General features: G+C 43.7%; 1 protein-coding gene across 7 annotated transcripts; it reads left to right on the forward strand.

The window, feature by feature from the left end:
- The first annotated feature begins 32547 nt into the window (after nt 1-32547).
- On the forward strand, nt 32548-243356 carry LOC139228730 (tropomyosin alpha-4 chain). Of its 7 annotated transcripts, XM_070860025.1 has the most exons (10): nt 32548-32871; nt 177766-177891; nt 206564-206697; nt 208361-208478; nt 209951-210021; nt 213877-213952; nt 215721-215783; nt 216619-216688; nt 235749-235993; nt 241290-241379. In XM_070860025.1, exons 1-9 carry the CDS (start codon nt 32758-32760, stop codon nt 235976-235978), a joined length of 1002 nt encoding a protein of 333 aa, XP_070716126.1. In that variant the 5' UTR covers nt 32548-32757; the 3' UTR covers nt 235979-235993; nt 241290-241379. The 7 variants fall into 7 exon arrangements, with proteins under 7 accessions (XP_070716126.1, XP_070716129.1, XP_070716128.1 ...); XM_070860028.1 differs by lacking the exons at nt 235749-235993; nt 241290-241379 and adding an exon at nt 220297-220462 and having other exon boundaries at nt 32549-32871; XM_070860027.1 differs by lacking the exon at nt 235749-235993 and having other exon boundaries at nt 32553-32871; nt 241290-243356.
- The last annotated feature ends 17220 nt before the right edge of the window (nt 243357-260576 follow it).

A 260576-nucleotide genomic window follows, 5' to 3' on the forward strand; every position in this document is an offset into this window, starting at 1 on the left:
GTTAGATATCAATGAACTGGTGAGATGAGCAGAACAGTGGCAAATGGAATTCAATCCAGATAAGTGTGAGGTAATTCATTTGGGGAGGTCTAACAAGGCAAGGGAATACACATTAAATGGTATGACACTGAAAAGTGTAGAGAAACAAAGGGACCTTGGAGTGCAGGTCCACAGATCCCTGAAGGTAGCAGGACAGGTAGATAAGGTGGTTAAGAAGGCATATGGAATACTTGCTTTTATTAGTCGAGGCATGGAATACAAGATCATGGGACTTATACTTGAACTGTATAAAACACTGGTTAGGCCGCAGCTGGAGTACTGTGTGCAGTTCTGGTCACCACATTACAGGAAAGATGTGATTGCACTGGAGAGGGTACAGAGGAGATTTACAAGAATGTTGCCTGAATTGGATAACCTACAGGGCTATGGACCAAGAGCTGGAAAGTGGGATTAGGCTGGATAGCTCTTGGTCAGCTGGCATAGACACGATGGCTGAAATGGCCTCCTTCCATGCTGTAAATTTCGATGATTCTATGAATACTTCTATGATATCATGTGGAATTAATTGAATTGGCTGAAGACTGGCATCTGTGATGGCAGGGATCTGAGGAGGTGGCCGAGAGGAATGTTCCATTCGGCACTTCTGGCCGAAGATGGTTGCAAATGCTTATAAGAACATAAGAAATAGGAGCAGGAGTAGGCCATTTGGCCCCTCGAGCCTGCTCCGCCATTCAATAAGATCATGGACTCAGCTCCACTTCCCTGCCCGCTTCCAATAACCCTTCACTCCCTTATCATTCAAAAGTCTGTCTATCTCCACCTTAAATATATTCAATGACCCAGCCTCCACAGCTCTCTGGGGTAGAGAATTCCAAAGATTCATGGCCCTCTGAGAGAAGAAATTCTTCCTCATCTCCATTTTAAATGGGCAACCCCTTATTCTGAAACTATGCCCCCTAGTTCTAGATTCCCCCACGGGGGGAAATATCCTCTCTGCATCTACCCTGTCAACCACTGCAGAATCTTATATGTTTCAATAAGATCACCTCTCATTCTTCTAAACTCCAATGAGTATAGGCCCAACCTGCTCAACCTTTCTTCATGACAACCCCTTCATCTCAGGAATCAACCTGGTGAACGCTCTCTGAACTGCCTCCAATACAAGTATATCCCTCCTTAAATAAGGAGGCCAAAACTGTACACAGTACTCCAGGTGTGGCCTCACCAATACACTGTACAGTTGTAGCTTCCCTGCTTTTATACTTCATCCCCCTTGATCCCTGCGGCACCCCATTAGTCACTGCTTGCCAAACTAAAAATGACCCATTTATCCCGACTCTCTGTTTTCTGTTAGTTAGCCAATCCTCTATCCATGCTAATATATTATCCCCAACCCCGTGAACTTTTATCTTGTGCAGCAACCTATGTGGCACCTTATCGAATGCCTTCTGGAAATCCAAATACACCATATCCACTGGTTTCCCCGTTATACACCCTGCTCGTTACATCCTCAAAGAACTCCAGCAAATTTCTCAAAAATGATTTCCCTTTCACAAAACCATACTGTATTAGGTTTTTCTAAATGTCCTGCTACTACTTCCTTAATAATGGATTCCAGCATTTTCCCAGTGACAGATGTTAGGCTAACTGGTCTATAGTTTCCTGCTTTCTGTCTCACTCCTTTCTTAAATAGGGGCATTACATTTGTGGCTTTCCAATCCGCTGGCACCTCTCCAGAATCCAGGGAATTTTGGTAGGTTACAACCAATGCATCCAATATCTCTACAGCCACTTCTTTTAAGACCCCAGGATGCAGGCCATCAAGTCCAGGGGACTTATCTGCCTTTAGTCCCATTATTTTACCGAGTACTTTTTCTTTAGTGATAATGATTGTTTTAAGTTCCCCCTCCCAATAGCCCCTTGATTATCAATTATTGGGATGTTTTTAGTGCCTTCTACCGTGAAGACCGATACAAAATATTTGTTCAAAGTCTCTGCCATTTTCCTGTTTCCCATTATTAATTTCCCAGTCTCATCCTCTAAGGGACCAACATTTACTACTCTCTTCCTTTTTATATACTTGTAGAAACTCTTACATAGAAACATAGAAAAATAGAAAATAGGTGCAGGAGCAGGCCATTCAGCCCTTCGAGCCTGCACCGCCATTCAATAAGATCATGGCTGATCATGCAACTTCAGTACCCCACTCCCGCCTTCTCTCCATACGCCCTGATTCCCTTTAGCCGTAAAGGCGACATCTAATTCCCTCTTGAATATATCCAACGAACTGGACTCAACAACTTTCTGTTGTAGAGAATTCCACAGGTTCACCACTCTCTGGGTGAAAAAGTTTCTCCTCATCTCGGTCCTATATGGCTTGCCCCTTATCCTTAGACTGTGACCCCTGGTTCTGGAGTTCCCCAACATCAGGAACATTCTTCCTGCATCTAACCTGTCCAATCCCGCCATAATTTTATATGTTTCTATGAGATCCCCTCTCATTCTTCAAAATTCCAGTGAGTATAAGCCTAGCCGATCCAGTCTTTCTTCATATGTCAGTCCTGCCATTCCGGGAATTAGTCTCATGAACCTTCGCTGCATTCCCTCAATAGCAAGAATGTCCTTCCTCAGATTAGGAGACCAAAACTGCACACAATATTCAAGGTGTGGCCTCACCAAGGCCCTGTACAACTGCAGAAAGACCTCCCTGCTCCTATACTCAAATCCTCTCGCTATGAAGGCCAGAATGCCATTTGCTTTCTTTACTGCCTGCTGTAGTTGCATACAGTGACTGATGTACCATGACACCCAGGTTTCGTTGCACCTCCCCTTTTACTTATCTATCACCATTCAGATAATAATCTGCCTTCCTGTTTTTGCCACCAAAGTGGATAATCTCACATTTATCCACATTATACTGCATCTGCCATGCATTTGCCCATTCACCTAACCTGTCCAAGTCACCCTGCAGACTCTTAGCATCCTCCTCACAGCTCCCACCGCCACCCAGCTTAGTGTCATCTGCAAACTTGGAGATATTACATTCAATTCCTTCAACTAAATCATTAATGTATATTGTAAATAGCTGGGGTCCCAGCACAGAACCTTGCGGCACCCCATTAGTCACTGCCTGCTTTTCTGAAAAGGACCCGTTTATTCCCACTCTTTGCTTCCTGTCTGCCAATCAGTTCTCTATCCATGTCAATGCATTACCCCCAATCCCATGTGTCTTAATTGTGCACACTAATCTCTTGTGTGGGACCTTGTCAAAAGCCTTTTGAAAGTCCAAATACACCACATCCACTGGTTCTCCGTTATCCACTCTACTAGTTACATCCTCAAAAAACTCTAAAAGATTTGTCAAGCATGATTTCCCTTTCATAAATCCATGCTGACTTGGACCGATCCTGTCACTGCTTTCCAAATGCGCTGCTATTACATCTTTAATAATTGATTCCAGCATTTTCCCCACCACCAATGTCAGGCTAACCAGTCTATAATTCCATGTTTTCTTTCTCCCTCCTTTTTTAAAAAGTGGGGTTACAGTAGCTACCCTCCAATCTGTAGATACTGATCCAGAGTCCATGGAATTTTGGAAAATGATCACCAATGCATCTACTATTTCTAGGGCCACTGCCTTAAGTACTCTGAGATGCAGTCTGTTTTTATATTTCTTGCTAGTTTACTCACATAAACTATCTTTTCTCTCTTTATTATTATTTTCGTTACCCTTTGCTGCTTTCTAAAAATTTCTCAATCCTCTCGCCTCCCACTAGTCTTGGCTGCATTGTATGCCTTTGTTTTCAATTTGATACCATTCTTCACTTCCCTCGTTAGCCACGGATGGTTCATCCTGCTATGTATGTTAACTGGGTTTTACCTGCCACCGGAGGGCGCGCCTGTTGGAGTCCAAATGGTCAGTGGCAGACACGTGCAAGCCGTGTATATAATCTTGGCAGCCATGTTGAATCCTCACTTTAAGAATAAACTGGAATAAGGTTATGCCTGAACTAGCTCACCGTACTTAGCTTCGTGGAGTTATTCGATACTTAACAATTGACGACAAATTAAAAATACGAACTTTCACGCAACCATGTCTGTTGGAATTTTGGAGAGATTTGTGAAAGGGGAAGACTGGGAGGATTTCACTGATCGCCTCTGTAATGTCCTTACACAATACTATAAATTCACACGAGGCACATTCTATGGACAAGGTCACTCTGTGACCCGAACCTTTATTCACAGGACTAAGAAGTGATGACCCTGCGTGGGACCTCCCTTTATATACCTGGATGACCAGGTGAGGAGTGTCTCCCACAAGTTCACCCCCTGTGGTCAAGGTGTGCATTTCTTAGGTGTATACAGTGTACAGTGTTGTTACATGAAGGTTACAGTTACATGAAGGCTACATACATGACAGCCTCGACCAGTACTTCGTAGCCAACAGATTGGAAGGAACCGATAATGCAATTAAGCGCAGGGCGGTTCTCCTCACTGTTTGTGGGTCAAATATTTATGGCCTTATCACGAATCTACTCTCACCGATTCGACCAACGGATAAGACTTATGATGAATTGTGTACGCTGGCTCGGAACCACTTTAAACCGAAGGGAAGCATCATCATGGCGAGGTATTGTTTCTATACACACAATCGCTCTGAGGGCCAGGACGTGGCAGAATTTGTCGCCGACCTGAGACGTCTCACTGGGCCGTGCAACTTCGGCGCTGTGTTGGAGGAAATGCTGCGGGACTTTTTCGTGCTGGGCGTTGGCTACGGGGTCATCCTTCGAAAGCTGCTGGGTGCTGAGTCTCTCATGAGTCATCATGATCGCCCAGGCATGCATGTCCACGGACGAAAACTCGAAACAGATATTTTCCCAGCATCGAAACTCACCGGCAAGTACTGTGCATAAAATAATATCGTCGGCAGGCAGAGCTGCACACGGCAGGGCCGACTCGTCCACGTTCGTACGACCTGTAACTGCTCAAAGTCCGCCATCAGGGGTGAATCAAATCTCGCCTTGTTGGCGTTGCGGGGGCTATCATCGGGCCCATCAATGCCGATTCAAGCAATACGTGTGCAAAGGCTGTGCAACAATGGGGCACCTTCAGCAAATGTGTCCGCAACCGAGCAAGCGTGCTGCGACACACCACGTGGCTGAGGATGATCGATCCAGTGTGGATCAAGTGACACAGGCAACTCAACCCGAGGTACAGGATGAAGAAGTGTATGCGGTACATTCTTTTACCAAAAGTCCTCCAATAATGCTGGAAGTTAAATTAAATGGGGTTCCAGTATCCATGGAATTGGACACAGGTCAGTTAATAATGAGACAGAGGGCTTTCGAAAAGCTGTGGGACACTAAGGCAAAAAGACCCAAACTAAGCCCAATCAACGCAAAGCTGCGTACCTACACCGAAGAGCTCATACCAGTCATTGGCAGCGTGGCAGTAAAGGCATCGTATGATGGAGCTGTGCATGATTTATCGTTGTGGATCGTTCCAGGCAAGGCCCAACGCTGTTCGGCAGGAGTTGGCTTGAGAAAATTAAATGGAATTGGAATGATATTAAAGCCTTATCATCAGTGGATGATGTTTCGTATGCTCAAGTGCTGAGCAAGTTTCCCTCATTGTTCAAACCAGGCATCTGCAAATTCACGGGAGCCAAGGTGCAGATCCACCTAGGCCCGGTTGCAAGATCCGTCCATCACAATTCTCGGACGGTTCCGTACATGATGAGAGAGAAGGTCGAGATCGAACTGGACAGACTTCAATGGGAAGGAATCATATCACCAGTCGAGTTCAGCGAATGGGCCAATCCAATTGTCCCGGTATTGAAAAGTGATGGCACGGTCAGGATCTGCGGAGACTACAAGATAACGATCAACCGAATCTCGATACAGGATCAGTACCCATTACCCAAGGCTGACGACCTGTTTGCAATGCTAGCGGGGGGGGGGGGGTGGGGGGGGGGGGGGGGAAGTCATTCATCAAATTGGATCTGACCTCCACTTACATGACACAGGAGCTGGTCGTATCTTCGAAAAAACTGACGTGCATCAACATGCACAAAGGACTGTTTATGTAACTCAGATGCCCTTTCGGAATTCACTCGGCGGCAGCCATATTTCAGAGAAACATGGAGAGTTTGTTGAAGTCCGTCCCGAGAACTGTCGTATTCCAAGATGTCATCCTGATCACTGGTCGTGACGCCATTGAACACCTGCACTACCTGGAAGAGGTTCTACGTCATCTGGATAGAGTGGGACTCAGGCTAAATCGCTCCAAGTGCATTTTCATGGTACCAGAAGTCAAATTCCTGGGGAGAAATATTGCAGCAGACGGCATCAGGCCTACGGACTCGATGACAGAGGCCATCAAGAATGCAGCCAGACCCCAGAGTGTGACGGAGCTGCGTTCGTTCCTGGGTCTTCTCAACTATTTCGGCAACTTTCTACCTAGTTTGAGCACATTGCTAGATCCCTTGCACATGTTGCTGAGAAAGGGTAACGACTGGGTTTGGAGCAAATCTCAAGACAGAGCCTTTGAGAGGGCCAGGAACCTGCTATGTTCCAATAAATTACTGGTACACTCTGACCCATGTAAGCGGTTAGTGCTGGCCTGCAACGCCTCATCATCTGGGGTTGGTTGTGTGCTCCAGCAAGCCAATGTATCAGGCAAACTCCAACCAGTTGCATATGCGTCCAGAAATCTGTCTAAGGTTGAAAGAGCCTAAGGTATGGTATAGAAAGAGGCTTTAGCATGCGTATATGGGGTTAGGAAAATGCACCAATACCTGTTTGGGCTTCGGTTTGAGCTTGAAACAGACCACAAGCCGCTCATTTCATTGTTTTCTGAGAGCAAAGGTATAAACACCAATGCCTCGTCCCGCATCCAAAGATGGGCACTGACATTATCCGTTTATGATTATGCCATCTGCCACAGACCAGGCACTGAAAACTGTGCTGATGCACTTAGCCGGCTACCATTGCCCACAACCGGGGTGGAAATGCCGCAGCCCGTAGACTTGCTGCTGGTCATGGATGCCTTCAAGAGCGAGGGATCACCCGTCATGGCTCACCAAATTAGGACCTGGACCAGCCAGGATCCTGTACTGTCAAGTGTAAAAAGGTGTGTCCTAAATGGAAATTCGTCTGCCATTCCCAGGGAAATGCAGGATGAAATTAAGCCTTATAGCCGCCGCAAAGATGAATTGTCCATTCAATCTGATTGTCTGTTGTGGGGTAATCGGGTTGTTATGCCAAAAAAAGGCAGGGAAACTTTTGTGCGAGATTTACACAGTACCCACCCAGGTATTGTCATGATGAAGGCCATTGCCAAGTCTCACGTTTAGTGGCCGGCATTGACTCGGACTTGGAGTCATGCGTGCATCAGTGCAACACTTGCATGCAACTGAGTAACGCACCTGTGGAGGCTCCACTGAGTCTGTGGTCATGGCCATCCAAACCATGGTCAAGGATCCACATAGACTTTGCTGGCCCCTTTCTCGGCAAAATTATTTTAGTGGTAGTGGACGCTTACTCCAAATGGATTGAATGCATAATCAAGTCATCCAGCATGTCCACAGCTACTACTGAAAGCCTCCGGGCCATGTTTGCCACCCATGGCCTGCCCAATGTGCTTGTCAGCGACAACGGACTGTGTTTCACCAGTTCAGAGTTCCATGACTTTATGACCCGCAATGGCATCAAGCATGTCAGGTCTGCCCCTTTCAAACCCACATCTAACGGTCAAGCGGAGCGGGCTGTCCAAACCATTGAGCAGAGCCTAAAACGCGTGACTCACGGCTCCCTACAGACCCACTTGTCACACATTCTGCTCAGTTACCGGACAAGACCCCACTCACTCACCGGGGTCCCTCCTGCCGAGCTGTTAATGAAGAGACGCCTCAAAACAAGGCTCTCCCTTGTACACCCAGATCTCAATGATCATGTCGAAACTAGAAGGCAATGGCAGCAGTGGTATCACATGACATTGCTGTTCAAGACCCTGTGTTTGTCCTGAATTATGGTCAAGGTCCAAAGTGGGTTGCTGGCACGGTTTTGGCCAAGGAGGGGAACAGGGTGATTGTAGTCAAACTCTTAAATGGTCAAATGTGCAAGAGACACATCGACTAAACCAAACTGCGATTCACAGACAACCCAGAACAAATTGAAGATGACATCATCATCGACCAACCAACACACATCCAATCATCAGTTGACCTTGTGTCATTCACGAAGACAAACCTACCATCCCCGACAGTCCTGTCAGACCGACTGCTCCACAATGCAGCAATGGTCCTACTAACTCACCCAAGCTTGGGTTCGAACTGAGAAGATCAACCAGGGAGTGGAAGGCCCCAGACTGTCTCAACTTGTAAATACAACCTGTACCATGGACTTTGGGAGGAATGATGTTATGTATGTTAACTGGGTTTTACCTGCCACCGGAGGGCGTGACTGTCGGAGTCCTAATGGTCACTGGCAGACACCTGCAAGCCGTGTATATAATGTTGGCAGCCATGTTGAATCCTCACTTTGAGAATAAATAAATTGGAGTAAGGTCATGTCTGAACTAGCTCACTGTACTTAGCCTCATGGTGTTATTCGATACTTGACAAATCCTTCTCTTACAATCTTTCTTTCTCACTGGAATATATCTTTGCTGAGAGTTATGAAATACCTTCTTAAATGTTTGCCACTGTTTATCTACTGTCTTACCACTTAATCTATATTTCTAGTCCACTTTATCCAATTCTGTCTTTATACCTTTGTAATTGCCTTTAATTAATTTCAGGACACTAGTTTGAGACCTAGCTTCATCACCCTCAAACTAACTTTGAAATTCTACCATGCGATGATCACTCTTCTCAAGAGGATCATTTACTAAGAGATCTTTCATTAATCCATTCTCATTACACATTACCAGATCTAATATAGTCTGCTCCCTGGCTGGTTCAACAACATATTGTTCTAAGAAACCATCTCGCATTCACTCTATGAACTCTTCCTCAAGGCTACCTTTGCCAATTTGATTAGTCCAATCAATATGAAGATTACAATCACCCTTGACTTCAGCCTTGACTTTTGCACTCACATGCTGGGCTCTGCCATCTTTGAGGGTGGGGATGTTCATGGAGCCCCCTCCTCCTGTTAGTTGTTTAATGGTCCACCACCATTCACGACTGGATGTGGCAGGACTGCAGAGCTTGGATCTGATCCGTTGGTTATGGGTTTGCTCATCTCTATCTATAGCATGCTACTTTCGCTGTTTAGCATGCATGTAGAGGTAGCATAGTGGTTATGTTACTGGACTAAGGTCATTTCTGAACTAGCTCACCGTACTTAGCCTCATGGTGTTATTCGATACTTGACAATTCGAGACCATGGTCCAGAACTTAAAGAAGGGTAACTTTGAAGGTATGAGGCGTGAATTGGCTAGGATAGATTGGCGAATGATACTGAATGGGTTGACTGTGGATGGGCAATGGCAGACATTTAGAGACCGCATGGATGAACTACAACAATTGTACATTCCTGTCTGGCGTAAAAATAAAAAAGGGAAGGTGGCTCAACCGTGGCTATCAAGGGAAATCAGGGATAGCATTAAAGCCAAGGAAGTGGCATACAAATTGGCCAGAAATAGCAGCGAACCCGGGGACTGGGAGAACTTTAGAACTCAGCAGAGGAGGACAAAGGGTTTGATTAGGGCAGGGAAAATGGAGTACGAGAAGAAGCTTGCAGGGAACATTAGGACGGATTGCAAAAGTTTCTATAGATATGTAAAGAGAAAAAAGTTAGTAAAGACAAACGTAGGTCCCCTGCAGTCAGAATCAGGGGAAGTCATAACGGGGAACAAAGAAATGGCGGACCAATTGAACAAGTACTTTGGTTCGGTATTCACTGAGGAGGACACAAACAACCTTCCAGATATAAAAGGGGTCGGAGGGTCTAGTAAGGAGGAGGAACTGAGGGAAATCCTTATTAGTCGGGAAATTGTGTTGGGGAAATTGATGGGATTGAAGGCCGATAAATCCCCAGGGCCTGATGGATTGCATCCCAGAGTACTTAAGGAGGTGGCCTTGGAAATAGTGGATGCATTGACAGTCATTTTCCAACATTCCATTGACTCTGGATCAGTTCCTATGGAGTGGAGGGTAGCCAATGTAACCCCACTTTTTAAAAAAGGAGGGAGAGAGAAAACAGGGAATTATAGACCGGTCAGCCTGACATCGGTAGTGGGTAAAATGATGGAATCAATTATTAAGGATGTCATAGCAGTGCATTTGGAAAGAGGTAATATGATAGGTCCAAGTCAGCATGGATTTGTGAAAGGGAAATCCTGCTTGACAAATCTTCTGGAATTTTTTGAGGATGTTTCCAGTAGAGTGGACAAGGGAGAACCAGTTGATGTGGTATATTTGGACTTTCAGAAGGCTTTCGACAAGGTCCCACACAAGAGATTAATGTGCAAAGTTAAAGCACATGGGATTGGGGGTAGTGTGCTGACATGGATTGAGAACTGGTTGTCAGACAGGAAGCAAAGAGTAGGAGTAAATGGGGACTTTTCAGAATGGCAGGCAGTGACTAGTGGGGTACCGCAAGGTTCTGTGTTGGGGCCCCAGCTGTTTACACTGTACATTAATGATTTAGACGAGGGGATTAAATGTAGTATCTCCAAGTTTGCGGATGACACTAAACTGGGTGGCGGTGTGAGCTGTGAGGAGGACGCTAAGAGGCTGCCGGGTGACTTGGAGAGGTTAGGTGAGTGGGCAAATGCATGGCAGATGCAGTATAATGTGGATAAATGTGAGGTTATCCATTTTGGAGGCAAAAACACAAAGGCAGAATATTATCTGAATGGCGGCAGATTAGGAAAAGGGGAGGTGCAATGAGACCTGGGTGACATGGTTCATCAGTCACTGAAAGTGGACATGCAGGTACAGCAGGCGGTAAAGAAGGCAAATGGTATGTTGGCCTTCATAGCTAGGGGATTTGAGTATAGGAGCAGGGAGGTCTTACTGCAGTTGTACAGGGCCTTAGTGAGTCCTCACCTGGAATATTGTGTTCAATTTTGGTCTCCTAATCTGAGGAAGGACGTTCTTGCTATTGAGGGAGTGCAGCGAAGGTTCACCAGACTGATTCCAGGGATGGCTGGACTGTCATATGAGGAGAGACTGGATCAACTGGGCCTTTATTCACTGGAGTTTAGAAGGATGTGAGGGGATCTCATAGAAACATTTAAGATTCTGACGGGACTGGACAAGTTAGATGCGGGAAGAATGTTCCCGATGTTGGGGAAGTCCAGAACCAGGGGACATAGTCTAAGGATAAGGGGTAGGTCATTTAGGACTGAGATGAGGAGAAACTTCTTCACTCAGAGAGTTGTTAACCTGTGGAATTCCCTGCCGCCGAGAGTTGTTGATGCCAGTTCATTGGATATATTCAAGAGGGAGTTAGATATGGCCCTTACGGCTAAAGGTATCAAGGGATATGGAGAGAAAGCAGGAAAGGGGTACTGAAGGAATGATCAGCCATGATCTTATTGAATGGCAGTGCAGGCTTGAAGGGCCGAATGGCCTACTCCTGCACCTATTTTCTATGTTTCTATGTTTCCTCCATGTTGAACACCACTTGGAAGAAGCACCGAGGGTAGCAAGGGCACAGAATGTACTCTGGGTGGGGGATTTCAATGTCCATCACCAAGAGTGGCTCGGTATCACTTCGACTGACCGAGTTGGCAGAGTCCTGAAGGACTGCCAGATGAGAGAAAAACTTACTTGACCTGGAGAATGCAGGAGTTCCTCAGGGCAGTGTCCTGGGCCCAACCATCTTCAGCTGTTTAATCAATGACCTTCCCTCCATCATAAGGTCAGAAGTGGGGATGTTCGCTGATGATTGCACAGTGTTCAGTTCCATTCACAATTCCTCTGATAACGGAACAGTCCATGCCCACATGCAGCAAGACCAGGACAACATTCAGACTTAGGCTGATAAGTGGCAAGTAACATTCGCGGCACACAAATGCCAGGCAATGACCATCTCCAACAAGTGAGAGTCTAACCACCGCCCTTGACATTCAACGCCATTATCATCGCCAAATCCCCCACCATCAACATCCTGGGACTCACCTTTGACCAGAAACTTAACTGGACCAGCCACATAAATACAGTGGCTACAAGAGCAGGTCAGAGGCTGGGTATTCTGCGGCAAGTGTCTTACCTCCTGACTCCCCAAAGCCTTTCCACCATCTACAAGGCACAAGTCAGGAGTATGATGAAATACTCTCCACTTACCTGGATGAGTGTAGCTCCAACAACACTCAAGGAGTTCGACACCATCCAGGATAAAGCAACCTGTTTGATTGGCACCCGATCCACCCCCTTAAACACTCACTCCCTCCACCACCGGCGCACCGTGGCTGCAGTGTGCACCATCTACAAGATGCACTGCAGCAACTCGCCAAGGCTTCTTCAACAGCCCCTCCCAAACCCACGACCTCTACCACCTAGAAGGACAAGGGCAGCAGGCGCACGGGAACACCACCACCTCCACGTTCCCCTCCAACTCACGCACCATCCTGACTTGGAAATATATCGGCCGTTCCTTCATCGTCGCTGGGTCAAAATCCTGGAACTCCCTCCCAGCACTGTGGGAGCACCTTCACCACATGGACTGCAGCGGTTCAAGAAGGCGGCTCACCACCACCTTCTCAAGGGGCAGTTAGGGATGGGCAATAAATGCTGGCAATGCCAACAATGCCTACATCCCGAGAATGAATTTTAAAAATGACAGTCCTGTCCTCTATCACACAGTAAGAGTCTTGTCAGAGAAGTGGAGGTATTTTCTCCCCAGAGTCCTAGACAATATTTAGCCCTCATCAAACACCTAAAAGGACAGATTTTATGGTTATTTTCATTTTGCTGCTGGGCACAAATTGACTGCCGCATTTCCTACATTGCAACAGCGCCTATACTTCAAAAATATTTCATTGGCTGTGAATGGCGCGATATAAATAGAAGTCTTTCTTTCTTCTACGATTGCATGTCTGTTTATGAACTTAGGCGCGTATGATAAGGAGTAGGGAGAAGATGTGACGGCAAAAAGCAAGGGAGGGCAACTCAAAATGGAGTGTGAGGCCACGCTAACTCCACGTTTGATGGCTGGCTGATAAGTTGCACTATCCCTGCTATCCCTTTTAGTACCTTAGGACGTAAGCCATCGGGTCCAGGGGATTGGTCGGCTTTTAGACCATTAGTTTCTCAAATACTTTTTCTCTACTGATATTAATTACTTTATGCTCCTCACTCTCATTAGCTCCTTGGTTCCCCATTATTTTTAGTATGCTTTTTGTGTCATCTACTGTGAAGAGAGACACAAAATATTTGTTTAAAGCTTCTGCCATTTCCTTATTCCCTATTTTAATTCCTCCTGTCACAGCCTCCAAGGGACCAACACTTATATTTTCTACTCTCTTCCTTGTAAAAGCTCTTGCAATCTGTTTTTATATCTTTGCTAGTTTACTCTATTTTCTCACATTTTTATCATTTTTTTGGTCATGTTAACAGACTGAGTACTATTTAACTCCCAGAGGTATAACATTGGCTCTGCTTTATTAAGACCCAAAGTGACTAATATACAAAATGGCTGGCCTTTTATACTTGAGCTGCACATACGTGCGTGCAGCCCAATGGCCTCCAACAGTGATGCCATCTAGTGGCTAGTGATCCCAAAAGTACATACATGACAATACCCCCCTCTGAGATATTAACACAGTCTTTTACAAATTGAGATGGTCCGGTGTTTTACACTCCTGGGTTGACCGTCTCAGTTCAACTCCAGCCTTGGGTGAGTGTTCAGAGTCTGTTGTGACTGGTGGCTGGGTGGCTGACCTGGTGGGAGTGGCAATGGCCATGTCAGGAATTGAAAGTCCATTTTCATTGAACATGTCAGTGTTTGAAAGTCCCGATTCACTGATGACCACTGAGTCCTCTGATGACTGGGGGTAGGTTGGTTGGTTTTCGATTGTCTCTTCCTCCGACTGTTCCGGTTCGTCTGTGTGCCACAGCTTTGTCTGATCCATATGTTTCCTGCATGTTTGCTCATTTTTGAGCTTGACAATAAATACTCTGTTGCCCTCCTTGGCCATGACAATACCAGCGATCCACTTGTGACCCTGACCATAATTCAGAACATATACAGGATCATTTACAGAAATATCGCGTGACACAGCTGCGCGATCGTGATACCCTTGCTGATTTTGTCTTCTATTTTCAACATGATTATTCAAGTCAGGGTGTACAAGAGATAGCTTGATCTTAAGACCTCTCTTCATCATTAGTTCAGCAGGCGAGACCCCAGTAAGCGTGTGTGGTCTTGTCCTGTCACTAAGCAGTATGCATGACAGGCGGGTCTGCAGTGACCCTTGGGTTACTCGCTTCATACTCTGTTTTATGATTTGGACAGCACGTTCTGCTTGCCCATTGGCTGCAGGTTTGAGCAGTGCTGACCTTACATGTTTGATACCATTGAGTTTCATGAACTCTTGGAACTCCTGACTGATGAAGCACGATCTGTTGTCGCTAACAACGATGTCAGGCAGACCATGTGTCGCGAACATGACACTGAGATTCTCAATGGTAGCTGTGGATGTGCTGGATGACAGGATTATACACTCTATCCACTTCGAATATGCATCCACCACAACTAAAAACATCTTCCCCAGGAAGGGACCTGCAAAGTCGATGTGGATCCTGGATCATGGTTTGGACGGCTAAGTCCACAGACTCAGTGGCAATTCCGCTGGTGGTTTGCTGAGCTGTATGCAAGTGTTGCACTGATGCACACATGATTCCAGCTCAGAGTCAATTTCCGGCTACCATACATGAGACCTGGCGATGGCTTTCATCATTACAATGCCGGGATGTGTGCTATATAGCTCACGTACAAATTTCTCTCTCCCTTTCTTGGGCATAACAACACGATTACCCCACAGTAGACAATCCGACTGAATAGACAGTTCGTCTTTGCGCCGAATGTAAGATTTGGTCTCCTTGCACATTTGCTTGGGTATGGCAGACCAATCACCTTTGAGGATGCAACTCTTCACCACCGATAAAATCTGGTCCTGGCTGGTCCAGGTCTTAACTTGTTGAGCCGTGACAGGGGTTCCTTCACTCTCAAAAGCATCCATAACTAACAATAGGTCTGCCGGTTGTGACATTTCCACCTCCGGTGTGGGCAACGGCAGACGGCTCAAAGCACCAGCACAATTCTCGGTGCCAAGTCTATGGCGAATGACATAATCATAAGCAGATAATGTCAGCGCCCACCTCTGGATGTGGGATGAAGCATTGGTATTGATACCTTTGTTTTAAGAGAACAGTGAAACGAGCTTTATGATGGACGGATCTTGTATCCGAGTCCACGTGGATCTGCACCTTGGCTCCCGTGAAGTTGCCGATGCCTGGTTCGAACAGCGAGGGAAACTTGTTCAATACTTGGGCACATGTATCTTTCTCCGACGACAACGCCTTGATGTCGTTCCAATCGCATCTGATTTTTTCAAGCCACTTCCTGCCGAACAGCGTTTGGCCATTGCCTGAGACAATCCATAGCGATAACTCGTGAACCGCACCGTCATACGACACTTTAATTGTGGCACTCCCAATCACCGTTATGAGTTCTTTGGTGTACATGCGCAACTTAGCATTGACTGGACTCAGCCTTGGCCTCACAGCCTTAGTATCCCACAGCTTGTCGAATGCCCTCTGGCTCATTATCGATGGGCTCGCCCCCATGTCCAGGTCCATCGATACCGGCATCCCATTAAATTTCACATTGATTATTATCGGTTTGCTCTTGGTTTGGAACGAGTACAGTCCATACACTTCCTCCTCTGGTATCTTGGATTGCGTATCCGGATCCGCGCTAGTCTGATCATCATCCTCCATGTGGTGTGTCACAGCACGCTTGCTCATCTGCGGACACTTGCGTTGGAGCTGCCCCACTCTCAGACAGCCTTTGCAACTATATTGCTTAAATCATCACTGCTGGTGCCGATGATTTCCCCCACAACACCAACATGGAGAAATCGGATGCATTCCTGCTGGCGGACTTTGGGCAGCCACAGGTTTTGCGTACGCAGTTGGGTAGGCCCTGCCATGTGCCGCTCTGCCGACACTGAATCAATCATATTTACAGTACTTGCCGAGTTTCGATTTTCCACTGATATCTGCTTTAGACTTCTATCCATCGTCATGCATGACTGAGCGATCGTGATGGCCCTGTTCAAGTCCAACGTCTCCACCACCAGTAGTTTATGCAGGATCACCTCGTGGTTGATGCCAATTACAAAGAAGTCCCGCAGCATGTCTGCCAACACAGCCCCAAACTTACGCGGTCCCACTAGACGTCTCAGGTCCTCAATGAATTCCGCCGCGTTCTGGCCCTCTGAGCGAACGTGCGTGTAAAATCTGTATCTCAAGACGGTGCTTTTGTCTGGCTTAAGGTGGTCCTGTACTAGTGTACACAATTCTTCATACATATTCTCTGTTGGATTCACAGGCAGGAGTAGATTCTTTATCAGACCATAAATTTTTGGACCGTGAGGAACACCACCCGGCGCCGATCTGCGTCGCCGACCTCCTCCATTTTGTTGGCCACGAAGAACTGACTCAAACAGCTCACAAAGTCTGCCCAATCTTCTCCTTCCACAAATTGTTCCAACAATCCAATTGTGCTCATTTTTGCATGGGAAGGTTCTTGTTGCCTCGTCGCCAAGTGTTGTGTATGCAATAAATGTTAGACTGAGTGCTGTTTTACTCCAAGAGGAATGACCTTGGCTCCGCTTTATTAAGGCCCAAAGTGACTAATATACAAAATGGCTGGCCTTTTATACTTGGACTGCACACACGTGCCTGCAGCCCAATGGCCTTCAACAGTGACGCCATCTAGTGGCTAGTGATCCCAAAAGTACATACATGACAATTCTTAACCTCTTTAGTTAGCCACGGATGGATCACTTTTCCAGGGAGTTTTTGTTTCTCAATGGAATGTATATTCGTTGAGAATTATGGAATATTTCTTTAAACGTTTGCTCCTGCTCACCATCATACCTTTTAATCTAATTTCCCAATCTACCTTAGCCAGCTCGCCTCTCATGCTTATGTAATTGGCTTTATATAAGTTTAAGGGCTGGACTTTCGGCTTTGTCATTTTGGGGGAACTTTACCGCCTGATTAATGCACTTTGTGGAGTGATTTTTGTCATTTGGGCCTTACGCCGGGCGCAAAGGGAGGCATTGTCCGACTTTCGCGGTCCAAGATTGGGAACCTCGCCAACTTTAGAACGCTCCAAGAGAGGCCTTGGGAGGGGGGAAATTCACAAAAACATTCAAACAACATTGCCAACACCCTTACCACATAAATCACTGCAAAAATATAAAAAATAAACCCTGGAACTTACCTTTTTTTGCAGTTTCTCCACATCACCGCTGCTGGCAGAACAGGGCCGGACAGTTGTGTTTTCCCTGACGGTCATCGCGGGGCGCGTTTGGCGAGGGACGGGTCGGGTGATTGGTGAAACTTCTGCCGGTGTCACAATGTGAGCCGTTGCACACCAGGCGTAGCTCTCCCCGCCGGGACTTCTAAGCACCGCCGCAAGAAACTGACCCGAGGATCGTGCCCGGACGCAAAACGGTTGACCACCCCATTTTTCGCCGTGGAGGGTCAAAACCCGGTGAAAACTAGGTCGCAAACAACACAAAAATCTAGTCCTAAAACTCTCGTTTTGGAATTAAGTATTTCACTCTCAAACTCAATGTGAAATTCTGTCGTATTATGATCACTCTGCCCCAGAGGATCCTTTACTATGAGATTGCTAATTAACCCTGTCTCAATACACAATACAAGATCTAAAATAGCCTGTTCCCTGGTTGGTTCCATGACGTATTGTTCTAGGAAACTGTCCCGAATGCATTCCATGAACTCATCCTCCAGACTACCTTTGCCAATTTGATTTGTCCAGTCTGTATGATTAAAGTTCCCCACGATTATTGCATTACCTTTATTACAAGCTCCTACTATTTCTTGATTAATGTTCTGTCCAACGGTATAGCTACTGTTTGGGGGCCTATATACTGCTCCCACTAGTGTTTTCCGCCCCTTGTTATTCCTTGTCTCCACCTATACTGATTCGACTACCTCATCTTCCGAGCCGAGATCCTTTCTCTCTACTGTCCTTATGTCATCCTTTATCATCAGGGCTACCCCACCCCCCTCCCTGCCCCCTCCTTTATCATTCTGCCTGTCTTTTCAAAACATCAAGTACCCTGGAACATTTAGTTCCCAACCTTGGTCACCTTGCAACCATGTCTCTGCAATGGCTATTAGATCAAACATATTTATCTATTTGTGCTATTAATTTGTATATCTTGTTATAAATGCTTCATGCATTCAGATAAAGAGCCTTTCATTTTAACTGTTTACCAGTATTCCCTGCTTTCACCTTATTTGCTGATGCACTGTTACCGTTAAGCTCTGTCCCTGCCTGTCAGACTCTGCGTATATGTACTTAAGTCGCTACACTGCTCTATTGCCTTGACTTTCCTCTTTACATTTCTAAATTTCCCCTCGCCTGACACCTCCTGTTTGACAGCAATGTCTGAACCTGACAACTGATCTGTCAACCAAATATTCAATTAAAACCAAGATGAACAAATTAAAATTTTGAATTGGGAAATGAATCACAATTTTTTTTTAATCGCCTGACAGCCGTACTAGTGATCTTAGTTTCTGTCTTCAAACTTTAGCTTCAAAGATTCTTTCTTAATCTTTAACTAAACCAAGTTCACCATCATGATCAGGCTAGATTCAATAACATCAGTTTATTGACTAAGGTGGGGGTCTATGCTCCCAACTATTGTTCACATTCCCGACACGAGACTCCCAAAACAAGCGCTCTACTCGGAACTCCTACACGGCAAGCAAGCCCAAGGTGGGCAGAGGAAACATTTCAAAGACACCCTCAAAGCCTCCCTGATAAAGTGTAATATCCCCACCGACACATGGGAGTCCCTGGCCAAACTCCGCCCTAAGTGGAGCATCTGAGAGGGCGCTGAGCACCTCGAGTCTTGTTGCCGAGAGCATGCAGAAAACCAACGCAGGCAGCGGAAGGAGCATGCGGCAAACAATTCTTCCCACCCACCCTTTCCTTCAACCGCTGTCTGTCTTCCTGTGACAGAGACTGTAATTCCCGTATTGGACTGTACAGTCACCTGAGAACTCACTGTTATGTATAAATAAAGAGTCTGACCAGATACTGTGAGCTCAAAGTAAAGTGTCTTGTATTACAGGTCTCCAGAGTGCCTCTCCAGCCTGTGAGGCCTCCTTAAGTACAGGTACTCCCGAGGGATTGTGGGATCCCTTGGGAGTCTAGGGGATGAGCCCTCTGGTGGTTACACAAGGTATTTACAGGTTTACATATATAACAGGAAGCAAGTCTTCCTCGATTTCAAGGGACTGCCTATGATGATGATTGTTGTGTATCTGTAAAGCATGCACTCCCATGTTCCACCACCAGGGAATGCATCCCCTGAAGTCCCAAGGGATCACAGCATCCCTTGGGAGCACTGTATATAAGCCGGCCCCTAAGGCCTGTTACTCACTCTGGAGTGTCTTAATAAAGACTGAGGTCACTGTTACTTTAACCTCCCTGTGTGCAGTCTCATCTGTGTTAGGAACACAATAACTGGCGACGAGGATACGAATCCAACGCAAAGATGCAGCAAACTGTGGGCATCCTGGAGAAGTTCTCGGAGGGTGAGGACTGGGAAGCCTATGTCGAATGGCTAGACCAGTACTTTGTAGCCAACGAGCTGGACGGAGAAGGAAGCGCTGCAAAAAGGAGAGCGGTCCTCCTCACGGTCTGCGGGGCACCGACCTACAGCCTCATGAAGAATCTTCTGGCTCCTGTAAAACCCACAGATAAGTCGTATGAGGAGCTGTGTACACTGGTTCGGGAGCATCTTAACCCGAAGGAGAGTGTGCTGATGGCGAGGTATCGGTTCTACACATGCCAGCGATATGAAGTTCAGGAAGTGGTGAGCTACGTCGCTGAGCTAAGGCGACTTGCAGGACAATGTGAGTTTGATGGCTACCTGGAGCAAATGCTCAGAGACTTTTTTGTACTGGGCATTGGCCACAAGACCATCCAATGAAAACTTTTGACTGTAGAGACACCGACCCTCAGTAAGGCCATTGCGATAGCACAGGCGTTTATGTCCACCAGTGATAACATCAAACAAATCTCTCAGCACACAAGTGCTAGCAATGTTCATAAATTAACTGGAACTGTGTTTGCGAGCAGAAAGGTACAGGGCAGAAACCATGAGTCTGCAGCTGCCAGCAGGCCTCAGGTGACCCAGATGACTCAGAGTCCGCAACAAAGGATGGATGCAAGGCAATTCACACCTTATTGGCGTTGTGGAGGCTTTCATTCAGCCTATTCATGCTGCTTCAAAGCTGTGAAACAATGGGGCACTTCCAACAAGCTTGCAGATGAGCTGCAAGCTCTGCAAAACCTGCTAACTACTGTTAATTCCTGGATTCTTTTACCTCAATCTGGTTCAGTAAAATTACTGAGTCGAATACCTCTTGTGCTTTGAACAAAGCAGTCTTTATTACCGGCCAGTAAGACCTATCAGACAGAAGATATACTCTCTGGATAGAGCGTACACACTCCCTACGGATAGGTGAAGTTACATCGTAAAGCGTTAACAGTTATACAGTTTTGAAATCAGATAACAAAATACAAATGGATTGACAGTCTAACTCAGCCACTCATTAGTCAATCTATATGAGATGTTCTTCTTGAAAGCTCAAGTATTGCCTCCAAATGTTTCAATCTAATGGTGTGACTATTTACTGAGACCTTGCAATTCTGCAGATGTATTTCATGTTACAATTATATATTATTGGCAGGATTAGTGACTTGAAACCTTGAGACAGACTGTTAGCTAAGCTGATGTTGCACTATTTGCAATCTGACATTCTCCCAGCTATTCTTCCATGGCTTATACATTTTCATATATCCCGTTTACTTTACTGTTCTTAATTCCATATATTCCGTTCAGATATCCACATCCCCCCTTTTATCATTCTATGATAACATTTAGGATCATTCTATGAGTATTGCATTGTTGAGTAGTTCTCTAGTTTGTTGGATCATAACCCGGGAACCCTTGACCACAAGAGGGTCTGCTAACCTTGTCATTGCTTTACAGCAGAGGTTAAGGCAACCAACAATCAAACAGCAGGTAATTATTATGATGAGAACAATTGCGCCATTAGATAGGATCTCCAAGATCCACCCAGAAACCAATCAAACCTGCTAAGTTCTTTTGCTGGTGTGGATAACTTTTTCACCTCCCTCCTTATGTGATCGGCAAGGTGGGTTATGTTTTCTGAACTATCAGGAATGTAAGTGCAACATTCAGATCCTATCAGGGCACACGTTCCCCCTTTCTCAGCTAACAGGTAATCGAGGGCCATTCGGTTTTGTAATGCTACGGTCCTTATCGCTACCATTTCAGCTGTGATGCCCTCCAGAGCCTCAGCAGTGCGGTTAGCTACCTGTTCCAATATCGTTTCTTTGAATCCATCTAACAGTCTCAGTTAGGGTCAGGGGAACGGTGCGCAAAGGAATTCCCCCTTTGGAATGTATAGGGATATGTGAACACACCCAGCATCTAGTGAAGTGCCCTTTTTCCGCATAAACGTAAGACATAAACAAAAAGGTGTTTACATGGAGCTCTCGCCTTTGTCTTCCTTCCCGTGCACCAAAACTGTCATATATCAACACTATTATGCAGACCGTAGCATACAGACACAGTCTCATCTTATAAATAGTCCAATTATTTAGCTGATAAAAAGAGTTCTGTTTTCACGTTTCCCTTCAGGTTTCCGTCAGTGTATTTGGCTGTCTGACAGGTAAGAGTTCAAACTGATCCTCCTTCAACTGCCTTGTTCAGCTATAGGGAGGAGGAGATCTGGAACAGAAACAGGAATTAGACTAACCAGCAAAATTTGTTTAAATGGTGATGAGCTTGCAGTGGTGCAGGTGAACCCAGACACTTTTCCCCTCAACCTTGGCTGCAGTGGGGGTAGTGAGTGACACCTAAAAAGGCCCCTCCCATTGTGGCTCTAATCCCTTCCGAATCCATACTTCCCTGGTGCCACGAGGGACAATTCGGGTAAAACTGGGAGGTCGAGGTGAGCATCTTGAACCTGGTTGTGAACTAGTCGCAGAGCCTGAGTCAGAGAAAGAACATAGGTGGTCATCAGTCTAGCTGAGATCTCATATCTAGGAACAATTTCCCTCATTAACACCTTAACAACAGTCTGAGTCTTATCGTCCAGGTTAGGGTAGGCTTCAATCCATCTGCTAAACACATCTACTATTACTAACACATATCTGTAACACTGAACTTTTTGCAACTCAATGTAGTTCAACTGAAATGTCTCAAAGGGACCTTCGGGTAGGGGCGTTTTACCCCAATCACAGGGGACTCCCTTCCCTGGATTATGTTGCTGGCCAACCAGGCAACGACTACTGATGTTCTGGGTGAGCGCCTGGAGTTTAGGGTGCCACCAAGTAGCCAAAAGTGTGTCACTCGTGGTCCTTGCTCCACAATGAGTAGCAAAATGCAGACATTCTATAACCCATGAGGCCAACTCGTCAGACATGCAAGTCTGTTCCGCGGGAGTGGTCCAGAGTTTAGAAACATTGTCATAAGTACATGCATAATATTTCCACAACAGTTTATCTTTTTCAGGAGCGTCCCCCTGTGCTTTTATAACATCTTGGATGGTTGGCATTGGTTTTTCCGAGGCTAACTTATCCTTCGCAGGATTTTTAGTCTGACTCATAATTTTGGGCACTACCATCTGTTGGTCACGAGAGGCCTGTTTGGCCTCTTGGTACAATGGCAATGCGTTTGGGGAACATGAGGGCTTGCAACAAATCAGATACTAACTGTTTGAGATATCTCATTCCCCTGTGAGGTTAGGAATCCCCTATTTTTCCATAATTGTCCGAAATCATGCGCCACCCCAAAGGCATACCTAGAGTCGGTATAGATATTGACTTTGAGATCTTTGGCCAAGATACAGGCTTGGGTGAGGGCGAATTGTTGAGCTTGTTGAGCAGAATAGGCGGTTTCAAAGCAGCAGATTCCAAGACCTGATTCTCCTGGTTTACTATGGCGTATCCTGAGATTCGTGTATCTTCTGGATTAATAGAAGTACTTCCGTGAACAAACATAAACAATCATGACTGGGTTCTTCCTCATCTTGGGGTGGCTCAGTAAGAAAACAGGCCGGATTAATTTTAGGATTGCCTGTGATTTCAGTGGGTTCTGTCGGATTGCCCTGCACTGAGATCTCAATCGGATCAATGGGAGTATAACCCACTTGGGAGGGGTTCTCTGCCCACACATAGTCAGGTATGCCGGAGCCAGTATGATGCTGTAGAGTCGTTAAGACCTTCTCGGGGTCCCCATGAAATTTGCACATCCCGGCTGGTAGGGTCAGCCTCATCTATGGCCTTGCGTACCATAACTCCCAAATCTTTAGCATGGTGAGGGGCTAATACTTCACAAGCAATATGCGGTGCCATTGTTAGGGGCTGTTTCCACAGATTCTTATCCACTTCCACAAAATCTGCCTCTCTTTCCAGTCCAGTCACTCTAGCCCTTAATAGAATTCCCTTCACTTCCCCTTCGTGATCCTGATAAAAGTTCTGCAGGTCCTGATTCTTTCCACTGGGATCGTATGCTAGGGTCACGTGACAGGGTGCCTGCGGCAGGTCCAGAGACCACCACTGAGGGGTTCTAGTGGTATAATACTGCCGCTTAAGGGTTTCCTGTTTTACAATAATCCCATTATCTCCACACTCCAAATGCAACTGGAATTTGCAAAGGAGGTCTCTAGCCATCAAGTTACAGTCCAGATTGGTTGTGATAACAACTCGATGTTCCACCGATTCTTCCTGGTAACCCATTTTAACCGGTTCTGACACTGGGAATGTCGAGATTTGTCCCAGGAATCCTGAAAGTTCCTGTGTTTCAGTAGAAGCAGGGAGTTTAAGCTTTGATTGTACAGAAGACATGAAGGCTCCCGTATCTATCAAAAAGGGTTGCCACTCATTCAGAATGGGTTCGTCATCCGGGGAGGATCCCTGCACAATCAAGCTGCGTAGTCAATCGGGGGACAATTGACCAAAGGGGTTGTTCTGGGAGAAGTTAGTGTAAGATCCTCCTCTCCCCCCTTGCCCCCCTGTTCTTCCTCCTCTTCCTTTTCCATGCTGACGGTAGGGGCAATTTTTATTCCAATGTCCTTCCTGCCCACAATTAAAACAGTCAATTCCTCTTACCCAGTCCCGGCCTCTTCCCATACCATGCCGGGGACAATAGGGAGGTTTATTAGCAGGGCTCGGGCCGTTTGGTTGTTTAGTATAACCGTATCCTTGCTTATCCATCCAATCCTGTATGCAACACTGCGGTTCTATTGATCCTTCCTCCCGAGATGGCTCTTCCTTTCTAGTCACGTATTCAGTCTTGACCCGGGTTGGGGGCGCACCTCCCCCCTCCCCTTTCTTTTTCTGCCAATAATATCTAACTGCCCTTTACATCTGTCCGGATAGCGTGAGCAATCAAATAGTTGTTTGAAGATCACAGACATCTATAGAGAGGTGGTCTGCAGCTTGTTGTGCATCAGGGTTTGGCATTGGTCTGACAGGGAATTGGTGTCGGGACTTTGGGATCTTGGAAATCATTTCCAGGCCGGAGGATGTTTCAGAGCTGTCTGACTGCTTGACAGTTCTGCGTCTCGATCGGCGGGGGTGTTTGCTATGTCTTTCACAACTTGGACTGGTAGGTTGACTAGAAGATTTACGGGACTGTTTGTGATGTTGAGATATAGTTCTGCCCTTTCGAGTGTGAGATCTGGTCCTTTCGGCTGTATTGCTTGTAAACTGGGGATCCGAATCGCTATCAGAGGATGAGGAGTCAGTTTGGGTTTGTTGCTTTGGTGATATGTGGTTGTTCCTAACTCTTTTTTACTGGAGTGTTAGGTGGAGGGTGTTGGGAAGAGGACTGGAGCAAGAGGCCAGGGGGTGCGGGAGGCGCCGTTGGGCGCTGAGTCAGTGGCCACTCATCAATTTCATCATCAGCCTCGGTTAACACAAAGCCAGCCATTTTAACTTGTAGTTGATCAATACCTTTCTCAGAGGTCCCAGAGGATCTCTTAGCAAGTTTCTCGTGCGCACATTCATTCTTTTTTTTTTAAAGACGTCTACAGTTTTAACATGTGTTCCCTCTGTCAATGCAAGTCCTAATTTAATAGCATTGTTTGCCAACTCGATAGAAGTGATGCATCTTTTAATTTCTGACAATAATGTCGCCAGGTTGCAATTAAATTTTTTTATCCCCTTTTCCTCGTCCCCTTCTCCAAATTAATCCCTGTGCTTTTTTTTTACCTCTACGCTTCTAGTGTCACTTAGAGGCCACTGGTCATCCCCTAATAATTTGTTCAGGGCTCCTGATAATTTTCTAAAGTCTTCAGCTCTTTCAGGGAATTCCTCACATAACTTTTGTAGCGGACTATCCGCATCCGTGGTTTTATCTAACTGATTTCCCATTTTCACACTGCCCCTCGTATTACTGTGTCGCTACGCGTTCGTGTCGTCGTGCAATTTAAACAAACTTACAAATAGACACAGACTTTACAGAACTAACACGGACTTTAACTAACTCCAAATCTAACACTTACCCGCATCACCGCACGGTCCGCGTCGCCGCACGATCTTAATACTAAACTACCACGTCGCCTCGCAGTTCACGTCGCCCCGCAATCCGCGTTGCCTCGCAGCTCACGTCGCCTCGCAATCCGCGTTGCCTCGCAGTTCACGTCGCCGCGCAATCCGCGTCGACCCGTGGCTCGCGTCGCCGCGCGAGTTAAGATACTTTAACTTTACTTTAAACACTTACCCGCATCGCCGCACGGTCCGCATAGCCGCGCGATCTACAAAATAGACAAAGACTTCTAACACGTACCCGCATCACCGGACGGTCCGCATAGCCGCACGATCTACAAAATTACCCGCATCACCGCACGGTCCGCATAGCCGCACGATCTACAAAATTACCCGCATCACCGCACGGTCCGCATAGCCGCACGATCTACAAAATTACCCGCATCACCGCACGGTCCGCATAGCCGCACGATCTACAAAATTACCCGCATCACCGCACGGTCCGCATAGCCGTGCGATCTTAATACTAAACTTAAAACTCTAAACACTTTAAGACTTACAGACTTACTGCCATTAGCACTGACTTTCGCGATTCGCGTTGCTGCGCCTCTGCGTCACTGCGCGTTTACGTCACTGCGCGTCTACGTCACTGCGCGTTGACGTCACTGCGCGTTCGCTTCACTGCGCGTTTACGTCGCTGCGCGTTCGCTTCGGCCCTTCTCTCGGCCGCGCGTTCGCGTCGGCCCTACCTTCCGAGTTGCTGCGGGGTTTTTTTTTTAAATTCAATCAGAGCCTAGACGGGCCAAGTGATATACAAGGTCGACGTCGTACCTGAGTTGAACACCTATCCTCTATTTAAATCCCCATTTTATTCCCTGTGAGCCTAATTTTCTAATTTTGATTTCTTATGAGCCTCAATTAATTTATTTTAGTCTCCAAATTTCCCTATCCTTTGACGTTACTGCGCAGTTTAAATTCAATCAGTCAATGAAAGCCCTAATTTAATGGAGTTTTTCTGCCAATTGGACAGGAGTGATTTTATATTTTTCATAATTTAAAATCTCAGAACATTTTTTTTCTTTCAGCACCTATTTAGTACGTTACTTTTTTTTTAACTAGAGAGAAGTCTGGCACGTAGGCTGTGGACTGCTTTTCGTTATCTCAATTGTTCCAGCCTCAAGGTCGTGTTATTTAATATAATTTTTTTTTTTATTAAATCCTTTTGAATCCATCTCAGTTGTTTTGCTGTGCCTTCTCTGAATGTTTGTTTTCAACAAGTTTTTCTTTTTTTTTTAAACCACCGGGACCATGTAATTTTTTCTTTTTTAACAAATCTATCCTTTGGGCATTTCCTGGCTCCGCAACTTATCATCCGAATATACGTAATTCAATAAGGTTCACACTCTTAAACTTCCCACATACAGGACAACACTACGAAGGGTTAAAACAAACTTTCATTCTGTTTGAGATAAAACAAACCACAACTCCCCGGCTTTTTTTTACAGTAAAAGTCACAGAAGCATTTCTCATTTAAACAGACATTCATAAGAGTCTCTTTTCTTTCCTATTAATTTTTTTTGGATCCATGATTGATCATCTATCCCTATCTAGCTCTAACTATCTTTCCAAGTCGCCGCTTGGTTTGCATCATCGCACAATTTCCCTATCTCTATCCCTATTCTAAGTTTGAAAGGTATTCACCAGATTGTCCTGGATCTCGTTCAGACACTACCTGAGAACCAGCGAGTGGCTAAACTTTCCTCAGACTTTTGAAACCGGGGGAAACTGGAGCAGTATTGAAATCATACTCACTCCAGTGGCCATTTTCCCCTCGTCTCATCCAAGGCTAGTCTGGCTCTTAATTCGCAAGTTTTCGGCAGTCGTCCGTTGAGATCCCACTTCTGACACCAAATGTTAATTCCTGGATTCTTTTACCTCAATCTGGTTCAGTAAAATTACTGAGTCGAATACCTCTTGTGCTTTGAACAAAGCAGTCTTTATTACCGGCCAGTAAGACCTATCAGACAGAAGATATACTCTCTGGATAGAGCGTACACACTCCCTACGGATAGGTGAAGTTACATCGTAAAGCGTTAACAGTTATACAGTTTTGAAATCAGATAACAAAATACAAATGGATTGACAGTCTAACTCAGCCACTCATTAGTCAATCTATATGAGATGTTCTTCTTGAAAGCTCAAGTATTGCCTCCAAATGTTTCAATCTAATGGTGTGACTATTTACTGAGACCTTGCAATTCTGCAGATGTATTTCATGTTACAATTATATATTATTGGCAGGATTAGTGACTTGAAACCTTGAGACAGACTGTTAGCTAAGCTGATGTTGCACTATTTGCAATCTGACATTCTCCCAGCTATTCTTCCATGGCTTATACATTTTCATATATCCCGTTTACTTTACTGTTCTTAATTCCATATATTCCGTTCAGATATCCACATTACCACGTGGCAGAGGAAAATCAGTCCATGGTGGACCAAAGCAATTTTGAGCCTCAGAGAGAGGAGGCAGATGCTGAAGTACATGGGGGGCACACATTTTCGACGAAATGTCCACTTATAATGCTAAATATAAAATTGAAAGGCTTACCCGTAGCCATGGAACTGGACACTGGTGCTAGCCAATCCATCATGAGTAAAAAGATGTTTGAGAGACTGTGGTGCAACAAGGCACTCAGACCAGCCCTGAGCCTCATCCACATGAAACTGAGAATGTACACCAAAGAACTCATCACTGTCCTGGGCAGCACCATGGTCAAGGTCACCTACGAGGGCACGGTGCACGAACTGTCACTCTGAATTGTCCCGGGCGATGGCCCCACACTGCTTGGAAGGAGCAAGCTGGGCAAAATCCGCTGGAACTGGGATGACATCCGAGCGCTATCACATGTTGATGAGGCCTCATGTACCCAGGTTCTTAACAAATTTCTTTCCCTTTTTGAGCCAGGCATTGGAAACTTTTCTGGGGCGAAGGTGTGGATCCACTTAGTCACAGAGGCACGACCCATTCACAAGGTGCGAGCGGTACCTCACATGGTGAGGGAGAGAGTGGAAATCGAGCTGGACAGGCTGCAACGTGAGGGCATCATCTCCCCAGTGGAATTCAGTGAGTGGGCCTGCCCGATTGTTCCAGTGCTCAAAAGTGATGGCACAGTCAGGATTTGCGGCGATTATAAAGTAACTATTAACCGTTTCTCGCTACAGGACCAATATCCGCTACCTAAGGCAGATAACCTATTTGCAACGCTGGCAGGAGACAAGACGTTCACCAAGCTCGACCTGACTTCGGCCTACATGGCGCAGGAGCTGGAGGAGTCTTCGAACGGCCTTACCTGCATCAACACGCACAAGGCACTGTTCATCTATAACAGATGCCCGTTTGGAATTCGGTCAGCTGCAGCGATCTTCCAGAGAAACATGGAGAGCCTACTCAAGTCGGTACCATGCACGGTGGTTTTTCAGGACGACATATTGGTCACGGGTCGGGACACCGTCGAGCACCTACAAAACCTGGAGGAGGTCCTCCAGCGACTGGATCGCATAGGGCTGCGGCTGAAGAGGTCGAAATGCATTCATGGCAACAGAAATGGAGTTTTTGGGGAGAAAGATCGCGGCAGACGGCATTCGGCCCATAGACGCCAAGACAGAGGCTATCAGGAACGCGCCCAGGCCACAGAACGTCACGGAGCTGCGGTCGTTCCTGGGACTCCTCAACTATTTTGGTAACTTCCTACCGGGGTTAAGCACCCTCCTAGAGTCCCTACATATGTTATTGCGTAAAGGTGAGAACCGGGTATGGGGAAAAAAACAAGTAATTGCTTTTGAGAAAGCCAGAAACATTTTATGCTCCAACAAGCTGCTTGTATTGTATAACCCATGTAAAAGACTTGTGCTAGCATGTGATGCGTCATCGTACGGAGTCGGGTGTGTATTACAGCAAGCTAACGTTGCGGGGAAGTTGCAACCTGTCAGCTATGCCTCCAGGAGCTTGTCTAAGGCCGAGAGGGCCTACAGCATGATTGAGAAAGAGGCATTAGCGTGTGTGTTCGGGGAAAAGAAAATGCATCAGTACCTGTTTGGCCTCAAATTTGAGCTGGAAACCGATCACAAGCCCCTCATATCCCTGTCCGCTGAAAACAAGGGGATAAATACTAATGCCTCAGCCCGCATACAAAGGTGGGCACTCGCGCTATCAGCGTATAACCATACCATCCGCCACAGGCCAGGCACTGAGAACTGTGCGGATGCTCTCAGTCGGTTAATATTGCCCACCATGGGGGTGGAAATGGCGCAGCCTGCAAACTTGTCGATAGTCATGGAAGAGTTTGAAAATGTTAAATCACCTGGAACGGCCCAGCAGATTAGGACTTGGACCAGCCAAGATCCTCTGCTGTCCCTCGTAAAAATACTGTGTACTGCATAGGAGCTGGGCCAGCATCCCCGTTGAAATGCAAGAGCCAATCAAGCCGTTCCAATGGCAAAAGGACGAGCTGTCCATTCAGGCAGACTGCCTGTTGTGGGGTAACCGTGTAGTGCTACCAAAAAAGGGCAGGGAGACATTCATCTCGGATCTTCACAGCACACACCCGGGTATAGTAATGATGAAAGCGATAGCCAGATCCCACGTGTGGTGGCCCGATATCGACTCTGACTTAGAGTCCTGTGTACGGCAATGCAGCGTGTATGCTCAGTTGAGCAATACGCCCAGAGAGGCACCACTAAGTTTGTGGTCCTGGCTCTCCAGACCATGGTCGATGATCCATGTCGACTATGCGGGTCCGTTTTTCGGTAAAGTGTTCCTGGTGGTGGATGCTTTTTCAAAATGTATTGAATGTGAAATAATGTCGGGAAGCACCGCCACCACCATCATTGAAAGCCTGAGGGCCATGTTTGTCACCCACGGCCTGCCTGACATACTGGTCAGTGACAACGGGCCATGTTTCACCAGTGCCGAATTTAAAGAATTTATGACCCACAACGGGATCAAACATGTCACCTCGGCCCCGTTTAAACCAGCCTCCAATGGGCAGGCAGAGCGGGCAGTACAAACAATCAAACAGAGCCTCAAACGAGTCACAGAAGGCTCACTCCAAACCCGCCTGTCCTGAGTACTGCTCAGCTACCATACGAGACCCCACTCGCTCACAGGGGTGCCCCCGGCTGAGCTACTCATGAAAAGGACACTTAAAACCAGACTCTCGCTGGTTCACCCCAACCTGCATGATCAGGTAGAGAGCAGGCGGCAGCAACAAAATGTAAACTATGGTCGCACTACTGTGTCACGGGAAATTGATCTGAATGACCCTGTGTATGTGCTAAACTATGGACATGGTCCCAAGTGGATCGCGGGCACGGTGATAGCTAAAGAAGGGAGTAGGGTGTTTGTAGTCAAACTCGACAATGGACAAATTTGCAGAAAGCACCTGGACCAAACGAGGCTGCGGTTCACAGACTGCCCTGAACAACCCACAGCAGACACCACCATTTGCGAGCCCACAACACACGACCAAAGGATCAACGACACCACCCCAGACCAGGAAATCGAACCCATTGCGCCCAACAGCCCAGCAAGGCCAGGCTCACCCAGCAGCCCTGCAATGCCAACAACACGCCAGCCCAGCGAGGGCACAGCCAACACACCAGAACAGACATTTGTACCGAGGCGGTCCACCAGGGAAAGAAAGGCTCCCGACCGCCTCACTTTGTAAATAGTTTTCACTTTGAATTTGGGGGGGGAGTGATGTTGTGTATCTGTAAAGCATGCACTCCCATGTTCCGCCACCAGGGAACGCATCCCCTGAAGTCGCAAGGGATTCCAGCATCCCTTGGGAGCACTCTATATAAGCCGGCCCCTAAGGCCTGTTCCTCACTCTGGAGTGTCTTATTAAAGACTGAGGTCACTGTTACTGTAACCTCCCTGTGTGCAGCCTCACCTGTGTTCGGAACACAATAATGATGATATTGGTTAATTTTTTTAATTCAGTCACGGGATGTGGGCGTTGCAGGCAAGGCCGGCATTTATTGCTCATCCCAGTTACCCTGAGATTGCAATGTTGATGGTGAGCCTTTGTCTTGAACCTCGGGTCATGAAGGTACTCCCTCAATACTCTTAATCCTTTGCTGCGGTTTGATGCAACGAAGTGGCTTGCTCGGCCCCCTCACAGGACAGTTACGATTCAACCCCGCTGCTGTGGGACTGGAGTCACATGTAGGCCCAGACCGGGTAAGGGCGGCAGGCTTCCCTCCTGATAGGCCATTAGTGAACCAGTTGGGTTTCTGCGACAATCTGACAGTTTCGTGGTCACTTTTACCGAGACCAGCTTTTTATTTCCGGATGTTTGTCAAACTTTGGTCATCTTTACTTGGGTGAAAACGTAACCTGGGGCCCTCAAAGGGTGAATGAAACATTAGCGAGGAAGGAAATGAAAGAGAGAACGGCCCGCTTACTCTGCCGGGCAGAGCGCTGCCCATGTTCCTCGCAGAGCAGCGAGACGCTCGCCCCAACATGCTCGCGAGGTGGTGAAGAGGTTTGTCAAAGGAAGGCCGTGTAGACGTCAACACCTTCTCCCCTCTCAGAACCTGTCCGTGGGTTTTAAATATGGCAACATGATCTTCTTCAGAATAAACACAGCCCCAAATACGGGCATGGGCCAAGAGCAGCTGATGACTCCAGCTCATTCCAAAGGCCGTCGGCAAATCCAAGGGTTCGAGGCCATCGGGGAGAAAGGGGAACCGTTCCAAACATGTCATTCCTTTCCTTTAAGGAATTTAAAGCCGGACGACTTGAGCCTGCGGTTGCTCAGTCCCTCTCAGCCTCCCGCTTCACCCAGGCTCTGCCTCCGCTGACACCTTTCCCGGCCAAGCCTTCTCCCTTTACAAACGTTCTTCTCGCCCTGAGCGTGTCGCAGCTCCTCCGGCAGCCATGGAAGCCATCAAGAAGAAGATGCAGATGCTGAAGCTGGACAAGGAGAATGCCATTGACCGGGCCGAGCAGGCCGAGGCGGACAAGAAAGCGGCAGAAGAGAAGTTCAAGCAGGTTGGTTCAAGTAGAGGATTGGAGTGGCCAGTGCGGCTGAAGGATAGTCAGGGCACAGGGAGAGGTGTGGAAAGAATGAATGAGTACCGACCGGGCTGATCTGAGTACAAGGTTCCAGACTCGGTCGCTGGGGTGTGTGCGGAAGCCGTATGATGCCCAGGGCAGGCCGTATCACCAATACTGTACAGTATACGGCTTCTGGTCACTGGGGCATCAATTCTGGAAATGGTGCAGAGAAGGGACCGCAAGGTCTTTAGCTTCAGAGGGACTGGGTTACGAGCAAAGGTTAGAAAGACTTTGAGTCTGCAAGCTTGCAAAGAGGTGAAAGAGAGAGGGCTTTGCTCAAGTGCACCAGATACTAAATAAAGGGGAAAGGTTAATGGTCAACACGGTTTTTAATGACACACAACCACAAGGCAGGGTCAGCACCGTGCGCAGAATCATCGGCGGCTTGTCTTGAGTTTGGGCGATAGTCTAAAAGGAATTTCTCATAAAGGTAAAGACACGGACATTTGAAAAAGAAAAGAAGAAAACAAATGAGAGGAGATTAAAAAGGAAGGTAACACACCCAGTGACGGCTCTCACCGTGAGCCGGTAACACCGGACATGTGACACTGGGGCCAGTGGGAGTGAGAGTGAGAGCCCCGCACCACATCACAGGGTGGGAACACAGATAGACAGAACGATGGAGGAGCAGGAAATTAGTGAGAGGGAGAGAGGGAGAGAGAGAGAGAGAGAGAGGGAGAGAAAGGGAGGGAGGGAAAGGGAGAGAGAGGGAGGGAGGGAAGGAGGGAGAGAGAGAGAGAGGGAGGGAAGGAGGAAGAGAGAGAGAGAGGGAGGGAGAGGGAGGGAGACAGAGAGAGAGAGAGAGAGAAAGAGAAAGAGCGAGAGAGAGAAGAGAGGAAGAAAGGGAAAGAGAGGGCGAGGGAAACAGAGAGAGAGAGAGTGATGGAGGGAGACAGAGAGAGAGGGAAGGAGACAGAGAGAGAGAGAGAGAGAGGGAGGGAATGAGAGAGAGAGAGAGAGGGAGGGAGAGAAGGAGGGAGAGAGGGGGGGAGGGAGAGGGAGACAGAGAGAGAGAGAGAGAGAGGGAGAGAAAGAGAGAGAGAGCGAGAGAGAGAAGAGAGGGAGGGAGAGAGAGAGGGAGAGAGGGAGAGGGAGGGTGACAGAAAGAGAGAGAGAGGGAGAGAGAGAGAGAGAGAGAGAGGGAGAGAGTGAGGGAGGGAGACAGAGAGAGAAAGAGAGAGAGAGAGAGAGGGAAAGACAGAGGGGGGTGGGGGGGAGGAAGAGAGAGGGGGAGGAGAGAGAGAGTGAGAGACAGACAGACAGAGAGAGAGAGAGGGGGGAGGGAAAGAATGAGAGGGAGGGAGAAAGAGAGAAGGAGGGAGAGAGAGACAGAGAGAGGGACAGAAAGAGAGAGAGAGGGAGGGAGGGAGGGAGAGAGGGAGGGAGAGAGGCAGACAGAGAGAGAAGGAGGGAGAAAGAGAGAGGGAGCGAGGGAGAGAGAGAGAGGGAGGGAGCGAGAAAGAGGGAGGGAGAAAGAGGGAGGGACACAGAGAGATAGGGAGAGAGAGAGAGAGAGAGAGAGGGAGGGAGAGTGAGAGAGAGAGAGGGGGAGGGAGACAGAGAGAGAAAGCAAGAGAGGGAAAGACAGAGGGGGATGGGGGGAGGGAGAGAGAGAGAGAGAGAGGGGGAGGGGGAGGGAGAGAGAGAGAGAGAGAGAGAGAGAGAGAGGAGGGAAAGAGAGAGAGGGAGGGAGAGAGAGAGAGGGAGGGAGAGAGAGAGACAGAGAGAGGGACAGAAAGAGAGAGGGAGGGAGGGAGGGAGAGAGAGAGGGAGGGAGAGAGAGACTGAGAGAGAGAGAGGGAGGGAGAAAGAGAGGGAGGGAGAGAGAGAGAGACAGAGAGAGAGGGAGAGGGAGGGAGGGAGAGGGTGAGTGAGGGAGAGAGAGGGAGGGAGGGAGAGAGGGACAGAGAGAGAGGGAGGGAGGGAGAAAGTGCACAATGAAGAGGTACGAGATTGAATCCTTCCTCTGCTTCTTCCACATTATAAACAAAGGAAGATTCGATAACAATCAGATGGTGGGAAGGTTGCAGGAGCTGTGGATGGACTGAGGGAGATTGATGGAGGGCTGGGACGCTGGTTGCTGAAGGGGAGTGAGCAGACTGATGAGGTTGGGGATCGGCGAGCTGGGGGTGGGACACGGTGGTGGGGCGAGCACAGCAGCTGCAGGCACTCACTCCCCATGGCTGGGTTTGGGTGTACAGTTTTACATCCCAAACACTCGCTTAGTACACTCGCTGTAAATCAGTGAGGGCACGGAGTATGCACAATTTCACTCACTCACTGACCCCGAGTGTGACCCTGAGTGTGAGCTCACCGACCCCGGGTGTTACCCCGAGTGTGAGCTCACTGACCCCGAATGTGACCCCGAGTGTGAGCTCACTGACCCCGAGTGTGACCCCGAGTGTGAGCTCACTGATCCGAGTGTGACCCCGAGTGTGAGCTCACTGACCCCGAGTGTGACCCCGAGTGTGAGCTCACTGACCCCGAGTGTGACCCCGAGTGTGAGCTCACTGACCCCGAGTGTGAGTCCGAGTGTGACCCCGAGTGTGAGCTCACTGACCCCGAGTGTGAGCCCGAGTGTGACCCCAAGTGTGAGCTCACTGACCCCGAGTGTGAGCCGGAGTGTGACCCCAAGTGTGAGCCCGAGTGTGAGCCCGAGTGTGAGCTCACTGACCCCGAGTGTGAGCCCGAGTGTGACCCCAAGTGTGAGCTCACTGACCCCGAGTGTGAGCCGGAGTGTGACCCCAAGTGTGAGCTCACTGACCCCGAGTGTGAGCCGGAGTGTGACCCCAAGTGTGAGCCCGAGTGTGAGCCCGAGTGTGTGCTCACTGACCCTGAGTGTGACCTCGAGTGTGAGCTCACTGACCCTGAGTGTGAGCTCACTGACCTCGAGTGTGAGTCCGAGTGTGAGCCCGAGTATGACCCCAAGTATGACCCTGAGTGTGAGCTCACTGACCGTAGGTGTGACCCCGAGTGTGAGCTCACTGACCAATGCACCTTCTCCAGGGCAGTTAGGGATGGGCAATAAATGCCGGCCTTGCCAGCGACGCTCATATCCTATGAATTAAAAACCTCAGTCAAAAAGGAGAGATATCGGCCATAACACGCTCCTCTCCCAGTGTACGTGCGTGCACTGTGTAAAGTCTGCTCACCCTCCCCCTGATAGCAGATAAATGGACAGCTGGTGCCACTATATATCGACAGCCCTGTGTCCCTATATATCTTATACATGGGACTCCTTCACAACCTCACCCGCACCATTGTTAATACTACAACACTGCAATAAATAACCTCCAAAAAACACAGCATCTTGCCTTATGACCCCTTTTAATTATTAAACAGCGAAAAAGAATTAGGATTAGGTTAAAAATCATTTTATTTTGTTTACTTTTTTTCTATTTCTCTCAAAAGTAATGAGTTAATTTTGGTAATTGAAATTATTTGGTGATAGTTTAAACGGTTGAGTTAGATTGGCGGCTAATTGTACATCTTTCAGGGAGAGGATAATTGGCCGGGTGTACAATGGGCCCCTCAAATATCGCCGATTTAAACTATCCGCCTAAGTCAAAGTTACACCCAGAGTCTCCGTTAAATCAGAGGACAAAGGTGTCTCAATCAGTAATCACTGGGCTGTGGTCATTAGCACAGGGCTCTGGCCAGAAGAAGGTATTCAGCAGAGTTGATTAACATCAGTACAGATTCAGTCAGTAACACAGGGTGCTGGGGGAGAGGGGTCACTGAGTGAAAGTGTGCGGGAGCTGGATTAACATCAGTACAGATTCAGTCAGTAACACAGGGTGCTGGGGGAGAGGGGTTACTGAGTGACAGTGTGCGGGAGCTGGATTAACATCAATAGAGATACAGTCAGTAACACAGGGTGCTGGGGGAGAGGTTACTGAGTGACAGTGTGAGGGAGCTGGATTAACATCAGTACAGATTTAGTCAGTAACACAGGGTGCTGGGGGAGAGGTTACTGAGTGACAGTGTGCGGGAGCTGGATTAACAAAAGTAGAGATACAGTCAGTAACACAGGGCGCTGGGGGAGAGGGGTTACTGAGTGACAGTGTGAGGGAGCTGGATTAACATCAGTACAGATTCAGTCAGTTACACAGGGCGCTGGGGGAGAGGGGTTACTGAGTGACAGTGTGAGGGAACTGGATTAACATCAGTACAGATTTAGTCAGTAACACAGGGCGCTGGGGGAGAGGGGTTACTGAGTGACAGTGTGAGGGAGCTGGATTAACATCAGTACAGATTTAGTCAGTAACACAGGGCGCTGGGGGAGAGGGGTTACTGAGTGACAGTGTGCGGGAGCTGGATTAACATCAGTACAGATTCAGTCAGTAACACAGGGCGCTGGGGGAGAGGGGTTACTGAGTGACAGTGTGCGGGAGCTGGATTAACAAAAGTAGAGATACAGTCAGTAACACAGGGCGCTGGGGGAGAGGGGTTACTGAGTGACAGTGTGAGGGAGCTGGATTAACATCAGTACAGATTTAGTCAGTAACACAGGGCGCTGGGGGAGAGGGGTTACTGAGTGACAGTGTGAGGGAGCTGGATTAACATCAGTACAGATTTAGTCAGTAACACAGGGCGCTGGGGGAGAGGGGTTACTGAGTGACAGTGTGCGGGAGCTGGATTAACATCAGTACAGATTCAGTCAGTAACACAGGGCGCTGGGGGAGAGGGGTTACTGAGTGACAGTGTGCGGGAGCTGGATTAACAAAAGTAGAGATACAGTCAGTAACACAGGGCGCTGGGGGAGAGGGGTTACTGAGTGACAGTGTGAGGGAGCTGGATTAACATCAGTACAGATTTAGTCAGTAACACAGGGCGCTGGGGGAGAGGGGTTACTGAGTGACAGTGTGAGGGAGCTGGATTAACATCAGTACAGATTTAGTCAGTAACACAGGGCGCTGGGGGAGAGGGGTTACTGAGTGACAGTGTGCGGGAGCTGGATTAACATCAGTACAGATTCAGTCAGTAACACAGGGCGCTGGGGGAGAGGGGTTACTGAGTGACAGTGTGCGGGAGCTGGATTAACAAAAGTAGAGATACAGTCAGTAACACAGGGCGCTGGGGGAGAGGGGTTACTGAGTGACAGTGTGAGGGAGCTGGATTAACAAAAGTAGAGATACAGTCAGTAACACAGGGCGCTGGGGGAGAGGGGTTACTGAATGACAGTGTGCGGGAGCTGGATTAACGCAGTGAGGGTAATTTTGACTGTGACGATAGTGTAAAACACACATTATCGTTTTGCCGCTCACCATGCATCTCTCACGATTTTTATTCGCATTGACTTCAATCTGATTGAATCCTTCTTCTGAGGGGCAGCTAGATGTGATGGGGGGGTGGGGGTGGGGGTCTGCTGGCAGCGACCTCACTCTCCACTCCCATTGGACACATGTCCTCCACTGGATGAGTATTCAGAGACCAGAACTCTCATCTCCTGCTCTGTTGGGACTGTGTCTCGAATCCATACCCTTCTGACTCTGAGGCAGGAATGCTACCCAAGGCTGAGCCAAGATTGACATCAATGAACTTATTTAGCGTTTACTTAATGTTCCCTTGAGATAAGCCCTGCCATTTACCCGTATTATATCGCTGGTCTGCTGAGCCCTTATTCGGTGCAGGCTGCCTGGTGAAATTACAAGTAGTCACCTCCTGTGGGACTCTCTCCACATGCAATGAATGACAGGTGACCAGCAACATCTCAAGGAGCCTTTCGAGGAGCGAGGCACTCACTCCCGCAGGGAGAAATAGAAAGGAGGCCCACAATGCAGAATCATTCCGAGCATTCCACTGAGAATTCCTCAGTGCCGGGGTTTTTGCTGATCTGTGTCGAAATGCTTTGCAAAAACTCATCAATCACCGAGCAATCCTCATCTGTCCAAGAAGCACATAAAATCATAGAATCACAGAAATTTACAGCACGGAAGGAGGCCATTTCGGCCCATCGTGTCCGCGCTGGCCGACCAAGAGCTATCCGGCCTAATCCCACTTTCCAGCTCTTGGTCAGTAGCCCTGTAGGTTATGGCACTTTAAGTGCACATCCAAGCACTTTTTAAATGTGGTGAGGGTTTCTGCCTCTACCTTCCTTTCAGGCAGGGTGTTCCAGACCCCTACCACCCTCATATCTCCTCTAAACCTCCCCGCAATTACTTTAAATCTATGCCCCCTGGTTGTTGACCCCTCTGCCAAGGGAAACAGGTCCTTCCTATCCACTCTATCCAGGCCCATCATAATTTTATACACCTCAATAATATCCCCCTCAGCCTCCTCTGTTCCAAAGAAAACAGACCCAGCATCTCCAATCTTTCCTCACAGCCAAAATTCTCCAGCCCAGGCAACATCTTCATAAATATCCTCTGTACCCTCTCCAGTGCAATCATATCTTTCCTGTAATGTGGTGACCAGAACTGCACGCAGTACTCCAGCTGTGGCCTAACCAGTGTTTTATACAGTTCAAACATAACCTCTCTATTCTTGTACTCTATGCCTCGGCTAATAAAGACAAGTATTCCGTATGCCTTCTTAACCACCTTATCTACTTGTCCTGCTACCTTTAGGGATCTGTGGACCTGCACTCCAAGGTCCCTTGCACACTTGTGAATTTGGTGAAAGGGTCTCTCCTCAGCTGTCTGCGTGTACGCGTGTATCTGTACGTGTGTTTGGGTATTTGTCTGTGTGTCTGTGCATGCACCGGGTGTTTGCACAGATTGCATTTGAAGCTTTTTTACATTCCAGTCCAGGTCACGGGATGGTGACCTGAAGGGGGCTTCCTTCATACAACCATCGAATGATAGAACATTGAAGGAGGCCGTTCAGCCCATTGTGTCCACGCTGGCTCTTTGAAAGCTATCCAATTCATCGCAATCCCCCACTCAATGACCACAGCCTGCACATTTTTCTGGGAATTTTTTCTCTGGAAAAGAAAAGGCTGAGGGGTGACCTGATAGCGATCTTTAAAATTATGAAGAAGTTTGATGGCGTAGATGTAGAGAAGATGTTTCCACTTGTGGGGGCAGAGCAGAACTAGGGGCCATCAATATAAGATAGTCACTCATAAACGAATGAACGAACTCAGGAGAAACTGCTTTACCCAGAGTGTGGTGAGAACTTGGAACTCACTGCCACAGGGAGTGGTTGAGGGGAATAGTATCGATGCATTTAAGGGGAAGCTGGATAAACACATGAGGGAGAAAGCAAGAGAAGGATATGGCGATGGGGTGAGATGAAGAGGGGTGGGAGAGGGCTTGTGGTGAGCATAAACACCAGCACGGACCAGTTGGACCGAATAGCCTGTTTCTGTGCTGTACATTCTATGTAAAGCACAGGGAGAGTCTGACACTATTCCATTAGCTCTTTGTCCTGGCTGCAGTCCATCACTCCACCAGCTAATCTCAGACAGGCCTTGGCAGCTGCCGCCTTGCAACTGAAGGTGGCACTAAAGGCATCCAATGCTATTAGTCCATCCAAGAGGTTCCAAGTCATTAGCAATGCATTAGTCAGAGATCCCACTAATCCTCTCACTTAACAAGGGCATCATTGGAGAGCTGAGGAATTAGCTGGGATTTGGGATGTCGATAGTGCAAATAGCAGCAATGGGCCAAGTGTTCAGTATTAAAAGCAGCTCAACTATATATAGGATAATGGCTCCTTGGGTGTGATTGCAGCTTGACATTTAATTGAGGCTTTCAATTGTTTAGCTACAGGATTGGCATATTTCATCATTTATTTGACCAATTTTTTTCCACATAAAGTTTTGGAGGCAACAAAAAACAAAGAGTTTCCATGAAATGTTGGGTTTTAAAGTAGAGTGTATTCGGACAAGTCAGAGAAACAGTGTTGAGGCACTGGGCAGGACATGAGGGAGTATAACGGGGAATAACAGATTAAAATGGAATGGAAAATCTCACGGGTTCTACAACGAGCATTCGATGGGGAATGAAGAATCTAATGAACCAACTGTGATATTGTTGCTTTTCATAGAGGATTCGATAGTCAGGGAGAAGACAGGCATTTCTGCAACAGCAGACGGAGTCCCGTTCGGTGTGTTGCCTCCCTGGTGCCAGGGTAAAGGACAGCACTGAGAGAGTGCAGAGCATGTTGGAGCCAATGACATGAGGAGGAAAAGTGTTGAGGTCCTGCAGTCAGAGTTTGGGAGGAAATTAAAGAGCAGGACCTCAAAGGAAGTAATCTCTTGATGCCACAGGCAAGCGAGTATAGGAATAGTCATCACCATCAGAAGCAGTCCTTCAAAACGAGGATGACTTGCTTCCACGCAAAAAAAGGATGAGTTCACAAGTGTTTCATTGAAGGACCTAAAATTCCAGGTCCCGAACTACATCCTGAAGGGTGGAAGATGCCTGTGCGTGGTTTTATTTAACGTGGGGTGGCCGTTGCACACCAGCCACCACACGGGCTTGACAGAGCTAGGTCTTGGTCCAGTCGCAAGGGTTCTCCAAGACAACTAGTAATAGTGGGATAAAACGGGTTAAGGCGTGGCTGGAGAAATGGTGCACGATGTTGGTTTCAGTTTACTGGGCCACTGGAATCTGTAGAAGTGGGCGAGTTACACCTCAACAGAGACGGGGCCAATGTTCTTGCGGGGTGGGGTTTGCTAGTGCTGTGGGAGAGGGTTTCGAGTAATTTGGCAGGGGAACGGTCACCATCATGAAATACTAGGGAGGAGACAAAGATGGTGGAGGGGTTGGGGGGGTGGGGCGGGGGGGAGACAACTAGCATTAGAGTGAAGAATAGTTCAGAAATAAAACGCTTCAGACAGGGGGTAAATGCGAAGAAGTCTAAAATAGGTTTGGAGTGCGTGTATATAATGTAGATTGCAAGGGGACAGTGTGACACAGTGTGGATTATAAAGTCTCAGTGTGATACAATGTGGATTATAATGGGACAGTGTGATACAGTGTGGATTTTAATGGGATGGTGTGATAAAGTGTGCATTACAATGGGACATTGTGATACAGTGTGGATTATAAAGCCTCAGTGTGATACAGTGTGGATTATAATGAGACAGTGTAATACAGTGTGGATTTTAATGGGACGGTGTGATAAAGTGTGCATTACAATGGGACATTGTGATACAGTGTGGATTATAATGGGACAGTGTGATACAGTGTGGATTATAATGGGACATTGTGATACAGTGTGGATTATAAAGTCTCAGTGTGATACAGTGCGGATTATAATGGGACAGTGCAATACAGTGTGGATTTTAATGGGACGGTGTGATAAAGTGTGCATTACAATGGGACATTGTGATACAGTGCGGATTATAATGGGACAGTGTGATACAGTGTGGATTTTACTGGGACGGTGTGATAAAGTGTGCATTACAATGGGACATTGTGATACAGTGTGGATTATAATGGGACAGTGTGATACAGTGTGGATTATAATGGGACACTGTGATACAGTGTGGATTATAATGGGAAACTGTGATACAGTGTGGATTATAATGGGACAATGTGATACAGTGTGGATTATAATGGGGCATGGTGATACAGTGTGGATTAAATTGGGACATTGTGATACAGTGTGGATTATAATGGGACAGTGTGATACAGTGTGGATTATAAAGCGACAGTGTGATACAGTGTGGATTTTAATGGGACAATGTGATACATTGTAGATTATAATGGGACAGTGGGATACAGTGTGGATTATAATGGGACAGTGTGATATAGTGTAGATTATAAAGGGACAGTGTGATACAGTGTGGATTAGAATGGGACAGTGTGATACAGTGCGGATTATAAAGGGACAATGTAATAGAGTGTGGATTATAATGGGACACTGTGATACAGTGTCGACTGTAATGGAACAGTGTGATACAGTGTAGATTATAATGGTACAGTGTGATACAGTGTGGATTATAATGGGACAGTGTGATATAGTGTAGATTATAAGGGGACAGTGTGATATAGTGTGGATTATAATGGGACAGTGTGATACAGTGTGGATTATAAAGGGACAATGTAATACAGTGTGGATTATAATGGGACAGTGTGATATAGTTTAGATTATAAGGGGACAGTGTGAAACTGTGTGGATTATAATGGGACACATGATAATGAATAGATTTTAATGGGACAGTGTGACACAGTCTGGATTATAAACTGACAGTGTGATACAGTGTGCATTATAATGGGACACTGTGATTGCAGTGTGGATTTTAATTGGACATTGTGATACAGTGTGGATTATAATGGGACAGTGTGATACAGTGTGAATTACAATGCGACAGTGTGATACAGTGTGGATTATAATGGGACAATGTGATACTGTGAGGATTATAATGGGACACTGTGATACAGTGTGGATTATAATGGGACAGTATGATGCAGTGTGGATTATAATGGGACAGTGCGATACAGTGTGGATTATAATGGGACAGTGTGATGCAGTGTGGATTATAATGGGACAGTGTGGTACAGTGTGGATTAAAATGGGACAGTGTGATACAGTGTGGATTAAATTGGGACATTACGATACAGTGTGGATTCTAATGGGACAGGCTGATATAGTGTGAATTATAATGGGACAGTGTGATACAGTGTGAATTATAATGGGATTGTATGGTACAGTGTGGATTATAATGGGACAGTGTGATACAGTGTGGATTATAATTGGACAATGTGATACATTGTTGATTATGATGACACAGTGTGATACAGTGTAGATCATAATGGGACCATGTGATACAGTGTAGATTATAGGAGGACAGTGTGATACAGTGTGGATTATAATGCGACAGTTTGATACAGTGTGGATTTTAATGGGACAATGTGATAATGTGTAGATTATAATGGGACAGTGCGATACAGTGTGGATTATAATGGGACAGTGTGATACAGTGTGGATTATAATGGGACAGTGTGCTACAGTGTGGATTGTAATGGGACAGTGTGATACAGTGTAGATTATAATGGGACAGTGTGATACAGTGTGGATTATAATGGAGCAGTGTAATGCAGTTTGGATTATGATGGGACAGTTTGATACAGTGTAGATTATAATGTGACAGTGTGATACAGTGTGGATTATAATGGGACAGTGTGATACAGTGTGGATTATAATGGGAAAGTGTGATACTGTCTGGATTATAATGGGACAGTGTGATACATTGTGGATTATAATGGGACAGTGTGATACAGTGTGGAATATAATGGGTCACTGTGATACAGTGTGGATTATAATGGAACAGTGTGATACATGTAGATTTTAATGGGCCAGTGTGATACAGTGTGGATTATTAAGGGACAGTGCGATACAGTGTGGATTATAATGGGATGGTGTGATACAGTGTGGATTATATTGGGACACTGTGATACAGTGTGGATTATAATGGGACAGAGTGGTACAGTGTAGAATATAATGGGCAGTGTGATACAGTGCAGATTATAATGGGACAGTTTGATACAGTGTGGATTATAATGGGACAGTGTGATACAGTGTGGATTGTAATGGGGCAGCGTAATACAGTGCCGATTATAAGGTGAGAGTTTGATCCAGTGTAGATTATAATAACAGTGTGATACAGTATGGATTATAATGGGACAACGTGATACAGTCTGGATTATAATGTGACAATGTGATACAATGTGGATCATAATGGGTCAGTGTGATACAGTGTGGAATATAATGGGACAGTGTGATACAGTGCGGATTATAATGCGACCATGTGACACGGTGTGGATTATAATGGGACAGTGTGATACAGTGTGAATTATAATGGGACAGTGTGATACAGTGTGGATTATAATGCGACAGTGTGATACAGTGTGGACTTTAATGGGACAATGTGATACAGTGTAGATTATAATGGGACAGTGCGATACAGTGTGGATTATAATGGGACAGTGTGATACAATGTAGATTATAAGGGGACAGTATCATACAGTGTGGATTATAATGGGACAGTCTGATACATTGCAGATTATAAAGGTACAATGTGATACAGTTTATATTATAATGGGACAGTGTGATACATTGTGAATTATAATGGGACAGTGTGATACAGTGTGGTTTATAAGGGGACAGTGTGAAACAGTGTGGATTATAATGGGACATGTGATAATGTGTAGATTATAATGCGACGGTGTGATACAGTGTGGATTATAATCCGACAGTGTGATACAGTGTGGATTATAATGGGACAGTGTGTTACAGTGTGGATTATAATGGGACAGTGTGATACAGTGTAGATTCTAATGGGACAGAGTGATACAGTGTAGAATATAATGGGACAGTGTGATACAGTGCAGATTATAATGGAGCAGTGTGATACAGTGTGGATTATATGGGGACACTGAGATACAGTGTGGGTTATAATGGGACAGAGTGATACAGTGTAGAATATAATGGGAAAGTGTGATACAGTGCAGATTATAATGGGGCAGTGTGATAAAGTGTGGATTATAATGGGACAGTGTGATACAGTGTGGATTATAATGGGACAGTGTGATACAGTCTGGATTAAAATGTGACAGTGTGATACAGTGTGGATTATAATGGGACAGTGTGATAAAGTGTGGATTATAATGGGAAAGTGTGATACTGTGTGGATTATAATGGTACAGTGTGATGCATTGTGGATTATAATGGGACAGTGTGATACAGTGGGGAATATAATGGGTCACTGTGATACAGTGTGCATCATAATGGGACAGTGCGATACAGTGTGGTTTATAATTGGACAGTGTGATACAGTGTGGATTATAATTGGACAATGTGCTACAGTGTGGATTACAATGGGACAGTGTGATACAGTGTGGATTATAATGGGACAGTGTGATACAGTGTGGATTATAATGGAGCAGTGTAATGCAGTTTGGATTATGATGGGATAGTTTGATACAGTGTAGATTATAATGGGACAGTGTGATGCAGTGTGGATTATGATGGGACAGTTTGATACAGTGTGGATTATAATGGGACAGTGTGATACAGTGTAGATTATAATGGGACAGTGTGATACAGTGTGGATTATTAAGGGACAGTGCGGCATACAGTGTGGATTATAATGGAATGGTGTGATACAGTGTGGATTATATTTGGACACTGTGATACAGTGCGGATTATAATGGGGCAGAGTGATACTGTGTAGAATATAATGGGCAGTGTGATACAGTGCAGATTATAATGGGACAGTTTGATACAGTGTGGATTATAATGGGACAGTGTGATACAGTGTGGATTGTAATATGGCAACTTAATACAGTGCCGATTATAAGGTGACAGTTTGATCCAGTGTAGATTATAATAACAGTGTGAAACAGTGTGGATTATAATGGGACAGCGTGATACAGTCTGGATTATAATGGGACAGTGTGATACAGTGTGGATTATAATGCGACACGGTAATACAGTGTGGATTCCAATGGGACCGTGTGACACAGTGTGGTTTATAATGGGACAGTGTGATACAGTGTGGATTATAATGAGACAGTGTGATACAGTGTGGATTATAATGGGACAGTGTGATACAGTGTGGATTATAATGCGACACGGTAATACAGTGTGGATTCCAATGGGACCGTGTGACACAGTGTGGTTTATAACAGGACAGTGTGATACAGTGTGGATTATAATGGGACAGTTTGATACAGTGCAGATTATAATGGGACATTATGTTACAGTGTGGATTATAAAGGGACACTGTGATACAGTGTGGATTATAATGGGACCGTGTGACACAGTATGGATTAAATTGGGACAGTGTGATACAGTATGGATTATAATGAGACAGTGTGATACAGTGTGGATTAAAATGGGACAGTGTGATACAGTGGGGATTATAATGGGACAGTGTGATACAGTATGGATTAAATTGGGACCGTGTGATACAGTGTGGATTTTAATGGACAGTGTGGTTCAGTGTGGTTCAGTGTGGATTATAATGGGACAGCGTGATACAGTCTGGATTATAATGTGACAAAGTGATACAGTGTAGATCATAATGGGTCAGTGTGATACAGTGTGGATTGTAATGGGACAGTTTGATACAGTGTGGAATATAATGGGACAGTGTGATACAGTGTGGATTATAATGGGACCGTGTGACACGGTGTGGATTATAATGGGACAGTGTGATACAATGTGGCTTATAATGAGACAGTGTGATACAGTGTGGATTATAATGGGACAGTGTGATACAGTGTGGATTATAATGCGACACTGTGATACAGTGTGATTATAATGGGACCGTGTGACACAGTATGGATTAAATTGGGACAGTGTGATACAGTATGGATTATAATGGGACAGTGTGATACAGTGTGGATTATAATGGGACAGTGTGATACATTGTGGATTATAATGGGACAGTGTGATACAGTATGGATTAAATTGGGACCGTGTGATAAGTGTGGATTTTAATGGACAGTGTGGTTCAGTGTGGTTCAGTGTGGATTATAATGGGACAGTGTGATACATTGTAGATTATAAAGGGACAGTGTGATACAGTGTGGATTATAATGGGACAGTGTGATACAGTGTGGATCATAATGGGACAGCATGATAAACTGTGGATTGCAATGTGACAGTATTATATAGTGCATATTATAATGGGACAGTGTGATACAGTGCAGAATATAATGGGACACTGTGATGCAGTGTAGATTATAAAGGGCCAGTGTGATACAGTGTGGATTATAATGGGACAGTGTGATACAGTGTGGATTATTATGGGACAGTGCGATACAGTGTGGATTATAATGTGACTGTGTGATACAGTGTAGATTGTAATGGGACAGTGCGATACAATGTGGATTATAATGGGACAGTGTAATACAGTGTGGATTATAATGGGACAGTATGATACAGTGTAGATTATAAAGGGACAGTGTGATACAGTGTGGATTATAATGGGACAGTGTGATACAGTGTGGATTATTATGGGACAGTGCGATACAGTGTGGATTATAATGTGACTGTGTGATACAGTGTAGATTGTAATGGGACAGTGCGATACAGTGTGGATTATAATGGAACAGTGTGATGCAGTGTGGATTATGATGGGACAGTTTGATACACTGTAGATTATAATGCGACAGTGTGATACAGTTGGATTATAATGCGAAAGTGTGATAGTTTGGATTATGATGGGGCAGTTTGATACAGTTTAGATTATAATGGGACAGTGTGATACAGTGTGGATTATAATGGGGCAGCGTAATACAGTGCCAATTATAAGGTGACAGTGTGATACAGTGTAGATTATAATGGGACAGTGTGCTACAGTGTGGATTATAATGGGACAGTATGATAAAGTGTGGATTATAATGGGAAAGTGTGATACTGTGTGGATTATAATGGGACAGTGTGATACATTGTGGATTATAATGGGAAAGTGGGATACTGTGTGGATTATAATGGGACAGTGTGATACATTGTGGATTATAATGGGACAGTGTGATACAGTGGGGAATATAATGGGTCACTGTGATACAGTGTGGATTATAATGGGACAGTGTGATAAAGTGTGAATTTAATGGAACAGTGTGATACCGTGTAGATTATTTTGGGACACTGTGATACAGTGTAGATTATAATATGACAGTGTGATACAGAGTAGATTATTAAGGTAAAATCTGATACACTGTGGATTATAATGTGCCAGTGTGATACAGTGCAGATCAAAATGGGACAGTGTGATGCAGTGTCGATTATAATGGGATACTGTGATATAGTGTGGATTATAATGGGACAGTGTGATACAGTGTAGATTTCAAAGGGTCAGTGTGATGCAGTGTGGATTATTAAGGGACAGTGCTATACAGTGTGGATTATAATCGGATGGTGTGATACAGGGTGGATTATATGGGGACACTGTGATATAGTGTGGATTATAATGGGACAGATAGATTCGGTGTAGAATATAATGGGAAAGTGTGATACAGTGCAGATTATAATGCGACAGAGTGATACAGTGTGAATTATAATGGAACAGTGTGATACAATGTAGATTATATTGGGACAGTGTGATACAGTGTAGATTGTAATGGGACAGTGCGATACAGTGTCGATTATAATGGAACAGTGTGATGCAGTGTGGATTATGATGGGACACTTTGTTACAGTGTAGATTATAATGGGACAGTGTGATACAGTATGGATTATAATGCGACAGTGTGATACAGTTCCGATTATAAGGTGACAGTGTGATACCGTGTAGATTATAATGGGACAGTGTGATACACTGTGGATTATAATCGGACAGTGTGATACAGTGTGGATTAAAATGGGAGAGTGTGATACAGTGGGGGTTAAAATGGGACAGTGTGATACAGAGTGGATTATAAAGGGACAGTATGGTACAGTGTCGATTATAATGGGAGAGTGTGATGCAGTGTGCATTATAAAGTGACAGTGTGATACCGTGTAGATTATAAAGGTACAATGTGATACACTGTGGATTATAATGTTCCAGTGTGATACAGTGCAGCTTAAAATGGGACAGTGTGATACACTGTAGATTATAATGTGTCAGTGTGATACAAAATGGATTATAATGTGACAGTATGATACAGTGTCGTTTATAATGGGACAGTGTGATACAGTGTGGATTATAATGGACAATGTGGTTCAGTGTGGATTATAATGGGACAGAGTGATACAGTGTAGATCTTAATGGGAGATGTGATACAGTGTGGATTATAATTAGACAGTGTGATGCAGTGTGGATTGTGATGGGACAATTTGATACAGTGTAGAATATAATGGGACAGAGTGATACAGTATGGATTATAATGCGACAGTGTGATACAGTTTGGATTATGATGGGGCAGTTTGATTCAGTGTGGATTATAATGGGGCAGCGTAATACAGTGCCGATTATAAGGTGACTGTGTGATACAGTGTAGATTATAATGGGACAGTGTGATACAGTGTGGATTATAATGTGACAGTGTGATACAGTGTGGATTATAATGGGACAGTGTGATACAGTGTGGATTATAATGGGAAAGTGTGATACAATGTGGATTATAATGGGACATTGTGATACATAGTGGATTATAATGGGACAGTGTGATACAGTGTGGAATATAATGGGTCACTGTGATACAGTGTGGATTATAATGGAACAGTGTGATACAGTGTAGATTTTATTGGGTCAGTGTGATACAGTGTGGATTATTAAGGGACAGTGCGATACCATGTGGATTATAATGGGATGGTGTGATACAATGGGGATTATATTGGGACACTGTGATACAGTGTGGATTATAATGGGACAGAGTGATACAGTGTAGAATATAATGGGCAGTGTGATACAGTGCAGATTATAATGGGATAGTTTGATACAGTGTGGATTATAATGGAACAATGTGATACAGTGTAGATTATATTGGGACACTGTGATACAGTGTAGATTATAATGTGACAGTGTGATACAGGGTAGATTATTAAGGTACAATGTGATACAATGTGGATTATAATGGGACAGAATGATACAGTGTAGATCTTAATGGGAGAGTGTGGATTATAATTGGACAGTGTGATGCAGTGTGGATTGTGATGGGACAATTTGATACAGTGTAGAATATAATGGGACAGAGTGATACAGTATGGATTATAATGCGACAGTGTAATACAGTGCCGATTATAAGGTGACTGTGTGATACAGTGTAGATTATAATGGGACAGTGTGATACAGTGTGGATTATAATGTGCCAGTGTGATAATGTGCAGATTAAAAGGGGACAGTGTGATGCAGTGTAGATTATAACGGGACACTGTGATGCAGTGTGGATCATAATGGGACAGTGTGATACAACGTGGATCATAATGCGACAGTGTGATATAGTGTGGATTATAATGGGACATTGTGATACAGTGTGGATCTTTATGGGACCGTGTGATACAGCGTGGATTATAATGGGACAGTGTGATACAGTATGGATTAAATTGGGACAGTGTGATACAGTGTGGATTATAATGGGACAGTGTGATACAGTGTGGATTATAATGGGGCAGTGTGATACCGTGTGGATTTTAATGGACAGTGTGATCCAGTGTGGTGCAATGTGGATTATAATGAGACAGTGTGATACAGTGTAGATTATAAAGGGACATGTGATACAGTGTGGATTATAATTGGACAGTGTGATACAGTGTGGATTATAATGGGAAAGTGTGATACTATGTGGATTATAATGGGACAGTGTGATACATTGTGGATTATAATGGGACAGTATGATACAGTGTGGAATATAATGGGTCACTGTGATACAGTGTGGATTATAATGGAACAGTGTGATACAGTGTAATTTTAATGGGTCAGTGTGATACAGTGTGGATTATTAAGGGACTGTGCGATACAGTGTGGATTATAATGGGACAGTGTGATACAGTGTGGATTGTAATGGGGCAGCGTAATACAGTGCCGATTACAAGATGACAGCTTGATACAGTGTAGATTATAATAACAATGTGATACAGTGTACATTAGAATGGGACAGCTTGATACAGTCTGGATTATAATGTGACAGTGTGATACAGTGTAGATCATAATGGGTCATTGTGCAGTGTGGATTGTAATGGGACAGTTTGATACAGTGTGGATTATAATGGGACAGTGTGATACAGTGTGGATTATAATGGGACATTGTGATAAAGTGTGGATTATAATGCGACAGTGTGATTCAGTGTGGATTATAATGGGACACTGTCATACAGGGTGGATTATAATGGGACCATGTGACACGGTGTGGATTATAATGGGACAGTGTGATACAGTGTGGATTATAAAGGGACAGTGTGAAACAGTGTGGATTATAATGGGACAGTGTGAAACAGTGTGGATTATAATGGGACAGTGTGTAACAGTGTGGATTATAATGGGACACGGTAATAGAGTATGGATTCTAATGGGACCGTGTGACACAGTGTGGTTTATAATGGGACAGTGTGATACAGTGTTGATTATAATGGGACAGTTTGATACAGTGCAGATTATAATGGGACATTATGATACAGTGTGGATTATAAAGGGACACAGTGATACAGTGTGGATTATAATGGGACCGTGTGACACAGTATGGATTATACTGGGACAGTGTGATACAGTGTGGATTATAATGGGACAGTGTGATACATTGTGGATTAAAGTGGGACAGTGTGATTCAGTGTGGATTAAAATGGGACAGTGTGATACAGTGTGGATTAAAATGGGACAGTGTGATACAGTGTGGATTATAATGGGGCAGTGTGACATAGTGTGGATTTTAATGGACAGTGTGGTTCACTGTGGTTCAGTGTGGATTATAATGGGACAGTGTGATACAGTGTGGATCACAATGGGACACCATGATAAACTGTGGATTGCAATGTGTCATTATTATACAGTGCATATTATACTGGGATAGTGTTATACAGTGTAGAATTTAATGGGACAGTGTGTAGCAGTGTGGAACCTAATGGGACAGTGTGATACAAAGTGGATTTTAATCGGACAGTGTGATTCAGTGTGGATTATAATGGGACAGTGTGATACAGTGTGGATTATAATGTGACTGTGTGATACAGTGTGAAATCTAATGGGACAGCTTGATAAAGTCTGGATTGTAATGGGACAGTGTCATAGAGTGTGGATTATAATGGGACATGGTGATACAGTGTGGATTGTAATGGGACTGTGTAACACAGTGTGGATTATAATGGGACAGTTTGATATAGTGTAGATTATAATGGGACAGTGTGATACAGTGTGGATTATAATGGGACAGTTTTATACAGTGCCGATTATAAGATGACAGTGTGATACAGTGTAGACTATAATGGGACAGTGCGATACAGTGTGGATTATAATGGGATGGAGTGATACAGTGTGGATTATAATGGGACAGTTTGATACAGTGTGGATTATAATGGAACAGTGTGATACAGTGTGGATCATATTAGGACACTGTGATACAGTGTAGATTATAATGCGCCAGTGTGATACAGGGTAAATAATTAAGGTACAATGTGATACAACGTGGATTATAATGTGCCAGTGTGATACAGTGCAGATTAAAATGGGACAGTGTGATGCAGTGTAGATTATAATGGGACACTGTGATACAGTGTGGATCATAATGGGAGAGTGTGATACAGCGTGGATCATAATGGGACAGTGCGATATAGTGTGGATTATAATGGGACATTGTGATACAGTGTGGATCATAATGGGACAGTGTGATACAGTGGGGATTATAATGGTACAGTGTGATACAGTGTGGATTATAATGGGGCAGTGTGACATAGTGTGGATTTTAATGGACAGTGTGGTTCACTGTGGTTCAGTGTGGATTATAATGGGACAGTGTGATACAGTGTGGATCATAATGGGACACCATGATAAACTGTGGATTGCAATGTGTCATTATTATACAGTGCATATTATACTGGGATAGTGTGATACCGTGTGGATTATAATGTGACTGTGTGATACAGTGTGAAAACTAATGGGACAGCTTGATAAAGTCTGGATTGTAATGGGACAGTGTCATAGAGTGTGGATTATAATGGGACATGGTGATACAGTGTGGATTGTAATGGGACCGTGTAACACAGTGTGGATTATAATGGGACAGTTTGATACAGTGTAGATTATAATGGGACAGTGTGATACAGTGTGGATTATAATGGGACAGTGTTATACAGTGCCGATTATAAGGTGACAGTGTGATACAGTGTAGACTATAATGGGACAGTGCGATACAGTGTGGATTATAATGGGATGGAGTGATACAGTGTGGATTATAATGGGACAGTGTGATACAGTGTGGATTATAATGGGACAATGTTATACAGTGTGGATTCTAATGGGACCGTGTGACACAGTGTGGTTTATAATGGGACAGTGTGATACAGTGTGGATTATAATGGGACAGTGTGATACAGTGCAGATTATAATGGGACATTGTGATACAGTGTGGATTCTAATGGGACACTGTGATACAGTGTGGATTATAATGGGACCGTGTGACACAGTATTGGTGAAATTGGGACAGTGTGATACAGTTTGAATTTTAATGGGACAGTATGATACAGTGTGGATTATAATGGGACACTGTGATACAGTGTGGATCATAATGGGACAGTGTGATACAGCGTGGATCAAAATGGGACAGTGCGATATAGTGTGGATTATAATGGGACATTGTGATACAGTGCAGATCATAATGGGACAGTGTCATACAGCGTGGATTATAATGGTACAGTGTGATACAGTGTGGATTATAATGGGAATGTGTGATACAGTGTAGATTTTAATGGGACTCTGTGATACAGTGTAGATTTTAATGGGTCAGTGTGATACAGTGTAGATCATAATGGGACAGTGTGACACAGTGTGTATTATAATGGGACAGTGTGATACAGTGTGGATTATAATGGGACAGTGTGATACAGTGTGGATTTTAATGGGACAGTGTGACACAGTGTGGTTTATATTGGGACAGTGTGATACAGCGTGGATTATAATGGTACAGTGTGATACAGTGTGGATTATAATGGGAATGTGTGATACAGTGTGGATTATAATGTGACTGTGTGATACAGTGTGGATTCTAATGGTACAGTGTGATAAAGTATGGATTATAATGCGACAGTGTCATACAGAGTGGATTATAATGGGACACAGTGATACAGTGTGGATTATAATGTCACAGTATGATACAGTGTCGTTTATATTGGGACAGTGTGATACAGTGTGGATTTTAATGGGACAGTGTGATAAAGTGTGGATTATAATGGGGCACTGTTATACAGTGTGGATTCTAATGGCACCGTGTGACACAGTGTGGTTTATATTGGGACAGTGTGATACAGTGTGGATTATAATGGGACAGTGTGATACAGTGCAGGTTATAATGGGACATTGTGATACAGTGTGGATTCTAATGGGACAGTGTGATACAGTATGGGTTATAATGGGACAGTGTGATACAGTGTAGATTATAATGTGACAGTGTGATGCAGTGTGGATTATGATGGGACAGTGTGATTCAGTGTGGAGTAAAATGGGACCGTGTGACACAGTGTGGATAACAATGGGACAGTGTGAAACAGTATAGATTATAATGGGACAGTGTGATACAGTTTGGTTATAGTGGGACAATGTGATACAGTGTGGATTAAAATGGGACAGTGTGATACAGTGGGGATTATAATGGGACAGTGTGATACAGTGTAGACCACAATGGGATAGTGTGATACAGTGTGGATTGTAATGGAACAGTTTGATACAGTGTGGATTATAATGGGACAGTGTGATACAGTGCAGTTAATAATGGGGCATTGTGATACAGTGTGGATTATAATGGGATAGTGTGATACAGTGTGGATTATAATGGCACCGTGTGACACAATATGGATTAAATTGGGACAGTGTGATACAGTGTGGATTATAATGGGACAGTTTGATACATTGTGGATATTAATGGACAGTGTGCTTCAGTGTGGTTCAGTGTGGATTATAATGGGACAGTGTGATACAGTGTAGATTATAAAGGGACATTGTGATACAGTGTGATTATAATGGGACAGTGTGATACAGTGTGGATTATAATGGGACAGCGTGATAAACTGTGGATTGTAATGTGTGTATGATACAGTGCATATTATAATGGGACAGTGTGCTACAGTGTAGAATATAATGGGACACTTTGATGCAGTGTGGATCATAATGGGACAGTGTGATACAAAGTGGATTTTAATCGGACAGTGTGATACAGTGTGGATTATAATGGGACAGTGTGATACAGTGTGTATTATAATGTGACTGTGTGATACAGTGTGGATTCTAATGGTACAGTGTGATAAAGTATGGATTATAATGGGACAGTGTCATACAGAGTGGATTATAATGGGACACAGTGATACAGTGTGGATTATAATGTGACAGTATGATACAGTGTCGTTTATATTGGGACAGTGTGATACAGTGTGGATTATAATGCACAATGTGGTTCAGTGTGGAATATAATGGGACAGAGTGATACAATGTAGATCTTAATGGGATAGTGTGCTACAGTGTGGATTATAATGGGACAGTGTGATACAGTGTGGATTATAATGGGATAGTGTGCTACAGTGTGGATTATAATGGGACAGTGTGATACAGTTAGATTGTAATGGGACAGTGTGATACAGTGTGGATTATAATGGGACAGTGTGATACAGTGTGGATTATAATGGGACAGTGTGATACAGTGCAGATTATAATGGGACATTGTGATACAGTGTGGATTCTAATGGGACAGTGTGATACAGTATGGGTTATAATGGGACAGTGTGATACAGTGTAGATTATAATGTGACAGTGTGATGCAGTGTGGATTCTGATGGGACAGTGTGATTCAGTGTGGATTATAATGGGACATTGTGATACAGTGTGGATTATTCTGGGACACTGTGATACAGTGTGGAGTAAAATGGGACCATGTGACACAGTGTGGATAACAATGGGACAGTGTGAAACAGTATAGATTATAATGGGACAGTGTGATACAGTTTGGTTATAGTGGGACAGTGTGATACAGTGTGGATTAAAATGGGACAGTGTGATACAGTGGGGATTATAATGGGACAGTGTGATACAGTGTAGACCACAATGGGACAGTGTGATACAGTGTGGATTGTAATGGAACAGTTTGATACAGTGTGGATTATAATGGGACAGTGTGATACAGTGTGGATTATAATGGGACAGTGTGATACAGTGCAGTTAATAATGGGGCATTGTGATACAGTGTGGATTATAATGGGACCGTGTGACACAATATGGATTACATTGGGACAGTGTGATACAGTGTGGATTATAATGGGACAGTTTGATACATTGTGGATATTAATGGACAGTGTGCTTCAGTGTGGTTCAGTGTGGATTATAATGGGACAGTGTGATACAGTGTAGATTATAACGGGACATTGTGATACAGTGTGGATTATAATGGGACAGTGTGATACAGTGTGGATTATAATGGGACAGCGTGATAAACTGTGGATTGTAATGTGAGTATGATACAGTGCATATTATAATGGGACAGTGTGCTACAGTGTAGAATATAATGGGACACTTTGATGCAGTGTGGATCATAATGGGACAGTGTGATACAAAGTGGATTTTAATCGGACAGTGTGATGCAGTGTGGATTATAATGGGACAGTGTGATACAGTGTGTATTATAATGTGACCGTGTGATACAGTGTGGATTCTAATGGTACAGTGTGATAAAGTATGGATTATAATGGGACAGTGTCATACAGAGTGGATTATAATGGGACACAGTGATACAGTGTGGATTATAATGTGACAGTATGATACAGTGTCGTTTATATTGGGACAGTGTGATACAGTGTGGATTATAATTCACAATGTGGTTCAGTGTGGAATATAATGGGACAGAGTGATACAATGTAGATCTTAATGGGATAGTGTGCTACAGTGTGGATTATAATGGGACAGTGTGATACAGTGTGGATTATAATGGGATAGTGTGCCACAGTGTGGATTATAATGGGACAGTGTGATACAGTTAGATTGTAATGGGACAGTGTGATACAGTGTGGATTATAATGGGACAGTGTGATATAGTGTGGATTATAATGGGACAGTGTGATACAGTGTGGATTATAATGGGACACAGTGATACAGTGTGGATTATAATGGGACAGCGTAATACAGTATAGATTATAATGTGACAGTGTGATACAGGGTAGATTATTAAGGTTCAATGTGATACAATGTGTATGATAATGTGCCAGTGTGATACAGTGCAGATTAAAATGGGACAGTGTGATGCAGTGTAGATTATAATGGGACACTGTGATACAGTGTGGATCATAATTAGACAGTGTGATACAGCGTGGATCACAATGGGACAGTGTGATATTGTGTGGATTATAATGGGACATTGTGATACAGTTTGCATCATAATGGGACAGTGTAATACAGCGTGGATTATAATGGTACAGTGTGATACAGCGTGGGTTATAATGGGACTATGTGATACAGTGTAGATTATAATGGGATGGTGTAATACAGTGTGGTATATAATGGGTCACTGTGATACAGTGTGGATTATAATGGAACAGTGCGATACAGTGTAGATTTTAATGGGTCAATGTGATACAGTGTGGATTATTAAGGGACAGTGCGATACAGTGTGGATTATAATGGGATGGTGTGATACAGTGTGGATTATAATGGGACAGTGTGATACAGCGTGGATTTTAATGGGACAGTGTGATACAGTGTAGATTATAATGGGATGGTGTGATACAGTGTGGATTATATTAGGACACTGTAATATGTGTGGATTATAATGGGACAGAGTGATACAGTGTAGAATATAATGGGCAGTGTGATACAGTGCAGATTATAATGGGACAGCATTGATACAGTGTGGATTATAATGGAACAGTGAGATACAGTGTAGATTATATTGGGACACTGTGATACAGTGTAGATTTTAATGTGACGGTGTGATACATGGTAGATTATTAAGGTACCATGTGACTCAATGTGGAATATAATGTGCCAGTGTGATACAGTTCAGATTAAAATGGGACAGTGTGATGCAGTGTAGATTATAATGGGACACTGTGCTACAGTGCGGATCATAATTGGACAGTGTGATACAGCGTGGATCATAATGGGACAGTCTGATATAGTGTGGATTATAATGGGACATTGTGATACAGTGTGGATCATAATGGGACAGTGTGATACAGAGTGGATTATGATGGTACAGTGTGATACAGTGTGGATTCTAATGGGACAGTGTGACACAGTGGGGATTAAAATGGGACAGTTTGATACAGTGTGGATTCTAATGGGACAGTGTGATACAGTATGGGTTATAATGGGACAGTGTGATACAGTGTAGATTATAATGTGACAGTGTGATGCAGTGTGGATTCTGATGGGACAGTGTGATTCAGTGTGGATTATAATGGGACATTGTGATACAGTGTGGATTATTCTGGGACACTGTGATACAGTGTGGAGTAAAATGGGACCGTGTGACACAGTGTGGATAACAATGGGACAGTGTGAAACAGTATAGATTATAATGGGACAGTGTGATACAGTTTGGTTATAGTGGGACAGTGTGATACAGTGTGGATTAAAATGGGACAGTGTGATACAGTGGGGATTATAATGGGACAGTGTGATACAGTGTAGACCACAATGGGACAGTGTGATACAGTGTGGATTGTAATGGAACAGTTTGATACAGTGTGGATTATAATGGGACAGTATGATACAGTGTGGATTATAATGGGACAGTGTGATACAGTGCAGTTAATAATGGGGCATTGTGATACAGTGTGGATTATAATGGGACCGTGTGACACAATATGGATTAAATTGGGACAGTGTGATACAGTGTGGATTATAATGGGACAGTTTGATACATTGTGGATATTAATGGACAGTGTGCTTCAGTGTGGTTCAGTGTGGATTATAATGGGATAGTGTGATACAGTGTAGATTATAACGGGACATTGTGATACAGTGTGGATTATAATGGGACAGTGTGATACAGTGTGGATTATAATGGGACAGCGTGATAAACTGTGGATTGTAATGTGAGTATGATACAGTGCATATTATAATGGGACAGTGTGCTACAGTGTAGAATATAATGGGACACTTTGATGCAGTGTGGATCATAATGGGACAGTGTGATACAAAGTGGATTTTAATCGGACAGTGTGATGCAGTGTGGATTATAATGGGACAGTGTGATACAGTGTGTATTATAATGTGACCGTGTGATACAGTGTGGATTCTAATGGTACAGTGTGATAAAGTATGGATTATAATGGGACAGTGTCATACAGAGTGGATTATAATGGGACACAGTGATACAGTGTGGATTATAATGTGACAGTATGATACAGTGTCGTTTATATTGGGACAGTGTGATACAGTGTGGATTATAATTCACAATGTGGTTCAGTGTGGAATATAATGGGACAGAGTGATACAATGTAGATCTTAATGGGATAGTGTGCTACAGTGTGGATTATAATGGGACAGTGTGATACAGTGTGGATTATAATGGGATAGTGTGCCACAGTGTGGATTATAATGGGACAGTGTGATACAGTTAGATTGTAATGGAACAGTGTGATACAGTGTGGATTATAATGGGACAGTGTGATATAGTGTGGATTATAATGGGACAGTGTGATACAGTGTGGATTATAATGGGACACAGTGATACAGTGTGGATTATAATGGGACAGCGTAATACAGTATAGATTATAATGTGACAGTGTGATACAGGGTAGATTATAATGGGACAGTGTGATACAGTTTGGTTATAGTGGGACAGTGTGATACAGTGTGGATTAAAATGGGACAGTGTGATACAGTGGGGATTATAATGGGACAGTGTGATACAGTGTAGACCACAATGGGACAGTGTGATACAGTGTGGATTGTAATGGAACAGTTTGATACAGTGTGGATTATAATGGGACAGTGTGATACAGTGTGGATTATAATGGGACAGTGTGATACAGTGCAGTTAATAATGGGGCATTGTGATACAGTGTGGATTATAATGGGACCGTGTGACACAATATGGATTAAATTGGGACAGTGTGATACAGTGTGGATTATAATGGGACAGTTTGATACATTGTGGATATTAATGGACAGTGTGCTTCAGTGTGGTTCAGTGTGGATTATAATGGGACAGTGTGATACAGTGTAGATTATAACGGGACATTGTGATACAGTGTGGATTATAATGGGACAGTGTGATACAGTGTGGATTATAATGGGACAGCGTGATAAACTGTGGATTGTAATGTGAGTATGATACAGTGCATATTATAATGGGACAGTGTGCTACAGTGTAGAATATAATGGGACACTTTGATGCAGTGTGGATCATAATGGGACAGTGTGATACAAAGTGGATTTTAATCGGACAGTGTGATGCAGTGTGGATTATAATGGGACAGTGTGATACAGTGTGTATTATAATGTGACCGTGTGATACAGTGTGGATTCTAATGGTACAGTGTGATAAAGTATGGATTATAATGGGACAGTGTCATACAGAGTGGATTATAATGGGACACAGTGATACAGTGTGGATTATAATGTGACAGTATGATACAGTGTCGTTTATATTGGGACAGTGTGATACAGTGTGGATTATAATTCACAATGTGGTTCAGTGTGGAATATAACGGGACAGAGTGATACAATGTAGATCTTAATGGGATAGTGTGCTACAGTGTGGATTATAATGGGACAGTGTGATACAGTGTGGATTATAATGGGATAGTGTGCCACAGTGTGGATTATAATGGGACAGTGTGATACAGTTAGATTGTAATGGGACAGTGTGATACAGTGTGGATTATAATGGGACAGTGTGATATAGTGTGGATTATAATGGGACAGTGTGATACAGTGTGGATTATAATGGGACACAGTGATACAGTGTGGATTATAATGGGACAGCGTAATACAGTATAGATTATAATGTGACAGTGTGATACAGGGTAGATTATTAAGGTTCAATGTGATACAATGTGTATGATAATGTGCCAGTGTGATACAGTGCAGATTAAAATGGGACAGTGTGATGCAGTGTAGATTATAATGGGACACTGTGATACAGTGTGGATCATAATTAGACAGTGTGATACAGCGTGGATCACAATGGGACAGTGTGATATTGTGTGGATTATAATGGGACATTGTGATACAGTTTGCATCATAATGGGACAGTGTAATACAGCGTGGATTATAATGGTACAGTGTGATACAGCGTGGGTTATAATGGGACTATGTGATACAGTGTAGATTATAATGGGATGGTGTAATACAGTGTGGTATATAATGGGTCACTGTGATACAGTGTGGATTATAATGGAACAGTGCGATACAGTGTAGATTTTAATGGGTCAATGTGATACAGTGTGGATTATTAAGGGACAGTGCGATACAGTGTGGATTATAATGGGATGGTGTGATACAGTGTGGATTATAATGGGACAGTGTGATACAGCGTGGATTTTAATGGGACAGTGTGATACAGTGTAGATTATAATGGGATGGTGTGATACAGTGTGGATTATATTAGGACACTGTAATATGTGTGGATTATAATGGGACAGAGTGATACAGTGTAGAATATAATGGGCAGTGTGATACAGTGCAGATTATAATGGGACAGCATTGATACAGTGTGGATTATAATGGAACAGTGAGATACAGTGTAGATTATATTGGGACACTGTGATACAGTGTAGATTTTAATGTGACGGTGTGATACATGGTAGATTATTAAGGTACCATGTGACTCAATGTGGAATATAATGTGCCAGTGTGATACAGTTCAGATTAAAATGGGACAGTGTGATGCAGTGTAGATTATAATGGGACACTGTGCTACAGTGCGGATCATAATTGGACAGTGTGATACAGCGTGGATCATAATGGGACAGTCTGATATAGTGTGGATTATAATGGGACATTGTGATACAGTGTGGATCATAATGGGACAGTGTGATACAGAGTGGATTATGATGGTACAGTGTGATACAGTGTGGATTCTAATGGGACAGTGTGACACAGTGGGGATTAAAATGGGACAGTTTGATACAGTGTGGATTCTAATGGGACAGTGTGATACAGTATGGGTTATAATGGGACAGTGTGATACAGTGTAGATTATAATGTGACAGTGTGATGCAGTGTGGATTCTGATGGGACAGTGTGATTCAGTGTGGATTATAATGGGACATTGTGATACAGTGTGGATTATTCTGGGACACTGTGATACAGTGTGGAGTAAAATGGGACCGTGTGACACAGTGTGGATAACAATGGGACAGTGTGAAACAGTATAGATTATAATGGGACAGTGTGATACAGTTTGGTTATAGTGGGACAGTGTGATACAGTGTGGATTAAAATGGGACAGTGTGATACAGTGGGGATTATAATGGGACAGTGTGATACAGTGTAGACCACAATGGGACAGTGTGATACAGTGTGGATTGTAATGGAACAGTTTGATACAGTGTGGATTATAATGGGACAGTGTGATACAGTGTGGATTATAATGGGACAGTGTGATACAGTGCAGTTAATAATGGGGCATTGTGATACAGTGTGGATTATAATGGGACCGTGTGACACAATATGGATTAAATTGGGACAGTGTGATACAGTGTGGATTATAATGGGACAGTTTGATACATTGTGGATATTAATGGACAGTGTGCTTCAGTGTGGTTCAGTGTGGATTATAATGGGACAGTGTGATACAGTGTAGATTATAACGGGACATTGTGATACAGTGTGGATTATAATGGGACAGTGTGATAAACTGTGGATTGTAATGTGAGTATGATACAGTGCATATTATAATGGGACAGTGTGCTACAGTGTAGAATATAATGGGACACTTTGATGCAGTGTGGATCATAATGGGACAGTGTGATACAAAGTGGATTTTAATCGGACAGTGTGATGCAGTGTGGATTATAATGGGACAGTGTGATACAGTGTGTATTATAATGTGACCGTGTGATACAGTGTGGATTCTAATGGTACAGTGTGATAAAGTATGGATTATAATGGGACAGTGTCATACAGAGTGGATTATAATGGGACACAGTGATACAGTGTGGATTATAATGTGACAGTATGATACAGTGTCGTTTATATTGGGACAGTGTGATACAGTGTGGATTATAATTCACAATGTGGTTCAGTGTGGAATATAATGGGACAGAGTGATACAATGTAGATCTTAATGGGATAGTGTGCTACAGTGTGGATTATAATGGGACAGTGTGATACAGTGTGGATTATAATGGGATAGTGTGCCACAGTGTGGATTATAATGGGACAGTGTGATACAGTTAGATTGTAATGGAACAGTGTGATACAGTGTGGATTATAATGGGACAGTGTGATATAGTGTGGATTATAATGGGACAGTGTGATACAGTGTGGATTATAATGGGACACAGTGATACAGTGTGGATTATAATGGGACAGCGTAATACAGTATAGATTATAATGTGACAGTGTGATACAGGGTAGATTATTAAGGTTCAATGTGATACAATGTGTATGATAATGTGCCAGTGTGATACAGTGCAGATTAAAATGGGACAGTGTGATGCAGTGTAGATTATAATGGGACACTGTGATACAGTGTGGATCATAATTAGACAGTGTGATACAGCGTGGATCACAATGGGACAGTGTGATATTGTGTGGATTATAATGGGACATTGTGATACAGTTTGCATCATAATGGGACAGTGTAATACAGCGTGGATTATAATGGTACAGTGTGATACAGCGTGGGTTATAATGGGACTATGTGATACAGTGTAGATTATAATGGGATGGTGTAATACAGTGTGGTATATAATGGGTCACTGTGATACAGTGTGGATTATAATGGAACAGTGCGATACAGTGTAGATTTTAATGGGTCAATGTGATACAGTGTGGATTATTAAGGGACAGTGCGATACAGTGTGGATTATAATGGGATGGTGTGATACAGTGTGGATTATAATGGGACAGTGTGATACAGCGTGGATTTTAATGGGACAGTGTGATACAGTGTAGATTATAATGGGATGGTGTGATACAGTGTGGATTATATTAGGACACTGTAATATGTGTGGATTATAATGGGACAGAGTGATACAGTGTAGAATATAATGGGCAGTGTGATACAGTGCAGATTATAATGGGACAGCATTGATACAGTGTGGATTATAATGGAACAGTGAGATACAGTGTAGATTATATTGGGACACTGTGATACAGTGTAGATTTTAATGTGACGGTGTGATACATGGTAGATTATTAAGGTACCATGTGACTCAATGTGGAATATAATGTGCCAGTGTGATACAGTTCAGATTAAAATGGGACAGTGTGATGCAGTGTAGATTATAATGGGACACTGTGCTACAGTGCGGATCATAATTGGACAGTGTGATACAGCGTGGATCATAATGGGACAGTCTGATATAGTGTGGATTATAATGGGACATTGTGATACAGTGTGGATCATAATGGGACAGTGTGATACAGAGTGGATTATGATGGTACAGTGTGATACAGCGTGGATTCTAATGGGACAGTGTGACACAGTGGGGATTAAAATGGGACAGTTTGATACAGTGTGGATTCTAATGGGACAGTGTGATACAGTATGGGTTATAATGGGACAGTGTGATACAGTGTAGATTATAATGTGACAGTGTGATGCAGTGTGGATTCTGATGGGACAGTGTGATTCAGTGTGGATTATAATGGGACATTGTGATACAGTGTGGATTATTCTGGGACACTGTGATACAGTGTGGAGTAAAATGGGACCGTGTGACACAGTGTGGATAACAATGGGACAGTGTGAAACAGTATAGATTATAATGGGACAGTGTGATACAGTTTGGTTATAGTGGGACAGTGTGATACAGTGTGGATTAAAATGGGACAGTGTGATACAGTGGGGATTATAATGGGACAGTGTGATACAGTGTAGACCACAATGGGACAGTGTGATACAGTGTGGATTGTAATGGAACAGTTTGATACAGTGTGGATTATAATGGGACAGTGTGATACAGTGTGGATTATAATGGGACAGTGTGATACAGTGCAGTTAATAATGGGGCATTGTGATACAGTGTGGATTATAATGGGACCGTGTGACACAATATGGATTAAATTGGGACAGTGTGATACAGTGTGGATTATAATGGGACAGTTTGATACATTGTGGATATTAATGGACAGTGTGCTTCAGTGTGGTTCAGTGTGGATTATAATGGGACAGTGTGATACAGTGTAGATTATAACGGGACATTGTGATACAGTGTGGATTATAATGGGACAGTGTGATAAACTGTGGATTGTAATGTGAGTATGATACAGTGCATATTATAATGGGACAGTGTGCTACAGTGTAGAATATAATGGGACACTTTGATGCAGTGTGGATCATAATGGGACAGTGTGATACAAAGTGGATTTTAATCGGACAGTGTGATGCAGTGTGGATTATAATGGGACAGTGTGATACAGTGTGTATTATAATGTGACCGTGTGATACAGTGTGGATTCTAATGGTACAGTGTGATAAAGTATGGATTATAATGGGACAGTGTCATACAGAGTGGATTATAATGGGACACAGTGATACAGTGTGGATTATAATGTGACAGTATGATACAGTGTCGTTTATATTGGGACAGTGTGATACAGTGTGGATTATAATTCACAATGTGGTTCAGTGTGGAATATAATGGGACAGAGTGATACAATGTAGATCTTAATGGGATAGTGTGCTACAGTGTGGATTATAATGGGACAGTGTGATACAGTGTGGATTATAATGGGATAGTGTGCCACAGTGTGGATTATAATGGGACAGTGTGATACAGTTAGATTGTAATGGGACAGTGTGATACAGTGTGGATTATAATGGGACAGTGTGATATAGTGTGGATTATAATGGGACAGTGTGATACAGTGTGGATTATAATGGGACACAGTGATACAGTGTGGATTATAATGGGACAGCGTAATACAGTATAGATTATAATGTGACAGTGTGATACAGGGTAGATTATTAAGGTTCAATGTGATACAATGTGTATGATAATGTGCCAGTGTGATACAGTGCAGATTAAAATGGGACAGTGTGATGCAGTGTAGATTATAATGGGACACTGTGATACAGTGTGGATCATAATTAGACAGTGTGATACAGCGTGGATCACAATGGGACAGTGTGATATTGTGTGGATTATAATGGGACATTGTGATACAGTTTGCATCATAATGGGACAGTGTAATACAGCGTGGATTATAATGGTACAGTGTGATACAGCGTGGGTTATAATGGGACTATGTGATACAGTGTAGATTATAATGGGATGGTGTAATACAGTGTGGTATATAATGGGTCACTGTGATACAGTGTGGATTATAATGGAACAGTGCGATACAGTGTAGATTTTAATGGGTCAATGTGATACAGTGTGGATTATTAAGGGACAGTGCGATACAGTGTGGATTATAATGGGATGGTGTGATACAGTGTGGATTATAATGGGACAGTGTGATACAGCGTGGATTTTAATGGGACAGTGTGATACAGTGTAGATTATAATGGGATGGTGTGATACAGTGTGGATTATATTAGGACACTGTAATATGTGTGGATTATAATGGGACAGAGTGATACAGTGTAGAATATAATGGGCAGTGTGATACAGTGCAGATTATAATGGGACAGCATTGATACAGTGTGGATTATAATGGAACAGTGAGATACAGTGTAGATTATATTGGGACACTGTGATACAGTGTAGATTTTAATGTGACGGTGTGATACATGGTAGATTATTAAGGTACCATGTGACTCAATGTGGAATATAATGTGCCAGTGTGATACAGTTCAGATTAAAATGGGACAGTGTGATGCAGTGTAGATTATAATGGGACACTGTGCTACAGTGCGGATCATAATTGGACAGTGTGATAGAGCGTGGATCATAATGGGACAGTCTGATATAGTGTGGATTATAATGGGACATTGTGATACAGTGTGGATCATAATGGGACAGTGTGATACAGAGTGGATTATGATGGTACAGTGTGATACAGCGTGGATTATAATGGGACAGTGTGATACAGTGTCGATTATAATGGGACACTGCGATACAGTGTGGATTATAATGGGACAGTGTGATACAGTGTAGATCATAATGGGTCAGTGTGATACAGTGTGGATTATTAAGGGACGGTGCGATACAGTGCGGATTATAATGGAATGGTATGATACAGTGTGGATTATATTGGGACAGTTTGATACAGTGTGGATTATAATGGGACAGAGTGATACAGTGTAGAATATAATGGGCAGTGTGATACAGTGCAGATTATAATGGGGCAGTTTGATACAGTGTGGATTATAATGGAACAGTGTGATACAGTGTAGATTATATTGGGACACTGTGATACAGTGTAGGTTATAATGTGACAGTGTGATACAGGGTAGATTATTAAGGTACAATGTGATACAATGTGTATTATAATGTGCCAGTGTGATACAGTGCAGATCATAATGGGACTGTGTGATACAGTGTGGATTATGATGGGACAGTTTGATACAGTGTAGATTATAATGGGACAGTGTGATACAGTATGGATTATAATGCGACAGTGTGATACAGTACCGATTATAAGGTGACAGTGTGATGCCGTGTAGATTATAATGGGACAGTGTGACACAGTGGAGATTAAAATGGGACAGTGTGATACAGTGTGGATTCTAATGGGACAGTGTGACACAGTGGGGATTAAAATGGGACAGTTTGATACAGTGTGGATTCTAATGGGACAGTGTGATACAGTATGGGTTATAATGGGACAGTGTGATACAGTGTAGATTATAATGTGACAGTGTGATGCAGTGTGGATTCTGATGGGACAGTGTGATTCAGTGTGGATTATAATGGGACATTGTGATACAGTGTGGATTATTCTGGGACACTGTGATACAGTGTGGAGTAAAATGGGACACTTTGATGCAGTGTGGATCATAATGGGACAGTGTGAAACAGTATAGATTATAATGGGACAGTGTGATACAGTTTGGTTATAGTGGGACAGTGTGATACAGTGTGGATTAAAATGGGACAGTGTGATACAGTGGGGATTATAATGGGACAGTGTGATACAGTGTAGACCACAATGGGACAGTGTGATACAGTGTGGATTGTAATGGAACAGTTTGATACAGTGTGGATTATAATGGGACAGTGTGATACAGTGTGGATTATAATGGGACAGTGTGATACAGTGCAGTTAATAATGGGGCATTGTGATACAGTGTGGATTATAATGGGACCGTGTGACACAATATGGATTAAATTGGGACAGTGTGATACAGTGTGGATTATAATGGGACAGTTTGATACATTGTGGATATTAATGGACAGTGTGCTTCAGTGTGGTTCAGTGTGGATTATAATGGGACAGTGTGATACAGTGTAGATTATAACGGGACAGTGTGATACAGTGTGGATTATAATGGGATAGTGTGCCACAGTGTGGATTATAATGGGACACTGTGACACAGTGTGGTTTATAATCAGACAGTGTGATACAGTGTGGATTATAATGGGACAGTGTGATACAGTTAGATTGTAATGGGACAGTGTGATACAGTGTGGATTATAATGGGACAGTGTGATATAGTGTGGATTATAATGGGACAGTGTGATACAGTGTGGATTATAATGGGACACAGTGATACAGTATAGATTATAATGTGACAGTGTGATACAGGGTAGATTATTAAGGTTCAATGTGATACAATGTGTATGATAATGTGCCAGTGTGATACAGTGCAGATTAAAATGGGACAGTGTGATGCAGTGTAGATTATAATGGGACACTGTGATACAGTGTGAATCATAATTAGACAGTGTGATACAGCGTGGATCACAATGGGACAGTGTGATATTGTGTGGATTATAATGGGACATTGTGATACAGTTTGGATCATAATGGGACAGTGTAATACAGCGTGGATTATAATGGTACAGTGTGATACAGCGTGGGTTATAATGGGACTATGTGATACAGTGTAGTTTATAATGGGATGGTGTAATACAGTGTGGTATATAATGGGTCACTGTGATACAGTGTGGATTATAATGGAACAGTGCGATACAGTGTAGATTTTAATGGGTCAATGTGATACAGTGTGGATTATTAAGGGACAGTGCGATACAGTGTGGATTATAATGGGATGGTGTGATACAGTGTGGATTATAATGGGACAGTGTGATACAGCGTGGATTTTAATGGGACAGTGTGATACAGTGTAGATTATAATGGGATGGTGTGATACAGTGTGGATTATATTAGGACACTGTAATATGTGTGGATTATAATGGGACAGAGTGATACAGTGTAGAATATAATGGGCAGTGTGATACAGTGCAGATTATAATGGGTCACTGTGATACAGTGTGGATTATAATGGAACAGTGCGATACAGTGTAGATTTTAATGGGTCAATGTGATACAGTGTGGATTATTAAGGGACAGTGCGATACAGTGTGGATTATAATGGGATGGTGTGATACAGTGTGGATTATAATGGGACAGTGTGATACAGCGTGGATTTTAATGGGACAGTGTGATACAGTGTAGATTATAATGGGATGGTGTGATACAGTGTGGATTATATTAGGACACTGTAATATGTGTGGATTATAATGGGACAGAGTGATACAGTGTAGAATATAATGGGCAGTGTGATACAGTGCAGATTATAATGGGACAGCATTGATACAGTGTGGATTATAATGGAACAGTGAGATACAGTGTAGATTATATTGGGACACTGTGATACAGTGTAGATTTTAATGTGACGGTGTGATACATGGTAGATTATTAAGGTACCATGTGACTCAATGTGGAATATAATGTGCCAGTGTGATACAGTTCAGATTAAAATGGGACAGTGTGATGCAGTGTAGATTATAATGGGACACTGTGCTACAGTGCGGATCATAATTGGACAGTGTGATAGAGCGTGGATCATAATGGGACAGTCTGATATAGTGTGGATTATAATGGGACATTGTGATACAGAGTGGATTATGATGGTACAGTGTGATACAGCGTGGATTATAATGGGACAGTGTGATACAGTGTCGATTATAATGGGACACTGCGATACAGTGTGGATTATAATGGGACAGTGTGATACAGTGTAGATCATAATGGGTCAGTGTGATACAGGTTGGATTATTAAGGGACGGTGCGATACAGTGCGGATTATAATGGAATGGTATGATACAGTGTGGATTATATTGGGACAGTTTGATACAGTGTGGATTATAATGGGACAGAGTGATACAGTGTAGAATATAATGGGAAGTGTGATACAGTGCAGATTATAATGGGGCAGTTTGATACAGTGTGGATTATAATGGAACAGTGTGATACAGTGTAGATTATATTGGGACACTGTGATACAGTGTAGGTTATAATGTGACAGTGTGATACAGGGTAGATTATTAAGGTACAATGTGATACAATGTGTATTATAATGTGCCAGTGTGATACAGTGCAGATCATAATGGGACTGTGTGATACAGTGTGGATTATGATGGGACAGTTTGATACAGTGTAGATTATAATGGGACAGTGTGATACAGTATGGATTATAATGCGACAGTGTGATACAGTACCGATTATAAGGTGACAGTGTGATGCCGTGTAGATTATAATGGGACAGTGTGACACAGTGGAGATTAAAATGGGACAGTGTGATACAGTGTGCATTCTAATGGGACAGTGTGACACAGTGGGGATTAAAATGGGACAGTGTGATACAGTGTGGATTCTAATGGGACAGTGTGATACAGTATGGGTTATAATCGGACAGTGTGATACAGTGTAGATTATAATGTGACAGTGTGATGCAGTGTGGATTATGATGGGACAGCGTGATTCAGTGTGGATTATAATGGGACATTGTGATACAGTGTGGATTATTCTGGGACACTGTGATACAGTGTGGAGTAAAATGGGACCGTGTGACACAGTGTGGATAACAATGGGACAGTGTGAAACAGTATAGATTATAATGGGACAGTGTGATACAGTTTGGTTATAGTGGGACAGTGTGATACAGTGTGGATTAAAATGGGACAGTGTGATACAGTGCAGTTAATAATGGGGCATTGTGATACAGTGTGGATTATAATGGGATAGTGTGATACAGTGTGGATTATAATGGCACCGTGTGACACAATATGGATTAAATTGGGACAGTGTGATACAGTGTGGATTATAATGGGACAGTTTGATACATTGTGGATATTAATGGACAGTGTGCTTCAGTGTGGTTCAGTGTGGATTATAATGGGACAGTGTGATACAGTGTAGATTATAAAGGGACATTGTGATACAGTGTGGATTATAATGGGACAGTGTGATACAGTGTGGATTATAATGGGACAGCGTGATAAACTGTGGATTGTAATGTGAGTATGATTCAGTGCATATTATAATGGTACAGTGTGCTACAGTGTAGAATATAATGGGACACTTTGATGCAGTGTGAATCATAATGGGACAGTGTGATACAAAGTGGATTTTAATCGGACAGTGTGATACTGTGTAGAATATAATGGGCAGTGTGATACAGTGCAGATTATAATGGGACAGTGTGATGCAGTGTGGATTATGATGGGACTGTGTGATACAATGTTGATTATAATGGGATACTGTGATACAGTGTAGATTATAATGGGACACTGTGATACAGTGTAGATTATAATGGGACAGTGTGATACAGTGTAGATCATAATGGGACAGTGTGACACAGTGTGGATTATAATGGGACAGTGTGATACAGTGTGGATTCTAATGGTACAGTGTGATAAAGTATGGATTATAATGGGAAATGTGTTATACAGAGTGGATTATAATGGGACACTGTGATACAGCATGGATTATAATGTGACAGTATGATACAGTGTCGTTTATATTGGGACAGTGTGATACAGTGTGGATTATAATGCACAATGTGGTTCAGTGTAGAATATAATGGGACAGAGTGATATAATGTAGATCTTAATGGGATAGTGTGCTACAGTGTGGATTATAATGGGACACTGTGATACAGTTAGATTGTAATGGGACAGTGTGATACAGTGTGGATTATAATGGGACAGTGTGATACAGTGTGGATTATAATGGGACAGTGTGATACAGTGTGGATTATAATGGGACACAGTGATACAGTGTGGATTATAATGGGACAGCGTAATACAGTATAGATTATAATGTGACAGTGTGATACAGGGTAGATTATTAAGGTTCAATGTGATACAATGTGTATGATGAAATTGGGACAGTGTGATACAGTTTGGATTATAATGGAACAGTGTGATACATTGTGAATTTTAATGCACCGTGTGGTTCAGTGTGGTTTAGTGTGGATTATAATGGGACAGTGTGATACAGTGTAGAACATAAAGGGACAGTGTGATACAGTGTCGATTATAATGGGTCAGTATTATACAGTGTGGATTATAATGGGACAGTGTGATACAGTATGGGTTATAATGGAACAGTGTGATAAAGTGTGGATTATAATGTGACAGTGTGATACAGTGTAGATTGTAATGGGACAGTGTGATACAGTGTAGATTATAATGGAACACTGTGATGCAGTGTGGATTATGAAGGGACAGTGTGATACAGTGCAGAACATAAAGGGACAGTGTGATACAGTGTCGATTATAATGGGTCAGTATTATACAGTGTGGAGTATAATGGGACAGTGTGATACAGTATGGGTTATAATGGAACAGTGTGATAAAGTGTGGATTATAATGGGACTGTGTAATACAGTGTGGATTATAATGGGACAGTGTGATACAGTATGGGTTATAATGGAACAGTGTGATAAAGTGTGGATTATAATGTGACAGTGTGATACAGTGTAGATTGTAATGGGACAGTGTGATACAGTGTAGATGATAATGGAACACTGTGATGCAGTGTGGATTATGAAGGGACAGTGTGATACAGTGTGTATTATAATGGGACATTGTGATACAGTGTGGATTATTATGGGACAATGTGATACAGTGTGGAGTATAATGAGACCGTGTGATACAGTGTGGATTAAAATGGGACCGTGTGACAGAGTGTGGATTGTAATGGGACTGTGTGATACAGTGTGGATTATAATGGGACAGTGCGATACAGTATGGGTTATAATGCAACAGTGTGATAAAGTGTGGATTATAATGTGACAGTGTGATACAGTGTAGATTGTAATGGGACAGTGTGATACAGTGTAGATGATAATGGAACACTGTGATGCAGTGTGGATTATGAAGGGACAGTGTGATACAGTGTGTATTATAATGGGACATTGTGATACAGTGTGGATTATTATGGGACAATGTGATACAGTGTGGAGTATAATGAGACAGTGTGATACAGTGTGGATTAAAATGGGACCGTGTGACAGAGTGTGGATTATAATGGGACTGTGTGATACAGTGTGGAGTATAATGAGACAGTGTGATACAGTGTGGATTGTAATGGGACAGTGCGATACAGTGTCGATTATAATGGGACTGTGTGATACAGTGTGGATTATAATGGGACAGTGTGATACAGTGTGGATTATAATGGGACACTGTGATACAGTGTGGATTATAATGGGACAGTGTGATAAAGTGTAGATTGTAATGGGACAGTGCGATACAGTGTTGATTATAATGGAACAGTGTGATGCAATGTTGATTATGATGGGACTGTGTGATACAGTGTCGATTATAATGGGACACTGTGATACAGTGTAGATTATAATGGGACACTTTGACACAGTGTGGTTTATAATCGGACAGTGTGATACAGTGTAGATTATAATGGGACAGTGTGATACAGTGCAGATTATAATAGGACACTGTGATACAGTGTGGATTCTAATGGGACACTGTGATACAGTGTGCATTATAATGGGACCGTGTGACACAGTATAGATGAAATTGGGACAGTGTGATACAGTTTGGATTATAATGGGACCGTGTGATACAGTGTGGATTATAATGGGACAGTGTGATACATTGTGGATTTTAATCGGACAGTGTGATACAGTGTGGATTATAATGGGACAGTGTGATACAGTGTGGATTATAATGTGACTGTGTGATACAGTGTGGATTCTAATGGTACAGTGTGATAAAGTATAGATTATAATGGGACAGTGTCATACAGAGTGGATTATAATGGGACACTGTGATACAGTGTGGATTATAATGGGATCATGTAACACATTGTGGATTATAATGGGACAGTGTGATACCGTGTGGATTATAATGGGACAGTATGATACAGTATGGATTATAATGTGACAGTGTGATACAGTGTAGTTTATAATGGGACAGTGCGATACAGTATAGATTATAATGGGACAGTGTGATATAATATGGATTATAATTGAACAGTGTGATACAGTACCGATTATAAGGTGACAATGTGATACCGTGTAGATTATAATGGGACAGTGTGATACAGAGTGGATTATAATGGGACACTGTGATACAGTGTGGATTATAATGTGACAGTATGATACAGTGTCGTTTATATTGGGACAGTGTGATACAGTGTGGATTATAATGCACATTGTGGTTCAGTGTGGAATATAATGGGACAGAGTGATACAGTGTGGATTATAATGGGATAGTGTGCTACAGTGTGGATTATAATGGGACAGTGTGATACAGTTAGATTGTAATGGGACAGTGTGATATAGTGTGGATTATAATGGGACAGAGTGATACAGTGTGGATTATAATGGGACACAGTGATACAGTGTGGATTATAATGGGACAGCGTAATACAGTATAGATTATAATGTGACAGTGTGATACAGGGTAGATTATTAAGGTTCAATGTGATACAATGTGTATGATAATGTGCCAGTGAGATACAGTGCAGATTAAAATGGGACACTGTGATACAGTGTGGATCATAATTTGACAGTGTGATACAGCGTGGATCACAATGGGACAGTGTGATATTGTGTGGATTATAATGGGACATTGTGATGCAGTTTGGATCATAATGGGACATTGTAATACAGTGTGGATTATAATGGTAAAGTGTGATACAGCGTGGGTTATAATGGGACAGTGTGATACAGTGTAGATTATAATGGGATGGTGTTATACAGTGTGGTATATAATGGGTCACTGTGATACAGTGTGGATTATAATGGAACAGTGCGATACAGTGTAGATTTTAATGGGCCAATGTGATACAGTGTGGATTATTAAGGGACAGTGCGATACAGTGTGCATTATAATGGGATGGTGTGATACAGTGTAGATTATAAAGGTACAATGTGATACAGTGAGGATTATAAAGTGCCAGTGTGATACAGTGCAGATTAAAATGGGACTGTGTGATACAGTATAGATTATAATGTGTCAGTGTGATACAGTGTGGATTATAATGGGACACTGTGATACAGTGTAGATTATAATGGGACACTGTGATACAGTGTAGATTATAATGGGACAGTGTGATACAGTGTAGATCATAATGGGACAGTGTGATACAGTGTGGATTATAATGGGACAGTGTGATATAGAGTCAATTATAATGGGACAGTGTGATACAGTGTGGATTGTAATGGGACACTGTAATACAGTGTGGATTCTAATGGGACCGTGTGACACAGTGTGGTTTATAATCGGACAGTGTGATACAGTGTGGGTTATAATGGGACATTGTGATACAGTTTGGATCATAATGGGACATTGTAATACAGCGTGGATTATAATGGAACAGTGCGATACAGTGTAGATTTTAATGGGTCAATGTGATACAGTGTGGATTATTAAGGGACAGTGCGATACAGTGTGGATTATAATGGGATGGTGTGATACAGTGTGGATTATAATGGGACAGTGTGATACAGCGTGGATTATAATGGGACAGTGTGATACAGTGTAGATTATAATGGGATGGTGTGATACAGTGTGGATTATATTCGGACACTTTAATACATGTGGATTATAATGGGACAGAGTGATACAGTGTAGAATATAATGGGCAGTGTGATACAGTGCAGATGATAATGGGACAGCATTGATACAGTGTGGATTATAATGGAACAGTGAGATACAGTGTAGATTATATTGGGACACTGTGATACAGTGTAGATTTTAATGTGACGGTGTGATACATGGTAGATTATTAAGGTACCATGTGACTCAATGTGGAATATAATGTGCCAGTGTGATACAGTTCATATTAAAATGGGACAGTGTGATGCAGTGTAGATTATAATTGGACACTGCGATACAGTGCCGATCATAATTGGACAGTGTGATACAGCGTGGATCATAATGGGACAGTCAGATATAGTGTGGATTATAATGGGACATTGTGATACAGTGTGGATCATAATGGGACAGTGTGATACAGAGTGGATTATGATGGTACAGTGTGATACAGTGTGGATTATAATGGGACAGTGTGATACAGTGTAGATTATAATGGGACACTGCGATACAGTGTAGATTATAATGGGACAGTGTGATACAGTGTAGATTATAATGGGACAGTGTGATACAGTGTGGATTATAAAGGGACAGCGTAATACTGTGCCGATTTTAATGGGTCAGTATGATACAGTGTGGATTATTAAGGGACAGTGCGATACAGTGCAGATTATAATGGAATGGTGTGATACAGTGTTGATTATATTGGGACAGTTTGATACAGTGTGGATTATAATGGGACAGTTTGATACAGTGTGGATTATAATGGAACAGTGTGATACAGTGTAGATTATATTGGGACACTGTGATACAGTGTAGATTATAATGTGACAGTGTGATACAGGGTAGATTATTAAGGTACAATGCGATACAATGTGTATTATAATGTGCCAGTGTGATACAGTGCAGATCATAATGGGACTGTGTGATACAGTGTCGATCATAATGGGACAGTGTGATACAGTGTGGATTATAATGTGACTGTGTAATACAGTGCGGATTATAATGGGACCGTATGATACAGTGTGGATTATAATGGGACAGTGCGATACAGTGTGGATTATAATGGGACAATGTGATACGGTGTGTATTATAATGGGACCATGTGACACAGTGTGGATTATAAAGGGACACTGTGATGCAGTGTGGATTATGATGGGACAGTTTGATACAGTGTAGATTATAATGGGACACTGTGATACAGTATGGATTATAATGCGACAGTGTGATACAGTAGCGATTATAAGGTGACAGTGTGATACCGTGTAGATTAAAATGGGACAGTATGACACAGTGGGGATTAAAATGGGACAGTGTGATACAGTGTGGATTATAATGGGACAGTGTGGTACAGTGTAGATTAAAATGGGAGAGTGTGATACAGTGAGGATTATAAAGTGCCAGTGTGATACAGTGCAGATTAAAATGGGACAGTGTGATACAGTATAGATTATAATGTGTCAGTGTGATACAGTGTGGATTATAATGGGACACTGTGATACAGTGTGGATTAAAATGGGGCCGTGTGACAGAGTGTGGATTATAATGGGACTGTGTGATACAGTGTGGATTATAATGGGACAGTGTGATACAGTGTGGATTATAATGTGACACTGTGATACAGTGTAGATTGTAATAGGACAGTGTGATACAGTGTGGATTATAATGGGACAGTGTGATACAGTGTAGATCATAATGGGACAGTGTGACACAGTGTGGATTATAATGGGACAGTGTGATATAGAGTGAATTATAATGGGACAGTGTGATACAGTGTGCGTTATAATGGGACACTGTGATACAGTGTGGATTATAATGGGACCGTGTGACACAGTATAGATGAAATTGGGACAGTGTGATACAGTTTGGATTATAATGGAACAGTGTGATACATTGTGAATTTTAATGCACCGTGTGGTTCAGTGTGGATTATAATGGGACAGTGTGATACAGTGTAGAACATAAAGGGACAGTGTGATACAGTGTCGATTATAATGGGTCAGTATTATACAGTGTGGATTATAATGGGACAGTGTGATACGGTATGGGTTATAATGGAACAGTGTGATAAAGTGTGGATTATAATGTGACAGTGTGATACAGTGTAGATTGTAATGGGACAGTGTGATACAGTGCAGAATATAATGGAACACTGTGATGCAGTGTGGATTATGAAGGGACAGTGTGATACAGTGTGTATTATAATGGGACATTGTGATACAGTGTGGATTATTATGGGACAATGTGATACAGTGTGGAGTATAATGAGACAGTGTGATACAGTGTGGATTAAAATGGGACCGTGTGACAGAGTGTGGATTATATTGGGACTGTGTGATACAGTGTAAATTATAATGGGACAGTGTGATACAGTGTGGATTATAATGGGACACTGTGATACAGTGTGGATTATAATGGGACACTGTGACACAGTGTGGTTTATAATCGGACAGTGTGATACAGTGTGGATTAAAATGGGACAGTGTGATACAGACTGAATTATAATGGGACAGTGTGATACAGTGTGGATTATAATGGGACACTGTAATACAGTGTAGATTCTAATGGGACCGTGTGACACAGTGTGGTTTATAATCGGACAGTGTGATACTGTGTGGATTATAATGGGACAGTATGATACAGTATGGATTATAATGTGCCAGTGTGATACAGTGCAGATTAAAATGGGACAGTGTGATGCAGTGTAGATTATAATGGGACACTGTGATACAGTGTGGATCATAATTTGACAGTGTGATACAGCGTGGATCACAATGGGACAGTGTGATATTGTGTGGATTATAATGGGACATTGTGATACTGTTTGGATCATAATGCGACATTGTAATACAGCGTGGATTATAATGGTACAGTGTGATACAGTGTAGATTATAATGGGATGGTGTGATACAGTGTGGTATATAATGGGTCACTGTGATACAGTGTGGATTATAATGGAACAGTGCGATACAGTGTAGATTTTAATGGGTCAATGTGATACAGTGTGGATTATTAAGGGACAGTGCGATACAGTGTGGATTATAATGGGATGGTGTGATACAGTGTAGATTATAAAGGTACAATGTGATACAGTGAAGATTATAAAGTGCCAGTGTGATACAGTGCACATTAAAATGGGACAGTGTGACAGAGTGTGGATTATAATGGGACTGTGTGATACAGTGTGGATTATAATGGGACAGTGTGATACAGTGTGGATTGTAATGTGACACTGTGATACAGTGTAGATTGTAATAGGACAGTGCGATACAGTGTAGATTATAATGGAACAGTGTGATGCAGTGTGGATTATGATGGGACTGTGTGATACAATGTCGATTATAATGGGATACTGTGATACAGTGTAGATTATAATGGGACACTGTGATACAGTGTAGATTATAATGGGACAGTGTGATACAGTGTAGATCATAATGGGACAGTGTGACACAGTGTGGATTATAATGGGACAATGTGAAACAGTGCGGATTATAATGGGACAGTGTGATACAGAGTGAATTATAATGGGACAGTGTGATACAGTGTGGATTATAATGGGACACTGTAATACAGTGTGGATTCTAATGGGACCGTGTGACACAGTGTGGTTTATAATCGGACAGTGTGATACAGTGTGGGTTATAATGGGACACTGTGATACAGTGTGGATTATAATGGGACCGTGTGACACAGTATAGATGATATTGGGACAGTGTGATACAGTTTGGATTATAATGGAACAGTGTGATACATTGTGATTTTTAATGGACCGTGTGGTTCAGTGTGGTTCAGTGTGGATTATAATGGGACACTGTGATACAGTGTAGAACATAAAGGGACAGTGTGATACAGTGTCGATTATAATGGGTCAGTATTATACAATGTGGATTATAATGGGACAGTGCGATACAGTATGGGTTATAATGGAACAGTGTGATAAAGTGTGGATTATAATGTGACAGTGTGATACAGTGTAGATCGTAATGGGACAGTGTGATACAGTGTAGATTATAATGGAACACTGTGATGCAGTGTGGATTATGAAGGGACAGTGTGATACAGTGTGTATTATAATGGGACATTGTGATACAGTGTGGATTATTATGGGACAATGTGATACAGTGTGGAGTATAATGAAACAGTGTGATACAGTGTGGATTAAAATGGGACCGTGTGACAGAGTGTGGATTATAATGGGACTGTGTGATACAGTGTGGATTATAATGGGACAGTGTGATACAGTGTGAATTATAATGGGACACTGTGATACAGTGTGGATTATAATGGGACAGTGTGATACAGTGTAGATTGTAATGGGACAGTGCGATACAGTGTAGATTATAATGGAACAGTGTGATACAGTGTGCATTATAATGGGACCGTGTGAAACAATATAGATGAAATTGGGACAGTGTGATACAGTTTGGATTATAATGGAACAGTGTGATACATTGTGAATTTTAATGGACCGTGTGGTTCAGTGTGGTTCAGTGTGGATTATAATGGGACACTGTGATACAGTGTAGAACATAAAGGGACAGTGTGATACAGTGTCGATTATAATGGGTCAGTATTATACAATGTGGATTATAATGGGACAGTGTGATACAGTATGGGTTATAATGGAACAGTGTGATAAAGTGTGGATTATAATGTGACAGTGTGATACAGTGTAGATTGTAATGGGACAGTGTGATACAGTGTAGATTATAATGGAACACTGTGATGCAGTGTGGATTATGAAGGGACAGTGTGATAAAGTGTGTATTATAATGGGACATTGTGATACAGTGTGGCTTATTATGGGACAATGTGATACAGTGTAGAGTATAATGAGACAGTGTGATACAGTGTGGATTAAAATGGGACCGTGTGACAGAGTGTGGATTATAATGGGACAGTGTGATACAGTGTAGATTGTAATGGGACAGTGCGATACAGTGTAGATTATAATGGAACAGTGTGCTGCAGTGTGGATTATGATGGGACTGTGTGATACAGTGTCAATTATAATGGGACACTGTGATACAGTGTAGATTATAATGGGACACTGTGACACAGTGTGGTTTATAATCAGACAGTATGATACAGTGTGGATTATAATGGGATAGTGTGATACAGTGCAGATTATAATAGGACACTGTGATACAGTGTGGATTCTAATGGGACAGTGTGCTACAGTGTAGAATATAATGGGACACTTTGATGCAGTGTGGATCATAATGGGACAGTGTGATACAAAGTGGATTTTAATCGGACAGTGTGATGCAGTGTGGATTATAATGGGACAGTGTGATACAGTGTGTATTATAATGTGACCGTGTGATACAGTGTGGATTCTAATGGTACAGTGTGATAAAGTATGGATTATAATGGGACAGTGTCATACAGAGTGGATTATAATGGGACACAGTGATACAGTGTGGATTATAATGTGACAGTATGATACAGTGTCATTTATATTGGGACAGTGTGATACAGTGTGGATTATAATTCACAATGTGGTTCAGTGTGGAATATAACGGGACAGAGTGATACAATGTAGATCTTAATGGGATAGTGTGCTACAGTGTGGATTATAATGGGACAGTGTGATACAGTGTGGATTATAATGGGATAGTGTGCCACAGTGTGGATTATAATGGGACAGTGTGATACAGTTAGATTGTAATGGGACAGTGTGATACAGTGTGGATTATAATGGGACAGTGTGATATAGTGTGGATTATAATGGGACAGTGTGATACAGTGTGGATTATAATGGGACACAGTGATACAGTGTGGATTATAATGGGACAGCGTAATACAGTATAGATTATAATGTGACAGTGTGATACAGGGTAGATTATTAAGGTTCAATGTGATACAATGTGTATGATAATGTGCCAGTGTGATACAGTGCAGATTAAAATGGGACAGTGTGATGCAGTGTAGATTATAATGGGACACTGTGATACAGTGTGGATCATAATTAGACAGTGTGATACAGCGTGGATCACAATGGGACAGTGTGATATTGTGTGGATTATAATGGGACATTGTGATACAGTTTGCATCATAATGGGACAGTGTAATACAGCGTGGATTATAATGGTACAGTGTGATACAGCGTGGGTTATAATGGGACTATGTGATACAGTGTAGATTATAATGGGATGGTGTAATACAGTGTGGTATATAATGGGTCACTGTGATACAGTGTGGATTATAATGGAACAGTGCGATACAGTGTAGATTTTAATGGGTCAATGTGATACAGTGTGGATTATTAAGGGACAGTGCGATACAGTGTGGATTATAATGGGATGGTGTGATACAGTGTGGATTATAATGGGACAGTGTGATACAGCGTGGATTTTAATGGGACAGTGTGATACAGTGTAGATTATAATGGGATGGTGTGATACAGTGTGGATTATATTAGGACACTGTAATATGTGTGGATTATAATGGGACAGAGTGATACAGTGTAGAATATAATGGGCAGTGTGATACAGTGCAGATTATAATGGGACAGCATTGATACAGTGTGGATTATAATGGAACAGTGAGATACAGTGTAGATTATATTGGGACACTGTGATACAGTGTAGATTTTAATGTGACGGTGTGATACATGGTAGATTATTAAGGTACCATGTGACTCAATGTGGAATATAATGTGCCAGTGTGATACAGTTCAGATTAAAATGGGACAGTGTGATGCAGTGTAGATTATAATGGGACACTGTGCTACAGTGCGGATCATAATTGGACAGTGTGATAGAGCGTGGATCATAATGGGACAGTCTGATATAGTGTGGATTATAATGGGACATTGTGATACAGTGTGGATCATAATGGGACAGTGTGATACAGAGTGGATTATGATGGTACAGTGTGATACAGCGTGGATTATAATGGGACAGTGTGATACAGTGTCGATTATAATGGGACACTGCGATACAGTGTGGATTATAATGGGACAGTGTGATACAGTGTAGATCATAATGGGTCAGTGTGATACAGTGTGGATTATTAAGGGACGGTGCGATACAGTGCGGATTATAATGGAATGGTATGATACAGTGTGGATTATATTGGGACAGTTTGATACAGTGTGGATTATAATGGGACAGAGTGATACAGTGTAGAATATAATGGGCAGTGTGATACAGTGCAGATTATAATGGGGCAGTTTGATACAGTGTGGATTATAATGGAACAGTGTGATACAGTGTAGATTATATTGGGACACTGTGATACAGTGTAGGTTATAATGTGACAGTGTGATACAGGGTAGATTATTAAGGTACAATGTGATACAATGTGTATTATAATGTGCCAGTGTGATACAGTGCAGATCATAATGGGACTGTGTGATACAGTGTGGATTATGATGGGACAGTTTGATACAGTGTAGATTATAATGGGACAGTGTGATACAGTATGGATTATAATGCGACAGTGTGATACAGTACCGATTATAAGGTGACAGTGTGATGCCGTGTAGATTATAATGGGACAGTGTGACACAGTGGAGATTAAAATGGGACAGTGTGATACAGTGTGGATTCTAATGGGACAGTGTGACACAGTGGGGATTAAAATGGGACAGTTTGATACAGTGTGGATTCTAATGGGACAGTGTGATACAGTATGGGTTATAATGGGACAGTGTGATACAGTGTAGATTATAATGTGACAGTGTGATGCAGTGTGGATTCTGATGGGACAGTGTGATTCAGTGTGGATTATAATGGGACATTGTGATACAGTGTGGATTATTCTGGGACACTGTGATACAGTGTGGAGTAAAATGGGACACTTTGATGCAGTGTGGATCATAATGGGACAGTGTGAAACAGTATAGATTATAATGGGACAGTGTGATACAGTTTGGTTATAGTGGGACAGTGTGATACAGTGTGGATTAAAATGGGACAGTGTGATACAGTGGGGATTATAATGGGACAGTGTGATACAGTGTAGACCACAATGGGACAGTGTGATACAGTGTGGATTGTAATGGAACAGTTTGATACAGTGTGGATTATAATGGGACAGTGTGATACAGTGTGGATTATAATGGGACAGTGTGATACAGTGCAGTTAATAATGGGGCATTGTGATACAGTGTGGATTATAATGGGACCGTGTGACACAATATGGATTAAATTGGGACAGTGTGATACAGTGTGGATTATAATGGGACAGTTTGATACATTGTGGATATTAATGGACAGTGTGCTTCAGTGTGGTTCAGTGTGGATTATAATGGGACAGTGTGATACAGTGTAGATTATAACGGGACAGTGTGATACAGTGTGGATTATAATGGGATAGTGTGCCACAGTGTGGATTATAATGGGACACTGTGACACAGTGTGGTTTATAATCAGACAGTGTGATACAGTGTGGATTATAATGGGACAGTGTGATACAGTTAGATTGTAATGGGACAGTGTGATACAGTGTGGATTATAATGGGACAGTGTGATATAGTGTGGATTATAATGGGACAGTGTGATACAGTGTGGATTATAATGGGACACAGTGATACAGTATAGATTATAATGTGACAGTGTGATACAGGGTAGATTATTAAGGTTCAATGTGATACAATGTGTATGATAATGTGCCAGTGTGATACAGTGCAGATTAAAATGGGACAGTGTGATGCAGTGTAGATTATAATGGGACACTGTGATACAGTGTGAATCATAATTAGACAGTGTGATACAGCGTGGATCACAATGGGACAGTGTGATATTGTGTGGATTATAATGGGACATTGTGATACAGTTTGGATCATAATGGGACAGTGTAATACAGCGTGGATTATAATGGTACAGTGTGATACAGCGTGGGTTATAATGGGACTATGTGATACAGTGTAGTTTATAATGGGATGGTGTAATACAGTGTGGTATATAATGGGTCACTGTGATACAGTGTGGATTATAATGGAACAGTGCGATACAGTGTAGATTTTAATGGGTCAATGTGATACAGTGTGGATTATTAAGGGACAGTGCGATACAGTGTGGATTATAATGGGATGGTGTGATACAGTGTGGATTATAATGGGACAGTGTGATACAGCGTGGATTTTAATGGGACAGTGTGATACAGTGTAGATTATAATGGGATGGTGTGATACAGTGTGGATTATATTAGGACACTGTAATATGTGTGGATTATAATGGGACAGAGTGATACAGTGTAGAATATAATGGGCAGTGTGATACAGTGCAGATTATAATGGGTCACTGTGATACAGTGTGGATTATAATGGAACAGTGCGATACAGTGTAGATTTTAATGGGTCAATGTGATACAGTGTGGATTATTAAGGGACAGTGCGATACAGTGTGGATTATAATGGGATGGTGTGATACAGTGTGGATTATAATGGGACAGTGTGATACAGCGTGGATTTTAATGGGACAGTGTGATACAGTGTAGATTATAATGGGATGGTGTGATACAGTGTGGATTATATTAGGACACTGTAATATGTGTGGATTATAATGGGACAGAGTGATACAGTGTAGAATATAATGGGCAGTGTGATACAGTGCAGATTATAATGGGACAGCATTGATACAGTGTGGATTATAATGGAACAGTGAGATACAGTGTAGATTATATTGGGACACTGTGATACAGTGTAGATTTTAATGTGACGGTGTGATACATGGTAGATTATTAAGGTACCATGTGACTCAATGTGGAATATAATGTGCCAGTGTGATACAGTTCAGATTAAAATGGGACAGTGTGATGCAGTGTAGATTATAATGGGACACTGTGCTACAGTGCGGATCATAATTGGACAGTGTGATAGAGCGTGGATCATAATGGGACAGTCTGATATAGTGTGGATTATAATGGGACATTGTGATACAGAGTGGATTATGATGGTACAGTGTGATACAGCGTGGATTATAATGGGACAGTGTGATACAGTGTCGATTATAATGGGACACTGCGATACAGTGTGGATTATAATGGGACAGTGTGATACAGTGTAGATCATAATGGGTCAGTGTGATACAGGTTGGATTATTAAGGGACGGTGCGATACAGTGCGGATTATAATGGAATGGTATGATACAGTGTGGATTATATTGGGACAGTTTGATACAGTGTGGATTATAATGGGACAGAGTGATACAGTGTAGAATATAATGGGAAGTGTGATACAGTGCAGATTATAATGGGGCAGTTTGATACAGTGTGGATTATAATGGAACAGTGTGATACAGTGTAGATTATATTGGGACACTGTGATACAGTGTAGGTTATAATGTGACAGTGTGATACAGGGTAGATTATTAAGGTACAATGTGATACAATGTGTATTATAATGTGCCAGTGTGATACAGTGCAGATCATAATGGGACTGTGTGATACAGTGTGGATTATGATGGGACAGTTTGATACAGTGTAGATTATAATGGGACAGTGTGATACAGTATGGATTATAATGCGACAGTGTGATACAGTACCGATTATAAGGTGACAGTGTGATGCCGTGTAGATTATAATGGGACAGTGTGACACAGTGGAGATTAAAATGGGACAGTGTGATACAGTGTGCATTCTAATGGGACAGTGTGACACAGTGGGGATTAAAATGGGACAGTGTGATACAGTGTGGATTCTAATGGGACAGTGTGATACAGTATGGGTTATAATCGGACAGTGTGATACAGTGTAGATTATAATGTGACAGTGTGATGCAGTGTGGATTATGATGGGACAGCGTGATTCAGTGTGGATTATAATGGGACATTGTGATACAGTGTGGATTATTCTGGGACACTGTGATACAGTGTGGAGTAAAATGGGACCGTGTGACACAGTGTGGATAACAATGGGACAGTGTGAAACAGTATAGATTATAATGGGACAGTGTGATACAGTTTGGTTATAGTGGGACAGTGTGATACAGTGTGGATTAAAATGGGACAGTGTGATACAGTGCAGTTAATAATGGGGCATTGTGATACAGTGTGGATTATAATGGGATAGTGTGATACAGTGTGGATTATAATGGCACCGTGTGACACAATATGGATTAAATTGGGACAGTGTGATACAGTGTGGATTATAATGGGACAGTTTGATACATTGTGGATATTAATGGACAGTGTGCTTCAGTGTGGTTCAGTGTGGATTATAATGGGACAGTGTGATACAGTGTAGATTATAAAGGGACATTGTGATACAGTGTGGATTATAATGGGACAGTGTGATACAGTGTGGATTATAATGGGACAGCGTGATAAACTGTGGATTGTAATGTGAGTATGATTCAGTGCATATTATAATGGTACAGTGTGCTACAGTGTAGAATATAATGGGACACTTTGATGCAGTGTGAATCATAATGGGACAGTGTGATACAAAGTGGATTTTAATCGGACAGTGTGATACTGTGTAGAATATAATGGGCAGTGTGATACAGTGCAGATTATAATGGGACAGTGTGATGCAGTGTGGATTATGATGGGACTGTGTGATACAATGTTGATTATAATGGGATACTGTGATACAGTGTAGATTATAATGGGACACTGTGATACAGTGTAGATTATAATGGGACAGTGTGATACAGTGTAGATCATAATGGGACAGTGTGACACAGTGTGGATTATAATGGGACAGTGTGATACAGTGTGGATTCTAATGGTACAGTGTGATAAAGTATGGATTATAATGGGAAATGTGTTATACAGAGTGGATTATAATGGGACACTGTGATACAGCATGGATTATAATGTGACAGTATGATACAGTGTCGTTTATATTGGGACAGTGTGATACAGTGTGGATTATAATGCACAATGTGGTTCAGTGTAGAATATAATGGGACAGAGTGATATAATGTAGATCTTAATGGGATAGTGTGCTACAGTGTGGATTATAATGGGACACTGTGATACAGTTAGATTGTAATGGGACAGTGTGATACAGTGTGGATTATAATGGGACAGTGTGATACAGTGTGGATTATAATGGGACAGTGTGATACAGTGTGGATTATAATGGGACACAGTGATACAGTGTGGATTATAATGGGACAGCGTAATACAGTATAGATTATAATGTGACAGTGTGATACAGGGTAGATTATTAAGGTTCAATGTGATACAATGTGTATGATGAAATTGGGACAGTGTGATACAGTTTGGATTATAATGGAACAGTGTGATACATTGTGAATTTTAATGCACCGTGTGGTTCAGTGTGGTTTAGTGTGGATTATAATGGGACAGTGTGATACAGTGTAGAACATAAAGGGACAGTGTGATACAGTGTCGATTATAATGGGTCAGTATTATACAGTGTGGATTATAATGGGACAGTGTGATACAGTATGGGTTATAATGGAACAGTGTGATAAAGTGTGGATTATAATGTGACAGTGTGATACAGTGTAGATTGTAATGGGACAGTGTGATACAGTGTAGATTATAATGGAACACTGTGATGCAGTGTGGATTATGAAGGGACAGTGTGATACAGTGTAGAACATAAAGGGACAGTGTGATACAGTGTCGATTATAATGGGTCAGTATTATACAGTGTGGAGTATAATGGGACAGTGTGATACAGTATGGGTTATAATGGAACAGTGTGATAAAGTGTGGATTATAATGGGACTGTGTAATACAGTGTGGATTATAATGGGACAGTGTGATACAGTATGGGTTATAATGGAACAGTGTGATAAAGTGTGGATTATAATGTGACAGTGTGATACAGTGTAGATTGTAATGGGACAGTGTGATACAGTGTAGATGATAATGGAACACTGTGATGCAGTGTGGATTATGAAGGGACAGTGTGATACAGTGTGTATTATAATGGGACATTGTGATACAGTGTGGATTATTATGGGACAATGTGATACAGTGTGGAGTATAATGAGACCGTGTGATACAGTGTGGATTAAAATGGGACCGTGTGACAGAGTGTGGATTGTAATGGGACTGTGTGATACAGTGTGGATTATAATGGGACAGTGTGATACAGTATGGGTTATAATGCAACAGTGTGATAAAGTGTGGATTATAATGTGACAGTGTGATACAGTGTAGATTGTAATGGGACAGTGTGATACAGTGTAGATGATAATGGAACACTGTGATGCAGTGTGGATTATGAAGGGACAGTGTGATACAGTGTGTATTATAATGGGACATTGTGATACAGTGTGGATTATTATGGGACAATGTGATACAGTGTGGAGTATAATGAGACAGTGTGATACAGTGTGGATTAAAATGGGACCGTGTGACAGAGTGTGGATTATAATGGGACTGTGTGATACAGTGTGGAGTATAATGAGACAGTGTGATACAGTGTGGATTGTAATGGGACAGTGCGATACAGTGTCGATTATAATGGGACTGTGTGATACAGTGTGGATTATAATGGGACAGTGTGATACAGTGTGGATTATAATGGGACACTGTGATACAGTGTGGATTATAATGGGACAGTGTGATAAAGTGTAGATTGTAATGGGACAGTGCGATACAGTGTTGATTATAATGGAACAGTGTGATGCAATGTTGATTATGATGGGACTGTGTGATACAGTGTCGATTATAATGGGACACTGTGATACAGTGTAGATTATAATGGGACACTTTGACACAGTGTGGTTTATAATCGGACAGTGTGATACAGTGTAGATTATAATGGGACAGTGTGATACAGTGCAGATTATAATAGGACACTGTGATACAGTGTGGATTCTAATGGGACACTGTGATACAGTGTGCATTATAATGGGACCGTGTGACACAGTATAGATGAAATTGGGACAGTGTGATACAGTTTGGATTATAATGGGACCGTGTGATACAGTGTGGATTATAATGGGACAGTGTGATACATTGTGGATTTTAATCGGACAGTGTGATACAGTGTGGATTATAATGGGACAGTGTGATACAGTGTGGATTATAATGTGACTGTGTGATACAGTGTGGATTCTAATGGTACAGTGTGATAAAGTATAGATTATAATGGGACAGTGTCATACAGAGTGGATTATAATGGGACACTGTGATACAGTGTGGATTATAATGGGATCATGTAACACATTGTGGATTATAATGGGACAGTGTGATACCGTGTGGATTATAATGGGACAGTATGATACAGTATGGATTATAATGTGACAGTGTGATACAGTGTAGTTTATAATGGGACAGTGCGATACAGTATAGATTATAATGGGACAGTGTGATATAATATGGATTATAATTGAACAGTGTGATACAGTACCGATTATAAGGTGACAATGTGATACCGTGTAGATTATAATGGGACAGTGTGATACAGAGTGGATTATAATGGGACACTGTGATACAGTGTGGATTATAATGTGACAGTATGATACAGTGTCGTTTATATTGGGACAGTGTGATACAGTGTGGATTATAATGCACATTGTGGTTCAGTGTGGAATATAATGGGACAGAGTGATACAGTGTGGATTATAATGGGATAGTGTGCTACAGTGTGGATTATAATGGGACAGTGTGATACAGTTAGATTGTAATGGGACAGTGTGATATAGTGTGGATTATAATGGGACAGAGTGATACAGTGTGGATTATAATGGGACACAGTGATACAGTGTGGATTATAATGGGACAGCGTAATACAGTATAGATTATAATGTGACAGTGTGATACAGGGTAGATTATTAAGGTTCAATGTGATACAATGTGTATGATAATGTGCCAGTGAGATACAGTGCAGATTAAAATGGGACACTGTGATACAGTGTGGATCATAATTTGACAGTGTGATACAGCGTGGATCACAATGGGACAGTGTGATATTGTGTGGATTATAATGGGACATTGTGATACAGTTTGGATCATAATGGGACATTGTAATACAGTGTGGATTATAATGGTAAAGTGTGATACAGCGTGGGTTATAATGGGACAGTGTGATACAGTGTAGATTATAATGGGATGGTGTGATACAGTGTGGTATATAATGGGTCACTGTGATACAGTGTGGATTATAATGGAACAGTGCGATACAGTGTAGATTTTAATGGGCCAATGTGATACAGTGTGGATTATTAAGGGACAGTGCGATACAGTGTGCATTATAATGGGATGGTGTGATACAGTGTAGATTATAAAGGTACAATGTGATACAGTGAGGATTATAAAGTGCCAGTGTGATACAGTGCAGATTAAAATGGGACTGTGTGATACAGTATAGATTATAATGTGTCAGTGTGATACAGTGTGGATTATAATGGGACACTGTGATACAGTGTAGATTATAATGGGACACTGTGATACAGTGTAGATTATAATGGGACAGTGTGATACAGTGTAGATCATAATGGGACAGTGTGATACAGTGTGGATTATAATGGGACAGTGTGATATAGAGTCAATTATAATGGGACAGTGTGATACAGTGTGGATTGTAATGGGACACTGTAATACAGTGTGGATTCTAATGGGACCGTGTGACACAGTGTGGTTTATAATCGGACAGTGTGATACAGTGTGGGTTATAATGGGACATTGTGATACAGTTTGGATCATAATGGGACATTGTAATACAGCGTGGATTATAATGGAACAGTGCGATACAGTGTAGATTTTAATGGGTCAATGTGATACAGTGTGGATTATTAAGGGACAGTGCGATACAGTGTGGATTATAATGGGATGGTGTGATACAGTGTGGATTATAATGGGACAGTGTGATACAGCGTGGATTATAATGGGACAGTGTGATACAGTGTAGATTATAATGGGATGGTGTGATACAGTGTGGATTATATTCGGACACTTTAATACATGTGGATTATAATGGGACAGAGTGATACAGTGTAGAATATAATGGGCAGTGTGATACAGTGCAGATGATAATGGGACAGCATTGATACAGTGTGGATTATAATGGAACAGTGAGATACAGTGTAGATTATATTGGGACACTGTGATACAGTGTAGATTTTAATGTGACGGTGTGATACATGGTAGATTATTAAGGTACCATGTGACTCAATGTGGAATATAATGTGCCAGTGTGATACAGTTCATATTAAAATGGGACAGTGTGATGCAGTGTAGATTATAATTGGACACTGCGATACAGTGCCGATCATAATTGGACAGTGTGATACAGCGTGGATCATAATGGGACAGTCAGATATAGTGTGGATTATAATGGGACATTGTGATACAGTGTGGATCATAATGGGACAGTGTGATACAGAGTGGATTATGATGGTACAGTGTGATACAGTGTGGATTATAATGGGACAGTGTGATACAGTGTAGATTATAATGGGACACTGCGATACAGTGTAGATTATAATGGGACAGTGTGATACAGTGTAGATTATAATGGGACAGTGTGATACAGTGTGGATTATAAAGGGACAGCGTAATACTGTGCCGATTTTAATGGGTCAGTATGATACAGTGTGGATTATTAAGGGACAGTGCGATACAGTGCAGATTATAATGGAATGGTGTGATACAGTGTTGATTATATTGGGACAGTTTGATACAGTGTGGATTATAATGGGACAGTTTGATACAGTGTGGATTATAATGGAACAGTGTGATACAGTGTAGATTATATTGGGACACTGTGATACAGTGTAGATTATAATGTGACAGTGTGATACAGGGTAGATTATTAAGGTACAATGCGATACAATGTGTATTATAATGTGCCAGTGTGATACAGTGCAGATCATAATGGGACTGTGTGATACAGTGTCGATCATAATGGGACAGTGTGATACAGTGTGGATTATAATGTGACTGTGTAATACAGTGCGGATTATAATGGGACCGTATGATACAGTGTGGATTATAATGGGACAGTGCGATACAGTGTGGATTATAATGGGACAATGTGATACGGTGTGTATTATAATGGGACCATGTGACACAGTGTGGATTATAAAGGGACACTGTGATGCAGTGTGGATTATGATGGGACAGTTTGATACAGTGTAGATTATAATGGGACACTGTGATACAGTATGGATTATAATGCGACAGTGTGATACAGTAGCGATTATAAGGTGACAGTGTGATACCGTGTAGATTAAAATGGGACAGTATGACACAGTGGGGATTAAAATGGGACAGTGTGATACAGTGTGGATTATAATGGGACAGTGTGGTACAGTGTAGATTAAAATGGGAGAGTGTGATACAGTGAGGATTATAAAGTGCCAGTGTGATACAGTGCAGATTAAAATGGGACAGTGTGATACAGTATAGATTATAATGTGTCAGTGTGATACAGTGTGGATTATAATGGGACACTGTGATACAGTGTGGATTAAAATGGGGCCGTGTGACAGAGTGTGGATTATAATGGGACTGTGTGATACAGTGTGGATTATAATGGGACAGTGTGATACAGTGTGGATTATAATGTGACACTGTGATACAGTGTAGATTGTAATAGGACAGTGTGATACAGTGTGGATTATAATGGGACAGTGTGATACAGTGTGCGTTATAATGGGACACTGTGATACAGTGTGGATTATAATGGGACCGTGTGACACAGTATAGATGAAATTGGGACAGTGTGATACAGTTTGGATTATAATGGAACAGTGTGATACATTGTGAATTTTAATGCACCGTGTGGTTCAGTGTGGATTATAATGGGACAGTGTGATACAGTGTAGAACATAAAGGGACAGTGTGATACAGTGTCGATTATAATGGGTCAGTATTATACAGTGTGGATTATAATGGGACAGTGTGATACGGTATGGGTTATAATGGAACAGTGTGATAAAGTGTGGATTATAATGTGACAGTGTGATACAGTGTAGATTGTAATGGGACAGTGTGATACAGTGCAGAATATAATGGAACACTGTGATGCAGTGTGGATTATGAAGGGACAGTGTGATACAGTGTGTATTATAATGGGACATTGTGATACAGTGTGGATTATTATGGGACAATGTGATACAGTGTGGAGTATAATGAGACAGTGTGATACAGTGTGGATTAAAATGGGACCGTGTGACAGAGTGTGGATTATATTGGGACTGTGTGATACAGTGTAAATTATAATGGGACAGTGTGATACAGTGTGGATTATAATGGGACACTGTGATACAGTGTGGATTATAATGGGACACTGTGACACAGTGTGGTTTATAATCGGACAGTGTGATACAGTGTGGATTAAAATGGGACAGTGTGATACAGACTGAATTATAATGGGACAGTGTGATACAGTGTGGATTATAATGGGACACTGTAATACAGTGTAGATTCTAATGGGACCGTGTGACACAGTGTGGTTTATAATCGGACAGTGTGATACTGTGTGGATTATAATGGGACAGTATGATACAGTATGGATTATAATGTGCCAGTGTGATACAGTGCAGATTAAAATGGGACAGTGTGATGCAGTGTAGATTATAATGGGACACTGTGATACAGTGTGGATCATAATTTGACAGTGTGATACAGCGTGGATCACAATGGGACAGTGTGATATTGTGTGGATTATAATGGGACATTGTGATACTGTTTGGATCATAATGCGACATTGTAATACAGCGTGGATTATAATGGTACAGTGTGATACAGTGTAGATTATAATGGGATGGTGTGATACAGTGTGGTATATAATGGGTCACTGTGATACAGTGTGGATTATAATGGAACAGTGCGATACAGTGTAGATTTTAATGGGTCAATGTGATACAGTGTGGATTATTAAGGGACAGTGCGATACAGTGTGGATTATAATGGGATGGTGTGATACAGTGTAGATTATAAAGGTACAATGTGATACAGTGAAGATTATAAAGTGCCAGTGTGATACAGTGCACATTAAAATGGGACAGTGTGACAGAGTGTGGATTATAATGGGACTGTGTGATACAGTGTGGATTATAATGGGACAGTGTGATACAGTGTGGATTGTAATGTGACACTGTGATACAGTGTAGATTGTAATAGGACAGTGCGATACAGTGTAGATTATAATGGAACAGTGTGATGCAGTGTGGATTATGATGGGACTGTGTGATACAATGTCGATTATAATGGGATACTGTGATACAGTGTAGATTATAATGGGACACTGTGATACAGTGTAGATTATAATGGGACAGTGTGATACAGTGTAGATCATAATGGGACAGTGTGACACAGTGTGGATTATAATGGGACAATGTGAAACAGTGCGGATTATAATGGGACAGTGTGATACAGAGTGAATTATAATGGGACAGTGTGATACAGTGTGGATTATAATGGGACACTGTAATACAGTGTGGATTCTAATGGGACCGTGTGACACAGTGTGGTTTATAATCGGACAGTGTGATACAGTGTGGGTTATAATGGGACACTGTGATACAGTGTGGATTATAATGGGACCGTGTGACACAGTATAGATGATATTGGGACAGTGTGATACAGTTTGGATTATAATGGAACAGTGTGATACATTGTGATTTTTAATGGACCGTGTGGTTCAGTGTGGTTCAGTGTGGATTATAATGGGACACTGTGATACAGTGTAGAACATAAAGGGACAGTGTGATACAGTGTCGATTATAATGGGTCAGTATTATACAATGTGGATTATAATGGGACAGTGCGATACAGTATGGGTTATAATGGAACAGTGTGATAAAGTGTGGATTATAATGTGACAGTGTGATACAGTGTAGATCGTAATGGGACAGTGTGATACAGTGTAGATTATAATGGAACACTGTGATGCAGTGTGGATTATGAAGGGACAGTGTGATACAGTGTGTATTATAATGGGACATTGTGATACAGTGTGGATTATTATGGGACAATGTGATACAGTGTGGAGTATAATGAAACAGTGTGATACAGTGTGGATTAAAATGGGACCGTGTGACAGAGTGTGGATTATAATGGGACTGTGTGATACAGTGTGGATTATAATGGGACAGTGTGATACAGTGTGAATTATAATGGGACACTGTGATACAGTGTGGATTATAATGGGACAGTGTGATACAGTGTAGATTGTAATGGGACAGTGCGATACAGTGTAGATTATAATGGAACAGTGTGATGCAGTGTGGATTATGATGGGACTGTGTGATACAGTGTCGATTATAATGGGACACTGTGATACAGTGTAGATTATAATGGGACACTGTGACACAGTGTGGTTTATAATCAGACAGTGTGATACAGTGTGGATTATAATGGGACAGTGTGATACAGTGCAGATTATAATAGGACACTGTGATACAGTGTGGATTCTAACGGGACACTGTGATACAGTGTGCATTATAATGGGACCGTGTGAAACAATATAGATGAAATTGGGACAGTGTGATACAGTTTGGATTATAATGGAACAGTGTGATACAGTGTAGATTGTAATGGGACAGTGTGATACAGTGCAGAATATAATGGAACACTGTGATGCAGTGTGGATTATAATGGGACAGTGTGATACAGTGTGGATTGTAATGTGACACTGTGATACAGTGTAGATTGTAATAGGACAGTGCGATACAGTGTAGATTATAATGGAACAGTGTGATGCAGTGTGGATTATGATGGGACTGTGTGATACAATGTCGATTATAATGGGATACTGTGATACAGTGTAAATTATAATGGGACAGTGTGATACAGTGTGGATTATAATGGGACACTGTGATACAGTGTGGATTATAATGGGACACTGTGACACAGTGTGGTTTATAATCGGACAGTGTGATACAGTGTGGATTAAAATGGGACAGTGTGATACAGACTGAATTATAATGGGACAGTGTGATACAGTGTGGATTATAATGGGACACTGTAATACAGTGTAGATTCTAATGGGACCGTGTGACACAGTGTGGTTTATAATCGGACAGTGTGATACTGTGTGGATTATAATGGGACAGTATGATACAGTATGGATTATAATGTGCCAGTGTGATACAGTGCAGATTAAAATGGGACAGTGTGATGCAGTGTAGATTATAATGGGACACTGTGATACAGTGTGGATCATAATTTGACAGTGTGATACAGCGTGGATCACAATGGGACAGTGTGATATTGTGTGGATTATAATGGGACATTGTGATACTGTTTGGATCATAATGCGACATTGTAATACAGCGTGGATTATAATGGTACAGTGTGATACAGTGTAGATTATAATGGGATGGTGTGATACAGTGTGGTATATAATGGGTCACTGTGATACAGTGTGGATTATAATGGAACAGTGCGATACAGTGTAGATTTTAATGGGTCAATGTGATACAGTGTGGATTATTAAGGGACAGTGCGATACAGTGTGGATTATAATGGGATGGTGTGATACAGTGTAGATTATAAAGGTACAATGTGATACAGTGAAGATTATAAAGTGCCAGTGTGATACAGTGCACATTAAAATGGGACAGTGTGACAGAGTGTGGATTATAATGGGACTGTGTGATACAGTGTGGATTATAATGGGACAGTGTGATACAGTGTGGATTGTAATGTGACACTGTGATACAGTGTAGATTGTAATAGGACAGTGCGATACAGTGTAGATTATAATGGAACAGTGTGATGCAGTGTGGATTATGATGGGACTGTGTGATACAATGTCGATTATAATGGGATACTGTGATACAGTGTAGATTATAATGGGACACTGTGATACAGTGTAGATTATAATGGGACAGTGTGATACAGTGTAGATCATAATGGGACAGTGTGACACAGTGTGGATTATAATGGGACAATGTGAAACAGTGCGGATTATAATGGGACAGTGTGATACAGAGTGAATTATAATGGGACAGTGTGATACAGTGTGGATTATAATGGGACACTGTAATACAGTGTGGATTCTAATGGGACCGTGTGACACAGTGTGGTTTATAATCGGACAGTGTGATACAGTGTGGGTTATAATGGGACACTGTGATACAGTGTGGATTATAATGGGACCGTGTGACACAGTATAGATGATATTGGGACAGTGTGATACAGTTTGGATTATAATGGAACAGTGTGATACATTGTGATTTTTAATGGACCGTGTGGTTCAGTGTGGTTCAGTGTGGATTATAATGGGACACTGTGATACAGTGTAGAACATAAAGGGACAGTGTGATACAGTGTCGATTATAATGGGTCAGTATTATACAATGTGGATTATAATGGGACAGTGCGATACAGTATGGGTTATAATGGAACAGTGTGATAAAGTGTGGATTATAATGTGACAGTGTGATACAGTGTAGATCGTAATGGGACAGTGTGATACAGTGTAGATTATAATGGAACACTGTGATGCAGTGTGGATTATGAAGGGACAGTGTGATACAGTGTGTATTATAATGGGACATTGTGATACAGTGTGGATTATTATGGGACAATGTGATACAGTGTGGAGTATAATGAAACAGTGTGATACAGTGTGGATTAAAATGGGACCGTGTGACAGAGTGTGGATTATAATGGGACTGTGTGATACAGTGTGGATTATAATGGGACAGTGTGATACAGTGTGAATTATAATGGGACACTGTGATACAGTGTGGATTATAATGGGACAGTGTGATACAGTGTAGATTGTAATGGGACAGTGCGATACAGTGTAGATTATAATGGAACAGTGTGATGCAGTGTGGATTATGATGGGACTGTGTGATACAGTGTCGATTATAATGGGACACTGTGATACAGTGTAGATTATAATGGGACACTGTGACACAGTGTGGTTTATAATCAGACAGTGTGATACAGTGTGGATTATAATGGGACAGTGTGATACAGTGCAGATTATAATAGGACACTGTGATACAGTGTGGATTCTAACGGGACACTGTGATACAGTGTGCATTATAATGGGACCGTGTGAAACAATATAGATGAAATTGGGACAGTGTGATACAGTTTGGATTATAATGGAACAGTGTGATACATTGTGAATTTTAATGGACCGTGTGGTTCAGTGTGGTTCAGTGTGGATTATAATGGGACACTGTGATACAGTGTAGAACATAAAGGGACAGTGTGATACAGTGTCGATTATAATGGGTCAGTATTATACAATGTGGATTATAATGGGACAGTGTGATACAGTATGGGTTATAATGGAACAGTGTGATAAAGTGTGGATTATAATGTGACAGTGTGATACAGTGTAGATTGTAATGGGACAGTGTGATACAGTGTAGATTATAATGGAACACTGTGATGCAGTGTGGATTATGAAGGGACAGTGTGATACAGTGTGTATTATAATGGGACATTGTGATACAGTGTGGCTTATTATGGGACAATGTGATACAGTGTAGAGTATAATGAGACAGTGTGATACAGTGTGGATTAAAATGGGACCGTGTGACAGAGTGTGGATTATAATGGGACAGTGTGATACAGTGTAGATTGTAATGGGACAGTGCGATACAGTGTAGATTATAATGGAACAGTGTGCTGCAGTGTGGATTATGATGGGACTGTGTGATACAGTGTCAATTATAATGGGACACTGTGATACAGTGTAGATTATAATGGGACACTGTGACACAGTGTGGTTTATAATCAGACAGTATGATACAGTGTGGATTATAATGGGATAGTGTGATACAGTGCAGATTATAATAGGACACTGTGATACAGTGTGGATTCTAATGGGACACTGTGATACAGTGTGCATTATAATGGGACCGTGTGACACAGTATAGATGAAATTGGGACAGTGTGATACAGTTTGGATTATAATGGGACAGTGTGATACAGTGTGGATTATAATGGGACAGTGTGATACATTGTGGATCTTAATCGGACAGTGTGATACAGTGTGGATTATAATGGGACAGTGTGATGCAGTGTGGATTATAATGTGACTGTGTGATACAGTGTGGATTCTAATGGTACAGTGTGATAAAGTATGGATTATAATGGGACAGTGTCATACAGAGTGGATTATAATGGGACACTGTGATACAGTGTGGATTATAATGGGATCATGTAACACATTGTGGATTATAATGGGACAGTGTGATACCGTGTGGATTATAATGGGACAGTATGATACAGTATGGATTATAATGTGACAGTGTGATACAGTGTAGATTATAATGGGACAGTGCGATACAGTGTAGATTATAATGGGACAGTGTGATATAATATGGATTATAATTGAACAGTGTGATACAGTACCGATTATAAGATGACAATGTGATACCGTGTAGATTATAATGGGACAGTGTGATACAGAGTGGATTATAATGGGACACTGTGATACAGTGTGGATTATAATGTGACAGTATGACACAGTGTCGTTTATATTGGGACAGTGTGATACAGTGTGGATTATAATGCACAATGTGGTTCAGTGTGGAATATAATGGGACAGAGTGATACAATGTAGATCTTAATGGGATAGTGTGATACAGTTAGATTGTAATGGGACAGTGTGATACAGTGTGGATTATAATGGGACGGCGTGATACAGTGTGGATAATAACGGGACAGAGTGATACAGTGTGGCTTATAATGGGACACAGTGATACAGTGTGGATTATAATGGGACAGCGTAATACAGTATAGATTATAATGTGACAGTGTGATACAGGGTAGATTATTAAGGTTCAATGTGATACAATGTGTATGATAATGTGCCAGTGTGATACAGTGCAGATTAAAATGGGACAGTGTGATGCAGTGTAGATTATAATGGGACACTGTGATACAGTGTGGATCATAATTTGACAGTGTGATACAGCGTGGATCAAAATGGGACAGTGTGATATTGTGTGGATTATAATGGGACATTGTGATACAGTTGGATCATAATGGGCCATTGTAATACAGCGTGGATTATAATGGTACAGTGTGATACAGCGTGGGTTATAATGGGACTGTGGGATACAGTGTAGATTCTAATGGGATGGTGTGATACAGTGTGGTATATAATGGGTCACTGTGATACAGTGTGGATTATAATGGAACAGTGCAATACAGTGTAAGTATTATCTGTAATTTTAAACAGACGGCCTAGTCGTCACCAGGGGTTAAGTTTTTTGCTCTACGAGTGTCCCTGTCACCCTGCAAAATCAGAAGGACAAGGTTATAATCGAACCATTTCGAGCTGAATCTGTAGGGCGTGCGCCCGTGTCTTTACCCACTTAAATATTACCCAAACTCCTATGACCAAGGCCAAAGCTATTCCTCCAAACATCGCTGTCTGCTTTACCATTAGGTTGGGTTTGTGGACTACACCTACCCACCGTGGGGTACATTGGCTCTATTGCCAGAGGTGATGGTGCTATGGCTGCGCATTGCACTATCCGTCTAGTCCTGTTATCTCTTCCAGCCTGTTTATCTTAGCTTTTAACTCTTTAATTTGTTTTATTGAATATCTATTTCTTTATTGTATCAGGCAAGTATTATTACATAAGCTAGTTCTGTTTTTATTTTTGTTTCCTCTGTTAGGTGAGTCTTTTTTTTTCCTATTAAGAAATCCAAATTAATAATGTTCAGTATAAAACGGCTGTCAATGGAAAGGGTTAACTCCTTTCCAGGTTTGTAAGAAGACCTGATGTCATTACGTGACTTCACGTAATCATCTGAAAAAAAAAAGTCTTTGTGCCTTCAAAACTGGCTTCGAAATTAGGAATCCGTTAAACAGCATAAATCATTAGAGTAAACTCCAATGTTTTCTTAACTTCTAATTCAAGTACTTGCCAAAGAATTTTTTTTTTTTAATTGTTTTAAAACAAGACCACACATACAATAGCAATTTTGTTTACTGAAATTCAATTCTGTTTTTTTTTATTTCTCTCTTTCTCCTCGTTATCTTCAAAACCCTCCTGCTTGTTTAGACTGTTCGGGACATTTTTGATAAACACTGTCCATTTTGGAAATCTTTTCAAACTGCATTGAAACTTTTTCATAATTGAAAATTCGAATCCATGTAGAGTGTTTTTTACTTATTCCAATTTTTTTTCTCTTCTAATTAAACCAATATCTTTTTCACAGCAAACATCAACTAGTATTTAGTAAGTTATGTCTTTTTCCATTTAGTCTGTTACATCTTTTTTTTTCTTTCTTCAAATTAGGTTTTGTATTTTACACGGAGGGTTCGTAACTCCATAAAGTTGTTAATTTAAAATCATTTGTTTACTTTCAAAGTGGCGTCTTTATCTTTTTCTTTTTCTCCATAACTGGAATGGAGTCCAGCTTTGAGAGTTTGAGTGCTGCCTTTCGTTATCTCAAAATGCTCTAGTTTCAAAGTCGTTACTAAAGCTTGCTGTTTTTTAACATTTTCCAAAAGTTCCTTTTACACCTTCGCAGATAGCTCGCCACTTGCCCAGGAGTTTGACCTGATCAGATTTAATTTAATCTTTTTCTTTTTTTTTTTAAATCCACCTCAGTATTTCCTGTGCCTTCTCTGAATATCTCAAAATCCCAATTCAAACGTTGTAATTTCAATCTTTATTTAAAACTTTTTTTTTAGAAGCTTTTTTTTTAAAGCATTCTTTATCTCATTCCGAGACTAAATTTATGTCTTTCAACCCAATCAATCATTGCATGTTTTCTTTCGGCAAGTAAGTGAGCATGTCAAATAAATATTTTGCTCAACAAACCTATTCTTTATTTGTTTATTTTCCTAGCTCCGTAACTTATCATCCGAATAAATCCACACCTGCGTTTCGAACTTAAATTTCTTAAAACTTCCCACATACAGGACAACATTACAAAGGGTTAAAAAAAGACTTTCACTCTGTTTCTAAAATAAACAGACACTTGCATTCCTCTTCCAACCAGGCTTTCAGAACATGAAAACATAAAAAATTCATTCTGCAGTCAAAAATCACACAGACACTTCTCACTCAACGATCAGACATTTACAACAGTCTCTATTCTTGTTTTGGCCGGCTCTATTTTTGGATCCATGACCTTTCAGGGAATTCGTAGTTTTATCTAAATAATTCCTCACATAACTAATTCCTGAGGATTCCACCCTGCTTTAATCATTTTTTCAATTAGCTTCTTTTGTTTTTCCGCCAGGTGGCGGGTAAGCGACCCTTCTGGTCCCCACTCGAGTTTACTTGTTTTCATGGCCATTCCTGGGTAGGACTAGTACCGTTAGGAATCTACTCTCAGAGGTCCGCTTTCTTTCTAGCGCGACTTGTAGTAAACTGTCTCTTGGCTACTGTCAGGTCACAAGTTCTGCTGTTACACAAACTTATACAATTCTTAAAAACACGTTTAAGCAATTCCCGCAGTGCTCCACGTATCCTTAACGACTACCTACCACCGCTCAGCCCGTTGGTCCGACCCTGTTCACAGGTTTGGATTCCGTTAGCCACCGTACACCGCTTGGTTCTACCCCGGGGTATTTCAAATTACACTACTGGATCCGGAAGATGTCTCTCGGTATCACGATCCCACGGTCTAAGTGTGTTCCCTACGCCTACTTGGTTCCTGGCCGTCACGTGGGACAAAAGTCCTCTTAATTCAGGCTCAGGCTAGGCGTTTGAGATATTAGACCGTCTCCTCATGTCGATCAACCAGCTTCCACCTTCCGCACCCTTTATACTTAAAAATTGTTTTTTATACTCACCCGGGTTTTTTCCAAGGGCGTCCAGCGACTCCGGGAAATCCCGTCGACTACGCCATTGTTAGCGTTAGTGTTTTCTCTGAAGAATCACTCAACACTCAGAGTCAGTTCCAACGCCTGGCGGCATTTAATAACGCTCAGCGGGGAGGAAAAACTCAGGACCGTATCCAGGTTTCTCTCCACAGAACAAAGGGTTACATGCACCTTTATATGTTTCACAACAGTTACAAAACAGTTTACTACAGCTACACAGCCCATCACGGCTGGACACAAGCCAATCACAACGATTATAGATTACATATAGGTTCTTTTAACCCAATAGAATTCCCCTAGTATCCAGGGAACCATATGTTCGGTTATTGTCAGCTTGGGCTGATCGATGACTTTATAGGTTCTCTCCCTAGTTCTTTCATCTGGGAGAAATAATTGGTTTATAACCTTGTTTACAGGAGATGGTTTCCCTCTTATCTTTCTTCCTGGGGAATTAATTGGTTTATGACCTTGTTCACAGGAGATGGTTTCCTTCTTATCTCTGTCTTCCCGCATCCCAGGCATTCCTACAGTGGGCCTCACAGGGTTATTGCTTGGTCATTGAACGTTCAACAGTTCACAGCTTGACTACCTGATATCCCATCATGCCTGGGCAGCCATTTTATGTGTGTGTCCATTTTAAGCTTATGTGAGTTTTGATATATCTAGCAGGTGCCTAATGCCTAGTATTCTGGTATATTCTAAAGGTGCCTACCTCCTCCAACAATTATAATGGAACAGTGTGATACAGTGTAGATTATATTGGGACACTGTGATACAGTGTAGATTATAATGTGACAGTGTGATACAGGGTAGATTATTAAGGTACAATGTGATACAATGTGTATTATAATGTGCCAGTGTGATACAGTGCAGATCATAATGGCACTGTGTGATACAGTGTCGATCATAATGGGACAGTGTGATACAGTGTGGATTATAATGTGACTGTGTAATACAGTGTGGATTATAATGGGACAGTATGATACAGTGTGGATTATAATAGGACAGTGCGATACAGTGTGGATTATAAAGTGACAGTGTGATAAAGTGTCGATTATAAAGGTACAATGTGATACAGTGAGGATTATAAAGTGCCAGTGTGATACAGTGCAGATTAAAATGGGACAGTGTGATACAGTATAGATTATAATGTGTCAGTGTGATACAGTGTGGATTATAATGGGACAGTATGATACAGTGTAGATCATAATGGGACAGTGTGATACAGTGTGGATTATAATGGGACTGTGTGATACAGTGTGGATTATAATGGGACAGTGTGATACAGTGTGGATTATAATGGGACACTGTGATACAGTGTAGATTGTAATAGGACAGTGCGATACAGTGTAGATTATAATGGAACAGTGTGATGCAGTGTGGATTATGATGGGACTGTGTGATACAATGTCGATTATAATGGGACACTGTGATACAGTGTAGATTGTAATGGGACAGTGTGATACAGTGTAGATCATAATGGAACAGTGTGATACAGTGTAGATTATATTGGGACACTGTGATACAGTGTAGATTATAATGTGACAGTGTGATACAGGGTAGATTATTAAGGTACAATGTGATACAATGTGTATTATAATGTGCCAGTGTGATACAGTGCAGATCATAATGGGACTGTGTGATACAGTGTGGATTATAATGTGACTGTGTAATACAGTGCGGATTATAATGGGACAGTATGATACAGTGTGGATTATAATAGGACAGTGCGATACAGTGTGGATTATAATGGGACAATGTGATACGGTGTGGATTATAATGGGACCATGTGACAGTGTAGATTATAAAGGGACACTGTGATGCAGTGTGGATTATGATGGGACAGTTTGATACAGTGTAGATTATAATGTGACAGTGTGATACAGTACCAATTATAAGGTGACAGTGTGATACCATGTAGATTATAATGGGACAGTGTGACACAGTGGGGATTAAAATGGGACAGTGTGATACAATGTAGATTATAATGGGACAGTTTGGTACAGTGTAGATTATAATGGGAGAGTGTGATACAGTGTGGATTATAAAGTGACAGTGTGATAAAGTGTAGATTATAAAGGTACAATGTGATACAGTGAGGATTATAAAGTGCCAGTGTGATACAGTGCAGATTAAAATGGGACAGTGTGATACAGTATAGATTATAATGTGTCAGTGTGATACAGTGTGGATTATAATGGGACAGTATGATACAGTGTAGATCATAATGGGACAGTGTGATACAGTGTGGATTATAATGGGACTGTGTGATACAGTGTGGATTATAATGGGACAGTGTGATACAGTGTGGATTATAATGGGACACTGTGATACAGTGTAGATTGTAATAGGACAGTGCGATACAGTGTAGATTATAATGGGACACTGTGATACAGTGTAGATTGTAATAGGACAGTGCGATACAGTGTAGATTATAATGGAACAGTGTGATGCAGTGTGGATTATGATGGGACTGTGTGATACAATGTCGATTATAATGGGACACTGTGATACAGTGTAGATTATAATGGGACACTGTGATACAGTGTAGATTATAATGGGACAGTGTGATACAGTGTAGATTATAATCGGACAGTGTGATACAGTGTGGATTAAAATGGGAGAGTGTGATACAGTGGGGATTAAAATGGGACAGTGTGATACAGAGTGAATTATAATGGGACAGTGTGATACAGTGTGGATTATAATGGGACAGTGTGATACAGTACCGATTATAAGGTGACAATGTGATACCGTGTAGATTATAATGGGACAGTGTGATACACTGTGGATTATAATCGGACAGTGTGATACAGTGTGGATTAAAATGGGAGAGTGTGATACAGTGGGGATTAAAATGGGACAGTGTGATACAGAGTGGATTATAATGGGACAGTGTGGTACAGTGTAGATTATAATGGGAGAGTGTGGTACAGTGTAGATTATAATGGGAGAGTGTGATACAGTGTAGATTATAAAGGTACAATGTAATACACTGTGGATTATAATGTTCCAGTGTGATACAGTGCAGATTAAAATGGGACAGTGTGATACACTGTAGATTATAATGTGTCAGTGTGATACAATGTGGATTATAATGAGACAGTATGATACAGTGTCGTTTATATTGGGACAGTGTGATACAGTGTGGATTATAATGGACAATGTGGTTCAGTGTGGAATATAATGGGACAGAGTGATCCAATGTAGATCTTAATGGGATAGTGTGCTACAGTGTGGATTATAATGGGACAGTGTGCTACAGTGTGGATTACAATGGGACAGTGTGATACAGTGTGGATTATAATGGAGTATTGTGATGCAGTTTGGATTATGATGGGACAGTTTGATGAAGTGTACATTATAGTGGGACACAGTGATACAGTGTGGATTATAATGCGACAGCGTAATACAGTATAGATTATAATGTGACAGTGTGATACAGGGTAGATTATTAAGGTTCAATGTGATAAAATGTGTATGATAATGTGCCAGTGTGATACAGTGCAGATTACAATGGGACAGTGTGATGCAGTTTAGATTATAATGGGACACTGTGATACAGTGTGGATCATAATGGGACAGTGTGATACAGCGTGGATCACAATGGGACAGTGTGATATTGTGTGGATTATAATGGGACATTGTGATACAGTTTGGATCATAATGAGACAGTGTGATACAGTGTGGATTATAATGGTACAGTGTGATACAGCGTGGGTTATAATGGGACTGTGTGATACAGTGTAGATTATAATGGGATGGTGTGATACAGTGTGGTATATAATGGGTCACTGTGATACAGTGTGGATTATAAAGGAACAGTGTGAGACACTGTAGATATTAATGGGTCCGTGTGATACTGTGTGCATTATTAAGGGACAGTGCAATACAGTGTGGATTATAATGGTATGGCATGATACAATGTGGATTATATTAGAGCAATGTAATACAGTGTGGATTATAATGGGACAGAGTGATACAGTGTAGAATATAATGGGCACTGTGATACAGTGCAGATTATAATGGGACAGTTTGATACAGTGTGGATTATAATGGAACAGTGAGATACAGTGTAGATTATATTGGGACACTGTGATACAGTGTAGATTATAATGTGACGGTGTGATACATGGTAGATTATTAAGGTACAATGTGACTCAATGTGGAATATAATGTGCCAGTGTGATACAGTTCAGATTAAAATGGGACAGTGTGATACAGTGTGGATTATAATGGGACAGTGTGATACAGTGTAGATTATAAAGGTACAATGTGATACAGTGAGTATTATAAAGTGCCAGTGTGATACAGTGCAGATTAAAATGGGACAGTGTGATACAGTATAGATTATAATGTGTCAGTGTGATACAGTGTGGATTAAAATGGGACCGTGTGACAGAGTGTGGATTATAATGGGACTGTGTAATACAGTGTGGATTATAATGGGACAGTGTGATACAGTGTGGATTATAATGGGACACTGTGATACAGTGTGGATTATAATGGGACAGTGTGATACAGTGTAGATTGTAATGGGACAGTGCGATACAGTGTAGATTATAATGGAACAGTGTGATGCAGTGTGGATTATGATGGGACTGTGTGATACAATGTCGATTATAATGGGACACTGTGATACAGTGTAGATTACAATGGGACACTGTGATACAGTGTAGATTATAATGGGACAGTGTGATACAGTGTAGATCATAATGGGACAGTGTGATACAGAGTGAATTATAATGGGACAGTGTGATATATTGTGGATTTTAATGGACAGTGTGGTTCCGTGTGGTTCAGTGTGGATTATAATGGGACAGTGTGATACAGTGTAGACCATAAAGAGACAGTGTGATACAGTGTCGATTATAATGGTTCAGTATTATACAGTGTGGATTATAATGGGACAGTGTGATACAGTATGGGTTATAATGGGACAGTGTGATACAGTGTGGATTATAATGTGACAGTGTGATACAGTGTAGATTGTAACGGGACAGTGTGATACAGTGTAGATTATAATGGAACACTGTGATGCAGTGTGGATTATGATGGGACAGTGTGATACGGTGTGGATTATAATGGGACATTGTGATACAGTGTGGATTATTATGGGACACTGAGATACAGTGTGGAGTATAATGGGACAGTGTAATACAGTGTGGATTAAAATGGGACAGTGTGATACAGTGGGGATTATAATGGGACAGTGTGATACAGTGTAGACCATAATGGGACAGTGTGATACAGTGTGGATTGTAATGGAACAGTTTGATACAGTGTGGATTATAATGGGACAGTGTGATACAGTGTGGATTATAATGGGACAGTGTGATACAGTGTGGATTATAATGGGACATTGTGATACAGTGTGGATAATAATGGGACTGTGTGATACAGAATGGATTAAATTGGGACAGTGTGATACAGTGTGGATTATAATGGGACAGTGTGATACAGTGTAGATTATAAAGGGACAGTGTGATGCAGTGTGGATTATAATGGGACAATGTGATACAGTGTTGATCATAATGGGACAGCGTGATAAACTGTGGATTGTAATCTGACAGTATGATACAGTGCATATTATAATGGGACAGTGTGCTACAATGTAGAATATAATGGGACACTTTGATGCAGTGTAGATCATAATTGGACAGTGTCATACAGAGTGGATTATAATGGGACAGTGTGATACAGTGTGGATTATAATGGGACATTGTGATACAGTGTGGATAATAATGGGACTGTGTGATACAGTATGGATTAAATTGGGACAGTGTGATACAGTGTGGATTATAATGGGACAGTGTGATACAGTGTAGATTATAAAGGGACAGTGTGATACAGTGTGGATTATAATGGGACAATGTGATACAGTGTGGATTATAATGGGACAGTGTGATACAGTATGGATTATAATGTGACAGTGTGATACAGTGTAGATTGTAATGGGACAGTGCGATACAGTGCAGATTAAAATGGAACGGTGTGTTGCAGTGTGGATTATGATGGGACACTTTGATGCAGTGGAGATTATAATGGGACAGTGTGATACAGTACCGATTATAAGGTGACAGTGTGATACCGTGAAGACTATAATGGGACAGTGTGATACACTGTGGATTATAATGGGACAATGTGATACAGTGTGGATTAAAATGGGAGAATGTGATACAGTGGGGATTAAAATGGGATAGTGTGATACATAGTGGATTATAATAGGACAGTGTGATACAATGTAGATTATAATGGGAGAGTGTGATGCAGTGTGCATTAGAAAGTGACAGTGTGATACAGTGTAGATTAAAATGGGACAGTATGATACAATGTGGATTATAATGTGACAGTATGATACAGTGTAGATTGTAATGGGACAGTGTGATACAGTGTGGGTTATAATGGACAATGTGGTTCAGTGTGGATTATAATGGGACAGAATGATACAGTGTATATTATAATGGGACAGTGTGATAATGTGTGGATTATAATGGCACAATGTGATACAGTATAGATCTTAATGGGAGAGTATGATACAGTGTGGATTATAATTGGACAGTGTGATACAGTGCGGCTTATAATGGAGCAGTGTGATGCAGTTTGGATTATGATGGGACAGTTTGATGAAGTGTAGATTATAATGGGACAGTGTGATACAGTGTGGATTATAAGGGGACCGCGTAATACAGTATAGATTATAATGTGACAGTGTGATACAGGGTAGATTATTAAGGCTCAATGTGATACAATGTATATTATAATGTGCCAGTGTGATACAGTGCAGATTAAAATGGGACAGTGTGATGCAGTGTAGATTATAATGGGACAGTGTGATATAGTGTGGATTATAATGGGACATTGTGATACAGTGTGGATCATAATGGGACAGTGTGATACAGTGTGAATTATAATGGTACAGTGTGATACAGTGTATATTATAATCGGATGGTGTGATACAGTGTGGAATATAATGGGTCACTGTGATACAGTGTGGATTATAATGAAACAGTGTGATACAGTGTAGATTTTAATGGGACAGTGTCATACAGTGTGGATTATAATGGGACAGTGTGATACAGTGTGGATTATAATGGAGCAGTGTGATGCAGTTTGGATTATGATGGGACAGTTTGATGAAGTGTAGATTATAATGGGACAGTGTGATGCAGTGTGGATTATAATGGGACCGCATAATACAGTATAGATTATAATGTGACAGTGTGATATAGGGTAGATTATTGAGGCTCAATGTGATACAATGTGTCTTATAATGTGCCAGTGTGATACAGTGCAGTTTAAAATGGGACAGAGTGATGCAGTGTAAATTATAATGGGACACTGTGATACAGTGTGGATCATAATGGGACAGTGTGATACAGTGTGGATCACAATGGGACAGTGTGATATAGTGTAGATTATAATGGGACATTGTGATACAGTGTGGATCATAATGGGACAGTGTGATACAGCGTGGATTATAATGGTACAGTGTGATACAGCGTGGATTATAATGGGACTGTGTCATACAGTGTAGATTATAATCTGATGGTGTGATACAGTGTGGAATATAATGGGTCACTGTGATACAGTGTGGATTATAATGGAACAGTGTGAGACAGGGTAGATATTAATGGGTCCGTGTGATACAATTCAGATTAAAATGGGACAGTGTGATGCAGTGTAGATTATAATGGGACACTGTGATACAGTGTGGATTATAATGGGACAGTGTGATACAGCGTGGATTATAATGGGACAGGGTGATACTGTGTGGATTATAATGGCACAATGTGATACAGTGTAGATCTTAATGGGACAGTGTGATATAGTGTAGATTATAATGGGACATTGTGATACAGTGTGGATCATAATGGGACAGTGTGATACAGCGTGGATTATAATGGTACAGTGTGATACAGCGTGGATTATAATGGGACTGTGTCATACAGTGTAGATTATAATCTGATGGTGTGATACAGTGTGGAATATAATGGGTCACTGTGATACAGTGTGGATTATAATGGAACAGTGTGAGACAGGGTAGATATTAATGGGTCCGTGTGATACAATTCAGATTAAAATGGGACAGTGTGATGCAGTGTAGATTATAATGGGACACTGTGATACAGTGTGGATTATAATGGGACAGTGTGATACAGCGTGGATTATAATGGGACAGGGTGATACTGTGTGGATTATAATGGCACAATGTGATACAGTGTAGATCTTAATGGGAGAGTATGATACAGTGTGTATTATAATTGGACAGTGTGATACAGTGTGGATCATAATGGGACAGTGTGATACAGTGTGGATTATAATGGTACAGTGTGATACAGCGTAGATTATAATGGGACTGTGTGATACAGTGTATATTATAATCGGATGGTGTGATACAGTGTGGAATATAATGGGTCACTGTGATACAGTGTGGATTATAATGGAACAGTGTGATACAGTGTAGATTTTAATGGGACAGTGTGATACAGTGTGGATTATAATGGGACAGTGTGATACAGTGTGGATTATAATGGAGCTGTGTGATGCAGTTTGGATTATGATGGGACAGTTTGATGAAGTGTAGATTATAATGGGACAGTGTGATACAGTGTGGATTATAATGGGACCGCGTAATACAGTATAGATTATAATGTGACAGTGTGATACAGGGTAGATTATTAAGGCTCAATGTGATACAATGTGTCTTATAATGTGCCCGTGTGATACAGTGCAGATTAAAATGGGACAGTGTGATATAGTGTGGATTATAATGGGACATTGTGATACAGCGTGGATTATAATGGGACTGTGTGATACAGTGAAGATTATAATCGGATGGTGTGATACAGTGTGGAATATAATGGGTCACTGTGATACAGTGTGGATTATAATGGAACAGTGTGATACAGTGTAGATTTTAATGGGTCAATGTGATACAGTGTGGATTATTAAGGGACAGTGCGATACAGTGTAGATTATAATGGGATAGTGTGATACAGTGTGGAATATAATGGGTCACTGTGATACAATGTGGATTATAATGGAACAGTGTGAGACAGGGTAGATATTAATGGGTCCGTGTGATACAATTCAGATTAAAATGGGACAGTGTGATGCAGTGTAGATTATAATGGGACACTGTGATACAGTGCGGATCATAGTGGGAGAGTGTGATACAGCGTGGATCATAATGGGACAGTGTGATATAGTGTGGATTATAATGGGACATTGTGATACGGTGTGGATTATAATTGGACAGGAGGATACAGTGTGGATTATAATGGGACAGTGTGATACAGTGTGGATTATAATGTGAAAGTGTGACACCGTGTGGATTATAATGGGTCACTGTGATACAGTGTGGATTATAATGTGACAGTGTGCTACAGTGTGGATTATAATGGGACAGTGTGATAATGTGTAGATTCTAATAGTATACTGTGATGCAGTATAGATTATAATGGGACAGTTTGATACAGGGTGGATTATAATGGGACACTGTGATACAATGTGGATTATAATGGGACAGTGTGATACAGTGTGGATTATAATGGGACAGTGTGATACAATGTAGATTGTAATGGGACAGTGCGATACAGTGTAGATTATAATGGAACAGTGTGACGCAGTGTAGATTATAATGGGACAGCGTGATAAACTGTGGATTGTAAAGTGACAGTATGATACCGTGCATATTATAATGGGCCAGTGTGATACAGTGTAGAATATAATGGGACACTGTGATGCAGTGTGGATAATAATGTGACAGTGTGATACAGAGTGGATAATAATTGGACAGTGTGATACAGTGTGGATTATAATGGGACAGTGTGATACAGTGTGGATTATAATGTGACTGTGTCATACAGTGTAGATAGTAAAGGGACAGTGTGATACAGTGTGGATTATAATGGAACAGTGTGATACAGTGTGGATTATAATGTGACAGTGTGATACAATGTGGATTATAATGGGAAAGTGCGATACAGTGTACATTATAATGGAACAGTGTGATGCAGTGTGGATTATGATGGGACAGTTTGATACAGCGTGGATCAAAATGGGACAGTGTGATATAGTGTGGATTATAATGGGACATTGTGATACAGTGTGGATCATGTTGGGACAGTGTGATACAGCGTGGATTATGAAGGTACAGTGTGATACAGCGTGGATTATAATGGGACAGTGTGATACAGTGTAGATTATAATGGCACACTGTGATACAGTGTAGATTATAACGGGACAGTGTGATACAGTGTAGATCATAATGGGACAGTGTGATACAGTGTGGATTATAATGGGACAGCATAATACAGTGCCGATTTTAATGGGTCGGTGTGATAAAGTGTGGATTATTAAGGGACAGTGCGATACAGTGTGGATTATAATGGGATGGTGTGATACAGTGTGGATTATATTGGGACACTCTGATACAGTGTGGATTATAATGGGACAGAGTGATACAGTGTAGAATATAATGGGCAGTGTGATACAGTGCAGATTATAATGGGACAGTTTGATACAGTGTGGATTATAATGGGACAGTGTGATACAGTGTGGATTATAATGGGACAATGTGATACAGTGTGGATTATAATGGGACAGTGTGATACAGTGTGGATTATAATGGGACCATGTGACACAGTGTAGATTATAAAGGGACAGTGTGATACAGTGTGGATTATAATGGGACAGTGTGATGCAGTGTGGATTATGATGGGACAGTTTGATACAGTGTAGATTTTAATGGGACAGTGTGATACAGTATGGATTATAATGCGACAGTGTGATACAGTGTGGATTTTAATGGGACAGCATAATACAGTGTCGATTTTAATGGGTCGGTGTGATAAAGTGTGGATTATTAAGGGACAGTGCGATACAGTGTGGATTATAATGGGATGGTGTGATACAGTGTGGATTATATTGGGACACTGTGATACAGTGTGGATTATAATGGGACAGAGTGATACAGTGTAGAATATAATGGGCAGTGTGATACAGTGCAGATTATAATGGGACAGTTTGATACAGTGTGGATTATAATGGGACAGTGTGATACAGTGTGGATTATAATGGGACAATGTGATACAGTGTGGATTATAATGGGACAGTGTGATACAGTGTGGATTATAAAGGGACCATGTGACACAGTGTAGATTATAAAGGGATAGTGTGATACAGTGTGGATTATAATGGGACAGTGTGATGCAGTGTGGATTATGATGGGACAATTTGATACAGTGTGGACTATAATGGGACAGTGTGATACAGTGCGGATTAAAATGGGAGAGTGTGATACAGTGGGGATTAAAATGGGACAGTGTGATACAGTGTGGATTGTAATGGGAGAGTGCGATACAGTGCAGATTATAATGGAACAGTGTGATACAGTTTGAATTATAATGGGACAGTATGATACAGTGTGGATTATAATGGGACTGTGTGATACAGTGTGGATTATAATGGGACAATGTGATACAGTGTGGATTATAATGGGACCATGTGACACAGTGTAGATTATAAAGGGACAGTGTGATACAGTGTGGATTATTATGGGACAGTGTGATAGAGTGTGGATTGTAATGGGACAGTGTGATACAGTGTGGATTGTAATGGGAGAGTGCGATACAGTGTAGATTATAATGGAACAGTGTGATGCAGTGTGGATTATGATGGGACAGTTTGATACAGTGTAGAATTTAATGGGACAGTGTAATACAGTATGGATTATAATGCGACAGTGTGATACAGTAGCGATTATAAAGCGACAGTGTGATACCGTGTAGATTATAATGGGACAGTTTGATACAGTGTGGACTATAATGGGAGAGTGTGATACAGCGTGGATTAAAATGGGAGAGTGTGATACAGTGGGGATTAAAATGGGACAGTGTGATACAGAGTGGATTATAATGGAACAGTGTGGTACAGTGTAGATTATAATGGGAGAGTGTGATACAGTGTGGATTATAAAGTGACAGTGTGATACAGTGTAGATTATAAAGGTACAATGTGATACAGTGAGGATCATAATGTGCCAGTGTGATACAGTGCAGATTAAAATGGGACAGTGTGATACGGTGCAGATTATAATGTGTCAGTGTGATACAGCGTGGATTATAATGGGACCATGTGACACAGTATGGATTATAATGCGACAGTGTGATACAGTGTGGATTTTAATGGGACAGCATAATACAGTGCCGATTTTAATGGGTCGGTGTGATAAAGTGTGGATTATTAAGGGACAGTGCGATACAGTGTGGATTATAATGGGATGGTGTGATACAGTGTGGATTATATTGGGACACTGTGATACAGTGTGGATTATAATGGGACAGAGTGATACAGTGTAGAATATAATGGGCAGTGTGATACAGTGCAGATTATAATTGGACAGTTTGATACAGTGTGGATTATAATGGGACAGTGTGATACAGTGTGGGTTATAATGGGACAATGTGATACAGTGTGGATTATAATGGGACAGTGTGATACAGTGTGGATTATAATGGGACCATGTGACACAGTGTAGATTATAAAGGGATAGTGTGATACAGTGTGGATTATAATGGGACAGTGTGATGCAGTGTGGATTATGATGGGACAGTTTGATACAGTGTAGATTTTAATGGGACAGTGTGATACAGTATGGATTATAATGCGACAGTGTGATACAGTAGCGATTATAAGGTGACAGTGTGATACCGTGTAGATTATAATGGGACAGTTTGATACAGTGTGGACTATAATGGGACAGTGTGATACAGTGTGGATTAAAATGGGAGAGTGTGATACAGTGGGGATTAAAATGGAACAGTGTGATACAGTGTGGATTGTAATGGGAGAATGCGATACAGTGCAGATTATAATGGAACAGTGTGATACAGTTTGAATTATAATGGGACAGTATGACACAGTGTGGATTATAATGGGACTGTGTGATACAGTGTGGATTATAATGGGACAATGTGATACAGTGTGGATTATAATGGGACCATGTGACACAGTGTAGATTATAACGGGACAGTGTGATACAGTGTGGATTGTAATGGGACAGTGTGATACAGTGTGGATTGTAATGGGAGAGTGCGATACAGTGTAGATTATAATGGAACAGTGTGATGCAGTGTGGATTATGATGGGACAGTTTGATACAGTGTAGATTTTAATGGGACAGTGTGATACAGTATGGATTATAATGCGACAGTGTGATACAGTAGCGATTATAAAGTGACAGTGTGATACCGTGTAGATTATAATGGGACAGTTTGATACAGTGTGGAATATAATGGGAGAGTGTGATACAGCGTGGATTAAAATGGGAGAGTGTGATACAGTGGGGATTAAAATGGGACAGTGTGATACAGAGTGGATTATAATGGAACAATGTGGTACAGTGTAGATTATAATGGGAGAGTGTGATACAGTGTGGAGTATAAAGTGACAGTGTGATACAGTGTAGATTATAAAGGTACAATGTGATACAGTGAGGATCATAATGTGCCAGTGTGATACAGTGCAGATTAAAATGGGACAGTGTGATACGGTGCAGATTATAATGTGTCAGTGTGATACAGTGTGGATTATAATGTGACAGTGTGATACAGTGTGGCTTATAATGGGACAGTGTGCTACAGTGTGGATTATGATGGGACCGTGTAATACAGTGTAGATTATAATGGGACAGTGTGATACAGTGTGGATTATAATGGGACAGTGTGATACAATGTGGATTATAATGGGACAGTGTGATACAGTGTGGATTATAAAGAGAAAGTGTGATATTGTGTGGATTATAATGGGATGGTCTGATACATTGTGGATTATATTGGGACACTGTGATACAGTGTGGATTATAATGAAGACAGAGTGATACAGTGAAGAATATAATGGGCAGTGTGATACAGTGCAGATTATAATGGGACAGTTTGATACAGTGTGGATTATAATGGCACATTGTGATACAGTGTAGATGATATTGGGACACGGTGATACAGTGTAGATTACAATGTGACAATGTGATACAGGGTAGATTATTACGGTACAATGTGATACAATGTGGATTATAATGTGCCAGTGTGATACAGTGCAGATTAAAATGGTACAGTGTGATGCAGTGTAGATTATAATGGGACACTGTGATACAGTGTGGATTATAATGGGACAGTGTGATACAGTGTAGATCATAATGGGACAGTGTGATACAGTGTGAATTATAATGGGACAGTGTGATACAGTGTGGATTATAATGGGACAGTGTGATACAGTGTGGGTTAATATGGGACAGTGTGACACGGTGTAGATTATAATGGGACAGTGTGACACGGTGTGGATCATAATGGGACAGTGTGATACAGTGTGGATTATAATGGGACACTGTGATACAGTGTGGATTATCATGGCACCATGTGACACATTGTGGATTATAATGGGACTGTGTGATACAGTGTGGATTATAATGGGACAGTTTAATATAATGTGGATTATAATGGGACAGTGTGATACAGTGTAGATTGTAATGGGACAGTGCGATACAGTGTAGATTATAATGGAACAGTGTGATGCAGTGTGGATTATGATGGGACAGTTTGATACAGTGTAGATTTTAATGGGACAGTGTGATACAGTATGGATCATAATGGGACAGTGTGATACAGTGTGAATTATAATGGGACAGTGTGACACAGTGTGGATTATAATGGGACAGTGTGATACAGTGTCGATCATAATGGGACAGTGTGATACAGTGTGGGTTAATATGGGACAGTGTGACACGGTGTAGATTATAATGGGACAGTGTGACACGGTGTGGATCATAATGGGACAGTGTGATACAGTGTGGATTATAATGGGACACTGTGATACAGTGTGGATTATCATGGCACCATGTGACACATTGTGGATTATAATGGGACTGTGTGATACAGTGTGGATTATAATGGGACAGTTTAATATAATGTGGATTATAATGGGACAGTGTGATACAGTGTAGATTGTAATGGGACAGTGTGATACAGTGTAGATTATAATGGAACAGTGTGATGCAGTGTGGATTATGATGGGACAGTTTGATACAGTGTAGATTATAATGGGACAGTGTGGATTATAATGCGATCGTGTGATACAGTACCGATTATAAGGTGACATTGTGATGCCGTGTAGATTATAATGGGACAGTGTGATACAGTGTGGATTATAATGGGACAGGATCCAGTGTGGATTAAAATGGGAGAGTGTGATACAGTGGGGATTAAAATGGGAAAGTGTGATACAGAATGGATTATAATGGGGCAGTGTGGTGCAGTGTAGATTATAAAGGTACAATGTGAAACAGTGTGGATTATAATGTGCCAGTGTGATACAGTGCAGATTAAAATGGGACAGTGTGATACAGTGTGGATTATAATGGGACACTGTGATACAGTGTGGATTATCATGGCACCATGTGACACATTGTGGATTATAATGGGACTGTGTGATACAGTGTGGATTATAATGGGACAGCTTAATATAATGTGGATTATAATGGGACAGTGTGATACAGTGTAGATTGTAATGGGACAGTGTGATACAGTGTAGATTATAATGGAACAGTGTGATGCAGTGTGGATTATGATGGGACAGTTTGATACAGTGTAGATTATAATGGAACAGTGTGATGCAGTGTGGATTATGATGGGACAGTTTGATACAGTGTGGACTATAATGGGAGAGTGTGATACAGCGTGGATTAAAATGGGAGAGTGTGATACAGTGGGGATTAAAATGGGACAGTGTGATACAGTGTGGATTATAATGGGACAGTGTGATACAGTGTGGATTATAATGGGACAATGTGATACAGTGTGGATTATAATGGGACAGTGTGATACAGTGTGGATTATAATGGGACCATGTGACACAGTGTAGATTATAAAGGGACAGTGTGATACAGTGTGGATTATGATGGGACAGTTTGATACAGTGTAGATTTTAATGGGACAGTGTGATACAGTATGGATTATAATGCGACAGTGTGATACAGTGTGGATTTTAATGGGACAGCATAATACAGTGCCGATTTTAATGGGTCGGTGTGATAAAGTGTGGATTATTAAGGGACAGTGCGATACAGTGTGGATTATAATGGGATGGTGTGATACAGTGTGGATTATATTGGGACACTGTGATACAGTGTGGATTATAATGGGACAGAGTGATACAGTGTAGAATATAATGGGCAGTGTGATACAGTGCAGATTATAATGGGACAGTTTGATACAGTGTGGATTATAATGGGACAGTGTGATACAGTGTGGGTTATAATGGGACAATGTGATACAGTGTGGATTATAATGGGACAGTGTGATACAGTGTGGATTATAATGGGACCATGTGACACAGTGTAGATTATAAAGGGATAGTGTGATACAGTGTGGATTATAATGGGACAGTGTGATGCAGTGTGGATTATGATGGGACAGTTTGATAGAGTGTAGATTTTAATGGGACAGTGTGATACAGTATGGATTATAATGCGACAGTGTGATACAGTAGCGATTATAAGGTGACAGTGTGATACCGTGTAGATTATAATGGGACGGTTTGATCCAGTGTGGACTATAATGGGACAGTGTGATACAGTGTGGATTAAATTGGGAGAGTGTGATACAGTGGGGATTAAAATGGGACAGTGTGATACAGTGTGGATTGTAATGGGAGAGTGCGATACAGTGCAGATTATAATGGAACAGTGTGATAAAGTTTGAATTATAATGGGACAGTATGACACAGTGTGGATTATAATGGGACTGTGTGATACAGTGTGGATTATAATGGGACAATGTGATACAGTGTGGATTATAATGGGACCATGTGACACAGTGTAGATTATAAAGGGACAGTGTGATACAGTGTGGATTGTAATGGGACAGTGTGATACAGTGTGGATTGTAATGGGAGAGTGCGATACAGTGTAGATTATAATGGAACAGTGTGATGCAGTGTGGATTATGATGGGACAGTTTGATACAGTGTAGATTTTAATGGGACAGTGTGATACAGTATGGATTATAATGCGACAGTGTGATACAGTAGCGATTATAAAGTGACAGTGTGATACCGTGTAGATTATAATGGGACAGTTTGATACAGTGTGGACTATAATGGGAGAGTGTGATACAGCGTGGATTAAAATGTGAGAGTGTGATAGAGTGGGGATTAAAATGGGACAGTGTGATACAGAGTGGATTATAATGGAACAGTGTGGTACAGTGTAGATTATAATGGGAGAGCGTGATACAGTGTGGATTATAAAGTGACAGTGTGATACAGTGTAGATTATAAAGGTACAATGTGATACAGTGAGGATCATAATGTGCCAGTGTGATACAGTGCAGATTAAAATGGGACAGTGTGATACGGTGCAGATTATAATGTGTCAGTGTGATACAGCGTGGATTATAATGTGACAGTGTGATACAGTGTGGCTTATAATGGGACAGTGTGCTACAGTGTGGATTATGATGGGACCGTGTAATACAGTGGGGATTATAATGGGACAGTGTGATACAGTGTGGATTATAATGGGACAGTGTGATACAATGTGGATTATAATGGGACAGTGTGATACAGTGTGGATTATAAAGAGAAAGTGTGATATTGTGTGGATTATAATGGGATGGTCTAATACATTGTGGATTATATTGGGACACTGTGATACAGTGTGGATTATAATGAAGACAGAGTGATACAGTGAAGAATATAATGGGCAATGTGATACAGTGCAGATTATAATGGGACAGTTTGATACAGTGTGGATTATAATGGAACATTGTGATACAGTGTAGATGATATTGGGACACGGTGATACAGTGTAGATTACAATGTGACAATGTGATACAGGGTAGATTATTACGGTACAATGTGATACAATGTGGATTATAATGTGCCAGTGTGATACAGTGCAGATTAAAATGGTACAGTGTGATGCAGTGTAGATTATAATGGGACACTGTGATACAGTGTGGATTATAATGGGACAGTGTGATACAGTGTCGATCATAATGGGACAGTGTGATACAGTGTGAATTATAATGGGACAGTGTGATACAGTGTGGATTATAATGGGACAGTGTGATACAGTGTGGGTTAATATGGGACAGTGTGACACGGTGTAGATTATAATGGGACAGTGTGACACGGTGTGGATCATAATGGGACAGTGTGATACAGTGTGGATTATAATGGGACACTGTGATACAGTGTGGATTATCATGGCACCATGTGACACATTGAGGATTATAATGGGACTGTGTGATACAGTGTGGATTATAATGGGACAGTTTAATATAATGTGGATTATAATGGGACAGTGTGATACAGTGTAGATTGTAATGGGAGAGTGCGATACAGTGCAGATTATAATGGAACAGTGTGATAAAGTTTGAATTATAATGGGACAGTATGACACAGTGTGGATTATAATGGGACTGTGTGATACAGTGTGGATTATAATGGGACAATGTGATACAGTGTGGATTATAATGGGACCATGTGACACAGTGTAGATTATAAAGGGACAGTGTGATACAGTGTGGATTGTAATGGGACAGTGTGATACAGTGTGGATTGTAATGGGAGAGTGCGATACAGTGTAGATTATAATGGAACAGTGTGATGCAGTGTGGATTATGATGGGACAGTTTGATACAGTGTAGATTTTAATGGGACAGTGTGATACAGTATGGATTATAATGCGACAGTGTGATACAGTAGCGATTATAAAGTGACAGTGTGATACCGTGTAGATTATAATGGGACAGTTTGATACAGTGTGGACTATAATGGGAGAGTGTGATACAGCGTGGATTAAAATGTGAGAGTGTGATACAGTGGGGATTAAAATGGGACAGTGTGATACAGAGTGGATTATAATGGAACAGTGTGGTACAGTGTAGATTATAATGGGAGAGCGTGATACAGTGTGGATTATAAAGTGACAGTGTGATACAGTGTAGATTATAAAGGTACAATGTGATACAGTGAGGATCATAATGTGCCAGTGTGATACAGTGCAGATTAAAATGGGACAGTGTGATACGGTGCAGATTATAATGTGTCAGTGTGATACAGCGTGGATTATAATGTGACAGTGTGATACAGTGTGGCTTATAATGGGACAGTGTGCTACAGTGTGGATTATGATGGGACCGTGTAATACAGTGGGGATTATAATGGGACAGTGTGATACAGTGTGGATTATAATGGGACAGTGTGATACAATGTGGATTATAATGGGACAGTGTGATACAGTGTGGATTATAAAGAGAAAGTGTGATATTGTGTGGATTATAATGGGATGGTCTAATACATTGTGGATTATATTGGGACACTGTGATACAGTGTGGATTATAATGAAGACAGAGTGATACAGTGAAGAATATAATGGGCAATGTGATACAGTGCAGATTATAATGGGACAGTTTGATACAGTGTGGATTATAATGGAACATTGTGATACAGTGTAGATGATATTGGGACACGGTGATACAGTGTAGATTACAATGTGACAATGTGATACAGGGTAGATTATTACGGTACAATGTGATACAATGTGGATTATAATGTGCCAGTGTGATACAGTGCAGATTAAAATGGTACAGTGTGATGCAGTGTAGATTATAATGGGACACTGTGATACAGTGTGGATTATAATGGGACAGTGTGATACAGTGTCGATCATAATGGGACAGTGTGATACAGTGTGAATTATAATGGGACAGTGTGGTACAGTGTAGATTATAATGGGAGAGCGTGATACAGTGTGGATTATAAAGTGACAGTGTGATACAGTGTAGATTATAAAGGTACAATGTGATACAGTGAGGATCATAATGTGCCAGTGTGATACAGTGCAGATTAAAATGGGACAGTGTGATACGGTGCAGATTATAATGTGTCAGTGTGATACAGCGTGGATTATAATGTGACAGTGTGATACAGTGTGGCTTATAATGGGACAGTGTGCTACAGTGTGGATTATGATGGGACCGTGTAATACAGTGGGGATTATAATGGGACAGTGTGATACAGTGTGGATTATAATGGGACAGTGTGATACAATGTGGATTATAATGGGACAGTGTGATACAGTGTGGATTATAAAGAGAAAGTGTGATATTGTGTGGATTATAATGGGATGGTCTAATACATTGTGGATTATATTGGGACACTGTGATACAGTGTGGATTATAATGAAGACAGAGTGATACAGTGAAGAATATAATGGGCAATGTGATACAGTGCAGATTATAATGGGACAGTTTGATACAGTGTGGATTATAATGGAACATTGTGATACAGTGTAGATGATATTGGGACACGGTGATACAGTGTAGATTACAATGTGACAATGTGATACAGGGTAGATTATTACGGTACAATGTGATACAATGTGGATTATAATGTGCCAGTGTGATACAGTGCAGATTAAAATGGTACAGTGTGATGCAGTGTAGATTATAATGGGACACTGTGATACAGTGTGGATTATAATGGGACAGTGTGATACAGTGTCGATCATAATGGGACAGTGTGATACAGTGTGAATTATAATGGGACAGTGTGATACAGTGTGGATTATAATGGGACAGTGTGATACAGTGTGGGTTAATATGGGACAGTGTGACACGGTGTAGATTATAATGGGACAGTGTGACACGGTGTGGATCATAATGGGACAGTGTGATACAGTGTGGATTATAATGGGACACTGTGATACAGTGTGGATTATCATGGCACCATGTGACACATTGTGGATTATAATGGGACTGTGTGATACAGTGTGGATTATAATGGGACAGTTTAATATAATGTGGATTATAATGGGACAGTGTGATACAGTGTAGATTGTAATGGGACAGTGCGATACAGTGTAGATTATAATGGAACAGTGTGATGCAGTGTGGATTATGATGGGACAGTTTGATACAGTGTAGATTTAAATGGGACAGCGTGATAAAGTATGGATCATAATGGGACAGTGTGATACAGTGTGAATTATAATGGGACAGTGTGACACAGTGTGGATTATAATGGGACAGTGTGATACAGTGTCGATCATAATGGGACAGTGTGATACAGTGTGGGTTAATATGGGACAGTGTGACACGGTGTAGATTATAATGGGACAGTGTGACACGGTGTGGATCATAATGGGACAGTGTGATACAGTGTGGATTATAATGGGACACTGTGATACAGTGTGGATTATCATGGCACCATGTGACACATTGTGGATTATAATGGGACTGTGTGATACAGTGTGGATTATAATGGGACAGTTTAATATAATGTGGATTATAATGGGACAGTGTGATACAGTGTAGATTGTAATGGGACAGTGCGATGCAGTGTAGATTATAATGGAACAGTGTGATGCAGTGTGGATTATGATGGGACAGTTTGATACAGTGTAGATTATAATGGGACAGTGTGGATTATAATGCGATCGTGTGATACAGTACCGATTATAAGGTGACATTGTGATGCCGTGTAGATTATAATGGGACAGTGTGATACAGTGTGGATTATAATGGGACAGGACCCAGTGTGGATTAAAATGGGAGAGTGTGATACAGTGGGGATTAAAATGGGAAAGTGTGATACAGAGTGGATTATAATGGGGCAGTGTGGTGCAGTGTAGATTATAAAGGTACAATGTGAAACAGTGTGGATTATAATGTGCCAGTGTGATACAGTGCAGATTAAAATGGGACAATGTGATACAGTGTAGATTATAATGTGTCAGTGTGATACAGTGTGGATTATAATGTGAGAGTGTGATACAGTGTCATGTCTAACGGAAAAGTGTGATACAGTGTGGATTATAATGGACAGTGTGGTTCAGTGTGGAATATAAATGGACAGTGTGATACAGTGTAGATCATAATGGGACAGTGTGATACAGTGTGGATTATAATTTCACAGTGTGATACAGTGTGGATATTAATGGGACAGTGTGCTACATAGTGGATTATAATGGGACAGTGTAGATTATAATGGGACAGTGTGATACAGTGTGGATTATAATGGGACAGTGTGATACAGTGTGGACTATAATCGGACAGTGTGATACAGTGTGGATTGTAATGGGACAGTGTGATACAGTGTGGATTATAATGGAGCAGTGTGATGCAGTTTGGATTATAATGGGACAGCATAATACAGTGCCGATTATACAGTGACAGTGTGATACAGTGTAGATTATAATGGGACAGTGTGATACAGTGTGGATTATAATAGGACCGTTTGATACAGTCCGGATTATAATATGATAGTGTGATACAGTGTGGATTATAATGGGACAGTGTGATACAGTGTGGATTATAATGGGAAAGTGTGATACAGTGTAGATTATAATGGGACAGTGTAATACAGTGTGGATTATAATGGGACCGTTTGATACAGTCTGGATTATAATATGACAGTGTCATACAGTGTGGATTATAATGGGACAGTGTGATACAGTGTGGATTATAATGGGAAAGTGTGATACTGTGTGGATTATAATGGGAAAGTGTGATACAGTGTGGATTATAATGGGACAGTGTGATACAGTGTGGATTATATTGGGACACTGTGATACAGTGTGGATTATAATGGGATAGAGTGATACAGTGTAGAATATAATGGGCAGTGTGATACAGTGCAGATTATAATGTGACAGTTTGATACAGTGTGGATTATAATGCAACATTGTGATACAGTGTAGATTATATTGGGACACTGTGATACAGTGTAGATTAAAATGTGAGTGTGATACAGGATAGATTATTAAGGTACAATGTGATACAATGTGGATTATAATGTGCCAGTGTGATACAGTGCAGATTAAATTGGGACAGTATGATGCAGTGTAGATTATAATGGGACGCTGTGATTCAGTGTGGATCATAATAGGACAGTGTGATACATCGTGAATCATAATGGGACAGTGTGATATAGTGTGGATTATAATGGGGCATTGTGATACAGTGTGGATCATAATGGGACAGTGTGATACAGTGTGGATTATAATGGTACAGTGTGATACAGCATGGATTATAATGGGACAGTGTGATACAGTGTAGATTATAATGGGACAGTGTGATACAGTGTAGATCATAATGGGATAGTGTGATACAGTGTGGATTATAATCGGACAGTGTGATACAGTGTGGAATATAATGGGACAGTGTGATACAGTGTCGATCATAATGGGACAGTGTGATACACTGTTGAGTATAATGGGACAGTGTGACACGGTGTGGATTATAATAGGACAGTGTGACACATTGTGGATTATAATGGGACGGTGTGATACACTGTGGATTATAATGGGACACTGTGATGCAGTGTGGATTATCATGGGACAGTGTGACAGATTGTGCATTATAATGGGACAGTGTGATACCGTGTAGATTATAATGTGTCAGCGTGAAACCGTGTGGATTATAATGGGACAGTGTGATACAGTGTAGAATATAATGGGACACTGTGATGCAGTGTGGATCATAATTGGGCAGTGTGATACAGAGTGGATTATAATTGGACAGTGTGATACAGTGTGGATTATAATGGGACACTGTGATACAGTGTGGATTATAATGTGACAGTGTGCTACAGTGTGGATTATAATGGGACAGTGTGATAATATGTAGATTATAATGGGATACTGTGATGCAGTATAGATTATAATGGGACAGTGTGATACAGTGTGGAATATAATGGGACACGGTGATACAGTGTGGATTATAATGGGACAGTGTGATACAGTGTGGATTTTAATGGGGCAGTGTGATACAGTGTGGATTATAATGGAACAGTGTGATACAGTGTGGATTATAATGTGACAGTGTGATACAGTGTAGATTGTAATGGGACAGTGTGATACAGTGTAGATTATAATGGGACAGTGTGATGCAGTGTGGATTATGATGGGACAGTTTGATACCGTGTGGGTTATAATGTGACAGTGTGATACAGTGTGGATTATAATGGGACAATGTGATACAGTGTGGATTATAATGGGACAGTGTGATACAGTGTGGATTATAATGGGACCATGTGACACAGTGTAGATTATAAAGGGACAGTGTGATACAGTGTGGATTATAATGGGACAGTGTGATGCAGTGTGGATTATGATGGGACAGTTTGATACAGTGTAGATTTTAATGGGACAGTGTGATACAGTATGGATTATAATGCGACAGTGTGATACAGTGTGGATTTTAATGGGACAGCATAATACAGTCCCGATATTAATGGGTCGGTGTGATAAAGTGTGGATTATTAAGGGACAGTGCGATACAGTGTGGATTATAATGGGATGGTGTGATACAGTGTGGATTATATTGGGACACTGTGATACAGTGTGGATTATAATGGGACAGAGTGATACAGTGTAGAATATAATGGGCAGTGTGATACAGTGCAGATTATAATGGGACAGTTTGATACAGTGTGGATTATAATGGGACAGTGTGATACAGTGTGGGTTATAATGGGACAATGTGATACAGTGTGGATTATAATGGGACAGTGTGATACAGTGTGGATTATAATGGGACAGTGTGATACAGTGTGGATTGTAATGGGAGAGTGCGATACAGTGCAGATTATAATGGAACAGTGTGATACAGTTTGAATTATAATGGGACAGTATGACACAGTGTGGATTATAATGGGACTGTGTGATACAGTGTGGATTATAATGGGACAATGTGATACAGTGTGGATTATAATGGGACCATGTGACACAGTGTAGATTATAAAGGGACAGTGTGATACAGTGTGGATTGTAATGGGACAGTGTGATACAGTGTGGATTGTAATGGGAGAGTGCGATACAGTGTAGATTATAATGGAACAGTGTGATGCAGTGTGGATTATGATGGGACAGTTTGATACAGTGTAGATTTTAATGGGACAGTGTGATACAGTATGGATTATAATGCGACAGTGTGATACAGTAGCGATTATAACGTGACAGTGTGATACCGTGTAGATTATAATGGGACAGTTTGATACAGTGTGGACTATAATGGGAGAGTGTGATACAGCGTGGATTAAAATGTGAGAGTGTGATACAGTGGGGATTAAAATGGGACAGTGTGATACAGAGTGGATTATAATGGAACAGTGTGGTACAGTGTAGATTATAATGGGAGAGCGTGATACAGTGTGGATTATAAAGTGACAGTGTGATACAGTGTAGATTATAACGGTACAATGTGATACAGTGAGGATCATAATGTGCCAGTGTGATACAGTGCAGATTAAAATGGGACAGTGTGATACGGTGCAGATTATAATGTGTCAGTGTGATACAGCGTGGATTATAATGGGACAGTGTGCTACAGTGTGGATTATGATGGGACCGTGTAATACAGTGTAGATTATAATGGGACAGTGTGATACAGTGTGGATTATAATGGGACAGTGTGATACAATGTGGATTATAATGGGACAATGTGATACAGTGTGGATTATAAAGAGAAAGTGTGATATTGTGTGGATTATAATGGGACGGTGTGATACACTGTGGATTATAATGGGACACTGTGATGCAGTGTGGATTATCATGGGACAGTGTGACAGATTGTGCATTATAATGGGACAGTGTGATACCGTGTAGATTATAATGTGTCAGCGTGAAACAGTGTGGATTATAATGGGACAGTGTGATACAGTGTAGAATATAATGGGACACTGTGATGCAGTGTGGATCATAATTGGGCAGTGTGATACAGAGTGGATTATAATTGGACAGTGTGATACAGTGTGGATTATAATGGGACACTGTGATACAGTGTGGATTATAATGTGACAGTGTGCTACAGTGTGGATTATAATGGGACAGTGTGATAATATGTAGATTATAATGGGATACTGTGATGCAGTATAGATTATAATGGGACAGTGTGATACAGTGTGGAATATAATGGGACACGGTGATACAGTGTGGATTATAATGGGACAGTGTGATACAGTGTGGATTTTAATGGGGCAGTGTGATACAGTGTGGATTATAATGGAACAGTGTGATACAGTGTGGATTATAATGTGACAGTGTGATACAGTGTAGATTGTAATGGGACAGTGTGATACAGTGTAGATTATAATGGGACAGTGTGATGCAGTGTGGATTATGATGGGACAGTTTGATACCGTGTGGGTTATAATGTGACAGTGTGATACAGTGTGGATTATAATGGGACAATGTGATACAGTGTGGATTATAATGGGACAGTGTGATACAGTGTGGATTATAATGGGACCATGTGACACAGTGTAGATTATAAAGGGACAGTGTGATACAGTGTGGATTATAATGGGACAGTGTGATGCAGTGTGGATTATGATGGGACAGTTTGATACAGTGTAGATTTTAATGGGACAGTGTGATACAGTATGGATTATAATGCGACAGTGTGATACAGTGTGGATTTTAATGGGACAGCATAATACAGTGCCGATTTTAATGGGTCGGTGTGATAAAGTGTGGATTATTAAGGGACAGTGCGATACAGTGTGGATTATAATGGGATGGTGTGATACAGTGTGGATTATATTGGGACACTGTGATACAGTGTGGATTATAATGGGACAGAGTGATACAGTGTAGAATATAATGGGCAGTGTGATACAGTGCAGATTATAATGGGACAGTTTGATACAGTGTGGATTATAATGGGACAGTGTGATACAGTGTGGGTTATAATGGGACAATGTGATACAGTGTGGATTATAATGGGACCATGTGACACAGTGTAGATTATAAAGGGATAGTGTGATACAGTGTGGATTATAATGGGACAGTGTGATGCAGTGTGGATTATGATGGGACAGTTTGATACAGTGTAGATTTTAATGGGACAGTGTGATACAGTATGGATTATAATGCGACAGTGTGATACAGTAGCGATTATAAGGTGACAGTGTGATACCGTGTAGATTATAATGGGACAGTTTGATACAGTGTGGACTATAATGGGACAGTGTGATACAGTGTGGATTAAAATGGGAGAGTGTGATACAGTGGGGATTAAAATGGGACAGTGTGATACAGTGTGGATTGTAATGGGAGAGTGCGATACAGTGCAGATTATAATGGAACAGTGTGATACAGTTTGAATTATAATGGGACAGTATGACACAGTGTGGATTATAATGGGACTGTGTGATACAGTGTGGATTATAATGGGACAATGTGATACAGTGTGGATTATAATGGGACCATGTGACACAGTGTAGATTATAAAGGGACAGTGTGATACAGTGTGGATTGTAATGGGACAGTGTGATACAGTGTGGATTGTAATGGGAGAGTGCGATACAGTGTAGATTATAATGGAACAGTGTGATGCAGTGTGGATTATGATGGGACAGTTTGATACAGTGTAGATTTTAATGGGACAGTGTGATACAGTATGGATTATAATGCGACAGTGTGATACAGTAGCGATTATAACGTGACAGTGTGATACCGTGTAGATTATAATGGGACAGTTTGATACAGTGTGGACTATAATGGGAGAGTGTGATACAGCGTGGATTAAAATGTGAGAGTGTGATACAGTGGGGATTAAAATGGGACAGTGTGATACAGAGTGGATTATAATGGAACAGTGTGGTACAGTGTAGATTATAATGGGAGAGCGTGATACAGTGTGGATTATAAAGTGACAGTGTGATACAGTGTAGATTATAACGGTACAATGTGATACAGTGAGGATCATAATGTGCCAGTGTGATACAGTGCAGATTAAAATGGGACAGTGTGATACGGTGCAGATTATAATGTGTCAGTGTGATACAGCGTGGATTATAATGGGACAGTGTGCTACAGTGTGGATTATGATGGGACCGTGTAATACAGTGTAGATTATAATGGGACAGTGTGATACAGTGTGGATTATAATGGGACAGTGTGATACAATGTGGATTATAATGGGACAATGTGATACAGTGTGGATTATAAAGAGAAAGTGTGATATTGTGTGGATTATAATGGGATGGTCTAATACATTGTGGATTATATTGGGACACTGTGATACAGTGTGGATTATAATGAAGACAGAGTGATACAGTGAAGAATATAATGGGCAGTGTGATACAGTGCAGATTATAATGGGACAGTTTGATACAGTGTGGATTATAATGGAACATTGTGATACAGTGTAGATGATATTGGGACACGGTGATACAGTGTAGATTACAATGTGACAATGTGATACAGGGTAGATTATTACGGTACAATGTGATACAATGTGGATTATAATGTGCCAGTGTGATACAGTGCAGATTAAAATGGTACAGTGTGATGCAGTGTAGATTATAATGGGACACTGTGATACAGTGTGGATTATAATGGGACAGTGTGATACAGTGTAGATCATAATGGGACAGTGTGATACAGTGTGAATTATAATGGGACAGTGTGATACAGTGTGGATTATAATGGGACAGTGTGATACAGTGTGGGTTAATATGGGACAGTGTGACACGGTGTAGATTATAATGGGACAGTGTGACACGGTGTGGATCATAATGGGACAGTGTGATGCAGTGTGGATTATAATGGGACACTGTGATACAGTGTGGATTATCATGGCACCATGTGACACATTGTGGATTATAATGGGACTGTGTGATACAGTGTGGATTATAATGGGACAGTTTAATATAATGTGGATTATAATGGGACAGTGTGATACAGTGTAGATTGTAATGGGACAGTGCGATACAGTGTAGATTATAATGGAACAGTGTGATGCAGTGTGGATTATGATGGGACAGTTTGATACAGTGTAGATTTTAATGGGACAGTGTGATACAGTATGGATCATAATGGGACAGTGTGATACAGTGTGAATTATAATGGGACAGTGTGACACAGTGTGGATTATAATGGGACAGTGTGATACAGTGTCGATCATAATGGGACAGTGTGATACAGTGTGGGTTAATATGGGACAGTGTGACATGGTGTAGATTATAATGGGACAGTGTGACACGGTGTGGATCATAATGGGACAGTGTGATACAGTGTGGATTATAATGGGACACTGTGATACAGTGTGGATTATCATGGCACCATGTGACACATTGTGGATTATAATGGGACTGTGTGATACAGTGTGGATTATAATGGGACAGTTTAATATAATGTGGATTATAATGGGACAGTGTGATACAGTGTAGATTGTAATGGGACAGTGCGATACAGTGTAGATTATAATGGAACAGTGTGATGCAGTGTGGATTATGATGGGACAGTTTGATACAGTGTAGATTATAATGGGACAGTGTGGATTATAATGCGATCGTGTGATACAGTACCAATTATAAGGTGACATTGTGATGCCGTGTAGATTATAATGGGACAGTGTGATACAGTGTGGATTATAATGGGACAGGACCCAGTGTGGATTAAAATGGGAGAGTGTGATACAGTGGGGATTAAAATGGGAAAGTGTGATACAGAGTGGATTATAATGGGGCAGTGTGGTGCAGTGTAGATTATAAAGGTACAATGTGAAACAGTGTGGATTATAATGTGCCAGTGTGATACAGTGTAGATTAAAATGGGACAATGTGATACAGTGTAGATTATAATGTGTCAGTGTGATACAGTGTGGATTATAATGTGAGAGTGTGATACAGCGTCATGTCTAACGGAAAAGTGTGATACAGTGTGGATTATAATGGACAGTGTGGTTCAGTGTGGAATATAAATGGACAGTGTGATACAGTGTAGATCATAATGGGACAGTGTGATACAGTGTGGATTATAATTTCACAGTGTGATACAGTGTGGATATTAATGGGACAGTGTGCTACATAGTGGATTATAATGGGACAGTGTAGATTATAATGGGACAGTGTGATACAGTGTGGATTATAATGGGACAGTGTGATACAGTGTGGACTATAATCGGACAGTGTGATACAGTGTGGATTGTAATGGGACAGTGTGATACAGTGTGGATTATAATGGAGCAGTGTGATGCAGTTTGGATTATAATGGGACAGCATAATACAGTGCCGATTATACAGTGACAGTGTGATACAGTGTAGATTATAATGGGACAGTGTGATACAGTGTGGATTATAATAGGACCGTTTGATACAGTCCGGATTATAATATGATAGTGTGATACAGTGTGGATTATAATGGGACAGTGTGATACAGTGTGGATTATAATGGGAAAGTGTGATACAGTGTAGATTATAATGGGACAGTGTAATACAGTGTGGATTATAATGGGACCGTTTGATACAGTCTGGATTATAATATGACAGTGTCATATAGTGTAGATTATAATGGGACAGTGTGATACAGTGTGGATTATAATGGGAAAGTGTGATACTGTGTGGATTATAATGGGAAAGTGTGATACTGTGTGGATTATAATGGGACAGTGTGATACAGTGTGGATTATATTGGGACACTGTGATACAGTGTGGATTATAATGGGATAGAGTGATACAGTGTAGAATATAATGGGCAGTGTGATACAGTGCAGATTATAATGTGACAGTTTGATACAGTGTGGATTATAATGCAACATTGTGATACAGTGTAGATTATATTGGGACACTGTGATACAGTGTAGATTAAAATGTGAGTGTGATACAGGATAGATTATTAAGGTACAATGTGATACAATGTGGATTATAATGTGCCAGTGTGATACAGTGCAGATTAAATTGGGACAGTATGATGCAGTGTAGATTATAATGGGACGCTGTGATTCAGTGTTGGTCATAATAGGACAGTGTGATACATCGTGAATCATAATGGGACAGTGTGATATAGTGTGGATTATAATGGGGCATTGTGATATAGTGTGGATCATAATGGGACAGTGTGATACAGTGTGGATTATAATGGTACAGTGTGATACAGCATGGATTATAATGGGACAGTGTGATACAGTGTAGATTATAATGGGACAGTGTGATACAGTGTAGATCATAATGGGATAGTGTGATACAGTGTGGATTATAATCGGACAGTGTGATACAGTGTGGAATATAATGGGACAGTGTGATACAGTGTCGATCATAATGGGACAGTGTGATACACTGTTGAGTATAATGGGACAGTGTGACACGGTGTGGATCATAATGGGACAGTGTGATACAGTGTGGATTATAATGGGACACTGTGATACAGTGTGGATTATCATGGCACCATGTGACACATTGTGGATTATAATGGGACAGTGTGATACAGTGTGGATTATAATGGGACACTGTGATACAGTGTGGATTATCATGGCACCATGTGACACATTGTGGATTATAATGGGACTGTGTGATACAGTGTGGATTATAATGGGACAGTTTAATATAATGTGGATTATAATGGGACAGTGTGATACAGTGTAGATTGTAATGGGACAGTGCGATACAGTGTAGATTATAATGGAACAGTGTGATGCAGTGTGGATTATGATGGGACAGTTTGATACAGTGTAGATTTTAATGGGACAGTGTGATACAGTATGGATTATAATGGGACACTGTGATACAGTGTGGATTATAATGGGACAGTGTGATACAGTGTAGATCATAATGGGACAGTGTGATACAGTGTGAATTATAATGGGACAGTGTGACACAGTGTGGATTATAATGGGACAGTGTGATACAATGTCGATCATAATGGGACAGTGTGATACAGTGTGGGTTAATATGGGACAGTGTGACACGGTGTAGATTATAATGGGACAGTGTGACACGGTGTGGATCATAATGGGACAGTGTGATACAGTGTGGATTATAATGGGACACTGTGATACAGTGTGGATTATCATGGCACCATGTGACACATTGTGGATTATAATGGGACTGTGTGATACAGTGTGGATTATAATGGGACAGCTTAATATAATGTGGATTATAATGGGACAGTGTGATACAGTGTAGATTGTAATGGGACAGTGTGATACAGTGTAGATTATAATGGAACAGTGTGATGCAGTGTGGATTATGATGGGACAGTTTGATACAGTGTAGATTATAATAGAACAGTGTGATGCAGTGTGGATTATGATGGGACAGTTTGATACAGTGTGGACTATAATGGGAGAGTGTGATACAGCGTGGATTAAAATGGGAGAGTGTGATACAGTGGGGATTAAAATGGGACAGTGTGATACAGTGTGGATTATAATGGGACAGTGTGATCCAGTGTGGATTATAATGGGACAATGTGATACAGTGTGGATTATAATGGGACAGTGTGATACAGTGTGGATTATAATGGGACCATGTGACACAGTGTAGATTATAAAGGGACAGTGTGATACAGTGTGGATTATAATGGGACAGTGTGATGCAGTGTGGATTATGATGGGACAGTGTGATACAGTGTGGATTATAATGGGACAATGTGATACAGTGTGGATTATAATGGGACAGTGTGATACAGTGTGGATTATAATGGGACCATGTGACACAGTGTAGATTATAAAGGGACAGTGTGATACAGTGTGGATTATAATGGGACAGTGTGATGCAGTGTGGATTATGATGGGACAGTTTGATACAGTGTAGATTTTAATGGGACAGTGTGATACAGTATGGATTATAATGCGACAGTGTGATACAGTGTGGATTTTAATGGGACAGCATAATACAGTGCCGATTTTAATGGGTCGGTGTGATAAAGTGTGGATTATTAAGGGACAGTGCGATACAGTGTGGATTATAATGGGATGGTGTGATACAGTGTGGATTATATTGGGACACTGTGATACAGTGTGGATTATAATGGGACAGAGTGATACAGTGTAGAATATAATGGGCAGTGTGATACAGTGCAGATTATAATGGGACAGTTTGATACAGTGTGGATTATAATGGGACAGTGTGATACAGTGTGGGTTATAATGGGACAATGTGATACAGTGTGGATTATAATGGGACAGTGTGATACAGTGTGGATTATAATGGGACCATGTGACACAGTGTAGATTATAAATGGATAGTGTGATACAGTGTGGATTATAATGGGACAGTGTGATGCAGTGTGGATTATGATGGGACAGTTTGATAGAGTGTAGATTTTAATGGGACAGTGTGATACAGTATGGATTATAATGCGACAGTGTGATACAGTAGCGATTATAAGGTGACAGTGTGATACCGTGTAGATTATAATGGGACAGTTTGATACAGTGTGGACTATAATGGGACAGTGTGATACAGTGTGGATTAAAATCGGAGAGTGTGATACAGTGGGGATTAAAATGGGACAGTGTGATACAGTGTGGATTGTAATGGGAGAGTGCGATACAGTGCAGATTATAATGGAACAGTGTGATACAGTTTGAATTATAATGGGACAGTATGACACAGTGTGGATTATAATGGGACTGTGTGATACAGTGTGGATTATAATGGGACAATGTGATACAGTGTGGATTATAATGGGACCATGTGACACAGTGTAGATTATAAAGGGACAGTGTGATACAGTGTGGATTGTAATGGGACAGTGTGATACAGTGTGGATTGTAATGGGAGAGTGCGATACAGTGTAGATTATAATGGAACAGTGTGATGCAGTGTGGATTATGATGGGACAGTTTGATACAGTGTAGATTTTAATGGGACAGTGTGATACAGTATGGATTATAATGCGACAGTGTGATACAGTAGCGATTATAACGTGACAGTGTGATACCGTGTAGATTATAATGGGACAGTTTGATACAGTGTGGACTATAATGGGAGAGTGTGATACAGCGTGGATTAAAATGTGAGAGTGTGATACAGTGGGGATTAAAATGGGACAGTGTGATACAGAGTGGATTATAATGGAACAGTGTGGTACAGTGTAGATTATAATGGGAGAGCGTGATACAGTGTGGATTATAAAGTGACAGTGTGATACAGTGTAGATTATAAAGGTACAATGTGATACAGTGAGGATCATAATGTGCCAGTGTGATACAGTGCAGATTAAAATGGGACAGTGTGATACGGTGCAGATTATAATGTGTCAGTGTGATACAGCGTGGATTATAATGTGACAGTGTGATACAGTGTGGCTTATAATGGGACAGTGTGCTACAGTGTGGATTATGATGGGACCGTGTAATACAGTGTAGATTATAATGGGACAGTGTGATACAGTGTGGATTATAATGGGACAGTGTGATACAATGTGGATTATAATGGGACAGTGTGATACAGTGTGGATTATAAAGAGAAAGTGTGATATTGTGTGGATTATAATGGGATGGTCTAATACATTGTGGATTATATTGGGACACTGTGATACAGTGTGGATTATAATGAAGACAGAGTGATACAGTGAAGAATATAATGGGCAGTGTGATACAGTGCAGATTATAATGGGACAGTTTGATACAGTGTGGATTATAATGGAACATTGTGATACAGTGTAGATGATATTGGGACACGGTGATACAGTGTAGATTACAATGTGACAATGTGATACAGGGTAGATTATTACGGTACAATGTGATACAATGTGGATTATAATGTGCCAGTGTGATACAGTGCAGATTAAAATGGTACAGTGTGATGCAGTGTAGATTATAATGGGACACTGTGATACAGTGTGGATTATAATGAGAGTGTGATACAGTGTAGATCATAATGGGACAGTGTGATACAGTGTGAATTATAATGGGACAGTGTGATACAGTGTCGATTATAATGGGACAGTGTGATACAGTGTGGGTTAATATGGGACAGTGTGACACGGTGTAGATTATAATGGGACAGTGTGACACGGTGTGGATCATAATGGGACAGTGTGATACAGTGTGGATTATAATGGGACACTGTGATACAGTGTGGATTATCATGGCACCATGTGACACATTGTGGATTATAATGGGACTGTGTGATACAGTGTGGATTATAATGGGACAGTTTAATATAATGTGGATTATAATGGGACAGTGTGATACAGTGTAGATTGTAATGGGACAGTGCGATACAGTGTAGATTATAATGGAACAGTGTGATGCAGTGTGGATTATGATGGGAGAGTTTGATACAGTGTAGATTTTAATGGGACAGTGTGATACAGTATGGATCATAATGGGACAGTGTGATACAGTGTGAATTATAATGGGACAGTGTGACACAGTGTGGATTATAATGGGACAGTGTGATACAGTGTCGATCATAATGGGACTGTGTGATACAGTGTGGATTATAATGGGACAGTTTAATATAATGTGGATTATAATGGGACAGTGTGATACAGTGTAGATTGTAATGGGACAGTGCGATACAGTGTAGATTATAATGGAACAGTGTGATGCAGTGTGGATTATGATGGGACAGTTTGATACAGTGTAGATTATAATGGGACAGTGTGGATTATAATGCGATCGTGTGATACAGTACCGATTATAAGGTGACATTGTGATGCCGTGTAGATTATAATGGGACAGTGTGATACAGTGTGGATTATAATGGGACAGGACCCAGTGTGGATTAAAATGGGAGAGTGTGATACAGTGGGGATTAAAATGGGAAAGTGTGATACAGAGTGGATTATAATGGGGCAGTGTGGTGCAGTGTAGATTATAAAGGTACAATGTGAAACAGTGTGGATTATAATGTGCCAGTGTGATACAGTGCAGATTAAAATGGGACAATGTGATACAGTGTAGATTATAATGTGTCAGTGTGATACAGTGTGGATTATAATGTGAGAGTGTGATACAGTGTCATGTCTAACGGAAAAGTGTGATACAGTGTGGATTATAATGGACAGTGTGGTTCAGTGTGGAATATAAATGGACAGTGTGATACAGTGTAGATCATAATGGGACAGTGTGATACAGTGTGGATTATAATTTCACAGTGTGATACAGTGTGGATATTAATGGGACAGTGTGCTACATAGTGGATTATAATGGGACAGTGTAGATTATAATGGGACAGTGTGATACAGTGTGGATTATAATGGGACAGTGTGATACAGTGTGGACTATAATCGGACAGTGTGATACAGTGTGGATTGTAATGGGACAGTGTGATACAGTGTGGATTATAATGGAGCAGTGTGATGCAGTTTGGATTATAATGGGACAGCATAATACAGTGCCGATTATACAGTGACAGTGTGATACAGTGTAGATTATAATGGGACAGTGTGATACAGTGTGGATTATAATAGGACCGTTTGATACAGTCCGGATTATAATATGATAGTGTGATACAGTGTGGATTATAATGGGACAGTGTGATACAGTGTGGATTATAATGGGAAAGTGTGATACAGTGTAGATTATAATGGGACAGTGTAATACAGTGTGGATTATAATGGGACCGTTTGATACAGTCTGGGTTATAATATGACAGTGTCATACAGTGTGGATTATAATGGGACAGTGTGATACAGTGTGGATTATAATGGGAAAGTGTGATACTGTGTGGATTATAATGGGAAAGTGTGATACTGTGTGGATTATAATGGGACAGTGTGATACAGTGTGGATTATATTGGGACACTGTGATACAGTGTGGATTATAATGGGATAGAGTGATACAGTGTAGAATATAATGGGTAGTGTGATACAGTGCAGATTATAATGTGACAGTTTGATACAGTGTGGATTATAATGCAACATTGTGATACAGTGTAGATTATATTGGGACACTGTGATACAGTGTAGATTAAAATGTGAGTGTGATACAGGATAGATTATTAAGGTACAATGTGATACAATGTGGATTATAATGTGCCAGTGTGATACAGTGCAGATTAAATTGGGACAGTATGATGCAGTGTAGATTATAATGGGACGCTGTGATTCAGTGTGGATCATAATAGGACAGTGTGATACATCGTGAATCATAATGGGACAGTGTGATATAGTGTGGATTATAATGGGGCATTGTGATATAGTGTGGATCATAATGGGACAGTGTGATACAGTGTGGATTATAATGGTACAGTGTGATACAGCATGGATTATAATGGGACAGTGTGATACAGTGTAGATTATAATGGGACAGTGTGATACAGTGTAGATCATAATGGGATAGTGTGATACAGTGTGGATTATAATCGGACAGTGTGATACAGTGTGGAATATAATGGGACAGTGTGATACAGTGTCGATCATAATGGGACAGTGTGATACACTGTTGAGTATAATGGGACAGTGTGACACGGTGTGGATCATAATGGGACAGTGTGATACAGTGTGGATTATAATGGGACACTGTGATACAGTGTGGATTATCATGGCACCATGTGACACATTGTGGATTATAATGGGACAGTGTGATACAGCGTGGATTATGATGGTACAGTGTGATACAGCGTGGATTATAATGGGACAGTGTGATACAGTGTAGATTATAATGGGACACTGTGATACAGTGTAGATTATAATGGGACAGTGTGATACAGTGTGGATTATAATGGGACAGCATAATGTAATGCCGATTTTAATGGGACCATGTGACACAGTGTAGATTATAAAGGGACAGTGTGATACAGTGTGGATTATAATGGGACAGTGTGATAGAGTGTGGATTGTAATGGGACAGTGTGATACAGTGTGGATTGTAATGGGACAGTGCGATACAGTGTAGATTATAATGGAACAGTGTGATGCAGTGTGGATTATGATGGGACAGTTTGATACAGTGTAGATTTTAATGGGACAGTGTGATACAGTATGGATTATAATGCGACAGTGTGATACAGTAGCGATTATAAAGTGACAGTGTGATACCGTGTGGATTATAATGGGACAGTTTGATACAGTGTGGACTATAATGGGAGAGTGTGATACAGCGTGGATTAAAATGTGAGAGTGTGATACAGTGGGGATTAAAATGGGACAGTGTGATACAGTGTGGATTATAATGGGACAGTGTGATACAGTGTGGATTATAATGGGACAATGTGATACAGTGTGGATTATAATGGGACAGTGTGATACAGTGTGGATTATAATGGGACCATGTGACACAGTGTAGATTATAAAGGGACAGTGTGATACAGTGTAGATTATAATGGAACAGTGTGATGCAGTGTGGATTATGATGGGACAGTTTGATACAGTGTAGATTTTAATGGGACAGTGTGATACAGTATGGATTATAATGCGACAGTGTGATACAGTAGCGATTATAAAGTGACAGTGTGATACCGTGTAGATTATAATGGGACAGTTTGATACAGTGTGGACTATAATGGGAGAGTATGATACAGCGTGGATTAAAATGTGAGAGTGTGATACAGTGGGGATTAAAATGGGACAGTGTGATACAGAGTGGATTATAATGGAACAGTGTGGTACAGTGTAGATTATAATGGGAGAGCGTGATACAGTGTGGATTATAAAGTGACAGTGTGATACAGTGTAGATTATAAAGGTACAATGTGATACAGTGAGGATCATAATGTGCCAGTGTGATACAGTGCAGATTAAAATGGGACAGTGTGATACGATGCAGATTATAATGTGTCAGTGTGATACAGCGTGGATTATAATGTGACAGTGTGATACAGTGTGGCTTATAATGGGACAGTGTGCTACAGTGTGGATTATGATGGGACCGTGTAATACAGTGCCGATTTTAATGGGTCGGTGTGATAAAGTGTGGATTATTAAGGGACAGTGCGATACAGTGTGGATTATAATGGGATGGTGTGATACAGTGTGGATTATATTGGGACACTGTGATACAGTGTGGATTATAATGGGACAGAGTGATACAGTGTAGAATATAATGGGCAGTGTGATACAGTGCAGATTATAATTGGACAGTTTGATACAGTGTGGATTATAATGGGACAGTGTGATACAGTGTTGGTTATAATGGGACAATGTGATACAGTGTGGATTATAATGGGACAGTGTGATACAGTGTGGATTATAATGTGACAGTGTGATACAGTGTAGATTATAAAGGGATAGTGTGATACAGTGTGGATTATAATGGGACAGTGTGATGCAGTGTGGATTATGATGGGACAGTTTGATACAGTGTAGATTTTAATGGGACAGTGTGATACAGTATGGATTATAATGCGACAGTGTGATACAGTAGCGATTATAAGGTGACAGTGTGATACCGTGTAGATTATAATGGGACAGTTTGATACAGTGTGGACTATAATGGGACAGTGTGATACAGTGTGGATTAAAATGGGAGAGTGTGATACAGTGGGGATTAAAATGGGACAGTGTGATACAGTGTGGATTGTAATGGGAGAGTGCGATACAGTGCAGATTATAATGGAACAGTGTGATACAGTTTGAATTATAATGGGACAGTATGATACAGTGTGGATTATAATGGGACTGTGTGATACAGTGTGGATTATAATGGGACAATGTGATACAGTGTGGATTATAATGGGACCATGTGACACAGTGTAGATTATAAAGGGACAGTGTGATACAGTGTGGATTATAATGGGACAGTGTGATACAGTGTGGATTGTAATGGGATAGTGCGATACAGTGTAGATTATAATGGAACAGTGTGATGCAGTGTGGATTATGATGGGACAGTTTGATACAGTGTAGATTTTAATGGGACAGTGTGATACAGTATGGATTATAATGCGACAGTGTGATACAGTAGCGATTATAAAGTGACAGTGTGATACCGTGTAGATTATAATGGGACAGTTTGATACAGTGTGGACTATAATGGGAGAGTGTGATACAGCGTGGATTAAAATGGGAGAGTGTGATACAGTGGGGATTAAAATGGGACAGTGTGATACAGAGTGGATTATAATGGGACAGTGTGGTACAGTGTAGATTATAATGGGAGAGTGTGATACAGTGTGGATTATAAAGTGACAGTGTGATACAGTGTAGATTATAAAGGTACAATGTGATACAGTGAGGATTCTAATGTGACAATGTGATACAGGGTAGATTATTACGGTACAATGTGATACAATGTGGATTATAATGGGACAGTGTGATACAGTGTAGATCATAATGGGACAGTGTGATACAGTGTGAATTATAATGGGACAGTGTGATACAGTGTGGATTATAATGGGACAGTGTGATACAGTGTCGATCATAATGGGACAGTGTGATACAGTGTGGGTTAATATGGGACAGTGTGACACGGTGTAGATTATAATGGGACAGTGTGACACAGTGTGGATCATAATGGGACAGTGTGATACAGTGTGGATTATAATGGGACACTGTGATACAGTGTGGATTATCATGGCACCATGTGACACATTGTGGATTATAATGGGACTGTGTGATACAGTGTGGATTATAATGGGACAGTTTAATATAATGTGGATTATAATGGGACAGTGTGATACCGTGTAGATTATAATGGGACAGTTTGATACAGTGTGGACTATAATGGGAGAGTGTGATACAGCGTGGATTAAAATGGGAGAGTGTGATACAGTGGGGATTAAAATGGGACAGTGTGATACAGAGTGGATTATAATGGGACAGTGTGGTACAGTGTAGATTATAATGGGAGAGTGTGATACAGTGTGGATTATAAAGTGACAGTGTGATACAGTGTAGATTATAAAGGTACAATGTGATACAGTGAGGATCATAATGTGCCAGTGTGATACAGTGCAGATTAAAATGGGACAGTGTGATACGGTGCAGATTATAATGTGTCAGTGTGATATAGTGTGGATTATAATGTGACAGTGTGATACAGTGTGGCTTATAATGGGACAGTGTGCTACAGTTTGGATTATGATGGGACCGTGTAATACAGTGTAGATTATAATGGGACAGTGTGATACAGTGTGGATTATAATGGGACAGTGTGATACAATGTGGATTATAATGGGACAGTGTGATACAGTGTGGATTATAAAGAGAATGTGTGATATTGTATGGATTATAATGGGATGGTGTGATACATTGTGGATTATATTGGGACACTGTGATACAGTGTGGATTATAATGAAGACAGAGTGATACAGTGAAGAATATAATGGGCAGTGTGATACAGTGCAGATTATAATGGGACAGTTTGATACAGTGTGGATTATAATGGAACATTGTCATACAGTGTAGATGATATTGGGACACTGTGATACAGTGTAGATTACAATGTGACAATGTGATACAGGGTAGATTATTACGGTACAATGTGATACAATGTGGATTATAATGTGCCAGTGTGATACAGTGCAGATTAAAATGGTACAGTGTGATGCAGTGTAGATTATAATGGGACACTGTGATACAGTGTGGATTATAATGGGACAGTGTGATACAGTGTAGATCATAATGGGACAGTGTGATACAGTGTGAATTATAATGGGACAGTGTGATACAGTGTGGATTATAATGGGACAGTGTGATACAGTGTCGATCATAATGGGACAGTGTGATACAGTGTGGGTTAATATGGGACAGTGTGACACGGTGTAGATTATAATGGGACAGTGTGACACGGTGTGGATCATAATGGGACAGTGTGATACAGTGTGGATTATAATGGGGCACTGTGATACAGTGTGGATTATCATGGCACCATGTGACACATTGTGGATTATAATGGGACTGTGTGATACAGTGTGGATTATAATGGGACAGTTTAATATAATGTGGATTATAATGGGACAGTGTGATACAGTGTAGATTGTAATGGGACAGTGCGATACAGTGTAGATTATAATGGAACAGTGTGATGCAGTGTGGATTATGATGGGACAGTTTGATACAGTGTAGATTATAATGGGACAGTGTGGATTATAATGCGACCGTGTGATACAGTACCGATTATAAGGTGACATTGTGATGCCGTGTAGATTATAATGGGACAGTGTGATACAGTGTGGATTATAATGGGACAGGATCCAGTGTGGATTAAAATGGGAGAGTGTGATACAGTGGGGATTAAAATGGGAAAGTGTGATACAGAGTGGATTATAATGGGGCAGTGTGGTGCAGTGTAGATTATAAAGGTACAATGTGAAACAGTGTGGATTATAATGTGCCAGTGTGATACAGTGCAGATTAAAATGGGACAATGTGATACAGTGTAGATTATAATGTGTCAGTGTGATACAGTGTGGATTATAATGTGAGAGTGTGATACAGTGTCATGTCTAATGGAAAAGTGTGATACAGTGTGGATTATAATGGACAGTGTGGTTCAGTGTGGAATATAAAGGGACAGTGTGATACAGTGTAGATCATAATGGGACAGTGTGATACAGTGTGGATTATAATTTGACAGTGTGATACAGTGTGGATTATAATGGGACAGTGTGCTACATAGTGGATTATAATGGGACAGTGTAGATTATAATGGGACAGTGTGATACAGTGTGGATTATAATGGGACAGTGTGATACAGTGTGGACTATAATCGGACAGTGTGATACAGTGTGGATTGTAATGGGACAGTGTGATACAGTGTGGATTATAATGGAGCAGTGTGATGCAGTTTGGATTATAATGGGACAGCATAATACAGTGCCGATTATATGGTGACAGTGTGATACAGTGTAGATTATAATGGGACAGTGTGATACAGTGTGGATTATAATAGGACCGTTTGATACAGTCCGGATTATAATATGATAGTGTGATACAGTGTGGATTATAATGGGACAGTGTGATACAGTGTGGATTATAATGGGAAAGTGTGATACAGTGTAGATTATAATGGGACAGTGTAATACAGTGTGGATTATAATGGGACCGTTTGATACAGTCTGGATTATAATATGACAGTGTCATACAGTGTGGATTATTATGGGACAGTGTGATACAGTGTGGATTATATTGGGACACTGTGATACAGTGTGGATTATAATGGGAAAGTGTGATGCTGTGTGGATTATAATGGGACCGTGTGATACATAGAAACATAGAAACATAGAAAATAGGTGCAGGAGTAGGCCATTCGGCCCTTCTAGCCTGCACCGCCATTCAATGAGTTCATGGCTGAACATTCAACTTCAGTACCCCATTCCTGCTTTCTCGCCATACCCCTTGATCCCCCTAGCAGTAAGGACCACATCTAACTCCTTTTTGAATATATTTAGTGAATTGGCCTCAACAACGTTCTGTGGTAGAGAATTCCACAGGTTCACCACTCTCTGGGTGAAGAAGTTCCTCCGCATCTCGGTCCTAAATGGCTTACCCCTTATCCTTAGACTGTGACCCCTGGTTCTGGACTTCCCCAACATTGGGAACATTCTTCCTGCATCTAACCTGTCTAACCCCGTCAGAATTTTATATGTTTCTATGAGTGCAGATGATGAGTCCGGATTATAATATGATAGTGTGATACAGTGTGGATTATAATGGGACAGTGTGATACAGTGTGGATTATAATGGGAAAGTGTGATACAGTGTAGATTATAATGGGACAATGTAATACAGTGTGGATTATAATGGGACCGTTTGATACAGTCTGGATTATAATATGACAGTGTCATACAGTGTGGATTATTATGGGACAGTGTGATACAGTGTGGATTATAATGGGAAAGTGTGATACAGTGTAGATTATAATGGGACAGTGTAATACAGTGTGGATTATAATGGGACCGTTTGATACAGTCTGGATTATAATATGACAGTGTCATACAGTGTGGATTATAATGGGACAGTGTGATACAGTGTGGATTATAATGGTAAAGTGTGATACTGTGTGGATTATAATGGGAAAGTGTGATACTGTATGGATTATAATGGGACAGTGTGATACAGTGTGGATTATATAGGGACACTGTGATACAGTGTGGATTAAAATGTGAGTGTGATACAGGATAGATTATTAAGGTACAATGTGATACAATGTGGATTATAATGTGCCAGTGTGATACAGTGCAGATTAAATTGGGACAGTATGATGCAGTGTAGATTATAATGGGACGCTGTGATTCAGTGTGGATCATAATAGGACAGTGTGATACATCGTGAATCATAATGGGACAGTGTGATATAGTGTGGATTATAATGGGGCATTGTGATACAGTGTGGATCATAATGGGACAGTGTGATACAGTGTGGATTATAATGGGACAGTGTGATACAGTGTAGATTATAATGGGACAGTGTGATACAGTGTAGATCATAATGGGATAGTGTGATACAGTGTGGATTATAATCGGACAGTGTGATACAGTGTGGAATATAATGGGACAGTGTGATACAGTGTCGATCATAATGGGACAGTGTGATACACTGTTGAGTATAATGGGACAGTGTGACACGGTGTGGATTATAATAGGACAGTGTGACACATTGTGGATTATAAAGGGACGGTGTGATACACTGTGGATTATAATGGGACACTGTGATGCAGTGTGGATTATCATGGGACAGTGTGACAGATTGTGCATTATAATGGGACAGTGTGATACCGTGTAGATTATAATGTGTCAGCGTGAAACAGTGTGGATTATAATGGGACAGTGTGATACAGTGTAGAATATAATGGGACACTGTGATGCAGTGTGGATCATAATTGGGCAGTGTGATACAGAGTGGATTATAATTGGACAGTGTGATACAGTGTGGATTATAATGGGACACTGTGATACAGTGTGGATTATAATGTGACAGTGTGTTACAGTGTGGATTATAATGGGACAGTGTGATAATATGTAGATTATAATGGGATACTGTGATGCAGTATAGATTATAATGGGACAGTGTGATACAGTGTGGAATATAATGGGACACGGTGATACAGTGTGGATTATAATGGGACAGTGTGATACAGTGTGGATTTTAATGGGCAGTGTGATACAGTGTGGATTATAATGGAACAGTGTGATACAGTGTGGATTATAATGTGACAGTGTGATACAGTGTAGATTGTAATGGGACAGTGTGATACAGTGTAGATTATAATGGGACACCGTGATAAACTGTGGATTTTTATGTGACAGTAGGATACAGTGCATATTATAATGGGACAGTGTGATACAGTGTAGAATATAATGGGACACTGTGATGCAGTGTGGATCATAATTGGGCAGTGTGATACAGAGTGGATTATAATTGGACAGTGTGATACAGTGTGTATTATAATGGGACACTGTGATACAGTGTGGATTATAATGTGACAGTGTGCTACAGTGTGGATTATAATGGGACAGTGTGATAATATGTAGATTATAATGGGATACTGTGATGCAGTATAGATTATAATGGGACAGTGTGATACAGTGTGGAATATAATGGGACACGGTGATACAGTGTGAATTATAATGGGGCAGTGTGATACAGTGTGGATTTTTAATGGGGCAGTGTGATACAGTGTGGATTATAATGGAACAGTGTGATACAGTGTGGATTATAATGTGACAGTGTGATACAGTGTAGATTGTAATGGGACAGTGTGATACAGTGTAGATTATAATGGGACAGTGTGATGCAGTGTGGATTATGATGGGACAGTTTGATACCGTGTGGGTTATAATGTGACAGTGTGATACAGTGTAGATTGTAATGGGACAGTGCAATACAGTGTAGATTATAATGGGACAGTGTGATGCAGTGTGGATTATGATGGGACAGTTTGATACAGTGTAGATTATAATGGGACAGTGTGATACAGTATGGATTAGAATTCAACAGTGTGATACAGTACCGATTATAAGGTGACAGTGTGATGCCGTGTAGATTATAATGGGACAGTGTGATACAGTGTGGATTAAAATGGGAGAGTGTGATACAGTGGGAATTAAAATGGGAAAGTGTGATACAGAGTGGATTATAATGGGACAGTGTGGTACAGTGTTGATTATAATGGGAGAGTGTGATACAGTGTGGATTATAAAGTGACAGTGTGATACAGTGTGGATTATAAAGGTACAATATGATACAGTGTGGATTGTAATGTGCCAGTGTGATAGAGTGCAGATTAAAATGGGACAGTGTAATACAGTGTAGATTATAATGTGTCAGTGTGATACTGTCAGGATTATATTGGAACAGTGTGATACAGGGTGGATTATAATGGACAGTGTGGTTCTGTGTGGATTATAATGGGACAGAGTGATACAGTGTAGATCATAATGGGACAGCGTGATACAGTGTGGATTAGAATTGGACAGTGTGATACAGTGTGGATTATAATGGGGCAGTGTGCTACATAGTGGATTATAATGGGACAGTGTGATACAGTGTAGATTATAATGGGACAGTGTGATACAGTGTGGGTTATAATGGGACAGTGTGATACAGTGTGGATTATAATGGGACAGTGTGATACAGTGTGGATTATAATGGGATAGTGTGATACAGCGTGGGTTATAATGGGTCAGTGTGATACAGTGTAGATTATAATGGGACAGTGTGATACAGTGTGGATTATAATGGATCAGTGTGATGCAGTTTGGATTATGATGGGACAGTTTGATACAGTGTAGAGTATAATGGGATAGTGTGATACAGTGTGGATTATAATGGGACAGTGTAATACAGTGCCGATTATAAGATGACAGTGTGATACAGTGTAGATTATAATGGGAAAGTGTGATACTGTCTGGATTATAATATGACAGTGTGATACAGTGTGGATTATAATGGGACAGTGTGATACAGTGTGGATTATAATGGGTAAGTGTGAAACTGTGTGCATTATAATGGGACAGTGTGATACATTGTGGATTATAATGGGACAGTGTGATACAGTGTGGATTGTAATGGGACATTGTGATACAGTGTGGATCATAATGGGACAGTGTGATACAGTGTAGATCATAATGGGATAGAGTGATACAGCGTGGATTATAATGGGACAGTGTGATACAGCGTGGATTATAATGGGACGGTGTGATACAGTGTAGATTATAATGGGACACTGTGATACAGTGTAGATTATAATGGGACAGTGTGATACAGTGTGGATTATAATTGGACAGTGTGATACAGTGTGGAATATAATGGGACAGTGTGATACAGTGTCGATCATAATGGGACAGTGTGACACGTTGTGGATTATAATGGGACGGTGTGATAACGTGTAGATTATAATGTGACAGCGTGAAACAGTGTGGATTATAATGTGACAGTGTGATACAGTGTAGATTATAATGGGACACCGTGATAAACTGTTGATTGTTATGTGACAGTATGATACAGTGCATATTATAATGGGACAGTGTGATACAGTGTAGAATATAATGGGACACTGTGATACAGTGTGGATCATAATTGGGCAGTGTGATACAGAGTGGATTATAATTGGACAGTGTGATACAGTGTGGATTATAATGGGAGACTGTGATACAGTGTGGATTATAATGTGACAGTGTGATACAGTTTGGATTATAATGGGACAGTATGATAATATGTAGATTATAATGGGATACTGTGATGCAGTATAGATTGTAATGGGACAGTGTGATACAGTGTGGATTGTAATGGGACAGTGTGATACAGTGTGGATATAATGGGACAGTTTGTTGCAGTGCAGATTTTAATCGGACAGTGTGATCGTGTGAATTTTAATGTGGCATTGTGATACAGTGCGGATTATATTGGGACAGTGTGATACAGTGTGGATTATAACGCGACGGTGTGATACAGTTTGGATTATAATGGAGAGCGTGATACCGTGTGGATTATAATGGGAAAGTGTGATATAAGTGGATTATAATGGGACAATGTGATGCAGTGTGGATTATAATGGAACAGTGTGATACAGTGTGGATTATAATGGGACGTTGTGATACAGTTTGAATTATAATGGGACAGTGTGATACATTGTGGATTATAATGGGACAGTGTGATACAGTGTGGATTATAATAGGATAGTGTGATACTGTGTGGCTTATAATGGGACAGTGTGATACAGTGTGGAATTATAACGCGACAGTGTGATAAAGTTTGGATTATAATGCACAGCGTGATACCGTGTGGATTATAATGGGAAAGTGTGATACTAGTGGATTATAATGGGACAATGTAATGCAGTGTGGATTATAATGGAACAGTGTGATACAGTGTGGAATATAATGGGACAGTGTGATACAGTGTGCATTATAATGGGACAGTGTGATACATTGTGGATTATAATGGGACAGTGTGATACAGTGTGGATTGTAATGGGACATTGTGATACAGTGTGGATCATAATGGGACAGTGTGATACAGCGTGGATTATAATGGTACAGTGTGATACAGCATGGATTATAATGGGACAGTGTGATACAGTGTAGATTATAATGGGACACTGTGATACAGTGTAGATTATAATGGGACAGTGTGATACAGTGTAGATCATAATGGGATAGAGTGATACAGCGTGGATTATAATGGGACAGTGTGATACAGCGTGGATTATAATGGGACGGTGTGATACAGTGTAGATTATAATGGGACAGTGTGATACAGTGTGGATTATAATCGGACAGTGTGATACAGTGTGGAATATAATGGGACAGTGTGATACAGTGTCGATCATAATGGGACAGTGTGACACGTTGTGGATTATAATGGGACGGTGTGATACACTGTGGATTATAATGGGACACTGTGATGCAGTGTGGATTATCATGGGACCGTGTGACAGATTGTGCATTATAATGGGACAGTGTGATAACGTGTAGATTATAATGTGACAGCGTGAAACAGTGTGGATTATAATGTGACAGTGTGATACAGTGTAGATTATAATGGGACACCGTGATAAACTGTGGATTGTTATGTGACAGTATGATACAGTGCATATTATAATGGGACAGTGTGATACAGTGTAGAATATAATGGGACACTGTGATACAGTGTGGATCATAATTGGGCAGTGTGATACTGAGTGGATTATAATGGGACAGTGTGATACAGTGTGGATTATAATGTGACAGTGTGATACAGTGTGGAATATAATGGGACAGTGTGATAATATGTAGATTATAATGGGATACTGTGATGCAGTATAGATTGTAATGGGACAGTGTGATACAGTGTGGATTGTAATGGGACAGTGTGATACAGTGTGGATATAATGGGACAGTTTGTTGCAGTGCAGATTTTAATCGGACAGTGTGATCGTGTGAATTTTAATGTAGCAGTGTGATACAGTGCGGATTATATTGGGACAGTGTGATACAGTGTGGATTATAACGCGACAGTGTGATACAGTTTGGATTATAATGGAGAGCGTGATACCGTGTGGATTATAATGGGAAAGTGTGATATAAGTGGATTATAATGGGACAGTGTGATGCAGTGTGGATTATAATGGGACAGTGTGATACAGTGTGGATTTTAATGGGACAGTGTGATAGTGTGGATTATAATGGGACACTCTGACACAGTGTGGATTAAAATGGGACAGTGTGATACAGTGTGGATTAAAATGGGACAGTGTGATACAGTGGTGTTTATAATGGGACAGTGTGATACAGTGTGGATTATAATGGGACAGTGTGATACAGTGTGGATTAGAATGGGACTGCGTGATACATTGTGGATTATAATGGGACACTATGATACAGTGTAGATTATAATGGGACTGTATGATACAGTGTGGATTGTAATGGGAAACTGTGATACTGTGTCGATTATAATGGGACAGTGTGAAAGTGTGGATTATAATGGGACAGTGTGATACAGTGTGGATTATAATGGGACAGCGTGATACAGTGCGGATTATAACGGGACGTCTGATACAGTGTTGATTATAACGGGACAGTGTGATAAAGTGTGGATTATCATGATACACTGTGCTTTAGTGCAGATTGTAATGGGACAGTCTGATGCAGGGTGGATTATAATTGGACAGTGTGATACAGGTTGGTTATCATGGGAAATTGTGGTACAGTGTGGATTATAATGGAACCATGTGATACAGTGTAGATTATAACTGACAATGTGATACAGTGTGGATTATAATAGGACAGTGTGATACAGAGTGGATTATAATTGGACAGTGTGATACAGTGTGGATTATAATGGGACACTATGATACAGTGTGGATTATAATGTGACAGTGTGATACAGTTTGGATTATAATGGGACAGTGTGATAATATGTAGATTATAATGGGATACTGTGATGCAGTATAGATTGTAATGGGACAGTGTGATACAGTGTGGATTGTAATGGGACAGTGTGATACAGTGTGGATATAATGGGACAGTTTGTTGCAGTGCAGATTTTAATCGGACAGTGTGATCATGTGAATTATAATGTGGCAGTGTGATACAGTGCGGATTATATTGGGACAGTGTGATACAGTGTGGATTATAACGCGACAGTGTGATACAGTTTGGATTATAATGGAGAGCGTGATACCGTGTGGATTATAATGGGAAAGTGTGATACGAGTGGATTATAATGGGACAATGTGATACAGTGTGGATTATAATGGAACAGTGTGATACAGTGTGGATTATAATGGGACGTTGTGATACTGTTTGAATTATAATGGGATAGTGTGATACAGTGTGGATTATAATGGGACAGTGATATACAGTGTCGAATATAATGGGACAGTGTGATATAGTGTGGATTATAATAGGATAGTGTGATACTGTGTGGCTTATAATGGGACAGTGTGATACAGTGTGGAATTATAACGCGACAGTGTGATAAAGTTTGGATTATAATGCACAGCGTGATACCGTGTGGATTATAATGGGAAAGTGTGATACTAGTGGATTATAATGGGACAATGTAATGCAGTGTGGATTATAATGGAACAGTGTGATACAGTGTGGATTATAATGGGACAGTGTGATACAGTGTTGATTATAATGGGACAGTGTGATACAGTGTGGATTATAATAGGATAGTATGATACTGTGTGGCTTATAAAGGGACAGTGTGATACAGTGTGAATTTTAATGGGACAGTGTAATACAGTGTAGATTATAATGGGGCAGTGTGATACAGTGTGGATTATAATGGGACGTTGTGATACAGTGTGGATTATAATGGGATCGTGTGATACAGTGTGGATTATAATGGGACAGTGAGATAAAGTGCGGATTGTAATGGAACACTGTAATATAGTCTAGATTATAATGGGAGACAGTGATACAGTGTGAATTAAAATGGGACTTGGTGATAGAGTGTGGATTTTAATGGGATCGTGTGATACAGTGCAGATTATAATGGGTCAGTCTGATGCAGTGTAGATTTTCATGGGACAGTGTGCTACAGTGTGGATTATAATGGGACAGTGTGATGCAGTGTGGATTATAATGGGACAGTGTGATGCAGTGTGGATTATAATGGGACAGTGTGATACAGTGTGGATTTTAATGGGACAGTGTGATCGTGTGGATTATAATGGGACACTCTGACACAGTGTGGATTAAAATGGGACAGTGTGATACAGTGTTGTTTATAATGGGACAGTGTGATACAGTGTGGATTATAATGGGACAGTGTGATACAGTGCGGATTATAATAGGACCGTGTGATACAGTGTGGATTAGAATGGGACTGTATGATACAGTGTGGATTGTAATGGGAAACTGTGATACAGTGTCGATTATAATGGGACAGTGTGATAGTGTGGATTATAATGGGACAGTGTGATACAGTGTGGATTTTAATGGGACAGCGTGATACAGTGTGGATTATAACGGGACGTGTGATACAGTGTTGATTATAACGGGACAGTGTGATAAAGTGTGGATTATCATGATACACTGTGATATAGTGCAGATTATAATGGGACAGTCTGATACAGGGTGGATTATAATTGGACAGTGTGATACAGGTTGGTTATAATGGGAAATTGTGATACGGTGTGGATTATAATGGAACCATGTGATACAGTGTAGATTATAACGGGACAATGTGATGCAGTGTGGATTATAATCGGACAGTGTGATACAGCATGGATTATAATGTGACAATGTGATACAGTGTGGATTATAATGCGACAGTGTGATACAGTGTGGATTATACTGAGACAGTGTGCAACAGTGTGGATTATAATGGGACAGTGTGATGCAGTGTGAATTATAATGGGACAGTGTGATACAGTGTGGATTTTAATGGGACAGTGTCACCGTGTGGATTATAATGGGACACTCTGACACAGTGTGGATTGTAATGGGAAACTGTGATACAGTGTCGATTATAATGGGACAGTGTGATAGTGTGGATTATAATGGGACAGTGTGATACAGTGTGGATTATAATGGGACAGCGTGATACAGTGCGGATTATAACGGGACGTGTGATACAGTGTTGATTATAACGGGACAGTGTGATAAAGTGTGGATTATCATGATACACTGTGCTTTAGTGCAGATTATAATGGGACAGTCTGATACAGGGTGGATTATAATTGGACAGTGTGATACAGGTTGGTTATCATGGGAAATTGTGATACAGTGTGGATTATAATGGAACCATGTGATACAGTGTAGATTATAACGGGACAATGTGATACAGTGTGGATTATAATAGGACAGTGTGATACACGTGGATTATAACGTGACAATGTGATACAGTGTGGATTATAGTGGGACAGTGTGATACAGTGTGGATTACAATGGGACGGTGTGATACAATGTGGATTATAATGGGCCAGTGTGATACAGTGTGCATTATAATGGGACAGTGTAATACAGTGTGGCTTATAATGGGACAGTGTGATACAATGTGGATTATAATGGGCCAGTGTGATACATTGTGGATTATAATGGGACAGTTTGATGCAGTGCAGATTTTAATCAGACAGTGTGATCATGTGGATTTTAATGTGACAGTGTGATACAGTGCGGATTATAATGGGACAGTGTGATACAGTGTGGATTATAACGCGACAGTGTGATACAGTTTGGATTATAATGGACAGCGTGATACCGTGTGGATTATAATGCGAAAGTGTGATACTTGTGGATTATAATGGGACAATGTGATGCAGTGTGGATTATAATGGGACAGTGTGATACAGTGTGGATTATAATGCGACAATGTGAGACCGTGTAGATTATAATGGGACAGAGTGATACTTGTGGATTATAATGGGACAATGTGATACAGTGTAGATTATAGTGACAGTGTGATACAATGTGGATTATAATGGGCCAGTGTGATGCAGTATGCATTATAATGGGACAGTGTAATACAGTGTGGCTTATAATGCGACAGTGTGATACATTGTGGATTATAATGGGCCAGTGTGATACATTGTGGATTATAATGGGACAGTTTGATGCAGTGCAGATTTTAATCAGACAGTGTGATCATGTGGATTATAATGTGACAGTGTGATACAGTGCGGATTATAATGGGACAGTGTGATACAGTGTGGATTATAACGCGACAGTGTGATACAGTTTGGATTATAATGGACAGCGTGATACCGTGTGGATTATAATGGGAAAGTGTGATACTTGTGGATTATAATGGGACAATGTGATGCAGTGTGGATTATAATGGGACAGTGTGATACAGTGTGGATTATAATGGGACAGTGTGATACAGTGTAGATTATATTGGGACAGTGTGATACAGTGTAGATTATGATGGGACAGTGTGATAATGTGTAGATTATAATTGGACAGTGTAATACAGTGTGGGTTATAATGGGACAGTGTGATACAGTGTGGATTATAATGGGACAGTGTGATAGTGTGGATTATAATGGGCCAGTGTGACGCAGTGTGGATTATAATGGGACAGTGTAATACAGTGTGGGTTATAATGGGACAGTGTGATATAGTGTAGATTATAATGGGACAGTGTGATACAGTGTAGATTATAATGGGACAATGTGATACAGTGTGGATTATAATGGGACAGTGTGATACCATGTGGATTATAATGGGACAGTGTGATACAGTGTAGATTATAATGGGATACTATGATATAGTGTGGATTATAATGGGATAGTGAGATAAAGTGCGGATTATAATGGAACACTGTGATAAAGTCTAGATTATAATGGGAGACAGTGATACAGTGTGGATTAAAATGGGACATGGTGATACAGTGCGGATTATAATGGGACAATGTGATACAGTGTGGATTATAATAGGACAGTGTGATACAGCGTGGATTATAACATGACAATGTGATACAGAGTGGATTATAATGGGACAGTGTGATACAGGGTGGATTACAATGGGACGGTGTGATACAGTGTGGATAATGACGGGACAATGTGATACAGTGTGGATTATAATGGGATAGTGTGATACAGTGTGGATTATATTGGGACAGTGTGATACAGTATGCATTATAATGGGACAGTGTGATACAGTGTGAATTATAATGGGACAGTCTGATACCGTGTAGATTATAATGGGACAGTGCGATACTTGTGGATTATAATGGGACAATGTGATACAGTGTAGATTATAATGACAGTGTGATACAATGTGGATTATAATGGGACAATGTGATACAGTGTGGATATAATGGGACAGTTTGTTGCAGTGCAGATTTTAATCGGACAGTATGATCGTGTGAATTATAATGTGGCAGTGTGATACATAGCGGATTATATTGGGACAGTGTGATACAGTGTGGGTTATAACGCGACAGTGTGATACAGTTTGGATTATAATGGAGAGCGTGATACCATTGGATTATAATGGGAAAGTGTGATACGAGTGGATTATAATGGGACAATGTGATGCAGTGTGGATTATAATGGAACAGTGTGATACAGTGTGGATTATAATGGGACAGTGATATACAGTGTCGAATATAATGAGACAGTGTGATATAGTGTGGATTATAATAGGATAGTGTGATACTGTGTGGCTTATAATGGGACAGTGTGATACAGTGTGGAATTATAACGCGACAGTGTGATAAAGTTTGGATTATAATGCACAGCGTGATACCGTGTGGATTATAATGGGAAAGTGTGATACTAGTGGATTATAATGGGACAATGTAATGCAGTGTGGATTATAATGGAACAGTGTGATACAGTGTGGATTATAATGGGACAGTGTGATACAGTGTTGATTATAATGGGACAGTGTGATATAGTGTGGATTATAATAGGATAGTATGATACTGTGTGGCTTATAAAGGGACAGTGTGATACAGTGTGGATTTTAATGGGACAGTGTAATACAGTGTAGATTATAATGGGCAGCGTGATACAGTGTGGATTATAATGGGACGTTGTGATACAATGTAGATTATAATGGGATAGTGTGATACAGTGTGTATTATAATGGAACAGTGTGATATAGTGTCGATTATATTAGGATAGTGTGATACTGTGTGCCTTATAATGGGACAGTGTGATACAGTGTGGATTTTAATGGGACAGTGTAATACAGTGTAGATTATAATGGGGCAGTGTGATACAGTGTGGATTATAATGGGACAATGTGATACAGTGTGGATTATAATGAGATAGTGTGATACAGTGTGGATTATAATGGGACAGTGATATACAGTGTGGTATATAATGGGACAGTGTGATATATTGTGGATTATAATGTGACAGTGTGATACAGTATGGATTATAATGTGACAGTGTGATACAGCGCGGATTATAATGGGACAGTGTGATACAGTGTGGATTATAATAGGATAGTATGATACTGTGTGGCTTATAAAGGGACAGTGTGATACAGTGTGGATTTTAATGGGACAGTGTAATACAGTGTAGATTATAATGGGGCAGTGTGATACAGTGTGGATTATAATGGGACGCTGTGATACAGTGTGGATTATAATGGAATCGTGTGATACAGTGTGGATTATAATGGGACTGTATGATACAGTATGGATTATAATGTGACAGTGTGATACAGCGCGGATTATAATGGGACAGTGTGATACAGTGTGGATTATAATAGGATAGTATGATACTGTGTGGCTTATAAAGGGACAGTGTGATACAGTGTGGATTTTAATGGGACAGTGTAATACAGTGTAGATTATAATGGGGCAGTGTGATACAGTGTGGATTATAATGGGACGCTGTGATACAGTGTGGATTATAATGGAATCGTGTGATACAGTGTGGATTATAATGGGACAGTGAGATAAAGTGCGGATTATAATGGAACACTGTAATATAGTCTAGATTATAATGGGAGACAGTGATACAGTGTGAATTACAATGGGACTTGGTGATAGAGTGTGGATTTTAATGGGACCGTGTGATACAGTGCAGATTATAATGGGTCAGTCTGATGCAGTGTAGATTTTCATGGGACAGTGTGCTACAGTGTGGATTATAATGGGACAGTGTGATGCAGTGTGGATTATAATGGGACAGTGTGATGCAGTGTGGATTATAATGGGACAGTGTGATACAGTGTGGATTTTAATGGGACAGTGTGATAGTGTGGATTATAATGGGACACTCTGACACAGTGTGGATTAAAATGGGACAGTGTGATACAGTGTTGTTTATAATGGGACAGTGTGATACAGTGTGGATTATAATGGGACAGTGTGATACAGTGCGGATTATAATAGGACCGTGTGATACAGTGTGGATTAGAATGGGACTGTGTGATACATTGTGGATTATAATAGGACATTGTGATACAGTGTAGATTATAATGGGACTGTATGATACAGTGTGGATTGTAATGGGAAACTGTGATACAGTGTTGATTATAATGGGACAGTGTGATATAGTGTGGATTATAATAGGATAGTATGATACTGTGTGGCTTATAAAGGGACAGTGTGATACAGTGTGGATTTTAATGGGACAGTGTAATACAGTGTAGATTATAATGGGCAGCGTGATACAGTGTGGATTATAATGGGACGTTGTGATACAATGTAGATTATAATGGGATAGTGTGATACAGTGTGTATTATAATGGAACAGTGTGATATAGTGTCGATTATATTAGGATAGTGTGATACTGTGTGCCTTATAATGGGACAGTGTGATACAGTGTGGATTTTAATGGGACAGTGTAATACAGTGTAGATTATAATGGGGCAGTGTGATACAGTGTGGATTATAATGGGACAATGTGATACAGTGTGGATTATAATGAGATAGTGTGATACAGTGTGGATTATAATGGGACAGTGATATACAGTGTGGTATATAATGGGACAGTGTGATATATTGTGGATTATAATGTGACAGTGTGATACAGTATGGATTATAATGTGACAGTGTGATACAGCGCGGATTATAATGGGACAGTGTGATACAGTGTGGATTATAATAGGATAGTATGATACTGTGTGGCTTATAAAGGGACAGTGTGATACAGTGTGGATTTTAATGGGACAGTGTAATACAGTGTAGATTATAATGGGGCAGTGTGATACAGTGTGGATTATAATGGGACGCTGTGATACAGTGTGGATTATAATGGAATTGTGTGATACAGTGTGGATTATAATGGGACTGTATGATACAGTATGGATTATAATGTGACAGTGTGATACAGCGCGGATTATAATGGGACAGTGTGATACAGTGTGGATTATAATAGGATAGTATGATACTGTGTGGCTTATAAAGGGACAGTGTGATACAGTGTGGATTTTAATGGGACAGTGTAATACAGTGTAGATTATAATGGGGCAGTGTGATACAGTGTGGATTATAATGGGACGCTGTGATACAGTGTGGATTATAATGGAATCGTGTGATACAGTGTGGATTATAATGGGACAGTGAGATAAAGTGCGGATTATAATGGAACACTGTAATATAGTCTAGATTATAATGGGAGACAGTGATACAGTGTGAATTACAATGGGACTTGGTGATAGAGTGTGGATTTTAATGGGACCGTGTGATACAGTGCAGATTATAATGGGTCAGTCTGATGCAGTGTAGATTTTCATGGGACAGTGTGCTACAGTGTGGATTATAATGGGACAGTGTGATGCAGTGTGGATTATAATGGGACAGTGTGATGCAGTGTGGATTATAATGGGACAGTGTGATACAGTGTGGATTTTAATGGGACAGTGTGATAGTGTGGATTATAATGGGACACTCTGACACAGTGTGGATTAAAATGGGACAGTGTGATACAGTGTTGTTTATAATGGGACAGTGTGATACAGTGTGGATTATAATGGGACAGTGTGATACAGTGCGGATTATAATAGGACCGTGTGATACAGTGTGGATTAGAATGGGACTGTGTGATACATTGTGGATTATAATAGGACATTGTGATACAGTGTAGATTATAATGGGACTGTATGATACAGTGTGGATTGTAATGGGAAACTGTGATACAGTGTCGAGTATAATGGGACAGTGTGATAGTGTGGATTATAATGGGACGTTGTGATACAGTGTGGATTATAATGGGATCGTGTGATACAGTGTGGATTATAATGGGACAGTGAGATAAAGTGCGGATTATAATGGAACACTGTAATATAGTCTAGATTATAATGGGAGACAGTGATACAGTGTGAATTAAAATGGGACTTGGTGATAGAGTGTGGATTTTAATGGGACCGTGTGATACAGTGCAGATTATAATGGGTCAGTCTGATGCAGTGTAGATTTTCATGGGACAGTGTGCTACAGTGTGGATTGTAATGGGACAGTGTGATACAGTGTGGAATTATAACGCGACAGTGTAATAAAGTTTGGATTATAATGCACAGCGTGATACCGTGTGGATTATAATGGGAAAGTGTGATACTAGTGGATTATAATGGGACAATGTAATGCAGTGTGGATTATAATGGAACAGTGTGATACAGTGTGGATTATAATGGGACAGTGTGATACAGTGTTGATTATAATGGGACAGTGTGATACAGTGTGGATTATAATAGGATAGTATGATACTGTGTGGCTTATAAAGGGACAGTGTGATACAGTGTGGATTTTAATGGGACAGTGTAATACAGTGTAGATTATAATGGGCAGCGTGATACAGTGTGGATTATAATGGGACGTTGTGATACAATGTAGATTATAATGGGATAGTGTGATACAGTGTGTATTATAATGGAACAGTGTGATATAGTGTCGATTATATTAGGATAGTGTGATACTGTGTGCCTTATAATGGGACAGTGTGATACAGTGTGGATTTTAATGGGACAGTGTAATACAGTGTAGATTATAATGGGGCAGTGTGATACAGTGTGGATTATAATGGGACAATGTGATGCAGTGTGGATTATAATGAGATAGTGTGATACAGTGTGGATTATAATGGGACAGTGATATACAGTGTGGTATATAATGGGACAGTGTGATATATTGTGGATTATAATGTGACAGTGTGATACAGTATGGATTATAATGTGACAGTGTGATACAGTGCGGATTATAATGGGACAGTGTGATACAGTGTGGATTATAATAGGATAGTATGATACTGTGTGGCTTATAATGGGGCAGTGTGATACAGTGTGGATTATAATGGGACGCTGTGATACAGTGTGGATTATAATGGAATCGTGTGATACAGTGTGGATTATAATGGGACTGTATGATACAGTATGGATTATAATGTGACAGTGTGATACAGCGCGGATTATAATGGGACAGTGTGATACAGTGTGGATTATAATAGGATAGTATGATACTGTGTGGCTTATAAAGGGACAGTGTGATACAGTGTGGATTTTAATGGGACAGTGTAATACAGTGTAGATTATAATGGGGCAGTGTGATACAGTGTGGATTATAATGGGACGCTGTGATACAGTGTGGATTATAATGGAATCGTGTGATACAGTGTGGATTATAATGGGACAGTGAGATAAAGTGCGGATTATAATGGAACACTGTAATATAGTCTAGATTATAATGGGAGACAGTGATACAGTGTGAATTACAATGGGACTTGGTGATAGAGTGTGGATTTTAATGGGACCGTGTGATACAGTGCAGATTATAATGGGTCAGTCTGATGCAGTGTAGATTTTCATGGGACAGTGTGCTACAGTGTGGATTATAATGGGACAGTGTGATGCAGTGTGGATTATAATGGGACAGTGTGATGCAGTGTGGATTATAATGGGACAGTGTGATACAGTGTGGATTTTAATGGGACAGTGTGATAGTGTGGATTATAATGGGACACTCTGACACAGTGTGGATTAAAATGGGACAGTGTGATACAGTGTTGTTTATAATGGGACAGTGTGATACAGTGTGGATTATAATGGGACAGTGTGATACAGTGCGGATTATAATAGGACCGTGTGATACAGTGTGGATTAGAATGGGACTGTGTGATACATTGTGGATTATAATAGGACATTGTGATACAGTGTAGATTATAATGGGACTGTATGATACAGTGTGGATTGTAATGGGAAACTGTGATACAGTGTTGATTATAATGGGACAGTGTGATATAGTGTGGATTATAATAGGATAGTATGATACTGTGTGGCTTATAAAGGGACAGTGTGATACAGTGTGGATTTTAATGGGACAGTGTAATACAGTGTAGATTATAATGGGCAGCGTGATACAGTGTGGATTATAATGGGACGTTGTGATACAATGTAGATTATAATGGGATAGTGTGATACAGTGTGTATTATAATGGAACAGTGTGATATAGTGTCGATTATATTAGGATAGTGTGATACTGTGTGCCTTATAATGGGACAGTGTGATACAGTGTGGATTTTAATGGGACAGTGTAATACAGTGTAGATTATAATGGGGCAGTGTGATACAGTGTGGATTATAATGGGACAATGTGATACAGTGTGGATTATAATGAGATAGTGTGATACAGTGTGGATTATAATGGGACAGTGATATACAGTGTGGTATATAATGGGACAGTGTGATATATTGTGGATTATAATGTGACAGTGTGATACAGTATGGATTATAATGTGACAGTGTGATACAGCGCGGATTATAATGGGACAGTGTGATACAGTGTGGATTATAATAGGATAGTATGATACTGTGTGGCTTATAAAGGGACAGTGTGATACAGTGTGGATTTTAATGGGACAGTGTAATACAGTGTAGATTATAATGGGGCAGTGTGATACAGTGTGGATTATAATGGGACGCTGTGATACAGTGTGGATTATAATGGAATTGTGTGATACAGTGTGGATTATAATGGGACTGTATGATACAGTATGGATTATAATGTGACAGTGTGATACAGCGCGGATTATAATGGGACAGTGTGATACAGTGTGGATTATAATAGGATAGTATGATACTGTGTGGCTTATAAAGGGACAGTGTGATACAGTGTGGATTTTAATGGGACAGTGTAATACAGTGTAGATTATAATGGGGCAGTGTGATACAGTGTGGATTATAATGGGACGCTGTGATACAGTGTGGATTATAATGGAATCGTGTGATACAGTGTGGATTATAATGGGACAGTGAGATAAAGTGCGGATTATAATGGAACACTGTAATATAGTCTAGATTATAATGGGAGACAGTGATACAGTGTGAATTACAATGGGACTTGGTGATAGAGTGTGGATTTTAATGGGACCGTGTGATACAGTGCAGATTATAATGGGTCAGTCTGATGCAGTGTAGATTTTCATGGGACAGTGTGCTACAGTGTGGATTATAATGGGACAGTGTGATGCAGTGTGGATTATAATGGGACAGTGTGATGCAGTGTGGATTATAATGGGACAGTGTGATACAGTGTGGATTTTAATGGGACAGTGTGATAGTGTGGATTATAATGGGACACTCTGACACAGTGTGGATTATAATGGGACTGTATGATACAGTGTGGATTGTAATGGGAAACTGTGATACAGTGTCGAGTATAATGGGACAGTGTGATAGTGTGGATTATAATGGGACGTTGTGATACAGTGTGGATTATAATGGGATCGTGTGATACAGTGTGGATTATAATGGGACAGTGAGATAAAGTGCGGATTATAATGGAACACTGTAATATAGTCTAGATTATAATGGGAGACAGTGATACAGTGTGAATTAAAATGGGACTTGGTGATAGAGTGTGGATTTTAATGGGACCGTGTGATACAGTGCAGATTATAATGGGTCAGTCTGATGCAGTGTAGATTTTCATGGGACAGTGTGCTACAGTGTGGATTGTAATGGGACAGTGTGATACAGTGTGGAATTATAACGCGACAGTGTAATAAAGTTTGGATTATAATGCACAGCGTGATACCGTGTGGATTATAATGGGAAAGTGTGATACTAGTGGATTATAATGGGACAATGTAATGCAGTGTGGATTATAATGGAACAGTGTGATACAGTGTGGATTATAATGGGACAGTGTGATACAGTGTTGATTATAATGGGACAGTGTGATACAGTGTGGATTATAATAGGATAGTATGATACTGTGTGGCTTATAAAGGGACAGTGTGATACAGTGTGGATTTTAATGGGACAGTGTAATACAGTGTAGATTATAATGGGCAGCGTGATACAGTGTGGATTATAATGGGACGTTGTGATACAATGTAGATTATAATGGGATAGTGTGATACAGTGTGTATTATAATGGAACAGTGTGATATAGTGTCGATTATATTAGGATAGTGTGATACTGTGTGCCTTATAATGGGACAGTGTGATACAGTGTGGATTTTAATGGGACAGTGTAATACAGTGTAGATTATAATGGGGCAGTGTGATACAGTGTGGATTATAATGGGACAATGTGATGCAGTGTGGATTATAATGAGATAGTGTGATACAGTGTGGATTATAATGGGACAGTGATATACAGTGTGGTATATAATGGGACAGTGTGATATATTGTGGATTATAATGTGACAGTGTGATACAGTATGGATTATAATGTGACAGTGTGATACAGTGCGGATTATAATGGGACAGTGTGATACAGTGTGGATTATAATAGGATAGTATGATACTGTGTGGCTTATAAAGGGACAGTGTGATACAGTGTGGATTTTAATGGGACAGTGTAATACAGTGTAGATTATAATGGGGCAGTGTGATACAGTGTGGATTATAATGGGACGTTTTGATACAGTGTGGATTATAATGGAATCGTGTGATACAGTGTGGATTATAATGGAACACTGTAATATAGTCTAGATTATAATGGGAGACAGTGATACAGTGTGAATTAAAATGGGACTTGGTGATAGAGTGTGGATTTTAATGGGACCGTGTGATACAGTGCAGATTATAATGGGTCAGTCTGATGCAGTGTAGATTTTCATGGGACAGTGTGCTACAGTGTGGATTATAATGGGACAGTGTGATGCAGTGTGGATTATAATGGGACAGTGTGATGCAGTGTGGATTATAATGGGACAGTGTGATACAGTGTGGATTTTAATGGGACAGTGTGATAGTGTGGATTATAATGGGACACTCTGAAACAGTGTGGATTAAAATGGGACAGTGTGATACAGTGTTTTTTATAATGGGACAGTGTGATACAGTGTGGATTATAATGGGACAGTGTGATACAGTGCGGATTATAATAGGACCGTGTGATACAGTGTGGATTAGAATGGGACTGTGTGATACATTGTGGATTATAATAGGACATTGTGATACAGTGTAGATTATAATGGGACTGTATGATACAGTGTGGATTGTAATGGGAAACTGTGATACAGTGTCGATTATAATGGGACAGTGTGATAGTGTGGATTATAATGGGACGTTGTGATACAGTGTGGATTATAATGGGATCGTGTGATACAGTGTGGATTATAATGGGACAGTGAGATAAAGTGCGGATTGTAATGGAACACTGTAATATAGTCTAGATTATAATGGGAGACAGTGATACAGTGTGAATTAAAATGGGACTTGGTGATAGAGTGTGGATTTTAATGGGACCGTGTGATACAGTGCAGATTATAATGGGTCAGTCTGATGCAGTGTAGATTTTCATGGGACAGTGTGCTACAGTGTGGATTATAATGGGACAGTGTGATGCAGTGTGGATTATAATGGGACAGTGTGATGCAGTGTGGATTATAATGGGACAGTGTGATACAATGTGGATTTTAATGGGACAGTGTGATAGTGTGGATTATAATGGGACACTCTGACACAGTGTGGATTAAAAGGGGACAGTGTGATACAGTGTTGTTTATAATGGGACAGTGTGATACAGTGTGGATTATAATGGGACAGTGTGATACAGTGCGGATTATAATAGGACCGTGTGATACAGTGTGGATTAGAATGGGACTGTGTGATACATTGTGGATTATAATAGGACATTGTGATACAGTGTAGATTATAATGGGACTGTATGATACAGTGTGGATTGTAATGGGAAACTGTGATACAGTGTTGATTATAATGGGACAGTGTGATATAGTGTGGATTATAATAGGATAGTATGATACTGTGTGGCTTATAAAGGGACAGTGTGATACAGTGTGGATTTTAATGGGACAGTGTAATACAGTGTAGATTATAATGGGCAGCGTGATACAGTGTGGATTATAATGGGACGTTGTGATACAATGTAGATTATAATGGGATAGTGTGATACAGTGTGTATTATAATGGAACAGTGTGATATAGTGTCGATTATATTAGGATAGTGTGATACTGTGTGCCTTATAATGGGACAGTGTGATACAGTGTGGATTTTAATGGGACAGTGTAATACAGTGTAGATTATAATGGGGCAGTGTGATACAGTGTGGATTATAATGGGACAATGTGATACAGTGTGGATTATAATGAGATAGTGTGATACAGTGTGGATTATAATGGGACAGTGATATACAGTGTGGTATATAATGGGACAGTGTGATATATTGTGGATTATAATGTGACAGTGTGATACAGTATGGATTATAATGTGACAGTGTGATACAGCGCGGATTATAATGGGACAGTGTGATACAGTGTGGATTATAATAGGATAGTATGATACTGTGTGGCTTATAAAGGGACAGTGTGATACAGTGTGGATTTTAATGGGACAGTGTAATACAGTGTAGATTATAATGGGGCAGTGTGATACAGTGTGGATTATAATGGGACGCTGTGATACAGTGTGGATTATAATGGAATCGTGTGATACAGTGTGGATTATAATGGGACTGTATGATACAGTATGGATTATAATGTGACAGTGTGATACAGCGCGGATTATAATGGGACAGTGTGATACAGTGTGGATTATAATAGGATAGTATGATACTGTGTGGCTTATAAAGGGACAGTGTGATACAGTGTGGATTTTAATGGGACAGTGTAATACAGTGTAGATTATAATGGGGCAGTGTGATACAGTGTGGATTATAATGGGACGCTGTGATACAGTGTGGATTATAATGGAATCGTGTGATACAGTGTGGATTATAATGGGACAGTGAGATAAAGTGCGGATTATAATGGAACACTGTAATATAGTCTAGATTATAATGGGAGACAGTGATACAGTGTGAATTACAATGGGACTTGGTGATAGAGTGTGGATTTTAATGGGACCGTGTGATACAGTGCAGATTATAATGGGTCAGTCTGATGCAGTGTAGATTTTCATGGGACAGTGTGCTACAGTGTGGATTATAATGGGACAGTGTGATGCAGTGTGGATTATAATGGGACAGTGTGATGCAGTGTGGATTATAATGGGACAGTGTGATACAGTGTGGATTTTAATGGGACAGTGTGATAGTGTGGATTATAATGGGACACTCTGACACAGTGTGGATTATAATGGGACTGTATGATACAGTGTGGATTGTAATGGGAAACTGTGATACAGTGTCGAGTATAATGGGACAGTGTGATAGTGTGGATTATAATGGGACGTTGTGATACAGTGTGGATTATAATGGGATCGTGTGATACAGTGTGGATTATAATGGGACAGTGAGATAAAGTGCGGATTATAATGGAACACTGTAATATAGTCTAGATTATAATGGGAGACAGTGATACAGTGTGAATTAAAATGGGACTTGGTGATAGAGTGTGGATTTTAATGGGACCGTGTGATACAGTGCAGATTATAATGGGTCAGTCTGATGCAGTGTAGATTTTCATGGGACAGTGTGCTACAGTGTGGATTGTAATGGGACAGTGTGATACAGTGTGGAATTATAACGCGACAGTGTAATAAAGTTTGGATTATAATGCACAGCGTGATACCGTGTGGATTATAATGGGAAAGTGTGATACTAGTGGATTATAATGGGACAATGTAATGCAGTGTGGATTATAATGGAACAGTGTGATACAGTGTGGATTATAATGGGACAGTGTGATACAGTGTTGATTATAATGGGACAGTGTGATACAGTGTGGATTATAATAGGATAGTATGATACTGTGTGGCTTATAAAGGGACAGTGTGATACAGTGTGGATTTTAATGGGACAGTGTAATACAGTGTAGATTATAATGGGCAGCGTGATACAGTGTGGATTATAATGGGACGTTGTGATACAATGTAGATTATAATGGGATAGTGTGATACAGTGTGTATTATAATGGAACAGTGTGATATAGTGTCGATTATATTAGGATAGTGTGATACTGTGTGCCTTATAATGGGACAGTGTGATACAGTGTGGATTTTAATGGGACAGTGTAATACAGTGTAGATTATAATGGGGCAGTGTGATACAGTGTGGATTATAATGGGACAATGTGATGCAGTGTGGATTATAATGAGATAGTGTGATACAGTGTGGATTATAATGGGACAGTGATATACAGTGTGGTATATAATGGGACAGTGTGATATATTGTGGATTATAATGTGACAGTGTGATACAGTATGGATTATAATGTGACAGTGTGATACAGTGCGGATTATAATGGGACAGTGTGATACAGTGTGGATTATAATAGGATAGTATGATACTGTGTGGCTTATAAAGGGACAGTGTGATACAGTGTGGATTTTAATGGGACAGTGTAATACAGTGTAGATTATAATGGGGCAGTGTGATACAGTGTGGATTATAATGGGACGTTTTGATACAGTGTGGATTATAATGGAATCGTGTGATACAGTGTGGATTATAATGGAACACTGTAATATAGTCTAGATTATAATGGGAGACAGTGATACAGTGTGAATTAAAATGGGACTTGGTGATAGAGTGTGGATTTTAATGGGACCGTGTGATACAGTGCAGATTATAATGGGTCAGTCTGATGCAGTGTAGATTTTCATGGGACAGTGTGCTACAGTGTGGATTATAATGGGACAGTGTGATGCAGTGTGGATTATAATGGGACAGTGTGATGCAGTGTGGATTATAATGGGACAGTGTGATACAGTGTGGATTTTAATGGGACAGTGTGATAGTGTGGATTATAATGGGACACTCTGAAACAGTGTGGATTAAAATGGGACAGTGTGATACAGTGTTTTTTATAATGGGACAGTGTGATACAGTGTGGATTATAATGGGACAGTGTGATACAGTGCGGATTATAATAGGACCGTGTGATACAGTGTGGATTAGAATGGGACTGTGTGATACATTGTGGATTATAATAGGAGATTGTGATACAGTGTAGATTATAATGGGACTGTATGATACAGTGTGGATTGTAATGGGAAACTGTGATACAGTGTCGATTATAATGGGACAGTGTGATAGTGTGGATTATAATGGGACGTTGTGATACAGTGTGGATTATAATGGGATCGTGTGATACAGTGTGGATTATAATGGGACAGTGAGATAAAGTGCGGATTATAATGGAACACTGTAATATAGTCTAGATTATAATGGGAGACAGTGATACAGTGTGAATTAAAATGGGACTTGGTGATAGAGTGTGGATTTTAATGGGACCGTGTGATACAGTGCAGATTATAATGGGTCAGTCTGATGCAGTGTAGATTTTCATGGGACAGTGTGCTACAGTGTGGATTATAATGGGACAGTGTGATGCAGTGTGGATTATAATGGGACAGTGTGATGCAGTGTGGATTATAATGGGACAGTGTGATACAATGTGGATTTTAATGGGACAGTGTGATAGTGTGGATTATAATGGGACACTCTGACACAGTGTGGATTAAAAGGGGACAGTGTGATACAGTGTTGTTTATAATGGGACAGTGTGATACAGTGTGGATTATAATGGGACAGTGTGATACAGTGTGGATTATAATAGGACCGTGTGATACAGTGTGGATTAGAATTGGACTGTGTGATACATTGTGGATTATAATGGGACACTGTGATACAGTGTAGATTATAATGGGACTGTATGATACAGTGTGGATTGTAATGGGAAACTGTGATACAGTGTCGATTATAATGGGACAGTGTGATAGTGTGGATTATAATGGGACAGTGTGATACAGTGTGGATTTTAATGGGACAGCGTGATACAGTGTGGATTATAACGGGACGTGTGATACAGTGTTGATTATAACGGGACAGTGTGATAAAGTGTGGATTATCATGATACACTGTGATATAGTGCAGATTATAATGGGACAGTCTGATACAGGGTGGATTATAATTGGACAGTGTGATGCAGGTTGGTTATAATGGGAAATTGTGATACAGTGTGGATTATAATGGAACCATGTGATACAGTGTAGATTATAACGGGACAATGTGATGCAGTGTGGATTATAATCGGACAGTGTGATACAGTATGGATTATAATGTGACAATGTGATACAGTGTGGATTATAATGCGACAGTGTGATACAGTGTGGATTATACTGAGACAGTGTGCAACAGTGTGGATTATAATGGGACAGTGTGATGCAGTGTGGATTATAATGGGACAGTGTGATACAGTGTGGATTATAACGTAACAGTGATACAGTGTGGATTATAATGTTCCAGTTTGATACAGTGTAGATTATAATGGAACAGTGTGATAATGTGTAGATTATAATGGGATAGTGTGATAATGTGTAGATTAAAATGGGACAGTGTGATACAGTGTGGATTATAATGGGACAATGTGATACAGTGTGGATTATAATGGGACAGTGCGATACAGTGTTGATTATAATGGGATAGTGTGATACAGTGTAGATTATAATGGGATAGTGTGATACAGTATGGATTATAATGGGACAGTGTGATACTTGTGGATTATAATGGGACAATGTGTTACAGTGTAGATTATAGTGACAGTGTGATACAATGTGGATTATAATGGGCCAGTGTGATACATGGTAGATTATAATGGGACAGTTTGATGCAGTGCAGATTTTATTCGGACAGTTTGATCATGTGGATTATAATGTGACAGTGTGATACAGTGCGGATTATAATGGGACAGTGTGATACAGTGTGGATTATAACACAGCAGTGTGATACAGTTTGGATTATAATGCACAGCGTGATACCGTGTGGATTATAATGGCAAAGTGTGATACTTGTGGATTATAATGGGACAATGTGATACAGTGTGGATTATAATGGGACAGTGTGATACAGTGTGGATTATAATGGGAAAGTGCGATACAGTGTTGATTATAATGGGACAGTGTGATGCAGTGTGGATTATAATAGGATAGTGTGATACTGTGTGACTTATAATTGGACATTGTGATACAGTGTGGATTGTAATGGGACAGTGTGATACAGTGTAGATTATAATGGGGCAGTGTGATACAGTGTGGATTATAATGGGACGTTGTGATACAGTTTGGATTATAATGGGATAGTGTAATACAGTGTGGTTTATAATGGGACAGTGATATACAGTGTCAAATATAATGGGACAGTGTGATATAGTGTGGATTATAATGGGATAGTGTGATACAGTGTGGATTATAATGGGACAGTGATATACAGTGTGAGTTATAATGGGACACTGTGGTAGAATGTAGATTATAATGGGATACTATGATATAGTGTGGATTATAATGCGATAGTGAGATAAAGTGCGGATTATAATGGAACACTGTGATACAGTCTAGATTATAATGGGAGACAGTTATACAGTGTGGATTATAATGGGACATGGTGATACAGTGCGGATTATAATGGGACAATGTGATACAGTGTGGATTATAATAGGACAGTGTGATACAGCGTGGATTATAACGTGACAATGTGATACAGGGTGGATTGTAATGGGACAGTGTGATACAGGGTGGATTACAATGGGACGGTGTGATACAGTATGGATAATGAGAGAACAATGTGATACAGAGTGGATTATAATGGGACAGTGTGATACAGTGTGGATTATATTGGGACAGTGTGATACAGTATGGATTATAATGGGACAGTGTGATACAGTGTGAATTATAATGGGACAGTGTGGTACTTGTGGATTATAATGGGACAATGTGATACAGTGTAGATTATAATGACAGTGTGATACAATGTGGATTATAATGGGACAGTGTGATACAGTGTGGATTATAATGGGATAGTGTGATACAGTGTGGATTATAATGGGACAGTGATATACAGTGTGAATTATAATGGGACACTGTGGTAGAGTGTAGATTATAATGGGATAGTATGATATAGTGTGGATTATAATGGGATCGTGAGATAAAGTGCGGATTATAATGGAACACTGTGATACAGTCTAGATTATAATGGGAGACAGTTATACAATGTGGATTATAATGGGACATGGTGATACAGTGCGGATTATAATGGGACAATGTGATACAGTGTGGATTATAATAGGACAGTGCGATACAGCGTGGATTATAACGTGACAATGTGATACAGGGTGGATTGTAATGGGACAGTGTGATACAGGGTGGATTACAATGGGACGGTGCGATACAGTGTGGATAATGACAGAACAATGTGATACAGAGTGGATTATAATGGGACAGTGTGATACAGTGTGGATTATATTGGGACAGTGTGATACAGTATGGATTATAATGGGACAGTGTGATACAGTGTGAATTATAATGGGACAGTGTGGTACTTGTGGATTATAATGGGACAATGTGATACAGTGTAGATTATAATGACAGTGTGATACAATGTGGATTATAATGGGACAGTGTGATACAGTGCGGATTATAATGGGACAGTGTGATACAGTGTGGATTATAACACAGCAGTGTGATACAGTTTGGATTATAATGCAAAGCGTGATACCGTGTGGATTATAATGGCAAAGTGTGATACTTGTGGATTATAATGGGACAATGTGATACAGTGTGGATTATAATAGGATAGTGTGATACTGTGTGACTTATAATTGGACATTGTGATACAGTGTGGATTGTAATGGGACAGTGTGATACAGTGTAGATTATAATGGGGCAGTGTGATACAGTGTGGATTATAATGGGACGTTGTGATACAGTTTGGATTATAATGGGATAGTGTAATACAGTGTGGTTTATAATGGGACAGTGATATACAGTGTCGAATATAATGGGACAGTGTGATATAGTGTGGATTATAATAGGATAGTGTGATACTGTGTGGCTTATAATGGGACATTGTGATACAGTGTGGTTTATAATAGGACAGTGTGATACAGTGTAGATTATAATGGGGCAGTGTGATACAGTGTGGATTATAATGGGATAGTGTGATACAGTGTGGATTATAATGGGACAGTGATATACAGTGTGAATTATAATGGGACACTGTGGTAGAGTGTAGATTATAATGGGATACTATGATATAGTGTGGATTATAATGGGATAGTGAGATAAAGTGCGGATTATAATGGAACACTGTGATACAGTCTAGATTATAATGGGAGACAGTTATGCAGTGTGGATTATAATGGGACATGGTGATACAGTGCGGATTATAATGGGACAATGTGATACAGTGTGAATTATAATAGGACAGTGTGATACAGCGTGGATTATAACGTGACAATGTGATACAGGGTGGATTATAATGGGACAGTGTGATACAGGGTGGATTACAATGGGACGGTGTGATACAGTGTGGATAATGACGGGACAATGTGATACAGAGTGGATTATAATGGGACAGTGTGATACAGTGTGGATTATATTGGGACAGTGTGATACAGTATGGATTATAATGGGACAGTGTGATACAGTGTGAATTATAATGGGACAGTGTGATACCGTGTAGATTATAATGGGACAGTGTGGTACTTGTGGATTATAATGGGACAATGTGATACAGTGTAGATTGTAATGACAGTGTGATACAATGTGGATTATAATGGGACAGTGTGATACAGTGTGGATTATAATGGGACAGTTTGTTGCAGTGCAGATTTTAATCGGACAGTGTGATCGTGTGAATTATAATGTGGCAGTGTGATACAGTGCGGATTATATTGGGACATTGTGATACAGTGTTGATTATAATGGGACAGTGTGATACAGTGTTGATTATAATGGGACAGTGTGATACAGTGTGGATTATAATAGGATAGTATGATACTGTGTGGCTTACAATTGGACATTTTGATACAGTGTGCATTATAATGGGACAGTGTGATACAGTGTAGATTATAATGGGGCAGCGTGATACAGTGTGGATTATAATGGGATGTTGTGATACATTTTGGATTATAATGGGATAGTGTCATACAGTGTGGATTATATTGGGACAGTGATATACAGTGTCGAATATAATGGGACAGTGTGATATAGTGTGGATTATAATAGGATAGTGTGATACTGTGTGGCTTATAATGGGACATTGTGATACAGTGTGGATTTTAATGGGACAGTGCAATACAGTGTAGATTATAATGGGGCAGTGTGATACAGTGTGGATTATAATGGAGAGCGTGATACCATGTGGATTATAATGGGAAAGTGTGATACAGTGTGGATTATAATGGGACAGTGTGATACAGTGTGGATTATAAAGGGACAATGTGATACAGTGTGGATTATAATGGGACAGTGTTATACCATGTGGATTATAATGGGACAGTGTGATACAGTGCAGATTATAATGGGGCAGTGTGATACAATGTGGATTATAATGGGACAGTCTGATATAGTGTGGATTATAACGTAACAGTGATACAGTGTGGATTATAATGTTCCAGTGTGATACAGTGTAGATTACAATGGGACAGTGTGATAATGTGTAGATTATAATGGGACAATGTGATAATGTGTAGATTATAATGGGACAGTGTGATACAGTGTAGATCATAATGGGACAGTGTGATACAGTGTGGATTATAAATGGGACAGTGTGATACAGTGTTGATTATAATGGGATAGTGTGATACAGTGTAGATTATAATGGGATAGTGTGATACAGTGTGGATTATAATGGAACAGTGTGATACAGTGTGGATTATAATGTGACAGTGATGCAGTGTGGATTATAATGGGACAGTGTGATAATGTGTAGATTATAATGGGACAGTGTGATAATGTGTAGATTATAATGGGACAGTGTGATACAGTGTGGATTATAATGGGACAGTGTGATACAGTGTTGATTATAATGGGACAGTTTGATTCTGTGTGGATTATAATGGGACAGTGTGATTCAGTGTGCATTATAATGGGGTTACATTGAAGTCAGTTGTATTCTCTTAAGGAATGAAAATACAAATTAAAAGTGTAAAATGAAATCTGAAATGACTGTTATTGCTATGTAAAGGTCACTGCTCGATGACTGAGCAGACATTGAAGACATGTATTGAGAAAATAGAGTAGAATTTTGTCTGGTGGAGTTGCGGTTTTCTGTATGAGATGTGACTCTCATGTTTCCCCTCCTTTCTCCTGGATAGGTTGAGGAGGAACTGATGGGCCAACAGAAGAAAATGAAGGGCACGGAGGATGAAGTGGACAAATTATCAGAGGGACTCAAAAGTGCCCAGGAAAAACTGGAACTCTCTGAGAAGACAGCTTCGGACGTGAGTAATTAGAACTGTCGCTCGTCCCCTCCCTAATGACTCAGTCTGAGAAGGGAAGGGTTTTATTGATGTAAGTGATATTGGGGCATTAGGGCATGTTGATTAAAGGGTGCAGTGTCTCCAGGGATAAGCAATGTGAAGGAGCTGCCCTTATGACTAGGTGGATTGGAAATAGAACAGATCAGATACAAGTTGTGCTAAACCATTGTAAATCACTGGCTTGGCCTCAGCTGGAGTATTGTATTCAATTCTGGGTAATCACACTTCTGGAAGGATGTAAAATTCATAGTAGAGGGTGCAGAAGATATTTACTAGAATGGTAGCAAGGATGAGGGACTTAAGTTAATGTGAAGAGACTGGAGAAGCTGGGGTTGTTCTCCAAGCACAGAAGGTTAAGGGAAGATTGATAGTGGTGTCCAAAATGATGAATGGTTTTGACAGAGTAGATAGGGAGAAACATTGCCACTGGCAAAAGGACTGATAACCAGAGGATACAAATTTAACATAATTGGCAAAAGACGCTCTTACGCAGTGAGTTGTTGTGATCTGGGATGCACTATCTGAAAGGGTGGTGGAAGCAGATTCAATCGTAACTTTCAAACACAGAGGAAGAGAAGTTTAAAGTTGAGGTGTCAGTGGGCTGGGAGCCAAGGATGGTCAGTGAACACAGGGGCAATGGCTGAACAGACTTGGAATGGGTTAGGATATGGGCAGCAGAGTTTTGGATCAGCTGAAGTTTACTGAGGGTGTAGGAAGGTAATCCGGCCAGGATTGCATTGGAATCGTTGAATCTGGAGATGACAAAGGCATGGATGAGGGTTTCAGCAGCAGAATGACTGAACTGGGCAATGTTAGGTGATGGAGAGGATATGGGGTTGGAATCTCAGTTTGGGCTCAAATAGAACACCAAGGGCCAGACTTCCCTAAAGGCCCTCCACGCCCGCTGAGAAGGACCAATAACGTTTGGCAAAAAAAACTGGCGAGAATTTCCATTTTGAAGGTAAAAGTAAGTAGAACTGATCGCCCGGCGAGAAAATGGCTGCTGCACACTCATTGTTGGCTGTTTTCTCGGTGGGTAAGTGCAAAGTTAGACAAATGGGCGGTCATTATCGGAATGGTGGTAAGTAGAAAAATTTAGTCCGAGGCTGTGGTTGGGCCTAGGGAGGGGGGAAAACTTTTTAAAAAAATTTAATTAAAAAACAATAAACACGTACAAAGCATTCCCAAAACAGTTTTAACTCTAATCGCCATGTTAGAATAAAAAACAAATAAATAAAGAACCTTTAATTGACTTTTCTTTGCAGGGCCACCCCTTACCGCCCTCTTTAAGCAGCGTTTACAGGCCGGGTCTCTCAGCGATCTGGACGCCGGCGGTTGAGCCCAAACTTACGCTCTGGCAGTTGTTCTCGGCGTTGCACTTAAGCGGTTTGGTCCCGGCGGGCAACTTCAGATGTGGGAGATAACGTTCAAAACCTTAAGTGCAAACTCTCGCCGGGCAAAAAACCAGCTGTAACGCCAATAAAATCACAGACAATGAAGCCAAAAGTCTGGCCCCAAGATTTTGAACAGTCTGGTTCAGCTTGAGATAACGGCCAGGAAGAAGGATGGAATCGGTGATGAGGGTACGGGGTTTGTGACACGGCCTGAAGATGCTGGCTTTGGTTTTACCAATGTTTAACTGCAGGAAATTGTGTCACATCAATGGCTGGAGGGGTCTGACATCGCAGTGTCAGTGGACAGGTCGAGGGGTAGTGGAGCCATAGAGCTCAGTGTCGTCAGTGTACATGTCGACGCTGACTCCATGTTTGCGAATGACGTTGCCAAGGAGCAGCATGTAGATGAGGAAGAGGAGGAGGTCAACGACAGATCCTTGAGGGATAAATGTGCAGGAGTGGGAAAAGAAACCATTGCTAGATAAGCTGATTGATGGGTGAGAGTGGAATCAAGTGAGGGCACTCCTACTCAGCTGGACAACAGAGGAATGGTGTTGGAAACGGATGGTGTGAAAGGCTACATAGGATGTCATTTGTGACTTTGGTTCGAGCTGTTTCAGTGCTATAGCGAGGTTACCCATTAACCGGTCCAGGCAGCAGGCGGTCGAGGGGGTCATTCAGCCCGACTGCTTTCCTCTCTTCCGCGGCTACGTTTCCGTCAGGGTGTCCCTGGAGATGGAGCACGCGGAGTCCACCGGTATGCTCGCAGCCTTCCGCGAAAGCTGGGCACCGGAGGGACTGGAGTGCATCATTTCAACTGGGAACAACATTTTAATTTAATTTGATTTGTCAAGTTTCCCTTTAATGTTTATTAGTTAATTTGTGGATTTTTGTGCCCTTACAAAAGGGGGCACTTGATTTAAAGTTCTACTAAAATTGTTGTAGCAGGGTTGGAAACTTGAATAAGGCCAACTTAATGTAGCAAAGAGTTTGGGACTGAGCACACACCCTCTATCCCACTCATACTGAGATTCTATTCTCAAATGACCCACTGTGTGAGAGATGTACACTGCTCCCAACAGCTGGTTTTGGAGTGAGACTGGCAGAGGTGTCCCCTCAAGCTACCCACCTTCCCTCTTGGCCCGTTACAGTGAGCAGCACAGGCAAACCCAAGAGAGAGAATTACAAGAACTTTTCACCAAAAAATTACTTATGGAAAGCGTAAAGGTGTACAAGAAAACAGCAACACAACTTGCATTAACATAGGAAAATGTCCCAGGCGTTTCAAAGGAGCATAATCAGATGAAAATTGGCATTGTTAAAGGAGGAGATATTAGGAAGGGTGACTAAAAGCTTGGCCGAAGAGGTGGGTTTTAAGGAGCGTCTTAAAGGAAAGAAAGATGGAGAGGCTAAGAGGTTTAGAGAGGGAATTCCAGAGTTTAATGTCTGAACAGCTGAAGGCATGGCGGCCAATGGTGGGGCGAAAGGAGTGGGGATTTTGCGAGACCAGAGAAGAAAGAACACAGAGTTTTCAAAGGATGATGAGGATGAGTGGCCAGAAATGTGTAACTGAGAGAGTTCAAAGCAACCCTTGCTCGAACTCCAGGTACAGTTGGGAATGACATCACCCCACTGGGAGGTCACTGCGTTACACGCGAGGAATTTAAACTCTACCTCAGAATGATATCTGTCACTACACTGCACATGTGCAGATTCCAGGCACAGATTGCGTAGTCTGGAAGGAGGCAGTTGGCCGTACACTACAGTTGGACACAGGTGGGATGATCGTGGCTTCAGTATGATCCTTGGTTTGGGAAGGGGGTGGGCGGCGGAATAACCAACCAGGTTCCTGCTCCTTGTTAGAAAATGCACAAGGACAAAACTGGGTTCAGCTCAAGTGCCCCTTATAGTCAAATCTTCTGCCCACATTCTCTGATTGACTCACTCATCCTAGGCCACTTCAGATGGTATTAAGAGTCAACCACCATCATCATCATAGGAAGTCCCTCGAAATCGAGGAAGACTTGCTTCCACTCTAAAAGTGAGTTCTTAGGTGGCTGTACAGTCCAATACGGGAATTACAGTCTCTGTCACAGGTGGGACAGACAGTCGTTGAAGGAAGGGGTAGGTGGGACAGGTTTGCCGCATGCTCCTTCCGCTGCCTGCGCTTGCTTTCTGCATGCTCTCAGTGATGAGACTTGAGGTGCTCAGCGCCCTCCCGGATGCACTTCCTCCACTTAGTGCGGTCTTGGGCCCGGGACTCCCAGGTGTCAGTGGGGATGTTGCACTTTATCAAGGAGGCTTTGAGGGTGTCCTTGTAACGTTTCCTCCGCCTACCTGGGGCTTGCTTGCTGTGTAGGAGTTCCGAGTAGAGCGCTTGCTTTGGGAGTCTTGTGTCGGGCATGCTTGTGAGGACTAGACTTGCTGATGCCAGTCTTCAAATCACCAGATTTACTGAATTCAATCCTGGGATGAGAGAGTTGTCTTATAAGGAGAGATTGAGTAGAATTTAGAAGAATGAGAGGTGATCTCATTGGAACATATAAGATTCTGAGAGGGTTCGACAGGATAGATGCTGAGATGCTGTTTCCTCTGGCTGGAGAGTCTAGAACTAGGGGGCATAGTCTCAGGATAAGAGGCCGGCCATTTAGGATTGAGATGAGGGGGACATTTCTTCACTCAGAGGGTTGCGATTCTTTGGACTTCTCTATCCCAGAGGGATGTGGTTGCTCAGTCGTTGAGTATATTCAAGGCTGAGATCGATAGATTTTTAGGCTCTAAAGGAATCACGGGATATGGGGATCGGGCAGGAAAGTGGAGTTGAGGTCGATGATCAGCCATGATCTTATTGAATGGCGCAGCAGACTCGAGGGGCCGAATGGGCGACTCCTGCTCCTAATTCTTATGTTCTTATGGTGGGATTAGTCTAGTGCCATAACCATTACACTGTTTGTGTAAAAATTAGTTTCCGAGACCTTGCTGTGTGCAATTAACTGTCGCGTTTCTCTACATTACAACAGTGACTGCATTTCTAAATTAATTTGCAGCAAAGCGCCTCTGGAGGTCCTGAGGTCATGAATGGCGAGATAGAAATACAAGTCCATTCTTTATTGGGGGGGAAATTAGATCATCTAAATAAACGCCAGCTATAGCCAGAGGAAATTGCATTTTGATATATTTGGAACATTGTGAAAACTGGAGGAACAAGCGGCTTAAAGAGAGAATTATTTTTTTCTGTGTTTTATTTTTGGCTCAAAATAACCCTCTCAATTTTTTTCATTGGCCAGAGAAACAGAATCGTTTAGCATTTTTAACCAGCAAGAGGCACAGAAAGAATTAAGCTACATTTTCAGGAATATGCTGATGTGGGCAGAATGAGAAACAGCCCAGCATTAAAATGCTGCTTTTTTTTTTAAGTAGAAAAAAGTGAAACTTTGCGCTGGGCTGGGCTGGAAGTTTCTCTGACTTTATTCCCCCTTTTCCTCCACTCATTCCCAAATAAGGAGAAAAGTTCCCTATTTCATGCTGGGACCCCCCTCCCTGTGACGTGTCCGGGGGCTGCCCACCCTCCCATTGGTGCGAGTGTCCCAGTGAATCCCGGCTTTCTGGCGGCTGGCGGAGCCTCCCTTTCCCCAGCAGCGGAGCCGGAGCCGGAGGTTTAGCACCATGGCCGGAGCCACATCGCTGGAGTCAGTGCGGCGGAAGATCCAGAGCCTGCAGCAACAGGCGGACGAGGCGGAGGGGCGAGCCGAGGGGCTGCAGCGGGAGCTGGACACCGAGCGCCAACTGCGGGAAAAAGTTAGTGCGGGGAGGAGGACCCGGGGGGGTGGGGAGCGGCCCCGGGAGCCCAGGCCGCCCCCCGGAGCCCAGGCCGCCCCCCTACAGCAGGGCGGTGGTCACCAGGGGGGCAGCCCCGGGTCCTAGTGCCCGGGGGGGTCGACAGTTCAACTTGCAGCCAAACTCCGACAATAACTTCACACTGGGCGGAGGTCTAACTTTGGGATTGGTGGTGGTGGGATTGTAACTTTGGAGGGGGGAGGTGATTGTAACTTTAGACTGGGGAGGGGGGAGGGGATTGTAACTTTAGACTGGGGATCACTGGAGAGGGTGCAACAAATATTTACAAGGATGATACCAGGACTGGGGGGGATGTACTCCATCAGGATAGATTGAGCAATGGGGCGCGGGGGGGGGGGGCTGTGTTCCCTGTTCCCTGGAAAAGCGATGGCTGAGGGGGCCACCTGATCGAGGTCTTTACAATTCTGAAAGGGATCGATTGGGTAGACGAAGAGAAAATGCTTCCATTTGTCGGGGAGTCCATAAATATAAGACATTCAGTCATAACTCCAAACAGGAATTCAGGAGAAGCTTCTTTACCCAGAGAGTGGTGAGAACGTGGAACTTGCTACCACAGGGAGTGGTTGAGGCAAATAGCGTAGATGCATTCAAGGGGAAGCTGGATAAACAGATGGCGGAGAAAGGAATCGGTGATGGGGTTTGATGAAGAGGATGGGAAGAGGCTCGTGTGCAGCAGGAACACCAGCAGGGACCTGCTGGGCCAATTGGCCTATTCCTGTAAACACCTGACTGAGAGACTGTGGTCAATGACTAACTGTCACTGGAAAATTGAATGTATCTCACTGTTAAAATCTATACCCCACAATATATATCAATATATTATATCTACACAAAGAAATGTGAAGATTTGAAATGTTTGTGTCGCAGTTGTCCAATTGAAGGTTTGCAAGCTGTGGGAATGCAGTTTGTTTGTGACTGTCCTGTGTTTATTAGATGGGATTAATGAGATGTACACGCATCTATCTCCAAACAATCTCTCTCATATTTTTGACTGGTGTGTCAGTCTGCCATTTTGCGAGTCTGCCTTTGAATCCGTGTCTCATCTTTTGGGGAGTGTGTTGATGACAGACTGGTGAGATAGTCTTGCAACAACAGAAAGACTTGCATTTATATAAGCATGTATCACAATCTCAGGATGTGCTTTAGAACAAATTAAGTACTTTTTGAAGTCTGGTTGCTGTTGTAATGTGGGGAACATGGCAGCCAATTTGCACACAGCAAGCTCCCACAAACAGCAATGAGATAATGACCAGATAATCTGTTTTGTGATGTTGTTTGACGAATAAATATTGGCTGGGACACCGGGGATAACTCCCCTGCTCTTCTACGAAACAATGCCATGGGATCTTTTACATCCATCTAAGAGGGCAGGCGGGGCCTCGGTTTAACGTCTCATCCAAAAGACGACCCCTCCGACAGTGCGGCGCTCCCTCAGCGCCGCCCCTCCGACAGTGCGGTGCTCCCTCAGTACTGCTCACGTCTCTGGAGTGGGACCCACAACCTTCTGACTCGGGCAAGACTGACCCCACTGCACAAAACAGCTGACGCCAAGGATGGAGCCTTGTATCGGGGGAGGGACTCATTGAGGAATTCTGTTCCCCCATATTAGATCGGTCTCTACCGTTTGGTGTGCAATGCTTGCAGTGGAAGAGGCCATGACTCACTTTCCCCTGACTAATAGAATCTCAAAAATCGGGTCGGGACTACTTTTAAAGGGATTTTTAAAAATGTGGGGGCAAGAATTGTCCTGCTTGAGGCTGTGTCATTCAGCACAGAAGGCCAATCTTTGGCAGAGCTATCCAGTTAGTCTCATTCCCCTACTCTTTCCCTGGGATCCTGCAGACTTTTCCTTTTCAAGTATTTATCCAATTCCCTTCTGAAATTTGCTGTTGAATCTGTCCCCACCTCCCTTTCAGGCAGCGCGTTCCAGATCTCTCAAAATCTCCTCGCCTCCCGCTGGTTATTTTTAACCAATTATCTTAAATCTGTGTCCTCTGGTAACTGACCCTCGTGCCAGTGGAAAGTTTCTCCCTGTCTACTCTATCAAAACCCCTCATAACTTTGAACACATCTATTAAATCTCCAGTTAACCTGCTTCAGAATAAGGATGGTTGAAAACTGACATTTGTCACTCCCCTTTAAGGTGATTTAGAAATATAGAAAATAGGTGCAGGAGTAGGCCATTCGAACCTGCACCAGCATTCAATATGATCATGGCTGATCATGCAACCTCAGTACCTCATTCCTGCTTTCTCTCCATACCCCCTGATCCCTTTAGCCGTAAGGGCCACATCTAACTCCCTTTTGAATATACCTAACGAACTGGCCTCAACAACTTTCTGTGGTAGAGAATTCTACAGGTTCACAATTCTCTGGGTGAAGAAGTTTCTCCTCATCTCGGTCCTAAATGGCTTACCCCTTATCCTTAGACTGTGACCCCTGGTTCTGGACTTCACCCAACATCGGGAACATTCCTCCTGCATCTAACTTGTCCAAACCCGTCAGAATTTTATATGATTCTATGAGATCCCCCCTCATTCTTCTAAATTCCAGTGAATATAAACCTAGTTGATCCAGTCTCTCCCCATATGTCAGTCCTGCCATCCTGGGAATCAGTCTGGTGAACCTTCGCTGCACTTCAGCTCTGACTAATGTAACTTTACAATAATTTTTCAACCGAGTTTTATTACCTCCTTTTTGAAATTAAAGCAGAAACTGTGTGTGTGTGTGAGGAGCAATGTATATTCTGTCTGGCTGGCATCCTATACAAACTTGCCCCTCCCTGCATTGAAGGATGCTGAACTCTGGCTTAGTTTTGGCCCTCTGAGTTTGAAACTAGCCCTGTCCAGTTTCAGAATTAAAATGGTGGGGACGAGTAAGGTTGTCACACCTGCCTCCCCTTTCCCCCGGATGGCCTGGGCCCTTCACATGTCCTGTTTTTGAGTTGCTATGGTGACGGTGCATCCTGTTTCGGGGTGTGGTTTAGCCAAACACCAGGAGTGATGCTGCTCCGTATGCAGTGCTAAGGGGTGCAGGAAGTCCACACATCCATACTCTGGGATGTCAAAAAGCTTCCATGACCTTGGTCTGTTTTGTAGGTACTTGAGTGAGTGTTTGCTCATCTCTGCCCTCCTGAACACTGAAGTCTGACCTCGCTCCTCCCTGTCTCTGTAACCTCTGAGATCTCTGCGCTCCACCAATTCTAGCCTCTGTCGCATCTCTGATTCTCATCGCTCCACCATTGGCAGCCGTGCCTTCAGCTGCCTGGGCCCTAATCTCTGGAATTTCCGCCCTAAATCTCTTCCTCCCTCTCTCTCTCTCTCTCTCTCTCTCTCTCTCTCCCTTTTAAGATGCTATTTAAAACTTCCCTCTTTGGCCAAGCTTTTGGTCACCTGCCCTAATATTTCCTTATATGGCATGGTGTTAAATTTTGTTTGATATCGCTCCGGTAAAGTGCATTGGGACATGGTGGTAGAGTTGTTGGAGCATTTTTTATGTCCCTTCAATATTCACATTTAGACCAGCAGTGGAGTGACCCATGGAGAAACATGCTTCTCCCGACCAGAGTTAAAGCGGACCACTGTTTTGGAACTGGGGCCATTCAGCCCCTCAAGCCGATAGTTGCCTGGTAAAGTCCAATTGTTGCATGTGGTTTGAGATGGGTGGCACTGTGAACCAGTATTAGTGGTCCCACTCAAGTCCTCATAAACCACTGGTGAGACGAGAAGGATGGAGGCCTCTGTATTTCATTATCTTCTGAAAATGCACTCTGTGATGTATCAATCTCTGGCAGGTCAGAGGTCAAAACCACTGCCCATTGCTGAAGAGTGCCTGCATTGTCTAACTGTTTCTCTTTCGCCCATCGTTTCTTTGAGTATAAGCAAACATTGTCATAGTTATCTGTAGATCACGTCCAGTGTTTGATAATTGCCCTTCCAGCTTGAGTATGCTTTCTCCTTGTCATTGACTTGATCACCTCTAATCTTCATAATCCTGTTAAGATTGGGGGACTTTGAGTGATTTTTGAACATCCTCACCCCTGGTGTACGCTGGCTCCCAGTCCCCAAATGTCTCAAATTTGACATTTGCTTCCTTGTGTTCAAAGCCGCATGGCTTTGCCTGTCCCTATCTCTGTAGCCTCCTCCAGCCTGACGAGCCTCCGAGAGCTGTCTCCCTCCAACTCTGGCCTCCAGTGTATCCCCTACCCCCTTTGCCCCACCATTAGCGGCCGTGTCTTCAGCCATCTGGGCCCGAAGCACTTTATTTCTCTCCCTAAACCCCTCCGCGCACCTCCTAAAAACGTACCTCTTGTTAACTCATGCCTCCAAATATCTCCTCCTTTGGCTTGGTGTCAATATTTGTTAGATGAGGCTCTGTGAAGCCCTTTGGAATTGTTTTCTATGTTAAAGGCACGAAATGCAAGTTGCGTTTATTTTGAAGGGGCTGGCTTGTGTTGCAGTCTGTCACAGGATACTTGGGATATGATTGGAGCAAAGTGAACCGTCATTATTGGAGCCATCACAGAATAGTACAGAGGGAGGCCATTCAGCCCATCGAGTCCGCACCGGCTCTTTCGAAGAGCAATCCAGTTAGTTCCCACCCCCCACCCCCCGCTCTTCCCCCATACCTCTACAATTTTTCTCCTTCCAGTATTTATCCAATTCCCTCTCGAAAGCTGCGATTGAATCTGTATCCAGCACCCAATCGTGCAGCACATTCCAGATCCTAACCTCTCGCTGCGTAACAAGGTTTTTCTTCCCGTCGCATCACCTCTGGTTCTTTTGCCAATCGCCTTAATTCTGCGGCCTCTGGTTCTCCACCCTTCATCCACCACCGCAATTGCTCCGTAAGATGCACGGACACGTATCTCAGTCACAGCACACCTGCGCGCTGCAGCCAATGTGCATTTCTGGGAACGGACTCAATCCCAAAAACCCTGGAATGGCAAAATGCCTGATTTTAGAAGGATGCTGGATGCTGGGTTTCAGGCCCGGCCTAAAGGGGAGCTGTTGGAGGGTGGGTGGTGTGACTGGCCTTTGCTTGGATCCACACAATAACCTTTTGGAGAAACCAGCTGAGGGTGGGGGAGAATTTGCGAATCGTGGGGGTGGGGTAGACTAGGGTGGGGGAGAATGGGGGGTAGACTAGGGTGGGGGAGAATGGGGGGTAGACTAGGGTGGGGGAGAATGGGGGGTGAGGGGGGGAAGGGTAGACTACGATTGTGCGGTGGGGGTAGGAGAGCCACTGTTGGCCTTTAAAGGGGCAGCAGCTCTGTTTTTTTTAATTGTCATCTTCAAACACCGAATAGGGCAGCGGTGTGTCTGTTGTCAGTCGTATCAGTCCAAGCATTTTTGTTTAAAATGTACACAACAAAAAGCGGTAAACGCTTCCAGTCGGGATGTTTTGAAATCAAGCTGGTTGTCTGCTGGTCTTCAAGTGGTCTGCCTAAAACTCTAACTATCGAACTGTGACGGGGGGGTTGTGGGGGTGTGGACTGTGACGGGGGTGTTCCCATTCTTGGCTCCGATATAACGCACTGAATTGGAGTTACCGATTCACCTCCCGGCCCGATGGGTCGGGACCTTTAATACTATCCCCTCTGAATCTCAAGATTGTGTTCAAATCCCACGTGAGTCCGTGACCCAGGCTGACACTCCAGTGCAGTGCTGAGTGAGTGCTGCACTGCCAAAGGTGCCGTCTTTCAGATTCAGTGTTGTACCGGCGCCCAGTTGCCCCCTCGGGAGGACGTATAATATCTTGTGGCACTGTTTGAAGAAGAGCAGCGGAGTTCTCTCCTGGCCAATATTTATCCCTCAACCAATAATCACTAATTGACAGATTATCTGGTCATTATCACGTTGCTGTTTGTGGGACCTTGCTGTGCGCAAATTGGCTGGCACGCTTTCCTCTGTAAGTGACTGACTACACTTTGAAAATACTCCATTGGCTGTGAAGCGCTTTCGGATGTCCGGAAAATTGCTGTATAAATGTAAGTTCTGTCTGTCTTAACAATAGTCCATTTCATCATTTGCGTCTGGATTGTGAACCCATAGAAACGTGTGTGTGTGTGCTTTCATCACTGTGTGTGGGAGGTGGTGTGGGACGTTGCTGTTTTACCCCTGAGATCTGGGGTTGAATCAGTCCAGGCAGATGGGATGATGTCATCGCTGGCCCACCTCCCACTCAGTAATCTTGGAGCCTCCCAGCTTCCAGTATCCAGAGTGCTTTTAGCCTGAGTGACGAATGTTTCTCAGGTTTTAGCCCGGTGGCCCACCGAGCTCCCGCGCCAGTGTGTGTGGCAGTGTGGCGCCCTGTTCCTGCCACGTGCTGGTAACCCGATGGTGCTCCCTTGCGCCCTGTCAGCCGACTGCTCCATCACTTTGGCTGCCTTCCATCGGAGACCGACCGCATTGTAACCCGCACCGGTTTCTGGGCTCGACAGTGGATAGAACGGCCCTGACTGGTGATGCCGTCTGCTTTACTCCTTGTCCCTCCTTCCCCGGGGTCTGTGCTGATTCGCCGCTTCCGCCCTCACGACCTCGGTGTTGTAATGTAGAAATCGCGGCGGGCAATCTGTCCACAGCAAGACCCCACCAGCGGCGGTCCCTCGAACGAGGATGACTTGCTTCCACACGAGTTCACAGATGTTTCACTGAAGGACCTGATGTTCCAGTTCTGAACTCCAGTTGAGGGGGAGGAAGATGCCTGTGTGTGGATTTTTTTAACGCGGGGTGACCGTTGCACACCAGCCACCACACGGGCTTGACAGAGCTCGGCCTTTATCCAGTGGCAAGGGTTACCCAAGGATTGACTGGAGACCTGCTCTGCTGCACGGACCTAGTGCGTACACATATCGCAGTGTGGGCTGGTCAGTGCTGCCCCTGGGCCCTTGGCTCTTCTGGACCCCCGAACCCTCATTCGCCGCACCTCCGCCATGATCGCCCGCAGCAAGGAGATCATGATCAGATGGGATGTCTGTTTTTAGTATGTTGGTTTAGGAGCTGGTCGCCACACGGGGCGGGGGGGGTAACTTCGCTGCTCTTTGCATTAATGCTGTGGGATCCTTTCCATCCACCATGTGAGGATAGGCAGGGCCTCGGTATAAGACGGCACCTCCGACAGTGCAGCAATCCCTCAGGGCGCAATCATGTGCTGAGGTTTCTAGAGTGGGCTTTGAGCCCCATGACATTCTGATGGAAAGGGGTGAGTAATGCCCACTGATTCAGGGCTGGCATTAAGAATGTGACTATGCTGCGATCTGCCCGGTCACTTGTCGATGGTTATCCAGCCTCCAGTTGACGGATGCCACTTGTTTTCTGCCTTGGCCCCATTCCAGTTGCTGGGGGAACCCTGTGAGCCCCAGTAATCCTACTCCTTTGTCCGAGACACCGAGGACCAAGACTTGTTCCCGTGCAGCAAACCTAATGACGTGACTGAAGCGTGTTCCCGCGGGCGAGGTGACTTTAGTTACTCAGCACTGCTTAATCTAATTCCTGAATATATTTTCGCATTCAGATTCAATCAGTGTTTGGCCTCCCAAACCGTACACACCCAGTGCAGCCTTTCCTGTCTTCAACAATAGGACTTCCTTCCTGGCCCATGAGCAGGGGCCGTGAGTGGGGGCTGGAGGGAGCAGCTCCCTCCGATAGCACGGAGACATCGTCGTCTCCACATTGACCGAGCTAGAGACGCTCGGAACAAGTCCACAGCCCTCTTCCCCACACCCGCCTCCACCCCCAAAACACACACATTTAATGATCGTGGGTCAGCTAGCAGCCGCTCTGTAAAGAGCAACCTGCATTTTGGCCGTGTGAACTCCCCACTGTAAAAGGTCTCGGGTCCACAGTGGAACCAACATAAGAAATAGGAGCAGGAGTAGGCCATATGGCCCCTCGAGCCTGCCCCGCCATTCAATACGATCATGGACTCGGCTCCACTTCCCCGCCAGCTCCCCATAACCCCTTATGCCCTTATCGTTTATGAAACTGTCTATTTCTGACTTAAATTTATTCAATGTCCCAGCTTCCACAGCTCTCTGAGGCAGCGAATTCCACAGATTTACAACCCTCAGAGAAGAAATTCCTCCTCATCTCTGTTTTAAATGGGTGGCCCCTTATTCTAAATTCATGCCCTCTAGTTCGAGTCTCCCCCATCAGTGGAAACATCCTCTCTGCATCCATCTTGTCAAGCCCCATAATCGTTTCGATAAGATCGCCTCTCATTTTTCTGAATTCCAATGAGTAGAGGTCCAACCTACTCAACCAACTCACTGGTTGTTGAGGTGGATGAGGAAGGAGTGTATTGAGAGGGCGGTCCCCCCTCGTGGAGGAGAGGTCCTGGTCCTTGTGTGTCCTGGCCAAATTAATCCCTCAATCAACATAACAAAAACAGATTATCTGGTCATTATCACATTGCTCTGTGAGGGAGCTTGCTGTGCGCAAATTGGCTGCTGTGTTTCCCACATTACAACAGTGACTAAACTCCAAAAGCACTTCATTGGCTGTAAAGCGTTTTGAGACATCCGGTGGTCGTGAAAGGCGCTATAGAAATGCAGGTCTTTTTCTTGCATCTCCATTTTTAAACTGCAATTTAGCCCACCCTTAGTGGGCCGATGAGGGAGCCTGCTTCGAGTAGCCTTGTGAGCGATAAGTGAGCAGTGTTTGGTCAAGGTTTTGAGATGGTGGCATTGATGTTTAGTGTCGGCTGTTTGATCACTCTGTGGTGCCCCCTCCCCGACACTCCTATCGCACGGCTGCTGCATCTGATGCCCCCACCACCGCCTAGGGCTATCCTTGAAGTAGCAGGTTTGTGGGCACCTTTTCCCCCGGCGTGTGTACACGGCTTGTCTCTGGGCCTTTCCCCCGGCGTGTGTACACGGCTTGTCTCTGGGCCTTTCCCCCGGCGTGTGTACACGGCTTGTCTCTGGGCCTTTTCCACCGGCGTGTGTACACGGCTTGTCTCTGGGCCTTTCCCCCAGCGTGTGTACACGTCCTGTCTCTGGGCCTTTCCCCCAGCGTGTGTACACGGCCTGTCTCTGGGCCTTTTCCCCGGCGTGTGTACATGGCCTGTCTCTGGGCCTTTCTCCTGGGGTGTGTAGGCCCGGTTCAAGTGCCCAATTGGAGTGATCAGTGTGCTGTTTGCAACAGAAGGAGTTGTGGGGGCTTAAATCTCAGTTCAGCACCATTCCTCTAAAGCAGGTAAATCTAACTCTGTCTAATTTGCTCTACTTTGTCTTTTGTGGTCAGGTGTGATCTGGCAATTGCTTTGCGTGGATCTTGGTGTCCCTCAGTGTATGTGAGGTAGTGCAACTCTGACCGTTCTCGAGTTCAGTACGGGTGTCCATGTGTGTGATTGGAACTCGAACTAATTGTTGACCAGTTGACTCTGTCCAGGGCTGGTCAAACAGCCTTGTCTCCGTGAGTGCCCAGAAAGCCCGAGGCGTGTGCTCAAGCCTGGGTGGAAGGCCGAGTCTGATGGGGGTGACTCAGCAGCTGCCTGCCCGAGCCACGTTCACAATGAACTAACTTTGGAAAAACACATAGCCTTTTTATCAGCACTGTCCAAACATGACTTCCAGCAGCCCGACTCACTTCTCGACATCCTCTTCTCGTGCTCTGCGGGCTGTGTCAGGTCCAGTCACTAAGATTTAACGTGGTTGTGTTTGCACGCGTCTGCACTTGGATACAAGTGACTCTTCCTCCCTCAAAAGCTTGCATTTCTTGTGGGTGTGGTTTATGAAAGACTTCCATTTGTATAGCGCCTTTCACTGTGTCCCCAAGTGGGTTACAGCCAATGAAGTACTATTTGAAGGGTAGTTACTGTTGTATGTGGGAAACGTGCCATCCAATTTTCACACAGCAAGCTCCCACACACAGCAATGTGATAAGGACCAGATATCTATTTGTGTTGTTGGCCAGGGGGAGAACACGACTGCTCTTCTTGGAATAGTGCGACAGGATCTTTTACATCCACCTCGGTTTAGGACCCATCTGAAAGACCGCCCCTCCCACAGCGCGGCGCTCCCTCGGCACCGCCCCTCCCACAGCGCGGCGCTCCCTCGGCACCGCCCCTCCCACAGCGCGGCGCTCCCTCGGCACCGCCCCTCCCACAGCGCGGCGCTCCCTCGGCACCGCCCCTCCCACAGCGCGGCGCTCCCTCGGCACCGCCCCTCCCACAGCGCGGCGCTCCTGCCTTCACGCGAAGCCCGACACAATGTACACACTGGTTACTCCGCCATCCGCTTCGCAGAGGATCCAGCTAATTGACGACATCCTGTTTTGGCCTTTCTGGCTGTGTTGCCGTGGGATAGATGGGCTTGTCCTTGCCCTGTGGTGTGTAAACCAGCCCGAGAGGAATTGTCCTATAGTGTGGCTGAGTTAAAGATCAGCATTGCTGATGGTTTTAACGTAATACACCATCGATAAATATGTTGTAGGAACAGGAGGAGGCCATTCAGCCCCTCGAGGCCGTTCCACCATTCTATTCAATCTGGCCAATCAGTGCCTCTGCTCTCTATCCCCGGGCACCCTTACCCAACGACCTCAGTCTTGAAAGCTCCAACTACCGCCCCCCACACCCCAGTCCACAGCATCCACAACCTTTTGGAGAGAGAATTCCCGATTTCCGCTAAAAATCACTCTGCGTTTCAACACACGCGCTCTCTCGGACATCCGCACATTTCCACTTTGCGGGAAAAAGTGTTTCCTGATTTCACTCCTGAATGGCCCAGATCTAATTGTAAGTTTGTGTCTCCCTCGTTCCTGATTTCCCCACCAGAGGAAATATAACCCGAAAATGCTGGAAATACTCAGCAGGTCAGGCAGCATCTGTGGGGGGAGAGAAACCGAGTTAACGTTTCAGGTCGATGGCATTTTGTCAGAAGCGAAATGAGTTACGGACCTAGAGCTGGTAATTGGGATTAGACTGGATGACCTTTTGTTGGACGGAGCAGATATAATGGTAAGTACTGCAGGGAATAGAATACGGCCAGGGTGATCTGGACTAGTTTCGATCACCTGGATGGGTCGGAGAGGAATTTTCCCAGATTATTTTTCCCCAATTGGCCTGGGTTTTTATCTGGTTTTTGCCTCTCCCAGGAGATCACATGGCTCCGGTTGGGGTGGAGTGTAGAATGTTTCAGTATAAGGGGTGTCGCAGTTGTGTGAGGCGGATTGGTTGGGCTGGGTGCTCTTTGCCTTTCCGCCATTGTTCATTGTTCATAGGTTTATATGTAACCTCCAGGACTGCTGACCTAGGGCCGTGCGGCTCTTTGTCGGCCGGCACGGACACGATGGGCCGAAATGGCCTCCTTCTGCACTGTAAATTTCTGTGTTTCTGAGTTGCTCTGTGTCGAAACCTTTTATCATTTTAAACACCGCGATTAGATCGATCTTCTATACGCGAGGGAATGCAAGTGAAGTTAATGCAACTGGTCTTTGTGATTTAACCCTCCGACCCCTGGTGTGCCATTTGACAGTCGCAATGATCAAAGCATCTCACTTGATTCAACCAGAATGTTTCAAACCTCAAGCTGCTGGAACAGTGTGTGGCTTATCTGCCGCCCAGCTTTACAGGAATATTTCGTGTGTCCAAACCAATTGAGGACACACATAAGCCTAAAATGTGTGTGGGTCTCCTTTCTCACCAGACTCTCGCTGTGGGAAGGTCACAGTGTACATGTTCAGGGACATGTTCTCATTGGAAAAGAAAGAGACTGACTTGCATTTATATAGCGCCTTTCATGACCACTGGACATCTCAAAGTTCTTTACAGCCAATGAAGTACTTTTGGAGTGTAGTCGCTGTTGTCATGTGGGAAATGCGGCAGCCAATTTGTGCACAGCAAGCTCCCACAAACAGCAATGTGATAATGACCAGATAAACTGTTTTATGATGTTGATTGAGGGATAAATATTGGCCCCAGGACACTGGGGATAACTCCCCTGCTCTTCTTCGAAATAGTGCCGTGGGATCTTTTATGCCCACCTGAGAGGGCAAACGGGGCCTCGGTTTAACGTCTCATCAGAAAGACGGCACCTTCGACAGTGCAGCACTCCCTCAGTACTGTACTGGAGGGCCGGCCTAGATTTATGTGCTACAAGTCCCTGGAGTGGGACTTGAACCCACAGCCTTCTGACTCGGAGGCGGGAGTGCTGCCTACTGGACCACAGCTGAAGGTTGAGTGGTGATCTGATTGCTGTGCTTAGGATCCTAAGGGGATTAGATAATGTAGACCATGTTTCACCGTGTCCAGCACAGTCGACCCAGAGGACACGGCCTGCGTTTCAAGGGGGGAAATTCCAAACTAATGTGCGGGAACAGTTCAGTGAGCGCGTGGTCAGTCTCTCAAACAGCCTCCCGAGGAAGACAGTGGAAGCAGTTAGTGTCGATTCATTCAAATGCAAATTAGATGGATTTCTTTCAAAAATGACATTTTGGGATGCAGTGTATGAGTAACGTGAGACATGCCGTGTGGTGAGTGCAGCGAGCTCGCGGGGGGGGGGGGGGAAACTGAGGACTGAGGACTTGTGGTTCCCAAAGTGCTCCCCCACCAGGAGTCTCCTCACCGTGTCTGGGTCTGCTGTAGATTCATTGATAGAGATTAATTGCTGTGATTGGTCAACAACTCCTATATCGTATCATGTGACTACTGGGGTGGGAGAAGGTGAACTACATGAACCGTGGTCTTTTTCTCATCTAGCAATTCCTGTGTTCCTGCAACAGTGAGGTGAGGTTGAGGCATCTTCCAGTGTGAGGGAGTTCCAGGCGTTTGTTTGAACGTCCCTATCTCCAGATTCAAATTGAAGCTCGGGGGGCCAGAGGACTTTGGACCAAAGCCCTTGTGACGGGGTGTAGTCATTGGTGTGCTGATATGGGTCTTGGAGAGGGTTTTATAAACTCTGTGAAATGGGCGGGGAGCAGGCTGATTTTCCAAATTCTCCAAATTCCTTGGAGTGAAAGGTCAAAAGACGTCTGGATTTGTCGATGGCTTTCTGGCCCAAGTTCTACGAATAACTTGCTTTAATTTCAGAGAGGCTTTTAATCTTCATTTTTAAGGAAGAAGTATTTCGGCAGCAAGAGTCCAAAGAGCTGTTGGGACATTCCGTTGTCCCGGGTCTGCTCCTTGAAGCCGGGTTGGAATAAGCTGGAAGTCAGGCCGAGACTGAGAGGAGTAAATGGATCTTCTCCACCCGAATCCATGGGGTGGAGAATCGAGTGAAATTGGCCTCTTTAACGTTTAACTTGTCGCGGCGGTGCGTGGGATGTCTGAGGGTCAGAGTGTGTGTCGGAAGGCGGGCGGTGTCGTCAGCGCCTGCGCTGAGCACGTGCCGCGCTGGCGTGTAGCACGTCCCGCCCTGGGGAAGGCCGCTGCCAGCTCTGCAGCCACTTTAGTTGCACCCACTGGGCTGCCTATTGGTGCCCCGGCCGAACCCGTGGCCGCCATTGTCGGACTGACTTCTGAGTCGGCCAACAATTAAAATGGCTGCCTTTAAGGGCGAACGTGCCGTCCAGCCAGCAGCGGCTCCACTCCTGCGGGGCAATTTCCCCCACCGGGTGGTGAGGGGTCGCGGCAGGACGGAAACCCGGTGATGGACCTGAAGGAAGGAGGCAATTTCGGCCCCAATGTCTTGACAAATTGAGTCTTTGAACAGAATTCCAGTCTTGCGCCTTGCCATTGGGCCCAACAGGTCCGTGCCGGTGTTTATGCCCCTACGCCCTCTCGCCCTCACGCCAAGCCCTAGGTTTGCTCCAATAGTGGGTTTCCTGAAGCTCTAAATGATGCGGGTGTGTTCATTCACCCAGTGAACCAGGGCGATTATGTCAAAGCCCAAGATCACCCCCCTGACCAGAAGCCCTTACTTGGGCCCAGCACTCAATGCCGCTGTCTCAGGATTCAGCCAGTTGTTGTCAAAGAGCGAGTAAGAAGTTAATCATTTACCTCACTCCAGATTGTTCATTAGCCCTCCAGTCAGCCCTCTGTAATTCAGTACCAATGTTTGATCTCGATACCAGAGGCTGACTAATAGGGTGGCTGTAGGAATGCTTTTGTAACCGAGCCACTAACCCTGGCTTTGTCTACACATTCACATTCTCTTAGGTGGAGAATCTTGGGTTTCTGAAGGGCACACGTGAGAGTTCATTGCCCTGAATCGGCTCGCTCGTGCCGAGGCCTAAGAGCCTGGGCTTTGCTTTCGTGACTTGCCCGAATTTCGAGCCCCAAACGCTGCTGCTTATTGCCATCGACAGGCCTGCTGGATCACAGCAAGGATATCTCCGTCCCTTCTCTCTGTCTCCCTCTTCCCCTCGCTTCAAAAAACCCCACAGAATTTCTAATGCCTACTCTGTTGATCTTGTGGGTCAAAAATTTGAATGCAAATTCCTGTCAGGAGGGCGTCGTTTAACTTGGGCCGGCTTGGGAACCCAGCTGATTCCGGGGTTCGGAGTCTGGGAAACATCGGCTTTGTACTGTTCAAATGCCATTTGTACCAAAACTCTGAATTGCAGTGTTGTGGTCGACAGTGTGTTAAATTCCTCGACTGTCGCTCGTGGGAAATGCTCTTAGACTGAAGACTATTTAATGTAAAACAGAAATTTGACCTAAAATTTGTGCAGTTCAGCCTTTGTCAGGGCTGTTCAGTTGTACATTCTGTATTGCTCCATTTTAAATCATTTTTTTTAAACCTGGGACTGACCGAGTGCAAACTGAACTGTGGCTCTGTTGCCTGAGTAATGCAAGGGGCCTTTCCTGGGGAAGTAAGACCCCAGCAATCTCAGCCCTGCTATTTATAGACCTGCCGGAGGGGAGGGGAGGGGAGGGATGTCAAATTGTGATTTGTGTTTTGCTCAGGGAGTTAGAAATACCTGACGGATCGCAAAGGATCTGAAATTTCGGAAGTCTGCAAGGGTGTAAGCACATTGGCATCCAAGGTATGCGTGGTTCCTTGCCCCCTCTCTCCTCCCCTCTCCTGGGGGTGCTCCATCAGCGAGAGCCCCGATATCTGATCCTCACAGCCCCAGCAATCACCCGCTCGCCGTGAGCTGACTTTTACCATATAAGGAATAAGTGAAGTCCTGTCAGAGGGAGGAAGGGGTGGCGTTTTGGTTACAAGAACTGACCCTAATCTCTCAGAAATTCTGCCGCTTGCTCTTAAACTGATAACGTTGGCTAATCCTGTTGAGCTAATCTCCTTCCACAGTTGTCATCATCATAGACAGTCCCTCGAATCGAGGATGACGTGCTTTCGCGCCGAAAAGGGATGAGTTCACAGGTGTTTCAATGAAGGACCTAATATTTCAGATCCCAAACTACATCCTGAAGGGTGGAAGATGCCTGTGCGTGGATTTTTTTAACGTGGGGTGACCGTTGCACACCAGCCACCACACGGGCTTGACAGAGCTCGGTCTTGGTCCAGTGGCAAGGATTAACCAAGACGACTGGAGACCAGCTCTGCTGCACAGACCGAGCACGCGCACACATAGCGTAGTGTGGGCTAGCCCGTGCTGCCCCTGGGCCCTCGGCTCTGCTGGGCGTCGAACTCTCGCCTCTCCTGGACCCCGATCACATCCCTCTGCAGAGGAGGGGCAAGAGTTTGCAGCACAGTAGCTAATTGGCGGAGATGGTTTTGAAGGGGCTGTCACTTTAATGTGTGTGTGTGGTGTGGGCGGGAGTAGGTAGGTCATTTCCTGGCCCTCCTTTGCATGTGTGTAGCAGGGAGAAGCTCCCACAGGAACCGACTCCCTGCCTTGTTGGAGTTGTGGGCCGGCACGGTGGAGAGCAGTGCGCCCCTTTCTCTGAGCTGCACTGCAGTTGTCGCTGCGTCTGGGTGAGTGGGTGGGAGAAAATTGCCCGTGGCGCGCCGGGCCTTTGGCAGTCTGTACCCAGAGTGGCAATGGGACCCACCACACACCACCGATCTTCTCCCCCCCCCCACGGCAATGTGCGGCGATTCTGGTTATAGTTTGAGGTTGTACATTTGTGGTTTCCCCGAGAGCGGTCACATTCTCCTGCAGACCCCTCGACACAGGAACAGGAGGACACCGTTCAGCCCCTCAAGCCTGTTGCCATAGGAACAGGAGGCCCATTCAGCCCCTCGAACCTGATACACCGGAACAGGAGGGGGCCATTCAGCCCCTCGAGCCTGTTATATAAGAACAGGAGGAGGCTGTTGATCCTGGGGATGAGGGCGTTGACTTATGAGGAAAGGTTGAGTAGGTTGGGCCTCTATATTCTTTGGAATTCAGAAGAATGAGAGGTGATCTTATCGAAATGTATAAGATTATGAGGGGGCTTGACGAGGTGGATGCAGAGGGGATGTTTCCACTAGTGGGGGAGACTAGAACTAGGGGGAATAATCTTAGAATAAGATTTAGAACTGAGATGAGGAGAAATTTCTTCTCTTCTGTGAATTTGTGGAATTCGCTGCCTCAGAGAGCTGTGGAAGCTGGGACATTGAATAAATTTAAGACCGAAATAGACAGTTTCTTGAGCGATGAGGGGTTATGGGGAGTGGCGGGGAAGTGGATCTGAGTCCATGATCGGATCAGTCATGATCAGATTCCAACGCACTCCTGGCTGGCCTCCCACATTTTACACTACGGAAACCACAGCTCATCCAAAACTCGGCTGCCCATGTCCTAACGCGCATCAAGTTCTGCTCACCCATCACCCCTGTGCTCGCTGACTTATATTGGCTCAATTTCAAAATTCTCATCCTTGTTTACAAATCCCTCCGTGGCCTCGCCCCTCCCCTAACTCTAATCTTCTTCAGCCCCATAACCCCCCGAGATGTCTGCGCTCCTCTAATTCTGCCCTCCTTGTGCATCCCTGATTATAATCGCTCAACTATCGGTGGCCGTGCCTTCTGTTGCCTGGGCCCCAAGCTCTGAAACTCCCTCCCTAAACCTCTCCGCCTCTCTACCTCTCTTTCCTCCTTCAAGACGATCCTTAAAACCTACCTCTTCCTGACCTAATTTCTCCTTATGTGGCTGTATCAAATTTATTAGTTTTGTCTTCTAACACTGCTGTGAAGTGCCTTGGGGCGTTTTACTACGTTAAGGGCGCTGTTTAGTTAAGGGGTCTCACTGGATGGTAACCACTTCATGCTGGTCTGTGTTCTGTGTGAGAAGCTTATCTCCAAGAGCAATGAGAGGCCCGTGTGCCGATGGTGCTGGTGGAAGGCTGCATCCAACTCCCTCTAACAGTGTGTCTGGGAGAGGCGAGGGGGGGTCGTTGGGGGGTCGTTGGGGAAGAGGGAAGAGGAGGGTGTTGGTAGGGGGGGTGTTGAGGAGGGTATTTGGGTGTGTGACGGGGTGGAGGGGGATGTTTGAGTGGGTGGAGGAGGGTGTTGGTGGGGGATGTGTGGAGGAGGGTGTGTAGAGGGGGGGGGGGAGTTGTGGGGGTGGCTGGAGGTGGGAGGAGGGTGTTGGGGTGGGTGTGTGCAGGGCTGTGTGGGTTTGTGTTCACTGGAGGGTTTGTAGATTGAGTGGTGATGTATCCCAGGGGAGCCATGGATCGAAGCCTAGGCTGCCCATCCCCTGCCCTGGGTCTGTCTGGTGGGTGGTTACACAACAGTGTCACCACAAGCATTGCACATCACGGTTCCCCACACCACAAAGAGCCCGAGAATGGGAGATTGATTGGATTTGTGCATGTGTTTGATTCACTGTCTCCGGTTTATGTTTAAACATTCCCAGCTGGATTTCTGTGTCACTGGCCCCTTTTCAAATACCATCTCCCAATAAACCCAGCTGAAAATGTCAGCAAATCCATTTGTTGTTGTTACTGACTCACAAGATGGAGTGACTCGTAGTGAGACTACTCGGCTTGGCACGTCCCCATCCAATCAGGGAGAGGCTTTCTCTCTCTTGTGACAATGGGCTGGGCTCCAGCTTTGCCTGTGAGTATTGGTGAGGCCACACCTGGAATACTGCGTGCAGTTTTGGTTTCCATATTTACAAAAGGATATACTTGCTTTGGAGGCAGTTCAGCGAAGGTTCGCTCGGTTGATTCCGGGGATGAAGGGGTTGTCTTATGAGGAAAGGTTGAGTAGGTTGTGCCTCTGCTCATTGGAATTCAGAAGAATGAGAGGTGATCTTATCAAAACGTATAAGATTATAAGGGGGCTTGATGAGGTGAATGCAGAGAGGATGTTTCCACTGATAGAGGTGACGAGAACTAGGGGGCATGATCTTAGAATAAGGGGCCGCCCATTTAAAGCTAAGATGAGGAGGAATTTCTTCTCTCGGGGTTGTAAGTCTGTGGAATTTGCTGCCTCAGGGAGCTGTGGAAGCTGGGACATTGAGTAGATTTAAGACAGCGATAGACAGTTTCTTAACCGAAAAGTTATTAAGGGGCTATGGGGAGCGGGCAGGGAAGTGGAGCTGAGTCCATGATCGGATCAGCCATGATCGTATTAAATGGCAGAGCAGGCTCGAGGGGCCGTATGGCCTACTCCTGCTCCTATTTCTTATGTTCTTATGGGGGTTGCAATAGCAAAGGATAAGATGGAAAGCGATCTCGGAGTCTTGGTCGGCTCAACGTGTCCAAACGCTGCAGAACAGGAAATGCAATGGGATGTTAGACGATCCGGTGAGAACAGTAGGGTACAAGACCCAGTAAGTTGTGATCAATGGGTCCAATGTTGTGCTCACTGGAGGCAGAGAGCCCAAGATTGATCCTGAGTGGGGGGAGAGACTGGAGCGATGGGGGCTTTTCATCCTGGAATGGGGACGACTGAGAGCAGATGTTATCGAGGGATACAGGATCGTTAAGGGAATTGAAAAGGTAAATTTGGAAAATGATTTTAAATTGAATTCAGAGTGGGACAAAAGGACACTGGTTCAAACTAGCCAAGGCTCAATTTAAGACTGAAGTCAGGAAATTGTACACAGCGAGTGATCAACAGTCGGAATCAGCCCCGAGACACCGCACTGTGGGTGAAGGGGAGGTGTGGGAGGATACTTGGCCTTGCTGATAGTCTGCTGGATTATTTACACCCCAGCCTTGTGTAGTAAGTTCAGCAAACGAGCCAGAGGAAACGTTACAAGGACACCCTCAAAGCCTCCCTGATAAAGTGCAACATCCCCACCGACACTTGGGAGTCCCTGGCCAAAGACTGCCCTAAGTGGAGGAAGTGCAACCGGGAGGGCGCTGAGCACCTAGAGTCTCATAGCCATGAGAATGCAGAAATCAAGCGCAGGCAGCAGAAGGAGCGTGCGGCAAACCAGTCCCACCCACCCCTTCCCTCAACCACTGTCTGTCCCACCTGTGGCAGGGACTGTGGTTCTCTTATTGGACTGTTCAGCCACCTGAGGACTCATGCTAAGAGTTGGAAGCAAGTCTTCCTCGATCCCGAGGGACTGCCTATGATGATATGAGTAAGGAACGCGCTGACTTGCCATTTGCCAGCGGGCTATCCTGCTCTGTTGTTGATTTAAGGTTCGGGAGTTGGGACGCTCTGTGCCCAGTGACCAAGGTGCAGCGACTCCAGGCCTGTTGTTCACACAGTGCCATGTGCTGAGTCCTCGTGCTAGTGTGAGGGAGCAGAGGGGCTTCTCTCTGCAGGACATCAGTCACATCTCTCCACGTTCCTGTGGGTTCTTGCAGCTGCACAGCATCTCTCCGGTCCGGCTCCCACCCCAAACGTGGCCAACACCCGCGTCTCTCTCAAAGCTGCTGCCCTGCCCTGCACAGTTCGACAAACTCTTCACTCACAACACACGTTACATCATTGAGCTGTATCCCATCAGACAGGGAGTTCCTTGGCACGCTCTCCAAGCCACTCACACACACTGCACGGTTTGCCTGCAATGAGAAAGGCCCACTGTCCGAGACCGAGGAGGGGGGAGGGGACACAGGGGGGCGAAGGTGCAGAGATGGCGTGAGGTGGTGTGGGGTACCTTTGAAGATATAGACATTGTTAAACTTCAGTAACTGGGCTTATTCAACCGCTTTAACCAAAGATTGCCCTCTCTGCCTCCCCCTCTGCGCCTCCCTCAAATGAATGAATAAGAACATAAGAAGCAGGAGTCGTCCATTCAGTACAATCATGGCTGACCTTCGACCTCAACTCTACTTTCCCGCCTGATCTCCATATCCCTGGATTCCCCTAGACTCCAAAAATCTATCGATCTCGGCCTTGAATATATTCTGAGACCCAGCAGCGTTGGGGGAAATGACCTTTCTGAAGCAGTGTGAGGAAGCTGCCTGGTTTTACACTGGGATATTTTCCTCTGGAATACACAAGCAGATCATTTAGCTTTGGCTCTGCTGGATGCTCCATTGAGTGTCCTCACGGGTCTGGGAGTAGGGAGGTGAACTCCTCGCAGACTCTGAACGTGGACTAAAGCATGGGGCTCCTCCTCCTGTGGTGGGTTCTCGAGCTGTGATGTTACGCCGTGAACGTGTTTTGCTGCAGTGACTGTCGGTGCTGTCCAGTCGGGTGTGTTTCACACCATCTCTGCATCTTTTTGTGTTTTTGCAGCGGAGGAGCGGCGAATGAGGATACAAGGCCCAGAAGAGCCGAGGGCCCTGGGGCAGCACGGGCCAGCCCACACTACGATATGTGTGCGCACTAGGTCCATGCAGCAGAGCTGGTCTCCAGTCATCCTGGTTAACCCTTGCCGCTGGATAAAGGCCTAGCTCTGTCAAGCCCGTGTGGTGGCTGGTGTGCAACAGTCACCACATGTTAAAAAAATCCACACACCGATATCTTCTACCCTTCAACTGGAGTTCAGGACTGGAACATCGGGTCCTTCAGTGAAACACTTGACACGGTTTAACTTCAACAAAAAAAAGTCACTAAAAATATAATTAAAGCCAGGTGGTTTTATTCTTTTAACCATTGTTCCCCTGTGCTCGCTGACCACAAGCTTTGGTCTGGCAACGCCTCGATTTTAACAATGTTCCTTCATGACCTCGTCCCTCCCTATCTCTGCAGCCTTCTCCAGCCCTGCAACTCTGCCAGATCTCTGCACTCCTCCAATTCTGGCCCCTTGCACATCCCCCGCTTTACACCAGTCTGTGACTGGCGGCTGTGCCTTCAGCTGCCTGGGCCTTGAGCTCTGGAATTTTCTCCCTAAACCTCCCCGCCTCTCTACCTCTCCCATTTCTTAAAATCTCCCACTTTTTGGTCACCTGTATTAATATCTCTCTGTGGCTCGGTGTTGGGCTTTGGTTGATGACGCTCCTGTGAAGCGCCTTGGGACGTTTTTACTATGTTAAAGGTGCTATATAAATGCGAGTAGTTGTTGCTGGGTAAAAGTCTTGGGATTCCTTGCCTGATGCCAGCGTTGGGAGCACCTTCAGCGATGGGCTGCAGCAGCTTGAGGAGTAGGCCCACAGGGCATGGGCAATGAATAGGGTCCTACAAGTCTCGCCCATCTCCTCCGAAGATATCTCGAAAGCGCACCATGCATTCACCTCCAGCGACCTGGCCATCCCAGCCTTCTGATTTCTAATTGCGTTTCTTGCTCCGTGAGTTAGAGCAACAGAGAAGTGCCAAAGTAGTGAGAGAATTTCTGGAAGCAGTCTGTTGTTGGACTTGTCATACTCTCGCACCTTGTGTTAACTATTTCGGGCTGTGTGCCCTCGAGCCTTGTCTTGTCTTGTTGCCTGATGTTGAATTTAAGGTTTTTTTTCCCCGTCTCCAGCTGAGAACTGAGGCTGGCTCCCTTTTTTTAAAAAAAAAAATTGGGGAAGTGAGACAGAGTAACTTTAACTTTGAACATCTGACTTTGCGTCCTTCTTGGAAAAAATTTCCTCCAACCCAAAAGAAGATTGCATTTTCCCTCCTTTCCTCATATCCCTCAAACAACAGCAAAAAACAAATTATTTGGTCGTTTATCTGGGTGCTGTTTGTGAGATCTTGCTGTGCACATAATTTCCTTCGATTGCCCCAATGATTACACCTCGTTGCTACCTCATTGGCTTTGATGTGCTTTGGGAGGTCCCGAGGTTGTGAATGGTTCTGGAGAAACTTTCTGCTTCTCGGTGTAATGTGGCCACCTTCCCTGTTGGATAGAGATTGCATTTCCAGTTCCCCCTCCCAACCAACAAAAGGCCGAGCGCTCGAGATGTAGGATACAGAGAGAGCAACCGGAGTGATTGAAGGGATCCTGGATTATGAGAAGCAACGATGTAAATTCTCTCTGGAGAAGAGAAGGTTGAATGGTGATCTGATTGCTGTGTTTAGGATCCTAAGGGGATTAGATAATGTAGACTAAGTTTCACCATGTCCAGCACAGTCGACCCAGAGGACATGGCCTGCGTTTCAAGGTGGGAAATTCAAAACTAATATGCGGAAACAATACTTCAGTGAGCGCGTGGTCAGTCTATGGAGATGGTGGAAGCAATTCGTGTCGATTCATTCAAATGTAAATGAGAGAGATTTCTTACAGAAAATAACATTTTGGATGCAGTATCTGAGCAACGTGAGACATGCCGTGTGGTGAGTGCAGCGAGCTCGGGGGTGGGGAAACTGAGGACCTGTGGTTCCCAAAGTGCTCCCCCACCTGGGGTCTCCTCAGTGTTTGGGTCTGCTGTCGATTCATCGATAGAGATTGATCGCTGTGATTGGTCAACAGCTCCTATATCGTATCATGTGACTACTGGGGTGGGAGAAGACGAACTGCATGAACCGTGGTCTTTTTCTCATCTAGCAATTCCTGTGTTCCATGGTCTCTGTGTTGGGTGCGGTGGTGAAGTAGCTGTTGGATGCTCTGCAAGGCTGCACAGTGTGTGAATACAGAGGCAACTTCAACCCTATTGACTTGGACCTCTCGTGCATTTGTGGACTGCATGTTTGAGATTGAGATATTGGGGGGGGGGGGGGGGGATAGGTGGCTAGTGTGTTCCATGTTTGGGGGGGGGGGGCGGGGGTTACTCATGTTCCCCATAACTTCAGGGGGTCGGCTACTAATGCGCTCCATGGAACTGAGGTCTTTGATTGCTTTGTGAGTTTGGTGTCTGTGTGATAATCGACACATTGTGTCACCATGTTAGTTTTCGAGCAACTTCGTATTGTTAGTCTGAGATTGCAGTGGAGGTGGCCCTTCAATTAGTTACTTCCTGAGACTCCTGTTGTGCATTTGGTAAGTTCCCCTCCGAACTCCTGTGAGGAGACACTTGTGATGAGCGAGTGCACGCTGGATTAAAGAGTGAAAATGAACAATTGCCGCCGGAAACATTAGAAGTCGGCACTTGTCAAAAAGGCTTGTATCTTCTGTTTAGCTGGTCTGAGCTTCACCCTTGGAAAGTTTATCCAACTTTTAGAGCCTGGGAGAGGTCCTTCAGCCAACCAGTCTTGCTATATATTCTGCACCTTCTACAGTAGTAATGTTGTGGCGATCGGATCTAAACTGTGTGCTTTGCCTTCTCCTCAGGCTGAAGGAGATGTGGCTGCCCTCAACAGAAGAATCCAGCTGGTGGAGGAAGAGCTGGACCGGGCACAGGAGCGTCTGGCCACTGCCCTGCAGAAGCTGGAGGAGGCGGAGAAGGCAGCAGACGAGAGCGAGAGGTGAGTGGTGGTAAACTCTGCCAAACATCCTCACTCTGAGGATGGTCGACTACCACAGGCTAACCCTCCCACAAAGAGAGTGTTCTGTGAAACGTTTCCCAACTTCCCCGAGAGCCTGGAGTCCTCACTCCATCAATCAGTCGGATATTACAACTGTTGGGTGGTGACTCTTTGGGATTCTCTGCCCCAGAGGCCTGTGGCTGCTCGGTCGTTGAGTGTATTCAAGACTGAGATTGATGAGATTATTGGTCACTGAGGAAATCAAGGGCGGGAAAGTGGAGTTGAGGTCGATGATCCGTGTTGCATTTAAGGGGAAGCTAGATAAACACTTGGAGAAGGGACTAGATGGGTATATTGATGGGGTTCGAAGAAGCGGGCTAGGTGGAGGCTCGTGTGGAGCATAAAGGCCAGTCCAGGAGATGCACGAGTTCGGGGCCCAGAAGAGGCGAGGGCCCAGGGGCAGCACGGGCCAGCCCATACTGCGATATGTCCGTGCAGCAGAGCAGGTCTCCAGTCGTCTTAGTTAATCCTTGCCACTGGACCAAGACCTAGCTCTGTCAAGCCCGTGTGGTGACTGGTGTGCAATGGTCACCACACGTTAAAAAAATCCACGCACAGGCATCTTCCACCCCTTCAGGATATAGTTCGGGATCTGGAATATTAGGTCCTTCATTGAAACACCTGTGAACTCATCCTTTTTGGTGGAGAAGCAAGTTATCCTCAATGCGAGGGACCGCCTGTGATGGGATGAAAGGCCGACATAAACTTGTTGGGCCGATTGGCCTGTTTGTGTGCTGTAAATTCCGTGTAATTCTACGTGAATTGGTTTGGAAGACGAGCAGCTGAAACTCATTTTATTTTGGGTCAGACATCATTCATGGGAATGGGTGGCCCTGGCACAGTCTTCCATGCGACATAGAAACATAGAAAATAGGTGCAGGAGTAGGCCATTTGGCCCTTCGAGCCTGCACCGCCATTCAATGAGTTCATGGCTGAACATGCAACTTCAGTACCCCATTCCTGCTTTCTCGCCATACCCCTTGATCCCCCTAGTAGTAAGGACTACATCTAACTCCTTTTTGAATATATTTAGTGAATTGGCCTCAACAACTTTCTGTGGTAGAGAATTCCACAGGTTCACCACTCTCTGGGTGAAGAAGTTTCTCCTCATCTCGGTCCTAAATGGCTTACCCCTTATCCTTAGACTGTGACCCCTGGTTCTGGACTTCCCCAACATTGGGAACATTCTTCCTGCATCTCACCTGTCTAACCCCGTCAGAATTTTAAACGTTTCTATGAGATCCCCTCTCATTCTTCTGAACTCCAGTGAATACAAGCCCAGTTGATCCAGTCTTTCTTGATATGTCAGTCCTGCCATCCCGGGAATCAGTCTGGTGAACCTTCACTGCACTCCCTCAATAGCAAGAATGACCTTCCTCATCTGCTGATATTGAGTACACCGGTATTGGGCAATGCTTTGTAGTCAAACCTCAGAATCTAGTACTAGTGCGCTGCTACACCACTGAACACGTCCATTGGCCCTTCATTGCACTGGTTGAGTTTACATCGATTCACCTGTTGGAAGTTTAGTGCTTTAGACCAAATTACTTCTGCTCCCCTAGCTGGTTTATCCCGTTTAATTGCTGGCGTGTTTACTCAACAGAGGGATGAAAGTGATTGAGAACCGTGCGCTGAAGGATGAGGAGAGGATGGAGCTTCAGGAGCTGCAGCTAAAGGAGGCGAAACACATTGCGGAGGAGGCCGATCGCAAATATGAGGAGGTGAGCACCAACAGGCCATCTTAACAATACTGTTCAGAACACCGCCCTTCATTAACCAGCAGCACTCTATGGGGTCACTGCGACCAATATCACCACACACCAGACCAACAACAGACACCGCTCTTTCCCTGTAAGATGCAAGCTGTTCAATTAGTGCAACATAGGTAAACATGGCTCTTCACACCGGGGGGGGGGGGGGGGGCAGGCGCTATGGGTAAAGTGACTCTCCACACTGGGGGCTCTGGGTTAGAGTGACTCTCCACACTGGGGGCTCTGGGTTAGAGTGACTCTCCACACGGTGGGCTATGGGTTAGAGTGACTCTCCACACGGTGGGCTATGGGTTAGAGTGACTCTCCACACGGTGGGCTATGGGTTAGAGTGACTCTCCACACTGAGGGCTATGGGTTAGAGTGACTCTCCACACTGTGGGCTATGGGTTAGAGTGACTCTCCACACTGTGGGCTATGGGTTAGAGTGACTCTCCACACGGAGGGCTATGGGTTAGAGTGACTCTCCACACGGTGGGCTATGGGTTAGAGTGACTCTCCACACTGTGGGCTCTGGGTTAGAGTGACTCTCCACACTGGGGGCTCTGGGTTAGAGTGACTCTCCACACTGTGGGCTATGGGTTAGAGTGACTCTCCACACTGAGGGCTATGGGTTAGAGTGACTCTACACACTGGGGGCTATGGGTTAGAGTGACTTCACACAGGGGACTGGGTTTACAGTGACTCTTCACATGGCGCTATGGGTTTAGAAATGGGCATCGTTGTGAAGTTCCTTACTGATGCCTGTCCCCAGTTGCCGGGAAAAGCTGGTGATGGGTCTTCTCCTCCAATGGCTGCAGTCCTTTTGGTGAAAGTGCTCAGCTGCCATTTAATGTGGACTGGGCCTCAGTACCAATTATACTTGCACTGGGAAGCTGTGCTCTGTATGTTGTTCCAACAACCAATAAACATTTTTTGAACTGAAAAATTATTTTGAGTAAAAAAAAAAAAAAAACTTTTTTTCAGTTCATGTGCAATTTGAGTAGTTTAATCTTGCATCAGGGGAAATGGAGATGGACCGTGATCTCGTTGAATGGTGAAGCAGGCCTCAGGGGCTGAATGGCCTACTCCCTGCTGGATCAGCCATCCATTGGCTGTTGTCCTGCTGTTATTATGCTCTGTCCTGGGGCTCGCGAAGCTAGCAATAGTTTCTCCCCCAGCTGTCTGAAGCTGGGTGTGGGGGTGGGCTGGGGCAGCCCATGTTGCTCCTTGGAAGGGGCCTTCCATTTCCACCATCCACGGCGTTGCAGCTGAGCTTGGTAAGTTGGTGGGTGATAGATGATAAACGTGCTGTGCCCACGCGTGTTGTGTGTGAGTAAGTGCAAGTCCCCCCGGGAGGAGATGCTGTTTTGGGGGCTGCGTGGTTTCAAACGAGTTTGTTGCTTGCGGATTCCTTTCTCACTGACTCTATTTGTTCTCCGCAGGTTGCTCGTAAACTCGTCATCCTGGAAGGAGAGTTGGAGCGTGCTGAGGAACGTGCTGAGGTCTCGGAGATGTAAGTCCCTGTGGGTGGGATGAAGCACGGTGTAAGATCATATTGTCGCCTGTTCCCCGACTTATTCCAATTCTGTCCATTAGTTCACGGGTTGGGTTTATATAATCTTTTAGCTCAATCCTTGCTGTGTGACACTGGCACCAATCCGTTGGATCTTTTGATTTTGCCGTGTTTGGTTCTTGGTGGAGTGGTGGGACAGGGGTGTGTGTGTCTGTGTGTGTTCACGTGTGGTGATCGTGAGGTGAGGGGGTAATGGTCTGTGCTGTGATTTTCATGTGGGAAGATGGAGTTTAGAGCACATCCACAGCACTGGGTGCAGGTGTCTGTGGGGTGGAGGGACACTGCGTTTGTCGAAGTGCTGTGGTCATCGGAGGTTCAACAGTCGGGGTCTAACAGGCGTTTCTGCAACCGCTGATTAGTCCTGCCTGGTGTGTCGCCTGCCTGGTGCCAGGATAAAGGACATCACCGAGAGGGCGCAGAACATTTTAGAGGCAGAAGAGTAACAGCCAGAGGCAGTGGTCCATGTGAGAGCCAATGACACAGGAAGAAAAAGTCTTGAGGTCCTGCAGGCAGAGTTTCAGGAGCTCGGAAGGAAAGTAAAGAGCAGGACCTCAAAGGTAGTAATCTGTGGCTTGTTCCCAGTGCCACGTGCTGGTGAGGATGGGGAAAGGGAGGTAAGACAGGTTAATGCGTGGCTGGAGAAATGGTGCAGGATGTCGGCTTATGATCCCTGGGGCAGGAGGGATCGATACCCTCACAGGATGGGTGAGTGAGTGCTGTGGGAGGGGGTTGGAGCACCTGAATGAAATATTGGAGAGGAGAAACAAGCGGCACAGAGGACTGGGAGAGGCCAATAGTTGAGGAGGAGGAGGGTTCAGACTGGGCAAATGCGAGGCCGTGCATTTGGAGTGCGTGTACGTAAATGCACGGAGCATGGTAAATCAGGTTGGTGAGCTGCAGGCACATGGTCGTCACGTGGGGCTATGGTATCGTGGCAATAACAGAGACCTGGCTCAAGGAACTCGATATTCCTGGGTACACGGTATTCAGGAAACATAGGGAAGGAACAAAGGGTCCAGGGAATGGCAGTATTGATCAAAGAAACTATTCTGGCACTGGAGAGGGGTGCTGTGGTTGAGGGGCCAAAGACAGAATCTATTTGGTTAGAATAGAGGAGCTGTTACACTAGTGGATGTATACTATAGGCCACCAAATAGTGAGAATGAGACACATGAGAGACATTTCAGAAAGGTGCAAGGACTACAGAATGGTGATCATGGAGGACGTCAATAATCCTAATAGAGACTGGGATAGTAACGGGGCAAAGGGGGGGTGGGGGAATTCCTGAAATGTGTACAAAGGAACTTTCTTCATCAGTGTGTCTCCAGCCTGAGAGAGGGAGCAGTGCTGATTCTGGTTCTGGGGAATGAAGTGGGGCAAACGGAGCACGTTTCACTGGGGAGCATTTGGGAAACAGTGATCACAATATCATCAGGTTTAAGAGTAGTTGTGGAAAAGGACAAGGTACAATCAAGTATAAAAATATTTAACTGGAGGAGGGCTAACTTTGGTGAGTTGAGAAGCGTGTGGCCCAGGCGTATTGGAATCAAATTGTCAGGCAAAACAGTAAATAAACAATAGGAGAGGCCTTCAATGCAGAGATAGTTGAGGTACAGAATCGAGGGGGAAAGGAAAGGCATTAAAAGCTAGAGCTACCCATCTGACTGAGATATAGAGGTCAAAGTGCGACAGAAAAGGGAGGGGTGTTGCAACAATTGTAAGAGAACCAAGCTGAATATGGAAAGTACAGAGGGGATCTAAACGTGGGAATGAGGGGCAAAGAGAGTATGAGAATATTACATAGAATGTATAGCACAGAAACAGGCCGTTCAGCCCAACAGGTCCGTGCCGGTGTTTATTCTCCACTCCAGCCTCCTCCCACCCCTCCATCTGCCCCCCCATCAACATATCCTTCTATTCCTTTCTCCCTCATCTGTTTATCCAGCTTCCCCTTTAAATCCATCGATGCTATTCACATCAACCACTCCCTGTGGGAGCAAGTTCCACATTCTCGCCACTGGGTAAAGAAGTTTCTCCTGAATTCCCCATTGGATTTATTAGTGACTATCTTATAATTATGGCCCCTAGTTTTGGTCTTGCTCACAAGTGGAAACATCTTCTCTGCGTCTACCCTTTCCAACCTTTTCATAACCTTAGACTTCTATCAGGTCACCCCTCGGCCTTCTCTTTTCGAGAGAATAGAACCCCAGCCTGTTTGGTATAGGCTCTCAGTTCCGGTATCATTTTAATAAATCCTTTTTTTGCACCTTCTCCAGTGCCTCTGTCCTTTTTATAATATGGCGACCAGAACTGTTCCCAGTGCTCCAAGTGCGGTCTATCCAGGTTTGATACAAGTTTCACGCACCTTCTCTGCTTTTCAATTCTATCCCTCTAGAAATGAACCCTAGTGCTTGGTTTGCCTTCCTGTGGCCTTAAGACCTGTTGCTGCTTTGTGTATTTTTAGCCCCAGGTCCATCTGTTCCTCGACCCCATTTAGACACTTATTTTCCAAGGAGTATGCAGCCTCCAATTCATCCTACCAAAGTGTACCACCTCACATTCTCTATATTGAAGTTAATTTGCCAATTACATGCCCATTCTGCAAGTTTATTAATGTCTCTGTACTCTCCTACATTAACCACACCCAAAATTTGGTGTCATTGTCAAATTTTGAAATTGTATTTCCCATTCCCGAATCCAAATCATTTCTATAACTGGTGAAGAAAGGTGGTCCCAGCTCCGATCCTTTTGGAACACCATTTCCCATCTTTTACCAATTTGATGAACTACCTTTTAATCCATACTCTGTTTTGCAGCCAGCTTGCGATCCATTCTGCTACCTGTCCCCTGACTCCACATGTTCTGACCTTGGCCGTGAGCTATGTTGCCGCTAGTTATTTTGGGTGCACGGCCCCATTGAAATTCCGCGCATGCACGGTTTTTCCATTTAAACGTCACTGAGCGGCCTGCACGGAACCTCCCAGACTACTGCGCGGCCATACAACTTACAGAAACATTGGTCATCAGTCTAATATGCAGCACTTTATCGAAGACATTTTGGAAATGCAAATATATTATGTCTACTGCATTACTCTCATCTACCCTTTCTGTTACATTTCATCGAATAAATTAGCGGCCAACGTAAAAGGGAACCCAAAAATCTTCCATAAACATATAAATAGTAAAAAGATAGTTAAAGAAAGGGTGGGGCTGATGAGGGACCAAACAGGAGGAATTCTTGTTGAGGCAGAGGGCATGGCTGAGGTACTAAATGAGTACTTTGCATCTTCACTAAAGGAGGGGAGGCTGCCAATGTAGCAATAAAGGAGGAGGCTGTAGCAATTATTAAATGGGATAAAAATAGATGAAGAGGACGTACTTATTTTGGTGTGGAGAGCGTGTTTACCATGTCTAATGTCCGCACCCCTTCCCTTTACAAAGATTCTGGAACTGCACCAAGTAAACGGGTGAGTGGAACGTCTGCAGAGCCTGGGGTAGATTGAGCGCCGCTCCCACCGATCGCTGTGTGGGATTTAGCATTGACGTCTGTTGCACAGCGTCATTGACCAGGACGACTGGAGACCTGCTCTGCTGCACGGACCTAGTGCGTACACATATCGCAGTGTGTGCTGCCCCTGGGCCCTCGGCTCTTCTGGGCCCCGTACCCTCATTCGCCGCACCTCCGCCACAATTCCTCACCGCTCCTCATAGCAAGTCATCCTCATTTGAGGGACCACCTATGATGATCACAATGTGTCATTGAATTCTCACTCCAACTTTGTCTCCTTTACACAGGAAGTGTGCTGACCTGGAAGAAGAGTTGAAAAATGTCACCAACAATCTCAAGTCTCTGGAAGCTCAGTCGGATAAGGTGAGCCTCTGTCGTCCTTGCTCGCATTCGCTCGGGGGAATTAGGTTTGAATCGAACTTGAAGCAATGGTTTGGGCTTTTCCTGTTTTCTTTTCCCCCCCCGCCCCCTCCCTCTCTCTGGACTAAACCGTTCCCAGCTTCCAATCCACCTGCCCAAGTCAGACCTTTCCTAGACCCCATGGAGACCTGAGCAAGGTTTTGAGAAGTGAGTTAATCCAACAAAAGAAAGAGGTGCATTTCTAAAGCACCTTTCTCCAGCTCGGGATTTCCCAAATCACCTTACAGCCAATGAAGTACTTAATGAAATGTAGTCACTGCTGTAATGTGGGAAACTCAGCAGCCAATTTGCGCACAGCAAGCTCCCACAAACTGCAATGCGATAATGACCCGATAATCTGTTTGTGACGTTGGTTGATGGAGAAATATATACCCGGACACTGGGGATAACTCTACTGCTCTTCAAAATAGTGCCACGGGATCTTTTATGCCCACCTCAGAGGACGGACAGGGCCTCCGTTTTACGTCTCATCCAAAAGATGGCACCTCAGCACCACACTGCAGTGTTGGCCTGGATTGTTTGCTCAAATCTCTGGAGTGGGACTCGAACCCACAACCTCGTGACTTGGAGACGAGAGTGTTTCTAACTGAGCCAGGGCTACCGCTCAGACCTGCCCGGGCCTTGTAGGGAGGCCCACTGGTTGGCTGTAAACCCAGTGTGTCTCACCTAATGCCTGCTGCTCAGCTACCCGCCAGTACTGGTCCATGACGCATCGCGTGCCCTTCCTGCTCACACTTGTCACTGAGTGCTGACTCCCTCTCTCCAGCTCCACAGGCAGTTTCTGTTTTACTGCTCCTGAGTAACACACTCGGGCTCTGCCGCCGGGTCCCATTGGAGATGCTGCTACTCATCACAGAGTGATTTCATTGGTCGGTTGTCCATTGGGTTCCGCCCAGTAAAATAAGCTTGTTGGTCTTCTGCTGGGTGATATTTCCCGATCGTAAATTCATTGTTTCTGTATCACTGAACTGAAAGGCTTTCCTTGAAACGATTTCTCCCACCCCAGCCCCTCTGCTGCATATTGGGAAATTTGCAAATGATTAAAAATAAACCGCCACAGACAAGGGTCCCGGGCTCTGATCTCGCCCCCTGCCCCTTGTCCCCGAGCTGTGCCTGCGTGTGTTGTGGGCTGTGGTTTGATGGATTTGGACAGACCCCACCCATTCACCAATATCCACCAATCCCTTGACGTGGTGGTGTTCTCCCTTCTAACCCACAACTGCACTATGCTGTCCCTCAGTCACCTTCAGGGTGTGGCAAAGAGGCTGAGTTTAAACCCCAATAAATAGACATCATGACAATTCCTTGATACATCCCTTAATAGCTGTGCCATTCAGGAGTCAAGCACTTCATCCCACAAAGGATAGTAGAAATCTAGAACCCCCCCCCCCCCCCCAAAAGGCTGTGATGCTGGGGGTCTGTTGGAGCTGTGATGACAGAGACCATTGGATTTTTGTTGGGCGAGAGTATTGAAGGATGTGAGCGACGGATAAATGTTGAGGTACAGATCAGTCATTGAAAGGCGGAACAGAGTCGAGGGGCTGAATGGTCTCTCATGTTCCTCATGGGGACAGCAAGCTCCCAATTAAAAGAAATTTATGAAAATTGCTCTGAGTTCTGGTACTTGGGTTTGCCGGGATTACGGGGTTGCGGGGAGAATCGCTGATGCCCGAGTCTTGCCTCGGTCACTAACTGATCTTTCTGTTGACAGTACTCTGAGAAAGAGGACAAGTATGAGGACGAGATCAAGATTCTGTCTGACAAACTCAAAGAGGTGGGTCATTAATAAAAGCTGCTAATCCTGTGGTGCTTGAATTTAATGGAACCTGTGTTTTGCATTAATAATTGAATGGTATAAATGTGGGTTTGGTGAATCATTTTCCTTTGCACGCTCTCTCTCGGCGAGCTCCATTTAAACCATCATTTTTTTCATTGCTTTCAACTAGTCAGGGTTAATCAGTAACTGCTCGACGCAGGAGTCAGAGAGCTCCCATGTTCTGAATGTTTACGGTCCTTATCGGTCTCTGTTTATCATTCACATTCTTTTCCTCCCATCCCCCGCCCAGCTCTGGGACTGTACAACCAGCACACTACTGTCCCTTGGGTGGGTTTAGATGGGAATGTGAGCAGGAGCTGTCAATTATCCATGCAATCTTTCTTTTTAAAGCCTTTAATAAAGTGGTGCGTTGCCTTTGTGTCCATGCCTTAGAATGAGCAGGTTCCAGTGATGAAGGCAATGTATTGGCCACACTGCACGGTTACCTCTGGGATTGTGTTTCCAAATATAACCTCCAGTTGTGGGGTGAGGAATAAGGGGTCATGAAGAAGGGCAGCCTGTTAATTGAGAGATTGGCCGTGGCTGTGTGCAGGTCAGGTCCTGCGATACCAGATCTCCAAACGTATCTCTGACCTCCCTTGTCCCCAGTCTGTCGCTGGAAGTCGATCCCAGTCTGGCTTCAATGGTGCTTCTCGTCCCAACCCAGCCCAAAGTGTATTCTGTATTTAACCGAGCCCACTTGAGTGCATCAATAGTTGCAGTTCCATAAGGCTGACCTCTTGGTCTTTTAATCCTTCTTAATAATGCTGTTAATACTGGTTCTGATTGACAGGCAGAAACTCGTGCCGAGTTTGCTGAGAGGACTGTCGCCAAACTGGAAAAGACCATCGACGACCTGGAAGGTACAAGGTTTCTCATTGTATTTAATAACTCCACGAGCCAATTGCATGTGTCTCTCTCAATTGACTGACTCTTTTGTGTCTCTCCCTCCCTCCCTCTCTGTCTTTGTCTCTGTCTTTGTCTCTGTCTTTGTCTCTGTCTCTGTCTCTGTCTCTGTCTCTGTCTCTGTCTCTCTCTCTCTCTCTCCATTCTTCTTTCTTTTCTCTCTCTCTCGGACACTGATATGAAAGCTATTCCAGGGCAATGAGTATTTCAATGTAAGCAGTAAGCCAGACTGTTTCCTATTGATGTGTAGAGAGATGAAGCCAGCCTGGGTGGCCAGGTCAGGAGCAGAGGCTACGAGGGGTTTGTTTGTCTGCTGACATCTCCACTTCTCTCGAGGCGATGAAAGCGGTTTTGTACCTTCGTACGGTGTTACATTAGACCTTTTTAAAAACCCTATTGTGTTTATTTTTGTCGTGGTTGTGTAAGCCATGAGGATCTCTGTCCCGCACAGATCCACGGCTTGGGAGTGCTGGAATGGGCTGAGAGGAGTTACTGAGCCTAACATCGGTCAGTCAGTCACCGCAGTCGGCCATTCCCGAGCTTTCCCCCTCGTGTGGCTCAATAACGCTTGAGCCTGTTTTCCAGGGTAACCCTCAAATTCCCTGTTCAAACACAAATCCATCGGGTCTTTCCCTCTCTGGCTCACCACCAGAAAATTCAACAGTCGCAAACGATTTTAAAATCCATGCAGTGATTGTCTGACTGCGCAGTCTGACTCCCGTCCGCCAATATTCCCAGTCCCCCTCGTTATTCCGGGTCACTCGTGGTGTTGGTGCATCTGGTGTTGCCATGGGCTCTCGGTGTTAACAAAGCATGGTGTGCGGTGCAATAGTTTGTGTTTCCGGTGTCGTTTATCCTGCTCATTCATCATCACAGGCAGTCCCTCGCAATCGAGGAAAACTTGCTTTCACTCTAAAAATGAGTCCTTAGGTGACTGAACTGTCCAATAAGGGAACCACAGTCTCTGCCACAGGTGGGACAGATAGTCGTTGAGGGAAGGGGAGGGTGGGACTGGTTTGCCACACGCTCCTTCCGCTACCTGCGCTTGATTTCTGCATGCTCTCGGCGACAAGACTCGAGGTGCTCAGCGCCCTCCCAGATGCACTTCCTCCACTTAGGGTGGTCTTTGGCCAGGGACTCCCAGGTGTCGGTGGGGATGTTGCACTTTATCAGGGAGACTTTGAGGGTATCCTTGTAACGTTTCCTCTGCCCACCTTTGACTCGTTTGCCGTGAAGGAGTTCCGAGTGGAGCGCTTGCTTTGGGAGTCTTGTGTCTGGCATGCGAACAATGTGGCCTGCCCAGCGGAGTTGATCAAGTGTGGCCAGTGCTTCGATGTTGTCCTGGTCGAGGACGCTAACGTTGGTGCGTCTATCCTCCCAGGGGATTTGCAGGATCTTGCGGCGACATCGTTGGTGGTATTTTTCCAGCAACTTGAGGTGTCTACTGTACATGGTCCATGTCTCTCAGCCATACGGGAGGGCGGGTATCACTACAGCCCTGTGAGTTTGGTGGCAGGGCTGGTGGTTATCAGAAGGTCTGTTGTATGCTGAGTGAATGAGGCAGGCATGTCTGTGTCACACCAGCATTAGGTCTCTTCTCCTCCCTTCCCCTCCAGCTGCTGTGTCTGTACGTCCCAATTTATAGATATTGTAATGCACCTGAAGGAGGCCATTCAGCCCATTGTGCCGGGGCCAGCTCTTTAACCAAGCTATGCAATTAATCCCGCTCCCCGCTCGTTTCCCATAGCCTTGCAAATATTTATTTTTCAAATATATGTTCAACTCCATTTTGAAAGTTACTATTGAATCTGCTTCCACCGGCCTTTCAAGCAGCGTGTTCCAGATTGTATCTAACTTGGGTCGACACAGGTGAATGTGAATATTGACACATCCATCCCGTACGGACACAGAGGGTTTATGTGCTCAATACATGAGTCTGTGTCTTTGCAGTGCACCGATAGTGGGGTCCCCTAAAACTTGCCGGGTAAGTGCACCAGTATCGATAGCTAATGTTCTCTCAGACTCTCTGGCTGTTGCACAGTATGTGGGGGTGACAACAAGATTGCTCTTGCTAGATACTGGGGATCAATGAGATGACTTGATGACCCCCAGTGACATCTCTGAGGGAAGGGGTGGTGGGCGGGGGGTTTGTGGGCGGGGGTGGTTGTGCTTGGGTGTACAAGGTGTTTAACAGAATGGTGAAATCGAGAGTTGAACGGTAAATTCTGATAAATCAGTTCAGCCAGACAGGGGCACAGCTTGTGTGTTGAAGACACAGTTCACTGAGTATTATCAGCCGGACCCAGATGGCACGGACCTTGTTTAGGAAAGGGCTGAGATGGGAAGAGGTTTGGGATTGTCTAAGGATGGGATAGAACATGAGAAGGCCCCTCGAGCCTGCTCCGCCATTCAATAAGATCATGGCTGATCTGATCATACCACCCTCTTGGCCTTTATTGCAAAGGGGATGGAGTACAAAAGCAGGGAAGTCTTGCTACAGCTATACAAGGTATTGTTGAGGCCAGACCTGGAATACTGCGTGCAGTTTTGGTTTTCATATTTACGAAGGGATATACTTTGGAGGCAGTTCAGAGAAGGTTCACTAGGTTGATTCCGGGGATGAGGGGGTTGACTTATGAGGAAAGGTTGAGTAGGTTGGGCCTCTACTCATTGGAATTCAGAAGAATGAGAGGTGATCTTATCGAAAAGTATAAGGTTATGAGGGGGCTTGACAAGGTGGATGCAGAGAGGATGTTTCCACTAATAGAGGAGACTAGAACTAGAGGGCACGATCTTAGAATAAGGGGCCGCCCATTTAAAACTGAAATGAGGAGAAATTTATTTTCTGAGGGTTGTATATCTGTGGAATTCGCTGCCTCAGAGAGCTGTGGAAGCTGGGACATTGAATAAATTTAAGACAGAAATAGACATTTTTTTAAACGATAAGGGTTATGGGGAAATGGAGCTGAGTCCATGATCAGATCAGCCATGATCTTATTAAATGGCGGAGCAGGCTCGAGGGGCCGTATGGCCGACTCCTGTTCCTATTTCTTATGTTCTTATGGGATTAAATGGGCTGAAGGGCTTTCCTCACCTTAATGACTGTTGTGTTTGTGAATAATGGGACCTATTGAGATACTTGGTGTAACAGGATGGGTTGCTCAGAAAGGCGACTACTTTCATAGATCTTTTGTCACTAGACCTCTCATTGGCTTGAGTTTACTTTTGGCCTAGTCTAACCCCAATAGACAGCAGCAAGCACTAAATCTCCATGGTTGCCGCAGCATCACATTTAAGTTTGATTTCAAATGTTTTTTTTTCCTAAAAACCAACATCAAAAACTATTCCGATGTCATCTTGCGATGTCTTGACTTGTTTTTCCTTTGATTTTACGCCAATAATTTCTCCCTTTTTTTTGTTTCCTTCACTTTTTCACCTCCACTTTTTTTATTGATTTTTCACTAAACATCACATTCATCCCATCATCACATGATCTCTTTACATCACCATAATCACTCGGTCACTCGCTTTGAAACCTGGCTGCCCTGTGCCCTTCGACCTCCAGATGAACTCTATGCCCAGAAGCTGAAGTACAAAGCGATCAGTGAGGAGTTAGACCATGCCCTCACTGACATGACTTCTTTGTAAATGACCTTTGCCCCCTGCACCCTCCTCACCCTCCTCGGTGCTCTTTTTATGTCTAAATATTCGTTGGTGAGTTCCTGTTAATTAAAAATGATTTGGCTAATTACATCAGTGCTTCTCCTCTGTCGTTCTCGCTGTTCAATTTCCTTGTGTGAAAATAAAGCTGGGACTCGCTTGCTGTCTGTTTCTCCTCTTGTATGTTTTTATTTCTCTCTCGTACATTGTTTTCTTTTGCCAAAAATGTTAACGCAATGCACTAGCACCCAATGGATTAACTGAGTCAGTGATTGGACGCTGAGGATGATCCCAGTAGGATTCATCAGTTGATCACTCGCCAGACTTTGCCTGCCCTGTCACCCTGTGAATTTAGCAATGCAAGCAGGAAACTCATTTATTCTGATGATTGCAGAAAGAACCTTCCATTTATACAAACCTTCTTGCAACTCTCGAATGTCAATATCATCATTTTTCACATCTGATTAATTAAAGATTTACATTTATATAGAGCCTTTCACATCCCCAGCCTGTTCCAAGGCGCTTTACAGCCAATGAAGTTCTTTTCAAATGTAGCCACTGTTGTAATGTGGGAAACGCAGCGGCCAATTTGCGCACAGCAAGCTCCCACAAGCAGCAATGTGATAATGACCCGATAATACATTTTAGTGATGGTTGAGGGATATTGGCCAAGTCACCAGAGAGAGTTCTCGAATTAGTGTCCTGGGATCTTTTGCGTCCAGCTGAGGAGGCAAATGGTGGCCCCATCCAAAGACTGCACCTCCGACAGTGCAGCATTCCCTCAGTACGGCACTGAAGTGTCAGCCTGGATCATGGGCCCAAGTCTCTGGAGTGGTGCTTGAACCCATGATCTTCTGGCTCCGAGGCGAGAGTGCTATTACTGAACCACAGGAAGAACCCCCCCCCCATATAAACCTGATCGCATCTCTCGACTGTCACTACAGCAATATCCCACATATAATTACTTTTTTAACATAGTGACTACTGTAAGCAAATGTGCACAGCAGGATACCACAAGCAACAATGGGAATAACCAAACTATCCGGTGTGTGTGATTTTTTTTTTTACGTGTTTGGGAAAGTGATATTGCGCAGAACTGTCTGCTCTTCAACTATTACCACAAGATCTTTACAGTTCACTAAGCCGGGATTTGACCAAAAGCTGATGCCGATGATAATGCAGTGCTCCCTCTAACAGCAGAGAATACTAGAAACACTCAGCGGGTCAGGCAGCATCTGTGGAGAGAGGAATGTGGGCTTTAATCTTTCAGGCCGATTTACATTTATGTCGCTGCTCTCCCTCTGCCGCGTCGGACTAGACTGTGCTTGGGTTCAGGAACCGACCTTGAACCCATGACCTTTGTGACCTCAGAGACCAGAGTGCTACGATGTGAGCCAAGCTCAGTGTGTTTGTATGTCACAAATGTACATTGGCCTGCCTGCCGCTGGGGGGAAGCCGAGTCCCACTCCATGGCCATCGTCACTCACAGCACTACATTTTAAATCTTGGGAAGAAAAATTGGTACTTAGATCAGATTTAAAGAAGGAAAGAACTTGGATTTATATAGTGACTTTTGAGATTTCAGAATAATTTAAAGCCTATGTGGCTCAGTGGGCAGCACTCTCGCCTCTGAGTCAGAAAGTTGAGGGTTCAAGTCCCACTCCAGGGACTTGAGCACATAAATCTAGGCTGACACTCCCAGTGCAGTGCTGAGGGAGTGCTGCACTGTCAGAGGTGCCGCCTTTCAGATGATCCGTTAAACTGAGGTCCCGTCTGTTCTCAAGTGGACATAAAAGATCCCACGGCACTATTTCAAAGAGCAGGGGAGTTATCCTCGGTGTCCTGGGGCCAATATTTATCCCTCAATCAGCGTCACTAAAACAGATTATCTGGTCATTATCACATTGCTGCGTGTGGGAGCTTGCTGTGCTCAAATTGCCTGCCGCGTTTCCCACATTACAACAGTGACTACACTCCAAAAGTACTTCATTGGCTGTAAAGTGCTTTGAGACTTCCGGTGATCGTGAAAGGCGCTATATAAATGCAAGTCTTTCTTTCAATGAAGTATAGTCACTTTTGTAATGTAGGGAAACGTGGCAGGCAATTGTCTCACAGCAAATCCCACAAACAGTGATGACCAGATAATTGTTTTAGTATTGGGAACATTAGGAACAGCCCCTCGAGCCTGCTCCACCATTCTGTTAGACTCTGGATGATTGGTACATCATCCATTTACCTGCCTTTGCTCCATGTTCCTCGATACCCTCACCCAACAAAAATCGATCCATCTCTGTCCTGAAATCTCCAAATGATCCCAGCATCCATAGTCTTTTTTGGGGAGAGTTCCAGATTTCTCCTGCCCTTTGTGTGAGAAAGTGCTTCCTGCTTTCACCCCGGAGTGGCCTGGCTCTGATAGTAAGGTTATGCCCTCTTGTTCTGGACTGCCCCATCAGAGCAGATAGTCTTTCTCTCTCTCTCTCTCTCTCTCTCTCTCCCTCTCTCTCTCTCTCTCTCTCTCTCTCTGCCTGTGTCACTCGTTCTCTATCTCTCTCTCTCTCTCTCTGCCTGTGTCGCTCTCTCTCTGCCTGTGTGTCTCTCTCTCTCCCCCCCCTCTCTCCCTCTCTCTCTGCCTGTGTCTCTCTCTCTCTCTCTCTCTCTCTCTGCCTGTGTCTCTCTTTCTCTCTCTCTCTGCCTGTGTTGCTCGCGCTCTCGTTCTCTCTCTGCCTGTCTCTCTCTCTCTCTCTCTCTCTGCCTGTGTCGCTCGTTCTCTATCTCTCTCTCTCTCTCTCTCTGCCTGTGTCGCTCTCTCTCTGCCTGTGTGTGTCTCTCTCCCTCTCTCTCCCTCTCTCTCTCTCTCCCTCTCTGCCTGTGTATGTCTCTCTCTCTCTCTCTGCCTATGTCTCTCTTTCTCTCTCTCTCTCTCTGCCTGTGTCGCGCTCTCTCTGCCTGTGTTGCTCGCGCTCTCGCTCTCTCTCGCGCTCTCTCTCTCTCTCGCGCTCTCTCTCTCTCGCGCTCTCTCTCTCTCGCTCTCTCGCGCCGCTCTCTCTCTCGCGCCGCGCTCTCTCTCTCCGCTCTCGCTCTCCGCTCTCTCTCGCTTCCTGCCTGTGTCTCGCGCTCTCTCATTGAATCGTTGTAAACATTTCGATTAGATCGCCCCACGCCTAAATCTTCTAAACTTGGAAAATTACAAACCAAGTTTATGGAACCTGCCCTCGCAGTTTAACCCTCTAAGCCTCGGTATGATTCTGGTGTATCTGCACTGCACCTGCTCGAATGCTAATCTACCCTTCCTGTGGTGTGGTGCCCCAAACATAGTTATGCAGGATGGGGTCCGACAAAGGCTCTCTGCAATGTTGATTGAGGGATAAATATAAATATTGGTTAGGGCACCAGGGAGAACAACCCTGCTCTTCTTCGATTAGTGCCACGGGATCTTTTACATCCACCTGAGAGCGGATGGGCCTCTGTTTAACAACTCATCTAATAGACGGCACCTCCGACAATGCGGCGCTCCTTCAGCACTGCGCTGGGAGTGTCGGGCTAGATTATGTGCTCAAGTCTCTCGAGTGGGAGTTGAGCCCACAACCTCCTGACTCAGGCGAGTGTGCGGCCCACTGCAATCGACACGGTAACCTGACTCTAAAGGTGCCATGATTTGAATTGTAGCTCTTCCCTTCCCATCTTACACACACATCAGCTGTAACCTTTGAACCCTCACTGTCTGTTTTATCACACCCATGTACCCATTGTTTCCCACGGACTGTTGTGCTACAGTCAATCAAGTCATTCATTTCCCTTCTTCGAAGCAGCCTTCAGGATTTAGCACACTGAATGTGAATTGAAGGGTGTGTCTTTGCAACTTTCGAATGCATAAAAGGTGTGGGTTATACACTTGGTCAAATCTAACCAGTCTATTATGTTACTTTGTCAAACGCCGTTTAAAAGTCCATATACACAGCATCCACCACACTACCCTCATCAACCCTCTCCGATACCTCATCAAAGAACTCGATCAAGGTACTGAAACACGATTTGCCTTTTAACAAATCCGTTCATTTATTTACCCATATTTTTCAAAGTGCCAGTTAATTTTGTTCCGAATCAGTATCTCAAAGTTTCCCCAGCGCTTACTGGCCTTTAATTACTGGGTTTATTTTGCACTCCTGTTCAGAAAAGGGGAGAAACGTTTGCAACCCTCCAGTCCTTTGGCACTGCTCCCATATCTGGGGAGATTGTGGTCAGAACCGCTGCAATTTCCACTCTATTCCCACAGTGACCCAGGATACATCCCTTCCGGACCTGGTGACTTTCTACTTTGTGGACTGCCAACCTTCGAAGTGTCTCTATCTATTTTTATTCTACTCAATAGCTCGACTACCTCCTTTACTGTGACATTGGCAGCATCCTCTTGGTTAATGAAGACAGTCGCAAAGTCCTCATTTAGTACGTCAGCCATGCCCGCTGTCTCCACAACATCTCCTTTTTGGTCCCTAAGTGGCCCCACCCTTCCTTTTGATATTTTACTATTTATATGTTTATAAATGACTTGGATTCCCTTTTCTGTTGCTGCTAATCTATTCTCCTATTGCTTGGCCCCTCATACTTCCTTCTCCAGTTCTCCCCTGTGCTCTTATATTCAGCCTGGTGGCAGTGTGGCTCTCCTCACCTGTCCCCCGCCTCCTCCTCCAGGGCATCTCGCCTTGTTCCACCCCACTCGCCTCTCATTTAAACTCCTCGTTCACTGCCGCCCACCCAAGTCTCACACCAAGTTTCTCATCGAGTTATCTTCACCACTTCCCTCCCTCGGCCTCTTCTCATCCTCGGTGATTTCAACCTCCATCTCAACACATCGTGCTCCGTCTTTTCCGCATTCACTGGCTGCCTGTCCTCCCTAACTCTCGCCCTCCATATAAACCCCCCCAACCCATAGTCACGGCCACCCCCTCGACCTTGCCATCTGGCATGACCTCTCTACTCCCATTGTGTCAATTGCCGATAAGGCAGTCGCTAATCACTTTCTTTTATCGCTCTCCACCCACATCCCTCTTTCTCACCCCACCTCCCACCCCCCCAATTCAACTTCCTTCTGTGTCCGTCCCAGAAAGATTTCCCCCAAGTTACTTACCTCACTTTCAAATGCCCAACTGTCCAGCCTTTGGCCCTCCATTCACCACGACATTTCTGCATCTACCGATCGGCTCAACCACACCCTCGCCTCCACCTTTAATGCCCCAGTCCCCATTAAAACCATTACTCTCTCTCACCCTGGCTCTTCCCCCTGGCCCTCATCTCCGCTCCCTTGAGTCCAAAGAATGCAAACTTCTACGCTTATGGCGGACAGCTGGTTTAGCCATTCATCGCCAGATCTGGCTGGACCACATGTAGCACTATTGGGTCCTGCTCTCGTCTGCCAAAACTGTTCAAGGATCATCCTGGGAACCATCTTTTAAACCCTTCTCCCTGTCTCCTCCACCCTTGGCTCCAACAAAATGTGAGGAGCTCATGGACTTCTTTGTAACTAAGATCAAGGTCATACATTCAGCTGCCTCCATCGCTTGCCTTCCCCTCTCCCCCTAGCCCCCCGGGCCAAACATCCCATAAGGTTCCCCCCGCCCCAACCACGAGCTCACATCTTTCTTTAGTTTCTCTCCTATCTGCCCTCTCCGTGCTTGCATTGTCCATGAGGCCCATCTCCTACTCCCTCGACTATTTCTACCAAACTGCTGACCACCCAACTTCCCTTCCTGGCCCAGATGTTACCTGATAATTGTTAATCATAGAAATTTACAGCACCGAAGGAGGCCATTTCGGCCCATCGTGTCCATGCCGGCCGACCAAGAGCTATCCGGCCTAATCCCACTTTCCAGCTCTTGGTCCGTAGCCCTGTAGGTTACGACACTTCAAGTGCATATCCAGGTACTTTTTAAATGTGGTGAGGGTTTCTGCCTCTACCACCCTTTCAGGCAGTGAGTTCCAGACCCCCACCACCCTCTGGGTGAAAACATTTCCCCTCAACTCTCCTCTAAACCTCACCCCAATTACTCTGCTAAGGGAAATAGATCCTTCCTGTCCACTCTATCTAGGCCCCTCATAATTTTAATCACCTCAATAAGGTCTCCCCTCAGCCTCCTCTGTTCCAAAGAAAACAACCCCAGCCTATCCAATCTTTCTTCATGGCTAAAATTCTCACAGGCAACATCCTCGTAAATCTCCTCTGTACCCTCTCTAGTGCAATCACATCTTTCCTGTAATGTGGTGACCAGAACAGCACGCAGTACTCTAGCTGTGGCCCAACTAGTGTTTTATACAGTTCAAGGATAACCTCCCTGCTTTTATATTCTATGCCTCAGCTAATAAAGGCAAGTATTCTATATGCCTTCTTAACCACCTTATCTACCTGGTCTGCTCCCTTCAGGGATCTGTGGACCTGCACTCCAAGGTCCCTTTGTTGCTCTACCCTTCTCAGTGTCCTACCATTTAATGCGTATTCCCTTGCCTTGTTAGCCCTCCCCAAATGCAGTACATCACACTTCTCTGGATTAAATTCCATTTGCCACTGTTCTGCCCACCTGACCGGTTCATTGATATCTTCCTGCAGTCTACAGCTTTCTTCTTCATTATCAGCCACACGGCCGATTTTAGTGTCATCTGTAAACTTCTTAATCATACGCCCAACATTCAAGTCTAAATCATTGATTGTGTACCACAAAAAGCAAGGGACCCAGCACTGAGCCCTGCAGAACCCCACTGGAAACATCCTTCCAGTCACAAAGACAACCATCGACCATTACCCTTTGCTTCCTGCCTCCGAGCCAATTTTGGATCCAACTTGCCACTTTGCCCTGGATCCCATGGGCTTTTACTTTTGTGACCAGTCTGCCATGTGAGACCTTATCAAAAGCTTTGCTAAAATCCATATACACTACATCATACACGCTGCCCTCATCGACCCTCCTGGTTACCTCCTCGAAAAATTCAATCAAGTTAGTCAGACACGACCTTCCCTTACCAAATCCATGCTGACTGTCCCTGATTAATCCATGTCTTTCCAAATAAAGATTTATCCTGTCCCTCAGAAGTTTCTCCAATAATTTTCCCAGCACCGCGGTTAGGCTGACTGGCCTGTAATTACTCGGTCTATCCCTTTCTCCCTTTTTAAACAAAGGTACCACATTAGCAGTCCTCCAGTCCTCTGGCACCACACCTGTAGCCAGAGAGGATTGGAAAATGATGGTCAGAGCCTTTGCTATTTCCTCTTTTGCTTCTCTTAACAGCCTGGGATACATTTCATCCGTGCCTGGGGATTTATCCACTTTCAAAGCTTAATTGATCTCTCTCCTCTGGTACTGTCCCACTACCCCTCAAATCTGCTGCCGTCACCCCTCTCCTCAAAAGAAAACATCCTTGTGACCCCTCTGTCCTTGCAATCTACCACCCTATCTCCAACCCTCTTTCCTCTCAAGTCCTTGAACATGTTGTTACCTCCTAAATCTGTGCCTATCTTTCGCGCAACTCCATGTTTGAATCCCTCCTCTGCCACAGTACTGAAAAGACACTTGTCAAAGTCACACATGGCACCTTATGTGACTGACCATGGAAAACTATCCCTCCTCATCCTTTTCGGCCTTTGACACGGTTAACCACAGCGTTCTTCCCCAACACCCCTCCACTGTCGTCCAGCTGGGTGGGACCACACTCGCCTGGTTCCATTCTTTTCTATCTAATCGTAGCCAGAGAATCTCCGGCATTGGATTCTCTGCCCACCCCCACATCGTTACCTCTGGTGTCCCCCAAGGATCTCTCCTTGGCCCCCCTCCTATTTCTCATCTACATGTTGCCCCTTGGCGACATCATCTGAAAACACAGTTTCCACATGTATGCTGATGACACCCAGCTCTACCTCACCACCACTTCCCTCAACCCCTCCACATTCTCTGAATTGTCAGACTGCCTGTCCGACATCCAGTTCTGGATGAGCAGAAGTCTCCTCCAACTAAATATTGGGAAGACCGAAGTCATTGCCTTCGGTCCCACCACAAACTCTGTTCCCTAGCCATTGACCCATCCCCCTCCCTGGCCACTGTCTGAGGCTGAGCCACACTGTTGGCAACCTGGGTGTTGTGTTTGACCCTGAGATGAGCTTCCGAACACATCCGCTGTGTCACTAAGACCGCCTACTCCACCTCTGTCACATCGCCCGTCTCCATCCCTGCCTCAGCTCATCAGCTCCTGAAACCCTCATCCATGCCTTTGTTACCTACGGACTTGACTCTTCCAACTCACTCCTGGCTGGCCTCCGACCTTCCACGAACTTCAGTTCGTCCTAACTCACCAAGTCCCGCTGGCCTCGCCCCCTGTGCTCACTGAGGAGGACACAGGAGCAGGAGGGGGCCATTCAGCCCCTCGAGCCTGTTCCGTCATTGTTTGATCATGACTGATCTGTACCTTCGCTCCATTTACTCGCCTTGGCTCCATATTCCTTGATACCCTTGCCAAACAGAAAATCTATCAATCTCCGCTTGAAAATTTCAATTGACCCCCAGGATCCACAGACTTTTGGGGGAAGAGGGTTCCACAATTCTGCTATCCATTTTGTAGGAAAAGTGCTTCATGATTTCACTCCTGAATGGGAGTCGGTGCCAAACAACAAGGTTCTGAGGCCCCACCTGATGGCAACAACAGGCATACAGGCTGTGAGCACGTAGTGTAGGACTGAGCCATGGAGCAAATCTGAAGCACAGTCTTCGAAATCAATGAGCTGGCGACAGAAAGCAGCGGTGGTCACAGAGTGGGAAAACAGGCGATGGTGTGGCTCTGGGTGGCTGGGAGTTTGTGTAGGCTGGAGCGGGGGAGGTGAATGCAGAGCTAGGCCTGGAGGTGATCGGGGCGTGGGCGAGGGATTCAGACACTGGTGAAGCTCTGACGTTGCAGACACTGTCCATTTCACAGCTACAGATTGGGTAACGCTCTACTTACAGGACAGCAATAAGCAAGAACAGATTTCTACAGCCTGATACTCTCTCTCAGCCTGTAATGGACCCTTCTAACCCTCAGCACGTGCAGAGTCCCAGAACACTGTCAGCCCCCGACCAGCTGAGGGTAGAGATAGTTAGCAGCTGGTGAGATTTGACCAACTGTGCCAGAACTCGCGCTGTTTCACAGCTTGTCAATGTGCTAAATCAGCAAGATTCAGGGTCAGCGTTCAATGTTACTTGTTCAGGAATATTCATGTTCCTCCATTCGGTTAGATCATGGCTGGTCTGCACCTCAATTTACCGGCCTTTAGACCATCTCTCCTGATACCCTTACCAGTGTTCCCTTTAAGCTGTGTGGCATTCAGCACCCCAGGGATCCTACGCAGCCATGACCCGGCCTTCAAATTGGAAAAAAACACGCATGCGCAGACTGTTGAGTGGGTGGGGCTGCTGGTTAAAGAGGCCGTGCAGCACAAAAACCACTGCGGGGAACATTGACCCTTACCCAACAAAAACAATTCATCGGAGTCTTGAAAGCTCTCCACTTGATCCCCCAACATCCACGGCCTTTTGTGGGAGAGATTCCCGAGTGCCAGTGCTGTTTGTGTGAAAAAGTGCGTCCTGTTTTCACTCGGGCTCTGATTCGAAGATCATGTCCCCTAGTTCTGGATTCCCCACCACGGGACGGAGGGTCTGAGCATGGGAAGTCTGCACCTTTAAACATGAAGAAAACATTTCACTGCCAGCGACCCGCATCACCTGCTGATGGTAAAGGGCTCACATTGCCTTGAGGCCTTCATAGGATCAGGAGTAGGCCATTCAGTGCCTTGAACCTATTCCAGCATAAAGAAGGAAGAACTTGCATTTATATAGCGCCTTTTCACGACTACCGGACGTCCCAAAGCGCTTTACGGCCAATGATGTGCTTTTTGCAGTGTAGTCACTGTTGTAATGTAGGAAACGTGACAGCCAATTTGCGCACAGCAAGCTCCCACAAACAGCAATGTGATAATGACCAGAGAATCTGAGGGATAAATATTGGCCAGGGATAACTCCCCTGCTCTTCTTCCAAATAGTGCCCTGGGCTCGTTTACGTCTACCTGAGAAAGCAGACGGGGCCTCGGTTTAACGTCTCATCCAAAAGACGGCCCCTCCGACAGTGCGGCGCTCCCTCAGCGCTGCCCCTCCGACAGTGCGGCGCTCCCTCAGCGCTGCCCCTCCGACAGTGCGGCGCTCCCTCAGCGCTGCCCCTCCGACAGTGCGGCGCTCCCTCAGCGCTGCCCCTCCGACAGTGCGGCGCTCCCTCAGCGCTGCCCCTCCGACAGTGCGGCGCTCCCTCAGCACTGCACTGGAATGTCAGTATAGAATTTTGCGCTTAGATGTCTGGAGCGGGACTTGATCTTCTGACTCGGGTGAAGATGCTACCCACTGGGCCACAGCTGACACATGGTCAGGTCATGGCTGGTCTGTATCTTAACTCTATTTTACTGCCTTTGATACTGTTGCCTAACAAAAACCTACTGATCTCCGTCTTGAAAATATTACTTGACCTCCAGCATCCACAGCCTCTTGGGGGAAGATAGCGGCATAATCCGATCCCGCTATAGCGCCTGACTGCAAGCCGAGGTGATTTAAGGGTTCCCCCGCTGCCAGTGAGCTTGCCCAGCCTCAGTGAGCCCCCCAGAGAGGGGGGTCCCGAGTTGGACCCCCGGACTGTGTATGGCTGATCCCAACCCCGTGCCGAGGGGCTCGGTTCCCATTGGTTGCCGAGGGATCACTGATCGTCATGGAAAAATAAATGTGCCAGTAGAGGCACCGGGCGAGGAGCGCATCGGACTGTGATGCTTCATGTGGTCGAATAGCTTGCTGACACCTATCATGAAGACTCTCGCATGGTGACCTGGGTAAGGTGCGAGGAGGCAGGTGGTGGTAAATGGAGCGAGGGGCGATGACAGGAAAATAATTTTCCGGAAGGTGGCTCAGTAAACATGAGTCCAGTTCCCAGCACCCAACAGATGAGGGGGGAGTCCTTTACTGCCGCCCCCGCCCCCTCACACATCGTCCCAAAGCTGGAGCAGCAAACTGCGCCCATTCCACAAACCGGGCGCGAGATGCACGGCAACAACTGAGAGCAAGAGCTGGATTAATAGCGGAGTGCAGTCCATCAATCTGCCCGATCCATCGCCCGTCACACATCCCCGGGAGGGAGGGAGCCCTGGAGACCACTCCGGCCCCACTGCCAACTTGGCCTCTGTGGTAATAGTCAGAACAGAAATCCATAAAGTAGCATTTTGTATGTTAGAAAAGAATGGTGCAGTTTTTTTTTGAGTGGAGTGTGTCACCGGGGGTTTGGGGTGTGGTGATCCGGGGGGGGGGGGGGGGGGGGTCAGTGAGTGCAGTGCAATATGGAGGGGGGGGTCGGTCGGTGCCCCCTGATGGAAAGCACCTGTTGAATGAGGACAAGATCATGCTTGACAAATCTAGAATTTTGTAACTAGCAGAGTGGACAAGGGAGAACCAGTGGATGTGGTGTACTTGGACTTTCAAAAGGCTTTTGACAAGGTCCCACACAAGAGATTGGTGTGCAAAATCAAAGCACATGGTATTGGGGGTAATGTACCTACGTGGATAGAGAACTGGTTGGCAGGCAGGAAGCAGAGAGTTGGGATAAACGGGTCCTTTTCAGAATGGCAGGCAGTGACTAGTGGAGTGCCGCAGGGCTCAGTGCTGGGACCCCAGCTATTTACAATGTACATTAACGATTTGGATGAAGGAATTGAGTATAATATCCAAGTTTGCAGATGACACTAAACTGGGTGGCAGTGTGAGCTGTGAGGTGGACGCTAAGAGGCTGCAGGGTGACTTGGACAGGTTAGGTGAGTGGGTAAACGCATGGCAGATGCAGTATAATGTGGATAAATGTGAGGTTATCCATTTTGGGGGCAAAAACACGGAAGCAGAATATTATCTGAATAGCGGCAGATTAGGAAAAGGGGAGGTGCAACGAGACCTGGGTGTCATGGTACATCAGTCATTGAAAGTTGGCATGCAGGTACAGCAGGCGGTGAAGAAGGCAAATGGTATGTTGGCCTTCAGAGCGAGGGGATTTGAGTATAGGAGCAGGGAGGTCTTACTGCAGTTGTACAGGGCCTTGGTGAGACCTCACCTGGAATATTGTATTCAGTTTTGGACTCCTAATCTGAGGAAGGACGTTCTTGCTATTGAGGGAGTGCAGCGAAGGTTCACCAGACTGATTCTTGGGATGGCGGGACTGACCTATGAGGAGAGACTGGATCAACTGGGCCTTTATACACTGGAGTTTAGAAGGATGAGAGGGGATCTCATAGAAACGTATAAGATTCTGACGGGACTGGACAGGTTAGATGCAGGAAGAATGTTCCCGATGATGGGGAAGTCCAGAACCAGGGGACACAGACTTAGGATAAAGGGTAAGCCATTTAGGACTGAGATGAGGAGAAACGACTTCACTCAGAGTTGTTAACCTGTGGAATTCCCTACTGCAGGGAGTTGTTGATGCCAGTTCATTGGATATATTCAAGAGGGAGTTAGATATGGCCCTTACGGCTAAAGGGATCAAGGGGCATGGAGAGAAAGCAGGAAAGGGGTACTGAGGTGAATGATCAGCCATGATCTTATTGAATGGTGGTGCAGGCTCGAAGGGCCAAATGGCCTACTCCTGCACCTATTTTCTATGTTTCTAACTGTGATGCTCCACAGGGTCAAATAGTTTGTTCACATTTGCAGAGGGAGCAGGGCTAACGACTGGCGTTAGCTTCATCCTCCTGCCCCACCAGTGTCTGCAGTTGAGAATTGGATCGAGCAGTCATCATGCTCTCTGTTCTCTCCCCACTCCCCCAGCCCACACGATACCATCAAGCAGGCAGGTTGGGTCACCGTCAGCTTTGCCTTCTGACCTGGTCACCGCTCGATTGCAAATGGGATTTGAGGGATTCCTGCGAGATAGAGACCTGGCTTTGCTTGGACCCAAATGTTCACATCGTCCGCAAGCCATCTCCTCAAACTGTACCCCACCCGCCTCCTTCTCCATTGGACCTTGTTCCTTGGTGATTTCCACAGCTCGGACACTGTTAGTGAGCAGACTATCGCTGGCTGGGAACATGATCATTTCATGCCCCCGAGCCAAGTGTGTCTGTATTTGTTGCGTTACATCCGGGTTCTCCCTGTTCGGTGGGGGAGGAAGGGAGGAGATGGTCACTGGTTCTCCATCATCATCATAGGCAGTCCCTCGGAATTGAGGAAGACTTGCTTCCACTCTAAAAATGAGTCCTTTGGTGGCTGAACCGTCCAATACGAGAGCCACAGTCCTTGTCACAGATGGAACAGACAGTGGTTGAGTGAAAGGGTGGGTGGGACTGGTTTGCCGCACGCTCCTTCCGCTGCCTGCGCTTGATTTCTGCATGCTCTCGGCGATAAGACTCGAGGTGCTCAGCGCCCTCCCGGATGCACTTCCTCCACTTAGTACAGTCTTTTGGCCAGGGACTCCCAGGTGTCGGTGGGGATGTTGCACTTTATCAGGGAGGCTTTGAGGGTGTCCTTGAAACGTTTCCTCTGCTCACCTTTGGCTCGTTTGCCGTGCAGGAGTTCAGAGTAGAGCGCTTGCTAAGGGAGTCTCATGTCAGGCATGCGAACTATGTGGCCTGCCCAGTGGAGCTGATCGAGTGTGGTCAGTGCTTCGATGCTGGGGATGTTGGCCTGGTCGAGGACGCTAACGTTGGTGCATCTGTCCTCCCAGGGGATTTGCAGGATCTTGCGGAGACATTGTTGGTGGTATTACTCTAGCGACTTGAGGTACCTAGGTACGTGCTTTTAGCTGTCACTTGTACTTGCACTGTATTTGGGAATGTCTGTAGAAACGTTTGCCGGGAAACGTGCTGCTCCCCCACATCCAGATTCTGCTTCTCTCTCGTATCGCAAGAGCAACACAGTGCCACGTGATTGTGGTGACTCTCTTCAGCTGCTGCTGTTTGAATGCTGTATCCTGCAGCCCACAGGGGGTACAGTGATGCTGGCTGCTGCTCGTCTGTCGGTGACAGGCCTCCGGAGAACAACACTGATTGGGTGAGGCTACTGGCGGGGTGGACAGCAGAAACTGGGACCATGGTGGGAATATCACATGGCGCCCACAGGAAAGCACGTGTTGTCTCCGCAGCATGTGTGGCATTGGGAGCGGTTTCAATCGAGGAACCTGCTTAATGAGTGAACCATAGGTCAGCCTGGGGGGATCTTAATTACATGGGCGGGCAAGGGAACGGGAGACTGGGCCTGATAAGACGTAGAAGGGAAGTGTTGGGTGGATATCAGTCTTTTGTTGGGATGTAGGGTGAGCTCAGCCTAGTGAAGGAAGCCACAAGCCTGACTGTTCACTGTCAGAGCTGCAACCTGTAGAATGCATCGGCACCTAAAGATGTGTGCTGGTGTTGGTGCTATCATTGACGGCACTCCGCGGAACGAAGGAGCAAGGTCAGCGCCTCCAACTGTGACCATTTGATGATTTGTGCCTTCCTGTGAGTGGTGGGTTGACTGAGAATGTAGGTCCAATGGAGAGCAGCAACAGTTAGAGATGAAGGTTAAAGACTTGCATTTATATCGTGCTTCTCAAGACCTCAGCACAACCAATTAAATTATTTTGAAATGTAATGTAGGAAACACGGCAGCCAATGTTCACACAGCAAAACTCCACCAACAGCTATGTGATACTAGCCAGAATAATCAGTTTTTAGTAATGTTGGTTGAGGGCTAAATATTGTCCAGGCCACCGGGGAGAACTCCTGCTCCCCTTCAAAACAGTGCCATGGGATCTTTTACGCCTACCTGAGAAGGCAGACGGGTCCTCTGTTTAACGTCTTATCTGAAAGGTGGCCCCTCCGACAGTGCGGCGCTCCCTCGGTACTGCCCCTCCGACAGTGCGGCGCTCCCTCGGTACTGCCCCTCCGACAGTGCAGCACTCCCTCAGTACTGCACTGGAGTGTCAGCCTAGATCATGTGCTCACGTCTCGAGTGGGACTTGACCACACGACCTTTTGACCCCGAGGCGAGAGAGAGTGTGCTGCCCACTGAGCCACGCCTGATACTAAGAAATAGTGAGACTCCTTGGCTGCTGGTCTCTGAGTGGCACTCGCCCAGTCTCCTGGTATAAGAGAGTATGGCACTGACCTAGGTACTGATCGGGATCTAACGAGCAGAATATCTAGTCCAGGGTTACTGAGCCCCTTGGGCTGGATGTGCAAGTGGTGATATTTTGACATTATTTTAACTATTGCATAGCTTTTCTATCTTGAAGTTGAAATCTAATTGAGGTATGTTTAAAGTCTGCTTTCACATTCCTTCTTTTTGCTACCAGATGAACTTTGTGTGAAGATATTCGAAAAGAAGGGGTTTTCAACTCAGATGAGTGATGGTCATAACACCCTCCTCTGTCTAGAACTGCTGCTGAATTCTGCTCTAGAACTCTCTTCCACCGTCTCGAATTCTTCCTGTTCTCCAACTCTCCTTCTCTCTCTGTCTTCACCCTCCCTCTGTCTGCGGCACTCGGCCAGAGCAACTGTCAGCTCTTGGATAAAGTCTCTCTAAATTTGGTCTTTGGGGGTAAGTTGCTTGTATTTCAGAAACTAATGTCCTTTCTCACCTGTTGCTCCTTGTATCTAAACCCCGCATGATGTGATCTTGCTGGCCTTCGCAGTGCTGTTCTGACTGTTCCCAGCATCCTGGGGCTGGCTCTCTCCACTGTCCTGTCCTATGGGAACCTCTGTGCTACATTGTGTCTGAGATGAGGAACTTGGGTGGGAGACTGAGAGGGGATTTGAGGGGAAATGTCTTCACCCAGAGGGCAGTGGGGGTCTGGAACTCTGCCTGAAAGGGTGGTAGAGACAGAAAGCCTCACCACATTTTTAAAAAAAAAATACTTGGCTGTGCACTTGAAGTGCTGTAACCTACAGGGCTACGGACCGAGAGCTGGAAAGTGGGATTCGGCTGGATAGCTCTTGGTTGGCCGGCGCAGACACGATGGGCCCAAATTTCTGAGTGGGGGCTGGGCTGTGGTCGCAGTGTCACAGCACCATTCGATCTGACTGGGCCCGATGTCTACTCATTTGATGCTGAACGTAGCGAATGGGGGATTTGCGGCCTTTATTTTGCCCGTGGCTCACCCCATGAATGCACTAATCGATCCTACTCCCTGTAGATTGTATCTAAACCCCACATGGTTTCTTTACCTGCCCCATTACTACGGCTCCAGCCAGTGTTTAATACACTCTCTGAATTTCTTGTTTAAAGGCGATGCACTGGTCCATTGGTACATTGTACGAGCCTGATTGGAATTTCAGGTAGTGGGAGATATGGGGCCGCGAGTTCAGCTCGTGACCTCCTCTTCAACACCACGCAAGGCCAGGCCGTGGACAATGGTTGGAGTATGAATATCGGCAATGATCAGGGACCAGCCTTTTTTTAAGCAGCTGTAGCATTGAAAGTGGAGCTATAAGTTGCCTCATTGTTCCTACACTCAATCTCCCAATCAGAATTTAAAAGCTGCATAATTGAGAGAAACTTTCATCAATCGGAACCTCCTTTAAATTTTACCCGTGTCCTAAGATTGACATTCGCTGAATTTATACCCATTTGGGTTTCAAGCCTTCTCCTCCAGGGTTTACCACCTCAGGATGAGGGGTTGGCCATTTAGGACTGAGATGAGGAGGAATTTCTTCTCTGAGGCTGGTGAATCTCTGGAATTCTCTGCCCCAGAGGGCTGTGGGGGCTCTGTCTTTGAGTATATTCAAGGCTGAGAGCGCTAGATTTTTGAATATTAAGGGAATCAAGGGATATGGGGACAGTGCAGGAAAGTGGAGTTGAGGTCGATGATCAGTATGATCTCATTGAATGGCGGAGCAGGCTCGAGGGGCCGAATGGCCTACTCCTGCTCCTATTGCTTATGTTCCTCTTTAATCCCATCTAATGTGTTACTGCCACTAATTCTGAATTTTTTTTTAAATGTTTGCACCTTGTTGAATAGACACCCTTGCTGTGCTGGGGCGAGCTCACTGGTTCCCCGGGCAAACCGTTAGTCTTGCTGTGCTCTCCGCAATCACAGACTAACCATGAGGTTACTCCATGCTATTCGCTGCAGCCTGTTGGTGAGAGATCGTGGCGGAGGGGCGGCGAATGGGCATACGGGGTCCAGAAGAGGCGAGGGCCCAGGGGCAGTACGGGCCGGCCCACACTGCGATGTGTGCGCGCACTAGGTCCGTGCAGCAGAGCAGGTCTCCAGTCGTCTTAGTTAACCCTTGCCACTGGACCAAGACCTAGCTCTGTCAAGCCCGTGTGGTGGCTGGTGTGCAACGGTCACCCCACGTTAACACAATTCCACACGCAGGCATCTTCCACCCTTCAACTGGAGTTCAGAACTGGAACATCGGGTCCTCCATTGAAACATCTGTGAACTCATTTGGAAGCAAGTCATCCTCGTTCGAGGGACTGCCGATGATGATGATGTTGTGCTGTTTTAATCGATAGTTTTGGGGGGAGGGGGAGAGCAGCATGGTGACCCATCGCCCCGGGAGCTGAGCTCAACTCCAGGCGGTTTGGAAGGGAAGGGAAGCCATTCCAGTGTGTGGGTTACGTGTACACGAAATGAGTTTAGGCCGATCGTTATTGGAACCTACCTTCACTGGGCTCTCCCTTGACGTTAGCACTCAGGCCAAGGGTTGTTGGGAGAGCTTTACTCTGCATCTGACCCGTGCTGTACATGACTTGGGAACAAGTGAGTGCTGATATTGGGTGCCTGAAGTGAGATTGTGTTCCATTCCTTAGCGCCAATATCCTTCCCCTGCGTGAGCTCCGAATGATTCACTTTAGAGTGGTCACACTTTCTGCAGTTTGATCAGTCACATGTGATAGCCCAGCACTGGGAAACGACACACTGATCTACATTCCAAACACAATTTCCTCCACCTCCCGTCTAGAATATTGGATTTTTAAAATTCATTCTTGGGCTGTGACTGTGGCGAGGTGGCATTTATTGACCAGCCCTCGTTGCCCTGCGAAGATGGTGGTGAGCCGCCGCCTTGAACCACTTTGTTTTTGATACAACTGAGTGACTAGGACATATCAGAGGGCAGTTAAGAGTTGGCCACATAGATTGGAGTCACGTAGAGGCCAGGATGCTTTCCTTCCCTGAAGAACATTTGTCAACCAGCTGGATTTTTAACGACAATCCAACAGCCTTGTGGTCACTTTTACTGATACAAGCTTTTTATTTCCCAATTATTTAAACATGGTGGGATTTGTACTTGCATTCTCTAAACGATTGGTGTCGGACTCTGAACTACTCATCCAGTAACATAATCACCACACGACCGCACCCAGAAAGATGCTGAAACTCTGCCCGTCAGTACTGGCTGACAGAAAGCTGGAAGTGCCGCCTAGTATTTAACAAGCTAATTGTTCGAACATGCTGGGAGAAAATAATGAAAGGTTTTCTCGCTGGAATGTCCTGTCTGTGTTAACGATGGGACAACGGGAATGGCAGCCAACTGGAACATATCGTATGGGAGAATTCCTCATTCTCTAACCTCCTGTGCACCAGCGTGAAACTTTCCCTATCACCACCCGATGGCCTGAATAGTATTGCTAATGTCTGTGATTAAGGGGCCCTCTGTGCTGGGGAGACGGGGTTTTTCTGCCGCTGTGCTCCTTGGGGAAACGCGTACATACTCGGCATTGGCTTTTCTTCTCCTGCTGAAAATGCATGTTTACGATTTCCAGTGGACAGACTTCAGTAATAACCCCAAACTATTTCCTGCCGGATAGCAGCTCTTCCTGCAACCAACAGAAAGCTGTTAACCTTTCCCAACCCAGGCACAGTCCGACGCAAGCCTTTCTTCCTCTTTCCCCCATTTTAAACAGCGTCTGCCTGCCCTTCAACTGCAAAGTCTAAACTGGAGACACGTGCGCCCAAACAGCCCACCCCTAAATGAATGGACGGTCAGGCCCACGTCATTGTCCCGGGGGCAGATATTTTTGTCTGTTGAATTCTAAAGATATTCACTAAAATCACGAAGCGTTGTAGTGTTCACTTCCCAGTGCAGCTTCCCAGGGCTGTCGTGGACGTACAAAGCCCATCGCCCATCTCCAGGCCGACACTGCATATAGATCAGGGCTTGGAGGGCCACTTACTTTACTCCCCCTGGAAGGGTACAGCCCCCCATGGGTTCTGGAATTAAACGTGGGGATGGGGAAATCATCGTCATCATAGGCCCTCCCTCGAACGAGGATGACTTGCTTCCACGAGTTCACCGATGTTTCAATGAAGGACCCGATGTTCCAGTCCTGAACTCCAATTGAAGGGTGGAAGATGCCTGTGCGTGGATTTTTTTTTTAACGTGGGGTGACCATTGCACACCAGTCACCACACGGGCTTGACAGAGCTAGGTCTTTATCCAGTGGCAAGGGTTAACCAGGACGAGTGGAGACCTGCTCTGCTGCACAGACCTAGTGCGCACACACATCGCAGTGTGGGCTGGTCCGTGCTGCCCCTGGGCCCTCTCCTCTCCTGGGCCCAGTACCCTCATTCGCTGCACCTCTGCCACATTCCCTCACCGCTCCTCCGCCACGATCTCCCACCGCTCCTCCGCACCAAACATAGAAAATAGGTGCAGGAGTAGGCCATTCGGCCCTTCGAGCCTGCACCACCGAACCACTGCCACAATCACCCACTGAATCTCAGCCGTGATCCCTCATCGCTTCCCCCGCCTCGATCACTTGCTGCACCTCCACCACGGCCTTCCCGCTCCTCTGCTGTACCAGGGCCCTGTCCACACTCCAAACGGCGACCTGGGTCCTGATGATGTCACCCAGTCGCCCACCTCGAAGCCGTCGCACACTTGGAGCAACTCACACTGGAAGTTATAATGGTACACCGCCCCAGCTCTTGTACGGCCCGACCTGCGGAGGTCTTTTCTCACAGGTCGGGGGGGGGGGGGCCACGCTGCTCCAATGCCCGGCGCTCTAGCTCCAGGATGGCGAGGTGGAGCCCTGATGGTTACACATCCGTTGAAACTGTTATCTTAAATTAAAAATCCCAAACGGCGGGCACCCACTAGCGCTGTGAATCTAATGCAGGTTTATATTTAGAGTAATGAATAACCAGGAGTGAGTTCCAATTGAATCAGGGTGCAGATGACCTCCCAGGCATTGGGATCCCAACATGCGCACACATTATCAGTAATGTGTACACGGTTCTCCTTGTATGTCATTTGACACACTCATTTGAAATGTGGGCGCTTGGGTTGATGGGAGGACATTTGCTGGTGAGAGTCTGAATGGAGTTTTGTCTGTTGAGCAAAGGCATGCCCAACTTGTGCAGTGGGCATGTGCTTTCAGCTGCTGGCTTGTCAATGCAGATAATCTCTGGGGCTCTGTGGGAATGTTCCATGTCCCCAACATCCCATACCAAGCCTTTGCCCAGTCACACACTAACACTGAAGATTAAGGACAGCCTTCAGCTTATTGGCGTGTTTAACTAATTGCTATCTATTGTATTAACTGCCGTGGTCCAGTGAACCACATTATATATGAGGGGTCCTTTTCTAAAGCCAGGTTTGATTTGAGTCAGGCAAATGTTCTGGCTTCTATCTGAGTGAAGATTCCAAGTTTTCAGTTAGCATGCGAGTTATTTTGGGTATGGTCGCTGCCCTTCCTCCCCCACTGCAACTGAAGGTACTCTGGAAGATCACCACGAATGAGGGGTCTTAAAATGAGGCAGTTGCAGTGGATGCACGGAGATTGCCCTGCCTGATCTCTTTCTTCACCCCCCCACCTTCTGCTCCCTGAATTCCACATCTTCCTCATCTGTTGCTGACGTGTGTCTTTGTTTTTCTTTGTTTTATAGAAAAAGTTACTCGTGCGAAAGAAGAGAACATGGGCATGCACCAGGTCCTCGATCAAACTCTACAGGAACTGCACAACTTATAAAGAGGGAGCCTCGCGGAACACCCCTCCCAGCATCCATTGCCAACGACTGCTCGCAACTGAACATTCCGTGTCGCCCCTCCCCTCCCTCGCCGAGCGGGCATCGCCTCATTCAGCCCGGCTATTACATACCGAGTGCGGACCAAAGTTTTTATTTTGTACTTTGTAGAATTTTTATTGCGATAGTCGGTTCTTCCCTTTTTCCCTCCCTCCCCCCACGCAGGCACACACAGTCTCTCCTATTGTTAGAATAAGCACAGCTGTATACGTAAACGCTTTGCTGGTGTGTGAGGCAGAGGGCCGCAGATTCGGGGTACGACCTGCCCCACTTTGTGTTCAATTCTTTTTGAGGTGGAGCCTGCACCTTGGGAGATGTGGTCTGATTACTGGGCTAATTGCTGCGCTCCTTTATATGTTTATCGTGCTATTAACTATTGTACTCGCTAGCTTTGTTCTTCATTCAGTGGGTGACGTCATTTAGTAGATCCTGGACGGCAGCTGGTTTCCCCGGCCGATCACTCCGTCAGATCTTCGATCTTTTCAGCTCCTCCGCAACGAGCGCACCGGGTCTTGCTCCACCGGCCGAGGCACTGAGGGGTCCATTCCATGTTAACTCCTCTGCTTTTAAAGGGTATCGGGCTCCTCCTGCCTGTCTGGGTAAATCCGAGCTCCTTTGGCACCACTGATAGACAGATTGCAGCAAGGCCTCGGCTCTGCAGCCCCTGTTCTCACTTAGTCTTGCATTCCTACCCCAACCCAGTGAATGGCCAGAACTGCTCCAAGGCAGTTTTAAAGCTTTATACTTTGAGATGCGCCGTTATGTTGGTGATTGGGTGATGCCCCTTTTGACCATTTCCCTTCCATGCGTTTATAATACTATCGCAACCTGAGCCCTGGTGCTCGATGGGTGGAAGGATATATCCATCGGGAAAGAGGGACTGGCCGTCGATTTGGATTGGGCCCCAGTCTGTCAAGTAGATCATTCTACATCTCTCAACTAGCCCACAAAATCAGAAAAACAGGCGCTCTCTCTAAACTCCGATTGTCAGTTAAAATGGCTCCTGACCTCGTGTAACCCAGCCCCAGCCAGGGTGACGATTTGTTCTTTTACCCAGTTCTATATTTTAAAAGCTGCTAATCTGCTTACAAACCCCTGCACATGTTGGGGGCTGCAGGACTGTGGCTCATACCCAGTTCAACATCCAGTACCTGTTGAGGGAATCACTTGAAAGTGCCGCAGGTTTATTGTGTTACTCACATGGGCAAGTGCCCTTTACAACAGGGAGCTCTCACTTCTGGCCTGTAGCCAGTGTGCCAGTCAGGCCCTGCGCAGAAAGCCCAGTCTTTCTCACCGAGTCTCCGATCAAGTCTGTTCACCCAGTTGTTGTACTGCACAAGTATATGTGTTCCAAATGTTTGTGTCTTGGTGAATTTCACATTCTAACTGGATGAAACTGTCTGTGTTTGAGTTGCTGCTCCACTGCCAGCGGCTATGTCGAATGATCCATTGGCAGATTACCACTCACGGTTACCATAGTGACCATTGTATCACCTTGTTTAATGTAGTTTGGTTCCACTCTGTTTAACTGGACCATCTTGTTTTTTTTTCTGCTCCAAGTGAGTCGAGATGTTTGTGATCAATGTGGCCCAAAAAAATCAGTAACTACTTTCCCCATTAGAAAGGTGCAGAAGTGCCTCCCCACCCCCCCCCCCCCCCCCCCCCACCAAGGACAGAAGCTGCGATTTATGTTGATTTATACTATTTTACACAAGTCACACGCTATAGTGCTGGACCTGGAACACAAAAACATGACACTATTAGCATCAAAAATGGCACAGGCACCGGATAAAAAGGGAATGTAAGTTTTTGATCTCTTTGCACATCCAAAACAGTTGCCTTGGGGAATTATGACTTGATCTACATTTGCACTGGTGATATTGACCGATTTTAGCAAATAAAATGACTCACTGCTGAAGAAACTTTGGAGCCACGAGCTTTTTGTCTCTGTTTATTGGTCCGCTGCCTGCAGTCTCTTTCTGACAGAGCGTCGTACGTATCCTGAGCATTGAGTGCCCAGCCACAGCATGGTGGTGTATCTGGGAACAGCAGGAGACCCTTCGGCCCCTCGAGCCTGCCACCCGCTGTTCCATCAGATCGTGGCTGACCCCATTTCCCCGCCGCAGCTCCGCGGCAATCTCCGTCATGAAGCGGTGATTGACCTCCAGCACCCACAGCCTGTTGGGAGAGAAAGTCACACATTTCCATTTCTGCTGCCCTTCGCATGGAAAAAGTGCTTTCTGATTTCACTCCTGAAGGACCTGGCTCTAATAAGATTCCATTCTCTGGATGCCCTCGGGGCACAGTTTTTCTGTATCTACCCTGTAAACCCCTTCTAACATTTTAAGCACCTCAATCAGGACATCCTTCAATCTAGTCCACTTGTCAAAGTCAAACCTGCAGGTATGGGCTGTGTAGACAACAAGCATTGTAATTAGATGACTAGGTCAGGGTAACTATATTTCCAGCTCGCTCTCTCTTCTCACTATTCCCTACCAAGCGCTTGAATGTTGACTAAAGGCCATTCAACAACGAGGTACGTTGTCCCTCCCACTGGTGGCTGCACGGGAAATGTGTCCGGGAAGGATCTGTTATACAAAGCAGGCCCGGCTGCCCATCTCCCCCACTGTACCACTACTGTATCTCAATATAAGTTTCTTGTAAATCGTTGGATCTTGGGTTGTTCTATGGATCTTGAATAAGTAGCACATTCATGTCTCCACCCTGATCTATCAGAGCTGTTGATGGTGACGGATGAGTTTAGGGTCATAGCCCTTCCAGGGAGCACACATCTATCAAACAGAGGAGACCCCATTTGGTGGAACAGTGAGCTTAAAGCATTCCAAGGCCACTGATTTACGTCGACTCAATACCTACATTTGATTAAAACAAAATTAAAAGCTCTCTGAATGCACGCAGCATTCGTAACAAAATAGATGAGCTGACGGCACAAATAGATATAAATGAGTATGATTGCGAGAGCGGGAGCATAAAGGGCGACAGTTCGGGGAGCGGCCGCTTGTGTAGGGGCAGGAGCGAAACAAAGTAGTAAGAAGGAATCGAAGTGTGACGTCACAGGCAAGGGGGTAAGTGATTGGCTGGTTGGTGAGTATTTGATCTTTTTCTTATCAGTAAGAAACCTTTAGGTTAATTTTAAGGGTTAAGTCATGGCAGGAGAGCCCAGACCCGTGTCATGCTCCTCCTGTGCTATGTGGAAAATCAGGGACGCTTCCAGTGTCCCTGACTACTACGTGTGCAGGAAGTGTACCCAGCTGCAGCTCCTGACACACCACATGACAGCACTGGAGCTGCAGATGGATTCACTCTGGAGCATCCGTGATGCTGAGGATGTCGTGGATAGCACGTTTAGTGAGTTGGTCACACCGCAGGTAACGGTTTTAAAGGCAGATAAGGAATGGGTGACCATCAGGCAGAGCAGTGGAAGGTAGGTAGTGCAGCGGTCCTCTGTGGTCATCTCCCTCCAAAACAAATATACCACTTTGGGTACTGTTGGGGGAGATGGCTCATCAGGGGAAGGCAGCAGCAGCCAAGTCCATGGCACCAGGACTGGCTCTGCTGCACAGGAGGGCAGGAAAAAGAGTGGGAGAGCTATAGTGGTAGGGGATTCTATTGTAAGGGGAATAGATAGACGTTTCTGCAGCCGCAAACGAGACTCCAGGATGGTATGTCGCCTCCCTGGTGCAAGGGTCAAGGATGTCGGAGCGGCTGCAGGACATTTTGGAGGGGGAGGGTGAACAGCCAGTTGTCATGATCCATATAGGTACCAACGATAGAGGTAAAAAAAATGGGATGAGGTCCTACAAGCTGAATTTAGGGAGCTAGGAGCTAAATTAAAAAGTAGGACCTCAAAAGTAGGCCACGTGCTAGTCAGAGTAGGAATTGCAGGATACGTCGGATGAATACGTGTCTTGAGGAATGGTGCAAGGGGGAGGGATTCAAATTCCTGGGACATTGGAACCAATTCTGGGGGAGGTGGGACCAGTACAAACCGGACGGTCTGCACCTGGGCAAGACCAGAACCAATGTCCTCGGGAGAGTGTTTGCTAGTGCTGTTGGGGAGGGTTTAAACTAATATGGCAGGGGGTTGGGAACCTATGCAGAGAGACAGAGGGAAGTAAAAAGGGGGCAGAAGCAAAAGGGAGGAAGGAGAAAAGCAAGAGTGGAGGGCAGAGAAAACAAGGGCAAAAATCAAAAAGGGCCACGTTACAACAGAGTTCTAAAAGGACAAAGAGTTTTTAAAAAATGAGGATGAAGGCTCTGAGTCTCCATGTGAGGAGCATTCATAATAAGGTGGATTAATTAACTGCACAGATAGATGTTAACGGATATGATGTAACTGGGATTACGGAGACATGGCTCCAGGGTAACCAAGGCTGGGAACTCAACATCCAGGGGTATTCAATATTCAGAAAGGATAGACAGGAAGGAAAAGGAGGTGGGGTAGCGTTGCTGGTTAAAGAGGAGATTAACGCAATGGTAAGGAAGGACATTAGCGTGGATGATGTGGAATCTATATGGATTGAGCTGTGAAACAACAAAGGGCAGAAAACAGTAGTCATCATCATAGGCAGTCCCTCGAAATCGAGGAAGACTTGCTTCCACTCCAAAAGTGAGTTCTCAGGTGACTGAGTTGTCCATGAGGATCCTGGCGTTCCAGGTCCCGAACTTCCTTTTTGAAGAGTGGAAGATGCCTGTGCGTGAGTTCTTTTAACATGAGGTGGCAGTTGCACACCAGCTGTCACATGGGCTTAGCAGAGCAAGGTCTTGATCCAGTGGCAAGGGGGTTCGAGATGACTGGAGACCAGGCACTGCTGTATGGGCCTAGTTGCCTACGATGGGATGCGAGCCGTAAGCTCGGAAACAGTAACTTCAATATAACTCATCCCCAAGTCCTTTCCACTACAAAATGGTCAAAAGTCCCAAAACAGAACAGTTCTTGAACCTAAAAACAGTGCACCCAACTTACTGTGGGCACGGCCTCAATTTAACCAAATACAATTTTGGGATCAAACATGATTCCATCACATTCCAGACTTCCAGTCTGGAAAACAGTAGTAGGGATGTTGAGGATAGCATTAAACAGTAAATTAGGGACACGTGCAATAAGGGTACAGCAGTTAGCATGGGTGACTTTAATCTACATAGATTGGGCTAACCAAACTTGTAGCAATACTGTGGAGGAGGATTTCCTGGATAAAGAATGGTATCAAATTGAAAGCAAGGACATACAGAGTGGCCAAGATTAGCAGGAGGACAGAGGATTGGGAAACTTTTTAAAAACCAGCAAAGAACGACTAAAAAAAATAATAAAAAGAGGGAAGATAGATTATGAAAAGTAAACTAGCAGGAAATATATAAACAGACAGTAGGGGCTACCTAAAAAGGAAGAGGTGGCTAAAGTAACTGTTGGTCCCTTAGAGGATGATACTGGGGAATTAATAATGAGGAACAGGGAAATGGCAGAGACTTTGAACAAATATTTTGTATCGGACTTCACGGTAGAAGACACTAAAAACATTCCAATAATGAATAATCAAGGGGCTATAGTGAGAGAGGGAGGAACTTAAAACAATCACTATCACTAAAGAAGAAGTACTCAGTAAAATAATAGGATTAAAGGCGGACAAGCCCCCTGGACCTGATGGCCTGCATCCTAGGGTCTTAAAAGAAATGGCTGCAGAGATAGTGGATGCATTGGTTGTAATCTACCAAAATTCCCTGGATTATGGGGAGGTCCCAGCGGATTGGAAAACTGCAAATGTAACGCCCCCTATTTAAAAAAGGAAGGAGACAGAAAGCAGGAAACTATAAATCAGTTAGCCTAACATCTGTCGTTGGAAAAATGCTGGAGCCCATTACTAAGGAAGCAGTAGCAGGACATTTGGAAAAGCATAATTCAATCAAGCAGAGTCAGCATAGTTTTATGAAAGGGAAATCGAGGTGGATAAGGGGGAATCAGTTGATTTGGTGTATTTGGATTTCCAGAAGGCACTTGATAACGTGCCACATAAAAGGTTACTGCACAAGATAAAAGCTCACTCGGTTAAGGGTAATATATTAGCATGGATAGAGGATTGGCTAACTAACAGAAAACAGAGAGTTGGGATAAATGGGTAAATTTCCGGTTGGCAAACAGTAACTAGTGGGGTGCCACAGGGATTGGTGCTGGGGCCTCAACTATTTACAATCTATATTAATGACTTGGATGAAGGGGGGGGCGAGTGTAATGTAGCCAAGTTTGCTGATGATACAAAGATGGGTGGGAAAGCAAGTTGTGAGGAGGACACACAAAATCTGCAAAGGGATATAGACGGGCTAAGTGTGTGGGCAAAAATTTGGCAGATGGAGTATAATGTGGGTAAATGTGATGTTATCCACTTTGGCAGAAAAAATAAAAAAGCAAATTGTTATTTAAATTGAGAAAAATTCCAAAGTGCTGCAGTACAGAGGGACCTGGGGGTCCTTGTACATGAAACACAAAAAGTTAGTATGCAGGTACAGCAAGTGATCAGGAAGGCAAATGGAATGTTGGCCTTTATTGCAAGGGGGATAGAGTATAAAAGCAGAGAAGTCCTGCTACAACTGTACAGGGTATTGGTGAGGCCACACCTGGAGTACTGCGTGCAGTTTTGGTCTCCGTATTTAAGGAAGGATATACTTGCATTGGAGGCTGTTCAGACAAGGTTCACTCGGTTGATTCCGGAGATAAGGGAGTTGACTTATGAGGATAGATTAAGTAGGTTGGCTGTATATTCATTGGAGTTCAGAAGAATGAGAGGTGATCTTATTGAAACATATAAGATAATGAGGGGGCTCAACAAGGTGGATGCAGAAAGGATATTTCCACTCATAGGGGAAACTAAAACTAGGGGGCATAGTTTCAGAATAAGGGACCGCCCATTTAAAACTGAGATGAGGAGGAATTTCAACTCTCGGTGGGTTGTAAATCTGTGGAATTCTCTGCCCCAGAGAGCTGTGGAGGCTGGGTCATTGAATATATTTAAGGCGGAGATAGACAGATTGTTGAGCGATAAGGGAGTAAAGGGTTATGGGGAGCAGGCAGGGAAGTGGAGCTGAGTCCATGATCAGATCAGCCATGATCTTATTGAATGACGGAGCAGGGTTGAGGGGCCAAATGACCTACATAAGAAATAGGAGCAGGAGTAGGCCACATGGCCCCTTGAGCCTGCTCCGCCACTTTTTAAGATCATGGCTGATCTGATCATGGACTCAGCTCCACTTCCCTGCCTACTCCTGTTCCTATTTCTTATGTTCTTAAAACCCTCCATAAACGTAAGGTCATCCAAAACTCTGCTGCCCATATCGTAACTTGCACCAAGCTTTGTTGACCCATCACCCCTGTGTCCGCTGACCTACACTGGCTCCCGGTTAAGCAACGCCTCGATTTAAAAATTCTCATCCTTGTTTTCAAATCCCTCCATGATCTCGCCCTTCCCTATCTCTGTAACCTTCTCCAGTCCTACAACCCTGCGATATCTGCGCTCCTCCAATTCTGGCCTCTTATGCAGCCCTGATTTTAATCACTCCACCTTCAGCTGCCGAGACCCTAAGCTCTCGATTTCCCTCCCTAAACCTCTCCACCTCTCTTCCTTTAAGATACTCTTAAAACCTACCTCCGTCTGCCCTAATATCTCCTTCTGTGGCTTGGTGTCAAATTTTGTTTGCTCATGCTACTGTGAAGCGTCTTGTTACAGGTGCTATATAAATGCAGGTTTTTTGTTGTTGGTTAAGGGTCATGTTTTATTTTGCATTTCACTTTGTGACGACTACAATTTAGTGACCTCTATCATCAAATCTGCTTCTTAAATGTGTTTTATTAAAAACCTCGTGGCCTGGTTTAGTTACAACCTGAACTTTCCCTGTGCATTACATGGTTGCTTAGGCTGGAGCCGAGCTTTCAAGGCAGCGGATCTGGATAATCGAGTCTACATGGAAATGGCCAGCTGAGTGATCAGACCCCATATACAATGGGTTTGTGCAGTTCTGCTATATAACCACATTCACCACACTCCATAAAGAAAGGATTTGTATGTATATAGCTGCTTTCAAGACTTTGGGGCAACTCAAAACGCTTTACAGCCAATGACATGATTTTTGAAGTGTCACTGTTGTAATGTAGAAAACATAGCAGGCAATTTATGCACAGCAAGGTTCCATAAACAGCAGTGGGCAGATAATCTATTTTAGTGATGTTGGCTGAGGGGTAAATATTAGCCACCACATTGGGGAGAACTCCCTTACTCTTAACTAGTGCCATGGGATCTTTTATGTCCACCTGAGAGGAAAGATGGGTCCTTGGTTTAACGTCTCATCCGAAAGATGGCACCTCCGACAGTGCAGAAACACCTCAGTATTGCTCTGAAGTGTCAAAGAATCATGGAATGATACAGCACAGAAGGAGGCCATTCGGCCCATCGTGCCTCTGCCAGCTCTTTGGTAGAGCTATCCAATTAATTCCACTCCCCCGCCCTTTCCCCATAGCCCTGTAAATGTTTTCCCTTCAAGAATAATAGCTCATTGACTTCTTTGTCTCTTAGATTCTGTTCGGCTGCCTCTGCGATTTCCCTTCCTTCCCCTAGCCCACCGGGCCAAACTTCCTCTCAGGATCTTCCCTGCCCTACTAATGAACTCATATCTTTCTCCAGTTTCTCTCCGATCTCCCCTCATGACCTTTCCAAGCTCATCCTGTCCATGAGACCCACTTCCTGCTCCCTTGATCCTATTCACACCAAATTGCTGACCAACCAACTTCCTTTTCTGGCTCCCATGTTAGCTGACATTGTTACCGGTTCTCTCCCCTCAGGTACTGTCCCCCTCTCCCTCAAATCTGCCCTCATCTCCCCTCTCCTCAAAAAAACAACCTTCGACCCCTCCGTCCTTGCAAACTACCACCCCATCTCCAACCTCCCTTTCCTCTCCAAAATCCTCTAACATGCTGTCTCCTAAATCCTTACCCATCTTTTCCGGAATTCCATGTTTGAATCCCTCCAATTCGGTTTCCACGCCTGCCACATTACCGAAACAGCTCCCAAAGTCATAAATGACATCCTTTGTGACAAAGGTAAACTATCCCTCCTCGTCCTCCTGGACCTGTCTGCAGCCTTTGACACGGTTGACCACTCTGTCTTCCTCCAACGCCTCTCCACCATCGTTCAGCTGGGTGGGACTGTACTCGCCTGGTTCCATTCTTATCTGTCTAATCGTAGCCAGAGAATGTTTCCACTTGTGGGAAAATCCAGAACTAGGGGCCATAAATACAAGATAATAACTAATGAATTCCATATTGGAAGATGGGAACAGGAGTAAGTAATTTAGCCCCTTGAGCCTGTTCTGCCGTTCTTTGAGATCATGGTTCATCTGTAAACTAACTCCATGGGCTAGATTTAACACTTTTGTACATATCGCCCATTTGGGCGATATTTCCAGCGTGGGCGGTAAAAAAGGGTTTTCAGATCGCCGGCTTCTCGCCCATTCTCAAAGCACCTAGTCTCCATTTTTGAAATTGGGTGTTAACACGAGCGATATGAAATGGGCAGCAGCGATAAATCTTTCTGACCACCTGCCTTAAAGCGTCGCCGTCCTTAGCAACGACATGGCAATGCTCGATTCCTGTGATTCAGGAGGTCAAGGGTCATCATGACATCGCAGAAGAGGAGACACAGAGAGAGGGACTGAAAGCGTGTGTGGCTGTGGTGTGTGCTTGTTTGGCTGTTGTGGGAGGCACGAGAGAGATTCACCAGCAGCAAAAAGCCCACTAAGCACCAAAAACATAGTTGGCACTGAGCTTTTGTCCAACAATTAAGATATAACATGGAAGGGATGGAGGAGGCCCTGGAGCTGGTAGCCAGGAACACTGGTGGCAGGGGGCTCCCAGTGGTCCCGGAGCATGACACTGCATCTCAAGGTGCCGCACCCCCATTGCCAACCACACATGAGGGCCAGGAGCAACATCTTGCTTCTGACTCGGAGCACATTCCCACCTCGGGACCATACTCTCCCGCATCTGTCCAAGCAGCGGTTCGGCCATCATCCCCCCCAATGAAGCATAGCTTGAGGAGTTCCTCGGCCAGACGGCTTGGAGTCAGGAGAGGAAGGGGTAGAGGTGGGGAGGAGAAGCGGGTGGTGGAGGGGGGGGGGGGTAGGGCAAAGGGTTGGTTTTTACAGAAATATTGATGATTTCAGACAACTGTCCAGTTTAAATGTTTTTTATTTAACAAAACCTTGTTGCGCATTGGCTCAGATAGCTGCGCCGCTACACGCTGGTGATTCCTTAACATCAGAGGGTATAATTACACTTAATTTCAATCAACTTAAACTTTAACTGTCACCATTGATGTATCACCTGCACACCCAGCAGTGTGTCAGCCTTGTAAATAACACCAATGTTCTTTCAGGCAAAGCGCTCATTGATGAGCTCCTGACATAAGGCTCTTGCAACTATCATACCACCACAGGCCCTTTCATGCGGTCTACAGGGGGGCGGGGGCATGGCTTCAGCGTCAGCCTGTTTGACTGGGCCGATGTCAGCATCCACCTCCTTGTCCTCCTCTTCCTCTCTCTGGTGAGGTGGACTGTCAGACTCATCAGGTAATTCTTGTCCCCTCCTGATAGCCAAGTTGTGCAGCATGGAGCACACCACCACGAATTGAGCTATCTGCTCAGGGTGGTATTGGAGGTCCAGGCATCTAAAGCGCTGCTTAAGCACGCCAATGGTTTTCTCCACGATATTGCAAGTTGCTCTTTGGCTCTCGTTGTATCACCTCTTGACTTCGGTGTAGGTGTCACGCAGGGGGATCATCAGCCAGGTGGCAAAGCCATATCCTTTGTCACCAAGCATCCAGCATTGACCTTGTGGCTGATTGTTAAACAAGTCAGATACAGTGCTCTCACGCAAGATGTGAGCATGATGGATGCTGCCCGGAAATTGAGCATTCACTGCCAGTATAATTTGCTGGTGGTCAACAACCAGCTGGACATTCAGGGAGTGGAATCCCTTGTGGTTCCTGAAAACCTCAGCATCCTGAAAAGGTGCCCGCATCGCGATGTGCATATAGTCTATTGCTCCCTGGACCTTGGGGAAGTTTGCAATTCTGGAGAATCCTAGAGCCCTCTCACTCTGTGCCTCCTTAGTCATAGGGAAGCTGATCAAGTCCCTCCTGCGTGCGTACAGGGCTTCAGTGATCTGTCTAATGCAGCGATGTGTGGCAGGCTGAGAAAGTCCGCAAATGTCGCCAGCTGAGGCCTGAAAAGAACCCGAGGCGTAGAACGACAGTGCCGTGGTGACTTTGACCTCGATGGACAGTGCGGTACTGATGGAGCTGGCAGACTGCAGATCTCCCCTTATGAGCTGGCATACCTCAGTGATAATCTGTTTGTGGAAGTGCAGTCTCCGAAGGCAGGTGGTGTCGGGCAAGTCGAGATAAAACCACTTCTCCCTTACTTGTGGGGGGTGTAACGTCTGGTCCTCCTCATCAGTCTGGCACGTCTTACATTGGGCACATAATGCTGTGGAGCGTACCTTCGGCCATCTCGAGTCTGCTGCATGTAATTGGTCATCAAGAGAGGGTGAGAAAGGACAGGGCCCATTGCAGTAGCTCTCTGTTTTCCAACGATTGGTCACAAACAGTGAATGTCCCGATGAAGACACCTATTAAATTCCAATTGGTCACAGTATGGTCAGGATGTTTGTACAGATGTTCATATCAACTCCGACAACCTCCAGAGTACATCCGAACTCTCCCGAGGTTGAAGCACAGCAGCTTTTTAAAGGATGTGACATGTGATGTAGAACATGGCATCCATAGTGCTGTGATTAGTTCTGATTAGTTCCACTTTTTCTGGGCGTTTTTTCGGGCGAGCGATATGTGTCCGAGGTGGTGAAAGTAACGCTGGGCGATCTCATGGCTGCTAGTTTTGGCAAATATGATCTTTTGTTTCTTAACTTGTCCCATGACCATCTCCTTTCGCCTCGCATCATCATCCCTTTTGTCATTTAATCTCCTGCCCTCCACCCTATCACAGACCTTCCCTTTTGTTGTTCCCTCCCCCTTTCCCTGCCCCTACACTTGCTTAATACCTGTTACATCCCTAACTTTTTCCAGTTCTGACGAAGGGTCATCGACCTGAAACGATAACTCAGTTTCTCTCTCCACAGACGCTGCCTGACCCGCTGAGTATTTCCAGCATTATCTGTTTTTATTTCAATACTCCAGGTGTTATCTAACCAGGGCTTTGTCTAGCTGTAGCATAACGTCTGCCCCCTTGTATTCTAGTCCTCGCGACATAAAGTTACCCTTTTGAGTATTTTCTGTACCTGTCCGTGATATTTTAATGATCTCGGTACATGGTACCCCTCCCCCACCCCACCCCCAAATCTCTTTGGCCCGCCACTGTTTCTGGCTTTTCACCATTTCGAAACAACTTTTTAGGTCTAAAGTGGATGACCTCACATTTGCCTACATTGAAATTCATTTGCCACAGTTTTGCCCATTCGCTTAATCTATTAATATCTCTTTGTAATGTTATGCTTCCATTACACTGCTTACAGTGCCGCCTATCTTTGTGTCATTGGCAAACTTAACATGTGGCTTTCAATCCCATTATCTCATCATCATCATCATGATATCATAGGCGGTCCCTCGAAACGAGGCTGACTTGCTTCCACACCAAAAAGGGATGAGTTCACAGGTGTTTCAATAATATTCCGGATTCCGAAATGCATCCTGAAGGGTGGAAGATGCCTGTGCGTGGATATTTTTAATGTGGGGTGACCGTTGCACACCAGCCATCACACGGGCTTGACAGAGCTCGGTCTTGGTCCAGTGGCAAGGGTTAACCAGGATGACTGGAGACCAGCTCTGCAGCACGGACCTAGTGCGCACACAAATCTCAGTGTGGGCTGGCCCGTGCTAACCCATTATCTAAATTGTTAATAACTACAGTGAATAGTTGAGGCCCCAACACAAATCCCTGCGGGACACCACTAGTCACATCCTGCCAATTAGAGTACCTGCCCGTTATCCCCACTCTCTGGGGCCAAAATTGCCCCTTTCTATAAGGCCCATGGCCGCCTGAAAGCGGCGGCCACAGGTCGGTGCGGAATGGCCTGCCGAGTCTCTGCGGAGGGGCCGCCATTTTTCAAATTGCCCTTCCTCAGGTTTGGAGCGGTGTCGGGGATGGATCCGCCCGTTTCCCCACCGCTCCGTGCACACACCGATCCCTTACCAACCGGCGGCGATCCCTTCCCAAAATTGCCCCTCGGGAAATTGCCGCTGTCCCGGAATTGCCCTGGAGGATTGGCGTCGCCACCGGTCGGTGCCCCGACGAGCTTTTGCTGTCAGTACCCTGTGTGTGGCTGGGTGGCACGGTCACCCTTAAAGGGCAGGTGGCGCTGCCGGCGTCGCCATGTTACGTTTTTTTGTCGGCCGACTGCCACATGACCCGACAATTATGGTCACGTGTTCAGCCAGGTCGCCAACAGGCAGCCTGTCACACGCCCCCCCCCCCCCCTAGGGTGCCAGGCTGCTGGCCAGGCCGAAACCCTCCTTGGTGGCCCAGTGTTTGCCACTAAAGTGGCCGCAGAGTACGCAGCGGTCCTCCCTTTTAACTAAAGGGGAGGGGCGTTGTGCAGCCCCGCCCCCACTTCCACTCCCAGATGGGAGAGTGTTTGTATTTTATTAAATGAGAGAGGGTTTGCAATCAATGAGATGAAAGAAGGCATTGCTTTCCGTTAAAGGCCTCTCCGTGTTTAGATTGAATAACCGAATGAATGACCTAAAGGAACAATGGTATAAATATTTACAAGCTCTTATTCAAGTGTAAGGGCCGAAATTGCCCTCAGCAGGAAATTGTGAAGAGCAGTTCGAATAATCTGAAAATGGTCCGCCCGGCGGGAGTCAGTGGGATGAGCCAGGAAATTCGGCTCTCTAATTCTGACACCGCCTCCCGGTGCTTTGGGCCGCTGTTTGAGGCGGTGTTGGGGTGGCACCGGGTACAGAGCGGGGCGGCACCCATCACCGCCGCGCTGTGGTAATGTCGTCAGCGCAACGAGGACGTGCCGCGTCCCGCCCCTTCACTTAAAGGTCGTGGTCGCAACCGAGTTGGACGTTGATGGAGAGAGGATTCCCTTGCAGTTTCTGACTTGCTCGGGAGTTTGTTGGGGTGCCCTGAGAGCTACGTGGGCGGAGTCAATTAACCCCGGACCCTGGGGAAGCCCGCACTGCGCTGGAATGCAGTCTGGCGCTCCACTTGCTTCTCCCTGATCATGGGGATTGAGATGTAATCGGCCCTCCTCCTATACAGAGCATCTGTGACTTCCCGTATCGATGTGTAGGCCCCAAACTGCGAGATGCTGCACATGTCCGCAGTGGCAGCTTGGAAGGACCCAGTGGCATAAAAGCTCAGGGCGATAGTGACCTTGGAGGCCAAGCTCAGGGCTGTCCTGACCAGTGTTTGTGGCTCCAATTCTGCCTGAAGGAGATTGCAGAGCTCCGTCACTATGTCCTTCCGGAATCTTAGTCTATGCAGGCACTGATCATCATTCATAGCCCTGTATGAGAATTGCTGGCGGAAGACTCTTTCTCGATACGGCCTGCCACTCCCACGTCTGTGTGGCCCTCTTGCTCTGTGAGGAGGCTCATTGGCTTCTCCCTGCTGCTCTGCTGCCTCCTCCACCTCTCTGGGCCTCTGCTGCCCTGCATCTGGCTCCGCTGCAGGCTGCCTCCAGGCCTCCTCACCCAGTATCTGGTGCGGGTGGACCGCGTACCTAACTCTCCTCCTTTGGGGACGCCCTTGCTGAGAGCCTTCCTGTGCCACCTCTCTTGCCTCCCCTCTGTGGCCATCTCTCTGGCCCTCTCCATGCTGAGCCGCCATGATGCCTGTGATCCTTGCCCGCTGCCTCTGCAGCTGTTGCCCCCGGTGCTGCCTTCTCCTCCGTGTCTCGGTGGCACGCACATTGTGCAGGAGGCGTTGGCCTGCCAGCACTGCCCCCATTTCCACCCCCTCCCCAAGCCCAGCCTCCTCCAAGTGGCCTCCCTGTTCTGCAGGTGGAGGTGCCTCTATCCTCACACTCTATCCTTGCACTGCTAGTGATTCAATGGGGAAAGTCACCGACACAAAATCAAACCAAAGCAACACACCTTTAAGGCTCTCCGGCGTGCATCAGGAGCTATGCACCATCTGAAAATAACAGCTCTTGGTCCCACCCAGCGGTGGGAGGACTTTTATCGGGCAATGTGGCTTCTGGCCCGGGCCCTCGGCAGTGCGCGCAGTGATGACACAGTTAGGAGTGCTGTCTGACCCCACCACGGGACTCGGGGGGAAGCAGGGCGGTGATGGTCATCGCTGGAAAGCCTCGGGAGGGCAATTGGGCGATGGCCGGCCATTACACGGAAGGTCATTCCACTCCACAGCACGGCCACAGATTTCTGGTGCTCACAGGCCTTAAGGAAAGGGGCCATTTCGGCCAAGAAGGTCTAATTGCGTAAAGAAAGGTTTGGAGCACGAGTGGCCTAGCTCAGTGGCGTTACACGCCAAGTGCTGGCCGATATCAGGTGCAGTCTAATCGCAAGTCATCCTTGTCACAGGCTCTTTCCAGTTCTTAAAGGGGAGGTTCCTTGATGCTGTAGAACCTCATTCTGGCGTAGCACTTTGATATGTTGTGTGACTAAAAATGTCATTAGTTTTTAGTAGCCACTGAATTTAATGACTGAATTTAACTGTTGCACAATGTCAAACTGACAAGGAAGCAGTGAAACATCACCAACCTGACAACTGCAACTCGTTACTCATGCTCCTTTAACTAGCGCCCCTGGTGCTGGCATGCACTGCTTGGCTCCTCCTCTCTCTATCGCTGTTGGGGCCAGGCGCTAATGCAGGGGGCAACGATGAATTTTGCAGATCAGGCGCCCAGTGAGCGTTGTACGCTCACTGACGTCACAATCCACCTGCTGCTGAAGTCCCCGGCGCTAACTGATAGCAGCAGCAGTATGGCAGGGAGGGGGGGTGCTGATTTGGTGTGAGTCGCAGGATTCGTCTCACCATGGCTCTACAGCCTCAGCGCCCCGTTAGCACCCCTGCCAGGCGCTAACTCCAGGCGCTAGGGTACAGCATTTACCCCCCGTGTTTTCTCATGGCATAAGGCTATTATTCACAATTGATTCTCCGTTATCAGCTGCTGGTCAGCTTTTGCTGGTTTCTCGATTGGCCTATCATCATAAGCAGTCCCTTGGAATCGAGGAAGACTTGCTTCACTCTAAAAATGAGTCCTTAGGTGACTGAACAGTCCCTGTCACTGGTGGGACAGATAGACGTTGAGGGAAAGAGTGGGTGGGACTGGTTTGCCGCACGCTCTTTCCGCTGCCTGCGTTTGATTTCTGCATGCTCTCGGTGATGAGACTCGAGGTGCTCAGGGCCCTCCCAGATGCTCTTCCTCCACTTTGGGCGGTCTTTGGCCAGGGATTCCCAGGTGTCAGTGGGGATGTTGCACTTTATGAGGGAGGCTTTGAGGGTGTCCTTGTAATATTTCCTCTGCCTGTCATGTATGTGACCACAATGTAACACCACTGTATTATTGTATACACTCAACCTAGATGTACACCTTGACCACAAGGGGTGAACTTGTGCGAGACACTCTTTACCTGATCACTCAGGTATAAAAAAGGAGGTCCCACGCAGGGTCACTGTCTTTGGAGTTCTGTGAATAAAGAGTTCAGGTCACAGAGTGACCTTGTCCCCAGAAGGTGCCTCATGTGGTTTCATACTATAGAGTAAGGACTTTACATTGGCGACGAGAAACTGGAATTCACAACCCACGAGAATGGCCACCGGTAGCACAGAGGAACGGTACTGTGTTGGGGAAGACGGGGGCGGTTTTGTCAAGAGGCTTCAGCAAAGCTTTGTTAGGAAAGAATGGCTGGGGGATGCAGCGGCCGACAAGCGAAGGGCTCATCTCTTGACCAGCTGCGGACTAAAGACTTACGCGCTCATGAAGGACTTACTAGCACCCGAAAAGCCGGTGGACAAAACCTTTGAAGAACTTAGCAAATTGATTGGGGAGCACCTCAAACCAGCGAGTAGCATAAATATGGCCCGACACAGATTCTACACCCACCGACGTCATGAAGGACAGAGCATACCGGACTTCGTAGCGGACCTCCGGCGTTTGGCCTCTGTAAGTTCACAGACGCCTGCAGGGGGGAGATGCTAAGGGACTTCTTTATCGAGGGCATCGGTCATGCGGGAATTTCCGCAAATTAATTGAGACCAAGGATTTGACCTTGGAAGCGGCGGCATTGATGGCTCAAACTTTCATGGCGGGGGAGGAAGAGACGAAAATAATATACGCGCGCAATTCTGCCTCTAATGCGGCGATGGATCAGGGGGTCAACATCATCAATGTGACTCAGAGCCCCGCAGGCAGGCAGGGGCAGTCCGAAGCAATAGACCCCAGAGCAGGACTTCAACAGAGACAATGGCAGGCTGAACGGACATTCACGCCATCACAGTGGACAATGCGGCCCGGGATGGGGCCATTGACACCCACTAATAGGTTACTTAAGAGCAGTCAAAGGGACAGTCAGCGCGGAATTCCTGGCCACAGCCCTTTTGTTCCCAACAATGGAGGCTTTAACATGCTGGAGGTGTGGGGGAAAACACTCAGCTAGATCTTGCAGATTTCAACAGTTTGTCTGCAGGAACTGCAATCTCAGTGGCCACTTAGCTCGAATGTGCAGGAAGCCTGCAACCAGACTAATATATGAGGCAGATGGACCAGAAGAGGGTTCTTTGAGGCAGGATGACATTTGGGGCAAATCAATAGACGCCGAGGTGCAACGGGTCCATGTGGCGAATATTCACAGCTCATACACCAAAACACCACCAATGATGATGAGGGTTTTATTAAATGGTATCCCTGTACGCATGGAGCTGGACACTGGGGCCAGCCAGTCACTCATGGGAGTTCAGCAATTTGAGAAGCTATGGCCATTCAAAACCAGTCGACCCAAATTAGCACGTATTGAGACACAATTACGGACTTACACGAAAGAAATCATTCTGGTGCTAGGCAGTGCAATGTTGGCTGTCACACACAATGGACTAGTGAATCGGCTACCGTTTTGGATTGTCCCGGGCAATGGTCCCGCACTGTTAGGGAGGAGCTGGTTAGCCAAGATGAACTGGAAATGGGGGGATGTTCATGCAATGTCATCTGTAGAGCGAAATTCGTGCTCACAAGTCCAACAACAATTCAATTCACTATTCCAACCTGGCGTCGGGACTTTCAAAGGCACTAAAGTAGTGATACACATCACATATGTCACTGCTTTCCAAATGCGCTGCTATTTCATCCTTAATAATTGATTCCAACATTTTCCTCACTACTGATGTCAGGCTAACCAGTCTATAATTCCCCATTTTCTCTCTCCCTCCTTTTTTGAAAAGTGGTGTTACATTAGCTACTCTCCAGGCCATAGGAACTGATCCAGAGTCGATAGACTGTTGGAAAATGATCACCAATGCATCCACTATTTCTAGGGCCACCTCCTTAAGTACTCTGGGATGCAGACTATCAAGCCCCGGGGATTTATCGGCCTTCAATCTCATCAATTTCCGCAAAACAATTTCCCGCCTAATAAGGATATCCTTCAGTTCCTCCTTCTCACTAGACCCTCGGTTCCCTAGTACATCCGGAAGGTAATTGAGGAATTGAGATACATTGTGCCGTGTTTAGTCCAGGTGCGTGAGCCTCTTTAAGCTTTTCCCGGTATTTCTAGCAGTGAAAGGTTCTCTCTGGCAATGCATCAAGCTCGTTGCATTTTGCTTCTGCTGCTGGATAGAAATCAGCAACAAAACAGCTGAAACATTCCACCTTAATAGTGAATGCTTTAATGTCTCCACTGGATAAACGTTGGTCCTTTTGGCTACTCAGCCCATGCAATGTTAATCCTTTGGAATAGAGCTGTCGGAAATGAATCAACAAACCATTTTAACCACTCTCTTCGGAACAGTAGGAGGCCATTCAGCCCCATGAGCCTGTTCCACCATTCAATGAGATCATGGCCAATCTGTACCTTAACTCCATCTACCCGCCTTGGTTCCGTAACCCTT

The sequence above is a fragment of the Pristiophorus japonicus genome, chromosome 18 (assembly GCF_044704955.1).
Source record: "Pristiophorus japonicus isolate sPriJap1 chromosome 18, sPriJap1.hap1, whole genome shotgun sequence".
Taxonomy (NCBI): Eukaryota; Metazoa; Chordata; class Chondrichthyes; family Pristiophoridae; genus Pristiophorus; species Pristiophorus japonicus.

Coding starts and splice junctions, on each gene's coding strand:
- LOC139228730 (XM_070860025.1), top strand. CDS start 32,758: ATGGAAGCCATCAAGAAGAAGATGCAGATGCTGAAGCTGGACAAGGAG. Junction 208,479..209,950: donor CCGATCGCAAATATGAGGAG/GTGAGCACCAAC, acceptor TGTTCTCCGCAG/GTTGCTCGTAAACTCGTCAT. Junction 213,953..215,720: donor TGGAAGCTCAGTCGGATAAG/GTGAGCCTCTGT, acceptor TTCTGTTGACAG/TACTCTGAGAAAGAGGACAA.